The following is a 288,358-nucleotide window of genomic DNA, read 5'->3' as shown; positions in this document are numbered from 1 at the left end:
CAGAGTGCTACATCTGTGCTGTGTTTAAACAGAGGGAGAGGAAAGATGAAATATTTCTTCTAATAAAATGCTAATGGCTTTGTTTTCAAGAAGAAATATTGAATTATTGTGGTGTTAGATTTATCTGTGAGAGGCTTTCTCAAGTGACAGTCAATAAGTACTTCTGACAGAAACGCAACTCTTTCCTGAACACAATATTCTAGTCCTCTGAGTGACTTTAGGATTATAGCAAGAGCCTTCACGGTGCTGACAAGTGAACCCAGAAATAAATAGCGCAGAGCGATCCCTGTGGGTATCTGTCACATCTCCCTTGAGCTTTATTTAAGGTGTTGCATGTTGGAAGTTGCCAATAGAGCAGTGAGCCATGACTACTGATTTCTGGGAACCTCCCTTCTGGGTGTCTCTCATGCTTGTAAGATTGTCCTAGTACCTGGATATTCACAGCAAAAGCAATTGGAGGATGCTATGGGGTTTAGGAGGCCCAGAAGGAGTTATTCTCTTTTGAGAACTGGCTTACAAAGTCACTCTCCGGAAGCTTGAACAAGTACCAGAAGTTGAAAAAGGAAAAGATTGGCAATGAGGGTGGCTCTATAACATCATTTCATCCCTACAGTGAGGAGGCTCAAATGCTAGGTAGGTTTGAATATCTTCATTTTCAATCATCAACTTGTTAAAAAAAATCAAAACAACACAGCATCACTTCACAAGCATCAGCGTAGATGGCATGACATCTGACTTTGTCCTTTAAGATCTTGTACTGCAAAACAGAGTCAGACTAAATGTTTGCAGTGTGAAAACACTCATGGAATAACATGCCAAAGGCTGAGAAGCCCCAGTCTTGGTTCCTCGTCAGGGTACTCCTTTATAAATGAACTGGGCACCTACACAGGCTACCTTCTAACCTTAGCCAGAGGAGTGAAGACACAAAGGAAGATCTGACTGACTTTGGGCCCATCCCCTTGACTTTGTTTACCTCTTGAAGTAGAAGTATGGCTGGCCCACCCTCACCCAGGTTTATAGGTGATCTGTATGTACCTGGCACTCTGCAGAAGCCAGGCACCATGGGGGTGGGTCTCTGTCCACATGACTCCACTTAACTGTTGTGACAGGGATACTGCCCCCTCCCCATTTTACACATAAGCAAACTGAGCTCTGAAAAGGTAAGCAGTGTGACAGGGTTACCTAGGAAGTGTGGGGCAGTGGTTCATATTCAAGGGGTCAGTCAGTGATTTTTGTGTGCGGGGACATCAAGTCTGATGGAATATCGGGTCATATCAAGACACAAGGGACAAAACAATGAGGTAATTGGAGAAAATTAGAGGTATGGTCTTGATCACGTCCTGGAAGATGATACGAATTCAACCAGACTTTCCTCTGATCTGGGTTGATGGAAGGGTGCATTGCTGAACTCTTGCAAAATCTCTCTAGACTTTGGGTCTGCATTTTAGTGAGAATCGGTTTGATTTTTGCAGTGTGAAATTTCAACATGTCTGAGAAGTTAGACTTCTAGAAGTCACGCAGAGGTAATTTATTTTTACCTTTTATTTTGAAGTAATTATAGATGCCGAAGAAGTTGTAAAAACAGAAGAGAAGTACCACATATTCTTCACCCAGCTTGCCCTAATGGAAGCATTTTTAAAACCACAGCACCTATCAAAAGCAGAATCTGACTGACAAAATTCTGTTAAATACAGTCTGGATCTTAGTCGCATGCTAGCTGATTTTGGGTGTTTTCATTTGTTTTCTAGGGTTCTATTCAATTTAACCACCTGCAGAAGTTCATGTAACTACCAAGGCAATTGATTTTTAATTTTGGAATTAAGAAAAAAGAAAACTAAAATGTGTGAAACAATCAATCATTTTGTTTTATGACATTTTCTTGTTTGGGGTTACATTACTGAAATTCTTACCCTGAAAAATAATTCATGGTCTAATGAAATAGTAACATGGTATACGAATGGTTACATATAGTCCAAAAGTTAACATTTGTCTATGGAAAATGATGGCCCAGAGAGGGCACAAAAATGATTCCATTAAAAAAAAACAAGGTCCCTATACATTTATTACTTAAAGCTTTCTAATTAGAATTAAGTGTAAAATATTCACAAATGAGAACGAGAGGCTCTTAATTTGTATACTGCAGAGGAAAGAGTGTTAGTTTGTCCTAATGGTTATACTAAAGACACAGTGTCCTATTAGCATGGGCTATTATTCATTGTATCTCCGTGGTTTCAATTTTCTAGCTCTTGTTTTGTGGAAAGCTACAGAGATAGAAACCCATCTTTTAGCATGTTCCCCAAAGCTGCAGATGTGAGCTTCAAAGGGGGTTAAATTTTAATGAAAACATAGCCTTTAGTCAATGCGCTTGAAATTATAATTTTAAAAGCCAATCATTTTCTCTTTTGACTGACATGTGGCATTTTGGAGAAAAAAAAATTTAAATCCTCCAAGTCTGTAAGGCATGAATTGGGAGGGGGTGTTGAAAGTACTGTATTTAGAACAAGAAAAGGGGGCAGCTCGTGCATCAGGGGCTGAATTAGAATCAGTTGTAATCATGAACACAAAGAGGCACCGTCACAGGACAGCCATTTATCCGCGCATCTGTGCCTTTGCCTCTGACCCTAGATTTCTGGTTTCTGTCTCTTTTCTTTAGAAAATCTTCAGTTAGGCATAGATGCACACATTAGAGAGATTGGGGCTAATGATTTTGGAAGGCACTAATTAATTCTCATTATGCCCTGCGAACTGAGAGCGGTAGTGAAAGGTTGTGTGTGGGCACGCACACACTGTTTGCAATTTGTTTTTCTGCACAGCATTTTCTTCTGATGAAAGTTCAGCTCTTGTATGAATGAACCCCCTTCTGCCCCTGTTCTCACATGAGTGTGGATCCCCCCCCCCCATCCCATTCTCACATGCACACAGAGCCCCCAGCATCCGCGGTGCTGATATTATGACTTAGAAATTGTGATGAAGAGAAACATCCACCGTCATTTGTGTTTGGTGTGTTTGGGGCATAGAGGGAACTATGTAAGCAGATACCTGGCCCTCCGGAGTTTCTTCATTTAAGCCTCCGGATTCCTAACTAGCAGCTGGATTGCATCCATTCTATTAGCTCCTGATTATCAATGGTGATCAATCTTTGCTAAACAAAGATACTACGTCATCCTGCTGGGGACACTCATGGGTCTTTTTTTCTAAAAGGTTTTAACATTTGATAATAGGTTTTCCAATAGCTTGAAGGGTAGCGTTTAACATTTCTTTTCCATTTGAAGTATTTCCTGAGTTGTGTCCAAGCCCTCTGCAGTTAAAGAAAAGGCTTTTTGACACTTAATAGACAATGTTGTGGCTTTCTTTCTCCTTCAGACAAATGTATAGCATTTAAACAGCCGCGTGTGTGATCTTAATTGAGACACCTTTCAGGAACGGCAATTAGGGGTGACTTGTGTCAAAAATGTTCAGCACGAATTACATTTGACCAATTTGTTACAAACTTTCAAAGCTACTTCTTTCTTTTCTCACCCCACCCCATTCTCTCGAGTACTAAGTGAGCCGTGCACTTTGTGTGTTGAAGTTACTGAGTGTAGCCTGGATCTCAGGCAGTGAAGACCAGACTCCTCAGAGGCGAGCGAGCGAATCTTATGGTCGAGGCTTTCTGTTTTGTGAGGGCTACCAGTTGGACTTTGAGATGGTGCCTTTTTCCAAGTCAGTTCCCCTCTTGTCTGTTCTGCACTGGGCTGAGCCAGGGGGAGCTTCCCGCAGCCACCGCCTCCCTCCAGTCACGTGGCTGGTCCTGTTTTTGTTTTTCCTGAGCCAGTTTATTTTACCCCTGCTCTCCTTTCCCTGAGTCCCATGAATAATTCTAAGCACAAAGAGTGGCCTTCCTCCCCACCCGGGAGAGGAGAGGAGAGGAGGGTGACTCCAGAAGAGAACAATGGAAACCGCAGCTTTGACCTCCAAAGCTTGGGAGAGAAAAAAAAGTGTTTGTGTGTGTGTGTGGGGGGGGGGAGAGCATAGAACCCCATGCGGGTAAAAAAAATAGAGAAATTAGACAGCTTAATAAGGATTTCAGTACAAAACAGGTGTTGGGTAGAACCTGGGCAAAACAAACAACAAATGCAGCGTTTCGTGGCCAAACACTTGACACACATCTTCACTGCCAGGCTATTTTCACTTATGAAATAAACACGCAGCATTCCAGCCTGGAATGCGTAGCCAGTGTCTGCACATTGAAACATGAGTTCTTGGTGGAGAGTCTAAAAGGGGGTGAGAGCCCTAATGAACGTCATTTGAGTTGGGATAAAATGTAAAATTAATTGGGTGTGGGGGCCGGGGCAGGGAAAGAAGAGAGAAAACATTTGAGTGAACCTTGACCTCTGTGGAATGTGAAGCTCGCTGACATTTCTAATGGTGAGGTGACCCCCAACGCAACATAGGAAACTTCATTTTAAAGAGCTGAGAGAAGGCAGGCAAAGTCTAATTTTTGTTTTACATTGCCCTGTGTCCAGCTGGAGAGAATGATCTAGGATGTTGACTGCCAATGGTATAAAGCCCCCAACAACGGCAGGCATGAGGCGACCTCATTTGGACCTGAACAATGCCTGCTTGCAAATGTTTGGGGGCAGGGTCATGAAATTGTTCTAGCTCTTATGGTGTTTGGTATGGACGTGTCCGTGGAGGACGACATAAGGGACATGACAAGGGAAATCCTAAGGCCGTGGAGACAAAGGGAATTGTGGTTGAATTTCATTTACCAAGTGTATACAGTATTCTGTTCCGGGATAGCCACAATGGGGCTGGCGTGACACAATGATACCCAAGGCACGAGGTTCCTGCCCTCACACGGCTTAAAGACAGGCTAGAGGCAGAAGTAGTGTGGCCAGAGCTCTAGAACAGCAAGGTTTTAAAATAAGCAGCTTTTCCATCAGCCCTTTCTTTCTCCTCTTTCCATCTCATCCCCTTCTTCTTTTCTTCTTCTTTCTGTCTTCCTTCTCTTCCCTGTAGAGACTTCTTTCCCAAGCTAAATTCAGACAAGTTTATTTATTAACGAGAGAAACAGTCTATTTGTGATTTACAAAAAGGCAACACATATAACAATGTGAGTCATAGACTTAGAAGGGCATGGTCTGGGTTCGAGTCTTGACCCTTCCGTTGACTAACCTTGGCCAAAAATAACCTCAGTTTCTTCTTCTTCTTCTATTAAAAAAATTCAGGATTAAAAAGCACCCTTTCATAGATATGTTCTGATATAAAATGACATCTGTTAGAAAAGTTCTTACCCAGCACATGCTATGATGATTAGCCGATACTACATCAGATTCATTGTCTGTCTTTCTTTTCTAGTTATAAAGCACATATTATAATATGGCTAGGAAATAAGGATACTTATTAACCAATCAAATTTTTTTCTTCCTTGTAAACAACTGACTGACATTGGTAGTTTATAACTCTTATGCTTAGATTCATTTCTTCAATCATAAAAGTCACTTGCTTGAATGTTAAAAATAAAAACAACGTGAATGAATTAAGGTTTTAAACAAACGTCTAGGGGCTCTGCCTTGTCATGGCTCCATTTGTTGTCCTTCTGGACTCCAGCTCAAGCCAAATTTCTGGGATCCAACGTAGAAGGCAGAGACATTTTTTAATACTTACTGTTCAAAGTGACTAAGACATGTCCTTCGCATGCCTCCGAACTGCCATGTTGGGAGGCTTCCTGTGTGCCCCGTGAGATCAGTCTCTCAGTATGACAGACACATCCCATGTTTGTGTTATGCGAATGTGTATTCGTGTAATTGGATAGCAGGAACAATGAACTTCAAAAATGAAAGTCAGTTATACATTTTCCTTTCATCTCTTAACCTTTGCATCAGTATTGGAAGAACAAGCCCTCTTCCTTGCCTTGCCCCGCCCCCCTGGGGGAGGGGATTAAATGCACAAAAGGTCAGATTGACAGGGAATCATTTGAAGTGTTTAGATGTCTTTCTGTTGGCATGTGCAAAGGATGCTCTGCTCTCCCCCAGCATCACCAAGCATCTTTTTCTTGTGAATGGACCGTTTACTCCTGTGTCTTCTGCTTTGCTTAGGTGGTTCAGTCTCTCTGAAATGCCTATCCAGCGAGGGAACAACCTTACTTTTCATTTAAGGTCTCATTCCACTGTCATCTAGCCTGTAATTTCTTTCTTGGAGCTCCAGGAAAGATCAAGGTGTCTTCTCTGTACCCCATGGCTCTTTGCTCCTGTCCCTAGTCTGTGGTATGTCTTTTGCTTCCTCCAAAGAAATCCTGGATGGTGGGGTCTTTGTCTTTTTTAGGAAACTATATTTCAGGGGTTCCCTGTGCGGGTAGGGAGACAGGCACATACTCCCAGAACTGCTTTGCAATATTTGTAGTGTGAAAAGTGATGTGAAGCAGTGGTCTGAAGGATGCTTGCTCATGAACACTAGTTTACTGAAGAAACTTGCTTTGTTTGTGCAAGAACTGAGCCGTCAGCATGAAGGTCTACTGAATTCCTTAAAAGTCTCCAGTCTCTGTATCAACGGTTGTGTTGTTGCGTGAGCTCTCTAAAAAAATAATAATTGAGGGGGAAAAAAACCTAAAACCAACCAACAAAATCTCTCAAGGATATGGGATCACTCACGGTAGGATGAGCAGTTTTAGAGCGTGTCAAACCCGTGATACTCAGCAGGAATGGGGCTCAGCCTTCCAAGCCAAATAAAGTATCGCTGACTGTCAGTGGTAAGCTAAGACCTTAAGTGCCATTTGTTTGTTGAGCTTTGCCACTCTAAATTGCTCTGTTTGGCACCAGACCTCTAAAAGTATTTATAGTTTAATTGCTACGTGGTTTATTTTAAATTATATTAAGACGATCTGCTTATATTAAAATGACATGCTTTCTAAAACCTAATATTCCCTTAAAAACATTGTTGTATTGGAATGGGGGTTGTTTCAAAATGTTATTCTAAAACAACCAGAGTAGAGATTTCAAACACACAGCCTAAAATCTGCGAATTTGATTATGGCCAGCTCTCAGGACACTATAAAACAGTCGTCTCTTTTATGTACGCCCTGAGTTTGGGTCTTTTGGAAAATGTTTTTGATTGTTGCTATTTCTTAGTCCTGATATTTTTTTTTCCGTCCTCACTCTGACACCATGAGTGCAGGGCTCAGAGTGCCATAGTCTCTATCCATATATAGCCAGGCAAGGCATTCTGCCGTTAACTAGAACTTGCGAGTGCTTTGCACGGGGGACGCGTTGCTATTCTTGAGCAAACCAGGAGAGTTTAAAAACATTATTTTGAAATGTGCTTCCTTTAAGTCAGAAGAACTTAATTAAGTTTCCAGGGTTAATTGTTTCTGAAGTGTTAACGTGTCATTTGTCTGTTCAAACTCCAAAGCAAATCTAATACGGGATTTAATAACCTGTTTATGTGAATAGAGATTTGGGGTGGGGGTGGCGTGGGAGAAGCTGGGGGAAAAGCTAACAAGCTTTTTAGCTAGTTAGTGGGTTTCAGAACGAACTCTTCCTGCCTATCTGAAACAAAAGGTAAAATCCTATGTTCGAAACTCCTTCAGTGGGGATCAATTGGGTTGACAAGGAAATTTGGGAACAAAACAGTATTTTTTTTTTTTAGACTTTGTTCATTTCATATTTATCACTGGCTTGTTTGCTAATTTTCATTTGCAAGAGGCAATTCTTCCAGCTAACTGGGTGCCTCAATGGGCCACTGATTTCTTTGAAGTGACAGTCTGTAAATATGCATAAAAAAGGGATGCAATTAGCGCGTGTGTGGTTCAGTGCAGCCTGATTCCATTGGCAAGTTTACCCACACTGTTGATAAGCTACATTATCTAGAAAATTGGCCGCTGAACAACAGCACCTCTGATTGCCAGCAAAGGTTCCAGATAACAGGGTGCTGAAGAGAAATATAATTGAGGTTGAATATATTAACCAAGGTGTCACATGCTCCTTACAAGCTCCAATTTATCAGCATGTTGGAATTTTTATTAACATTTGGAATGCATTTCCACCACGCTAATGAAGTGGAATTGGCAGTCCAGCCTTTCGCTATTGTCATCTCTGAGAAGTTAAATGTAATTTCTCGTTAGACACAGTTATGTAAATATATTTGTTCAGGGGCTAAAAAAAATTATACACTTTGCAAAACACAAATATGTTGTTAAGGGCAGTGTGACAAGCCGGTGATGGCTCACGTCCCCAAAGCCAGCTACAGAGTCCTGCTGTATTCTGTACAGGGCCTTTCTCCGTTGGGTGTGTTGTGTGTTGTGGGAGGGGTGGGGGTGGGGATTTGTGAAAAAAAAATGAAGGAAGGTTAATTTTATTATCTCTGCGACCTGCTCACCATTGTGAAACACAGTTTAAATTAACCACTGTTTCTGTAGACTCCCGCACCCAAAAGGACATCAGGAGGAAACTAATTTCTGTCAGTGAGAACTCAAAGTATAAGGCAAATTAAGCATTCATGGAAAAAATACCTGCTACCCCCGCCTCATTCTCCTTGGAAATAAACCAAGACTTCTCCCTTTCTTGTCTAATTCGAACAAGTGCATTTTGAAAGGCATCTGTGGGCACGAATGTGAATTTCTGTGCTTTAGAAATTAATTGAGGTGTACAAATTGGAAACGCTTTCAGATTGTATGCCTGTGGGATAGAAAGGTCTTTGGAGCAGGGCAGCGCACACAGAGAACCTAAGGTTGGGGATAACGGTCTGGAATGAGAGAGGGGCAAGGAATGAAGGCACTGGAAGAAATGCATTGACCACCTCAGTTGTTTGTCTCTTGAGGTGGAGTTTGAAGAGCTGTTGGATTACTATAATTTATAATTATGTATGCATGATGCGCATGTTTGAACATCACCCTGCACACTCTTTTAAGGACAAAATAACTCAATTTTTGTTGAGTCATAGATTTTGATTTTCTATGAAAGCTTAGGAGTTACAACCTGCAGAAAATTTGTGTCTCCTGCTCAGAGTTAGTGCCTGACTTTGGGGAATGATGCCAGCATGTCCCCTCTGTTAGTAATAGATACGAGCACGCAGGTAGAACTTCCTTAAGACAACCTAGGAATGGAAGATCCTCCCAGCTTTCTCTTTGCCTTCATTTCTTTTCTTTTTTTAAAATTAAATATATGTGTGTATGTATATATGTACAGACGTATGTATGTATTATATGTGTGTATGTATATATGTACAAATATATGTGTGTATTATATGTGTGTGTATGTGTATATGTCTGTCTGTCTGTCTGTCTGTATGTTTTGCAGACATCTGTGCACTTAGAGGTTAGAAGACCACTTCCTGGAGTCCGTTACCTTCTGCCACTCTGTGTCCTGGTGCTGACACTCAGGGTATCAGTCTCGGCAGCAGGTACTCTTCTCTGCTGACTCTTCTTGATGTCTCTACACACAGTTGTTTCTCTCTCTCTCTCCTTTTTATACGGGGCCTCGTGTAATAAACCACTATTACAGGCACGAGCTGTCACACTGGGTTTATGCAGTGCTAAGGTTTAAATCCAGAGTCTCATGATACGAATACAGCACGGGCTGAGATGCGTTCTCAGTGTCTGGTATTTATTTCTTAGTGACTCACAGTTTTCTATTGTCCTATCCCAAAGTCTCCCAAAACTGTTCCTTTCTCCTCTGCTGTCTGCGACAACTCCTGGTGACATTCCTAGTCACCACTGCAGTTCTTCCTTGAGTGTTACATGCTCATCTTCTGCCACAGACCAGCTATTGTATGTTACTGAATGCCATTTCCCCATTTAGATGTAACCTCAGGTGAAAATCAAATTTGGCATGGGAGTGTCATGCTTCTGCGACAGAGGCTCTTAGGATGCCGTTTATGGCCAGTGGTAACTCAGCATACATTTTACTTTTTTCCTTTCTATTGTCACTGAATGGCTTCAACAAAACTTGTGGTTCCCAGGCTCTCTTGCAGCTAGGGTTCTGAAAAACACTAGATTCCTACAGATATATACAGTTACTGTTTGGACTGGGTGTCTCAGTGCTCCTTACTACCTTCCTGGGTTTTTCAGGAACAGTGTAGTTGTCTTAATTCTGGGTATTGACTACACCGTATTGTCTTTGAACTCAGTTCACTGGCAATTTCCAGGTCCCCACATTCACGAGAAAGGCAGGTATTGAGGTTTCCCTCGTAGGCAAGTGTGTCAGTATGGTTGCAACCTTCCATCCATTTCTTGGCTCTTTCAACCATTTTTGCAAGCCCTGAATTCCAGGTGTTCTAACTATTTCTGCTTCAGAGGTTTGGTTTTGAACACAGGAACCCATCTGTCAATCTGGTTAAGGTAACCGTGTCATAAGGCTGGGTTCCAGGTGAATACAAAAATGATGCTCAGAGGACACATTTGAAAGAGGAGTTCATCAGGGCTGGGGGGAGGGGGGGATGGCTCAACAGTTAAGGGCATCTGTGGCTCTTGCAGAGGATGTGGTTATGTTACCAGCACCCCCATAATGGCTCATAGCCCTTTGTAACTTCTGTCTCAGGAGACACGACTCTCTTCTGGCCTCTGTGGGTGCTGCATACATGTGTTGTACAAGCATACCTGCAGGCAAAACACACACACACATAAAATAAATGAACCTTGAAAGAGGAGCTCATTTTCATGGTTGTTGGCAGTTTTCCCTTAAATTTTGCTCCACGGACACCCCTCTTACCTCACTCCAGTGCTGGCCCAGCTTAATAAATTAAACAGGACACATTATTATAAAAACAACTGAATCATATCCACAGCAGATCTTGGCAAGAATGTAATCCACGGACCCATTTGTAAATAAAGTTCACCTGGAGCCCAGCTGTGCCGTTCTCGTCCATGTCTGTGGCTCTTTTCCTGCCAAAGTTGCAGAACCGAGATAGCCTAGTCGAAAAAAAGTTGCCCGTTACAGAAACAGTGGCTGGCTCTTGCTCCTGGGCACCGTGGGTGTCACGTTCTGGACTAAGATTGCCCCATGTGTCTTTGTCTAGTCACCCAAGTTCCAGGGAGTGGAGCCAGTTACAGCCAATCAGAGATCTCGCTCCCTAGTTTCTGGGTTCATTGATCCTCCCGAGGGCTTGAAATCCGCGACGATGGGAGTGTTTACACCAGGAAAATTGGCAGATGCTTCCCATCAATGCCTCCCTGAGACAACCCCAGTAATCCAATCCTGTTTTCAAACTGATGCAGAAGCGGAAATGAGGGTCCCGATTGTAGCCTGTTCTCCTCCAGCAAACCCACCCCAGCTGCTGTGGGTTTTGCAGCTGACGCTTACTTACATCTAGGCGCTCACCCGGGCAACCATAGATTGCAGGGTGGGGGCAGCAAAGCCCAGCTCTTTTGCTTCAGAAAGCCACTGTGTTTCCTGAGGCTAGACCTTGCCGGCAAAGTTGATCTAGGTGTGTGCTTCCCCATCTTGCTTCACGCCCATTCCAGTTCTGTCCTAGATTTTACTTCTGGGTTCCCTTTCTCAACCCCCACGGCAAGAACGACTTCCTGTATATAACACTGGCTACAGCTTGGTTTCTAACCTACAACTCGTTATTCTTCTGAGTGTGGATTTTTCTTTCTGCATGTCCTTATCCTATAACGTGTTATCTGTGCGATTACATACTTAATATATCAGCAAACATGGCAAAGTTAATGTTACTGTAAGCCTTAGGAATGTAAAAATATAGGCGACTAGTGGCTTTGGACATGTAGTTCCTGGGCTTCCCACCCACTGCTCAGTAAATGACTATATAGGCCAAGGGCTCATTTCATTTGCAGTCCAGGAGGTGGGCATTTGAATACATTCTATATGAGATGCTCTTCTGCTGAATTTTAGCTGTGGTATCAGCAAATGTCTCCTGGTTTCTAACCAGTTTAGTTTACGTATGTTGTCATGGTTGGCTTCGGTAAGCCATTTGCTATCTCCGTAATTCTCTTGGAAATGATCTAACTTGCTTATTGCTCAGTCCTTCTCTCCACCATTGCAGGCTGGGGCCTGCATCAGGCAGGTGAGTATCTATTTAGAGGCTGCTGTGGCCCACCTGAGAAGAGTGTTCCTTCTACTCACTGATGTGGTGAGCACCTGCCTGAGGTTTTATTTTTTAAAAAAAAAAAAAGCAAAAAAAAAAAAAAACAAATGCAAAATCTCAAACCCAGGAATTGAGAATTAAAGTAAGATTCCAGACTCCAGATGAGAACAGATGGACCCCTGCACACTTTCCAGAGGGTTGAGATAATTTAGCCTTTGGGCAAGCAACATCTGTCTCTTGGCTTCCTCAATGACATTCATGAAACAGTATCAAAATAAATATCCTTCACGGAATCATGCAAACACCTCCATTCCTTCAGGCTTAGTAGATAAGTCATGTTTAGTAACTACTTCGTGTGACCTTGTCTTGACTTTGGGAAAAAATAAATGACTGAAGGTCACTTCTGCTTCCTCTGGTAATAAGATCATTGTGTTAGGGCCAGTATGTTGTCTCTCGGCGTTCATTCACCTTTATATCTTTGGCCCCTAATAACATTGTCCCTGGACCCAAATTCTATTCATCCAGTCATCCATCATGGAGTGGATGCTAAACACTGACTGGAGGGTACAGAGGCAACTTGGGCTAGCCTGACTCCTGCCCCCTTAGAATGTCTGTTGTCCAGGAAGAGGTCCAGTTAAATTACTGTGTAACATAATGTTAATGCTGCTGTGATTGGTAAACACAGTGTCCTCTGAAGCATCTGCTAGGAAAAACGGGATGTGAGCCGGGGAATTAGGAACTCGGTAGCAGCATCTGGGTAGAAATTCCATTTCTTTTCCCCTGAAGAATTGAAGGGCAAACTGGAATTGACCTGGAAGTTGATGGAAGAGGTGATTTAGGAGGCACTTGGTATATTCTCCAGCTTTATTTCCCTTAGAAAAATGGCCCTTTAAGTTAACTTAGCTTCTAGGATGTTGTGGGTATGTGCAGCTCTGAGCGCAGGTGTATGTGTATGTGACGGTGCACGGGGGTCTGGGTACACATGCAGGCCAAAGGAAACCATGGGGGTCATTCTTCCTTAGGTACCACCCGCTTGTTTTTTTGAGACTGCCTATCTCATTGACCTGAAACCCATGGGTAGGTTAGGCAGGCTGACCAGAAAGCCCCATGCATCTGGACCCACCTATCTCTGCCTTCTTAGATGTTGGGGTATAAGCCTGTGCTGCTAAGTCCCAGCTCTTTTCACATAGGTTCTAGGAACCAATTCCTCATGCTCCTGCAAGTCACCTCCCCTGTCTCATATTCTGGATCTTTTATTGCCTCGATTGCACTCATTTGTCAGATGCTTGGAAGGACAACTGTGCAATTAGAGGCAAAAACGTGGAGCCACGGAAATGGGCATGAGCCCAGCTCTGCCGGTTGCATAGCTGTGGGCGGGCAGCAGTCTTATTTTCTTACCTTGTCTGTGAACCAGGACTCCCTGTGGGCTAGAGGATGAATGGTCTCCTCCTCACTGGCAAGTCCTGATGGACAGTCCATGCAGTGCTCCCGACAGGCTTCTGAGCTAGGTGGGGTTGCTCTCTCCCTTTCTCCGCTGCACAAACTGAAGCTTGAGACTCAATGACTTGTTCTAGATCTTCTTGACTCATGGCTGATAGAGCTAGGAGTCAAACCCAGCCTGGTTGTAGGTTCTATGCATCTTGCTTTGTAAATGGCGAGTCTAGCAAGCCCTGGGAAAGGGAGCTGGTGGAAACAACCTTATTTCATTCCCCTTGGCTACCGTGGAACCTAGCTTTGCAAAGACTTTTGATGGTCTCTGGGGCTCTGAGGGGCATGTGACTCGCTGGAAGGAAAAGCATTTCGTTCCACTAAAGAGCTCAGGATTGTGACTGTTTGCCGGACGTGGTCGTCTTGAAAGGATTTCATTGTTTGCCATTTGGTTTTCATTCGGAAGCCACATGTGAACGTAACATAAAGGCTTGTGAAGGGGCCATGATCACGCTGCAGCTTCAAGTGTACATGTCAGCTCCCTGTCTTTACGGCCAGCGCTCTGGGTCATTTCCCTTCTGGCTTCAGCCAGGCACTCAGAAAATCATTCACAGACACCGACTTCTGCATCGTCTGGGGCCCCAAAATCTAGAAGTTAGGGAAAGGACTGAGGGGGTTACGCGTGCCAACCCCTCCTTCTGTTTGTCCATCCTTACACCGTCTAAAGTCATGTTAAGACTGTGGATTCTGAGTGAAGCTCCCCCACCGCCCCCGCCCCATGGGGTTCTCTGGTTCTTCTCTTTGTTGAAGGCGTCAGGGTAAATGCCCGCTCCAGGCAGGAAGACTCATTTTTGTCTGGCCACCTTCCCCTGAAACCCGTCTTTGGCTGACTCCTGCATCACCCCCAGACACCATGCTGCACCGTATTTTGGATGTTCTTCCCATCTAAATTTAGCCTTAAGTATTTGTCACACAGCGTGTATCTGTATTTTTCCATTTGCCTGCCCCTCCCTCCCTCCCTTCTGCCCTCCCTCCTTTTCCCCGGTTTTTTTTTTTTTCTGCCTTCCTGCTTTTATAGACAGAATCTCATGTATCACAGGCTGACTTCAAACTCCTTATGTAGTTAACAATGACCTTGAATTTCTGATCCTCCTGCCTCTACCTCTTGATTATAGGGGTGTGCCACCACACCCAAGTTATGTGGTACTGGGAATCAAATTGGGCATCCTGAACGGAGGGAAGCTCCCTACAACTGAGCTGTATTCCCAGCTCCAATTTCTGTCTTTATGTTCATGAGATATATTTTAATGATATTACTCTGAAACTAGAAACTAGAAATCAAATAAGCTATCCATAAATAGTGCCTGCAAACAGGAATAGGTGGAAACAAATAAACACTTAGAGAGTGACTTACCCTGTCCCAGATATTTCCATAGTGCAGGCACAGCTGGCATCCCAACCAGAGACCTCAGCACTTGCTGCACGGTACATCAGCACTTTAAATTGATTCCCCCTCCATTCCACAGCCATCCGCTCAGCTCTGGGGCATCAGATTCACCTTGCTGTGCCTGCTTCTCCCATTTTGGAGTTGTTATCCAGCTTGAGATCAGTACAGACAGTGGAGGGGAAGAGTCCTAGGAGCTGAGGGGAAGGGTGCTGTCTCAGCACCGTGCACCAGCGATGACCCCTAAGCCCACTGCAATCATCCCAGAATCCTGTCAGGACAAAATGGTGAGCAAGGATGCTCAACCGGCACTAATTAGCAAATCTTTTGTGAGGAGGAGTTAGGTCACACAGACAGAAAACAGCGGCCTGTGAACCACTGGGTGAAATGTGACAGTACTATATTCCTTTTCTCTCAGAGGAAGTGCAGGGATTGAAGAGGGAACATCTATAACATTTATTCCTAACTTAAGAATAGAAGAAGGCTTGTTTAAAGCCCCTTGCTTGTACATGCCTCTACCCATAGATCCTAACCTTGTGTTGAATTACTCACCTGGCTACTTCTTCCCGTCATGGAACTAAAGCTATTATTTTGAAATTTTGGAAACGCAATCAGGATTCTGACACCTTATTGCTCCCAGACAATAGCACCAGCATGTGTTGCGAAGCTACTGTATTCCAGGCTCATCGTCAGAATCACTTACTTTCTAGACAGTTCTAGGAGATGTGTACAGTTCTCCTCCCTAGTATGGAGCTGGCACGGAGAGACTGAATAACCAGCTAACTCAGCTGATAATGAACTAATGTTTGACAAGGGCTACATGATTACCGCTCCTAAATAAAAGGTGTGTGCTCAGAGAAACAATGCGTCCTAGCTAAAGCGTGAGTGTGGTGGGTAGACCTGGGGAGTCAGTGACAGGGAGCTGAGTGCTGGGGGTATAGACAGAGTTGCTACGTATGCTAAAGAGGACAAAAGGCTTGGGTCAGGGCACTCCCAAACCAAACCACGCATTGCTTTTCCACCTGTGTGTGAGTCTGAACTTAGCTGCACACGGAACCTGGTTTTCACTAAACTTCCCCACTAAACATACCGCTTTTAGAATATACTGACCATTCTAGACTGTTCACGGTGCGGTGGTAGACACTTTTCTCTTAGGTATGAGCGAAGCAGAGAATGAAAGAAAGCTTTGTTCTGGCTCAGCGTTCAGGGTTCATGGTGGCATGCAAGATCTGGCAGAGGGTATAGCTTGCTGCTGTGGCAGCAGGAGTGCCAGGCTGCTTGTTCGGATCAGGAAATGGAGAAAGGGAAATGTTGGCATTCACCTGAATTCATTCTTTCTTCTTTTGTACTCATTCTGGAATACCAGCCCCTGGGATGATGTGAGCCACTATCAATGCAGGTGTTCCTGCCTCAATGCATCCTCTGTGGAAACCGCTCCCCTCCACATACACACAGCGCACAACCTTACTAGTACCCCATACACATTATGCAGAGTGCACAGCCTCATTATTACACCCTGCATGTACATAGTACACAGCCTCACTAGCACCCCCCGCATGCACACAGTACACAGCCTTACTAGTACCCCTCACATGTACACAGCGCACAGCCTTTCTAGTACCACACACACATTATACACAGTGCACAACCTCATTAGTAACCCCTGCCTCTACACAGTGCACAGCTTCACTAGTACCCCCGCATGTACACAGTGCACAGCCTCACTAGTATCCCCCACATATTGTACACAGTGCACAGCCTCACCAGCACCCCTCCACACATATTATACACAGAGCACAACTTCACTAGTACCCCTCCACAAACATCACATACAGTGCACAGCCTCACCAGCACTCCCCTGCCACATTATACACAAAGCACAGCCTCACTAATACCAAGGCACTTCTTAATCAAGTTGACAATTAAAATCAAACATCACAGTTGTCTAACAATTGACTATGGGTTTCTTATCAACATTGCTTTTTCAAGTATCAATTCTAAAGCCAATTTTAATATTTTCAGAAAATGATGATTGCATGCAGCAGGTCATTTGGACAAATGATTGGTCTGTTCTGAAGAAAACCAATCAAGGAAGCAAGCTTTATCTTTGGTACTGATAAGGAAAGTCCTCTCTTGACACTGGCCAGGGATCTCTGTGTCAGCCTTCTGTTCTCGCCCTTCCTATGGGTTGAGGAAGACCTCCTCCTTAGGGACTCCAGGGGTGTCTAATCACTGTGTCTTTTGTCCTTCATATGAACATGCTTTCCTTTTACTTTGGCTGATACAACAGAATGTTCCAAAGGGCTCCTGTGTTCAGAAACCAGAGAGAAAGAAAACCACAAAAGACAGAGCATGGAACTTGCTCTGCCCAGACACTCTCATCAGCTGTCCTAAGGTCTTGCTACCTGTTGGCCTGGCTGGAGAAGCTTCCTAAGCACCTTGCCTTGGTTTTTTGGCCACGCTCAGTGCTGTCTGTGCTGGCTACCACAGCAAGGCCTCCAGTCCATCAGTCTCAAATGAGCTTATGTTGGAAGTTCTGCCAGACTGATAGGATCTTCTGTGCCTTGTAGAACTGGCATCCTCAGATGCCTTAAATTCAAACTGCCAAGACCTGGCCTATATATCATTCTTGAGCTCTTGCTAATGTCCTTGTAAGAGAAATCTTTCCATGTGATTTGTCCTTATGGGGATCAGTTTGGCTTTAACACGAACAGTGGAATACTTTGTGAAAAGTAGCACCTTCTGTATTTTATGCAGGCAGAATCCATTCATTTAATTCCTGTGAGAGCCCCATGGGATCTTATGAGTCCTATTTTATCTGAGAGAAGAGCGGTGCAATGGAGGAGCAAAGAACCATGCCCGAGGATGCAGAAGGTGTTGCCGAGCCTCTCAGAAAACCAAGTGCTGTCTGACTGAGGGAGCAATGTGACATGTCCCCTCCCTCCGAGAAGGTTCCCTCCCTCTGAGAAGAGCCCCTGCTCTGAGCTTTGGGGCATCTTGCATCTCCTTTGTCTTTCTGCTGCCGAATCCCGAGGGGCCCATACACTGAAGGCCCACGCTTGTTCTGGTTACTGTAATGTTCTGTTTCTCTGAAGTATGCCTTCTGGCTGGGGATTATACATATTGTTCCTGTATAGTGAAGCTCAGTTTTTTAAGTGTTGACCCTAGCTCAGTAGCTGTTGGGTTGCCCAGGTTTCAGTCCAGAATCCTACCCGTGCGCACACACCAACAGTCGCCCAGCACATGCATATGTATGCTTCAATAGCAGCAGTCAGAGTCGTTCACTTTAAGGCAGATTCGTGCCTTCCTGGGAGTTCCAGTGTAGAGTGTGCTTGGGAGATCCACAAACGCACAGCTAGATCCCACACATGGAAAAGGCAGCTGCTGTGCTCAAGGATCTTGGGACTTCCTGTACTTGGAGCCCATGAGGGTCCAAGAAGACTAGCAATGGATGTTCTCACTGGTTCAGTTCACACTACAGTTATTTTCCCACTGAGTGGAGAGAGAGAGAGAGAGGTGGGAGGGAGAGAAGGGAGGGATGGGGAGGGAGATATAGAGGAGGAAGAAAGAGAGAGAATGAAAAAGTTAGCTTTGCTATTCAGGAAATGATGTGGGTAGAGGAAGATGGGATTCTCATTGTTTATCATCCAAGCTGCCCATGGACTCAGAGATATTTGTCAACTGTGTTCCTCTTGCTATGCAGAACTTGGCTCTGTGAATGTGAAACATTGAAGCTCTCCAGGAAGGTGGTGTGCTTGGCCATGAAGGATGTGTGGATGGAGCACGAGAAGGAAGCATGTGCCAGACATCAAAAGCACTTTCATGTGCATTATGATGGTGCATTATTGGATCATACAACTAAAAGTTCTAGAGAATGGCACTGCTTCAGGCATGGCTTGATCCAGAGGCTTGAAATGATTTCAAAGCACAGCTTTCTTTACATCATTTAGATCTGTTTTCCTTTGTGGTGACTTTATTGACAGACAGGTTCTCTTCAGCTTGAGCTCTAAATGCCCTACACAGGGTAGAATTTATGCCATCCCAAGACAAAGGCAGATTCTCCTTCCTGATGCTTTCAGCACACACCAGACAACAGCCAGGCTTGAGATTCATGCCAGTCCCTGAACTGATCATGATGTATGTGTCCTGGGGGATTAAACCTGCAGTTCTCATGAGTGTCTAGCCTCATATCCGAGATGCCTTAGATCCTTCCAAATTTGTTACATAGACTGAGGATTGGTGAAGACTGACTTCAAAGGAAAGAAAAAGCAATAGGAGAAAGAGAGAGAGAGAGAGGAGGGGGGAGGGAGAGAGGGAGAGGGAGAGGGAGAGGGAGAGGGAGAGGGAGAGGAGAGAGAGAGAGAGAGAGAGAGAGAGAGAGAGAGAGAGAGAGAGAACATCATGTATGATTGATCAATCTGGAATGTTTGTCAAAGGCAAAATAACAGCTGTGATGTTGTGATGTGTTGGTATGAATGTCCTTTTGTAGTTAGATCTCAGAGGCCCCATTTCCTCTTCTTTTGAAATTGCGTGATGGTTTCTATCGTAGCTTCATTGTGAATCACACAAGGGATCCCTTCCAGGATGGAGGCTGCGTTTCTCTAAGGCATTATAATACGCCTTTGTATTCACGGATTTGCAAACATCTTCCTCGTCTAAGAAGGCATATTCATGATCCTTTTAGATCTCAGGTAAAGTTGTCAGGGAGACAGTGAGCCTTCGGTAGGTACTAAGTAGACAAGTGGGCACATGAATAAATATATCCCCTTTTTCCTCCCCAAACTTCTGATGGGATAGCAAGATGCCAAGCAGATCCTCAGGAACTCTGTCAAAATCAAGTTAAATTTCTAAAGTGCTTTTCAATATGAAACTGGGACGATTACAATGGATACATCTAAAAAACATGACCCGGGGAAGCTTTACAATATCTTCTATCTGTATTTGGTTTTTGCTAGCATTAAAAAAAAAAGTCATTTGAGAATCTTTTTAAATAACCAGATAAGAATAGAGGACTTTATAGAAGGAAGCTAGGAGGAGTCTGAGGAAAAGCTATAGAAATATATAAATTAGCATTGATTGATGAATATACTATGAGCCAGTTCTAAATGCTTAATATGCATCTGATGGCTACAGTTTCATCAGACAAATATGACTATTAACCCCAGTTATTCTCGGGGAATCTGACTCAAATGGTGAATAAGCAAATGAGTAGAGGTTCTTAGACTTGGAAATGATAAGTTAGGGTTCAAGCGTAGAACATGTGCGCTACCAGTGCTTCCCTTACCCAAGGTGGCAGGTTTGTATACAGACCAGCTGGACTTGGTGTGTCAGCCAGACTTGCATGACTATAGTAAAATACCCGAGATAACCCAATTATTGAATGGAAAGTTTTATTTTGACTCGTCGCTTCAGAAGTTCTTATCCAAGATTGGTTGGCCTCATTGTTTTGGACATGTAATGAGGCAGCTAGGACCCTGTGTTAGAAGAGAGCCAAGGTTGATCAGAAGAAAATCTTCACATACAAATAAACACATTAAAATTATACATATTTGCTGTGTGTGTACGTGTGCATATGTGTGAGTGAGTGTGTGTATCTGTGTATATGTGCGGAGGTTGGCTTCAGGTGTATTTTTCCTATAGCTCTTCACCTTACTTTTTGAGACAAGGTCTCTCACTGGACATGGAGTTTGCTATCTCAGCTAGCCCAGCTGGCCAGCAAGTCTCCAGGGTCTGTTTGTCTCCTCTCCCCATCACATACATATCCATTACTGTTCATAATGTTGATACTGGGGATCTGAATTCAGGTCCTCACACTTGTATAGCCAGCTCTTTAATCATTGTGTCTTCCCAGTCCTTTAGAAGTGTCAAAACATTTTTTTTGGTCAATAGTTCCCTTTTATTTTGTTTCTATTCTTGCAGAACTAGAGCTAGAACTTGGAGACTCCTGTGTGTTGGACAAGTGCTCTAAAACTGAGGTATAGTTCTAGCCAGTGCCCTAAAGATCCCGCACTAGGCCTACCCTCTCAAAGGTTCCATTACCCCCAATAGCATATATCTGAGGATGAAGCCTTTCACTCCTAGGCCTTTTGTGGATGTTCTACATCCAGATGTTAGCTCCTGAACACTCTGGAGCTCCACTGCTATCAAGAGCTCCGGCTTGTGCCCATAAGGACATTACCCACATTTTGGAGAGAAGAGAAGGTGTGATTTATAAAAGTGTTTAGATCGAGGCTAAACTTGTAAATATTCTCATTAAAATACATTTTTCTAATAGTAATTTGAGGAGTGTGGCACTTTTAAAAATTATTTTTCAGGAATAACTTCTATCCCCATAGCGAGAGATCATGGAGTGTAGGAACACCTTTCCAGTCCCACGTCTCTATCTTTTGATGGATGAAATGCTTTTATTAAGCAGATGGCCGGGTGGATGTCTCCATTTTGCTGGCTTTACTTTTCATGAATGATTTCTCATTATAGGAAAGGAATATCCCATAATGATGAAAAATTGACAGTAGCTATTGATTAAATATGTTTTTAGGGTATTTTCCTTGAATCTCCCCCATTAGTTAAATATGAACACCTCTGAGATAAGTGTGGGGAGGTGAGGGGAGGTGAGCTGGGTTAATGCTGCCTTCTTTTTTTTTTTCCTTTTAGGACAAAATATTATCATTTCATTTTGTTTTGCTGAAGCCCAATCTTCCTGAAAGATCAAGGAAAGAGAAAAAGTTACCCAATTACTGGCAAGAGATTATTTTCTTTCTCTCCGGGACATATGAAAGCTTCGGATGGCAAACACCATCTGAGAAATGTTCTTTTTATTTTGGTAACTTAGCGTCTCCAGAAAAATAGGTTAATTGGTTCAGAAGCTTGCTCCTACTGTTAATGGCATTTAGCTTATGATTCTGAACAACTGCATCTAGAGACAGAATGTTCATGCAATCGATATTCTGGTTGCTAAGTGTGTGTTTTGAAGATATCATTTGAATTAATTTATTCAAAGCCAGCTGGTGTTGTTCTCCGTCTAAGCTGTAGGGGGAAACCTCACCCCATGTCCTGCGCAAGGAGCCTGCTTTTTGCATTTCGCTTGCACACACTGTATCTAAGTTAGTACTTTTGATATTTCTTAAGTTTTTTTTTAAACATTATGTAGAACACCACATAATTGCAGAAAAGATAATAGTCACATACCCTAGGGCCTACTGTACACTTATGTTAAAAGTACAGCTTTTATTGGCAACTAAAGTAATAACCTTTCCATGTCAAATTGCTTTAAATTAAACTCAAAAAAAAACAACACTAGCTGATACCCACACTTAGTAATTGTCAGACGTTAGCATAACGCGGAATACAAAAGCTGCCTAACTCTTAGCTTTCAAAATAATTATTTATTTAGATAAATTTTGAGTGCAGTAGCATATTCAAAACCCACCTGCCTCCATTTCTTGAAAAAGGCAGAATCAATGCATGCATTAATTTTATACTGGAGCTTGACATGTAAGTGGCACTGTGGTGCAGGTTAGTCTCTAAGAAAGGGGTCCCTGGTAATCTTTGCTTCTCAATCCATCATCCACAATGTACAAAATGGGGTGCATCGACGTGATGCTTTGGATGCCGTTGCCTATTGTATTTCCCACCGAGGGACCCCGAAGGGGGAAGTGCAGAAGTGGGATCTTGATTAGGCTGAAAAGTGGTGGGATGAGCGTAATTTCCCACTTTCTCAAGGCGCATGCGGGGAGGCTCTTCGACACGGGTGTGAAGCTCTTAGGCAGAGGCCATGGCAGACTTTCATGCTCTGTATTTGTAGCTTCAAGATCTCTCTTTTCAGGTGGAGAGCTTTCAGGGGCAGCGAGTGCCCAGTGGTTTTAGGCAGCTGGGGTTTCATAAGGCCTTTTGTGAAACTGGGTACTATTTAGGCACATCTGCCTTCTAAGCCCAGAAGGATGTCTGTCCGTGTTCTGACACAGTAAGAGTTTGAGGGGCAACCTCATTGATGAGGATCTTTTAACTTACTGTTGGCTACTGAGCCCCTCAAACTCAGCTCACAGCGACTTCATGTGACTGCCTTCCAAGTCTGGCAGTCCGGCCCTATTGAAAGCAATCGCTCCACGGCAGATTGAGGAATGCTGACTTACACAGGCATGAAAGACCCAAGGGCCCCTTGGGACTGCTGTTTGCTGGCAATGTCTGGCAACGTTAGAAACAGAATAGTGTGTGAATTCTTGGAGATGTATCCAGAAACTTCACCAGAATTTTCCTTGCTGTCAGAGACTCCTAGGCCATCAGTCATAGATTCATCATCTTCAACTGTTTTCTAAAGTTTGAAGATATGAATTAAAGATGACTAATGCCATGGGCTTATCTGGAGGAATAATGCTTTTCTTTCTTCAGTTGAATATGACGTTCCTACCTTCGGGGGCCCTCTCCTTTGTCTGCATTTAGTTTCTAATTGAAGTAACAGAGGTTAGTGAGTTTTCAAAAACTTCTTCCTCGCTAAACCTGAAGCCATAATACCAAAAATGAATCTAAGAGTAAAGATCTACACCAGCATTAAACTCATTAACTCTGCTGCTTCCCTCTGATCTCAACTCATCCAAATGAATATATATATATATGAAGTTGAGCAATGGGAGTGGGGGCAAAGAGATGAAGTAGTTGGCAGAGCAGTTCCCTTGAAGGCACCAGGACCTAATCACAGAGAGTTCACGTGGAAAAGCCCAGTATGGCATGGCTTGTAATCCCGGTGCTGAGGAGGTAGGAACTGGTGGATTCCTAGAGCTTGCTGACTAACCAGCCTCGCTGAATCCCCAAGTTCCAGACCCGTGAAAGATCTATGGTGAGGACACAAGGTGGGGCTGGGGAACGACACCCAAAGAACGGCACCTGACCTCTAGTCTCCACATGCACCCCCACGCACACACCGACCTGCATCCCTCCCTCCCACCTCCCGCACATGTGCATGCACAGAAAGAGATCTAGCAATGAGGTGAGGCAATCAGCCAGATGGGGTTTGAAGAGACAGTGCTCCTTCCAGCTGTGCGTCCCACGGAATAGGCGTGATAATAATTTTCCCCAAACCCGCCTGACTCATCGCTTCATCTTCATCACGCAGGACGACTTCGCCCAAGACAGCACTCACTTTCCATTACGTCTTCTTCCCTGGCCTAGGCCTCGGCTTCCTGCCTTTCTAAAGCAGTTCTCTTTTTGTTCTAAAGTCACATAGCACAACAATTTGGCAGAACCACCCACAATTTTACTATCCTGCTTTGGACCATTGATTTTCCAACAGTCACTCAGAACCGTTGTCCTTTGCCCTCCTGTGAGGGCCCAGCAGGAGGTCATTCTGAGTTCCCTTCTGTACTGCACACCTCTGGCTACATAGTCTGTGCTTAGTGTGTAATGGGTTGACTGCTCTAATGTCCAATGATTTTATTGTTTAGTGTCTCATCTTGTCCTGACCTTAATAAAGATATATCTTTGCATCTCTGTAACGACGCTTTCTTTCATGTGTGGAAGGAGACTCTTGAGCCGGGCAGGTGGTGATTCGTATCGTGTCCCTCTCGTGGGAGGGTAGCTGGACTCACCGTCTACTTGCTTTTCCATCGTGGCCATGCCACTCAGATTTCCATTTGTGCTTTGATGCTCAGGTCACAACAATGGGAAAAATAGGAGAGGGGAGTGGAAAGGGCCATGGCCTGCCTGGGCTTCCTTATTGACCATTGTTATTACAAATTTCATTTGTTCGGTGTCTCTTCCACTGCTGAGTGAGACTCTCACCAATAAAAGCTGTCTTTTCTCTGCTGAGGGTTGTTGCCTTTTCCTCAGAATGGCACGGGATGGATCACAGCTATCATGATGGACAGGAATGGAGAACACACTGTGTGCTGGGCAATGTGTCAAGCGTCTGTCATGTATTAATTTACTTCATCCTCACAACAGTGTTGTAGCGTATATTACTATGCTCACTATTTGTGCATATGGATGTGATGTAGGTGTGTGTGTGTGTGTGTGTGTGTGTGTGTGTTTGCATGCACATGCAAGTGTGTGTCTATAGAGCCCATAAGACAACCCTGAATATTGTTCCTCAAGTTTTATGAAAAAAAATATTTTTTTGAGGTAGTGTTTCTCATTGGCCTGGGATTTACCAACTAGATGGGAATGGCCCCCAGTGGCCAATCTGGTCCTGCATCTTTAGTACTGGGATTATAAATTCATACTACCATACTGGCTTCTGATGATTAAATTTAGATCCTGTGAGGTTGAAACTTAGTTATCAACTTGATTGGATCTGGAATCAGGAGGCAAGGCCCTGGGTCCAACTATAAGATATTTTTTCGATCAGGTTATCTGAAGTGGAAAGACAAACCCTAAATGTGGGTGTCACTTTCTGGTAGTAGCTTGATAAAGGAGGCTTGGGATACAAAACCTTGGTTTTTGCCTGGTTGCCTTTGTATCTTGCCTGTGAGTTCATCTACCTTGTTTTCAAATTCGCCTGCCCCACCCGCTGCTTCTGCAGCCACCGCTGCTGCATTTTTTGAGAGATATCAGAATGCAGCTTGTTCCCACGTAGACCGACAGCAGCAGCTCTCAAGGAATCCCCCAGGCCCTCAGCAGCAGGGCGGGACTGCTGAGGCATTCAGACTTGTGGACAGAGCAGCTCCTGGGTTCTCAGCCTTACGACCTTAAAGACAGCCGTTGCTGGACTCCCCAGACCATATGTGTGACCCAATCTAGTTCCAATATGTTCATTCCACTGAATGCCTCTAGAGAAGCCTGACTAATGTACAAACATATCACATACAGCTCTGTCCCCAGCCCAGTGCGCCCACTTTGTAGAAGAAAAAATTGAGGCTAGCTAAAGCTAACCAGGAACAGAAGAAACATGTGTTTACCTGAAGAAGAAAGCACAGCTTGGTTGTCTGGGGACACTTAGGTTACCCTCCGTGTCTGACCTGTGCCCCAGTCATCTTCTTAATGGAAGTGATGGCCTTTATGTCTATTTCTTCCTCACCTGGTGTCTGCTTAGCCCCTGTCCTGGTGACACTGGAATGGGTTTAGGAATGGGGTTACGGCATCCAGCAGAGAGACCTCGGTAGTTGCGGAAGGAAGAATTGGGATCGTGGACTGCCAGGAAGCTGTGGTGATGGGTGGAGCGGCTGATTAGACTAAGTCCCAGAAATCCTTCTAAGAAGAGCGCCTTTGAAATGATGCCTGAAGCAAAACCATATTGGCCTGCTCATTAGAAAAACGTGTTTCCTAAAACCAAAGCTATTTGATTTTTAAATGAGTGATTGAAGTCCCCAGTCAAAGCCCTTAGGTGCCTTTGGGGGATGTTTTGCAACCTCTAACCTTCTGTAGCAAGTCCTCTGTGTTTTATGCAGTGATATACAGGAAACCACAAACCTGACGCCAGGGACTAACTTTTCCCAGGCGGTTCCTTTGACTTGGAAACCATGTAACCATCCGCAGCAGTTGGTGCAAACAGCATGAAACCCTTGCCGAGACTGGCTGAAATCTAAGTCATTCTTAATCTCTCTCACCTCCTCTTATCTATTTCTTCTTTTCAAAGCATCTTTGGATCATTACCACTCTCCTAGATCCCTGGCAGCCCCTCTTCTGCTCAGGCCACTGTATTCCCTTTTACCCGAAGGACTCTGATAGCCCCAGATGTCTACTCTGGACTCTTCCCATCTGTTCTCTCAGGATCCAGTTCGAGAGTCTCACAAAACAAGGATGGCCAAATGAGTGTTCCTTCTCTGCCCAGTGAACAGCCTTGGGAACACCTCAAACAAAGAGGAAGCCCCCAGTAGGGCTCTCTATGCCTTGTCTAGCCCATCTGACCTTTTTCATGGCTTCCCTATATCACAGGCCCATTTGTAGTCAGCTTTCTTCTGTCTGTTTTATACATTGCTATAGGGGCTTGGTGATCCTCTCCTTGCAGTCTAGAATGCCTGTCCTAAATAAAGTATTTTTCATCCCTCTCTAGTTAAATGTCATTCAGTTCCTAGCTGGGTTAAATATCCTATCACAGCACTGCGTAGTACCACATGCGTTGTCGTCATTGAACTCACCACTTTACTTTTGATTTTAGCATCTCGATTAAGACATTGGTCTAAACCCATCTCTGTCAGTTACCATGAATGGGGCCCCAAGCAATCAGTAAGTTTTTTTTCAGCCCATAAAATGTAGTCAATGCACTTTGATATGATGATTAACTCTTAAACTATATAGAAAATACATGGAATGCTTAGTAGCTCCCACACACTGTCTGCAAGCATTAACTTTAGTGGGTTACTTTACGAGACCCACTCTTCTCTGCTACACTGGATGTTAATGGGGTCAGAGAAGGTAGGTAATTTTACTTATGGTTACGCAGTGACCAGTCCTGACACATAGTTTATTAACTAATATCTAATTAATAATCATACTTATTAATAATTAATAATGCTACTTATTATGGCATAACAAATTATCAGCAACTTTGAGGGCTGGCGTGACTGTTTATGATAGCACAAATTCTGTGTTTGGGATTGCAGGAGTGTTTGAGCAGGTGGTTTGCTCAGGGCATTGCATTTACTATACTCCATTTGTGAACCACGGATAAGAGTCCCTCTCAAGGTCGAATGGGGACGATGTATTCTAAGATTACATGGCTATTGGCAGGAAACTTCCTAGTAGGTCTTGGAGCTGAAGGACCTGTGAATTTCTGTGGAAGCCATCCCTGATTCCGTGCGACAGAAATGGCTCTGTGTGGCACCTTGCTCCAATAAAGCCATCAAGAGAGAGCATGCTAAAAAGACAGATGCTACACTGTGAGTCACCTGGGAAAACGATTTTCTAGTAGATCTTGGTTGAGACTAGGTTCCTGCAGGAAGCATGTTAGAATAGGAACCACCTAGAATATCAGTTACAGTCATGTGCTCCATAACAGAGTTTTGTTCCATAAGGAGCCGCATAGGCACCTTGTCCATGGAAGATTGTTGGAGCGAGTGCTGTAGTAGACAGCTAGTTTGGATAGGTATGTATACTCTGTGACACCTGTACAACAGGTAAACCGGCTGTGTGTTTCTCAGACCATGTTCCCGTCTCCAGGCAACATATGGCTGTAATCAGTGAACAACAGTATGCTGCTCTGTCCACTGAGCAATTCACTTTTGTAATGAAGTCACTGGATGGATGTATAGCAGCGCATTTCCCAAACCTCTCCTAAGCAATACTCGTGCACTGAGATGTAGAAAGACCTCTTGGACCAGATGGGATTGAGAAACTCTGGATTGAACAAGGTAAAAATAGCTGGTGAAACTTCCTAAATAAAAAAAATATATATCAACATGACTTCTGGCCTTTGCAGAAGAAGATTCATGATACAAGAGGGAAAAGGCGCCATAGCCTGTGTGCTTTCTCCCCTCACATATAACCCAGGAATGCTCACATTGGGAAAATTCATCCCCTCAGTGGAGGGTGGTAGGTACCACTCCAAGCAGTGGTTTGATGTTGTCCAGACTGACCTTGAGTTTATAACCCTCCTATCTCAGTCTCCCAGGTCCTGGCCTCATAGGCAGACACCGCTGTTTGTCTTCTTCAGATCCTATGCTTATAGAGGGCATAGGAGGAGTTGATACCACCTATATTTTTGGTGCTGTGTTATAAATACAGGACTTCAGGGGGTTCCTCAAATGGCTAGGATTTCTGGGTGTATGGGGTGGTGGTGGTAATCAAGCGGCTTTAAAAGAGAAATGAGCACTCCTGACTTTTTTTTTGTCATGGAGTCTCACTACCTCTCATCAGCAATGGCCCACTTCAAGCCTGAGCCCTTCTCCAATGAGAGCGGTAGCTAAGAATGTGGGTCAGAACCAATGTCAGCCATTATGCTTGCTTGCTGGAGGGAAAGCTAATTGAGGGAACCTCTGTCAGTCTCCTTATAGACAGCATATACTGTGTGCTCCTCTTCAATTTTATGCCTTGATTTGCTGCCTTCCAGCCCAAACCCAGCTTTCTCCCAGTACACCCCAAATCAGAACGTCTTTGTATTGGCGGACTTTGAGTGCTAAGGCCAAAGTCACTCATTCTAAAGTGTCTAGAATTATCGTAGCAAATTGAAACTCCACATACAATTTGTGTCATTAACCTCTTAGGGATTATAATTTTTTACTTTCTCCTGTGTGACATCTATCTGGTCACACAGTCATTGTGAACCAGCGCTTAAAATGCATAATCCTCAAAGGTTACTCATAGCCATTTAAAAGACCCCCATATTCATCTCAAAACCCAGAACCAGGAGATAAGGTTTAAGGCAGTTCTGAATGGGATAGGGGAATAAACAAACCATTCCACGCGTCTTAAAATAAAGTACTTATGGAGCACATTTTTATCTCCAAAGCTCGAGAAATGAATTTATTAATCCTCACAACACTCTCCGCATTATCGTCACCACGCAACACATAGGGAGCTGGGGTTGAAAGGTTAAATTAGCTTTGCTCCCCTCCTCCAGGACTTGGCTGTGACTTTTGATTGGGCTCAGCTGTGCTCTATAGCACTCAGTTTATGTTCTTTCTTGCTTAATTCACCCACTTGTGGATATTGGGAGGGGTGGAGCGTGAGAAAGAATTATTGTGAAAGTCCAGACAAAGGCAGCATCGTGCCTGCTTATTTTTTTGGAAGTAGGGAGGTTTTGCGTCACTAGCCTAAATCCACCCCACTGCTCTCTCCTTGCTTTTCTTCCTCTCTTACCCCCTCTGCGATCTAAGTGATATTTTTCTTCTTCTTTTTAAAATTCTGCTTAAGGGACCCAGGAGATGGTTCAATAGACAGAGTACCCACTATAGGGACACAGTTAGAATAGGACAGTCAGCAGAGGACCTGAGTTTGAATCCCTGGCAGTCACATAAAATGCTGGGGGTTGTGGCTGCTTCTGCAATCCCAGCACAGGGGAGGCAGAGACCAGAGGATCGCTGACAATTGTCGGCCACTCAGCCTAGGTAGCAGGATTGATCGGTTCCTGCCTTTAAAACAAGGTGGGGAATGATAGAGACACCTGATGTCAACCTCTGGCCTCTACACACATGCATGCATGTATGCAATATGTACACACATGTATGCATGTATGCAAGATGCACACGCATGTATACAATATGCACACACATGTATGCATGTATGCAATATGCACACACATGCATGCATGTATACAATATGCACACACATGTATGCATGTATGCAATATGCACACACATGCATGCACATATGCAACATGTACACACATGTATGCAATATGTACACACATGCATGCATGTGTGCATTATGTACACGCATGTATACAATATACACACACATGTATGCAATATGCACACACATGTATGCACGAATGCAATATGCACACACATGTATGCACGTATACAATATGCATACACATGTATGCACACATGCAATATGTACACACATGTATGCACACATGCAACATGCACACACATGTATGCACGTATGCAATATGCACACACATGTATGCACAAATGCAATATGCACACACATGTATGCACGAATGCAATATGTACACACATGTATGCACGAATGCAATATGTACACACATGTATGCACTATGCAATATGCACGCACATGTATGTACGCATGCAATATGTACGCACATGTACACACGTATGCAATATGTACACACATGTACGCACGTATGCAATATGTACTCACATGTATGAACACAGACAAGTGCATAATCGTACACAACAAAGTAATTTGACTGAGAGGTGTTTGAACATACAAGGTATAAAAATATTATAATGAATTTTTATTTTTTTACTGACCTGCTTTTTCTTAAAAATTTTCATTTCTTATAAAATATTACCAGTGTTAGAAAATGTTACAAGTGTTTTGGCCCTCCGTAGGAAATAGTTTATGTGAAGCATGACAATTGCTGCTCCCCAGTTCCTTACCTTTCTTTGTATTTTGCTACATTTAGTACCTCCATGTCAAAAATGTCACGTGACTGCTGTGATGAGGCCATGTCTTTCTCCAGTCGGCTTTTTATCTTCTTTACACAGTGCCACATTTAGAGGATTCATGATCGATATGCTTCTCATTCATCCCTTCTTCAATGCACTTTAAACAATCGAAAATCGCAATTATTTATTTATTTGTTTATTTATTTATTTATGTGTGTGTGTGTGCACGTGTGTGTTCATGCACACACATGAGTACCTGTGACCTTTAGGAGATAGTTGGCAGGAGTTGGTTCTTTTTACACTTCATGTGGCTCACAAACGTTGGATTTATGTCATCAGTCTTATTAGCAAGTACCTTCACCTGCTGAGCCACCTCACCTGTCCTTGGTATATTTAATGATTCAGCCTATGAATAACACACCTTTGCTTTGTGGTTATTTCATAGTAACCGATATTATGTATATACATATATAGTACACTCTTAACATTTATATAATTATATATTAGTATGAATATTCTCTTTTGCTTTGATTTTTTTGAGACAGGGTTTCTCTGTAGCTTTGGAGTCTGTCCTGGAATTAGCTCTTGTAGCCCAGGCTGGCCTTAAACTCACAGAGATCCGCCTGCCTCTGCCTCCCAATTAAAGACATGTGCCACCACTGCCCAGTGGTATGAATATTTTTCCATGAATATGTTTATATGTAAGTTTGAGACAATCTGAAATGATTATAAATATGTTAAATATTTTATATTTTATAAGATTCTTATAAAACATTTAACATATTTTATTTTTCAAATAAACAATCAAATATTATAAACTATCATATTTAAATTATTATAAGGAAAGGTTATTCTACCTTGAAGGCCCAATGGCTATTGGCTGCCTTAAATTTTTATGGACATTGTCAAGTTTTTCTCTGGAGTAATGATAGCAGTGTGGTATAGAAGGTCCTTCTGTTTATGTGTTGCCTTCATTGGTTAATGAATAAGGAAACTGCCTTACCTTTTGATAGGGCAGAACTTAGGTAGGCAGAGGAGACAGAACTGAATGCTGGGAGGAAGAAAACAGAGTGAGGGAGGAACACCATGAAACTGCTAGAGACAGACATGTTGAATCTTTCCCCGTAAGCCACTGCCATATGGCGATATACAGATTAATTGAAATGAGTTAAATCGAGATGTGAGTTAGCCAATAAGAGGCTAGAGATAATGGGTCAAACAGTAATTTAATTAATACAGTTTCTGTGTGGTTATTTTGGGGCTACGCTAGCCAGGAGGCCAGGAAGGACAAGCAGGCCCTCTCCTTACAACAGCAGTGTACTGGAAGAATGTTCTGATAGCGCCCATTTTTCTTACACTTGACATCATCAGTTTGACATCTGGTCCTTTACCGTAGTAACTTGTATTTTGAGTTCTCTGTTCCTGCTTTCTGGGAGAGCTTACTTCTTTTTAAGAGTGCTCATGATCATGTAGAATTTGTATTCTAAAAATTGCCTATCCTTAACTTTGATAGAGTTTTCAGTTGTTTATTTTTGGTGTATTCCACAAGCTTGCACCTTACTGCTTTCAGACCCGACTTGACCTTTTCTGTGTTTGTCTCCACTTTGTCCTTGTGATTTGGCGAATATGTCTGACCTCCATCTCCTTATTAGTGTTGTTCCCTCTACTTAGGATTCATTTACCTGCTCTTTGACAGGTTAACTTTTATGACTGTTTCATTCCCAACCTCTTGGAAGAGTTCTCATGGTGCTAAGATTCTTGTGGCCCCCTCTATACTTATAAAAGCTCCCCACATTGGCCTGTGAAGACCTTTTGGCAACTGTTCTCAGTGAGATAACTGTCAAGAAGAAGAATGTGGTAGAGATGCACCCACACAGCTGGCTGTGGACACTTTTCCTAAGCAGCCTACCAGGAATAGGTGATGAGGTGACCCTTGAAACATTGTCAGCCCAGGCTCAGTTGCAGGATCCAGCTCTTCCCACACACTTGATTGACTGTTGGCAGCGTTCCCGTTGGGTTCCATACCATCATACTTTTTTTTTAAACCAAAGATTGTTTATTCCAATTTTCAAAGGCAAATTTGTGCTTAAGCAATGAAAAATGCTAAATGTCGTTGTAGGAGTCTAGGAAAAAGAATCCATGGATATTCTTCTCAATGCCTCATTCTTTCTCAACTACTGATTTGCAGCTCAGCATGAATTTGAATCTGGGACATAAACCAATGTATTCTGTTCTCCTGTGTGAGTGACAAGGGCGTGCTCTGGTGTGTCTGTTACTTTGAAGCTGGGATTTAACCCAACTAAGGGGGTGGGGGAGGAACCCAACACACCAAACTGTGCATTATTTACACATTTCAATATTTAATTTCCTGTCTCCATTACACAGGTTTTAGTATGCAGATTATTTGCCCAACATAATTTATCAGTTCCTTGTTAGATACTATTCTCCTCAGGGTACATATTGTTCATATTTAGAAATTCTTATTAATGTCGAGAATCACATTGTTTATCCAACAAAATTATTACAGCTTTGATGAAGCTTTTAAAGTGTAACATGTAAATCACTATTTTCTCACTTTCCTAAGCAGCTGAATTTTTGATCTGGTGGAGTATTATGGTCTAGAAGATATTTAGTCTTAGGCTGAGAAAATGCACAAGATGATACAGTAATGTGTAGAGGGGGCTATTTAATTAGAACAACTGTTAATGACAAATTGCTGTGGTGGTGGCTACCCCCTCCTCCAAATTGCCTTTTCTAAGGAGATAAATGAGCGGTGCTAACTAGTGTTTTTATAAATAGGATGAGGCCAATATTTAAAGATATAAGAGTTACAGTAACTAATGGCAGGATGGAAGGAGTAAATGAATATTTAAATATTTACAATCACTTGGTGTCTAAACTGTATGCTGATCAATTTACCTGGGAAAATATTGAAGTCATTTTTTTATTGGAAAAATATCTTAACAGCTTTGTATTACATGAGATGATTGCTGTATTGATGATTGCTCTTGATGTTTACATAGGTTAGGGCTCATGTTCAATGACTCTGTCCCAATCGCATTCATCATTGGATTGCCAATACAGACAAAATAAATTTGTCTCTTAATTTTTTAGTGTCTTTAAGAAAATAATCTAACTTCCTTATTTGTAAGCATGGTTTTTACCTGTGATAATGAGCATTATGCATGCAGCATGCTCATGTGCTAAAAATATCATGTATCTGGAGAGGATTGCAATTTTGCCCAGTCGTTTTTATATCCATGGTTGCATTTTGCCTTTCTTGTATCTTCAGTGTGTTAGACTCTTTCTCAAGTAACAATGGATCTACATACAAGTAAGGAAAAAATATGCATTTTGGCTCATGGCTTCATGAGTTTCATTCCATTGACCTTGGATCTGTTCTGGTCCCACAGTGGGGTAGAACATTCTGTCTCTGGCTACATTTAGCAGAAGCTACTTACCTTATGGTAGACATGAAACAAAGAGACAGGAGGTATTCTGGGCCCCTCAAAAGCATTTTCCTCCTGCATCCTGAAGTTTTTCACTGCTACCCAAAGTGCTACCAACGGGGAACCAAACCTTCAACACACAGGCCTGTGGGAGACATTTCACAATCAAACATATATCCTGTGATGAGAGGACTTTTCATCTGGCCCATTGGAAAAGAAAGAACAGAAGGTTATTTGGCTTGAGTAAACCTGAAAATTCAATTACCACAAAACAACCCCTAGTCAGGGCTGTTATGGGATAATCTTTTTGTACACTGTGAGGCTGTGTCTCTGCCAAGGCATTTCTGATTGTTTTAATAAAGAGCTGAATGACCAATAGCTAGGCAAGAGAGGATAGGTGGGACTTCCGGGGAAGACAGAGGAACTCATGGAAAGACTCAGAGAGGTGGGTATTGGCCAGACACAGAGGGAATATGATGCATGGTACTGAGGAGAGATAACAAGTCATGTGGAAGAATGTAAATTAATATAAATGGGTTAAGTTATAAGAACTAGTTGGTGACAAACCTAAGCTAAGACCAAGCTTTCATACTTAATAAGAAGTCTCCATGTCATTATTTGGGAGCTGGAAGTAGAGAGAGAGTCTGACTACCCAGGATTTCATACATAGTGCTTTCCTGCAAGCAGACGAAGGGGAGCATGCTGAGCAACATGCATTGTAAAGGTTTCGAACACAAGTCATGAAGGTGTGGAAACTGGGACTAAATAGCTCCAAATCACATCTGCTGTCTTCTGTCTCTGGCATGTTTACAGCAACTTCTGCATCTTTTTGATTTTGTGCTTTCCTTTGTTGCTAACATACAGTTCAGGGAGCATTCAACTGTGGTAGAATATTTGTCCTTTTTAGGATGTTGAGTGACCCCATTTTTGCCTTATTTGAATGAAGTTTGTAAGGTACAGAACATCTATTCTTAGAATCAGCATTTTCTTCTCTTTTTGGCTTTATTTTTAGCAGTAATTCAATAACTTTCAAACAAATTCTCAGGGACTGTTCCAATGAAGTGTATCAAGGCAGTCACCAACCTTCTGAAAGCATGTGTTTATCAGCTGGTGGGTGATTTCAGTTGTCAGTGTACAGCATCTTCATCTAGCCCCACCATATTTGGAGATCACCTGAGTAGTCTTGAGAAATTTCTCATCACAAAAGACTGCGACTCTTTTTCAGTTACACCCTTGATAAGTCATCATCTAGTTTCTTCTTGAATTCCTGTACTGGCCTAGAGTTAACTGCAGAGTGAGCTGCTCCTTTTGACAGCATTGACCACAGGGCATATCTCATTGGCTGAGAGTGGCATTCCACCTTTTCACTATTGGCAGCTGCAAAGGCATCTAATCTTTAATGAGGAAAATGCACTTGAAGAAATCATCTTAGAAATTAAGAGGTTGCTATAATTTCCTGTAACTATCACCCATTCTTGCAAAAAATGGGCATTATTAAATTGTGATAGTTACTAATGGAATTTTTAATTCTCTTACAATTAAGGTCATTGAATCTTTATGTCTTGCCCTTCATCCCAAGACTATTTGCATGAAAATAAAGACTCTAAGTTTCATCATGTTCTATTGATTCATTTAAGCCTTTTTTTTTCTTTAAATCAGCGATTTCTAGGAATATAGACTTGGGAATTACCTAAGCCGTCTGTGGTGGAATAGAAAACTCAAGGGTGTTGAAGTCAGAAGACTTAGGATTTGTCATTTGGCTATTTATTATGTGATGCTAAGCTGTAGTCTTTAGTTTTCTCTTTCCTCTTTTGAAACAGGTCTCATCTTTCCAAGACTAGTCTCAATCTTTCTATATAGTGAAGAATGACTTTTAACTCTTCGTCTTCCTGCCTCTAGTGCCCTGTTGTAAGGAGGCCACTTGTTTTTTCCCAGCTGCCCAGACTTGAAAGAACCACACAGAAACCATTAATTAAATCACTGCTTGGCCCATCAGTTCTAGCTTCTTATTGGCTACCTCTTACATCTTAATTTAACCCATTTCTATGAATTTGTGTATCACCATGTGGTTGTGGCTGTGGTTTACTGGCAAGGTTCTGGCTCATGTGTTCCAGGCTACATGGTGTCTCTTGACTTGACCTTCTTTCTCCCAGCATTCAGTTTAGTTTTCCACCTACCTCTACTCTGCCCTATCACTGGCCAAGACAGATTCCTTATTTATTAACCAATAGAAGCAACACATAGACAGGAGGACTTCCCACAGCGGTGCCCAAGTACTGGAAATACAAGCATGAGTTCACACACCTGGTTTATACAGTGTCAAGGATTGAACGCAGTGCTTCATGTATGTTAGGCAAGCAATCTACCAACTGTATTATGTCTCCAGCCCTTGGTGTCGTCTTCTTGGATGTGAGAGTCTAGTGAGGTCAGAAGACCTCAAGTTTGTGGAAGACAAAAGGAGACAGACAATAGACTGTAGCACTCACCCCAAATCTGTTGTGCTCCACCGGGATACTATGGACTATCTACCTTCTGTAACCCCCATCTTCTGTATCTGTCAAATGGAGCAAACAAACAGTTCCTGCCTGCCGGAGCATTTCAAAGATGACACAAAAAGCTGCAAGCACTTGCAGAACCCCTGCCTGACAGGCAGCAGACACACAGTTAATGGTGGCCATTAGAATTCTGACACTGTCTTATAGGATTGAAACTAGTGAGTAATGGGTCAAATTTAAAGCTGTCGTGATCACCCAGACTCTTAACTGTCAACATGGAGAGATATTTCTGAAGGCCCCCAAGAGTAGCTACGTTAGGATGTATTGGAAGGTATGGTGAACCTTCTCAACACATGTGGTAAGGAGCTTGGATACAATTTTTAGATTCTTTAAAACAAGCAGTTATGCTATGGGTAGACTAGAAGATTGATGCACATTCCTGAGACAAAAGTGTCTCACAGAAAGTTTCCTTCAAGCTGAGCACTCTGGCCCTGGGTGTGCCTTTTCAGCTGAGGTGACTTGGAATGTGTGAGACTCACAGGTTTCCAGGCTTTGGTTTCTCAGCCATGAGGTCTTAAAATGAAGACAGCCCCACAGATACTGTCATCTCTATTGCTCCCTTTTGGGTAATAAAGCCCCTACTGATAAAGGATGTTCATAGTCTAAATGAAGATGCAATTAATTAAAATTAGTAACCACATGGAAACTCAAGGGAAACACACAAGGGATTAAATAACCACTGGGAAGGGAGATGAAACACTTCCACTCAGAAAGTAACTCTAGCCCTTTTTTTCCGTAAACATCCAATCTCAGTCCTTTTGTTTCCTCTCACAGTCTCCTGACTGAATCGAGGGAAATGTAACCCCAATTTTAAAAGATAGGGTGCCATTGTCAGAAGGGAGACCTTGCATTGACTGGTTCGCTTGCTTTCCTATCGTGACTAAAAAAGTTGTTGGTTTTATACTTTGCTAAAAGCAAAAGGGACATAAAATAGCAATCTCATTTCCCCATTAGTCTGCCATTCTTTGTGTTGGGGGCATACCATGGCAGGATAACCATCTGTGATTCAGAGATAATGAGCAGGGAGAGGCTGTAGGTATCATTTATATGCAAGTACTTTTGTAGTGAGGATACAGAAGAGTTTTAGTTGGGAACTGAATATTTGAGGGTTGGACCTCCTCCCCTCTCCCTGAAAGTGCAAAGACCCCAAAGCGACTGTTCCCTCCACTTGAGCGTTTGAGTGGCATGCCGGGATCCTTCCAGCACGAGGTGCATAATGCATTGTGCCGGCTGACTCCCATGTGGAAGGGAGCACAAAACTTCCTTATGCATGAGGCATTTTTAGCAAATTGGACCCCATTTCAATCTTGATGAAACTTGATGACATTTCCAACTTGCAAGTGCACAAAATGAAAAAGCAAATTTTTAGCTATTTATGTGTCAGAACATCAAAAGCTCAAAAGCCATAATTAAGGGTGTCAGCATGGCAGGGAGACCATATTTCCACTCTGCTGAGGGGTCTTCTGGGTCTCTCCTCAGAGGTGAGAGCTAAGCACTTCTGCTTCTTGTAGACATGAATCAGACAATTTGGATTTCATGAGCCCCACCTGGGACACTGTGTCTCCACTACAACCTTGTCAGTTAGTATTTAGTGTTTTTCATTTCTCGCTTGGAAAGATAAATTTGGGGCTCATCTCTATTGTTGAGGTGGTGCATCTTATTCCTTAGCGTTTTCCCTGGGCTGCTGTTTCAGAACCCCAAAGAAGGCAAAATATGAGAAAATGACTTGAGAAGGTATTTTAATTCCTTTTAAATATTTGTGTCTATCACTCATGCAAATCACGTCTCAGTGCTAAATGTACGACACAGACTGGGTAGGCTTTGATGATCAGTCTACTTAGTACATAGATAGATATATTTGGACACTAATTTGAGAAATGTCCACTTAAACATTTAAAACCATAGGGTCTATGTTTGCCTTGTATTTGTCAAAATGCAGATCAGATTCACTAGATGTGGCCAGAGAGCAGTCTGAGATCTTGCATTTCTGACATGCTTGCATGCTGAAGCAAGCTGATGGTCCCTGGACAGCTGATGGGGAGGCAAAGATCTCAGTAGCTTTCAACCTGAGAGAAGAGTGTGAAAATTGATTCATGGTCATTGCAATCCCCAACAGGTGCACTTGTCTGGGCTCTATCTGTTTCGGTGAAACTAGCCTTCGAATTTTATAACAGAAATATTATTAAAATTAGTCCTCCAGTATTGCTGCTGGCTGCTAATGATTCACAAAGATTCTCCTCTAATAAGAGCTATTTTCCAAAGAGCTCACATTGAATTGCAAATACCACTTTTAATCTGAGTGACATCCACAGTTCAGTTCACCCACATCTCCTGCGCTGGCGACAGGACAGCTTTTGCAAGTGTTGGGTGCTCACTGTGTTCACGGCATTGTCTTAAGGTTGCCACTGGACACGGCTTTCAGTTTGTCAAAAACAAAAGGGACACCACAGCTACCCACAAAAAAAAGCGTTTAGTTTAAAGTTTGCTTAGATTTGAAGGAAAGGGACAGGAGAGTTTATCTAAAACCGAACTCACTGGCATCTCCCTGGAGAAGGTAGTGTTTGAATCATAGGATGACGTATGTAAGAATGGGGCTGTAGGGTGTGGAACAAGGTGAGAACACGCTAAAGGAAAGGAAAGTTTGGGAGAATTTATGAGGCAGGAAAAGTCACTTAGGTGCCATAAACTGGGAGTCATTTCAATTTGGCTGAGAGACAGATTTCATGTAGAGAAAGAGTTGACAGTAACCAACAGAGGGAAGTTGGGATTACACCCGAATGACCTCACTATTCAGTAGAAGGTGCTTGGGTTGATTCTAATGGCAGTGGGGAGTTATTCTTCACCCAATCCACTTATTCTCAATTCTGCATTCAGAATGCATCCTTCATATTTTTTCCTCTTTCAATTTGAATTGTTTGTATGTTCATATTGACATTTTAATCCTCCTCACATTTCTTTTGATTCCATAAAGAAGAGATTAGAAAAGGAAAGTAGATTCACCCTATGGATTAATAGGATATAAAGGATGGGGGGCAAGGGGAATTCTATGTAGCAACCTCTGAGGGGTGACTCTATCTCATAAATGGCAGCACATGGATAATCCAGGGATGTAGAGAATTTTAGTGTCATGTCTTTGAATACATGATTCTTAAGTTGAATTTATATACAGACAGAAGGTAAAGTTTCACTCTGTCCTGAAAACATATTACAATCAATTGTATTTATCCTGTATGCTAATTTACACACTAATTAACAGTAGTCTAGGGTCAGAGAGAGTATTTTTGTTTACATGTGTTTTCCTATTGTCACTTAAACATTAATGTTTAACCTATGCGGTTCGTGCTGGACTGAAGTTTTAAAGTGCCTCCAACTTCTTGAATTTTGCGTACAAATGGATGGAAATAGAAAACACTATCCTGAGTGAGGTAAGCCAGACCCAAAAAGAGGAACATGGGATGTACTCACTCATATTTGGTTTCTAGCCATAAATAAAGGACATTGAGCTTATAATTCATGTTCCTAGAGAAGCTAAATAAGAAGGTGAATCCAAAGACAAACACATAGGCATCCTCATGAATATTAACCTTCATCAGGCGATGAAAGGAGACAGAGACAGAGACCCACATTGGAGCACCGGACAGAAATCCCAAGGTCCAAATCAGGAGCAGAAGGAGACTGAGCACGAGCAAGGAACTCAGGACAGCGAGGAGTGCACCCACACACTGAGACAATGGGGATGTTCTATCGGGAACTCACCAGGGCCAGCTGGCCTGGGTCTGAAAAAGCATGGGATAAATCCGGACTTGCTGAACATAGCGGACAATGAGGAATACTGAGAACTCAAGAACAATCGCAGTGGGTTTTTGATCCTACTGCGCGTACTGGCTTTGGGGGAGCCTAGGCATTTTGGATGCTCACCTTAGGAGACCTGGATAGAGGTGGGCGGTCCTTGGGCTTCCCACAGGTCAGGGAACCCTGATTGATCTTCGAGCAGATGACGGAGGGGGACTTGATCAGAGGAGGGGAAGGGAAATGGGAGGCAGTTGCGGGGAGGAGGCAGAAATCCTTAATAAATAAAGAAATTAAAAAAAAAAATAAAGTGCCTCCAGTAGCAACAGAGCACCTTGGTGGCTGCCTACCAAAACTGCAGGTATAAGAACAAAGGGAGAGTATTTGAGATGAAGTTAAGAGATGACAAATGCTTGTCACCTCCAGCCTGGTATAGATACCCATTACGTTCACCTAAGGATCCCTTTATAGACTGTCACCAACATGGACTTCTTCCCTGATACAAGGCTTTAATTCCTCATGGCAGGTGCTACTTCTTTGTGTTCTTCCAAAGTGACCTTTGAAAAACAGGGACAAAAGAATGAAAAGGTCCCATGAATTTCCTAGATTTTTTCTAAAAGAAAAAAAAATAGAATAAATGGGAAAATCTATATTATAGTTGATAATTTAAACTGTCGAATGTCAGATATGTGCCTTCGGATTGAAGAATTATGGAGACTCCTAAGCAAGGCAAGTTAGAGTGAATCAATGCTAAGAAATATCATCAATAAACTGTAGAACACTAAAGGTGAAATGAAGACCCTGGGATAAATTACCTACAAAGGAGCAGTAAGGCCGCTAAGAATACACTTCTAGGCAGCAACACCAGGTGTTGGAAGACGCTGGAGTGTCTGTGGAGAGTCAAGCAAGGTGAGCTTCAGCTAAAATTGTGTATCCAGATAGTGTCTTCGGTAGCAAGCCTGAAGGAAGCATGATTTCCTTAAAAGACCTTACTAAATAATCACCAGAGGATGGGCTACAGGGAGGAAGAAATCAGGATGCAGGAAAAAGAGAAAATGAGAAACAAGAAACTGTTGGAAAGCACATAATTGGAAATTCCATGAGTCACCCAGTTGCAAGGCATTTTGAGTTAACTTGAGAAGACTTTGAGGATAAAAACAGGCCAGAGCGTCAGTGCCTCAGTATACTTACTGGAGATGAACAGAGTCCAGTTTTGTTGAGTACATCAGGAAGTTTCCCACCGTTGGTTAAGAAAACATGACTCAAATTTAAGTCTCCTTGGCACAGAAGCATAAAAGAAGCCAAAGTAACACATAGCAATAAGACACTACAAAATGAATTCACACATGCTCTTAAGAACCACAGGAGATACTAATGATCAACCTTGATAGGAACTTGATATTTCAGATAGTTTGGTTATTTTTAATTTTGTATGTGTGCATGCATAGTGCATGTGTGTGTGCTTCTCTATACATATGTGCAGGGATGCATGTGCATGTGTGTTAGCTGTGTAGGTCAGAGGTTGATATCTAGTACCTTCTCAAACACCCTGCACCTTAGTTTTTGAATAAGGTTCTCTCACTGTGTTAGGTGACATTGCTGGCCCAGGACTCCTCTGGCTCTGCTTTCCCAGCTCTAAAAATACAGCCTCATACTGTTGTGCCTGGCTTTTAACATGGCTGTTGGGAAGACAAACTCAGATCTTCATGCTCACACAGCCAGCACCTCACTGACTGAGCCATCTTCCCAGCCCCAGGAACCTGGTATTAAAAGTTGGCATTAAAAAGTAATCCGATTATGGACTTCAGAAGATAGACCTTATGTCCAGAAATGCCATGATTGTAGTGGCTTTGGTTTCCTTTTAATTTCCTGAGGACATGGACTGATTCTAAGTATTTTTATGGAAAGATCTCCAAGCTCCCATGCAAATATTCTGATGTATTGGGCACCTCCATGGGAGTAAAACACTAACTATCAAATATGGCCGCACCCGGGATGCTCCATATTTAGGGATCCAGACAATCAGATTGAAGAACATGTTTGCCTGAGAATAAAATATATGAAAAGATGCATATATCCCCCTTTAGAAAGCAACGGCCACATATAATCACATATAGCATGGTTATTTAATTGCAAAATTTTATCACACCAAAATTAATAATAAAATAAAATACAAAAAGACAAACATGTTGATAATATTAGAACCTAACATCTACACATGGTCTATATGTAGATATACATAATCATTCTTTCTTATTTTCAGTAAATAATTTTCTAAACTGTTGATAGTTTGAACATGTATTTAGTTCTTAAGAGTACAGTAAATAATGTACTTACTTATGTTTATATAATGATGTATAAATCAAATACACCAATATGTATAATTATCTAAATTTTTGAAAATTTAGATAATTAAGTCTCATGATATATTTATGTAAAGGCATTATTTGTCTTTTACCTGACCAGAGATTCACATAATGGAAGGAAACTTTGGCCTTAAGGGATTTGACCCAATATAGTAAAATGTAAAAATATTTATCTCCCACTCTGAGTTTTAGAAGATAAATCTGGCCACTGCTATGTTGAAATAAGTGTTAAGGTCTGAATATCTGTTTCTCCACCAAAATATTCATATGTTGAAGTTCTAAGCCAGATATGGTGGCTATAAGTACAAAGTCTCATTTTACCGAAGATGTCATTTATTCAAGTGTAGCTTTTCCAAAGTATACGGTGAAGCCACGCTGAAGATGAAGTTTTCTTTTGGGTGTTCTTTCATTTAGCATTTGAGGGCAGTGTTAGACTTTCGTGTTTTTTACTGAGCATTTTTAGAGTCATTAAAATAATCATGTCATAGGACAGAAATCTGTGGGGATATTTCCTGGGGGAGAGAAAGGGAACACTATCCACATCACTGGGAAGATTACGGAATCAAGAGTCAGATGCCGGATGTGACTGGGACTAATTTTCACCTAATGCTGTAGTTTTGCTGGACTCAGATGATGTTGGCAAAGATTGCAGAAGATGCCTGGTTTCCCACTATTGTCTCCCACTGATGAATCACTTATGTTTGATAAGTGCCTGCTATGCACAGCCAAATCCTGAGCTGAGAGTTTGAGGGACCCCTTCCCTTGCAGTCATCATAGTAGGCCATGAGGTCTAAGCAATGGCTTAGTTAAATTTGAACTCAGATCTCTTGGTCTTCTACAGAGTATGCTTGTAGTTGTTCTCTCAAGTCATAATCATAATTGACTCAGTAAACGAATTTTCAAAACAGGGATATAATATAAAATTTGCCCACCCAAAGACTCTCCCTGATTATTTTTATGAGAAACCTGTTTTCAGCATATTCATATCTTGAGCACAGAGTCACAAATTGCACGGACATTTTGGCTAATGCTGGCTGTATCTGTGACAATAAAAGCTATATAACCAGAGGAGAGGTGGGATGTGTTCCCACATAGGTTTGTTCAAGTCTAACCTTAGTGCTCACACAACAGGAAAATGTCTACCAATGTACTTGTCTTTCCTCTAGATGACAATTGGAAGTCTTTAAATGCAAAGCTGGGAAGCAGCTTGTAGTAGAGAACCTGCTTAGTAAAAGTGAGAGGCCTTGCATTTGGTCCCTGGCATCGCTAAGAAGCAGAGCAACAAAAAAGTTTAATTAAGCCGGTGAAAAATCTCAGCATCTGTATCTTGTAGAGGTCACTGTTTCCTTTGTCCTCGTGAGTCACTCAGAGCCCTGTGCGAAGTAGAATTGGGGAAATCAGTAGGTAAAAGGATATAAAATATAGAACTAATTCATGTTTGTCCAACTTTATTTTTCATTGAAACAGGTGACAAACTGTTTTCCTTAAATATGACCCGAGGAAAAAATGGACTCTAAAACAATAGTCAACAGAAATTATAGAATCAGATCCAGGTTGCCCAGTTTTCCACAATGACATCTTAGCCATGCTGGCTTAGGTTCAGAGAGGAGCTGGCAATATTCATGAGACAAAGACTTCAGAATTGCATGTTGTTCCTGAAGCCACACTTTGTAAGTCTGTGATACGTTCTAGAAGTCTGCATGTGTCACGCAGACTCAGGTCTCAATGATAAAGTTTTGAACAAATCTAATCAGCAGATTAATTTTGTGACACCATCTTCAATTTAAGCCAAAGGACTTTAACAAAGGCAATGAAATTGATGGCAAGAGAAAGGCACACTTAGAGACATAGTGCAAAGAGCCTCACATTCATCTCAGCACGAACACAGACACTATTGCATAGGAAGCAAGAACGTGATGGAGTAAAAGGCTTGTTTTTAAGTCCGGAAAGAAACTGGTCTCCAAAACTGGTCCCCTCCCTTTGTTTTTTGTAGGAAATGATCTCTACTGCCATTTAATTATTGTATTTTGATTCAAAATATATCCTAAGATTTCCTAGTTTTCCTGTATTCTATGCACTTTTCAGTAAACCAATGTTTACTTTTGTTTGCTTTTGAAATGAAAGGCAACATTCCTGATGCAAAGTAACAGGGAAGATGCTTGTCTGCCAATTTTAATGAAAACCAATGACAGTCACTTTCTAAAAATTTGATTCTAGGTTTCATCTGCTTAAAATGAAAAAAAAATTCTTGAAGTGAAGTAAAAATATCATATTTGCAGTATTTCTGGCAGCAGTGAATGAATACTTACTACAAATAGATTCCTCTGAATGGCCACTCTATAGCTACCGTGTTTTGTGAGAAAAGTATATTAAAAAGTAGAAACAGCATCATGAAGAAAGGGCGTAGAAACAAAGGATTCAAGTATGTGATCTTTAAAAGGGGTCTTATCAAAAAAAAATCGCACTGAAACTTGAAATGGGAACCGTGCAACCCCAAAGCTTTCCCATTTCCCATTAAATGAATAATTTACTTTTGAGATGAGATTCACTAACATTATTGCAGGATGACTGTAATTGAAAATTATTAAAGCTCTATCTTTATCGCATTTTAAGCCGGTGCATTTGGTGTTTGACCAGGGCTGCTTCGTCCTTCGGAGTTTGGAGGGAAAGCAAAATGTGTCTTCTAAAGAATAGGGTGCAAAACCCTTAATTGCTTTCATGTTTCCCACAAAGATGCTAATATGATGAACCGAATGTCAGGAATAATAAGACAAAATGATGGTGTACACCCCGAGAGGAGAAAATACAACATCTTTTTATGTAAACTGTCACACGAACCTCACGGAGACTCTTTGCTCTTTCCCTGCCCTGATTTTGAACTGCTTCATTAAAAGTCATTTTGTTTTTCCAAAGGATAACACCCACATTATTCTATTAAAAATTCTTAAGAGAAATCTTCAATTAGGAGGTTATTGTTGTCTGAAGGATTTTTCCATAGTTGGTGGGTAGCTGAAAATGTGATCTTCCCAAATTTGAATGGAAATATGACATTCATCATAGCTTAAAATAGATAAAATGTCTTGTCTGTTTGAAATGCCAGTGAACTTGGTATTATTTATCAGATCCTTTGAGCAGTTGGGATTTTCAGAGAAGGAAAGAATTTTTAAAAAGGAGAGACATGATTCATCAGGTTCTCCTGTCTTTGAATGTTGAAAAGTTTCTTATATTTACAGAGTCCTTGCTCCATGCACCATTTTGGTTTTTTGAAAAGCAAGCAAGGGACAACAAGTTTCACCCCAAATCCTGTATATCATCCTTTCAGTTGAGTGGGGAGAATGGCTTTCAGACTTATCTCAGTGACCACTGAACTTCTCCGGGGTTCATCCCAACCTCAGTTTACGCTGTATCCTGGCCCTCCCTCCAGCATCATCTGTGTCTGCTTACATAAATACATTTAACCCACTTAGAAGGAGAGCAACCTAAAGGCCAATCGTGATAGCTCAAGCCTGTAATATTAATCTTGGTAGTTATGGGGGAGAAGCAGTAGAGTGACTCTGAGTTTGAGGTCAGCTTGATCTAGCACTGAGTTGCAGACCCATCAGGCTACATGGTGAAGCTATGGGCCAAGAAAGGCTCTATGGAGCCATGTATCCTGTTTGTAGAGAGGTCTTCTCTCTATTGCTTGTTCTACATTTTCCAAACCTACTTATCTTTAGAATGAGTTCCTCTCTCTTTTTCCTTATTTCAAATTTATTTCTTTCAAACTGCTATCTTCTAGAACTTGCTCTGGTAAACATTTCCATGGTTAAACAAGTCTTAGACAGTAGAAATCACATGTTTTGCAGGTGAAGAAGTCAGGCTTCAGGGAAGTTAAATAACCGACCGAAGGATGTAAGTCTTTAGTGTTTTGGTTAAAATTTGAAGCATGAAGTATGAAGCCTATTCAGTACTATGTCACTGTGACCAGAAAACATGAAGAGGTACGTAAGTGCATAGAATATTCTAGATATGCTTAGCAATAGGCTATTCTTTCAATACATACTTAGATTATTTTCTCCTCATGTCTGCATCATTGTATATACTCTCGTTAGGCATGTTGGCTAATGTTATTGAATGCTGGGAAATATAATAAAATAGAATCAAGTCTAAACAGCATACATAGAACACATAATTTTATAATTAGCAGGTGAAAACATGAAGGTAAGTACAACAGATATACTATTTTTAAACTGGCTTTGATAGCCAGAAATATGCTATGAAAATAGAGCAACATGAATTAAAAAAAGTCCACTTCTTTGGGAAGACCTCATTTAATCTGAGATAAGAAGTATTTAAAATATTTGATTTTATATGCATTATTAAATGTTTATCTAGAACAGAATAACCAGTTAAGTACAGTATTCCCCTGGCATTGATAAGAACTTGTGTTTAATTTAAGGACATGAAGATATATACTTTTATATATGTAACTTTTATATATGTAGTATATGCAGCATATACTTTTATTCTCTCTATATAAATATATTCTTGTGATGAGAAAAAGACATGTCCATAAATATACAAATATATATGCCACTAGATACATAAACTAATAAAAACAACCTTGTTTTTGATTTGTTAGAGTATCCATTTTAGTCATTTAAAATGTAATATAATTTTAGATTCCTTTAATAAATGTCCAGTGGATAGATTTATTATTATTATTATTATTTTTAATTTCCTGCATCAGATCGAGGCCTTTGATAAATACCACAGACAAGCCCAGAGCTGTAGGATAGGCTTGACAGTTCTTCAATAAAGGGCTGTGTGGTTTTTTTGTCAGTGTCTTCCTCCCAGTGACAGCTGCTTTGTTCTTTTCTCGTCAGATTCTCTAGTTAACACATCAAAAGTGTATCTGTGTACACCTAGTACGGAGCAAACAGTTCAAAGAGCTAAGAGATTCAGCTTTAACTCTTCGTTACATTTTCCCTACAGTTGTCACAAAAGACGTCTCCCATGGGGGCTTTGGAGCAAGGTGAGGAGTTCAGGCTGGAGAGGGGGACAGAGGATGCATGTGGGATTAGCTTACTGGATAGGAATTTGATCAGGTAAGGTGTGTGTGTGTGTGTGTGTGTGTGTGTGTGTGTGTGTGTGTGTGACATTAAGGAGAACAAATCTGGAATGAGGAATTTTAATTTTCTTGGGATCAACAAGCCTGGGAACTGGACACTGGCTTTGACATTTAGTCATTGTCATGGGTACCTTCCTATTTCATGGAACATCATGAGACAGCACCTGCCTACTCTGTGCGTCTACTTCTCACTCATACCAGCTGGAATCCCTGTACACACGTGGGAATTCAAGTTCATATTGAAGGCATGCTTACACAATATCCTTGGAGATGAGTCTCCAAGATCTCCCCTGAGCTGGTGGCAGAATATTATAAAAACAAGGGAGTAGACCGCAGCACATAGCAGTATCATTTGGAATGTATCCAGAAAACAAAGATCAGACAGCAGGTACCATGTAACCGGAGACTGCTTGTTTGTTTCCGAGCTAATCAGACCCGAATAATCATGCAGAAACCATTAATTATTATGCTCTTTGGTCAATAGCTTAGGCATATTTCTAGATAGTTCTTACATCTTAAACTAATCTATTTCTATCAATCTATGTATTATCACGAGGCTGTGGCCTACTGGTAAGGTTCTGGTGGTGGCAGTGGTGGCAGCATCTTTCTCCTTTGGCAGCTGCATGGCATCTCTTTGACTCCGCCTACTCTTTCTCATATCACTGTTTGGATTTCCCACCTGGATTTACTCTGCTAAGCCATTGGCCTAAATAACTTTATTCATTATCCAATAAAAGAAATACATACAGAAGGACATCCCACATCATTTCTCATTTTCTGTCTAATTAAAACAGAAGGTTTTAACTTTAACATAATAAATTTACATATACAAAACAGTTATCAAGCACGAATTATAGTTATAATATTTTGTCCTTTTACATTTGGCAAATATAGGAAAATACTCTATACACCTATCCTATCTTTGTGAGTCTAATTTTATATCTAATTTATCTTTTATCATAACTAAGAAAAACTATAGCTAAAACTATTTGTCTTCAACTTTTCAAAGACCTCAGAAGGATATAAGGTTACCTAAGTAAACAAGAATTACTTTGTAAGCAACTTCTAAAACTCTAGTATTGACAGAGATATCTTGCTGCCTGCACTGTCACACAAAATTCTTTAATGTTGGGGCATCCATCTTCAGCCTACAGGCCCATAGCATCCAACAGACTTTTCCATGAAATAGGAAATTTGAATGGCAAACTTCATCAGTTGCTTTCTTCTGTGTCCAGCAGACTGTCTGGCAGTTTCCTCTTTGAAATAGGAACCCGAAGGACCATCCAGGCCTTTGGAAAGTTCAGCAATCACTTTTCTGTGGGCCCTGTATGTTTTTTTCCAGCTTCTTCTTTTTTTATTTATTTATTAAAGATAACTGCCTCCTCCCCGCCACTGCCTCCCATTTCCCTTGCCCTCCCCTGCTCAAGTCCCCCTCCCTCATCAGCCCGAAGAGCAATCAGGGTTCCTTGCCCTGTGGGAAGCCCAAGGACCACCCACCTCCATCCAGGTCTAGTAAGGTGAGCATCCAAACTGCCTAGGCTCCCACATAGCCAGTATGTGCAGTTGGATCAAAAACCCATTGCCATTCTTGAGTTCTCAGTAGTCCTCATTGTCCGCTATGTTCAGCGAGTCCGGTTTTATCCCATGCTTTTTCAGACCCAGGCCAGCTGGCCTTGGTGAGTTCCTGATAGAACATCCCCATTGTCTTAGTGTGTGGGTGCACCCCTCATGGTCCTGAGTTCCTTGCTCGTGCTCTCTCTCCTTCTGCTCCTGATTTGGACCTTGGGATTTCAGTCCGGTGTTCCAATGTGGGTCTCTGTCTCCTTTCTTTTTTTTTTTTATTTATTAAAGATTTCTGTCTCTTCCCCGCCACTGCCTCCCATTCCTCCTCCCTCCCCCAATCGAGTCCCCCTCCTTTGTCAGCCCAAAGAGCAATCAGGGTTCCCTGCCCTGTGGGAAGTCCAAGGACCACCCACCTCCATCCAGGTCTAGTAAGGTGAGCATCCAAACTGCCTAGGCTCCCACCAAGCCAGTACGTGCAATAGGATCAAAAACCCATTGCCATTGTTCTTGAGTTCTTAGTAGCCTTCATTGTCCGCTATGTTCAGCGAGTCCGGTTTTATCCCAGGCTTTTTCAGACCCAGGCCTGCTGGCCTTGGTGAGTTCCCGATAGAACATCCCCATTGTCTCAGTGTGTGGGTGCACCCCTCGCGGTCCTGAGTTTTTTGCTCGTGCTCTCTCTCCTTCTGTTCCTGATTTGGACCTTGAGATTTCTGTCCGGTGCTCCAATGTGTATCTCTGTCTCTGTCTCATCGCCTGATGAAGGTTAATATTCAGGAGGATGCCTATGTTTTTCTTTGGATTCTCCTTATTTAGCTTCTCTAGGATCACGAATTATAGGCCCAATGTCCTTTATTTTTTTATGGCTAGAAACCAAATATGAGTGAGTACATCCCCTGTTCCTCTTTTTGGGTCTGGCTTACCTCACTCAGGATAGTGTTTTCTATTTCTGTCCATTTGTATGCAAAATTCAAGAAGTCCTTGTTTTTTACTGCTGAATAGTACTCTAATATGTATATATTCCATACTTTCTTCATCCATTCTTCCATTGAAGGGCGTCTAGGTTGTTTCCAGGTTCTGGCTATTACAAACAATGCTGCTATGAACATAGTTGAGCATATACTTTTGTTGTATGATAGTGCATCTCAAGAGTGGTATTGCTGGGTCCAGGGGTAGGTTGATCCCGAATTTTCTGAGAAACCGCCATACTGCTTTCCAAAGTGGTTGCATAAGTTTTCATTCCCACCTGCAATGGATGAGTGTCCCCCTTTCTCCACAACCTCTCCAGCAAAGGCTATTGTTGGTGTTTTTGATTTTAGCCATTCTGACAGGTGTAAGATGGTATCTTAAAGTTGTCTTGATTTGCATTTCCCTGATTGCTAAGGAGGTTGAGCATGATCTTAAGTGTCTTTTGGCCATTTGAACTTCTTCTGTTGAGAATTCTCTGTTCAGTTAAGTGCCCCATTTTATAATTGGGTTGATTAGCCTTTTACGGTCTAACTTCTTGAGTTCTTTATATATTTTGGAGATCAGACCTTTGTCAGTTGCGGGGTTGGTGAAGATCTTCTCCCAGTCAGTGGGGTGCCTTTTTGTCTTAGTGACAGTGTCCTTTGCTTTACAGAAGCTACTCAGTCTCAGGAGGTCTCATTTATTCAATGATGCCCTTAATGTCTGTGCTGCTGGGGTTATATGTAGGAAGTGGTCTCCTGTGCCCATGTGTTGTAGAGTACTTCCCACTTTCTCTTCTATCAGGTTTAGTGTGTTCGGACTGATATTGAGGTCTTTAATCCATTTGGACTTGAGTTTTATGCATGGTGATAGATATGGATCTATTTTCATTCTTCTACAGACTGACATCCAGTTTTGCCAGCACAATTTGTTGAAGATGCTCTCTTTTTTCCCTTGTATACTTTTAGCTGCTTTATCAAATATCAGGTGTTCATAGGTTTGTGGGTTAAAGTCAGGGTCTTCTATTCAATTTCATTGGTTGACTTCTCTGTTTTTATGCCAATACCAAGCTGCTTTCAATACTGTAGCTCTGTAATAGAGTTTGAAGTCAGGGATGGTAATGCCTCCAGACAATCCTTTATTGTATAAGATTGTTTTGGCTATCCTGGGTTTTTTGTTTTTCCATATAAAGTTGATTATTGTTTTCTCCATATCTGTGATGAATTTTGATGGGATTTTGATGGGGAATGCATTGAATCTATAAATTGCTTTTGGTAGAATTGCCATTTTTACTATGTTGATCCTCCCAATCCAAGAGCAAGGGAGATCCTTCCATTTTCTGGTGTCCTCTTCAATTTCTTTCTTCAAAGTTTTAAAGTTCTTGTCAAATAGATCTTTCACTTCCTTGGTCAGAGTTACCCCAAGATATTTTATGCTATTTGTGGCTATTGTGAAAGGTGATGCTTCTCTGATTTCCCTCTCTGCTTTCTTATCCTTACTGTATAGGAAGGCAACTGATTTTTTTGAGTTGATCTTGTATCCTGCCACATTACTAAAGGTGTTTATCAACTGTATGAGTTTTTTGGTAGAGTTTTTGGGATCGTTTATGTATACTATCATATCATCTGCAAATAATGAAAGCTTAACTTCTTTTCCGATACGAAGCCCCTTGATCCCCTTATGTTGTCTTATTGCTATTGCTAGAACTTCAAGCACTATATTGAAGAGGTATGGAGAGAGTGGACATCCTTGTCATGTTCCTGATTATAGTGGGATGGCTTTGAGTTTTTCTCCGTTTAATTTAATGTTAACTGTTGGCTTGCTGTAAATAGCTTTTATTATATTTAGGTATGACCCTTGTATCCCTAATCTCTCCAAGACCTTTATCATAAAGGGGTGTTGAATTTTGTCCAATGCTTTTTCAGCAACTAATGAAATGATCATATTTTTTTTCTTTCAGTTTATTTATATGGTGGATTACATTGATAGATTTGTGTATGTTGAACCAGCCCTGCATCTCTGGGATGAAGCCTACTTGATCATAATGGATAATTTTTCTGATGTGGTCTTGGATTTGGTTTGCCAGTATTTTATTGAGAATTTTTGTGTCGATGTTCATGAGTGAGATAGGCCTGTAATTCTCTTTCTTGGTTGGGTCTTTGTGTGGTTTTGGTATCAGGGTAACTTTAGCTTTATAAAAGGAATTTGGCAATGACTCTTCTGTTTCTATATTGTGAAATACATTAAAGAGTATCGGTATTAGCTCTTCTTGGAAGTTCTTGTAGAACTCTGCATTGAAACCATCTGGTCCTGGGCTTTTTTTGGAAGGGTGATTTTTGATAACATTTTCTAATACTTCGCGACTATTTAGACCATTCACCTGGTCTTGGTTTAGCTTTGGTATATGGTACTTATCTAGAAAAATGTCCATTTCATTTGCATTTTTCAGTTTTTTGGCATACAGGCATTTGTAGCAAGATCTAATGATTCTCTGAATTTCCTCTGTGTCTGTGGTTATGTCCCCTTTTTCAATTCTGATCTTATTTATTTGCGTGTTCTCTTTCTGTCGTTTAATTAGTTTGGATAGGGGTTTGTCGATCTTGTTGATTTTCTCAAAGAACCAACTTTTTGTTTCATTGATTCTTTGGACTGTTTTCTGTGTTTTTATTTTGTTGATTTTGCCCTCAGTTTGATTATTTCCAGTCTTCTACTCCTCCTATGCATGTCTGCTTCTTTTATTTCTAGAGCTTTCAGGTATGCTGTTAAGTCCCCAATGTATGCTTTCTCCTTTGTCTTTAAGTGGGCACTTAGTGCTATGAACTTTCTTCTTAGCGCTGATTTCATCGTGTCCCATAGGTTTGAGTATATTGTCTCTTTATTTTCATTAAATTCAAGGAAGACTTTAATTTCTTTCTTAATTTCTTCCTTGACCCAGGTGTGGTTCAGTAGTTGACTGTTCAGTTTCCATGAGTTTGTCGGCTTTCTGGGGGTAGCATTGTTGTTGCCTTCTAACTTTAATCCGTGGTGATCTGATAAGACACAGGTGGACACTAGTATTTTTTTGTATCTGTGGAGGTTTCCTTTGTTTCTGAGTATGTGGTCAATTTTCGAGAAGGTTCCATGAGCTGAAGAGAAGAAGGTATATTCTTTCCTATTTGGGTGGAGTGTTCTATAGATGTCTGTTAACTCCATTTGTTTCATTACCTCCAACAATTCTCTTAATTCTCTATTAGGTTTCTGTCTGATTGACCTGTCCATAGGTGAGAGAGGTGTGTTGAAGTCTCCTACTACTAGTGTGTGTGGTTTGATGTCTGCCTTGAGTTTTAGTAATATTTCTTTTACATAAGTGGGTGCTTTTATATTAGGGGCATGGTTATTCAGGATTGAGATTTCATCCTGATGAATTGTTCCTGTTATGAGTATAAAGTGTCCATCTCGATCTCTTCTGATTGATTTTAGTTTGAAGTCAGTTTTGTTAGAAATTAGTATGGCCACACCTGCTTGTTTCTTAGGACCATTTGCTTGAAACATCTTTTCGCAACCCTTTACTCTGAGTAGATGCCTGTCTTTGTGGTTGAGATGTGTTTCTTGCAAATAGCAGAATGTTGGATCCTGTTTTCATATCCAATCTCTTAGCCTGTGCCTTTTTATAGGTGAATTGAGACCATTAATATTAAGTGATACTAATTACCAGTGGTTTTTTACTCCGGTTATTCTTATTGTTTTTGGTAGTAGAGTTTGTGTGTCTCCCTTCTTTGAGTTGTGCTGGTGAAGGGTAGCTAGATGCTTGAGTTAATGTATGCAGTGTTGGCAATGTTGGATTCCTTGGGTTGTGATTTTCCTTCTGTTACTTTCTGTAGGGCTGGATTTGTGGCTACGTATTGTTCAAATTTTTTCTTATCCTGGAATGTCTTGTTTTCTCCATTGATAGCTAATGATAGCTTGGCTGGGTATAGTAGTTTGGGCTTGCATCCATGGTCTCTTAGTTTCTGAAGTACCTCTATTCAGGACCTTCTGGCTTTCATGGTTTCCATAGAGAAGTCAGGTGTAAGTCTGATTGGTTTTCCTTTATAAGTTACTTGCCCTTTTTCCTTTGCAGCTCTTAATATTCTGTCTTTAATCTGTATATGTTGTGTTTTGTTTATTATATGGCGAGGGGATTTTTTTTTAGCCAGTCTGTTTGGTGTTTTGTATGCTTCTTGAATATTCAAAGGAATATCTTTCTTTATGTTGGAAAGTTTTCTTCCATAATTTTGTTAAGAACATTTTCTGGGCCTTTGAGCTGTGACTTTTCTTCTTTTTCTATCCCTATTATTCTTAGATTTGGTCTTTTTATTGTGTCCCATATTTCCTGAATGTTTTGTGATAAGAATTTGTTGGCTTTGCTGTTTTCCTTGATCAGTGCATTTATTTTCTCTATGGTGTCTTCAGAATCTGAGATTCTTTCTTCTATCCCTTGTATTCTATTGATTATGCTTGTTTCTGTAGTCTCTGCTTGTTGACCTAGATTTTCCATATCCAGTTGGTCCTCAGTTTGTGTTTTCTTCCTTGCTTCCATTTCAGTTTTCAATTCTTGAACTGTTTCCATTACCTGTTTGATTGTTTTTTCTTGGTTTCCCAGGGTATCATTTACGTATTTACTCATTTCTTCAAACTTTTTGTTATACTTCTCATCCATTTCTATAAGGGTGTTTTTTTACATGTTGTTTAAGGGACTCTATTGTTCTCATAAAGTCAATTTTTTCCACTTCTTCTGTGTTAGGGTGTTCAAGTCCTTCTGTTGTAAGATCATTGGGTTCTGGTGTTTTCATGCTGTTTTTCAGATTGTTGGGTGAATTCTTGCCTTGGCGCCTGCCCATCTCCTCCTATCGATGCTATCTAATGGGTCTTTTAAAACAGAATCAGGTTTCCCTGCTGGCCAGGGGCCCTGCTTACAAAATGCCCTTGCTCCATTTCTTGGCTCCCACCATGGGCCAAGATCCCTCTCCCCACTCAGGAGGGTCTTCAGGGACAGGACCAGGCTCCCCGTTCGCCCATGGATCTCTCCAATAAAAGGCCTACCACTCTGCAGGCCAGGACCCAAAAAACCTACTTGATTTAATTGTAGTGGGGCGATCTGCTCTCAGTGTGGGCCTCACTATTTCATGCTTGGACTATCCCGTATCTGCCATGTCTGCGTGCCTGCTTCTGCCACTTGCGTCTCTGGGCCTTGTACATTAGAGTTCATATAATATATCATAAAGCAGTCTAGGAAAGAGCAGTTTCTTGCCCAAATGGCAAGCATTGTCACATTGAAGGTAAATTCCATATGAGTTTCTTCAATGACTATCAATTTCTCTGAAGTAATTTATGAAGCCAGAATCAGGTATGTTTCACTGTCAAGAAAAGACTAAGTTCTTAAAACATTTTAAATGCCATGTTCTGTAGATGTTTTGAAGTATTGACTATTATCTAACTGAAATATATTTCTGTATATCTAAAAACCTAACTAACATTATGAAAAATTTAACTATTATAAAAGACTAATAATCTGTAATTTACATTATACATTAAATATTTAAATGAGCTGCATAAACATTAATACCTTAAGCAAGAATAGAAATATATATATAACAAAATTGACCTTAAGTTTATATCAATAAACCAAAATCCATACTATTATAAAGTATTATTTTCTATATCATATTCTCCTTATTTTTTTTTTTAGAAATTGACCGTGACCATTAAACATTTATAACCAACCCTTTTAAAATGAAAATAAAGATTTATAAACAGTCACTTTGGGAATTTGGGCATTTTTCTCTCCAAAATTCTTCCTGCTTTTGTTGGGTGAAGTATTTTTAGGGATCACAGAGATCTTTCTAGAGGTCTTGTTTCATCAAACCACACTAGCCTGGGAGGAATTCACAGGTTCCCATCTTCTGTGAAAACAAAATCAGAACCTCTTTTCAAAAGAAACATATCCTTAGACTCAAATTTTGAAGTCAAGATACTTTTATTTTGGCTTAACTTAGTATCACCAGAATCAAATGTCTCTCTGCAGTCAAGGAATTCAAAAAACATACTATAATACATAATCCAGACTCTCTGTTTATATTCCATCTTAACATGGTTTGTTTTTCTTTATTCCTTTAATCTATGACTATCTGTACTCTTTTATATTAATTTTACTATCTCTTTAAAGGCTTTGTTTTCTTTTTCTTTTATATTTTATTTTATCATCATCGTCATCATCATCATCATCATCATCATCATCACATCATCTCTTAGGTGCCTTTCAGTCTAGTCTTCCTTCAGGGTTACATAGTGAGACACCAACAGACAGCAGCCAAGAATTTCACAGGGCTATGGTCATTAATATGAGAATTTCATGACACTCTATTGCTGCGAAACTCGTAACTTTTAGTTTATGCACCTAATTTCAAGCAAACTTGAATGCTAATAGAGGCTCCATCACCAAAAAAAAAAAAATGCAAGCGATCTCATTCTTTAGGGGGAAATTATTTTCACAAAAGAAAGGAAGAGAACAATTTTGATTATTGTGGGCCAGTGGTGCTTTCAGTCATCCTCAGGTGAGTCTTTGACCCAGGTTTAAATGGTAATAATTCACTGTGTGAAATGCAAGGCTAAGAAAGCAGCTGCCCATATGTAGTGCCAGATGGGGTGGTTTGAATAAAAATGGCCCCTGAAGGCCTATAGGGAGTGGCACTATTAGGAGGTGTGGTCTTGTTGGAGTAGCTGTGGTTTATTGGAGGAAATGTGTCACTGGAGACAGCTTTTGAGGTTTCAGATGCTCAAGTCAGGCCCAATGTGGCACTCTTTTCTTGATCCAGTTGTAGAACTCTCAGCTACCTCTCCAACATCACATCTGCCCGTATGCCTCCATACTTCCCACTATGCTGAAAATGGACTAACCTTTTGAACTGTAAGCCAGCCCTAATTAAATGCTTTTTTAAATAAGAGTTGTTTTGATCATGGTGTCTCTTCACAGTAATAGAAACCCTAACATACTGGGTCATACATTTTAGAGTTCTCATACTGAATGAATAGAAAGGCCTATAGGAACCTCCAAGATCCAAGGAAAGAGTATGAAATCAGCCCATCTAGGACAGCTTCCCACCTTCCATTCCCAGTACCCAGGGATTTGTGCTGTTCTGATGAGCCTGCCACACACAGACGATGCCACAATATGCCACCCTATCCAGGGCAGCCCACTTCAGAATGCTCTGCTGTGCTTTGAATATAAACTGTTCTCAGCTGGATTGTGTGTTTGAATACTTATTTTTCAGTTGGTGATGCTGTCTTGGAATGCTGTACAACCATTGAGAGGTTACACTAAAGCCTCATTGAGTGAAGTAGCTCACAGGGGATGAACTTTGAGCTTACTGCAGATCAGACTGATTTCCCATGCAATCTCTGCTTCCTTGTCATCAGTGCAATGTGACCAACTACCTCACCCTACTTCTACCAAGCCGTCCCTACTGTGACGGTCTTTATCCCTTCAACTTGCGGAGCCAATAAATACACCCTTATTCACTTAAGTCAATGCTTGTTAAGTGTTTGGTCACAGCAATGAGAAAAGTTATAAATGTGTGCTCCTGTGACCTCCTGTTCTCAAATCAAAATCATCATTTCCTTGTCTGATTAGCTACCAAGACTATGAGAATTACTAATAACTTTATCTCAACAGCTCACAAATAGTGTGATTTGTGAGTATTAACTTGTACTCACAAAAACTAAGACATATACAAATGTCACTACATGATGGAATCTTATGGAATCACCCGTGTATGTACAGGTTATGTTGACTTAAACTTCATTATCCACATGTGACTATAATTTTGAGGAACCTGACTAGCAGATTGATGAAGAGACAAAGAAATTAGAGCATCTCATCTACTAAAAATAAGGTATCAAAGACATGACTACAGACATCACTGTGAGATCCGAACTTGATTCCCCTTGGACATAAGTTGAGCAGAAAAATTGCTGAGCGTTATGGTCCAGTCATGGTTCACTTGAGAAGAATATATTCTGATGTTTTCCATGTTGGTTCTACCAGTCTTCATTTGCATCATGAATGCACAGGCTTTCCTTTGTGTCTCCAGGGACACCCACCTATTGTCTTTATCATAGTTTTCCTAACAGGTATGACCTGATATCTTATAGTGCTGTTGATTTACATTTCTTTGTTGATTAGAGAGATTGAGTACCTTTTCATATAGGTGGCAGTTTTTAGGTCTTTGGAGAAAAAATGTTGACTCAAGAGTCTCTGAACATTTTAATGAAGTTTCATAGGGGTTGTTTGCTTTGTGCTATGTTATTTTACTTTGCTATTGGCTTGTCTGGACTCCTTATATATTTTGATAATAATTTCGCAGCAGATAGAAGATGCTTCGGTATTTTCCACAGTTCTGTCTTGTATCTTTTTTACTTTATTTATATGTTTCTTTGTTGAGAAGAGATTTTGATTTGAGACAGGTTCACTTAACTATTACTGCCTTTACTGACAGGAATTTTATCGTGCTCTCCTCAACTGCATGACTGACTACTGAGCCAATGGGCAGTAGTGTTTGTTCTAGAGTCTTTATGGTTTCTGTTCTCTCTGGTAGGACTTCAGTCCATTTCGAATAAAGAATAAGATGAGCTCTGGGTACATCCTTTTGTATGTGCATCTTGTGTTTTACCAAGATTATTTATTAAAGACAATCCTTTCAAAACCAGACAAACTTTGTAATTTAGGACATGGCAGAAATGACGCTGGTTGGCCTATTGGGTTTTTTCATGTAAGCCATACTTCATATGGCTCCTGGGTGGTCCTTGTCATGGTCAAAGATCGTGGGTTTGAAATTGAGAACACAGGTTGTATGGAAGCTTGGACACATGAAGTAACACGATCAGTAACAGTCATCCAGTGTAGATAAAGTCTCAGTCAATAATTAAAATTAGCGCCTTTAGGGACCTCTGCCATCCAGACTTTGACATTTTCCCCGTTGTGTATGTATCTCTTTTGTGTCCTGCTACAACTCTGACAGCATACACAACTACAATGACAGCAACATATATTGACACCACAATCCTAAAACATAAAATTTATGGAAGTTGATTTGGGTCAACTTTAAACACACAGACTATTCTTGTGAGACCTGGAGGTCCTAAAGCAGGAGAGAAAACTGATCAGGGTATAGAGAGGGAGGTCCTGAAGGAGGAAGAGGAGCGTACTGAGCAGGGTATAGAGGGAGGTCCTGGAGGAAGAGAGTACTGATATAGGTATAGGGTAGCAGCAGTCTGATCACAACAGACACCTGCTGAGGTCTTTTGGGTAAGTGTCGCAGAAGCTGAAAGCTGAGGACTCTCATTATATAATGTTCCAAATCCATTAATGCCACAACTCATAGTAATGCGAGAAACATGAAATTGATTTAATAAACTTGTTCATCTTAGAAATGAAATTTAAAGAAAGCACCAAAAAAAAAAAAAAAACCCCAAGGATTTCAAGGTTTCAAAGGAAAACTATCTTACATTCCAGATTCTCTGATTCAAAATGGATTCCAGGTAGACAGCACATCCAGCTTAATGTAAGGAAAACATTTTATAAAGATTAAAATTAGAATGACAAGGAAGCCTTATTTTAAGAACTCCTAAGTGTAAGAGGATGAAGTCATAAGTTATGGCACAAAACAAATATTCAAACTCTATTAGTGAGCTGGCAACATGCACCTAGTTGAACTTTACAAATATTCTGGAACAGTGAAGACACTGTGTCTTCCAAAACCCAATTTTGAAGGTGCAACCATCCTTAGCAGGTTCCATGTATGTCTCAGTATTGACTTTTGGATGCATTTTGAGCGGAAATTCTTTTTTTCCTTTTTATTTATTTTTATTGAGCTCTACATTTTTCTCTGCTCCCCTCCCTGCTTCTCCCCTCCCCTCTTCAATCCTCCCCCAAAGTCCCCATGCTCCCAATTTACTCAGGAGATATTGTCTTTTTCTGCTTCCCATGAAGATTAGATCTATGTAAGTCTCTCTTAGTGTCCTCGTTGTTGTCTAGGTTCTCTGGGATTGTGGATTGTAGGCTGGTTTTCTTTGCTTTATGTTTAAAAAACACCTATGAGTGAGTGCATGTGATAATTGTCTTTCTGTGTCTGGGTTACCTCACTCAAAATGATGTTGTCTAGCTCCATCCATTTTCCTGCAAAATTCAAGATGTCATTATCTTTTTCTGCTGTGTAGTGCTCCATTGTGTAAATGTACCACTTTTTTCTTATCCATTCTTCGGTCGAGGGACATTTAGGTTGTTTCCAGATTCTGGCTATGACAAACAATGCTGCTGTGAACATAGTTGAACACATGTCCTTGTGGCACAATTGAGCATTCTTTGGCTATATACCCAAAAGTGATATTACTGGTTCTTGTGAAAGGTTATTTCCTAATTTTCTGAGAAATCGCCACACAGACATCCAAAGTGGCTGTACCAGTTTGCACTCCCACCAGTAAAGGAAGAGTGTTCGCTTTTCCCCACAACCTCTCCAGCATAAGTTGTCACCAGTGTGTTTGATCTTGGCCATTCTTACAGGTGTAAGATGGAATCTCAGAGTAGTTTTGATTTGCATTTCTCTGATGACTAAGGATGTTGAACATTTCCTTAAGGTCATCCAAAGAACACATAATCCAATAAAAGAAAATGGAGTACAGTCCTAAACAGAGAACTCTCAACAGAGGAATCTAAAATGGTTGAGAGCGGAAATTTTTTGTCTGTTTGGTTCACAGCCTTAAGATGGGTATGATATAGCCGGGGGGGGGGGGGTAGAGTTAAGGAAGTGTATCCGAGGGGTGTCATCTGCTCCTGGACCAGATTCAAATGACAAGCTCCTGGACTTTGAGCTGATTCTGTAATCAGCATGAGGGTTTCAGGGAGGGATTTTGCATGTGCTAGGGATGGGAATGATTGCGGCCTAAAGCAAAGTGTGGCAGCTTGCATTTCCAAACTTGTCCATACAAATATACATCCCATCTTGTATGCTATTCTTATAATGTGATAATGACATCTTCCTTATTCCCTCCTCTTGAAATTGGGTGGAACTTGGTGACTGCCTTAAGCTATATAATTCAGTGGAGGTGACCATGGGTAGCTTCTAAAGTTAGTACCCCAAAGGAGGTATGGCTTCCACGTGAATTTGCCTCTTGTCCATGGAAGCCACTCAACAGGTTTTGAGGAAACCAACACCCAATGGAGAAGCCAGAGTCACATGTTCCAGCTAGCAGCTTTCACTAGGTTCTCAGGCATTAGCTGACAAATCTATGGACCATGTGAGCAAATGAGTCTTTTTGATGCTAATCTTTGGTCTTCAAAAATTCTATGGACTGAAGGATTCTATGTTAGTTTCTTTTTCTGTATTTTCATATAGTTCTCTGACAAAATCAGCTTAAGGGAGAAAAGGTGAATTCTAGCTCACTCTTCAAGGGTATGGTCCGCAAGGGCAGGAAGATCAAAGTGCCTGAGCTTGAAGTAGGTGGTCTCATGGGGTCCGTAACTGGGAAACAGAACTATGAATGCATGTTGCTGCGCAGCATCTTTTTGCCACATAAAATCTTAAGGATTCCATCCAGAGAATGGTACCAACCAGAGCAGGCATGTCTCCCCTCCTCACTTAATGCAGTCAGGATAACCCCCTCACAGGCCTGGTCAATAGCCCACCCCATAGGTGGGTCTAGATTTTATCAAGTTGAGAGTTAACACTAGTCATCCCCACTTCTTTCCCAGACCTTGGAAAACATGGAACACTTGTCCTCCATCCAAGCCTGAATGAGAGGACCTGGGAGTTTTGAAGTTTGTTACTAGAGTGCATATACTGGGACACTACTTATTCCAGAAGTTCATGAATGCTTAAATATGGGACAGTTACTTGGTAATCCCTGGGAAAGGTAGGATGCTTTTGGATGCAAGTAATGAGTTTATATATAAAACCTATTTTTATAAAGGGGTGAGTGTTATCATATCATGGGGTAGAAGAACCGGAAGATTGGGAAAGCTCTAAACCAGATGGTTCAGCAGGATCAGTGGCAAACTTGGGTACTTTGAGGGCCAAGATTTTTACATAGTGATGGCAATAGCTAGAAGAGGCTTTTGGTTTTGTATGTTTTTACTGTTGTGTTAGGAGCAGAGTCTTAGACTAGAAATGACCCCATAGATTTGCCCTTATATCCCTTTGCCAGTTAGAAACCTTTACTGACTGGCAAGAATGCAATTACCTGTTGGGATTTGTTAGAGCATTGCCTGAGAAAGTTACTTCTATGTACACCATTTTTTTTTTGTTCTATTAGCTCACCCCAGTCGCTGAAATGGAAAGCAGGTTTTGCCATCTGAAGATAATCCAATTTCCAACCTGCATCCATGGCCAAAGTTGCCCTGCTTATAGTCATATCTAGAGAAAAAGGAATGATGTGTTTGAAACTACTATTGCTAGACAGTTCACATCAAGATGACTTTAATCTTCTCAGTTTGTCCTTTTCTTTAGGGCCAGAGCTTACACCAGACGAGAGCTGTGTATTAATGATTTCATCTGATCATAACAAGAGGAAAAAAAATAAGTTGTCTACTGTGATATTGTGATGTAGTAAAAATATTATTTTCTGTCCCTTTTTATTGGCACAGTTTCTTAAAACATTTAAGGTATCTGAAGTGAAGTGTCTTTTGTATACTGAGAGATGGTAACTCATGAGTGAAGGCTCTTAGATGCCATCATGGGAGAGGGGCTGAAGTTGAGTTGCTCACTGAAGGCTGATAACTCAGTATCAAACTTGGCTATGCAGTAAGGCCTGTGTGAAAAATCAAAGGGACAGCATTCAGAGAGTTTTTGGGTTGCTAGACAATGGAGGTTGGTCTGACAAGACAGCATAGACATTTTCCCCCCTACTATAATTCTTGCCCTAGGTATCTCTTCTTCCTGGCTCTGCCTGAGTTGCATAATTTTGACAGGTATGTAAAAGATAAATACATTGCTTTACAAGTGGTATGAGACTTTCTAACAAGCAATCTAGTGTAGTGGGAGCTGCAGGCCAGTTCCTGCCACCCAGCTCCCGGCTGCCTGGCTAGCTTATGCCCCAAAATAACAACACACAAACTGTATTCTTTTAGACACTGCTTGGCCCATTAGCTCTAGCCCTTACTGGCTAATTCTGATATCCTGGTCAACCCATCTCTAATAAACGGTGTAGCACCGGTCTTACCGGGAAAGATTCAGCATGTCTGACCTGGCGGCTTGCTTCATCGTGTCTGCCCCAGAGAGGGGAAGCATAGTGTCTGAGCTCACTTCCTCTTCGTCCCAGCATTCTGTTCTGTTTACTCCACCCACCTATGTTCTAACCTATCAGGGCAAGCATTTTCTTTATTAATTAGCCAATGACCTTCCTCTATCAATCTAGTTTGATTGGGTAGGGGATGAGACTCTGTAATTTTTATTTGGTTTTTACCTAGGTCACAGCCTAGGCTTGTGACTGACATCTGGTAGGACCAATACTTTTACCCATGGGATCTGGCACTATCTCTGTGTAGTGTCAGAATTGAATGAAATCGTAAGGCAACTGATTTTTGTCTGCCAGTGACTTAGTGTATATCAACAGTGAGTGTTGACTATAGATAGAAGAACAGATTTGTTTCCTTGTTCAGATCTAAATATACAATTTAATTAATTTCCTTAGGTAAAACAGTTAAGAATCCAGGCTTGGGCTCCAATCTGACTTGATTTCATCTGGAGTTTGTAGACAGTGTTTTCTCCCTCATCAATGAGTTATAAGAACTAACGAAATGCTTAAAGAAGCAGGAAGAGTTCTTGGTACTTAGAGGACCTGGAAATGATCACTGGGGTTGCTTTTATGAAAAACGCATACATAGATCATACAAGATTTATGAAATGAAAAAATATTAAACGTTATAAAACATACCTTTGCTTTTCATGTTTTATTTTTATTTTGATCATGCTTGTGATGATTTACAATGTTTTAATTACAAAGTGAAATAATTGAGGATGGATGTACTCTCAAAGCCACAGTCAGCGATAAGACTACACATATCAGTTAACTCGTATGCTCTGCATGTACTCATGGTTAGATTCAGCATGGCAGCGAAGGTGTTTGATTCTTTTAACATACATGCCCTCACAATATATCACTGGGCATAATTTACTCTCAGTAAAATAGGAAAGCATTTTATGACAATATCTAACTTATGGTTATTTTATTACTTATACATATGATACATATTTATTTCTAAAAAAGTCTATATCTCTCGCTACCTGCTTTATTTTCTTAAGTTATAAGCAGTATGTCACTCATGAATGGCAGAGGATGTCAGTTATTTATCTTCCCAAAGTATCAGGAAGTGAATAAAACTCGAATTGAGTCAGGAAGTACCATATATTAAAAAGTGAATTCTCAAAGAAAACCCAGAAAAAGGTTTGAATATAAAATTAAACTACAGTTTCCCCATAAACTGTGACTGTCAAGGTGGCACAAGCTCCAATATGAAATAGAGTTGGATTGAATTTGTATTTTTATCCATGCTGAAGAATTATTTTGAGCTTATTGATCTCAGAAGGCTGTAATCTATATTTTTTGGATAACACGTCAGTCAGGTATAAAGGTGTTATGAGCAATTTAAGTCGATGCATTTATTTGTCAATAAAATGCATGCCCTGTTGCTCTTCTTTTGGTTGCACCATTTTATCATGTCGATATTTCATAAGATTATATGACTATCTAAATGGGAGTGGCTATTACTGATGCTGATGTACTTTGAAAACAGCAATCCATATTTTATGGACCAGAAAGAGACAAACCTCTACCTTTGACCGTAGTGAATGTAAAAGTAAGTTAATGTAAATGAAATCCCTCTCTTCTTTCACCTGCTCACAATTAGCTTCCAATGGCCTTAGGAGTGAATGCTAGAACAGGTGTCTGATGTGCTCTGGACTTGGAAGAGTGATTTGTATGCTGCATTTTCCAAAAGGCAATTTAGGGAACAGAAGAACCTTTATGCAAGCCAGATTTTTTTTTAAAAGGCAACATGCACTTTATGAGTCTCTTCCCCCCATTGACATGACTGTTCCCGTTCTCTTTAGGCACCAGAGATAAGACCATGTGATGAGGAAGGAAGGGAGTGCAGCCTGGCCTGAATGGCCAGGGACAGCATGGCATGTGCTGATGTACATCCTTCCAGTCTTTTTCCCAGGCACACACAATTCTTTTCTGACGTGATATGCTATAGATTAGGTTTAATAACCTGATTTTTACCAAATGGATTTCTGTCCTCCTGCGCTCTAGCAGACTTTGTCAAGAAAATAATAAGCGCACACAGCTCACTTGTACAATAGAACTGTTCCTCCATCTAATACCTTGCTTCTTGTATTTATTCACTTGAGCATGTAGCTTATACTGATAGGTAATTTGCTTGTATAAAATATGCTGTGTTCTCTGGGTGTTTTAAAAGCACGGATTTGTTGATTGTCAAATATTTGACAAGTTATAGTTAAGTATGCTTTTAATATAACTGAGATTTTTTTCTTACAGCACAGCTCTGCACAAAATTCGAGTAATTTAACCAGAGTTCCATTTGTAAAGATGGCTAGCAGCGAGACATGTGTGAAGTCCATGGTTAGCTCTGTAAGTGCCTTGGGGCAATTATGTCCAGTCCGCAATGGCTACTGGTTTTACTTCCTGGACCTTGCCTGTAACCAGCTCCATCTTCTGCTCAAGACACTGATATAACCAATGGGCTCTCAAGGGTGTGCGAGTTCCAATAGTAGGCTACAGAAGCCACTGCAGCTTGCTTCTGCCTTCTCTTTGTTTCTGTCCTCACTCTGAAAACTGGGAGCTGCCTTGTCATAATGGCAGATCTATGGAGGGATCCATGTGTCAAGCACCCAAGACCTTTGTCACATGAGTATTCTTGGTAATGAATCCTATGCTAATAGTCAGGACTCTTTGTAGCCATGGCTGATGGCATGCCGAAGTTTAGTAAGAAACTATAAGCCACAACCAATGTCATACTACTATTAAACACTACTAAAATATTACATACGACTGAAAGGAGACCAGTATGTAGAGCCGTATGTTTCATAATTTACCCCATGCTCAGGTTTAGGAGTTGATTGTGGGGATTCATGATGCCAGAAAGCACTTTAACATTGGACCATATCCTGCCTTTACTTTTACATTTTAAGCTAGTGACTCATTCAGTTGCCCAGGCTGGCTTTGAACACCTCCTCCCTCAGCCTCCATGGTAACTGGGATTAACCAGGCTTGGTTGTCAGATAAATAAACTATATAGAGAGGAGAGACTTATTTTTGATGCATGTAAGTTTGGAGGAACAGCTCCTATCTGAAAGGCAGGCTGCATTAGGTGTGTTCTGAGAGAAGAAATTTGGAAAACTATGTTATATAGCAAGAGGCCAGATAATGTTTAACCTTTTCTACTCACTTATTGAAAGGGTGACTTGGAGACAGATACTGCAAACGCAAGCACCAGTGTCTTTAGGGGTAGAAAATTCTTTAAGTCAACACCTTTTTCATATCTAAGCTCTCCCCCAGTTTTTGCAATTATAAGAAGCAGTCTTCTTGGATGAAATAGATGAACAGATATCAGTATCAAAGCTTAGTGACAGAATCAGTTGCAGCTAGTCTTAATGTGGCTTGGGTGTATTTCCCTGAAGGTTAATGAGGGGCCTTGGTCTTTGGAATCTTTAAGAGGTGGCATTGGGTGGGAAGGAATTAGTTCACAAATACCTTTTGTGAGGATGCACACTCAGCACACTTTTATATCTCACTCTAAACCACAGCCTTGTATTTATTAATAGAGGCCTCACTATGAGATCTTGCATTCTTTGTATCTAAATACATCCAATGTATTACATAGATAAAAAGACAGCAAAATATAGTGAGGGAAAACCCAACTGGAACCAACCTGACCATACACCACAAGCTATGCAGTAACCATTTCCACTCCAGATGTACCAGGAGCATGAAACACAGTGTCAAAGCTCAAAGTCTTAGATTAGCTTGCAAAATGCCCTCAGAAGGAAGGGACATCCCTTTTTCATGAGATGCTGGCTAATTCTCATGAGAGGTTAGTGAAAAATAAAATGTTTGTTTGTCTCCTAATCTCTCTCTTGTTTCTTATATTTTCCATACAATCTCTCCCTTATCTGTTCTCCCATCATCAAGCCAAATTCCACAATGTGTAGCAGCCAAGATGGTGCTAGCCAGAGTTGAGCAGACACCAAGCCATGCCCTTAGGCCTCTGAAATTGTGAGACAAATGAACCCCCCTTTCTATATAAAGTTCCCAGCCTCAGGGGAACTACAGGGACAAAAAAGGTACCGATATTTGACTGTATCTGTAGAAATATTGCCTCTTTTTGATATGAATCTATACCTTATTATTTCAGTTTTATAAGAGCTATATATAATTGATAAAAGAAAAATGATACAGATAAATGAAAAGCTAGATTATCCTTCTTTGCTTCCAATCTCAAATTTTAAAGGGAACACTTAGATGTACAATTTGATGTATATTCTTCCATAGTACAATAGATATAAAATTGTATAAACAAAAACTTGAATAACTTTCTATCTCACCCTGTCACATGCTGTTTATAGAAAACAGTACATATAGGGGGTATTCATGTTTTTCAATCATTGCTTAATATTTGATAGCAGGGAGTGGCCAACTATGGCTCATGGATAAATTCTTCCATTTGTTTTGGCATGGTCATGAACTCAGAAAGTTATTCACATTTTTAGAAACTGGAAAAATCAGTAAATTATATTTTCTTACATGTAAATTATAGAAAATGTAAATTGCTGTATCGATAGATAAATACTATTGGGATTCTGTCCTGTGCATTTTTATAAGCTAATTTTACTCAAATCTTTGTGCAAAGAAAAGTTTTCTTGCTGAGAACTATATTTAATCTATTGGAAACTATTGAAAATGTAAGTTAGAGATTATGCTTGTTTCTCCCCCTCCCCAGTATGGTCCCTTTATGCTTTCCTAGTTATCCTAGGTTATGTGCTCATATCTGAAAATTTGGAACTAGAAACCTCAGGTTAGAGAGAAAATGCAATGTTTGTCTTCCTGGGTCTGGGGTACCTCATTCAGTATGATCTTTTCTAGTTCCATACAATGACCAGCAAATCTCATATTTTCTCTTATAGTTGAATAGTATTCCATAGTACATATGTACCACACTTTTATTATCAATTTGACAGATGAAGGACATTTAGATTGTTTCCATTTCCTAGCTATTATGCATAGAGTAATAATGAACACAATTGAGCAAATATCTGTGAAGTAGGATATTAAATCCTCTGGGCATATGCCAAGCTTGGTCCTTATGGTAGATCGATTTTTAGCTTTTTGAAGATTGTGCACACTGATGTCTTGAGTGGTTGGACCAGCTTGCAATTCCACAAGTTATGAATGGGGTCTCCCCCTTCTCCCCATCCTTTCCAGCATTTGTTGTAGGTTGTTTCATTGATCTTTACCATTCTGATTCTGGTAAGATGAGATCTCACGGTTGTTCTGATTTGTATTTTCCTAATTGCTATTGCTAATGAACATTTTAAAAGTATTTCTTAGTCATTTTTCTATCTATGAAGAACTCTCTTAAGAGTAAATACATACTATGTTTGTCTATCTGGATCTGAGTTATCTTATTCAGGTTGCTTTTTTTCCAGTTTCATCTATTTGCATGCAAATTTCAAGATGTCATCATTTTTTATTTTTTACTTTTTACCACTGAGTAGTACTCCATTGTGTAAATGCCCCACATTTTCCTGAGTCATTCTTCAGTTGAGGGGCATCTATGTTGTTTCCAGGTTCTGGTATTATGAATGCTGCTGCTATGAACACAGTTGAGCACATGTCCTTGTAATATGAGTGTGCATACTTTGAGTATATGCCCAAGAATGGTATTTCTGGGTTCTGAGGTAGATTGATTCCTAGTTTTCTGAGAAATTGCCATACTGATTTCCAGAGTACAAGTTTGCACTTCTGCCAGCAACAGAGGAGTGTTTCCTTACTCCAATCCTCTCCAGCATAAGTTATCATTGGTGTTTTTGATCTTAGCCATTCTGTGATAAGTGTAAGATGGTATTTTAGAGTTGCTTTGATTTGCATTTCCCTGATGACTAAGGATGTTGAGCAATTCCTTAAGTATCTTTTGGCCAATTACAATTCTTCTTTTGAGAATTCTCTGTTTAGATCTGTACTCCATTTTTTGATTGGATTATTTGGTAATTTGATGTCTAGTTTCTTGAGTTCTTTATGTATTTTTGAGATCAGCCCTCTGTCCGATGTGGGGTTAGTAAAGATCTTTTCCTATTCAGTAGTCTGCCTTTTTATCTTAGCGACTGTGCCCTTTGCTTTACAGAAGCTTCTCAATTCAGGAGCTTCCATTTATTAATTTTTGCTCTCTGTTTAGATCCCAGACTTACTTTTTTGAATGTTTTATTTGTTTTCTGAACTCCCCCTCCAGTTGTTTTTAATTTTTTTGAGGTTTTATGTATTCTTAATATTAGTCCTTTGTCAGATGTACAAGAGCAGGAATTTCAACAAAATCAGGGAGCTTCACCTTAGTATAAGTACTTCTCAAAGGATTCACTTCTTTTTCTATCATGTATGGAATTAAAATTGTATCTTATGAATTTGGAAGAGGCACAAATATTCAGTCCATTACATTTTAACCTCTGGCCCTGTAAGTTTCATGTTTTTCTTGCATATAAGATACACTTATTTCATTTTACTATGGCAGAATCATTTCCTGTGTTAGCTCAAAAGCGTAAAGTCCGAAGTCATATCCAGATTTAAATTAGATGTGGGTGAGATTCAAGGTAAGATTAACTGTGAAACATTTTTTCTAGTTATAAAACCAAGAAATCAGAACATGTTTATATCTAAAATATAATGGTGGAAAGAGTAGCACCATTAAACCTATAGTGTTGAAGATAATTTTCTTTGGCTCAGTGCCCTATCCTTAGGTCAACTGGAAATGTGATGGACCCTCTGCAGTAGCTGCCCTATTGATATCCCTGCTGTCTTACTTGCTATGGAACTGACAAAGTCTTGCTATGGCCTTTGTCTTGACCTAGTGGCTATCTGGAGCATCCTTTGATAGGGATGTCTTTCAGTTTTGTTTGGTACAGTATGTGGGAGCCACACATGAGAGGGTCAGGGCCATGGAGTATTGGAGAATGCAGTCTCTTATAGAGGTGATGTTGGACACCAGTGGCCTTGCCTGTAAAGTGTTCTATCCCCTAGATGTTTGAATTCTGGGCTTGTGATAAAAGAGCATCTCTGATACTCTGTGAAGTACCTATGAGGTCATTCTATCATTGTTTTGGACCATAGACTGGTTTTGAGTTGTTGGGTTATTTCCTTATTGGCTTGGTAACTACTACCAGGCTTTTACTGAGATGGCAAATCCATGCCCATGACTTTCTCAAATTGGTTCAAAGCCTTTGTTTTTTACTCCTCTTTAGCTTTCACCTTTCATTCAATACTGAACAGGGACTTGTGCATGCTTTTAAGCTCTTCTTTTTTTGTTGAAATTCTTTCATTACTCTTTCTGGTGGTTTGGATGAGATAGTCTTGTCTGAAGTTGGGGATGATGTTTGGGAAGGTTATGGAACTTGTAGGAAGTGGATATTGAGGGTGTCTAACCTTATCCACTTTCTGTTCTTTCTTTCTTTCTTTCTTTCTTTCTTTCTTTCTTTCTTTCTTTCTTTCTTTCTTTCTTTCTTTCTTTCTTTCTGTTTCCCGTGAGGGGGTGACATGTGATCGGTCTGCTTTCTGACTGTTAGGCTGGCCTCACTCACTTGCTGTCACACCTTCCTGGCCATGATGAACTGCATCCCCCTCCCCGGAAATATAAGCTAAAATAAACCCTTATAATTTTTTTGGCTATGGTAATTTCTCACAGCCATACAAATGTAACCAGTAGACACCTCTGGTCTATCTTCACATCTCATTATGTGCAATCAAGAGAAGATTCTCCCTAATAAACACTTTGATTTTAAATTTCCAATCTCATTGTGCATATGCTTAATTGTCCACAAGCATATTTGATCCACCATACATTGTCAAATTAGTGACATACACCACATTCCCATGGGATCTCATCAGCATGGACTTTACCATTCATGCTATCCCCACATCCTATATCTATTTTCATATCTTGAAAATATGAAAATATTTTTTGATTATTGAAATTATATTTAAGATCGAAATTATCTTTATAGCCTTTGGGGGGTGTCACCATAGTTTCTTCCTGGGACCGTTCATGGCAATGTGTCTTTCTTTATAGCATAAATTTCTAAATCCTTCTAGTCTTTACTTATCACTTAGTTCCAATAATGCCGCCATATTTTCAGCAGCATCCCCATTTCAGGGTACAAAAGTCTTTACTGGTTGGTGTGATCCAGAGAAATTGAAGCTGTTATTTTTTATTGATTTTTATTGAGCTCTAAATTTTCTTTGCTCCCCTCCCTGCCTCTTCCCTCCCCTTCAATCCTCTCCCAAGACCTCCTGAGTAAATTGGGAGCATGGGGACCTTGAGAGAAGAAGCTGTTTTTATATTGCTGATGTTATTCTGTCCTGAGCCTAAAAATTTGAGAACTGATAGTGGTGATAGGTATTTAAGTTTCCATCTGAAGGAGCACAAGGAGTATCTTTGGCAAGAAGAAGTAGTATCATAGTCTTAGAAATGACTGCACAAGTCAAACAAGGAACACATTCTCTTTCTCTATGCCTTTTGACTGTGTAGGCCCTCTGTAGAATGGATGATGTCCACCAATGTTAGGCAAGGGAAGTATTCTTTACTTGTTCTACTGGTTCAAGTGCCAATATGTTCTAGAAACCATCTCAGAGACTCACCCAGAAATAATGTTCTACTTGCTTCTAAGGCATCTCTTAATCTAGTCAACTTACCATGTAAAATCAACCACCGCAGTAGCGGGTTTCAGGAGTAACAGGTCTATGGTTTAGAATGTTGCTATGCTTTGGGTTGTGAATACCCCCAAAGGCCCATGTTTTGAACATTTGGAGCTGATATATTGATTTGGAGAGGTAGGAGAACTGTGAAGAATTGGAAGATGGTGAAGAGCCTTTAAGTCTTGGGGACACAACTTCAAAGAGACTTTTTATCCCAAAGAGACTTAAAACTCAAAAGTTCAATGGTCTCCCTGAACACAACCAATAGTTAGGATGTGAGATGCAAAGTTTACTTGAAGTAAGGTGAAGTCATCCTCATAGTAGCCTGTTACATTCCTGTTCATGCAGGAAAAAGTATTTTCCAAGTTCTGGGAGGATCCCCAGGTAATCAATAAGACCAGTGAGACTGTGCCCCTGCTTGAAACACAAAAGAATACACAGGTAGTGAATTTGTGAAGCACCTGTATGAAAGACACATAATTCAATTGCTTTAAGCATGCTTGAGTCCTCATTTCACAGAAGAAGCCCTTCATCTCATTAACAGGATTGCGAACAAGTGATGATAAAAAAAAAAAAAAGACAAGGACTTAGAATGATCTCGGTTTGCCTTGCCAGTGAACCACTCCAAGCCTCAAGCACTTGAAGTCATCGAGACAGTTAACTACTCTTGATTTTACCAATCCTTCGTACTACTGGGATTTCATATCTTTAGACCTGTTGCTTGAATTCTTACTGTCCCAGCTCCAAGCCCAACCAGTTAAGATGATGGACGAAGAGCAGATAGAGTTCTTTTGTTGTGTTCAACAGAAGTAGAAGTTCTCCTTGTCTTAGAATAGCTGGACTTAAATTCCGACAATGGCCCGAATTTATTATGTGAAAGGGTCTGACTCTGTAGCTCAGTCTAGTCTGGCACTCACTCTGTAGCCCATGATGACTTTGACTTGAGGCGATCCCCTTAGTCTCCCAAGTGCTGGGATTATAGTCATTAGCCACCACTGTTAGCTTTTAGAAATGCCTTCCTAAGCAACAGAATTATGATTAATATGGATTAGCATGGGCAAGAGTGACTAAAAGCATTTCAGTTATAAAACATCTGGTAAAAATATTTCCGTTGTGTACATCCATTCTCCATTCTTTCAGTCACCCTGGTTCTGCAATTTTCTGTCTCTACCTATTCTGGGACCCAGGAGGCTGACCTCTATGGGCCGATATTATTACGTTGTATTTGGCCAATGGAAGTTAGCACAGGGGGTAAAGAAAGGAATGGAGTGACATGGGCATCTGTGTGGTTTTCCTGGTTGAGACAAATGCCATCTTCAAGGTCAGCTATGAGAAAACTTCACCTTTCAGATCAGAAAGTGAGTTCTCTGAGTCCTTAGCCTAACTGTGCTTAGCCATTCCTAGTTGATGTCCTTGAAGTCTGTTCATTCCTTTTAGAGATAATATTTTTAATTCATCATTTGAGAATTTCACATATACACAAACACATGCACACACAATATTTTATTCACCCCATATTTACTCTACTCCTCTAACTCCTACTAGATCCTACAGGATCCTCCCTTTGTCTTCATGTCCTTTATGTATGACTTTTCTCATTAAGTCATTGGATTCAGTTAGTGCTGTTCATGTTTGTGGGTGTTGGGGCCAGCTACATAGTCTTCCTACTAGAGGCCATAGCACTAAAGTAAACTGACACTTCCTCCTCTAGCAGCCATCAGGTCAGTAGCTCCTCAGCTAAGGGCAGTCCCTTCCAAGTCCTCATGTCATTCCTTTGATGACCTCAGCAGTTCTTCAAATACTTGTTTTTTTTTAATCATGAAAGTAACTGTTTATTTTTCTTATTTATAAACCTTCGAAGTAGACCAACAGTAGACTCTCACTAGAACAGAAGACCAACTGTGACTCTGTTAAACATATTCAGAGACAACTTCAGATTTCTCTCCATGTGCAAGTCTTTTGTTGCTGTGATAAACTATCTAACCTGAAAGCTAAGAGGTGGAAGATTTGTTTTGGCTCCTCGTGTGAGAGGTCTCAGCCCCCAGCTACTGGTCTCTGTGGCTTCTGGATCTATGGAAGGCAGAACATAATGGCAGAGAGTGTATCAGACAAAATGGCTTGTGCTACCATGCAAGGGAGGCAGAGATGGAGAAGTAAACGGGGGATTTGGGATAAGACCTGTTAACGGAGTTGTTAGGCTTGGTTTGTGACAGCTCTAACAAGGCAGGCTCAACTGCTTGGCCTCATCAGACCCACTGAGAGCAGAGAGAGAATATTTATTCAATGTGTTACATTGCTAAGAGGAGCAAATAACGAGGTCCGATGGCTCCCTTATGCCTGGCCTCAGGGTCTTGTCATGAGGTTTCAGTTTTAAAGGAGGGCAGGATAGATGTGCACTTAAGAAGTCAGGGTAGGATCCCACCCACCACTCAGCTAACATTATCTTGGCTTTAGTCTCTTCTGCAAACTGGTCCATCAAGTTGTCAGAACTGTGTGAAATCTCTTTCAGGGAGAAAGTTTCTCTTCCAGTGGGTACCATACTCAGCCCTTTTCTTCTTCCAGCATGAGACTCCTGAAGAAATAACAGGGTTTAGAACCCCATTGCTACAAAAGTCTGAGCTTAAGGAAGGGCACAGTACGTTCAGGGTACATGCAGACACCTTCCTTAAAGGTCTGTCTCCAGTGACTTATTCCTACCAAGTAGGCTCTGTCTTTTATTTTGGGCCACCACCCATTAATGCCTTCAAATTATGAATCCTTCAACTGATGAATCCATTGGTTAGTTTAGTGCCTTCATGGTCCCATCGGTCCTCGAGAGTCCACTTCTGAACAGCACATAAGGGAACAAGCCTTTAACTTGTGAGCCTTCAAGAGTCACTTCCTAGCTGAATCACAACACTTAGAAATGCTGAAGTTGCTGGAGTGATTGTATTGATGTTATGTGTGTGCATTTAAAAACAGCTCTCCTGCATAGAAGTGTCTTCAGAAAACATTTAGAAAGGGCAGTGACCTTTCGAAAGGACATCTTATTAAGGTGCTTTACATTTTTGTCATGTACATAATTTTTCTAATTAAACAATATGTAGTATTTATTAATAAGGCCATTCACAGGGACAGGCAGCAAATTGGCCTTTACATTAAACTTTTAATGCTACGTCTGTAATGGACATTCTGAAATGCTATATAAAAACCAATCCTCTCCTTTCTATTTATATTGAGACAGCTTCAGGAGGCTCCAGTATGGCTGTGTATACACAAGGTCCTTTTCTTTGTAAAAGCCTTTTTGACCTAGATTAATAAAACACATTCCTGGCAATGCTGCCATCTCTATTCTAAAGATCTCTTTTCTCAAGTGTCTCAGAATTTCATTGTGTGTGTGTGTGTGTGTGTGTATGTGTGTGCATTTCAAGTTCATTTTGCTTTCTAAGGAACCCTGAACTTCATCCCAGTGTCCTTGGTAAAATACACTGAGAACAAACTGGTCATATTCCTTTTTACTTAATTTTTTTCCAGTTACTTTCACTGATTATGTAGAGGTCTTCCATCCCCCTCCCCCGTGTCTCTCCTTTCCTTTAGCTACCCCCACCCATTTCTCTCTTCTTTCTCAGCACCGATGCACTGATGCCAAAACTCTTTAGGTCACATAAGACACTCTCCCTTCTCCCACCGCCATATGCTTTCTCCTAACCAAAGAACTCCAGAATCTATGAAGGCAAACTTCCCAAATGGAAGAAGAAACAGACAAACCCACGACTACAGTTGGAGATCCTAGCAGCCTGCTCTAAAGATTTGAGAGAACCAGCAAGATCAGGGGAACTGAATGAGCAATGTTGTCAACCAATTGATAATCAATACCAAATGTGTGGTGAAAGAGAAGAAAGTCCTTAAATCATCTTTCTTCCTTCGAGAAATAGAGAGAACAAGACGTAGAAGTTAACCTCAAAGAAGAAAGAAGGATAGAGGGGAATCAGTGAAGTTTCTAATATGAATGTCATCATTTAATAAAACTAAAAGGCTGATTCTTTGAAAATATCAGTATGATTGATGTCCCCTTAACAAGATAGGGGAAGAAAAACAGGCACATCCTTAGCAGCAGGAATGAAGAGTATCACCATGGACAGCAAAGGATAAGGAGACGTTGTCTTCAATGCAGTAACTCAGGGGGCTAAAGAAATTGCACACAGTCACACCTGACTGCTATGAAACCAAGAACTTGAACAGCCTTATATAATCAAGGAAATAAAATCCATAACATTTAGACCCACTCTTCTTTCTTGCTTGCTTTGTCTCGCCCTCATTCTCCTTCTTTCTCTCTTTCTGAGACAGGGTCTTATTCTGTGGCTTCAGGCTGGAGTCACTATATAGATGAGGCTGATGTTGAACTCACAGAGATTTACCTGCTTCTGCCTCCCAAGTGCTAGGATTTAAAGAGTGCAGCATTCTGCCCTGATTGCATAAAACATTTAATATAACTAATATAATTTATAGTCAATCATTTCCAGAAAATGGAAAGATAGAAACTACACCTTTCCCATATTTTGTGACATCATAATTTCTATTGCAAAAAAGAAAATATCTATACCAAAAGAAAAAGGACAGAGCATTTTTTATGAATAGAGAGAAAACACATCCTCAAAAATTATTTGCTAATACAATCTAACAATTTGTTAAACCCGATTCTACTACGACCATCTGGGATTCATTTGTGATCACAAGCCTATTTCAATATTTAAGGATCTATGCAATCTACCATATTGATTATCTAAACAAAATCCTTGTGAAAATATGTCAATGTAGATAAAGGATTTGACAAATTTCAGTACTCCTTTATTATGAATTCCCTTAGTCTAGTAGAAATGAAAGAAAATTCTTCAATTTGATAATCTACAAAAAGCCACAGACACCACACTTACTGTGTTCTCTTTAAAAAGATGCTTTCTCTTTAGGACTGGGAGGAGAGCAAAGATGTTCCCATACCCCTTCCCATTCAGCATCAAACCAATTCTCAGAAATAAGCCAGTCTATCAGAGCCATGAAATACATCATCAGCACAAATAAAATTCACTTTTAGATACTATCAGTGGAAACTAAAGAACCATGCATTCGATTTTATTTTATTATTCCTTTGAGACAGAGCCTTACAATATAGCTCTGGCTGTCCTGGATCTCACTATGTACACCAAGCTGGCCTAGAACTCACAGAGATCCACCTGAATACTAGGAATAAAGGTGTGTGCCACCACACTTGGCTCAAAACTTTTAATTAACATCTATGAAAATTTGGTTATAGTGAGATACTTGGCTGGAAACCTGGCAAGCCACACTTAGCATCTATATGTTGAAAATGACAAAACGTCAACAAAGAAATCAAGGATAATCTATTGAGATATATACTGTATTCATGGATTGGAATGGAAGAGTTGAGGCCCATATAGTTTTCTATCCCATAATGAAGATGTTGATTTTTCCTAATTGATATTGTGTTTAACTATAGTTGAAATGCCAGCAGATTTCTTTCTTTTTTTAAAATATTTATTTATTTATTATATATACAATAGTCTGTTTGTGTGTATGTCTTCAGGCCAGAAGGGGGCACCAGACCTTATTACAGATGGTTGTGAGCCACCATGTGGTTGCCAGGAATTGAACTCAGGACCTTTGGAAGAGTAGGCAATGCTCTTAACCACTGAACCATCTCTCCAGCCCCCAGATTTATTTCTTGTAGTTATTCAAGAGTTCATTCCAAACATTATCGTGAATAGGTACAGGATATAAAAGAGCAAAAGCCAGTTCTTAATTTTCTTTCTACCAGAAATGATTTTGAAAAAGGTAGAAGAACCAAGGTAGAACAATCGCTTTGGCTAACTTTAGGATTGACACAAACAAGTTCAGCAATCAAGAGAGTGTGCTAGAGCCATAGAGCTCACATGGGTGAAGGAATAGAAGAGTGTCTAGATATACACATGGATTCCAGCTAGTTTCGTAACAGTGCTATGGTGGTTTGAACGAGAATGACTCCCATAGGTTCATATGTTTGAACACTTGGTCCCTATTGGTGGAACAGTGTGAGAAGAATTAGGAGGTGGGTATGGCTTTGTTGGAGAATATGTGTCACTGAGGATGGACTTTGACATTTCAGAGTTCTCTCTTTCTCTCTCCCCACTTCCTTCTCTCCCTCTCCACGCCCTGTCTAGTCCTGTGAATAAGGCATAAGCTCTCAGCTACTGCTCCAACTCCATGCCTGCCTACCTGCTGTCATGTTCTGTGGCAGGATGGTCATGGACCCTGTGAAACTGCAAGCAAGCCCCCCAGTTGAATTTGCTTTCTTTTATAAGTTGCCTTGGTCATGAGTTTTTCACAGCTGTAGAAAAGTAACAAAGAAGGCTGTAGAAACAACTGTTGGAAGAATACAGTATTTAACAAAGGGCACTGGAAGAAAAAAAATCAAATATGAAAATTTTGCTACAATGGGAAATGTTAGGCTCCACCCCAGTGCTACTGAATTGTAATATCCTTGAGCAGGTATCAAGTAATCTGTGTTTTAAATTCTATTAATTATTTGATCATTTATATGTTCACAAAATGTATTTCAATCATAATTATCCCAAAATGTGTGTTTATTTTTGAGATTTATTTATTTTTTTATGTGATGAATGCTTTGCCGGAATATATGTAAGTTTACCATGTGTGTGGCTGGTGCCCATGGAGGTCAGGAGAGGTATTAGATCCCCTGAGTCTGGAGTTATGGATGGTTGTGAGATTCCATGTGGGTGCTGGGAAATGAACTCAGATCAACAGAGCAAGAAGTGCCCTTCACTACTGAGCCATTGTGCCAGGGCGGCCCACCCCTCTCTCCTTCCTGGGTTTTTGCTGCTAGCTAAGGTATGGATACTGCATGCCAGTTTAGCAACCATCAGTTGGTTAACATTGGTCTTACTCTTTAAAGCGGGGCCCTGGACAATTTCAGAGTCGTTAATGCTCAAGACACTAGGAGTTCACTTTACAGTGTCATCTTTGGTCCCAGTGGGTTATAGAAGTTCTACCCTTCCCACTCCTAGATTAATGTAAACATTAGACATTGGAAACATTGTAGTTCCCATCCCCGGTCTCTCTATCTCTCACATCTAAGCAGATCTTAATTATAAGCCCAGATCAGAAGGGAGAAACCAGAGCACTGACCACCGTTTCCTGTGTGATTTGCTAATGGTTACTGCATTTAACAAGCCACATTCCTTCCAAATTAGGCGTTCAACCCTAACTTCCTTTCCAAACTGATTCATTACACTCTGGACACTCCTTTTTCTCATTTTTAAATTCCAGTTGTCTCGTGGTTCTTGCCAGCCTGAGCTGAGAACGTCACTGCCTGTTTTAATGTCTCAGTGGGTTTCTATAACACAACTGCAGGAGTTTCTGGAAGCAAAGTCTGTTGCCAGGTGAAGCTTTCCATCTGAAACTTGAATGTGACAAGCTTCCCCATCACTTGGAGTCCTGTTATAATTAAGGGCTGGTGAACCCACTTTCAGTGTGAGTTAGTGAGTGTGTGATGTTTATTCAAACAGCTTGGTTTCAATAAAATGTCTAGATGTATATTGCCAGCACTTTCCCCATTAACTTTTAAATCCCTGAGTTTCAAGGGAAATCCAGCTCGTATGTTTCTCATCCATTTGCATTTAACTCATCAGAATATTATTTTGCTAGAACAAGTTCTCATCCAAGTTTGGGCAGATAGCTCTTGAGATCTTCGACTGGAGGAGATTTGGTATAAGTCTACAAAACAGGGAGCAACATGAAGCTTCAGAAGTTGGGCCCTACTTGGCTTTGTTCCCAAACCTTGCTTTGAATGCCTTATGCTTGAATTTGCAATAGATTAACAGCAGTCTTTCACTATTCCAGAAAAATATGAGCCTTCACTTGGTAGCATTGACTCAGTCGTGCAGACAGTATGGAGGGTGAATGCAAGGCCTGAGCATTAAACATGTCATTTAATTGTAGTAAAGAAGATGCTTTATCCCAACCAAGACAATGATCTGTGTGCCTATTTGACACTGAAGCTTGGGAAAAAGGGGAGGGACCCTGTGACTTATCCCATCTCCTGAAAACCATTCTTAAGGAACATCTTAGGCCCTAGAACTGTATAAATCAATGTTTCAATTTCTTGAGTCAGATTAAAGTTGAAAATGTGGCATTCTATGCTATTAAGTTAACAACAATGTGGATCTAAGAAACACTTGTGAGCACACTGTGTTAGAGGTAACAGTGTCTAGTCATGAAAACAGGCCCATCTTAAGTCTTTCAGTAAATGACTTTAACATAGGCATACGTCAAACAGAGACAGGAAGTTCCAAACAGCAAAAGGAAGACAACTGAACTCAGGGAAAACTGACAGATGTAAGAGGAAGCTACTATGTACAAGGCTAAAAGATTAAAGCGCTTGAAACTATGGGCTTTGGAAGCTGGAAGACAAGCTCCTATGGGGCTGGAAAACAGGCTTTTGATTATCAGAGATGCTGTCTAGCTGTTCTCTCTGAGACCTCTTCTCCCCTGAAGGCCCTGCTGCCTAAAGCTGGTTCTGTGCTTCTACACAAAGTTGTTGCTAGAAATGATTGAATCTTCCAGGGTAGAGAGACCTGTTACTGAGAGATAAGGTCCAAACTGGATTCCCTCTGAAACAGTTATTAGTTATTCCTTTCCTTGATGTAGCAAAATAACTGGACAAAAGCAGCGGAAGGAAGGAAGGAAGGAAGGAAGGAAGGAAGGAAGGAAGGAAGGAAGGAAGGAAGGAAGGAAGGGTTTGTTAGGTGTGAGGATGTGTTCGTCGTGGTGCAGAGACACGGAAGCAGGAGTGTGCAGTGGTTGGACACATTGCACCTATAGTCAGAAAGCAGAGACTAATGAACACTGGTTTTCAGTTTGCTTTGGCAAAATTCAGCCAGGAATGGTGCTAGCCACATTTAGAGAAGGTCTTGAACAAAAGCCCTGTGTGTAAAGACCCATTCCAGAAGCTTCTTCACACACATGACCATAGCCTTATCTCCAAGACAATTCTAGATCCTGCCAAGTTGAGTCAGTATTGACCATCGCAGAGTTGATGGTCATTAATTCTTTCCACGTTCAGAGGTCATATGCCTCCCTCCCTACTCTGCTTCTGTCTCTAATAACTTCATCTTTCTCGACTATGAAACGGGCCCCGTTGTCATTGCTGTGTCTGTCTGAATGGTGAAAATAAACAAGCATGAAGACCTTTGGTAAGTGATGGAGCACGGGATACATTTAAGCATTATATTCCTTCAACATGAAAATTTAAACAAAGAAGAAAATGAAAGGCAAAAGTTGCTTTTACTCCTGCCATCTATTGAAGTAAATGATTTCTTCTTTCATGTAATCAGTTTTATTTCCTACCATTATTTCTATTTTAGACTCAGAGCACTAGAATTTTCCTCTTAGCGCATGCAAGTCAACCGTCTCTCTTCTAAAATAGATCGTGATTTTTAAACACTAGGCTATTTTTTTATGAAATAAGTTTACGGAGGAAGGAAGCAATTTTAAATAAAATAAGATTATTAAAAATAGGGCTAAGGATGTTTTACAGCTGTATGTAATGGCATTAAAAGGAAAAGCTTAGCCATGTTTATAAAATTGTAAACAGAAATAAAAATCCATGTTGCTTTTGACTTTTTCCTAATTATATTGCGTTCATGCAGATTCAAGTGATAATGTTTATAAAGTATGATATAATTATGGGACCTGATACAGATGCATGTTTATACTTCAGATTTAAAATTATTTCAGTATTGAAACTGAGCGTTTGCTTTGGAACATTTAATAATGTTTTAATTAATTAAATTAATAGAGGTAAGTGTCATCCAACAATTGAAAGGGAGGATTTAAAGATCTCAAGTGTATGGTTCTGGGTACTGACTGTCCCCAAAAGTCTGGACGGGTTGTATTCTCTCAGTTAACAAAATGCCATGTTGATGCCTTTTCATTTTGGTATTTTTATTTAGTAAAGCAATGCACAAATTCAATGAAAATCTATTACCCGTAGAACTCATTTCTAACTCTCATCTAATCAGAATCTACAAATTCTCCTGAATTTTCTTACCAGGCAATTTTCATGATTTTTACCCCCCTCTTTTTGCTTCATCAAAACATACAGAACTGGTGTGGAGTCCTTTGTAGCCCCCAAGGTGTTTTATTCTCTACCCCCTTCTGTCACCATCACTAAAAGTGGGTGGCAATAGACTGTTTCCCCCTTGGGATATTGTTAGAATAGGCTGCCTTTATGTGTATTATTTTCTTAGTCAATGAGCTTTGGAAGACAAAAAGCTATCAGTCTGCTACCCAGTGGCTTGCTTTCCCACAAAAATACCCTTAGGGGAACCACGGTGACTGGTAGAGGAGAAGGTATCGCTTCGTGTTTCGGCTTCTTCCCATGAAAATGAATTGGAAAGGTAGAACTGTTGTCACACGGGGCATTCCAAGGGGAGCCCCACAATCAATTGGAAAAGGGAAATGTGAATTCGCAATAGCTATTTGGTCTTCCCACTCCAGTGGCAGAAAATGTTAAAATTGTGTCTGGTCGGACGCATTCAGAGTCACAATTGAATTTCACTCGGGGTGTCTCACACAGTGCGTAAATGAATGCGGAGCCGGCCTTCCATCGGCCCTTTAATGAATCTCAAGGACTCACACAGCCAACACATTGTCCCTAGAAGGTGTATTTTTTCTAGGGACAATAGAATGTATATATGTGTGACACACACATATATATCTATTTTCTCCCAAGGAAATGGTCCCAAAGTGAGGAACATTATTCTTTCGTTGTAAGTGCCCTTGGGATGTCAATGGGGTATTTTCCAATCTTCACCCTCAAGTTACTTTAAAAAAAATGACTTTACAAAGTCAAGAACTATTCTTAATATGGCTGCACTGACAGTGTATAAGGTTTGCAAAAGCTGTCACTGTCAATCAAATGTCAAGTCTATAGCAACTTTGAAATGTCAGTCAGAGTTTACCTATTAATGCACAGGATTTTCCACTCGAGGGGGGCTCTGCAAGTTGCAGTGTTTTCTGCTGCCCCCGTTCACTACCGTGGGTAACACGGGTACATGTTTTGTGGGTTAGCTTCTCATTGCACCTGACAAAAGTGAGGTAGGGTCATAAATTAAAAGAGATATATGTGTATAATCTGAGGAACATAAAGAGAAGATCTCAAGGTGTCTTTCATGCATTGAATACAATCTTTGGATTAGGGAATACCACATTTAAATGTATTTCATGTTCCTGTAGTTCTATAATATTTAGACATTTCTACATTGCAGAAATATGTCTAATACAAAAGATGTGATTTCAACATTTCAAGCATGCAGGACAGTAGCATTAAGTACGTTCAACTTATGTGACCATCACTACCATCCGTCTTTGAAGTTTCCTCTTGCCAAACTGGAAGTTGGCCTCAGGATGCCCTGATTGGATGTGGGTTGAATATATTCTCCGATGACAGGTATATTATGGGATTGGCAAGCCTAATGCTAGGTGGAGCCTAGTTGGAGGTTATTATGTTATTGAGGGCACAGTCTGTGGCAAGGAAGACTCAGAAGAAGTACGTGAGAAAGTTACTATAAGCCACACAAATCTGGCCAATGCTCCATCCCCAGCCTCTTTTGGTTTCTGGGTGACTTCTCTCTCTTGTATGCCCCTCTGTGATTACAATGCCATCCACCATGTGGCGCTCTCTAAAACTTGACCTGTTGTTGGACTGTCAGCTTTTACAATTTTGAGGGGAGAGAGAGAGAGAGAGAGAGAAAGAGAGAGAGAGAGAGAGAGAGAGAGAGAGAGAGAGAGAGAGAGAGAGAGAGAGACTATGTGTCTATGCATATGCATGTGTGTGTCAGAGGATAACCTTGAGTATCAGTTCTTGTTCCAATTGTGCACAAGGCAGAACCTGTCTTGTCCACTGCAGTCTGTGTCTGTGCCAGGGTAAGTCTCCTTTGAGCTTCTGGAGATTCTCCCATCTCCCAGGAGGGCTCCCCTGGGATTATGTGTATACGATTCTCCCCTCTCATGAATGTGTGTATGGGAACTGAACTCAGGGGGTCAGGCTTGCGCAACAAGTACTTTAATCTCAGAGACATCTCTCCACCCACTATGCTTTATGAGTATCCAGACTCAGGTATTTAACATAGTATAGAAAAAGAAAGCTGCAGTTATTCATTTTGAATTGAACTCTTCTAGGTGTCTTACATAAACAAAACCAGGAAATATTTGCTATTTTGTATGGTTTCTTTCACTTAGCATAATAATGTCTTAGGATTGTATTTTTTTAATTTTTTTTATTTGATATCCTATCTTAGTATTAAAGGCCAAAGCATCTTAATACCAAACCCTTCTGGAAACTGCCTTCCATTTTAGAGTAGCTGTAAAGGCAGAGATCTAGAACAGAAACATATATTGATTCCTGCAAATAAATCACTGCTGTACACAGTCATGTAGTTGCAAGCACTTCTATAATAACAGTAGTGCATGTGGCGGGTAAGATACTTTATGCTGCAAGCATTCATGTAATTAATTCTCACAGTGTTCATGTACAGGGAGCCTGTTGTTTTCCTTTTTAGTAAAGGGTAAACCAAGGAGGCAGGGGAAGATCAGTTAGAGACATAGCTAAGTTTGGTTCCAAGACACTATGCCCTTCGTTTCTGCATTCTGTTGTCTTTCTCATCACGGAGGGGCTGAATCTAAACTGGGCAGAGCTAGATGTTCAACATTTCCCAAAGCATTGCCAGCATGGACTCAAGATAAGAACTCTAGGCTGGAATACAGGGAATCCAAAGTGAATGACTTTGCACATCAATCTTCATATATAGCTCTGGCCTTTGACTGGCCATAGAGGACACAGGAAAAAAATCAAAGGAATTCTAAAAGCAGAGCTTGTTGTGAGGAGGTTAGTTACTAAACTTCTTGATTGCTGGTTATTCTGTGGAAATTTCTTGAGAGTTGTTTTGGCCCTGTTGACTTTGACTTTCCCCTCGAGTCCATGGAGAAGGAGCACCCTAAGCAGGAATATGAAAATCTAAGTGTCAGCGAAGAAAATGTTAAAGCTGGCATGAACCACAAGAGTGTTTTTAGGGTAGTCGGGCTAAGTATGGATGGCATGGCCTAATAAAGCAAACTAATAAAACTCTACATTAATTTTAAAAAGTTTATGTATTTGTATCTTTTACGGTTAAATCAATTCTGATCAATAAGTTATTTATAATAGCTTTTTTTCCCTGCCAAAACACTACAGTACATATAATAGCTTACAACCTCAGAGGTATCGCAGATCCAGACCTCATGTTCTGCATTAATAAAATATGGCATTTTAGGGGTCTGTAAGGGACTTTCAGCATTGGCATCATGACCCTGGGGTTGGGTTTGTTCCTACTGAGAATAAAAAGCCCTATCCTGATGTAGAAGTGCGGGGCAGCCTAAGGGCTGGAGAAAGGAGCTTTGTCAGAAGTTAATGTTAGCACATTAGAATTGGGCCATAATGGGAGATGGAATCCTCATCCTTCTTCTTGTGGAGACAGGCACCAGCAATCCGTCTTTTGCCTCTGTCACCCTAATTTAGGTCATTCCTATTGTGAGCCTTCTCAAATAGTACCTGTCGGTGTCTACAATTTATGTTGAAGAAGCATTAGTGCAAGCTCTTAATAAGATGAAGAACTTCACAGTGTGGTGTTATCTGGGGATGATATATCTTAGAGCCTCAGACATGTTTAATTAGGTTTGCAAGAGTCAAATTGACTTTGGCAGTAATGAAGCTTTCCTTTTCTCCCTTCCTCTCATATTCTGCTATAATAACTTAGAAGGTGGTCAAGAAATATCTTTTCAGTTTTGGTATCTTTGTAAATTATCTTCTCTTTTTCTCTGTTCTGGAGAAAAAACTAATCTGTCTTAAAAATCCAGTTCTTGCTGAGGATAAGCAGAAAATAAGAGCTGATCAAGAAAGACACAGTGTGGCCAATAACAAAACTGAGGTGCTGAACTCTCAAATATTGAGTGTGCATCTTTTGGAAACATTTAGTAAGTATTTAATAAGCATTTACATTGGAGCAGCAACCTAGGGTTTCATAACTTTTGCTACTCTCACTTTAATTTTACAGGAAACTTTGATTTTGACTTTAGCATATGAACAGTTTGGTCAACATTTTAAGTATCACGAGCTAGCACTTAAAACAAACTTCTGTCCCCAGTTACTGTCTCCTAAGCAAAAGATCTAAGTTCCAGTGAGAGAAGCCCTTCCCTATGTGATGACTGAAGCAAAAGGCAAAAATCAGCTAACCTCAGCTGCCTTTGAAAGTCATGAGCTCTAACAGGCTTTGTTTGTGCTAGTACTACGCACTCAGTCTGCTAGGACTACCCCTTTAGAACCCTGGAAGAAATGAAAGATCACACTGGTGATTCTGAACCTAATCCCAAATTATTGAAGTATTTTCTTACTTTCAGACTCATTCATTTACTTCTATAGTCTGAATTTTTTTATTTTGATTATGTATATATGTATATGGGTATGTGCACATGAATGCAGGTGCTCACAGCATCCACAAGAGGGTGTCAAATTCTTTGGAACTGGAGTTACAGGCAGTTAGTTGCCTGATGTGGGTGCTGGGGACTGAATTTGGGTTCTCTGCAAGAGTAGTATGTAGTCTTAACCACAGAGCCATCTCTCCAGCCCTGACTTTTCCATTCTCTTAATAAATCTTTGAAATCAGGCATTTTGAGCCTAATGCATCTTTGAGAGACTCTCATCCCCAGTTAGTCATGCACACAGTGATAAAACCAGGGAAAAGGCCAGTAGTCTTAATTCATCTCGGACAACCATGGGCTTTTCATTGAAATTTTCAATAACTGGTATTTAATAGAGACAATACTGAAGAATGAAGGAGAAGAAGAAAAATTCCCATCCAAAGTGACAGAAAGGGGAATGATGTAGGCTGTTATCTATTGTAATGAATAAAGAAAAGAGAAGGGGGCAATTTAGAAGTCATATGAAGAATAAAAACCTTAGCAAGAATGGTTATTTCCTTTTATAAAGACAGGTCTCTGGGTTGAAATTTGGATGTCTAAACTTCGGAAAATGTCTGATGTTTTCATTTGGAAGAATTATGGGAGCTAAAAGAAGAATTTTTTTTTAGTGTAGTCTTCTATTTTAAGGAGTAGAGAATTGCTAAGTTGTCACTTGTGGGAAGACGGCTGTTGTCCATTACCTCATTCACAAAAACTCTAGTGAGCGTTTCATGATAAGTTGGGAGTTCAAGAACAAATGTACAGGTTCCTTCATCACTTACACATTTGACACACTTACACTAACTTTCCTGATCTCTCCTGTCAGTGCTTTGGGGCCCAGGCACAGCTTCTAGCTGTTATCAGCAACCTGAAGCAATCCTCTTGATTTTTAGGGACCGTGACTCAGGCTAATTCATGATTTACAGCAGAAAAGAATTTTAAGGCTAGCTAATTTATGGAGCAGAGTTGGGGGAAAGTAAAGATATTTTAATATAGGTTTAAGCATGAGGACTGATATAAAAAGAGGCATTCAGAAGGAAGTGTGTAGGTGTGGGTTTCTCATGGGCGTGTCACAATTCATTGCTTTCATGATAGTCTTGTTTAAAGTATTGGGGTTTGGAGTTAGTATCTTTGAAGTGTTGCTAAATTAGATCCTCACTGGTTCTTGAGGAACATCTGACAGGACTGTGACTGGTGAGGAAAAAGAAGCCCACAGAGATACAAGAATGTTGAAGGAGTCCGCTTGTTGGTTCCCAAGCTGCTCTGCAGTTCAGACCCAAAATAATTACACAGAAACTATATTATTTAAATCACTGCTTGGCCCATTAGCTCTAGCTTCTTATTGGCTAACATTTAGATATTAATTTAACTCATTTCTAATAATCTGTGTATCACCACATGGCTATGGCTTACTGTATAACGTTCCCAGCATCTGTCTCTGGTGGGGCTACATGGCTTCTCTTCTCTGCCTCCTTTCTCTCAGCATTCAGTTTAGTTTTCCTCACCTACCTAAGTTCTACCCTATCAACAGGCCAGGGAAGTGGTATTAACAGCATAAAAAAGGAATACCACATCATAGGAAGATGGGACAACTATAGGGTAAATAAGATTAGAGGCTAGGGAGATATCTAAAAGAAAGAACAAGGACCTTCCCCAAGTCATAAAACTTCAGGCTGTAAACCCAAGGCATTATGATTTCAACATAAAACATCTCTCTGTACAGAATAGCAACTTTACCTACACCTACTTTACTGCAAATGTTGTTTGTTATGGTGGAAGTTTTGTTATTCAGTTGGTGGAAGGTTTTCCTTGGTCTGAAGTGAGGCAATTTTTTCCTTCCTATAGCTTCTCTACCATGCCTCCTTCCTGCTGAGCCATTTATACCTTCTAGAGGACAAAGTAGTAAATGTGTGTTTCATTCACTAGTGACCAAAGATCTAACAAATGCTTTACAAATATTTTAAATGTATTTTTGACCTTCCCATTTTCTGAAACATTTTCATGTATTTTTTTTTGCATGATCATAGAATGTTGCCTGATGAAAAGATAAAACCTTGAGTATTTAATGTAATGAGGGGACAGCAAATCATTGTGAAACCACTGACCAGTCTGGTGCCTGAAATGACAGGGAAGAAGGGTTCGGAAGCTCCATCTTAGAGGATGAGAGCAGTGTCCCATGAATTGATGTCTATCTGGTCTCAGATGGGTGGGATTGTGAATCAAAATACATATCAAGGAATGCATTCCTTAGTTGGAACAGAGAGATGGAGACCTTTAGGTGAAGAGAATGACCATATATGGAAGAGAGAATCACTAGAGGTAGTAAGTGAACCAAAACTGGTAGCAGAAATCCTTGTAGAAAATCTTGGAAGTGATTTGGCAATGTGGAAAGCTGTTGTCATCACCCCTGACCCCATACTTTTGGCCTGACATGGGGAGTCAACCTTTGTGTGCTCTCTTTTCTTTATTGCATTATTGTGCGTGTGTGTGTGTGTGTGTGTGTGTGTAAAAGAGAGAAAAAAGAGAGAGAGAAAGGAGGGAGGCAGGGAGGGAGAGAGAGAGGGAGAGAGAGAGAGAATAAGGGTATGGAATGGCATGGGTGTGTGATGTTAGAGGACACCTTAGGGGAGTAGGTTCTCTTCTTCTCCCACATAGGTCCAGAGATTGAATTCCTGTCATCACACTTGGTGACATGTACTTTTACCCACTGAGCCCTTTCGCTGACCCGTGTCCTCTTCTCTTTAACTCTAATGATATTCTTACACTGTAAATTAGCTCCATATCATAGATGGAGAAAAGAAATCTCAGAGAGGTAAAAATAGCTTGCATGCATCATAAAGCGGTTAAGTGGAGATGTCACATGACAGCCTTACTGACTTCAGAGCCATGTATGTCACTCGTATGTCCTCAGAGTCCTTGTGTCCAGGGTACAGTAAAAACATTTTAAAAACTGATATGTACATCCAATCTTAAATAAAATGATTGCCATGAAAACTCTAAAGTCATGAGGAGGATTAAAACTTGAACCCTTAAGTGGTTTCGTATATCTAGACACAATGACTAGATTTTTTTCATTCATGAAGGAAATCAACAACAACAAAAAAGGCAGTCAATCCTATTTGAACCAACAATTAACCAAAAATGTCCTGCTAGAAAGTATAAAAAGACTGCATTGAATTCACAGATAACATTTGCGATATCACCAACTTACTAGTTCTGCAATATTACACTCCATGAGCATGACACATCTTTGTATTCATTTGAATCATTTTTGTTCTGAGGAATATTTATCCATTTAAATGAACATATCTAGGGTGGGTTAAATTTATTCCCAAAGATTTTATGTTTCTGGTGTTATTATAATAGGCAGTTTTAATTTTGTTTGCGGATCTTTGGGTACTTGTGTTAAGAATACAGTTGGTTTTGTAATGGGTCTTCAGGCCTGTGACCTTCCAGCCTCTGTTTATTCTGGCATATTGTCCTTAAGAATTGTCCCATGTTGTCTCACTCCATCTGCAGATAACGACAGTTCTGATTCTCTGCAAGTCATTTTTTTTAAACCCTGTTTTCCTTACTTGATTATATGGGCTAAGCCTCCCCATCGCCATCTTGGAGGACATTCTTAGTTCTTACATCATCAAAGGGACATTCTCTGTAGGTTATTCATGGATGTCATTGGCGTGATCAGCAGTTCCGCAGCATCAGCTTTCTCTTTGCCTTGGACTTTCTTTCCTTCTCCTCTTCCACATTCTTCACATAAAAGATCAGGTAATTTCTTTAGACTTTTCACCTTGTTGTTTGAAATAATTTCCCTCCAAGGATGGTTGTAACATGAGGGGGCTGGTTTGGGCAGGAGTGGGAGGAATCAACTACCTCCTTCCCAGAATTCTCCTGTTCTCATTACATCATTTCTATTTTCTGTCTGGTTTTCCCGCCTATATTTCCTTCCTGGCCAATCAGCATTTATTTAAAACATGATTGACAGAATACAGACAATTCTCCCGCACCAGATGATTTTATCTGAAAACCACACGTGTTAGTATGTTGCATCATCATTTTACCCTGCACTTCTGCACATAATTTATCTTCAAGTATGAGTTATTTATAAATATATTGTTTAGTTTCTATGTATTTCTAACCCACACAATTTTATTCTGTATTTCAGTTTAGTTAGGTTTTTAACAAAATGCATAGTTTGTATAAACTTATCTCATTCAAGTTTTTCAGCTGTGTGTCATGGTCTAGTGCCCTGATAAATATGGAGAATGTCCTATGCATATTTGGAATGAACATATACTGTGCTGTATTTGGGTATATTTAAGATATGTCTCACTGATAGCTTTGGTTGGTAGTGTGATTCAAATTTGGGGAATGAGATTAGCTACTTTGTCATTATGAAATGCCTTCTTTGCCTCTCTAAAAATATTAGTATTGAAAAATATTTTAAAATTTATTTTGTCTAATATTTATATAGCTTGTTTAATTCTTTATTAAATTATATCTCACATGGTTTTAGCTCCTTCCATATTTGTGACTTAGTCATATCTTTGAATCTAAAATATTTCCACAGGTAGAACTTTATTATATCTGGTTTTATAATCCAGCCTATCTTTTAGATTTACTTATTTTCTTGTAGGTATATGGATGCTTTGTCTGCATGTATGCACGTGTATGTGCCTGGTACTCGGGACGTCAGATCCCCTGTAATAGAAGTTTTAGAACTGTACAAGCCACGGTGTAACTTCTGAGAATCAAGCCTGAGTCCTGTGGCAAAGCAGACAGTGCTCTTAACTGCTGCATCATCTCACCACCATGACTGTTTTACGTCTAGATATCTCCTTCGTGGTTAATGTGGCTTTTGACACGGTGGGATGTACTTCTTCTGTTTGGCTGTTTGCTCTTTACATATCTCACGCCGTCTTTGCTCTTGTCTCTTCATTGCTGTCTTTTGTGTTTGGAGTGTTTTTACTATGAAATTTATGTTACTTTTTCTTTTAGTCTTTATATATTTTCTCCTTATCTCAATGATTACTCTGGGGATTACAAGACAGATCTCAATTTTAAATCGTCTCACTTAGATGATCCACAAGCTCAAGCCTGCCTGGATATAGAAGATTTGCTCCGGCATCTGCCTTCTTTCTTCTTTTGCACTGGAATATCTTATGAACTCTACTAAGCATTGCAAGATTTTGAATATCAGATTGCATTTTGAATTTAATCTCATAGAATCTGAGAATGCAATTTAGGGACCCCAAGCAAAGGAGGAAAGAATGAGAATGAAAAGTGGATGTGAGGAGGGTTGACCCCGGTGTGGCACGAGGAAGCAATTAGGTTGGCACCGAGACTGAGGACAGTAGGTGCAAAAGGAAGGAAAGCAGTGATGGCAAACAGTAACTTCAGTTCCACAGACATTCCCCAGCTGAAGTTGGAGTTGTGTTGGGGAAAAGTCAAGATTTTTCGGACTTACAGTTTCTAAGGTACAAAGCATGAGGTGTATGTGGAAATAGATTTTATGGCTCATAGCAAACCTGTGAAGGTTCCAAAAGCATTAGCTTTGTACTCCGTCAACACATGGACTCTATCTTTAGGGAAGATTTCTGGGGGTGGGGGGTACTGCCAAAGTGATTTTCTTAAAGAAATTGATTTCTGGAGGCATTGATGTGTCCACTCTGCAGTGCCTGTGCTAACTGATTCTAAAAGTCCACGAAAGCTTCTTTTTAAGTATTATTAATGCACACACTGCCACGTGAGGGGCAATAAGCCATGAACATCTGAGATTCCGACAGAGACCGTGGGGAGCCCGCACGATTCTGTGTCTGACCACCTCTCATTTTCAGTACGCTGCCCCATCCTTGTTGGCTTCTTTGTCTGCAGCTCAATAATAAAGGCAGTGGCGCTTATCTCCAGGTGAGCTGATGTGCAGAGATCTCCTTGCTCACTGCTGGGGAGAATGCAGTCATTCCGAAGTAGATAACAGTTCAGTTTCCAAGAAGTGAACCATTGTCTCCCCTTCTGAGACTTAGTGAGGTGAATTATTTAACGATCTCTTGGCTGTTTCTGACCGGATCATTTGAAGGTGAGCTGGTTCTGAAGTCTTCCTCTGCTTCTCTGGAAAGTGGAGCTTGACCCACTAAGCCAGTGGTTCTCAACCTGTGAGTCATGAGTTTTCTAGTAGTCAAATGACTCTTTCAAGGGGGGATGCCCAAGACCACGGGGCACAGATATTTACATTACAATTCATAACAGCAGCAAGATCACAGTTATGAAGCAGCAACAGAAATATTGTATGGTTGGGGTCAACACAACGTGAGGAACTGTGTTAAACGGTCACAGCATCCAGAAGGTTGAAAAACCACGGCACCAGCCTGGCATTTACCCCTTTGCTCCCAGGAATTATCTAGACACAGACTGGGTTTGTAAATTAAGAGATGGTGCATAGTACTATATGCCCAGGTACAAAAGCCAAGTTCCCTCGATATCGCCCTCTGAATCAAGCATGCTTCTGAGTGTCTCTGTGGGTCTATTTCCAGATATATAAAACTGTCCAGTAGTATATTTTACCACAAAGGGTTAAGTGACATCTTAGAAGAGTGTATGGAGCAAAGCGAGGTCTAAGTACATCATGTTATTGTTCTCTTGCTGTTTTGAGCTTCCTTTCAAAAGTCCCTTTTCAGCAGCGCCTGCAATAATATAAAAAAGAAGTTTCTGTTGCATGTTAGCCACACAGTTCATGGCATTTTGTTATAGGAGCTGGAAGGGAATGTAGGAATGTAAGAAGACGTGTAGGAAGCTGTCTTCCAGAAACTTTATGGGAAAAAGTCAGGATGATGGATCAGGGTCTGAAATTCCTCTGCCATGAAGGAAGTGATGATGTCTCCATGTCTATAGTTGGAGAAAACTTGCTCATTTCAATTGCCGTTTTCCCCGGAGCTAATGTTATAGACATGCTATATGCGGCATGTCATGTTCTCAAGGTGTCTAACCGGCTTTAAACACCAATACCTCCTCTATGCTGTCAGATTTGGATGTGGTTAGTTTTATTTAGAATCGAGACTGCGTACTTGCTGTATCAGGTGCATTTCTCTAAAGGCACAGAACTTATCGAATGCTATCTTGTAACATTATTAAATTGTCTCATATGGTAAGGTCCGGGTAGTCTCCCAATTGTCCTCTGCTTGCTTAAGAGGCTGAGAACCTGGTCCAGACAGCTAGCTAACCTCAGTCCAGCCAGCTAGATAAACTCAGCAGTCCAACCTGCTGCTGAAGGCCTTGAAATTACTAGAATTACTGGATGGTTTCTTCAGTCCTGTTGAGAGGCTGAGGCCGCTGGAATCTGAAGACAGTGGAGGGTGGTGGCAGTGGCAGATGCCGTTGATAAACTCACTCACCAGTAACAAGTGAAACGTGACAGATGAAGCATTGCCTTTTCCTGGACCACTTTAGAGCTGGGCCACCTACTGGAAGTTTCTGTCATCTCTGAGAGGGGGTCATTTCCCCTTCGGTTAATCCGTTATGGCAATGTCAGACTCACTCAGAGGCAAATCTCCCAGTTGGATCCAGTTCCCATTAAGTTGACAATCAAGATTAAAGCTATTACACCCAACCAGAATAAACATTCAGTAGATCTGAATCACAGAAGTCCAGAGTTTGTATGTGATCCAGCTCAGTGAGTGTTTCACCCTTACGCTTTAGGAGAAAGACTATCAGAAGTTGGCATAGCAGAAGATCTTGTACAGAATTCTAGCCATGATCCTTTCTGGTTAGTTTTTAATATGTCTTTATCATCTTCGTCAGTGCTGTTCAATATAGCACCAGCCCGTAGTGAGTTATAAGTTCAATATAAACCTGTCTATTGGATACATTAAAATGAGGTAATATTAGTTTCAACAGTATACTTTATTTAATTCATGTATCTAAAATATCATGCCTAATCAGCATAAATGTTTTTCAATAATTAGTTTTTGAAATTAGGTGCAAATTTTATTCCTATGGAATTTCTAAATTGGTACTCTCTGTATTTTATGTGTTTGGTAGTCACCTATAGCTAGTGGCTACCCATTAGGAAGTGCAGTTTTATATATTCCTAAACTATACTTAGCTAACTAATATTAAGTAACCAGGTTAATAGTGAAACAAATGTTTTGTTATTTGTTGTATAATAACGTACCCATCGTATAGCATATACAGTCAGTGATTTTTTTGTTTAAATAGTGAACAGGATTATAAGGGTTTATAGTAGGCATCTTTCTGATGAAATGTAAGTTAATAAAAGCATAGTAAAAACATGACCATTAAATAAAAACATAGTAAAAACATGGCCATGCTGAGATGCAGTGCTTCCCCCAAAGCAGCAGATTTGGGGTTTTCACAGCTAGGGGTTTAGTGAACCCCAGTGTGTAGTATTCTGTGGCGATGTGTTTGAGAAGATGCCAGAGAGACAGCAACCATATGTCCAGAGTGAGTACTCCACTCGGTTTCCACGTAGAAGTTTCTGATTTTCATCCATGGGGAGATCTGCATCTCACGACTTTGGCCAACTGAATGCATCAGCTTTCTTGTCAACATAACGAGTGTTAGGGGAACAAATGAAATTCATAGACTCCGATGATAACCAACTCTGATAGTATTATGGCACTTCAGCTGCTAAAACTTTCATGACTGCGGGCTGCGCCAACGATGCCTACAGAGATACGCTGCGCTCTGAAAGAAGCCTATGGTCACCCCCATTGATGCTGATGTCATCCTCATCACTGAATCGGAACAGCTTATAATGATAGCTGCTAAAGTATTGATTTTGAACTCCATCTAGATATGAAGCAGACGATAGTTTTAAATCTTGAATAGCTACTATCACGGCAACAATGCCTCCTTCACAGGAGCAATTTTAAGGGAAAAAAAAGATAAAGTGTTTCTGCGATTCAAGATGCTCTCTGGGAAGGATATAAGCATTTTGGATTGAGGCCTCTTTCAGGATCTCGAGTAGAGCATGAGTTGGGATACTTGAACAGTTTAAAGAAAGCGAGGGTGACTGGGGAAAACTGTATGGCATTCCCAAATAACACGAATATTATGTTGGGGAAAAATAAAGAAAAAGGCTCATTTATGATGCGGATGAGTGACCTTATACCAATTAGGGATTCTCTCCTAATGGCTACAGGGCTAACTAAGGGCATGTTTGGCTCTAGGAGAACGAAGGGAAGCTGAGGTGACAAGTAAGACTCACCTTTCATTCGCTTCATTTAGCAAAACAACTTGTAACTGAACTCATAACCCATGATGCTCTGGCCAGGAGCAGGGGGCACCTTCTAGAGAAACCAGCCCACAGAGTGTAATCTCCCAGGAAGGCAGATCAGGATGAGTTTTCAATGAAAGCTAGCCCTGACTTTGCCACTGAGAGTGGAGGTGGAGTCAGTAAGGAGGGCTACACAAGAGATTAGCTCTTTGAAATATGGGGCCATCAGTAGATCCTAAAAGAACCCAAGCTCATAAGATCAATGAATATAGATAAGAATGCTGTTAGACTCAGTATTGAGAGCCAACCTCAGCACTAATGTTGGCCTATCAATACTCACTTACGGCCCTCCTTTTCTACCATTAGGCTTCAGCAAGGGTTTTAAACAGATGGGTTTATTTCCGCTTGCCCACCAGTTCCTTAGCACACACCCTGTTTGTTATGTTTGTAGCAATCTTAATTTCTTATACTGCTCTTAAAGGGGCTTTGGGTTTCAGTTTACCAAGAAATGATGCAGTGCACGCCTACATGTTTGTGGATGCTTGGCTCGTTTTCTCCAGCTGTTTTCAGGGTTTGCTCATTTCCATACAGTTCCACATCTGTGTGTTTGTGGGTGTTTATGCTAATCATAGAAACATGATGGAAATAAGGTTCTTCTTTTTCGAAAGAGATCCATATTTATTTGGGTAGAAAGACCCATATCACAAGTAAAATACACAAGTAAAACCCCTCTCGTGGAAAGTGGTTTTGCACACATGTGTTTAATGTCACAAATCTGGTAGAGATAGAAAAAAAGAGCAATTTTGGATAAAGTTTGCATTTGCGTACATTGATACCTATGAATAATCTTTCAAGGCATAAACTCCTTCTCAGTTTGAAGATGGAAAATATCATTTGAAAAAGCTTAAAATAAACCTCGGTATCAAATCCACTATGAAGTCACTGAGTGAAGGCTATTCAGGCACAGTTTTCTGGCTATCAAAAAAATAAAAATAAAAACCATGTTTTATGCAAGGAGAATTTATGGCTTTTGCTTCAAAACATCGCGGATCTTAGGAAAATGTTTGTCTTTCTCATTTGGTATGATTTAGAGAAATATTTCTTTAGCATCTCCTTTTCATATTGTGTAATTCACACAAGAGACATGTCTATGAAATATTTACTCATGGTTTTCATTTGAAGGGAACTAGCTGGTTGCCGCAACTACGGCAGAAAGCTTTGTGGCCGAGATTCCTTGCTTTCAAAAGAAAATTGAAGTTAAATAAAAAAGATTTCAAGGCAAGCCCAGAGAGGTCTTTCCTTTGCAAGAGGTAATTGATTTGCTCCCCCAAACAGTCTTCTAGAATTTTCGGTAGACAATGCTCTAACCTTGTCAGGAGAGGATAATAAATTTAGAGTTAGACCGTTTTGGAAGGAAGGATTTAAAATGAACTGCATTTTATAGGAACAGAGCACCAAGGGTCTGTTGTTAGTTTATAGAGCCTTGATTAGATAGGTTATTGATTTTGGCTGCTGGTGATATAGTTCATGTTCAGAAGGTATCAAACTCATGCTGAACAAAATAGAAGCAAGCACTTGGGAAGAAAGAGAGAGCATAGTAAGACACTAGCTAGCAATCTAGCTGTAATTCTTCCAATGGAATGGGCAGCTGTGTCTTACTGCCTTTAGCCCTCTGGAAGCAGTTATGTGTATTAAATACTGGAATAACTTGATATTTTAAAAGCTTATATGCTCATCCAAGTAAAATGGTTTTAGAAGACTACCGGGAGTTTCATGATTTTATAGTTAAATCAATACCCAGATTTATGCCTTTTGGACAGAGAAACTTGAATTTAATTGAGAAAATGGATCTAATGAGGATAGACATATTTTGTGCAGATGTAGGGGAGTCTTTTTTCTTTTCTTTTTTTTCACTTATTATCTGAAAAAAAAAAAGGAAACAGGTACTCTTTATTTAAAGATGAATTGAGCTTTACAGGAAATAAGACAAGTGTCCAGAAACTTTCAAAGATTTGTGACATCACAGAGATATTTCTGAATATCTGAACTCTGGCATAATCATTTTCTTTCTCTTTGAAATTCTGGAATTTAAAATTCATTAATTATACAGAAAAGCACATAATATTTTACTCTATCCTGCACAATTAATGGCCATATGGTATTAAACTGGCGACCAGACTTTCGGAATAACAGTTTTTATCAGAGTCCCTGGCTGTCTGATTTCCCTTTTATTTTTCTGTATTTTATGGATCTTCATGTAGAAATTTGTGTTTTATTCACTTAAATCATATTTTTCGACAAAAGGAAATTATGAAGGGTGCCATTAATTATTCTTTGTGGACAGAAATAAATAAAAGTTCCCTGGATCTTATGGTCTGCACTGTTAGAAGTCCTAGCATGTTCCAAATGGAAGAATCCTCATGAGAAAACCTAGGAAATACAGACATGTTTTGGGGATCTGCGATTTATTTTCTACTAACCCCAATTTTTCATAGTCTTTGACCACATTTTGCTTCAGGAAGGATTCTGATAAATGTTTCACACACACACACACAAATTTAATTTCATGGAGATTCTGCCTGTGTAATAGCTGCACGATTAGACCTTGAAATGCAAGGGAACAAATTGAGCTTCTAGAAACATATGGACTCGAGCAACCGTAAGAAAAATCATCGGAGGGCAGAATTTGGCTCTGTGGTATTTTTATGCAATGAAAGTTCCAGAAATAACTGACTGCTTTCCTGCTGTCCTGAAAACATACCATTTTACTTTTTCTAATCATTTTTTCCACGTTAGGTTTTCTCTCTGCTCTCTTTCTCACAAATTCAGATTTCCATCCTGTCTAGACAACCTACGGATGTCAAAATTTTGTGAGGAATTTGTATCTCAAGCTGCCCGTGATAGATCATCTTTTTTTTTTTTTATGAGTGTAACCGATGACTAGAGAATTTGAGAGCACCTGAGTTATGTGTGGAGCGTGAACTAACTTCATTGCCGTTTCTCCCTCCTGGAAGATACTGTGAATGTAAGAAAAAAAAAACCTACAGATGTATCGAATGCATACTGTTCAGATCATTTATAGGTTTTATATATAATTCTATAAATGAAAATATATTTTCAAAATGAGCACACTGCAGAAAATGGAAAATCTGAGTATAGTCTTGGCTGAAATAATTTTGAAAAAAAAAACATTGAAAGTGGACATTGCTGTGATTTGAAACGTGCAGTTTTTCAGAGTTCAACTCCCAGATTTATTAACGGATGGGCTGTCTGTATTAAAGACCATAAAGGATGTTTACATGTTTTTAAAGAACATCACTCTGTATGTTGGAATCTATATAGTTGTTTTTTTTTTAAAGACTTTCTTCCCCAGGGGCACAGGCATTATCAAGAACCATCAGATTACCAACAATGGATTAGTCCCTCCTGCTTGCCATAGCTTTGAGGATGGCACTTGGCTATTAGAGCAGCAGAGATACTAAAAGTCCTAAAAGCTTCAAGGTGCAGGGTTTTACATGTGGAGCATGTGGAGGGAGCCCTGATTTTATGTTAGTCATGATTTTCATAGCGAGCCTTGCCCCAACCACAAAGAGTTGCTATCTATCTACGAAGGATTTTGCTCATCTGAAGTGATTTCATCTAGGCAGCTGGTCTGATTCATTCAAAATACGGTTCCAATTACCAAGAACCTTCTATTAATCTTGTTCAATTAAGTTTCATTTTAAAAAAAGCAACCTTTCCTCTTTTATTCCATAGGTAACCACAGGCCAGGTAAAATATTTTTAAATTCCTCAAAAGGCCAGTTAGTAATTGGAACCAAAACAGATTTTCCCCTAAGTTGTTACTTTGTTTCATTAGTGGTCTCTATTTTATTTTTTAAGTGATGGTCTCATGTTGGCCATGGAGTGTTCACTGCGTCATGCTAGAAGGAGTTTATGGTCCCACCTGCATCCACGAGAAAGAGAAAACAAAGCTTCATTTTTAATTCTATGGAAATTCCAGGCCATTAAGAAATGGCTACTGCCAGTTTTCTGGTGTTGGTTAAAGGGGTAAAAAGTTCATTATACTCATTTGCTTATAAGTGCTGGGTTTATTTTTCTGTTATTTAAAGAGATATTGTGCTTTATCCCCAAAACGTGGTTCAGGAGAAGATGTCAGGCCTTTGCTGGCATTACAGACGGTTTTGGGTTGCAGGTAAGAACACATATACAAGATAGCTCATACAAAGGGTGAAGAGTAAGGAGGAAGAGTATCTCCCTTCCATTATATTTCGTTTAAAATGATACCTATATTTTTCCTGGAGACTGTGTACAGGGCTGGTTCTCATGGTCTGTCATGGGCAAACAGTAGCCAGGGAAGTTCACAGATCCAGCTGGACACATTTGTCATGCTGAGCTGACATGGAGTTCTTACTTCCCAAGAGATGATGAAAGCAGCTGTGTGGGCATGCCTTTAATCCTAGCATCTGCAAGGTTGAAGGAGGTAGATCCCGAGTTCAAGGCCAACCTGAGCTAACGTAGCAGTTCCAGATCATGCTAAGACTACAAACAGAGAAACTGTCTCAAACAAGAATTACACAAATGAAGATGGCAATAAAGGGATGGGAATAAATTTTTCTTAACAGTTTCTCATTTATATTTGTCTTTAACAAACATTACTTTAGATCAAATGTGAGTTTTGTACCCATTATAGTTTTCTGTTTTGTAACCTAACACTTTCTGGAAAGTACTATGTGTAGTCTTATTTACTTCATATGGGAGTGGTGTTTCAAATCTAGTGTGTTGAAACCATCCATAGTAGAAGGCCTAGTGCCATGGAAGACATAAGAGATTGTGCAAATTATTACCCACATACTTAATTATGGAAAACTCCCTATATCTTTGTTCTTGAATAAATATAAGTTGTGTATATCTATTCTGATAAAGGCATTATAACACCACATTCATTACCTTCATGTTTTATAAATTTAATGAATTTAGTATAATCTATTATTTTTTCAACTACTTATGTGATAGTCTAAATTACCATAAAATAGTTTATATCCCATTTGTTGTAAAAAATTAGGTGATATTTTATCAATCTATTCACTTCAACTTATTTAAGACATATAGTGAATGCGTACTATTAATAGTGGATTTCCAAACTCCATTTAAGATGGTTTTAAAAATGATGCAAAAATGTTCAGTGTCTCTCCATCCATGGATCTAATCTACATGGGAAGTAGAAAATGATAAGATCTCCTGAGTAAATTGGGAGCATGGGGACCATGGGAGAGGTTTGAAGGGGAGGGGAGAGGAAGGGAGGGGAGCAGAGAAAAGTGTATAGCTCAATGAAATCAATAAAAAAATTAAAAAACCGTTCAGTATCTCTCACAACTATGGAAAACAAAATCCATTTTAACCAACAACACAACTCTATATCATTAACTCTGAGTCACCTCTTTAGGCTGTGCAGTAGCCTCAACACTTGTCTCCTACCACCACTTTAATATTAGGGGCATTTATATATGATCAACTGAATGATTTAAGGTTTTTATCCTCTGTATTGTTTCAGCTGTGTACATTGATCATGTACAAATAACACCCGAAGAGACAACATAACTTAACACTTGGCATAATGTCGTCAATCATTTATGTTAGACAGTGACCATCTCTCTTTACTTTCACTCTTTGAAGATAATAAAAGCAGGATTATAAGTGCCAAAATTCTCTTCTTAAGGCAACATTTTTCTTTTACTTTGCAGTATAAGAAATAGTTTGATATATCAAGTTGTAGGGAAACAACCGTGATGCATTATAATGTACATATTATCAAGTTCTATATTTCTGTACCTAAGAAGTATTAGATGGCCAGAGATAAGAATGGTTGATCGGGAGCGGGAATGATGGCTCAGAGGTTAAAAGTACATGCTGCTCTTGCTGTGGGCCTAGATGTGGTTTCCAGCACCAACAGAGCTACTCACAACTACCTGTAGCTTCACTTTTAGGGGATTTAATACCCTGTTCTGGTCTTGGTGGCTGCCATGCATGCACATTAGTGCACATACATACATGCAGACACAACACACATTAAAAGAAATTAACCTTGAAAAAAGAGGATGGCTGGTCAAAAGCTACACAATAAAACGTTCCCATGTCGAACCATCCATGTTGCTAACTCCTGAACTGAATCCTCCCTATGATGATTTGGGGAGTCTCTTAAGCAAGTATTCCATTTAGCTCAATCTCTCACAAGTCTTTTAGGCAATGAGTATTGGCTAAATATGGTATTTTGTTTGATTGTGTTGAATTTTATTTTTTATCAGACATAAAGCACCTCTGTAGTTGATAAATTTTTTCAGTGAAACATAGTGAGAGTAGAAATGGTTTATGGCAGGAACTGTGTGTAGCGTTTAATCTTTTGAAAAATCACAATTAGGGAAACAATCTTCTATTCATATCTTTTAAGATCTTTCACAGGTGTCAGTGACTAGGTAGCGAAGGGTTAGTAGTCACAGGTGTCAGAGGCTAGGGAGATGAAAAGTTAGTAACCATTATAAAGAAGTTGTATCTGAAATTCAGACCCAAATTTGAGCTAAAAGAAATGTACACAATGCACAGAGAAGATGAACTCTGCATAAACAGATAATACTGTAGTGATAGAAAGCTCTAGAATTGGTTGAGATATTTATTAACTCTAAATTTAGGACAATCACCCTTAAGTATAAAAAAATTACAGTGTCTAAGAAGAATTTTTGTTTCAGATTTTGTTAGTAGTTAGCATTTTTGCACAGGGTGTAGTTATATTGTATCCCTGTGTCTACAAATGCAAGGGAATATCCAGAAAAAGATAACCTTCTGTCCTTTCAATTGTCTACTCAGCTATAATCAGTGTGATCTAAGAGTTTTCAGGCTGCTTTCTTTGGAGCGGTAGCCAATGATCTGGGGTGACTTCTAATTAGAGGTCATAAATCCTCAATGAACAATCTAATTTCAAAATCATAAACCAAGCCAATTCTAACACATTTTTATTATAGATTATTTCCCAAATTCTAATAAGTACTTCTCCCCACCTCCCCACATATATTTTAGTGTTTTCAAATTGAAATACATCTTAAAATCAATATGAACACTTAATACAGTAGTTTTTCTTCTTTATCATAAATGCTGGTCTTCAGCTGGCTTAAGTAATGAAGAGATTTGTTATCTCAATTAATAGAAGTCAAGAGATGAACAGTTTTGCTTTTGATGGACACAGTAGTTTATATGAGGGGCTTTGCAGTTCATCTTCTTTTCTGCCAATAATATGACTACAGACGTAACACTAATTTAATCATGGCCATGAGTTGGCTACCAATAGCAATCAAGACATCTCATTTCCTTGCATGTGCCAAATGAAAATGAGAGTGTATTTGTCTCTACCCTAATATACATGTCCTTCTTTTTAACATGTTTGTATTAGCCTGATTGGCCATTCCTGGACTGAACATAGTTACCAAGGAAATATCTAGTCCGGACTACCTCATTCTCACCAGGCTTTATGCTTGAAACGTTCCTCAAGTCTCATGACTTAGTTGAGTAGTGGAAAAGGCAGACAGTATATGTCTGAGAACTTCTCTTGTAAGACCTAGGTAGACATTGACCAGGAAAGATGACTCTTGACATCCTGCTATGGAAAAAGATTATTCATGAGTTGACTTCAAGTCTATTCCAGACACCAGGGGTTTGGACTTACAGTTCCTTTTATCCCACACTCTCTACAGTCACCTTTAATAATAACAGGTGACTGAATAATAAATTTCTAATAAGATAATAAAGGCTTAGTGTGACTTTATGGGAGACATGTTACATGCAAGATATACTTACCACAATCTGATGAAAATTGTTGGGTTCTGGGTCCTCTTATGGAGGAACCTCATTTGAAGATGGGATTTTCTGGACAATTCATTGTTATTCTCTATATCAATCCACTAAGATACCTTTGAACATAGTAATTAGGCTTAAGTTTTGTTGTTTGTTATCCAAGAGTGCACTTCATCCAGAGATATTTTTGTCCCTATTAGAAAACTCCCTATCCTATAGCTGTACTGATGAATATCTTGCATATCACCATAGAACCTTCATCTGGCAATGGATGGAGATAGAACAGAGACTCACATTGGAGCACCAGACTGAGCTCCCAAGGTCCCAATGAGGAGCAGAAGGAGGGAGAACATGAGCAAGGAAGTCAGGACCGCGAAGGGTGCACCCACCCACTGAGACAGTGCGGCTGATTTATTGGGAGCTCACCAAGGCCAGCTGGACTGGGTCTGAAAAAGCATGGGATAAAACCGGACTCTCTGAACATGGCGGACAATGAGGGCTAACTGAGAAGCCAAGGACAATGGCACTGGGTTTTGATCCTACTGCATGTACTGGCTTTGTGGGAGCCTAGCCTGTTTGGATGCTCATCTTCCTAGACCTGGATGGAGGGGGGAGAACCTTGGACTTCCCACAGGGCAGAGAACCCTGACTGCTCTTTGGCCTGGAGAGGGAGGGGGAAAGGAGTGGAGGGAGGGGGAGAGGAGTTGGGGGAGGGGGAAGGAAATGGGAGGCGGGGAGGAGGCAGAATTTTTTTTCAATAATAATAATAAAAAAAGAAAACTCAAATATGTTAGAAAGACACACTTTGAGCAACAATGTGAATTCAGAAAATTAAGCAAAATAGGACAAAATTATAAATAGGATATAAAAATGTATTCATTATCTTCTTCATGTTTTAATGTAGTCCTTAAATTTTTAATTAAAAATTTTTTTTTGGTGGAGTTTAGGAGTAGGCCTCCTAGGTGCGCAATACTGGAAGCTATGCTTTCTCAAATTCTATTGGCACTTGCTTATATGTGCCAGAGGCTATTACTCAGAAGCCACTCTGGAAATCTTTTAAGACAAAACTTGGTATGTCTTGATTTCACAAAAGTCACCAAAGAAGGCAGAAAGGGAGAAGCAGCTTGCATGGGTAATGTAGACCCAGTGAGTCTGATTTGTCTGTGTTTGAAAGTATTGTCTTGACAACTTTTCATCAATGTCTTGACCTAACATAGATCAAAACAATTCTTTTCTAATGTAAGAATTGAGATTTTCTCCTTGCTTTAATTCTTCTGAAAGAGATGGTCCAGGAAACATTCCAAAGACAATTCAGTAAAAAGTTACATATTGGAATTTTCTAGTCAAGCAACTTTTAGTCTGGGAATTCATTATCTCTTCCAGAAAACATACTTTGGTCACTTGTCATGATAAAATTACTCTAATATCAACACTGCTCAATTTCTGAACTAGCATGGTAATGTCCCCACATCTGTAAATGTCTAGTGTTCTTGCTTCGCACATAACCATTTAATATTGTATGAACTTATACATTAAGAGTGTAGAAAAAACCCTAAATATCCTATTACAGAAAGAGCTGATAAAAGCTGACATTTTGAATTCTCTCCAGTGAAGAGAACAGTTTACAGAGACTGGGGGGTACGAGTGTCACACACAGAAAAAATCTTCACGTGATTTTTTTCTCAAGGATTTGAACCTGCACCATAAGAATGAGACTGAAAACATTAGTTGATACACCTAGGAGTGAGCGTGTGCAAGGACATGATGCAGGGCTAAGATGCTCAGATGGCCACATAGTCTTTTTGCCCTGAGATATTTCTGAGGGGATATGTGTATATCAAGTGGACACAAATAATCAGAAGAGAACGTGCCTTTATATGATTGATTGCTTTATCTGGGTGATTTTGTTCAAGACATTGTTTTTACCTGTGATGATTTATGTTTTTAACCATCACTCCAGCTTGAGATTTGGTGCTCTACCCTGCATAAGAATCTGTACCACCCATCCGTGATTGTAAAATAAGTATTTAATGAGTGCCTTCCAATGAGACTATCTCTGGCCTAGAAGCAGGAAAGCAAAACAAGAATCATCCTTTTCGGAACTTCAAGATTCAAGAGAAAGTAAGCACAATGGTGGCCTGTTTCTGTGGTGTCGCAAGGCATAGAGGAGGGGCCTAGAGGTGTGTGACAGCTCTAGGTGGCTCGTGTATAATCTCCCACGGGCGGTTCGCGTCTTTGTGAGTGTGTTTTTGATGATGCCTGGCATCAGTCCTCCTGACAGTTACTGAAAACGCACCTTGACTAAAGAGTGTGCTAAGTGCTTGTACACACACGATGGCCTCATATCGTTACCAATAGCATTCCTGTTGCAAAGACAAGGTCATAAATCTGGAGAAAGACTGGAATTGTGCCTGTTCCTGTCCGTCCTGAAGACACATGCTCCGAGGTGTCCATAGCGGCATCATCTAACAACTTTTCATGCAAGGAGAGCTTTATTTGTTCATAAGATAGTTTTAAAATTGTTTGAACATATGGACAATATATGTGCGTATTTGTATGTCTGCAAAATATACAGTTGGACGGTCTCTATATGTACTTGCTGTGAAAATGTATGGTGTATGTATATATCTATAAACACTCCCTCTCCATATGCCGAGCGTTATAGTTAGCAAGATGAACCAGTTGGCCATTGCACATGCTGGCAGGGCTGTCCTCGGAGCAGTTGCTGGGATATGAGCACCCCCTTCCCTCCAGGAGGGCTGTCCTATTGTCTTCTAAGGGCTCTTCTTTAATGCCAGCAATTCTCTAGCCAGTGGATATTTTCTGCTCTCCTCTTATGCTAGGGATTTGCGGAGGGAGGAGGGGGCATTAAAAGAATTTTCTGCTCTAGGCTCTGATACACTTAAGATAGCCTTCTTCCTGGAATCTGTAAATGCCAGCCAATCAGCATTTCCTAAGCCACAGACTCCTTCCTGGAAATTATGTTAAAGGAGGGACCCTGGCTGCATCTCTCGGACTGAATGAGACTATAGTGGGCCTTATGATTTCCATCGTGGAGATATTAGCATAAATCTCCCACTAATGCACCTCTATCTGTTAGTGGAGGAGTTCCTGCAACCCAGAAAAATGCAGGATATTGAGAAAGGACCAATGTGTCACAGCTGGGGTGGCACTCTGGGAGGAAGGCATTGAGCGCCTGAGTTTCCAACCTCATGTGGCACTTAGGGTCTCGCCCTCTTTAGGTTATGAGAAACAGTAGATGCCTCATGCGGAAAGCTGATTAGTTCTGGGTTGCTTATCGAGTAATAGTAAGAACTTAACCATGAAAACAACAGTTTAATTACACACACACACGCACACACACACACCTTATGAGAACAACAGACTTTCTCCTTTAAAGACTTGAAATTGGGACTCTAGAGGATAAAGGACTCTGAGACTTCAGAAGTCAAAATTAGAAGGATCCCAAAATTTTTTATGAAACTCTAGCACCTTCTTCCATGGGTCCTTCACTGCCTCACTCCTTCCTTCCTTCCTCTCCCCCTCCTCTTTTTATTGGATTAGGGCTAGCGTTCTTATTGAAGCAAAGTTTGTAGGCACTTACTCATCACTATAGTGCAGTGCTCAGTGAATATCTTTGTCATGTGTGCCAGATGCATTTAGATGAATGTAAACTTAATTGCATGAGGACTAGGGTATCTAAGGGGGTAACTGAGCGACAGCAGTGGAAGGGGAAGAGCTGTTCAGGTAAATGTTGCCCAGCTCAGTCTCCCTTTACCTGCCCAACCATCTAAGAACCACATTAATTTACTCCAATGCAATACAAGATCTTTTTACAGTAACCTCCTTATTTTCTGGAAGCCAGTGTGTTCCTTCCCCGCAGAGTTGGTTTTGTAAAACTAGTTCCTTTATATCCTAGAACAACACTTGACTTAGAGGCAGGGCTTTATTAGGAACCACTGAAGGTGTCACAGAGTGGGAAGAAAACATGCAATTTAGTTACCTGCCTACTGGGTGTCAGAACATCCCCAGTTACTAAATCATATCTCTGAGTGGGGTTCATGACTCTTGCTTGAACTCTTACAGTGATGGGACTGCTGTGTTCTTGAGTCTTTAAGAAGCAAGCTTGACTCCTAAGATCCCCTTCCTGAGAATGGAGGCAAGTTACCCAATAGATAGTTTCAAAGACCCTATAGCTTCACGCTTTCGGGGTTCCCTTTGAGCAAAAGTTTGTTGTTCTCCTTGCACTGAGGGGTGTGTGGGGGCATGGGGGGAGAAGAAAGAGGGAGAGGGAGAGGGAGAGGGAGAGGAAGAGGGAGAGGGAGGGAGGGAGAGGGAGAGAGGGAGAGAGAGAGAGAGAGAGAGAGAGAGAGAGAGAGAGAGAGAGAGAGAGAGAGAGAGAGATAAAGGTAAGTAAAGGAGAGGGGAGTTTGTGTTTTCAAGTGTTGGAATAAGAAACTGACACTTGCTTGACCTTGATGACAAAAGATTTTTAAGAAACTTGTTTGAATCCTGTATATGAGGAACCAAAAATCTGTTAGCTGTGTTAGTTCTCAATTCTAATTCTTCTTGTAGAAGATTAAGTTATCTGTTAAAGAAGTCTGTGTGAAGACTGAACCAAACATTGTCTATCATTGCTCAGGCCAATGACTAGCACAAAGCAAGTTCTTAGGCCAATAGAAGTTTGTCTAGTGTACAAATAAGTATAATAAAACTATTAAGATTAGGTAATAGTTCTTGAATGTCCCTCTTCAAAGGCCTAGGTATTGTAAATATGTATACAGGATTGGGGACTCAGCAAGCTGAGGGAGGAGGATTGGATCATGGGTTTGAGGTTGCCTTGGGATACAGAATGACCTACAAGCCAGGCTTGGTTACAGATTAATACCATATATCAAATAATTAATAGATATGTATATTTATTAATGTATAATTTACTATGTAATAAAGTAATAATAAAAGAGAAGGGGGAGAGGAAGAAAGGGTGCATGGAAGAAGGTGTTAGAGTTTCAGAAGAATTCTGGGATTCTTCTGAAATATATATTTCATCTCTATCTAAATATCAACAAAGGCATGAATCTTAGAGCCACATCTATGTCTGGTCAAGTCGAGGTAAGTTCTTGGCTGAACCTTCAGAAGTGCTGTGCCACACTGAACAATGGATGGCCGACATATGCTATGTTATACTGTTCCCATCCATCTTCCCCATCCCAAACTAAATCCATAGCAAATGTAGACCAGCAACCAGGCTCCTTTGGGGGTTATGCAGTGGGGCATAGCAGATTTTATGTCCCTGCTGGTGCCAGAGAATTACAGCCTCAGTTCCAAGTGAATGGATAAAGAGAAGCATTAGACACACAGCTTAGAACTAGAGTGAAGGCTCCAGATTCAGATTAAGGATTTAGAGGAAGGGGCAACACTTGAGACTTGAGTTGGGGCTAGCCAAAGGCAAGACTTAAAAAAAATACAGGTGACCTGATATAGAAAACGTCTTCTTCTGTGGAGATGGAGGTGACTAACTAGGAGTGCCTGCCAAGGCTGACACCTGTGTGAAGGTCAAGATGTTCCTGGTCCTGTTGAGATCGATAGATGGTTTCAATTTACTATATGCCTAAAGGGTGAGCCTTGAAAGTATCAAGCACTGAAGTGACAGGATTCAATGTGTGTGTGTGTGTGTGTGTGTGTTTGTGTAAGCATGCATATGTATGTATAAGTGTGTATGTAGAAACAAGTTCATAATTTGGGGTATTATTTTCCAGGCTTCTTCCACTCTGTTTTTGAGGTAGAGTCTCACTATCATAGAGTTTGTCATGTATGCTAGACCAGGTAACCACTGAGCCCCAGGGATCTGCCTGTGTCTGCCTCTCCAGTGCTGGGATTACAAACACTCTGCCTGCCTTTTTTTTTTTTTTTAAAAAAAAATCTATCTGAGGCCTGAACTCAGGTCCTCATGTGGACTGAGACATATTACAGTCCCTGGTTTACAAGTTTAAGAGACAATGCATGGCCACCTGTGCTTGTTACATTCTTATACCGTTGCCAAGGGCAGTGACCCTGCTCTGCATGTGACCTTGGCGTTGGTGAAGCATTCCCATAGGAAAGGAAGCAATGTTCTCACTGCTGAGAAGGCAGTCTCTAGGGAAACAGGCTAGTGTGCAGTGAGAGGACACTTGCATTTTAAACCAAGGGAGCGAGTCTCATGTGAGTTTTCTGTTTTAAGAGAAAAGGGGGGCATCTTTTGGTGAGCAATATGGTTGACCTAACAGTGTCAGAGAGCTCACAGAAACTAAGCAGAGAAGAATATGACTGGGCTGTCTTTAAAATTTTAACTTTCCATTTCCTTATCTGTGAGCTGGAAAAATAAGATTCCTCATCTTGTAGGATTGTCAAATTGAGTGACAAAGTCCACAAGAAAAAAGACACCATTGTGGGACCATTGAATAGTTTGCGATAACCTGTCATACGGAGCGGAAGATGGACCACCCTTCCCTAAAACTCCCCTTCTTTTGAAGACAGCCTTGCAGGATTGCAGGGTAGCTTCAAATTGACTTTCACATGATCTGTACCGTGTCATCTATGTTTAGACAATTTCACACTTTCATCCGAAAACATTTTGGGTGTTCGTCCTTTAAGAAACATATACTTTCTCCCATATATATATATATATATATATATATATATATATATATATATATATATGTTATAAACTGTGTCAATGTCACATTATTTCCTTGAAGTCATTAGCAGTTTGAGGTGAGTGAAGGACCAGTGTGAGTCTGTTAGAAGGAGGGGTTTTCCAGTGGAGTGTGGGGAGCTTAGGTGATGGAGAGGGCATGATTGTGAGAAGTCAAGTTAGGCGACTCCAGTCTGAAGCTTGGCCAGGGTCCTCGTTTTACCTACAGAAAGGACCGAATGGGAAAGCAGTATCTGGGGGCAGGAGTGGATTTTCAGACCCTGTGGCATATGCCCTCAGAATGCTCGCTTACTCCGCCACCCCGCCCCCACCTTCCAAAGGAAAGGGTTGGGGGGGGGGGAGCTGCGAAACACTTGGCACAGGTGCAAGAAAGCTGAAGCCGTCTGGCGGAGCTCACAGGCGGCGTTTCCCACCAGGCACCAAATGTTTTACAGTCTTCGTGAGCCCATATAGATTCTGGCTTCTGCCCAGTCGTTTGTTTGAAACCGTGGGCTCCGAGAAAAGTCTCCACACTGCAGCTGGCCTTTAAACCACATTTTATGGGGGAGAGCGTTCGGGGTACAGTTGGAATGAGGAGAGCTCGCCTTTGAGTTTGGACTTTAAAAAAATATATAGATCGGAGCAGACTCTCCGCAATCGTCGGTCAGTTCCTTTTCCCTTGTGAAGGCTGCGTTTTGGAAATTTCACCTCAATCTCAATAATTTCATAGGATAATTTAGAGTGAGCCTGCCCTCCCAACCTGCTCAAATATGACTTTAACCCAATTTAGTTCAATGTTATTCAAATATAAAGCTAAGAATTCTGAGTAATGGGGACGGCAGGGTCTTCTCTCTGAGGTAAATGTCTGGCTAATTTAGGGCAGTGGTGGCTCAGCTCCTACCTATAAGCACTCTCGTTATGAATGAACTGTTGATAGTGAACGCTTCATCTTTCGTTCTCTTTGCAGCTCTCTTGGGTCCTTGTCATGCCCGTGGCCCACAGCTCCAAAGAACGAAGGCCTGAGTAGGTCATGTGTTGGTCATTCATGATGCCGAGAAAAAAAACAAACATACCAACCAGAAAGCTAATCAAAACTGAAATTTGAACAATTAAAAAGGCTCCCTTATCCTGACAGTTTAGAGAGAAGTGAGTACTTGAATTGTTCACTGACCTTTAGGCTGAAGTAACAGTTATCTGTAGAGGGTCACGTGGTATATGCCCATAACTTCAGCATGAGGGCATGGGGGCACACGAGTCGGAAGAACCTGGAGTTTGAGGACAGCCTAAACTTCATGGTGAAACCCTGTTTAGAAAAAACAATAAGGAAAACCATTCGTTGAATATGTTTTTTTTCTGTGCTCTCTGCATCTCCCTCCGCACTCTGCCTGTCCCCTCTCTTGAGACAGAATGCTGCTATGTAGCCAAGGCTGTCCTAGGAATCACCATGTAATATGAACTAGGCGCCAGATGGGCTTCCTCTTTCCTCAGCATGCAAGCGTTGGGGTTAGAGGTGTACACAGCAACGCCTGCTCTCCCCTTAAATGTGAATGAAGTTCCAATGTACTTTATGTTCCAGAGAAGGAAACTGAGGCTGAGGAATTATGACTTAGATGAGGAAATTATTATGAATATGCATTATGGTATTATTCTCAGTTTTCTGGAGCCACAAAGAACAAAATATCCCACAATTCCCGGAGCAGATGTTATTGCCACTTCTTTTCCTGACTCCTTTGCAATAATTTATCCTGGAACATGAAGATAATCAATACCCCCCAAGGTAAGGGAGCAGGCAAAGACTTCTCTACGTTGGAAAAAAAAATTCTCCCTTTTCGACAGAAAAACAGCTGACTTATGAAATGTAACCTTTGACTTAGTGCATTTGTTAATATCTAAGTTGGAAGCTTATTTTTTCTCCCCCCCCCTTTGGGGCACAGCTTTGTTGGAAAGCCGGTGTTTGTATCCCAGGGGTGCTTGAATTTTCACTCAAAAAATAGCGTCAGGTTGAACTGTTACTCATCTCGTACACAGCATAATGCAATGCCTTCTCCCCAAATCTGGAACTACATTCCATCGCCGGGAGCAAATTCAACAAATAAGCAGGCGCTTTCTCAGTTCCCACATTGAAAGCAGCAAAGAGCAAAAATAATGAGAGCACAAAATAGATACGTAGAGGAAGGGCAAGACCGAGGAAAGAGAGTCGCCCACCATGGGATGGAGAGATAAGAGGGAGCATGTCACTTCTTCCCCGTGGCAGATTCACAGTCTTCTTTTGGATGTCACATTGAAAAGATTCCCAGTCCTTACTTCTGTGAGCAGAAGCAGATGGGTGCACCATGCTGGTGCAGTTTCTTATTGGAAGCAGTGTGCTTGGAAAGATGGGGTTTGGGTCATTTGGTTTTCTCTGAAAACTGTCTTGTGTAACTGTCTAAAAGAATTTATAATATCAAGTAAAGTGCATCAGCTATGATGCCTCAGAAATGTTAAATAAATGCCGAAACCAATGTTTCAAATATGTTTGCCCAGATTAATAGACAGTGTTCTTTGGTTAGCATATGTTTGGAAAATGCTGAGTTAACACAAGAGTGAGAGATTTTTTTTTCCCTTCCCGCTACAGGACTTCTCAGAGCCTTTGCTGTATCATTTGACCTTAGAATGTGCCCTTCACAGTAAGTGTGTTTGGGATAATTGTGCTGTCCAGTTCATCGAAGGAAATGCTAAAAGCACTGCCACTGGAAAGGTTACTCTTAAGCTCTCTTTAGGGGCATTCTGTGGAAGTGTCCCCTTACAGGTTAGTTCACATACGAATACATTTTAAACAGAGGGAAATACCACTCTTTAGGTTGTCTTTGGTTCCTTGTACTTGTAGCATATAATTCCCAAGGTTTAATTAGATAATCACATAAGGTGCAAGAAACTAAAGCAGAAGTGTAAGGGAAGGCTGAATTCTAAAGTCAAGATCCCACTGAATACTTCAGTTGTAAGCTGAAGTATTGCTGGAGTCACTACGCATGGTGTCACTTTTAGGTGAAGGTCCCAAGAGGAATCAGGAGAGGAGCCTAGCACATTGACCTCTTACATTGTTAGATAAGACTCGGGGGTTATGATGGTTACATTTAGTTATCAGTTTGAACAGAATCTAGAGACACCTGGGAAGTGGTCTATATCAACTTGGAGAGCTGTGACACCACCTGATGTGGGTGGTGTCCTTTCGTGTTCTGGACCCTGGAATGAAATAGAGCTGGGTGGTGGCGAGCCTGCATTCTTTTCTGTCCACTCCTGACAATGGACTTGATATAAGTGTCTTTCTCAGGCATTTGCTGCGATGGACTGTAAACCTGGAGCAGTGAGTAGAACAGCCCCTTCTCCCCTGAGTTGCCTCTGTCAGGGAAGTTTTGTCTAAGTGACTGAAAAGGAGAGTATGCTTTCTTAAGACATGATGTGCCAGGCTTGCTTCTGCCTTTCCTCAGTAAGAGAGAACGCTCTCCTCCAAGGAAAATTAGCATATGCAAATCTTCTGCTGGGGCCTTTTGGATTAGGTGCAAAATTCCTTGTGCTTTGGCATAGAGAATTCCATAAACTGTTTCCAGGGAAACCTATTTTATTATAACCCCAAAAGGAGTGACTTCACCTTCAAGCTAGTGAAACTTAAGCTTCAGGAACCCCCTTTTTCTTGGTTCCTTTTGATTTGTTAACAATGGCTTTGTCAGATTGCAAAATTAAGAACGTTCGTGGTCTTGCTTCTTAAGCATAGTCTCTCAAGTTCTACGTGTCAGAATGAAATGAGAAGATTTAAATGTATGGTTTTCTTAACTTTGACCATATGTATATATGTATATGAAAATATATACCAAAATCCCCAAGAAAGTCTTAACTGGATTTTTCCACAAAAGGGGAAGCTCTTTAAACTTAAATCAAGGCACATACATTATTCATCACAACAGTAATAAAGCCCAGAATGCTGTTCACCTGAAAATCTCCATACAAGTTCTCAACACTGTTGAAATAGCCATTGTATCTTTATCTCCAATACTCAAAGAGTCCTTATAGTTTCTGTGGCAAAAAAACTACCCAGTTACTGAAGTGTTCCACGAGCCTCTAGAAAAATGTTTGCCAACCTTTGCTCAGACTATCTGACTGTTGCCAACACCTTACCTGACAATAAGGAGTCAATCTTGGGTCATCATACTCTATTGCTTTTTGGACACTCCCTTCTTACAGTGAGAGGAGAGGACCAAGAAACTAACTACCAACCAATCAACCAGTGCACCAAACAAACAAATAAACAAGTATTACTTCCAAACATGGTAGATTCAGAATATACTCATATATCAACTTCTACCTTCTAAACTTTTCATGACCATGTATGTATTTATTCATTTTCAAAAATCAAATCCTAATAACATTCTCTTCATTTTTAATCATATAATTTCTGTTTTCAGAGAAACAATTGTTTCTGATTATTAGGAGGGTTGGGTTGATATTGTGAGTTGAAGAATAACTCAGAACCAAGTTTTTTGATGTCCTATGTTTCCAAGAAGACCCTCCAAGAATCTTCCAAGAAGCACACAAGTCAAGTGGACCTTGTTTAATTTTCTGCTTATTCCAGTCGGAATAGAATCCAAGTCACCATCTTTTAACTGAGGAGCCTGAAGAAGGGTTACTCACAAGTCCTGTGTTCTTCCTTAGTAAATAGTGGTGTCAGGATTTGAAGACATGTATATGTATAGACCGTAGCCTTCTTTTCATAGTTAACTGGAAACCTTGTGTTAGAACATCCTCACAGAAAAAGAAAATATTCTAGATCAGAAATTTGCAAACAGATAAATGCTACCAGAGACTGAATGGAGGGGATTTGAGTCTGTGAACTTAGAGGCTGCTCCTTGGATCTAGAGGGAAGGTATCTGGGCCTGTGAATTTAGAGGATGCTCCTTAGATCTAGAGGCCTGGGTAGTCATCTGCTTCACCTGTGGGAAAGCACAACTTTCTAAGGGTGACCTCTGTCCCTCTAATTCCCCCAGTTCTGAGAAAAAAATGGCATTAATAATATTTACATTGGATAAAAGCAGAAGAGTCAACAGGGCTGTTTTTGCATGGCAGTACTTGGTACAGATGTTCGGCTTGCCTTTACAACTTCAGAGGCATTCTGATCGTGAGGTAACTCTCTGTCATGCAGAAGGCCCCCGCAAAGGCAGGAAGATATAACTGTTAGGCCTTAACAAGACTATGCACAGGGGATTCTAAGCTGGGGTAAATGCTAAAGTTCCTTAGTTGAACAGCCACTGTTTATCCCCCTGGGATCTGCTTAGCTTTGGAGAAGTCATGTTCCCCCTTCTTCTTCATGCTGCAGAACTTGCTAGGAGCCTGGAATATAATTTAAGAGCACAGTCAGATGGGATTTGCACTTCGTCCACCCCAGCAAAGTCACTCCTGGGCTATTATTTCTCACTCTACTGTAAATAGCAAGAGGCAGATGAAAAGGTAAAAAAAAAAAAATATGTTGGCTGGAAGATACTTATCCTTGCCTACCTAGGGTAATCAAGGGGCGACATCAGCTCTGGATTTGGTAAGTAATAACTCATATTTGACTTTAACACACCATGATAAACTTTGAGGAATATATCTTTTAAAACGTAAAATGCTTTACCTCTGATTTAAAGTTTGGGGGATTGGTCCCGCACCGCAGGCAGGTTAGATTTAGCATCTCTGGAAATTCCAGAGTAATTTTAAAATCCTCTTTTTGATCACTAGCTGCAGCTCCAGCTTTCAAAGAGAATGAGATGTTTTGGGAATGAATTGTGATGGACTTATATGAAAATTTATATGACCAAGAATTGGATTTGTTCCCCTGGAATATTATAGATTATGTTTTATGTTGGAATTACATCAGTGCTCAGAGCAGCAGAAGGCTGGCTTAATGTAGCTAAAAATATACCTTGGCTCTCCACTCGGAATAGAGCCCCCCCTACCCTCCCCAATCCGTTTCTCCCCTAATGAAAATAATGCCTTCATGACTCATATATGTGATAGACAGTAGGGAATATTTGAGTCTTAAAATAAGAACTTTGAGAAAGGACTAATGGTCCTTTTCTAATTTCCTTCTCATCCATCTCTCACCTCCTGTTTTCCTTGTCAGCTTCTTATTTCAAGTTTTCAGCATCCAGTGCCTTACAGACTCCTTTCTCTGTTTCCAGTCCCCTTGTTTTGATGTATCCTGCACACCTCTGTATAACCAGTCTTCCTTTCCTCACATTGTACTCTCTCCCTGCTGTTCAATAGTTGTGTTTCACTGGCTCCCCAATAAACCGCTAGCTTAACATATGACCATTGTTGACAACATGTTCCCTAAAATTGGGCAGCAGGTTTCTTTAAAGGGTCACATCATTGACCTTGATGTTGCTCTGTCTCTCTGTGTATGTGTGTGTGTGTGTGTGTGTGTGTGTGCACATTCATGCCCAAGCATGATTTTGCAGTAATGTATGCATTGCACAGTTTGTACCCTTGCACTCATATGTGCAGGTGCATGCGCACATGCTTGTGGAGGCCAGAGGCCCATCTTATTTGCCTTTCCTAAGATGCTGTCCACCTTGGATTATTGCTGGGCTCTCTCTCTGATCTGGAACTATCCAATTCACCTAGGCTGCCAGGCTGGTGAACCCCAGGGATGTACCTTTCTGTGCCTCCCCAGCTCTGAGATTTCAAGAACTCTCTATCGTGTCTGATTTGTTTGCTCATTCATTCTGTTTTGTGTGCAACTTGGGGGTTGAACTAGAGTTCTCAGAACAATAGATTGATATGTATTATTGTTTAAATGAAGGTTATCAAAGAAATGAGTTAAGCAATAACTTTGCAGGGTATGTGAACCTGTTGAGGGATTTTAGAACATTGGAACCCAATTTCCATTTCCTCTTCCCATGGGCAGTTCCACAAACTCACCTTGTGAGTCAGGGGTGTTTCTCTCATGCCCACCTAGGAAACCATAGAACCACGACAAAACCAGTGAGGTGACCCTCGCATTGTCTAGGCTTCTTGCGTTCTTAACAGTTGCAGGAACTAATGTCGCAAAGCTATGCAGTCATTTGAAACATTAAAGTGTATTTCTGAAGCTCCTCAGTGACAAACGATGAGTAGCTTAGCTACTGAATCTTACTCAACATTCTTATTTTATTTTATTATTTTTAAATTTACGGGAACTTGCCATTGAGTGAGGATCCACTGGCAGAAAGTGCTGAAAGAAGAAACAAGGGGGATGCAGAGAGGGCTGAACCTAATGAAAGCTTTGTATCCACAAAATAAGTTGTGGCTTTGTAAATTCACTCTAAGTACATTTGAGAAACAATAAGCCATAAAAAGAGGTTACCATGACCTTGGATTCTGCACAGCTTTGGAGATAAAAGGTCTAAGTATCAGAATGCATTTGGTTGACCAGAGTGTTGTTGACTGATTAAAATCCATTCAGGATCCTAGAACCCTCTAGTGGAATGCTGATGAGGGGTTGGCCTGGATGCAGTGTGCACAATGGATTCTCTTGAAGCAGAGTTCAAAGTTGCTTCGCGAAAATGGAACACTAAAAGGTAAGTCTTTATAAGCCTAGAGGAACGAGGCAAAGCTATGGCATGAGTATTAAATTGGAATACATTGACTTTGCATTTATTACTTATTGGGTACATATCAGAAAAGCATTTTGAAGATGCTCCAAGCTCAAATCTTTGCATAACATAACAACTTTTAAGACTTTTATTGTCAAGGAATATTTTTTCTTTGGATAGAGTAATTATAATTATCTGATTGCTTACAAAGCAAATATGTGAGCTTTGACTCGGTTTCATCTTCTTTTTTAAAAATCATATATAACTTCTAGGGTGAGTAATTATAGTAATGGACTTTGGAAAAAATAGGTTTGTGTTGAAATTGTGACGATTGCTTTATGGGAAGTTGCTGAATTTCTGTTAAGGCTTCCTAAAAGCATTGAAGATTTTTAAGATTAGAAAATATTTCACAGGAACTGGTCAAAGAATTTTATAGGATTAAAAAAATACCTCAGTATTTTCAATACTGCAGCATTTTCATACACATGATGAATACTAATAAAATGATAAAGTAGGGAACAAACAAAGCCCACTATTACACAGGAAACATGCTATGAAGCTCAGGAATTAGTGGTTGGAACTGAACCCATGACCAGGAATTGTCTCTATTTCACCTTCCTGTGCTCTCCTTTTCACAGAGAAATATGGGGGAAAGTAGTTAGATGGGGGAGAGTATTCCCTCATAGTTATACAAGCTGCTCTCAAAATGGGGCTTTCTGGTTTAAGACTGACACGCCCCAAAAAACTAGTGTCAGATCTTAGGGCTTGAGAACTCCAGCCTTGCAGCACTATAAACCTGAAATACTCAGCTTATGAAAAGGATGGGTTTATACTGGCTCACAGTCTTGAAGGCCCCAGTCTATGTTTGACTGAGCCTACTTCATTAGAAACAGTGGACAGACAGATGGGACATTCTCAACCTGTGGCAGAGCAAACCCTTTCACCTTAGAAAGGGAAACAGAGTAGAGTCCAGCTATAGTGTGTTTTTTTTTTGTGTGTGTGTGTGTTTGCATGCGTGCACATGCATGCATACACAAGTATTTATGTACATGTTGTACGCAAATAGAGTGAAGAACACAGCCTGAGATGTTACTCCTCAGGCATAGTCATTTTGTTTGTGAGTTTAGGTCTCTCAGTGACTTAATTTCACTGAGTAGGCCAGGCTGCCTCTCCAGGGAGCTCAAGGGGTCTGTCTGTCTCTACCCTCATAGCACTGGCCTAACAAATATGTGTCCTCCACAACCAACTTGCTTTTTTTTTTTTTAAAAAAAAATGTATTCTTGAGATCAAATCAGGTGATCATGCCTTCAAGCAAACACTTTACTGACTGAACTGTCTCCTGGACTTCTTTCCTCATTTCCCCTTTTGATGACATTTTCCTAATGACTCAAAAACCTCCTACTATGTACCACTTCTTAGACTCTTCTTCCTTTAAGAGTATCAAGATGAGGATCATGACTCTAACATTTGGCCTTTTAAGGACACTTAAAGTTCCAAACTATACTAGTTCCATACTCCTTGAATAAAGAGAAAAACCTAGGCTGATGTCCTTCTAAGTTGATGATTGAGACGAAGAACAGAAACCATAGCTTTGTAGCTTTCTTCTAGGATAGTGGTCCTTTTGTGGGCAGGTGGTGTGGGAGAATTATCTGTATTCTGCAATCATGTTTTAAATAAATGCTGATTGGCCAGAAAGGAAGAAGAGGTGGGGCAATCAGACAGGAAGAAGAGGTGGGACAATGAGAACAGGAGTATTCTTGGAAGAAGCTCTTTCCAGATTCCTGCCCAGGCCACCGAAGAAGCAGGATGTGACCTGCCCCGCTGAAAAAGGTATTGAGTCATGTGACTAACATAGATAAGAATAATGGGTTAATATAAGCTACAAGAGGTAATAAGTAGCCCGAGATAATGGACCAATCAGTTTTATAACTTATGGAGACCTTTGTGTGATTTTCTTTGGGACTAAATGGCTGGGGGACCAGGTGGGACAGAAACCCCAATGAGCAGGCCCTCCTGTTACAGGTAAAAAACAAAATGCAGAACTTCTTTAAACCAGAGTCTTATGGTTATTCTTAACTACACCAATTATAAAATATGACTCAATGAATGGCCTGGGATGTAGCCAAAGAGATGACCAGTTCCTTTTTTTTTTTTTGGAAAAAGAGCTGGAAACAGGTCTCACCCTAGAGCAAAGGACTTTTGAACTATTGTTCCAGAGTTAATAATCATTTTATAGTATAAATAGGTTACATGCAGTAGTTAGGCTCCATACAAAGATAATTGCTATTGTTCTAAAATTCAAAGTTAGCAAGGTATCCCATGCTTTATCTGATGACATGGATTTTAAATGTTTTAGGTGAAGATCATTAATTGAGATGGTCAAAAGCCTACCGAGCAGGGTTTGTTAAACAATTGTAGTTTAAATATTTCTTTGTGCAGAGGTGTCTATGTTAATTAGTTTTCTAGTTGCTGATGTGGGAGTCTTTTGTGTTGATTTCATTGGTTAATAAAGAAACTGCCTTGGCCCTTCAACAGGACAGAAAATTAGGTAGGCAGAGTAAACAGAACAGAATGCTGGGAGAAAGAAGCCGAGTCAGGCAGTCGCCATAATTCTCCCACTCCAGACAGAAGCAGGTTAAGATCTTTCCTGGTAAGCCACCTTGTGGTGTTACACAGATGATCAGAAATGGGTTAGATCAATATGTAAGAGCTAGCCAATAAGAGGCTGGAACTAATGTGCCAGGCAGTGTTTAAAAGAATACAGTTTCTGTGTAATTATTTCTGGTAAAGCTAGTCAGTGGCCAGGCGGCAGAAACACAGCCACCGCACCTATTACTACAAGTTGCCATATCAAAAATGTGCCTAAAATAAAGAAGGCAGGAAGTACTTCTTTTGGCTCATGGTATTTCAGTCTGTCATGGCAGAAAAGGGTTGGTGCTGGGTGTCATCCTCTGTTATGGGGATATGTTGCAGCTCTTTTTTATGGTACCTGCCAGGATGCAGAGAAGTAGACTTAGTCTAGAACCTCCCCACAGCTCCGTTCCTAATGGTTTTACAACCCCTACCCCCAACAAACTATGTCATTCACTAGGCTAAAGTATTTAAACCACTGAGCCTGGGGGAACACTCCCCAGTTCAGCATAACAGGGATCATCACTGGACCTTTGGCAGTGTACCTGGCTTCTACCTGTTAGGTACCCGGTCCCCGAAACTTCTCTATTGTTTGACAATAAGCTATGCTTCCAAGCATTGCTCCATGGGAAAAGGAGGGCAAATCACTCACAGTTGGTAACTTGAAAGCAGGCAACATATTGGGATGGTAGGTCAAAGGTGGAACTTAGAGCCAGAGAACACAGGCTGTCCCCTGCTTCCAGTCTTTGCTGGTCTCTACTTTCTCAGACCCTTCTTTATAATATAAGGATCTGTCTAGACTTCTTTCTGGAACAGTGACTAGCACAAATTTAATTTCGTGTATCTTAATAATCCTAGCATAGCTCCCCTCTTTTGTATAGTCCATCTGACACTGTAAGTGGCAAATGCCAGGCCATTGCTCATATTGGCTTTTCACAAAGTACCCAGCAGACCCTTAAGCCAAGTGTGCACATTTCTTTGGAAGCCGTCAGTTCACACAGTCTGAGAAACCTGATGATTCCCTTAATTAAGTGTTGTCCCTGGGATCTTGAATGTTTTCCCAGAGGTCCATGTGTGAAACTCTTGGTAGCTATTGTGGCTTTTGGGAAGTGATATTTAGTGAAATTCTGCCTGACTATTAGAAGCACGGTCTTGAAAGACATTGTAGGACTCAGTCCTTCTCTGGGTCTACTTCTAGGTCATGCTCTGAGCATATATGTTCTGCTGCAAAGGATCCTGGACCCCATGGCAAAAAAACTACCCAGCTGTTGACCAGAATGCAAAACTACGAGACATAATCCACCTTTCCTTTGCGAATGAATTAATTGCCTTGCGTAGGTATCATCTTGAGAAAAGCTATCACAAGACACATTATTCTTCCTGCCCCCCTCTGAAGAGGGAGACATTGCCAACTCTGAGAGATGAATCTCTTCAAACACCTTCTACCTGTGTGTTTATCCTTAAAAGCAATTCTGAATGATCTCCTTGAGGCTTTCTATTGGTAAAGTTTCTCTGCCTGGATATGGTTTTTTTTTTTTTTTTTGGATCATCTTGGGGGAAAAAAAAACACTTGAAGAGCTTTTTACTCTATTAACTTTGATTGTCCAGCATTGCAATTAATTTTGTAGACCTCTTGGCTCATGTAGTGGGACGATTTCATTAGCAAGTTAAATGTAACTTCTTTTCTTCATTGCTTTCCATATTTTGGTGGCTTTTCAGCAGAGCGATGGTTTTATAAAAATCCACGGAGCAAAGCAAAGACAATGTAACTCTATAGTTACAGGCCTGCGTGGGGGGTTCTCTTTTCTCCGTTCTCCACAAAAGACCATATAGATGTTCGCTAATCTCTTTGATTCTAATGTGCTTCCTTAAAGTAGAATGCTTTATTCCCTAAGAAGACATACCTCGAAGTGTAGCATTATCTTAATCTATAATCACAGGCCTTCATTATTGGTGTAGAATACCCGTGCCTTCTCAGATCCTGATATTTGTGTTTAATCAATAACTATGTTTGACTTTGATCTGGCTTACCACTACAATTGTGTTTTCCCAGCTGCGCATGTTTTATGTGTGAGAATTCAATTGAAATCACCATTCATGTTTGCAAAAAGGATGCTATTTTATTATTGGCTGTAAAGAAAAGAAATTTCACACTTTGTATGAATGATCCTTTCTGGTAGAGCATGGTGAATTCTCAGAATGAGAAACAAATTAACAAACTGTGGAAAGCGAGGCCATGGGAGGATTTTGGAGGGTCCTGACAACACTGTCAAGTAAGAACTGCTGGCTTTCATGTCTCTAAACAATGAGCATTGAATTCATATTTGAAGTGCACAATCTTTACATAAATAGAGAGCATGTAGTTGAGAAAGAATAAGGGGCCGAGGACAAAACATAGAACAAAAATGTAACAGACTGAACAACAAGACCAAGTACATAAAGTACCGGTGGGGTGGGGCTCCAGAGACCCCGATGGGTCCTTCCTTAGTGACTAGGATGTTAGTTGAGAGCTAGGTGCTTGGAGAGAAGCTGGATGGTGTGCGTTGGAAGCATAAAGGGTTTCCAGGTCGTCACTATTTGTCATTGGGGTGGTAGTGTTTTAGTTTCTGTGATGCATGTAAAGAATTAGCAAGTAAAGAAGCAGAGTTAGGGTCTGATTCGGGATCCTGCCACTGTCATGAACGCATCGTGTCATCTTGGATCCACTTCTTCTTGGGGCTTGCTTTGTGACACTTCTCAGGTAGCCCAGGTTGGCTTCCAACTTGCTCTGTATCTGATGGGTCCCTGAATTACCGATACCCGATTTCATTTCTCAGGTGCTGAACTTTAGGTCGGTACCACCACAGCCCTCCACATTATTTTTAATGATCTGGGAAGTATATGCATTCAGTTGAGAGTTGTGCCTTTGACCTTCTGAAGGGTAGAGAAAAAGAAGTGTTTGGGGCTGGCGATGGCATACTCTCATGCTCTGTGGTCCACGAGTAACATAATAGTCACACACACAAAAAAGCCAGCATTGACCATGGATATACCCTACTTTCAGGAGCAAGCTAAGAGGGGTTAAATGCAATCTCAAGGCAGCTCAGGAGTAGTTTTTAAAGATTAATTCCATTTAATGTTTGAAATTTATTACAGATTAGAAAATATAATGCTAGTTTACAATGCAAACAAACATTGCTTTTTGTCTAAAATTACCCAAAGCAAGAGAGTAAAACAATGTAAAAACCAAACAGGTATTTTGGGGGCTCTCACAGCGCTTAGGTATCTCTCGGCCCCCACTTTCAGTTGTCTGCTCTGTTTGTTGGCTGCTATGTTATGCTCTGTCAATATGTCATATGAAACTTGCTGTGTTCCATCCATGGGACTACATACATGCATGCCTATGAACAAAGTATTTCCCTCACTGTCCCACTCCTATAGAGTGCAGAGATTCATTCCCAAGTTACTTTAACTTAGATGTGCCTTTCTTACCAAGTAATGCGTTTTGATTTACTTCATTTGACTTTGGAGCGTGCATCATGCCCTTTGCAACAGTGTAAGGGTAAAGAAGCTTCCAGTGTAGTCATCAGCTACTTTATTAGCACAAAATAAGATACTGGTTTTAAAATTGTTGTTTCCAGAGCATGAATGCTGCATTGGGATATGGGAGCTGAGCAAGTCCCTGCAGTTGTATTTATTTTAGGTGCCCATACCTGGGACCATTTAGGAAAACTGAACTGATTTCCTTTTAATATCCTGTTGCTTATTACACTTGACAAACAGGAGTGAGGAAAGCAAAGAGGTGATTACCATAGGTCATATTCCCAGAACATGCACATGGCTCCCATTTTTGCCTATTGTAATAAAGAAGCATCTTTATGTAACCAATTAGGAATATGCGTGACCTCTTAAGATGCAGCCACAGACATACAATGATACTGTCTAGAATTATAGGGCTCTCCTGAAGTCTTTCAGATTCAAGATTCATTGGAGAGGTTTCAAAGACATCTGCTTTAATTACAGGAACATGGTTTCTGATTCATTTAATTCCCTTTCCTACCTAAACTGTAGATATAAGTGAATTTTAAGAGACTGTATAAATAAATTTTTAATTACAAAATGATGTTACACAATACATTATTAATAATGACCAATAATGCATAATGTTTATGCATGAGTCCATCGTAAAGATAACTAATGCGTGTTGCGCCTACACGAAAGCATAATTTGTCCTGAATTCATGAATGAAGTTGGAGCCACAATGCAGATTGCCTAGTCAAGAGCGCAGTGTGGTGTGTAGCATGCTATTTAACAGTCAGGAAACATCTTGTACCTATGGCATTTAAATTTGTTCATCATGTGTGTGATCAAGAATCCTATTTTGCAGCGAGCCATGCGGTTGTGAAATTTGGAAGAAGATGGCTGAGTTGACAGTAGTAGCTTTCCCAGACAGGTGCAGCATAAAATGGCCTAGAGCATCCAAGAAACATGTATGGCCCTTGTATTTGGGCGCATGGAGCTCTTATCTCAGATGCACTGTAATAGAATTCCCCACTGCGGCCAAAAGGACCGAGCGCCCGCGTGTTGCTCTCTCCTTGGCGCTAGCGGTAACAGATTTCTGATATCTCCATGGCCAGCTCCAGGCACTCACTGGTCTCATGGCAGGATTCAAAGAGACTGCAGTCCACGTCACAGGTCAGGTTGCAGTCATTGCGAGGATGGTTCTCGTCTGAGGCCGAGTAGTACCTGTGAGAGGGGCAGCACAGGTTGATGCAAACCGTTTCGCACGTGTCAGGGAGCATGAGGAGGCAGTCCAGGAATTGGCAAAAGAGACAGGCGAGGATCAGGGAGGCACACTCTTCTGTTTAAAGAAAGAGAAGATCAGGATATGTGAATCATTTAGAAAACGCAAGTAGTGTTGGAGGGGCTGCCATCGCTAAAACTGCCCTCGTCTGCTCTTTCTAACTGCGTGTTACATAGTCCCATGAGCTGATCAGAGTGTGCAACATAGATGAACAATTACAATAAGAAGATATTTGATGGGAAAGCTGGAGGGACAGCCCAGTTGTTAAAGTGGCTAGAGCATGAGCATGAAGATAGGAGTTCCATCTCAGCACCTGTACACACGAAGGTATACATACATACACACCTGTGTGCCTGTGCACGCCATACATTTACTGTGATTTGGTAAAAACAAAAAAACTATAATAAAGATGGAAGAAAACACATCTAGGAGTGTCAGGCAAATATAGACAGATATGGGAATGTGTGCTTGGAGGCTACAAAGTCACCGTGTTATTGTGCATGTGTCTATGCTTGTCTATGTGGGAAGCCAGAGGTTGGCACTGACTGGGATGTCTTCCTCAATTGTTTCTCCACTTTATTTTCTGAGCTGGCATCTCTCACTGAAGCTGGAGATTTATATTTTGGTGAAGTAGTGAGCCTCTGGGATCCAGGTACCTCTGACTTTTGCTGGGTCTAGGGTTACAGGTGCGGCGCCATGCCTGACTTTTTTGCTTAGAATGGGGAATCTGAATCTGGTCCTTAGGCTTGTTCAGCAAGTACTTCACCCTCCTAGTGAGCTGACTCAGTCATGCTGGGTGTTGTGGACAGCTTGCCTGCCCCGCTTCTCCCCAGCCCCCACTGCCTTTTTGAGTAATCATGTTGTTAGCTTCCTGAGCATTCCCTATTGATTCTGCCTGATCAAGTTACTTCCAGTGTGCTGTCATTTTGTCCTGAACCTCTTGATTTCGTTTGCCTGTGAGGTGCTGGGAAGGCACTGGGTGAGCTACTTGTCTTTGCAACTTCCTGAATAACAGCAGGCCTTTCCCAAATGCACTGGCTCAGAAGCCATTAGAGCTGGGGCAGGGGGAGACCACAGATGTTTGACAGCTTGTCACCAGGCTTCAAGACACCTTCAATGCGGTCTCCCATAAATCTACCACACCCATCTCCAAAGATGGGGAAGAAACAGAGTTCCACACTTTATTGAAATGCTGTTTAAAATAAGCCCAGCGTTTTGGGTTGTGTTTTATTTTAATTCCCATCTCCATCTTCCTGTAGTCATGGAAAGCCTTGATTTCGTATTCGGCTTGTTTAAGTAGAGAACCTCGCCATCTCTTGCCTAAGAGGTTTTAAATCTTATCAGTTGCCTTTAAGAAAATTGGTTTAAAAATTTACTGTGAGGACTTGTTAAAAAATCTGGAAAGCATCTCTCAAGTACGGAAGGTAATTGGTAATTCCAGCCAAACAGCTGTGATGGGTTATAGATTATTATATATTTTTGCTCCATAAAGGGAGTTAGTTAGAATGATGTGGCAGTTCTCTTGTTAAAATTATACTTTGTGTGTGTGTGTTTTAGAAGTCTCCAAAATGTGAGTGGTTTTTTTTTTGTAAAAGAGTAGGCAATAATTCATTTAATCCAATTAATAAATAATCTGAAGACTGTTGATGATTGAATGTCACATTCCAGCGTGAGTTGGGAGAAATTTCTTCTCCAGATGGATTTACCAGTCTATAAAGTTTGGGTTTCATAAGAATCCATTGTTTCAATAAGCATGCTAGTAACTTTGTGATTTTCAGGCTCTAGCCTATGACATCTGCATAGACATGCAGAACAGACTTCCAGCTCAGCACTAGACGAGCAGAGGCAGGAGAACCAGAAGTTCAAGGCCAGCCTTGAATACAGTCACATGCTCCCCCAGCCTGGCGTTTTCTTCTGATACAAGCGCTGGTAATCCAAACGCAAGTCTTCATGCTTGCTTGGCAAGACCTTTCCAGACAGATCCACCTCCCAAGCATGGTCTTGTTCTCTAATTGTTCACAAACCAGGTGATCTCTGAGGGAAGGGAAAGCTTAGAAATAGACTCTTAAAAAGAAGAGCAAATATTTTAAAGAATGCAGGTTTGCACAGTTCAAAGTTCCAACGTGAAATCTGAGTGTAGGAACACAGCAATTTTCTACCCTTCTGCTCTTCCCAAATCCCCCTTCCTCCCTTCTCAAAAAGTAATGGAGGTGGGTCTTGTATCTATCTGTTGCTTTCACTGGTTAATTAATAAGAAAACTGGTTGGCCTGATAGGACAGAAAATTAGGTAGGAGGAGTAGACAGAACAGAATGCTGGGAGGAAGAAGGCAGTGAGCCAGACGGCTCTCCTCTCCTCTCCAGGTGGTCGCCATAGCTCTCCTCTCCAAGATGGATGCAGGTTAAGATCTTATCGGTAAGCTACCACCTCGTGGTGCTACACAGATTATTAGATATGGGCTAATCAAGATGTGAGAGTTAGCCAGTAAGAGGCTAGAGCTAATGGGCCAAGCAGTGCTTAAAAGAATATTTTCCATATAATTATTTTGGGTAAAGCTAGCTGTGCAGGAGCCAGGCGTCAGGAAGCGGCCTGCTGCTCCACACTACAAGAAAGGTGGTAGTTAACATGTGTACACACACATGCACATGCACGTGCACACACACACACCCCACAACTTTTACAATGACTTTAACTTCCATACTATAGCATCCATGGTACAGGTGCCTGCTCCCTCCTACCCCTGCAGTGCACACACTCATCTTCCTGCCAGGCTGGCTGTATTTTTACTCACTTAGTGCCAGCTTCTGGCATATGGTCAGCTCACTCATCTCTCAGAAGTCACCACAAACCACCCACAAAAACTCAGGAGTATGTTAGTAAGAGTTTCGAGACTCTGTTCTGCCTAGGCCTTTCTGAACAGTGAATATTGGTGGTCAAGGGTTGGGTAGCACACAACCTCATTTGATTTCCCCCATGCCAACTCTATCTCTATCGGCTCCTTGCAGAGAAGTAATTCTCAGTAGAAAACACTCCAAGTAAATGCTATATACGATTCTTCGCACTGGGGCCTTAAAAAGTCTTACTTAGAGTTGTGACCCTACAAATATGACCCCATTGAATCCTGCCTTTTATACACGAAACTAAAAGTTTAGGTTGGATGTGTGTAGAGCAGGGTACAAGGTGACTATAATGTTTAAAGTTGGAGATTCTTACTAGAGTATGAAAAGCCGGCTTATAAAACAGCTCTGTTTTCAGGAGGGCTGATGATCTTAGGCTTCTGCTGCGTTTACCAGTGTCACCTCCAGCTGGCAAACTCTGGAGGCCTCTGCTTCTGGTGTACACCATCGATTTTATTTACCCAAAGAGTTTGGGCTTAATCCTCTGGCTGAACTGGCATTTGTTTCCTCCCATCTTCTGTTTTACACTTGAGAATCGGCCCCCACCACACACCCCTGTTTTTAAGTCTGTCCCGTTTATTTGGTCATAAATGGCAGAGCCTCCTGCAGAAGAAAACCATGGTAACATTAATGAATTGCAAACAGATTTTTCTGAACTTTCAAGTGTGCACTGTGCTTTTCTGAAAGACATATTAAAGACCACTACACCAGCGGGCTAAACTTTTTTTTTGCCTATGGCCGTTTTGCTTGCACAAAAGTCATGTAAGCCATTCAGAGGAAATTTCACAACTGTTGGAAGAGTCCAGGACTTCCCGTTCTCCAGACTGAGCATATTTTTCTTTCCTTGTAGCTTCCTGGGCTGCAGTATTTAATTAACATGATCTCTAGAGGCATAGCTCCAGACTAATGTCCCTTCTCCTGGCCAATTCAACAGAGCGCACTATGTATCCAGTGCCAAGGGTCAGCTCTTATGCTGGTCTTCCAAATAAACTGCTTCCTAAGGCCAGGCCCTATTTTGTACCTTCCTCTTGTGCATGCCACACACCTATTCCCTTCGCAGTTTGTGCTTGTAGTTGGCAGCACCGTGATGAATTCACTAGAAACCTGGGTTCATCGCTAGTCACTACTGTCTCGATGTAGTTACTAGTCAGTCTTGATTGCACACAGGCATCCTCAGCCACTGAAGAACCTCTTCCCTGGTTGTACCCTCACCGGCTGTATTCAGGTACATACATATACAGCCATAACCTCCCTCTGAAGACGGTCTGCCAGTACGTGTGCTGATTTCAAATCTGTGAACCCTTGTGACGCTTGAATTCCTGATTGAAAAGAACTTATTCTCCCTCTGTGCCCTAACCCTTGCCTCAGCAAGAAGCTCCTACAAGCCTCCTGCTACCCTCTCTCACCCCTGGCCTTTTCTCATTCCTTATCCACTGTGCTAGTACCAGACCAGTTGAATCCCAGAATTCGAAATGGATCTACGGCCCAACAAATTCTCTTCTTTTGTCACCCTCTTGGTGGCAGCTTCACCCAACTCATGCTCAAACACGCCAATTCTTTGCTTGAAACAGCTTCCCTCCAAATGACACTCTTACTCAGACATGCACAGCCACCACACTCACTGTGTGCTCCCAGCGCTGCCCACAGGGCGAGCTTAGCTGGCCATCTCTCACTGAATCAATCAGAGCATGAGTCTAAGTTTAAAAGACCAAAGTGGAGAGGGTGTTGCTGAAGGGTGGTAGGACCCCATTTCTTTCCAGATCCAAAGTTTGTGCTTTGAATCCCTTATTCCACGTGTCTACCTCTCTCCTAAAGCCAATTCACAGCCCTCTGTGCCTCACATGAACCTCAGAAAGCCCTCTAGTAGACCCTGGATTGAATACTCCTATCACCCCTGTTTCTAGATTTGGCCCGCAGACTCAGACTCGGAGAACTTCAAGTGCCACGATCCAGGAACCCCGGCAAGTGGTTTGGCGTTTATGTGAACTCAGGACTTTCCAGAGCTTTGAACTAGAGCTGGCAGTGCTCCTCCATGCTTCCACTTGCTCTCTGCCAGGTATGAGCATTTGGAGCTCCCAGTCCTTTTCTGATTCACAAGGCTGGCAGTGTAGATGGCCAAGTTATTTCCATGACTACTGGCTAGCTTCAGCCAATGGGAGGCATTCACAGCCTATGAGCTGGGGAGAAGGAAGGGAAGCCAAGGTCTTTCTGCCTTACCCCATTTTCTATGTTACGTATTGTCTTTCGTGTTCTCTCTCTCTCTCTCTCTCTCTCTCTCTCTCTCTCTCTCTCTCTCTCTCTCTCTCTCTCTCTCCTCTCTCTTCCTCACTCTTCCCCTCTCCCTCTCCACACCTTTCTCTTCAGCCCTCCTCCCAAGACTCTGAATAAAAACAGCCACCATCTAGTCCCAGTTAGTTGGTAGGGGTCTAGCATATGGCCAGTATATTGGTCTGGAGAGTCCAGGGCAGATAGAGCCATCTCGTGGTGTGGATTTCTGGGTTAGTTTGCGGAACTAGCCTTTTCAACTCTCTCTGCACCTTTGCAACCCCTTTGCACAGGAAATCCCCTCTACTGAACCAGCTGGTACCCTGCCTTTGTCTCTCGTCACTGCTGTCAGAATACCCGTCTCTCCTCCTAAACCCGGAATAAAGGCAGTAGGAGATAATCCAAGACCCGCAGGCCAAGCTGCGAAGGCTGTGCTAAGCTGTGAGCAAGAAGCCTTGGCAAGTCCCTCTGAGCATTGTTTCGAGTCCCTTCTATCCCCTAGGGTACTTTCAAGCTGGAATGTACTAAGTGGCGACAGTCTAATAGCACCGAAGTATTAAGGCAGCTTCGAGGCGCTAAACATTCTGCTGGGGATTGGCTAATTAAGAGGGAGAATGTGTCTCATTAGAAAGGCTCATGTTTAATTAGAGTGGAAATGATAACAAAGGCAAGACGTTCCACATGTGTGCCCGGGTCAGCCTCATCACCATTTCTTGGCGTTACCCTCTCAACTTTATGTCCTTGCGTGAGAAGCATGGAGACCAGGGGTGTCCCTTGTCGCCATTGGCGGGTCCTAGGACATTTTTAACTTCAACCTCTTGCTCCATTGTCAGTCATCAAACAAAGTGTCCCAAGTGTAGTTCTTATAGAAGTGATGCGGAGAAACAATAACCTCACCCATTACTCCCTTAGAACGTAGTAGGATGAGAAAAGGACCAGCTGATCTTGGCCCTCAGGCCCAGGGCCTCAGTATAGCTCTGTTCTGTTCCTGGCAGACTTGCAACCCAAGAGCATCATCTGACTCCTGAAGATTTCTGGGTTCAAAAGCATAAAAACTGATTTCCACCCCCCGGCATGAAGTTCTTTATAAATACATGTCTGTAACGTCGAATGCGAATAAATAAAGTGTAACAGAATGCCTGTCTCCAGTCAGGCTCTCATCCCCGGTGCTATCAATTTGAACAGCTCCTTAAGTATGTCAAGATCTATTTAAGCTCAGACAAGCACAACTAACATCCACGTCACTCCTTTTAGAAGTAGAATGACTAGATTTGGGTGATACTTGGTAAATTTGTGCTTATGTTTTTTTCTGAGCCAATGAACTGAAATAATTATAAAATTGAAACACGTTATAAGGTGACACCACTACATTTTAATTGTATGAAATTTACAGTGTAGAAAATGTAATCATTTTATTCAGTAGCCCATGGTGTAATTAAGACTATTCTTTCAGGTATCTTGTATTTATGAGTTTCTCCTTCCACCTGCAGAAGATGTCTGAAATTCCAAATTATACATCAATTAGGCATATTTCCAGGAAAGAGCCTGTTAACTAAGGTGATGGGTCCCCCTGGCTTCCTTTCCCACGTGATGGGAGTAGAAATTATGGACACGGAAGCAGGTGCATGCAGGATACCCTGGGTGTGTTTTCCGTTTCCTTCTGGAAAGAGACCACACATGATGAACCGTAGCTACTGACATCGTGCCGGAGAACAGACCAAGGGTCAGTGAAGATCCTTTTAAGTTCCCATCAGAGCACACCCTGTGAACTCTGCTAATGGATGCAACACATTTTACAAAATACGCCTACGAGAGCCTTTCCCACCCTGTTCTAAGCGGAGGTGATGTATACAGATATTAGTAATTGAGCGTCCATTCCCACGCACTCATTCATACTTTTCAAAATAAATTAACCACGAACTGCATGAAATCGGACACAGTCTTTTCTGTTGCCTTTCTGTTTTCTTCTGTGCTCTGAACAGATACTTCTGTATTCATCTCGGTTTGAACAGTGACCCCCACTTCTCAATCTCTCAACCCCTAAATTACTATCAAAACTTCCCTAAAGTGAGGAGTGGCTGGCTTAACTGTGGATTTCCTTGCTGTTTAGGATAATGATCTCTCTTTTTTTTAAAAAAATTATGTTTTGTGAGTCTTAGTATGAGTCTTTTACTTCCTCTTTTATCCAGCCACCAAAAGCTCTCATCTCACTGGGGAGATTTATTTTTCCACAAAGGGAGCAAGAAAGGGTGGCCTATGACCTACATCCTCCCCTTAAAACCCGAGCCTTCTGGGTCCCACTGGTCTTAGTTACCTCTTGTAATATAATAAACGGCTTCCTTCAAAATCCTCCTGATCCCCTTTGCTCATCTGAACAGGAGAAATCTTATTTTTCTGCCACAGGCTCTGAGATATCAGTCACCATTTAAACCGAGTGGTCATTTCCCCCTTTCCCTGGGGACAGGAGACAACTGATCTCAGGCTTCTCTCGGGGTACCCAGCTGGACAGAGGGACATGCTCTGTGAGGGATAGTATGTTTGTGGATGATTATGACAGTTCCTAATTCTGGGGTATGCATTACCCTGTCGCATACAACGAGCAACCTCCCCACCTCCCCAGAAAACCCATGGAGACACTCTGCTCTCAGATGCTTTCTGACAACCCCACCCCCGGCTTGTTCCCCTGCCTTCCCTCTGACTGGACCAAAGTTAAACTTGGCGGAAGCCCTAGTTGACAGATCAAAGTTGGCCCAAAGACACATGGAGAAGCCTTGTGTGGCAGAAAGTAAATAGAAGTCATTATCAATATTACAATATTTAGGAGTTTCATATGACATCCTTATTCTCTACATAGTTTTGGATCACATCACGACTTGGCAACTCAGCTGGGCAGAGTGGTGTACGCCTTTAATATTAGCACTGGGGAGGCAGAGGCAGGTGGATCTCTGTGAGTTTAAAGCCAGCCTGGTCTATAACATGAGTTCCAGGACATCCAGGGCTACACAGTGAGACCCTATTTCAATTAAAAAAAAAGATCTAGTGGACCTAAACCTATTGTTTCCTCTGATTTGAATTAGGTGAAAGAAATGACTCTCTCTCTCTCTCTCTCTCTCTCTCTCTCTCTCTCTCTCTCTCTCTCTCTCTCTCTCTCTCTCCCCCTCCCTCCCTCCCTCCCTCCCTCCCTCCCTCCCTCCCTCTCTTCCCATCCTCCCTCCTTCTTTCTCTGTTGACTGAAGAAATACCTTAGTAGTCATCCCTACTACCTCCCTTGAGAGAAGGTTTCACATTGTCTTGGAGCTATCAAGTGGCCTTGATTGGCTGAAGGTGCCCTTACCTCTGCCTCCTCAGTGCTGTTATTAGAAACCCACCACTATGCTGCCTTCCTCACATGAGTTCTGGAGATCTAGCCTTGGAACCTTGTGATTGAGAGAAAACACTTAACGGACTCGGCTATCCTCAGGAGTGATGTTTAATGACCTTTAGCTGAGATACCCTTCGGTTTCCCACAGTCCCCACTATTCCCTGTTGTTTGCTTCCAGCTTCATTATAAGCATTCTTTTCTGGAATCCTAACCAACCCCATGTCTCATCTCCGCCTTTAAGTATCCATATCAACATTTGAATAAGACAGCGTGTCTACAGCAATGGTCCAAGTTTTCCTTTCCCCTCAAAAGCTGCAATCATAAGAAAAGCTGACGCGGAATTTCTGTGTGCCAGCTTCTGCAGTAGGTGCTTTGTGCACATATTCCCCTGGAGCCCCACTGGCCAATGCCTTGTTGCTAACCCTGGTGTAGAATTAAGAGGCTGGGGTTGAGATGTGAAAACAAAAAAGGCAAACCCCAAACCTGCCCCTTTTCAGCCAATTAATGAACTTCAGAAGCAGCAGTTAAATCACTGTGACGATGAAGGGGTTTTTATACAAACTTTAACCTTTTTCTCATTTTCAATAATGAAATATAAGGCACAGATAAGAAATAATACTTCTGAGAAGTCCAGGGATTATTTTTTTTAATGCAGCCACAGGTAGAGACTTGGAATACTACAGAACTCTTGAGTGGCTCATATTCCCTGGAGAGACAATTGCAAAGTTATTCTGAGTTAAACTTTATTTATTATGGCGGAAGATCCATGAGCTTGAACTGGACAGAGCTGATTGATTAGCATCAAATCAATCTGCAATGGGCTTTGTTGTACATAGTATATGGGGTGTGCTGGTCTATGGCTGTACTTGATCAGAAGACCTAGAGACTTAGCTACCAGAGTCAACCCTTGCCCAGAGATGGTCAATGTAAATAAACACCTTGATATTTTACATGATGTTTTGGATTTGTATTTGGGGTAGAGATTGTACATGTGTGTGGCGGTCAGAGGCCAACCTTGAGAGTCATTCCTGCAGTGCTATCTACCTTGGCTTTTGAGACAATGTGTCTCACTGGCCTAGAACTCACCAGGTAGGCTAGGCTGGCTTACCAGAGGGACCCAAGGATCTGGCTGCTTCCACCTCCCCAGTGGTGGGATTAAGACCGTACCACCACTGCAAGCTTGTTTATGTGGGTTCTGGGGATTGAACTCAGGTCTCCATTCTTATATAGCAAGCACATTACCGACTGAGCCATCTCCCCACTCCCGCGTGTCTGTTGTTTCTAGCATTTTATTGTTTTTCCATGCTGTTCTCCCCTTGCCCCATATTCTTAGAGCCACGGGCAGAATGGTCTCATTTCGGAGAAGAGAAATTGTTATTTTATTTTACTGGTTTTCCAGCCCCATCCGAGCATGCTGCTCTGGTCTGAGCTATTTAAAACACAGCCTCCGATTCCCAGGTCTGGGAGCAAACACTCTGGCAAGCACCTCCTAGTTACAAAGTGACCTTGACACATGTCATTCAGCAGGGTTTTCAAATCAAAATCATCCTATTTAATATTCATAAAGACTTTTTTTTCTCTCTTTCTAACAGCATATGTAGTGATTTTACAAGGAGTGGGGTTGGGAGCTTTATTTAGAGATGGGCTGGAGTCTGAGAAACATACCATCAGCATCTCTCTGATGAACTGAAGTATTAGTTTGGAGGTAGGGAAATTTCGTTTGGCATTCTTCGAGGGAGGAGAGTGAAGTGCTCGATCCTGACAGGTTTTTCTCACTGGGGCTTTCCTGGACTGGTCCATCTGTGATACTGAATTCAGATACTGAATTTATAATGATAGCATTAATAGGTTTCTCTTCTCCATGCTTTTCATTTGTAAGTTGCGTATCTAAAATGAGAAAAGAAAACACACATCACAAACTCACTGTGATCTTCGAAAGGACCCTTGCAGGAAAATTCACATTTTACACTTTGAAAAAATACAATCCTATGAAATGGAATAAAACATTATTGAGCAAGATTATTTTGAGATAGAATTGAAAAGTCCAATCACAAACTTTCATATACATTGTAAGGTTCATATTAATTTGTACCACATTTTTCTACTATCAGCTTTTAGGATGGGGATTGGGGCAAACCAAAGAATTCGTTTGTATAGATCAGCAAGGTGTCACTGTGTTGTGTCAGCCCCGTGGTGTATAATGGACATGAGAAGCCAGGAAACTCTGATACTCTTTGATGGTCTCCATAAAATCACTATTCATTGTTTTCTTGCTTCTTTATCTACAAACTTCACATTCCTTCTACTTAGGAGAAAAACAAGCCGCATGCAGATGAACAGTCTACAAGGTGGATCCTTGCTGTCAGTAAAAGCTCGGAAACACACACCCTCTTTTCATAAATGGGATGTTTTGATCCAGGCCATCGCATTTTATGGGCATTTCAGGTGATAGCCTCTCTGGCTTTAGGGGTGTCTTCTGGAGAACATACCTTATAGCACAATTGATAAAAACCCAGAGCAGTTATTGGGGTTCAACCTGAAGGTCAGAAAAGCAAAACAGCCAGCCACTGGCTCTTCTCTCTACCTCAGTCTGAAATGGTGATCCTGCCTCCAGGAATCTCAGAATGAGACTGTGTCTGAAAGCTGTCTCCTCCCATTTTATATTCCTCTCTAGTACTGGGATTAAAGGTGTGCACCACTACTGCCCAGTTTCTATGGCAAACTAGTGAGGCTACTGGGATTAAAGGTGTGTGTCATCACTGCCTGGTCTGTAAGGCTGACCAGTGGGGCTGTTTTACTCTCTGATCTTCAGGCAGGCTTTATTTATTAAAATGTAAATGAAATATCACTATAATATCTTAGTGTATGAAATTAGTGGGATAATGAGGGGATTTGGGGGGAACTCCTGGCAATGTCCTGGTCAAGGCTCCAGGTTGAAGAGGCAAATGGAAAGTGGAGAAGGCCCGTGAACTCATCTGCATAATGAAAGAGTTTGTTATGGAGCCAACAGTGGACTGAACATTGGAATTCAGGGTGCCTGTCACAAACATCCCACACTAGTAAATGAGAGTCTGTAGAGAAGTAGAATTCAACCCTACTATGTCAGAGAGAGGATGGGGCTGGAGGGCAACTTAATATATAACATACCTACACCTGTAAGCAAAGCCCTGAGATGGAAAAAGAAGAAACACCGGAATACATTCACAAACATGCCACCAGGTGGATCTCCGGGACACCTTCAGGTGGCACTATTGAGAAACAGAAAATGTGTTCTAGGAATCTCATTCCTACAGCAAGCCTACGATTGGGCTGACTCAACAGTGCTCAGAGAAGGAGATGGACATGATTTGCTAAGACAATCCACTTCCATGTAGGAAATCCTCTCTTCCTAAGTCCACATCTATTACCTGTTTCAAAACTGCCTTTTCCTTTCTGGGAAAACAATGTCTGCTTGGCCCGACCTTTGAGGAATGTGATTCCCTGAAGCTTCTATAAAATCCAGTAAGATGGGAAATCTATTGTTTCTGAACTGTTCAAAAGCTCAGATACCGTTGTCCCCAGCAGACCAATTGACTCATCATTATCCTTTGGGGACTTCACTGACATTTCTCAGGTGATCCCTACATTCGGACAACCCTGGGGATTCTAAGGAGTTCTTCTCTGGGGAGGGGAGGAAATAGAAAGAACAACCGACAGACTTGTCAATCAGGGCTCTCAAAACCCACCAGAGATGGTCTCTCTCTGAAGGCTTGAGCTGGAAGCAGACCAAACAGTCTGCCACACACAGTCATCCTGGGCCATTTTTGTTTCCTTCCGATTTTCCAAACAGCCTTGGTTTTTGACAATGTTTAATTTTTATTCCCTTTCCCATATGCTGCTGGCTTTAAATCTCTTGGTGGTGGTTTAATCCACCCTAAAAAAGATTGGCAGAAGTAGGGATTCGGGAAAAACATCTATTGTTGACAGCAATTAATGTAGTATTGAACACGGAATGTGGAAATAGAATTGGCACCGCACATTGGCAAACTCTAGGCTTCCTCTAACTCAAGAAGCACTTGCCATGTTAATAGCACAATGATGGTGGTGATGGTCATGGCGAAAAGGAGGGTTTATTCTCCTTACTGGGAATGAGGGCATCCAAAAACCAGTCGTTTACCCACTGAGTTGGCTATTCAAATACTGCCTTCAATTGCTTAGCAGTGCCCAGATTTTGAGCCAGACCATGGATATACAAATGAGTGTTCTCCTCATCTTCTACTCAGGAGATACCAGTTACACTTTGTCTCCCCAAGCTATGATGATAAAAAAAAAATCATTGTTCCCCTTACCAGATTTCTCTCCTGGGACAATGTTTCCCAGGTTAAAGACCACTGCTGTGTGCACAAACACGTGTGTATTAGTGCCTGCTTTATCCATCAGGCACTAAAATCTATGTTATTATTTATATACCTTGCCTTGTTAAAATGCCCAGATGCAAGAGTCTAGGAGATAGCCACACTATTGGCTTTTTTTTTTATGACATGAGAAAAGTAGCAGTTAGTATTAGTAGGTGAATTATTGGAGTTAAAATTGAAATCAGTAGACGAATGAGAACACTCCAGCTTAGAACCTTTACTTAGGTAAGTTGCCCAAATATTTCTCTGTAGTCAACTGAGCTCAATCTAGGGCAGAAGGTCTCAACCTGTGGATCGCAACCCCTTTGGGGGTCACGTATCAGATGTTTACATTGTGATTCATAACTGTAGCAACATTATAGTTATGAAGTGGTAAAGAAATAATTCACGACAACATGAACGGTATTAAAGGGTCACAGCAGTAGGAAGGTTGAGAACCACTGCTGTAGAGACCCCAAAATTTTTGTTTTTATCTTTGTTTTTTATAAATATTATATATGTCTCTAGTGTATCCTTTATCTCTACCTCAAGTAGCTGTCTTTTAGTGTTGTACTCCACATCAACAATATCCTCTGTACCCTAAAACTTGAGATGTATTAACACCCTAAAGCCAGTCTTGCAAATAACTCAATTTGACAGATCTTCTTTCTCTGCACACTGAAGTACGACTGATTTCTTGCACACTTGAGGAACTGCCTGTTCAGCTACAGCTACCATGTCTTGTCCATACAAAGGCAGCTCAGGAAGGAGCTGGTAGCAAACCAGGATGACTATAGAGACTGTAGCAGCTCTTTGATTAACAGAATTCAGTAACAATCAGTTCAAATTATCACGCACAGTCAGACCGCATGTAATTTGAATCGCTTTTGCACAAAGTAATTCGGTAACAACCAAAAAGAAGAGTTGGATAGCGGTAACTGGAATGTAAAACATGCAGAGAGTACAGTTTACAGCCAAGTGGTATATGATTCTCTTTTTAATTTTGCGACAACTTTTTTAAGTACAGCATTTTTTTAAGTATAGCATTTTGAATGTAAGTGGTTTGCTACATTAAGCAACCATTTGGAGCACACCAGGTTTGCACAGGGAGAATTTTATGGAGAATTTAAACTGCCATTCATAAAGTTATTTTAACTCTAGATCTCTGTTTATATTTTTATTTTTTTAATCCCCCAGTGGGAACTATCTGATGCTCATTAAAAAATCATCTGACACACACACGATTCAGAGCCCGGTCTGTTCAACCCAGAATTCTGACATCTGAAGTGAGTCACATTTTTTTTTTGGGAGAATGTTACTGACAGCTTCTATTTTTTTTATAGCTTGAATGCTAACAATAATTCCCCCAGATTCCTTCCTTTACAGTGTTATTTGACATTGTCTCCAAAGTATTAAAAAGCAGCATGGGCTAAAAGGAGGAACATAGGGAAAAGTGGCATCATATCCTCTCACGGGATGGTATTTTAGAATTAAATAAAGAACCTAGGAAGCTATATTTGGGATGTTATACATAGTTCTTGACATTAACACAGAGAAAATAATTTTTTCCACCTCAAAAATATAAACCAAAATGGGGACAAAAATTAGGAGCTTGCCTAAAGTTCTTAGAAAAAAAAATTAAAGTGTGTCTTGAAAGTCAGTGTAATAGAAAAATTCCTGTTTGGGTTAGGAGCAATTGCAAGAACCAGTGGGCATAAACTAAGCAACAGGAAGACAGACAGTTAATTAATTTTTTATTACCGCTGAGCAAATGTTATTAATTTAATTCAATTAACATTTATTGAGCACCCACATGCAATAGATGAATCATTGTGACAGCAGCTATTCATTTATTTACTTTATGTTATTAAGGAAACATTTCAATGGTTTCAATTTTGCTCACTAAATGTGACTTGATAATTTTTGTGTCCATATATTCTCTAAGTCTACAATAAAATTGTTAGAGATGTGAGTTACGTCTCTTCCTGCCTGGAGTCTCAGTCTGTTCTTGTTCACAGCTTTTTCTTTTCGTCTTTCCTGTTTCCTTCTCCTCTCTCCCCGCCTTTTCTGCCTCTTCTTTTTTCTATTTATTTCTCTGATTTACCATCCTTGTCTCATTTATTCATTTCCTTTTACTTCCAGAACTGCATTTATTCCTTAGACTTGATCCCCCTCCCTCCCTCCTTCCTTCCTCCCTCTTCTTCCCTTCATCCTTCCCTCCATTTCTCCCTCCCTCCCCTCCACTCTTCCTTCCTCCCTCCCTCCCTTTTCCCATTTTTACTCCCTCCTTCTCCCTCCCTCCTTCCTCCTGCCCTTCCTTTCTCCCTCTTTCTCCCTTCATCCTTCCCTCCATTTCTTTCTCCCTCCCTTCCACTCTTCCTTTCTCCCTCACTTCCTCTCTCCTCTTCTTTCCCTTTTTCTTCTTTCTAAGATAGGATTTGTCTACTCTCTTAACCTAGGGGTTGGTTTTGTGGAGCCTACTTCTAAATCTACCCTGCCAGCTAGTTTCCACCCAGCCAGGCTGTATTTGCTGAGTGTAAATTCTGTCCCAGTCATGTGTTCATAGCTAGAGAATCCAGAGAAAACGACAGTGTATCAGTTCCTTAAATGCCCGTGGTCACCACAAATCACACTCGCAAGATGGCAACTGACTCTCGGATATTTTATTTATGCTACCAGCCACATCTTTACAGTTTGATGTCCCATTTTACCAAGTCCTTTGTTTCATTGAGGTAGGTAATTCAACCTACCCCAGAAAATTCATGGCTCGATTGCTTTTCCTTGTATGGTCATTGTTCTGGATATTTAGCTCAAAAACTATTCTTTGCCTGGTCCCATTGTTCCATTGATGATTTAGAAGTTCTCGTTCATTCTTCTTTCAGAAAAGCTCTCAAGTCCATGCTGACCTTTTCATCCCCACCACGACTTGCACCTTCCAGTCTGGATTATCTTTAAGTGGCTGTATATTTTGCTTGTGGGGGTCTAAGCAAGGAACTTGCAAACACCAAGCAGATGTTCTATCACTAAGCTGTATTTCCAGTCCTTGATTTTCTTTGTACAAAGTTCACTGTGTATGTACTTCAGAGTGGCGCTGAACTGACCATTTTTATGCCTCTGTTTGCCGGATGTGGAGATTTTGGGTGTGAATCACCATACGTGGCTGAAGAAAGTGTACATGCGATTATCAAAGTAATGTTTTAACCTTTGCTTTCTGAGCATAATATTCATTAAAAGAAAAAGACCACAAAGCAAGGCAACCCCCTTCCACACACAGTAGAGCTAATATGGCTTGCTGTTACCTGAATAACTTTCCATTCTCAGTCTCAATTGACTTCCTCAGTATGTGGTCAAGTTGCCTTTTGAAACAGGCAGGACCTTACTAACATTTTAATGTGAGTGACCAACTCCTGAAGCCTCTCTGAGAATTTTAAGAGAAGCCTTTAAAAGAGACTGATTTTAATTTTATTTCCAGATCAAAACACTTAGAGTGTGCATTTCCGATGCATGGACCATTTTTTAAGCTGTAACTGAATTATATTTTCCCTTGGACTTGAGCTACCGCATAGAATTTAGTAGTGTAATTATCTGTGGGGGAAATCAGATCAAGGTAGACGCTTGACATTTCAAGGTATAAGCCACCAAACCGTTCACAAATTATTGTGGTTATGGAAAGTAGTTCATCCAAGTGACCCTGTAGAAGAAAAGTTAATTTAACTGGGCACTATGGTGCATGTCTTATAAACTCTGAATGTGGGAGGCAATGCAAGAAGAGCATGTGTTAAAAAACACACTCACAACCCGGTCTCCAACCTACTAACCAACCAACCAATATAGAAGTATATAACATATATATGTTGTATTTTTATGTAATCTTATGTATTTATGTTCTCATGCATGTGAAGGATTTTATAATGTCTGCATTAATGTTGGAATTTGCAGGTCATTGTTAAACTATATGGTTATATCAATACATTTATCTTCTTGTGCATATGAAGAATTTTTTAATGTCTATACTGCTGTTGGAATTTGGGGGCATTTGTTAGACTATATGATTATTTTCTGCAGTTTGGTCATTAAAATATACGATAAGCAAAATATGAGAAGTCACAGAACAAGATCAAACTTGATAACATTATTAGAGTCTGAAGGTATGTATTTCTACATTTACATTTTCTTTGGGTGCCCACAAAACTTGAGACAGGGTCTCTCCCTGTAGCCTAGCCTGGCCTGAGATCTAGAATCGATTAGCCCCAACCTCCCTAGAAGCTGGGATTACAAGTGTTTGCCAACACACAAGACAATCTTATTTTCATACTGAAAAACAGAAAAATTTTATAGAGAACAAAGCAAAATAAATAAAAGCCAAATAAAATAAAATAAAATAAAAGATGCCACCTTTCATTCCCCCATGTTAATAGAAGCTGATGGACATTCAGAGAGGGTACATTTTAAAGAAAAAGCTACTTTTGGTTTTGATTGTGGAACTGAGGGACAAGAAGCTTCCTATGGAAGCCTCAGCTGTTTGAAGTGAACAGGAGTGAGCAATTATTTGACAGGTTGTTGGCTGCTAGATTGGATAAGGCAAAGCCTTGGCTTCAGCCAGTCTAACTTTGGGGCAGAATAAGGGAGACGTGTGTAACTGACTTTTTTTTCTGTAATTTTCTCACGGCCTTTAAAGACTTTGCAGTAAAAGCAGCGGTTTTATATATTGTGGCTTTGGTTTGACTTCTGCAGTGACTCAACCCCAGAGACATACGATGAAATGTTTATCAAGAGCCCTGACAAGATGACATTATAAGTCTTTTCAATCAGCCTTAGTGAATCTTGTTGAAAATGTGAGGGAAAAAAAACCCCACAAGTGTATTATTTCTCCAGAAATAATAACAGTGACTGTTCAAGGTGAAAGGGATTAAGAGCAGAAAGAGATGAACGGAGAAGGTTGCAATGGACCCTACCTAGGCTCTCGCAACAACTGCAAACTTCCAGTTTGGGGACTCTATCCTTTCGGTTTTGTTGTTGTCGTGGCTTCTTTTCTTTTTCCACCTAACTGCCATGGAAAATTCCCGTGGTTTTCTGCTCACTGCCACACGTTGCCCTGCAGGCAGACCTTGGCTACATGAAGTACTTTTATAGGCAGGTTCTGAGCCGGTAACAAGGAGCAGTGCAGACCAAAGAGGCGTTTGAATCTTCTTCCGACGTGAAAACAGTTTGCAATTATGAGTCCCCATTTCAATTTTATGCACTTACTTTCAGTTAAATGCTTTAAAGAAGTGTCTCAGGAAATAAAGATGATGTTACCCAAGGAGAAAAAACATAGGGAGCAGCTTTTATAGTTTCATGTGCTGGGTGGCTAATGAGTTTAGGGCTCTGAAAAGACAAATTAAGCCAATCAGGCTATAAACTCAAGTATGAGCTGTGTATCACACACACTATTAGCGTTTGATATAAATGCTAAACACTCACGCTGTCCCGAGAGCATCCTCTACTGTGTGAAAGCTGTGTCAGCTTATTTTTCCCAAGACCTTGATGGTGGGTTCAGCTTTGTCAGGTACACTATCACAGGTCCAGCCCACAGAGGTCTGGCAGAGGGCTGTCGCTGCGTGCGGGTGATGAGGCAGGTGAAGGTGCTAGTGTATCCTCCCGGGGACACAGCTACTGAAAGGTGGAGCCGCAGCAGGCACCTCTCTGTGCCTCCAGGTCCTACAGTCATCCAGCCCTGCTCTCCAAGCTACAGTTCCCAGACAGGATGATGGGAGGTTGGATTGTTTTGCAGAAGGACTCTTTTTGCCCCTGCTGACTCTTCAGTGTAGCTGATCTTGCTGATAGGTAATTAGGATACACCTTAGAAGTCTGTTGACGACGACCTGGGTAACTAATGATTGGCTTTTGCAAACTCAAGCCTAGTTCGGGAAGCTGCCGACACCCGCTGTCCAGTCCCTATGGAAACTCTAAGAAGCTGAAATCCTCACTGTAGTTCTTTCTGAGTTTCTAGTCCTCTGACTATCATAGATGCTTCCTCTTCCTTTCGGCAGTGATTCCCCAGGGATGCAGACCCCTTTCATATTGAGTGTTCCAGCACAGTGTCTGGCGGAAAGCAAGTGTCACCTGCTTTGCAGATGACAAAAGCAAAGTGGGTCTCTGAACTTTCAGGGGACAGTGGCTTCACCCCTAGGAGAGGCATTCTGAATTCACCTCCTCATCTTTGTCTTTTGCTCTTAGTATCCGTGCTGATCCTTGTTGGTGTTCATATAGTATTTTTCAGCTAAAATGCATTTCGATTTATACTTTTAACTCAAAGCAAAATTTGTATTGGTATGTAAAAATGTAAGGAATATAGGAAGACACAAGACAATAAAATGCTCTCTGACACTTCCCATTTCATATCTGTTATTGCTCTTGGTTTCCCCAGGTTGGAAATACCTTGTGGTTATATATACATATGCATGTGAATGCTTACACATACATTAATTAGATTTTAAATTTTTACATATTAGAATTCCTGCTATATTTTACCTGGTAAAGATCATTATATGTTAATTAGATCATAATTGCAATACTAATATATTAATGTCTATTTGAAGAGCCAGTTGGTGTTATATTTTCTGACTTAAATTAACATATGGATATAAATAAAAATTCATTCTTCTAAGAGTCTTGCCTAAAGACGCAACTCATGCTCCAGGCCTGTGATAGGTTCTACAGATAGCATGCATCCCCAGCTTCCCCATGATTACACTGGCACACTGCTACAGAGAATATAGCTAAGTGACCTGTCAGTGATAGAGCTGGGCTTTTACCAAGGGAAGCCAGGCTACAAGTCGAGCCTCCTAACCAATGTGTTAGACTGTCTGTCTCAGCCAACATTCAACAGACATGTACTGTAACATTATTGAATATGGTATTCAAGTTAGCACTGTTCTACACCCACTTCCCTATGCCCTGAAGATTACTGAAACAATTCAAGTCGTTGCTCAACTGTCACCTCCTCAAAGCATCCTTCCATTTTGTCCAGTTTGGAGTCAGATCTTGACTTTACTCCCCCAAGGGTCTTCTGGAAATAAGTGCTTTGATTGTGATGACCAGGATGGGCCTCACTAGCCTTCCATGGTTCAATGTCAGGGAGACTGTCAAATAGAGCACTGTGCATCGAAGCTACCTTTAATTTTCACCCCAAACCTACAGAATGTGACTTTGGGACTGTAATAATGTCAAGGCTGGAAGACTCTTGTAGGAAGTAATTCAGTAAAGCTTGCAATCAGCAATTTTTATTGTGTCGGTGTTTAATTTTCCACATTGGCTTATTTGTTTTCTTGAGATGGGATGCATATCTTTCCACACTTCAGATGCCGTCTTTCAGAGACTCTGTCTGTTAACTAATTACTACATCCTAGAAAAGCACCTAGGAATGTTGCAGGGAGGGGCCACTTGTTGGTCCCTGCCACCCGGCTAGCTTAGCTCTGAAATAACCACACAGAAACTGTATTAATTAAACCATTGCTTGGCTCATCAGCATGTCTACCTGTGGCCAGCCAGGGATCCATGGCATCCCTCTGACTCTGCTTTCTTCCTCCTAGTATTTCATTTAATTTTCCCCACCTACCTAAGTTCTGCCCTATCAAGGGCCCAAAACAGTTTCTTCGTTAACCAATGAAAGCAACACAGAGACAGAAGGATCTCCTACACCATAGGTAGCAGAGGGTACCCACAGAATGGGGAACAAGGACTGCATACTGTTGCTAGTGTGGCATACCAAGCACTGTCAGTGCTCCGTCCAATGAAATGTAGGTTGTTTCTATTTTTGCTGTTATAAATACTCTTGAAATAAACGTCATACATGTGAGTTTGGTCTCATATTTGTTAGTTTTTATAGTTTGAGACTATAGGAAAAGATTGATGTAATTTGCTTTCCAGAAAAATCAGTCCATTTTGACTCACACCAAGAATAAAAGAGAAGAATTTCTCTCTTGTTCTGTAGCCAATTCTAGATTTTACCATTACAATAATTTATTTTTATCAATTTGAAAGGAACTTGGATTGAGTGCACACTTTCCAGCAGCTGAATAAACAGTCTTGCACTGTTACAAGGGTTGGGAAGGATTTTTTTTCATGCCCACTGCCTTTCTGGGGATTTTTTCTACTACAACTAGATCCTAGGTAATTTAGAAAATTATCAAGTTACATGGGATTGGGCATTAAAAAATACTCATTATGTATTTATAGGTCAATAAATTTTTGTTTTAAGTATTTATTGAATGGATGCTAATTGGACTCTTTAAATGAAATCCTGATTCTTTGGAAGTGACAGACATAGCCCTTGAAGGTTTGGATGGCTTCTATTGATTTCCAGGCCTTTACGGACTCATCATCCATCTAAGGCAGGCTTATATAAGCATTAAGTACGTATAAGGTCTACACAGTGGCCCTTGGGACTCTGGAAACCAAGCCACACTGGCAAAAGATAAAGAGATAGGAAAGAGAGAAGCAAACCACAAGCTTAGTCATATCTGCTGCACCCTCTCTGCACTCAGGCGAGCTACTGAATCTATGAAGAGGCCCAAAAGAAAGTTTAAAACTTATATTCTTTTTAAAATTTATTTTTATTTTATGTGCATTGGTGTTTTGCCTGCATGTATGTCTGTGTAAGGGTGCTGAATTCCCTGGAACCAGAGCTGTAGACAATCGTGAGCTGCCATGTGGATGCTGGGAATTGAACCTAGACTCTCCAGAAGAGCAGCCAGTGCTCTTAAGCTCTGAGCCATCTCTGCAGCCCCTAGACCTATATTCTTAATGACCTTCCTGGTATAAATTTATCCCAGTAGTCTCCAAAGTGGCAAAAGTGTGCCTATGGGGAGGCACAAGTCTATCTAATGAAGATGGAGCATGACTTCCTATATATGTATATTTATTTTCTATAGTAAATCTTTGCACACCTTCTGGTATATTCAAGTTAAAATGGTGGTGTCTGCATCTATAGATTTTCTCTCTCTCTTTCTCTCTCTGTATGGTATACATAGGTATTACATAGACTTGGTATCCATCCCATCCCCTGGTATTTTTCCACTGAAGATTTACAAGGTTCCCAGTAAAAAGTTTAGAGACTGTGGCCCTAAGTAAAAGACCAAGGTCACCCCTTTATATTCTCTCCTACCTAAGGAATTTTCTCGTGCCTTCTTTGGGTGCCCAGGGTGTGGTTGCTGGAACGCGGACAGCCACAGCAGCTGCAGTAGTGGCCTGGGTAGACTTTTCCTCTGAGTTTCTATAGTGGTAACAGGATTAACAGGCTCTATTCTGGAAGAACTTGGGTGGCATAACACCTCCCAGCAGAACTATTCCTGACAGGGATGTGCAGATGGAAATGCATATTTATGTCACTTAAAGCCTACAAGAGACACAAGGATTTGAGCTATAACAATAAATAGAAAAAATCTTCAGCATTTTTTGGTAACCCATACTCAAGTGCACTGAGTGTGCTTGGTGAAAGACCTACAGTCTGCTCTTTGTCCAAGCACAAAATATTCAGCATTCAAGCACGTTGAGGTGAACTCCTCTTCTGCATAGATTTTGGAGTGTTAATATAAGCTATCACAAAGTTAGTCTAAAATTTCAGGTCTTAAAAATAACAGGACAGTTTTGTAAAGTGTTTGGGCCATTTCAGTTGGAGGGGGGGGGATCTACTTTTATATAGAATGTCCACTTGTTCTATTTATTAATTATGACAGGTTTCTGGAAATGCTTTCCATAGCCTATGTAGTTATTGTAATAACAAATTGAAAGTACTCTCTAGGAGTCTTTGATATAGTTTCTCCTGTTCTTATTTCAAAACACTTGGGAAAAGAAGAATATACACATACATAAGATATAGAATGAACAACCCAGGTAAAGATTCACACAAAATTATCAGTCCATTGGAACTGAAGAAAACTGTCAATCTGGCACTTGTAATAGCTCTAGAGAGGGTAAGAAAAGATCACCTGTTCTTTGCTTGCCCTGTCAGGAGCCATAGTTTGGCTCAGTCTGCTGGGTGGCCATCTCCCCCACCCCACCCCCCAAAAAGATATGTCACTTCGCAATATGTCCGAGAGAAATCCCAACCTGGAGATTGTTTGTCATAGCTGAAAGACGGAATTGTCTCAGAATTATGCATAGTTCCCACTAGACTACAAGTAAGAAGTTTAAAAAGAAAAGAGGATTAGTTAGCCATGATACAATGAAAATGAAACATGATGAAGATAGATCCAGAGGGGCATTCTTTGATGGAGGAGGGTCATCTTTCTATCTGTTGTTTCATTGGTTAATCAATAAAGAAAACTGCTTGGCCTTTGGTAGGACAGAAAATTAGGTAGGCAGAGTAAACAGAACAGAATGCTGGGAGGAAGAAGCCAAGTCAGACAGATGCCATGCCTCTCCTCTCTGAGATGGAAGCAGGTTAAGAATCTCCCTGGTAAGCCACCAGCTCATGGTCCTACAAGGATTATTAGAAATGGGTTAATCTAGATGTGAGAGCTAGCCAGTAAGAGGCTAGAGCTAATGGGCCAAGCAGTGTTTAAAAGAATACAGTTTATGTGTAATTATTTTGGGGTATAAGCTAGTCAGGCAGCCAAGAGCCGGGGAGGCAGGAATGCAGCCCGCCGCTCCTACTGCAATTCTTGAAATAAGGAAGATGCAAAGAGGGCAAAGGTCTAATTGCAGAATTAAAATCTGCTTTAGAGTTGGTAAAACAAACGATAGCAAAACAACACAAAAAAACAACCAAAACCAACACTACAGAAGATAGTAGCAGTAACATAGACATCAAATATTAAAAACAAAAAAATCTCCTATAGAGTAAAAATAAAGGACAAGGAATTAAAACTGATAGGGTGAGGGTGATGTTTGGCAGGGAGGTCACAGCTTACAGATCCCATCTGAGAGAGAGAGTGACCTGAAGTAATCAAAGCTATCTGAACATCAGCTTTGTTCAAAGATGACCCTGAAGTGTTTACCTTTGAGTAATATCTTTAAAACGTGCACCCTGGTGCATCAAGTTTAGTAAAATAATACCCATAATCCAAGAGAATATTTTGAATTATAAAAGTATATTTAAAAAATTTAAAGCAAGCAACCAAAAGAAAAACACTAGACTTTATAAGAAAAAATTGTCCTCAAATCATTTTTATATAATACCCAGAAAGCAGCAAGGTAAAATATTGGGGTTTTTGGAAGAAGATAACATCCCATTAGTTTATGCTTGATCAGATTATCATTTCTATGAATAAGTATAATAACTTCATCCTATGTTTCCAGAAGAAAATTTTCCACCATCATAAGCACATTTATTTTTAAAAGCATATTTATTTTACTTTTATTTATGTTTGTGTGTCTCTTTATGTATATGCACACCTTTGTGCAGGTGCCCATGGAGGCCAGTAGAGGGCAACAGATCCCCTGGAACTGAGTTACAGGCGGCCTTAAGCTCAAGGACATGGGTGTTGGGAACAGAATTCAGATCCTCTGCAAGAAGCAATTGTAATGTCTGAGCAATTCCTCCAGCCCCATAAGCATGTTTCTTGAAAAGATTATTTAAATTATTTTCAGTGATAGAAAACCTAGGAAGTTATGTCTCCTGGTAACATCAAAAGCTACATCCGTATAGTCTCTCCAACATGATTACCAAAATGTGAACCGAACAAGGACACCAATGAACATGCCACAGTGGATGGAGAAAAACCCATGAGGCTTCAGTCCTACACAAGAACTACAAAGCAACTGAGGAGACCTGGGACCAGGGAGAGGTGTCTTTCCCAAGAAAAGACCACACCAATTGGTTGTCCATTGCCAAACAGATCTGAAAGCAGGCATACAGGTAACATTATACAGACTGGGCAGGTAATATTTAGGAATGTGTAAGTATATACAATACACACACACACACACACACACACACACACACACACATATATATATATATATATATATATACATATATACAATAATGAAAAAAGAGGCCATAAATTTGAAGGAGAGTAGAGAAAGGTATACATATGGGCAGATATGGATAGAAGAAAGGATTTAGAAGTTTTGTAATTATAATCTCAAAAGTAAAATTAAAAAGAATGAACTAGCTATGACAAGAAGGAAACCATCAGTTGGTACAAGCTGAACTTAAAGATTCTAAGACAAATCTCAACACACACCTTCACCATGACTAAGCTCAGCTCTGGATTCTGGAAGCATACAGAGGTCTGGAACTAAGATTGTGTGTGGGTATAATAACTAAACATACCTCTGAATTACTTTTTATTCTTCTGTGTAGAAGTAGCCTAGAAACCATAAGCTGAAAGAGCGCTCTACCGCAGACATGTTTTCTGCATTATTCAAATGCTGCCAGGCATGTTTAATATGTTTTTACTGTTCCATTTTCGGAAGTCTCCAATTTCCTCTTTAAAAATTTGTATTATTTTATGTGCACAAGTGTTTTGCCTACATGCATGTATGTATACCATGTGCATGCCTGCTTCCCACAGAGGCCAGAAGAGGGTGTCAGATTCCCTGGAACTGAAGTTGTATATGTTTTTGAGCCACCACATGGGTGCTGGGAAGGGAACTCAGGACATCTGCAAAAGTAGCCAGTTCTTTTAATTACTGAGCAATTTTCCAGCCCCCAAGTTTTCAAATTATCTTAATAGTCATTTCAATGCAAAATGTTTTCAACAAAACCTAAAAAAACATTCTTTTCCTGTATAGTCTGTTACAAAATGGCATACACCTGAAATACTTTTAGAAGAGTAATACTTAGAAATATTTGCTGTGCAGATGCTCAGAAACGCTTCCAGGCAGTGTTCTTTCAAAGGGTGCTATCTTCATGGAAGAGATGAGAGAGTGAGACAGCCAAAGTGAGTGGTCATTGCACAAAGCCTAAATGGATCTCTCTTTAGAAGGTTCCTTGTTTCTTTTATTAGATAAAACACACACCAGATGAACACAACATATCTCTAATTCTTCACTGAGTCTGAAAAAAGAATTTAAAAAAAGAAAACTAAAAACATTTGAGAAAAGACTCTGGAAGTGTGACTTTGATGAAAAGACCTCTTTAGGGTCATGGAAAATGTCAAAGCTACAGAGCAAGAAAGCAGCCAGCAAAGTAATCCTATAGGATTACAGTGTGCTCAATCCCCACGCTGCTTTCATAACCACTGTCCAGCTCTCTGCAGCCCATCCCAACAGCACAGCAATACAGACAAGCTTGCATCATCTGATAGGCCAATTTCCATTATATTCTCTCTGACTACAGTGACTTCTTTCTTTGTCAGCTCACCAAAGTCCTCATGGTCTCTAAAGGACTTGGTTGAGCCAGGTATGGAGCGCACACCTGCACTACAGTACTTGGGAGGTAGAGGCTGTCAACTTACTTCAAGTTCAAGGCCAGCCTTGGATACAAAGTAAGGATCAGGTCAAATAAAGCTACAGAGTGATTCCCTTCCTCAAACAAATAAACAGAAACCAAAAAGGATTCAGTAGGCATGGGATATTATTTATTTAACAAATATTTGTCTATTGCAATTGTGATTAAAAATTCTATCACGGGTCTGGAGAGAGGGCTCAGAGGTTAAGAGCACAGATTGTTCTTCCAGAGGTCCTGAGTTCAATTCCCAACAACCATATGGTGGCTCATCTGTAATGAATTCTGACACCCTCTTCAGGCCTGCAGGCATACATGCAGACAGAACACTGTATACAAAATAAATAAATAAATCTTAAAAAAATTCTATCACGACTGGGTATGTGGGGTGAATTCAATCTATTTCTGCCTCACACAGTGATTTCAAACTCTCGGTGGCCTTTGATGAGTAAAATAAAGGTAGGTAATTCCAAGGTCGGAGAGATGACCCAGTGGCTGAGAGGGTATACTGCTCTTGCAGAGGACCCCAGTTCAATTCCCAGCACTTGTGTCCACATCAAGAGGGTCACACCAGCTGTAACTTCAGTTCCGGGGATGATCTGGCACCCTCTTCTGGCCTCTATGGGCACTGCACTCACATGATCACACATTCATACATAAACTCATAATTAAACAAAATAAACTCTTTTTTAAAAGAAGGTAATTCTCTTCTGTTTTTGCCTGGCATTTGATTACCCCAACAAGGGAAGGAAGCCATGGTGTGATATGTTTTCTAGTGTGTGTGTGTTACACGTACACAGTCACATAGATGTGTACACATGCCTGTGTGGGTTTATGCATGTGTGTATCAAGGACAGTGGAGGCTTGATGATGTTGGATATCTTTCTTTTTTGTTCTTAATCTTTGCTTTTTGAGAAAGGCTCTCTCACTGAACTTGGAGCTCATTCCTTTTATGAGGCAGCCTGCCTCATAAGCACCCAGGGATTTGCCTGTCTCTGCCACGTCACTGGGGTTAGACTGGCATGACCATTCTTGGCTTTTTACCTGGACGCTGGAGACACAAACTCAAGTCCTCATGCTTGCACAGCAGAGACTAGCTATGGTGTCATCTCCCTGCCCTGTGCACTCTTGTATCTAAGCTTGGTAGAGTTCAACATCAAGGTTGCATGCCAGTGGCTGCCCATCAGCTCTCCTGCAGAAAGTAACAAGATCTGAAGCTTTGCGTCCCAGTTCTCAGGCTTCTAGCTCCATCTCCTATATTATATTGTCCCCCAAACAGGCACAGTAATAGCCGGCACTGCTAATAAAACACTTTCAGATGTAAAGTGTTTAGCCATGAAATTCTTTGGAAATTGAACAGAATTGTAGTGTTTTAGATGTGCAATGAGCTCTAAATGCCGGGTTCTTTCTTCTCCCCCACACCCACCTAACTTTCCATTCATTCAACCCTTTAGAATCTGTTATAATAATAAAAAATAATGATAGCTAGCTCACACTTCACACCATGAGGGGCTTTGGCTAAGCGCGTTAAGTGAATTCTCATTGAATCTTCACAATAACATAATGAGGAAGTTATTATGGACTCCATTTCCCTCGTGAGGGAAATGCATCATGGGGAGTAGGCTACCAAGCTTTATTCGTTGCAGACTCCTAAACTAGTGCAGATTTGAGTAACAATATGAATTTTGGTATTTGAAGACCACTCTTCTTCCTCTTACCTGCTAGGATATGTACAGGCAATTCAAAGATGGATGACTGTGACTTTAAGGGCACTTTGGGCTTTTTGAAAGTGACAAACACATCCCCAGATCCTACTCGCCCAGGCCTGCCTTTCATGCCACCTCCAAACTGATTTTTGTCCATCAATATAATTCTGCTTCCTGACTAATATCTGATCTGAATTCCCCACTGAGGTCAGTTCAGATGGGAGGGCAGAGAGGACAGTGAAACAGATCTTATAGAATGAGAGTTAAGTAGGTTTGGCTTTGCCCCAATCCTTGGGACTATGATGCATGTAGTTATGTCTAGCTATCTTTATTAAGGCTATTTTCTAACGTTCACTTCAAAATTAAATGACAGCTGTTGGGTTTCATTTTCTCCTAAGACTCTCAATCAGGCAGGCATAGAAAGGAGCAAAGGAACTGGGCTGAAATATTCAGAACCTGGTGGCGGGAACTTGGGCTCTGGCCTGCTTCAACAATAACAACAGCCAAGTTACCAGCTTATCTGCCCTCTTTGCGTTAAACGTCTCCTGGTGCCCTTTGCATTTTACTTGTTCTGTCTCCCTCACTCCAAGACGTTTTGGATGCTGATTCCTCTGTAAATCTAATGTAGAAGTAGAGGTTTGATAACGCTGTGAGCTGCCCTCTGGCAACTGGAAATGCTCTGAAAGCCTAGGTATTTGGCTTCTGAAATTAATTAGCTTTTGCCATAGAGGTTGAGTTAGTGGACTTGACGTCACCGTTGAGCTTGTCACTACTTTAAGTTTTCTGAAATGAGTTAAATGGAAATGATGCGTTTTATTTTTATTGATTTTTATTGAGCTCCACATTTTTCTCTGCTCCCCTCCCTGCCTCTCCCTTCCCCTTCAACCCTTGGAAATGATTCATTTTAAATCAATTTAAGTAACCAATACATGTGACTTTACTGGTGCCTATGTGCTGCTAGTTTAGGAATTGGGATGGTAGCCCTTCTGTCCAGCCATTGGTTTTGCTGTTGTTAAGGTTACTCTGGGAGGCACACCATCCCAGGTGATTGACAGGTAGCATTGTTGGCATGTAGCCCCATTTAGAATCACATTGGCATGGGCCACCCAGGTCCTTATTCTTCAATGCCTAGAGCACGGTCCCTCAAACTGTAGATCCACTGAAATGAACAAACATGCTTGTGGAAACTTATTGCTGCATCTAGATTATTGTGTTATGCCTCAGATGAGTTTCTGAATCCACAAAGATGGAGTTGGTGCAGCCTTCAGGGATCTAGTACATCAACAGTTAAGACCACCCGGCAAGGCTTCCAGCCCAGCCTTGGCCACCAGCTCTAGCTGATGCTCATCATCCATTCCTTCCAGTGTTACTGTTCACAGCAGGAGATCAATAAACGGAGGCATCCCTATGACTAAAAGTTTTGCTTCTCCATGCTCCTGTCTGAAGCGATAAGGAAACCGAAGCTCGGATAAAACAGCCTGCTCAAGGATCCACAGTCAAGATTAAAACCTCAGAATCCTCTCTTATTCTGCCTATTTCTGCACGGAGCCCAGGACACAAACTGAGAGTTTACATTTGACTTGGGGATGGTTCCATCCTCCCCAAATGCTTTCTAGATTTCAGCTGCAAAGTGTAGTGCCTCAATTCTGAAAAATAGTCTCCTCCTCTTCCTAGAGGATGAGGAACTGTTGACAAGGTGCTTTGTTTGGAGTAGTTGCAATGAACTTACAGGCCATTTTCAGGTACCCTGCTCCAGGTTGAGCCCCCAAACAGGAGCCTGAGAAACCTCATTGTCTTGACTATCACCAGGCTTACAGAGTGTCCCGGGATAGGACCAGCAGCATCATTCATATACAACTTCAACACATGTTGCTTGGGGTGATTTTGATGGTGTCTTTCAGGGAAGGATTTCTCTCTAGTCAGACCTTTAGGTCTCTCCTCTGCCCTTAATTGGCTTCTTTCTCTGGATCTTCTTTATTGGCCAACTTTTCAAGGGTTTTAGCAGTGTTGTAGATCGAACTCGGGGCCATCACATCTCTGTCACTAAGCTGTAGCACTAGCTATTTTAAGTTTGTTTTCCAAAAGAATCTTGTTAAGTCGTCCAGGCTGGCTTCAAATTTGGAATCCTCCTGCCTCAACCTCCTCTTCTGAACCTGATATTGGATGTGTGACTACCCTAGTGCTCTGCATATATCGGGGTTGATTTCAAGAACTTTGTGTGGAGACAGGGGCAACAGGCGCTGTGACTCTGAGGTCAACACAAACAAGGTTGGAATCTTGGTTTTGCTTGGGGGTGGCGTGGGATGAGGGTAAGGGGAGATGGGGAGAGAAAAGCGAGAAGGGGAGGATAGGGAGAGCTTGGGGAAATGGGACAGTTGGGATAAAGGAGGAGTGGATAGTGGTTTTGAATTCTTGAGCAAGCTCAAGAATTTGGATTTGCTGGCCTGTGTCATAATGCCTAGCCTTCAATCTAACTTCCCGTGTTCTCTTCCTGTTCCTCCTCCAATTGGGGTTCTCTTTCCATTTTTACTATAACCTGATAAGCTGTCTATGGAGGGAATGTAATCTTCAAATCGTTCCTCCTGTATATTAATCTTTACTATTTATCATAATAAATACTGTGGGAAAGACCAGATAAGTATAAAAACAAAATCTCAGTTCTGATTATGTATACACACTGCCACAGAGGACACACAGAACCAGCCCCTTGGTGAGGATGGTGGCTGCTCAGCTAATGATGACATCTCCCTGTCTATGTTCTTGTACTCTGCTGTTAATCCCAATGGAAGTGGGCTCTATTCCCCATTGAAGGTACTGCTAATGACTGGGGAGATAGTTTAGTGGGTGAAGCACTTGCTACGCCAGTGTGAGCACTTGAGTCTTAATTCCCAGAACCCAGGGAAAACGGGATGTGGTCGCCTGCATCTGTAATCCTTGTTTGTACACATACAGAAAGACCTGAGGGAGAGGAAGGTGCATCCCAGAAGCCTGTGAGTCTGGACCTCTTTTTCTTGCTTATGCTACCGAAAACAAAGAGACTCTGCCTAACCCAAAATGTGTAGGGAGAACTGAAACACACGTGGTTCTGGCTTCTACTCAGATACCAAATCATGTGTACACCTGTATTAACAGGAACACACACACTCATACACCTACACTCGTCATACACCACACACAGGGTTTTGTAAAAGGTGCCAGCACAGGGAGAGAGAGAGAAAGAGAGAGAGAAGAAAGAACCATGTAACCCCTATATTATTTTGTCGGGGCACTTTAAGGCTGTGTTATCTGAAGACAAGAAAGCTCCCTGCCGAAGATGCATTTAACACAACACTATAATTTCCGCGTTACTCACTAAGTGTCTCACTCTGCAGCTGCTCTTTTGCCACCCCGAGTGCCAGAGGCAGTAATGGGGTCAGTTAGAACACTTCCTCAACATGCAGACATCCACCCTCTGAGACCAGCGGCGCTAAACATCAGCCAGATCCACACTTTGTGTTCTGTCCATGTCTTCTTTTACCTAGGAAAACACTGCTTCCAGTTTTATTCTCTGTTAAAATCATGCTCTTGACAATGTGGCTATAATTATTGCCCCTCACCCCCACATTTAACCATCCGAAAAAAGAAAGGAGATGGCTGAAGTACATGAAACGAAAACATGGCATTATATCTTCTTTTACTTTTACAAAGGGTGGGGAAACAGATCCATGTTTTGACTAAATATCAGGTTTCCACGGGGATTTTCAGTAGGTGACAGACAACACTGATGGGCTCACTGAAGACAATGGGAGGGTAAAGCTGTTTGGAAACTAGACTCGGATTTTTCTCGGGTGCGGAGAAAGTTACAGAATAAATACAAGATAGACTTTTTTTAATGTAAGAAAAGGATTTTCAAAGCAGGTGTCTTTTTTTTTTTAAATATACACCCTTTTGCACAATGATGAGCCAGTCTACAAAAGAGAATTCTGTTTTTTGGTTTAATAAGAGAAAGTAATTTATAATACTGATATGTTAATATGTTTTTCAATAAACTTTTCCCCAGATTCTCTTGAATTCTTGTCTGTGTGCAAGAATTATAATTATCTGTCTTCCTCCCACCTTGAAAGCAGTATAAGGTGCTCATTTTCCAAGTACTGCAGCTCGAGGTGTCAGTAGAAAAGGGATGTCATGACTCAGTTAACAATGCATTGTTATTCACACCCATCTTCCACACAGTGTTCTTTATCTCCCAAACACTGTAAATCAGATCTCTACCTCCCAGCCTTTTGTTCCTTTGCAAATTTTTATTATTCAAGTCAGCATGTACTGTTTTGGTGCTTTCTGTCTGTAGCAAAATCCTCTTCTCTGTGAAAGTAAAGATGCCAGGGCTGAGAAGATGGGGCTCTGGGTAAAGGACTTGCTGTGCAAGTATGAGGACCTCCGTTCAGGTCCAAGAACCTGAATAAGGGTTCTGCACAAGTGTCTATCTGGAACCCCAAAGCCTGGAGTTTGGAGGATGCGCAAAGATGTACAGGTCCCAGTGGATGTCACCCTGGTGGACCAATCTAGCAAAAACAGGAAGTTCTAGGTCAGAGAGAGACCCTGAGTTGGACAATAAGGTGGAAGAGATGGAGTAGCTTAGGTTACCACCCTAGTATAGTTCCCTGGCACCCATAGAAAGCTGGTACTCGCTGTGAGAATCTGTAACTCCATGGGACAGAGACAGGCAGATCCCAGGAGTTTGCTGGCTGATTACCCTAGTCAAAGTGGCCTTATTCAGCAAAGAAATCCTGACTCAGAACACTAAAAAAAAAAATCCTAAAGTTGAACTCAGGTCTCTGTAGGTGCTCACATGGGCACATGCTCTTGCATACATGTACACACAGATAGATGTACAGATGCATACTACACATAAGAATACCTTAGTAGACAGTGATTAGAGGAAGATACCCATATTGACTTCTGTGCCCTATGTATGTACACGTAAGCAGGTGCAATTGTACATATGTGTGCACATAAACATGGAGCACATAAATACACAAAGGTGACAGAAACATAACTAAGCTTGTCTTTTTGAAATTTTAAATTAGTGTATGTGTATGGGAGTGTGTGTGTGCACGTGTGTGTGTGTGTGTGTGCACAAACCCATGCTCTGTGTTCACATGGAGGTCAGAGGACAACCATGTGGAGTAACTTCTCTCTTTTTTTTATTTTGAGTTCTGGGGATTTAACTTATCCCTGGGCTCGATCAGCAAGTGCCTTTCCCCTGATGTGCCACCATCTCACCGGAACCTCATTCTAAACTTCCTGCATAACATTTGAAAAAGAAAAACATTTTTCCCTCTGCATAGAAAGAGGCTTAATGTATCTTGAACCAAGAAGGTGAAGTAATGAAGTGAAAATATATTTTAGAGCTAGGGACACAAGCACTTTAGATTTATTTTCCTTACAAGTTCTATTCTTCAGTTTAAAATAGATGCTGGTATTGTTGAAATAAATTTTAATGAGCTCCATTTAGACAAATGCTGCTAGTGGAAAGTGGAGTGCTGGCCTCCTGGAACTTGAAAATCCTGATATCAAAGCTTTTCTTCCTCACCATCTAGCCATGTGTCTGTGGATGTGATGTTTATAAGAGTAAAAGGAATATGGAGAGAGGGAAACCCGCCACTCCAATCTTCTGTTCTTCTCCATATTGGAAAATATGATAGACATGCTTCAGGATTGATGAAGGGCCACTTCTTTTTTTATTTTTATTTTTTTTTTTTTAAGACAGGGCTTCTTTGTAGCTTTGGAGCCTGTCCTGGAACTAGCTGTTGTAGACCAGGCTGGCCTCGAACTCACAGAGATCCGTCTGCGTCTGCCTCCCAAGTGCTGGGATTAAAGGCGCACACTGCCACTGCCCTGTGAAGTTTCACTTTCTAATAAAAAGAACCCTATGGGCTGGGGGTAAAATTGGTAGGGTTTGAGTCTGATGGCCTAAATTTAACAACTGGGACTCACATCAAGAGCTGAGGGTGGTGACAGTGTGCATTCATAATTCAGAATTCCTACTGAGAGATGGGTGAGTGAGGAAAGGGAATTGACTGGTACTTGCTGACCAGCTAGACTGGAACGTGCCTTGAGTCGAGGAGAGAAGAAATTCCTAAATAGTCATCCTGTAGCCTTCACACATGCACATTGGTACTCACTCCTGTAGCCCCACCCCCAACTTACACAAAAGCTCTCTTCCCCCCTTGCTTCCTCTCTCTCTCTCTCTCTCCCTCTCTCTCCCTCCCCTCTCTCTAAAAACAGCAGTTGTTCCCATCTATTAGTTGCAGTGCCCCACCTAACAGACACACTTCAAGAAAGACAGCTGTCAATAGTTCCCCTACTACTTCAGGAATTATTTAGACTTAACTATAGCCAAGTTCTTTGCTCCCTAGTTAGAAGCCCAAACAGAGGTTTTAAGCAGTAATAAGGTAGGGTCTTAGGAACTCTTCTCTGGGGCGTGGGTTAGGGAACAAAGCAAAGTGGACATTATCATTTTACTTAACTGCCCTTATTTCCATATTGACCTGTAGGCCAATCACAGGCTTTTCTGGATACTATTTTTACCCCTCCCAGACTGCTGTTATACCAGGCTATCTCCTTCTTTTGTCATTTTATTTCTTGCTTCTTTTTACCAAAAGAACTGAGTATCTTTTGGGATTAAAAAAAAATGATGCCTTGAATGTAGCAATGCAGAGACATTGATGACTTTTGCTGGAATGATTGCATTAGAGTACAAGGCTGGAGGACCAAGTGGGATGAATAAGAAGAGCAGACATAAGGGAGTGGTAATGTTGACGCTCAGCACTCTTCCATAGCACAGTGTTAGCTAAACATCAGTGTTCTACTGCTTTCTATAATGTGTGCAGAACTCTGGGGGCTGACAGTGATTTCTGTCCTCAATTTACAGTGGCACAGACAGAAAGGAAATCTAAGTTGCCAAGGAACATCTATTAACAACAATGGTGAAAGAGTAATGTGATTAATACTCTAAATAATGGAAACACTAATAATTTCATATTTGAGTAGGTCACTGTTATCCTTAAACTATCTTGTGTTCCCATGTACTGATACTTCTATTTAGAACTGAGAAGGGGTTTGGCTGTGGTCTTTATTACTCTTAATCAAGATTCCTTAATATCAACAAAGACAAACCGTGCAATAGGGATCCAAACTGGGAAAAACACTGTGGCCTAAAGCTGGAGAACACATGGCAGTCCAAAGCTGAAGAAAATATTATGCAATTTTGTATTTCATTGCAAGTGGATAATCCTGAGCAAGAAAATCAGAGAATAATTTGAAAGGCAGCCTATCCTATCCTCTTCTTCATATGTACTCTTTTTTCACACTCATTGAATTGCATGTCCCATGACTAATTCTGAGCTACTAAAAGATTATTCTTTGTGCATGTAGTTTTAGCTATATTTTTCCTTATTTTTATTTAGTTTTTGAGATTTACTTATTTTCATTTTATATATCTATGTCTTTTTACCTACTTGTGTATCTGTGTACCACATGTGTGCAGTGCCCCTGGAAGCCAGAAGAGGGTCTCAAATTCCTTTGGAACTGGAGTTACAGAAGGTTGTGGGCCACCGTGTGGGTGCTGGGACTTGAACTTCCGTCTTTTGCAAGAGCAGCAATGTTCTTAACTGCTCAGCCCTCTCTCTAGCCTAGTTAAGTTTTTAAATATAGTGCAAAAGTTATGGGAAGGACCCCTGACACAACTGTTGGAAGGTCTCTAATCTTTTTTGCCTTCTGAATAATATAAATGAAAAAATGTTTCCAATCTCTCGTTCCTGAAACACAGTGAAATATTTATTGCCCCTTAACCTTGTTTTTCTAAGTATGATGTCCAGTGTTAAACAGGCACAATAAAAAAAATAAAAGAAGGAGCTACTACAAAGAAAAACAAATTTCTTTCATGGTATTTTTAATCGCTAATCTAAAAGTTTCATTAATATTCAAGTGATGTGGGATTTCCCTCTGTATGCTATGATTACCACTGATTAATAGAGAACTGCTTTGTGCCTGTAGCAGAGCTATAGGGGAACAGTTCTAGATGGGGAAAACTAAACTGAATGCTGGGAGAAAGGAGGCAGAGTCAAAGAGAAGCCATGTAGCCGCCGCAAGAGACAGACATGCTGAAACTTTGCTGATAGGCCACGACTTCGTGGGGATGCACAGATTGATGAAAATGGGTTAAATTAAGATGTAAGAGTTAGCAATAAGAAGTCAGAGCTAATGGGCCAAGCAGTATTTTAATTAATATAGTTTCTGTGTGATTATTTCAGGGCTAAGCAGGACTAGTGGCCTCCCTCCAACATTCAGGCTTTCTAAACATTCTAATATGTGCAATTCGGACTTTATCTCAAAATTCCTTAATATCTTTGGTTCATGGTATTAAATGTTGACAATAGTATTAGCAGAAACTGTTCCATATAAGGAGAAACATAAATATAAGACAATGTAGTTTTTAAATAGTATCTAATCAGCAGCAGAATCTAGTGAAGAGAGACTGTAAATTCTGGTTAAGAAATGCCAGAACCGAGGTTGTGGGGTCCCCTGTAGAACACCCAGATAAGCTAAAGTAGGAAGAAGACTCTTTAAAATGCATTAACGTTTTGTGACTTTTATTTTATTGTAATTATTGGCATTATTGAATGCCTGTGTGTGTGTGGAGGGGGGGGGGATCCTTCCAAGAAGGTGAATGAGTTAAGAATCTCGTGGTCAAACAGTGTCAAGAACAATGATGTGCAAAAAGTGCCTAGTGAGTAAATGGATATATCCAATGTTTCAATTCTATGGAGAGGAAGTGCTCATAATAACTCTGTCTTGCTCGTAGAGATTGGGTTCAGTGGCAAAGACTGGGTGTGTATGTACCTAGCTGACCATTTCTCCTTCTAGCCACACACCTAAAGAACAGATCCCAGATTTCTCGCACTATACTGAGCCATGTAAGTTGCTCTGGCCCAAAGGATATGGAAAACAGAATCTGTATCGTTCCATGCTGGGTCTTACACATGCTGCATGGTTCCTTACATTTTCTTCTGTATTTGATGGCCACCTAAAGGCAGAGAGTGCAGAAGAAAACTAAGGAGTACTCTAGAGATGCCATGGCCATAGTAAATAAAAGCCTAAGTCTCTAAGTTACTGGGAATTGGGAGTCACCTAGGGCTTCCAATTGCATTAGCTTTTTTAAAAAGTAGGTTAGAAAAAATCAGGAGTCATTATTATCAAAGCCACTGTCAATCACTCAGGCTGATTACATGTTTATTTGGACTATATTTAATTATGCATTAATCAAGCATGTATATTGTATATTCATTATAGAACTTGAAAGAAATGTTTAATACTTATATTGTGTATTTATACTAGAGGAAACGATCTGTTGTAAATCCTTTCATTGTCATCTACTTTTTAACGGTTAAGAAGTTGGACCTCTTGAATTTGGTTACATTTACTAATGGGAGAACTACAAATGATGAGGCTGGGGTTAGAATCTGTGTTGTCAGACACAAAAGCTGCTCACTAGACTGTACTTTGTCTTACATTCATAGATGCTATGGACAGTTGGATGAAGACTGTTTCACTTCTTTTAAGAAACTAAACATAGTTCAAAAAAACCCAATGTGAGTCTTTTCAATCTATAGGCTAATGTATGTCTTCCTTGTCATTCTTAGCATAGCAATAAAAATACTTTTCACAAATATCTGTTATGTGTAAACTGATTCTAAATCCATCTTGTTGAGCAGAAGTACTACACTGTGCTTCCCATTAGATAAATAGTAGAAGAATCGGGGGTATCACATGCTTACGACAGCCTTTGCCAATTGTATGTCTGAATAACAGAGATGGCTCTTGGAGTGAGTAGACTGAAGTTGTGGATTTTTTCTTTACTATTTAACACCCTGTTTCATTTAACCAAAGCAAAAGAGCGTGGGTTCTGTTCAGAGCAAGCCATCATTTCCAAGTCAAGGATTCAAGTGCTTCATTTGCAAACTTGTAATTTGTCTATGCACTACTTTGCCCCTTCTATTATCCCTCTGACAGTTTGGGGGTCCATGCTCCACTGCAACACCAAGGCCAAATATGAATGAAAAATGTCACATGCCCTCCTCACCTCTGCTCCTGCACCTTCCTCTTCCCAGCTCTTTAATAAAAATGTAAAGTTGAATTTGAGTCCAAAGGTCCAAACCCACTCACCTTCTTCCTTGATGACTCTCCTCTTGTGAGCCTCGCAACCCTGAACACAGAATCTTTACAGTATGGGATCTCACCATCACTCCACATTTGCAGGCATTATTTTCCAGTCCAAACAGACCTATTACTGCCAACATCAAATGTCTTTAAACATACCAATGCATTTTAGTATGTGTGTCAGGCAGGAGACTTAATATTGTCTGAAAGGCACCAACTGTCAGGGGGAAAGAGGTTTTGTTGAATCAAACAGCACCAGTAAACCACGAGCAAGGTAAGGAAAGATGTTATGTTAACACAGTGGGTACATGATCTCCTAAGACGTGGGCTGCTGGTTCTGAGACTTACACATTCAGAGGACCTAGATAGTCAGGTAGTTAAGACCCCCAAAGCTCTTTCTGGACTATTGGTGCCAACTGAGATTCTCTCTCCCACCTTCTCTCTTCATCTCTGAGTATAGCCCCATTCCTAAAGCTCCAGAAGCCAGTCAGGGTCAAGGTTGCTAAGGAGCCCCTACCTACTGCACCCCAGATATAGTCCATCACAGGTGTATTCCTATGATCTTCAAAATGCAAGAGAAGGAGCAAATTCTGAAGTATATGAATGACTTGTAAGCTGTCTTGAAAGATTCTGTCTTCATAGACTGGAGAGCTCTCAGACCCAGCTTGGATACTCCTGACCTAATCTTGTACAGGGACCTTGCCAGGTTAGTTGCAAAATCAGTTCACTTTGCTTTGTCAACGAAATGAACAGTAATATGAGAGGAAGAGAGAGAATTAGTGCAATGAAATAACTTGTGTCAAAAGTCTCAAAAGTAAGTTCTTATGCAATTCTATGCATGAGCATGAATGTGCCCAAATACCCGTGTGCATGTGTATTTATGAGCGCATGTGTGACTTTTCCCTTCCAGGACTGACGCTGTGTCTACTGCAGCCATGTTTTCTTGATGGCTTTTTAGTGTTGTAAATCCCCAGAGCAGCTCCTGCCTCACTACTAATGAATGTGTTTGACAGGCAAGGGTCACTCTATTATTGTGCCATAATGAATTGGGAGATGTGATTTCCAAGTTCTGAGGCTATCGCTGTGACACTGGCAGGGTGACGTTTTCACCCCGAGGTGCCCCAATTGTATACTCGGCATAGTTGGAAGAATAAATATTGATCTGCTCTGGGCGGATGTGCACAGTGTGAAATGTTGATGCTTTGAAAGGGCGTTGGATGTACAACATAGCTATTATTATGGCTGTTATGACAAGGTATAAAATCGCAGCCAGTGTCTCATCTGTCCCCATGTTGTCATGATTACCCCCACATGTTGCTTGTCGCTGAATTCACACCACTACTCATGAGGCTGGGAACCTTGCTGAGGAGCTAAGCCAAAAGCATCGATCTTGAGACTTCCCACAAGGGAGGAGAGGAAAATAATATCGAGGTATCAAGACCTGTTGTCTTGAGGCTGGGGATTTGCTCGGTGGTTGGAGCTCTTGCCTAGCATGAGTGAAACTCTGGGCACTATGTAAATGGAGCGCACTTGTGATTATGGCACTTGGGAGGTCAAAACAGGGGGATTAGAAGTTCAAGGTCATGTTTGACTACATAGTGATTTGGGGGCCTCTCCCGATATATGAGACACTGTCACAAAAATTCTTGAAGATTGCCAGTCTATCTCATGACCACTCCTGTTATTGAATTGGAAATTTCATACATCCAGGTGTTATGTATTATTTTTTGGTGTAAATTGTTTTAGAGGCTGGAGAGATGGCTTAGTGGTTTCAAGCACTGAGTAAGGTCCCAGATACTCTGGGTTCATCTGGTAGTTCGAAACCATCCATCTCTCTAGTTTCAGGAGATCTGAGGTCCTCTTCTGGCCTCTGCCAAGTATGTATAAAGTCCACTTACATACATGTAGGAGAAACACTTACACACATAAAAATTGCACATTGTAAGTACTGAAAGTAAGTGTGTGTGTATCTCTGTGTGTAACATACAAATCGAACAGGATATATTGAGGATATACAGACATGTATGCATGCAACAACAATTAGTGAAAATGAGGCCATGGAACAGAGTGGGAAGGGTTAAATGGGAGGGTTTGAAGGAAGGAAAAGGGAGAACTATTGTAATTCTATTATAATCTCAAATATCAGAAAATGTTAAAATTTATTAAAAAAAAACCCTTGCCATGCAAGTATGCAGCTTTGAGTCTGAATTCCTAGAACCCACATAAATAAATTAGGTCCTAGCCTCCTCCTGTGCAATAGGTGACAGAGTCAGGATTCTAGAAGATGTGGGCCAGCTAACCTGGTATACACAGTAAGGAAACGATAGGAGACTCTCCCTAGAGCAAAGTAGAAACTGAGGTTGAGAACCAGACGTCCACCATGAGTACTGGCCTCCACACCCATCCTCTAGCAAATATGCTGTCATACTCACATGTAAGAGAACAAACACGCCCTGCACACACCGATTAATAGATTCCATTTGAGGTCACCAATGTTGACCATGTATGTTTAAGTTTTTTTTATTAATTAACTTTTTCCATTTACTTTACATGCCAGTTACAGTTTCCCCTACCTCCTCTTCTCCCCCTCCTTCCCCATGATCCTCTATATCGCTTCAGAATCCACTCCTCAGGCATCTCCATTCAGAAAAAGGCAGGCCTCCTATGGGCACCAGCAAAACATGGCACATCAAGTTGAAGCAGGACCAAGTTCCTCCCCCTATCCAGGTTGGGCCAAGAAATCCAGCATAGGGAACAGGTTCCTAGAAGCCAACTCAAGCTTCAAAGACAGATTTTGATCCCACTGCTAGGACCCCCACAAACAGACCAAGCCACACAACTGTTACACATATGTAGAAAGCCTAGCTCAGTCCCATGCAGGTTCCCTAGCTGTTGATCCAGTGTCTGGGAGCTCCCATTAGCCCAGGTCAGCTATCTTTATGGGTTCTCCATCATGTACCTTAGCCTCCCTGGCTCATACAGTCCCTCATCCCTCTCTTTAACAGGATTCCCAGAGCTCAGGCCAGTGTTTGGCTGTGGATCTTTGTGTCTGCTTCCATCAGTTACTGGATGAAGGAAGGCTCTATGATGACAATTAGGGTAGTCACCAATCTGATTGCAAGAGATGGGCAGTTCAGGGACCCTCTCCACTATTGCTAGGAGTTTTAGTTGGGATCTTCCTTGTAGATTCCTGGGAGTTTTCCTGGTACCGGGTTTCTCCCTAACCCCCAAATGAACCTTCTTGTCAAGACATCTCTTTCATTATTCTCCCTCTTCATATGCCTCCAACCCACCCAACCTTATCCTTCTTGTTCCCATCTCCACCCCTGCCCATCCCCAGTTAATTCAGATTTCTTCTATTTCCCCTTCCCAGGCATATCCAAGTGTTCCTCTTTCAGTCCACCTTGTTACCTAACCTCACTGGAGCTGTGGATTGTAGCCTGGTTATCCTTAACTTTACACCTAATATTCACTTATGAATGAGTACAAAAAGGGGTTGGTATCTTAATGCATGAATCAAACCCGTACCAGTTGGGATTCAAGGGGGGGTATTTATTTGGGGGAAACTTACAGAACACCGAACAGCCGGGAAAGGAGTCTAGTCGCTGAAGCAAGAGCCGGAACCAAGAGTCGGAACCAAAAGAGCAAGCCAAGGCTTGCTGCTCTTTTTAAAAGAGAAATAGACCACGCCCCAGTAGGCTTTATTTTAGCAGCTATTAGCTGAAGGAGTGGAAGGCACTCCAGCAGCACCTACCCCTTTTGTTTAAGTAAGAGAGTTCTAAATCTACTATAAAATTATATACAATAAGAACAAATATCCTATCTTAACTAGCCTAAGTCTTGCATAATAAATAACTTGGCCAAGTCATGAGAGGAAAGTAGCTACAATTATCTAGTCTTTAACCCCATCAAAGATCCAAGAAGGGAAATAATGTTACCTGAGTAATTAGGAAGTACAATCAAACAACTTCCAAAACATGCAACAAATCACAGAGACAACTGGCTACCTGGGCAATCACCCAAAGTCACATTTGCAGCATTGAAGCAACCAACTTTGGCTAAGGCCTAGAATAACTGACAGATTATTTTTAACAGGCAAGAAATTTTTAAAACCATCTTACACTGTCTTGGCAAGCAGTGTTTTAAAGAATACAGTTTGTGTGTTGTTATTTCGGGACACAAGCTAGCCAGGCGGCCAGGGTGCTGGGGACGCAGCCCTGCCGCTCCTATTACAACACTATGTATTTGGTTAGTAGTTGAGGTATGGGCAGTTCCTTGCCCAGAGGCCAGTTTTGCCAAGAAAAAGACAAGCTCCTAGTGGAGTGTCTTTGGTGCTCAACATTCTCTCGGAAATAGATCGGTGCTGACTGGAGCAATTGTGTCTCACTACCACGGAACTCTGAGTTAGATTAAAGGCAATTTTCTACCGCTCTTTGAAGAGGTTGAAGATTATCTATCTATACTGAATATAATCTCTATGTATCTAAAAAAACTGATTAGTCTAATTATAAATGACAAACATAGATGACTATTGATCTATATAATTCTCAATACCTATCTAACTTAAAGACTAAGACAATAGACAACTGTGTAATAAATGAAGACAATGACTTCCAAATATAAACAATGTATATCAATACAAAAACAATATATAAGTATCTTAATCAGAGGTAGAAATGTACACTGTAATATGGTAAATATATATATATATCAATACATAAAAATGTTTTAAACAGAGGTAGAAGCATGCATACAATATTCAATATAATTTAACTTTGTATCCATATACAGAAATCTACGCCAATGTAATTGTCTATAAGCAATAACTCATGAATACCAATCTATTACCCCAGGTTTGGTGCAAGATAATGTGCAAAACAATCCCACACCAGTTTGGATTTAAAGGGGTATTTTTTTTAGGGGAAAACTTACAGAACACCAAACAGCCAGGAAAGGAGTCTAGTCAGAGCAAAAGCTGGAACCAAGAGCCGGAACCAAGAGAGCTAGCCGAGGCTTGCTGCTCTTTTATTTAAAGAGAAATAGACCACGCCCCAGTGGGCTGGTATTTTAGCAACTATTGGCTGAAGGAGCAGAAGGCATTCCTGCAGGAGTATCTGTCTTTCACTTTAGCCAAATAGTCTCTAGATGGAGGCAGATCAGATAAGGCAGTGATTTTCAACCTTCCCAATGATGCAAACACTTAATACAGTTCCTCAGCTATGATAACCTCAACCATAAAATTATTTTTTTGAAGTCATAACTGTAATTTTGCTACTGTTAAGAATCATACTGTAAATATTCGTGGTTTCCAATGGTCTTGAGTGATACCTGTGAAAGAGTTGTTTGAACTCCAAAGTAGTCGAGAACCACCTGTATAAGGGTATCAAATCTTGTGATTCTCTTTCTTGCAATATGCCTCGCCACCTTCATCCTGAGGAAACCTGTGGGTTTTGCTGCTCTATTTGGTCAGGTCATACAGACTGGGCATCACAATATAGAAATGTGGGGTGCCTCTGAGCAGAGTTTGTCTTGGAAGCTAATGTTCCCTGTGCCAGAATCTCGTGGCTATAGCTTTCTGTAATGTCACTGACGAAAAGAGTTTAATTTCTTTGCACTTCCTTCCATCCTTTTCAGAAGAGCAGAGTATACCCCTTCACCCAGGATTTACTCACCATCTCTTTGATTTACCATGAGATGTTTTCATCACCCACTATTTACCCACCCCAAACCTGCAGTCTGTCTCTCTCTTGACTTCCTTATCTCTCTAGATGTGTAGTTTAAAGATCATTCTTGCATGACACTTTTCCCTTGACATCCTCAGAGGAGTCCTTCACACCAACTATTTTAGTATCCACTTCATCTTTCAGCCTCCACAACTGGCCTTCCTTCCCACCCAACTGAAATCAATCTTTCAAATCATCAAAACTAATACATGGCAGGTATTTAACCAATGTCAAAGAAATGAATCAAAGACCACACAGCTCTTATCACCCAAATCAGTGATTTTCTTTTTTACTAGTTTTCATTGTCTAGGACATGAACAGTGAGTACCCCTTCTGTCCTTATCTTTAATACAAAAGATCTTTCTCCCCTTCTAGATACTTCTCTGGCACTTTATGGAGGCCATGTTGATACCCAAATGTGACCCTTGACCTTCCTTAATTGTATTGTCTCACTGGGCCTCCTTCATTCATATATAATTAATTTTCTGCTGCTATGATCAAATACTGGACAGAATAAAGGAGGAAGAGCTTATTTCTACTCACAGTTCCCAGGCACAAGCCGTTACAGTGGAAGAGTCAAGGCAGTGAGATCTGGAAGCCTTGGGTCACATTATTCACGGTCAAGAAGCAGGGAGTCATGAACATTAGTGCTCAGCTAGCTTTCCCTTCTTATTCACTCCGGGATACCAGTTCATGACATCATGCCACTCAAAGTTACATTGAGTCATGTTGCTTTAATTGATTCAATCCACAGAATCCCCCAATGCATCATTTTAAAAGTTTTGTATTACTTGTGAAGGCGATGGTAGCTCGGTAAATACAAACACTCCAAAAAATGTCAGGTCTCTGTGAGAGTTTACCATACCAGCCATTTCTCCCCAAACCCTGCAGTTTTGTTTTGTTTTGTTTTGTTAAAGGAGCAGTTCTGCCCTCAAACCTATGCAGTATTTAGCACAGGGTTCTTGAAAATTATTGGTGCTGATTGAGTGAGCAATGCATTGCTCCCATCTCTTAGAGACATACTTCCCACAGCCTTGGCTTCAGTTCTGCTTGTTGCTTGCCTTTCTGACTCCCATCCCCCAATGGCCATTTGTCTTCAGCCATTTGTCAACAGCCCCCTCTGTGGCAATGACTGCCAAGCCTTAGTTTGAGTTAGATTCACTCTCATCAAGGCCTACATATTGTCTGTTAGATGCTTTCCAAGAGAGTATCTCTAAAGACATACACTCGATGTGTTAAACTCCTTATACTTAAACACAGCTCTAATCTTTCCTTGATCCTTATTATTCATACATGGAGTTTGTCTATGTATTTGTTAATTATATTAATCTATTGGACTAGCCTTGAAAGAACTCCGCATACATGCTTCACACTAAGATAATGCCATTTGCCAGCTGTTCACTTCAATGAGCAGCTTAATGCATTAGCTACCTGCTACATTGACAAAAACAGTAAGCATTTATTTTTAGGAAGCCCATGCTCCTTACCATTCCAGGCATATGATCTTTTCCTTAATACACAACTTATACTTATACAAGATATTTTTTTGTCAAGCAGGCAGGTGCATTTTTTTTTTGTCAAGCAGGCAGGTGCATTTTTTTGTGTATGTTAAATGACAATACCTTCACTTCCCCCTCTTCTTCAGAGCCCTCTGAAAGATGGCTTTGGTTATTAGTTTGAGCTGTGCCTTCCCAGACCTTCTATATGCATCTATGAAAGCATATATCTCTTACTGCTTGATGTAAATGAGACCATCCTATATTTACTCCTGTGGAACGTGATTTCCCTCATTAATATGCCCTTCAAGTATGCCTTTTTATATATCTCATCTTTTACAACTCTTTCCTGCTGAACAACATTCCACAACACTGTGCACCAGAGTGTGTACCTACAGAGCTATATTCATGAGTGCTGAGGCCTAGGCGTGTTCGTGTCCACTCTCTCTCACGTGCAATGTTGGAACTAAATTAAAATCATAATTCAAAATTTTCTGACATGGTCTCTCTCTACTAACCATTCTTTTCCATTCTTTCTAGTGAGACTTCTACTCAGTCCACAAGGCCCTGCCCTAATGCCTCCTTACCTGTGGAGCGCTCTGGTGTGCTAAGTTTATCAGTTATAATTCTTCTTCTTTCATCATTAGAGGATAGGTACTGAGGATGATTACTCCCACGAAACTGAACCTAATGTCTTATGTGTATTAGACTTTGTATCTATGTATTACAAAATTGAGCGAGATAATCTTTTTATTTTATTTTATTTTTACATACTAATCCCAGTTCCCTTCCCCTACCCTCCGACTCTTCTCACCTTTTCTCACCTTACCCCCAATCTGTTCCTCAGAGAGGGTAAGGCCTCCCATGGAAGAGCCAATGAATTCTGTCACATCATCATGTTGAAGCAGGACCAATGCCGTCCCCCTGGGTCTAGGCTGAGCAAGGTTTCTCTTCATATAAATTAGGCTCCAAAAAAGCCCTATCACTCATTAGGGATTGCTCCTTGGTCCCACAGCAAGTGACTCCACAAAGTAACAATGAGCAATGGAGTCAAGACCATGATGGGTGAAGCCTTTTTGTTAGACATGCCGCAGGTAGAGAGTTCTTCCCTTACCAGGAAGTGCCCTTTGGTCAGTAAAAATGAAGGAATGCACTAAGATTCAGAGGTGGGCTTACAATGGCACTTTATAATCCTAAAATAATGGGCAAAAAACAACCATATGACTACTGTTGTTTTGTGTTGAATTGCTCCTTGTTTGAAGTAGAATCTTGTCAGGTTCTGGTTCTAAAATTTACCCCTTTATCAAAATGGGGTGAATATAGGTGGCTTCCCATGGAAAAAGATAAAATTGCATAGGAGGTTTAATCTTAATTAGTTTTCCTTATTCCATTTTCTTCCTGTATGTTTTATGCTTATTAAATTCTGTAAATTTAATTATTTAGCTTTTGCTTTTAACTCCTAAAATATCCAGAGGAGAAATGTTTAGTTTTGTGAAGGTCTGCCAGAAACAAACTGCAAAGATGGTTCAAAATTATAAGCTGAATCTTAGATCAGAATTCATGGAGAGGACTAAATCAACTAAAACATGACCTGGGTTGATCTGTCTGTTGACTTCAGTTTGTTGTAGAAGGAAGAGTATAGGTGCCTACCCATGTTGAATCCCTGCTAAGTATGTCATCTAAGGAAACTTATTCCTATCTTGTGGCTATCTTTGTCTGTATCTGGAGAGTAGTCACACAAGTTTGATAGTGTGTTATTGCCCAGGCTCCTCTAGATATTAGAATAGTAAGGGCAAGAGATGGCTTCTCACTGCCTCCTCTCCCTCATACAGAATGCTGTGTCTCTTGGTTGCATGTCAACTTGATCTCTGTTCTCAACAGGGTATGTCCAACCTTAGTCCACAGACATGAAGTTTCTGTTGTCATCATCAGTGTTGAGGATGTATGTCTGTGATGGTTCCTTTTTTCTTGTTGCTGTAATTGAATACCTGACAAGAAGCAACTTTAGGGATAGATTTGCTGTTCAAGAGGACATAACACATCATGCTCGGTAGGAGGCTTAACAGTAAGAATGAAGGGCAGTGGGTCACATTGCATATACACTCAGGGGGCAGAGAGTGTTAGCATGAAGTGGGACCGTTCTGTGAAACCTCAAGGCTCATCCCTGATAAATCATGATTCCAACAAGACCCTTCCTCAAAAGGACCCACAGCCTTCTAAAGAGCATTGCCAGCTGGGGTCTAAGTGTTCAAACACATTGGCCTACTGGAGACATTTCATATTCAAACCTCCATCTCAAAACTGATTATTTTCTTAGGAGAAGCACATTGTATTACAAAAAACATGAAATTCATGTGTAGGACTCAAACTCTGTTTCTTTTATTTTCCACTAAAGGGCTCTATAAATATAAAGCATGAATTTTTGTCTTAATTTCCTCCTTACTCAACTGAAGGCATGAAGGTTAACTATCTCAGATCAAGACTCAGAACCCCAGTGGACCTAGAATTCTCACATTGCCCAGGGCCTCCCCAGTATTCTGCCACCCCCTTATCAGAAAAATATAAACTTTGTCACATGTCATATATGCTGATGTTTTCTTCAACTCACTGAAACCCGTACTAGCTCAACACCTGGGAAATAGCCAATCAACTATAAATGCATTTTCAGTAAAAAAATGAATCAATGAAACCAGATTAGTTTTGCATAAGAATATTGTTTTTTCCCATTTTTTCTTTCAATGAGCCAATTAGGTATTTTCATTATATCACAAAACGTAACACAAGGGGGCCCGCTTCTTGGGTTTTCTGTCCTGTCTACTACACCACAGCCAGCAAGTCCCAGAGAAAAATCACACAGAAATCTCCATAAGTTACAAAACTGATTGGCCCATTAGCTCAGGCTTCGTATTAGCTCTTATAGCTTATATTAACCCATTATTCTGATTTATGTTAGCCATGTGGCTCAGTACCTTTTTTTAGCAGGGCAGGATGGTCACATGCTGCTTCTTTGGTGGGCTGGGCTGGACTGCGAGGAATGGGCTTCCTCCTTCCCAGCATTCTCCTGTTCTATTTCCTGTCTGGTTTACCCGCCTATACTTCCTGCCTGGCCAATCAGTGTTTTATTAAAATACATGATTGACAGAATACAGACAATTGTCCCGCACCAATAAAACACCTCTGCTTTTTTCTGGTGAGGCATAAAAACCAGGATATAATAGGTTTATGTTGCTGTGCCCTAGCAATCGACTGAGATTTAAAGAGGACTTCTCTTCCTTTAGAGTAGGCACAGTTGCTACAAATTCTTGGAAAGCAGAAACTTTATTTTAATGTGAAAGTTGGTCACTCTAGATGGCCACTGGGATTTAGTCTTCAAGGCTTGGTGAGGGAGCCATCTTGGTGAGTGTTCCCTATGAATGAAACCTTCTTTAACTGGCTTTTCCTATCTTATGTCATCTTGGGAAAGTGACAAGCAGTAGCTAAGCCAGAAGCAAGCAGGAAAACAGAGGGGAAAAAAACACCAAGTCTGTGGCCAAAGCAACAGAATTACTTTTTTTTTTATTCCTTCGCTTATACTTGTGAAAAAGAAGTAGTAGGCAACGTGGATTTTTGTTTTGTTTAGACACTGAACAATAAAAATCAGGAGAACATATATTTTGACTTCCTATTTTTTGGGTGTTCTTTGGAATTTGGACGCTAATTTAAAAATATGTGTTTCCTAGCCCTTCTTACTGTGAAAATCCTTGGCAATATAAACAGATGCACGGGTTGGATTTTCATTCTGACACCAGACTGTCTGAAATAATGGCTGGAAGGAAGTGTGAATTCTTTCGTTCCTCAAGCTTCAATTATAAGTACTTAATTTGTTTCTCTTTCATACTGCTGACTAGAGTCCCAATCTGGTTTATTTTTCATCTGGCTAAAGCATGGTAGTTTCAGAAGCCCTTCATTTTGAAAAGTTTATTTGGTATAGAGTGGGAGAAACAGGCTCTAAGTAAGAATTACGGTCACATGCCAGGCCTCAACACTGGGATGTGACAATTAAGGTTTAAGCAGTGTTCCGAAATTTCAATAACATAGGCTGTCAGGTGACAGACTATGGATCTTTGAGAAATGGTTCTAAAGCACTGACTAGTTCTCATGCAAGCTGACTTGTCATTTGACAAATGATCCACGCTAATAGCTCACTAACTCATCATGGCCTTTCATAGTTAAAAAGATTTCTTATTTTAGAGGGGTTGTCTATTACTTTTTAAAGCTAAAAACCCAGTGGCTGACACATTGTTTATAGCTCATGATGTGTCCTTTGGTCATTATGATGTTGACTTATATGAGGTACCACAAGTGACACATTAACCAAACACTAATGACGTCAGTTCCTGGGAGTGGGATGGTGGGATAATGTTTCATGCTTTTCCAGAGGGTTTGCCTAAATATATCTATCTATGCATTTAAGTTTCAAAAGGCTTTTATAAATTATTTTGGTGCCAAACACTAAAAACGTTTATGGATCACTTATAAATATGATAGAAGACACGAAGAAGAGGATGGTGCAGTGGGTTATAGGGCAGCAACTTTTAAGTCTGTCCTTTATTGTACTCCCAAATGTGTGGCCATTGGTGTCATCCCATTTTCAAGATTCTGAAGTTGAGGTTTATTGGTGTTAAATAATCTACATAAATCCAGAGTAAAGAAGCGACAGAAGGAAGTGTTTGAAACAGGAGGCATGGAAGCTCAGTCCTGTTCTCACCATTCCTGGCTACAGTGGTTCTTGTGTATTGAATCTTTACATTTAAACTTTCTAAAAATCTATTTGTGTTGGGAATTTTGTACCCATTTAATAGGCAGAAAAACTGTTACTAATAATTTTCTCTTTCTCAGACAGTTTGTAAGTAGTAGAGAGGGCTTTAGGAACAAGGTCTTCTGATTCCAATAGCTTTATTCTTGTCCATTCCTAACTGATTCCGAGCTGGAATTCAGTATCTAAACCTATTAGATGATACCCACACCATTCCTCAGTTTGGAGTGACAGGAGGTGCCGTCTTTGCTGGCGGAGAGAGTTGATACAATTTCCTGGTCTGTAATGCGTCCTGTGACTGACATGTTTACAATAACAAGGGAAAGGAGTCTCAGGGAACCAGGTTTCCAGTGGAAAAGTGCATGGTGGGACCTGGCTTCCCAGGACACCTCCCTCCCTTCTTATAGAGAACAGGCCAAGATATTGGCCTTTAATTGATCTCTAAGGTGAATGTGCTTGGGATAATTCTTCAGAAACAGTGGGAACAGCACTAAAGCAATATCATTCATTTATTTGCAAAAGTATATTTGCAATTCTGTTCATTTTTAAATGTTTCCCCTCATTTGTGGGACAGTTGTTTTGTGGGGGAATTGGAAATCTCAGTGCCACGTGACCAGACTTTGAGGCAGAAGCTTAGAAAAGCATGCTAGGCTTCTAAGTTGTTTCCTGTTTTTCTTGGCCTCATTGCAATCCTTGCCAAAACTTGTCTCCTTCCCTGCTGCATTAGTAATGCAAAATGAAATTCATTGTGCCCATTATATCTGTTAAATGGTTTCCATTTTAACTCGAGAAAAATGTATTGACGTTCATGTGTTTGGCATGGGAACTGTGTGCATCTATCGAGGATAGCAACTTGTCTGTTGGAATTACAGTGCATTATGTATAATGCCGCTTTTAGCCATGCATGTACATTTCCTGGAATCTTATTGTGTTAGGGCTTGGAAAGTTTACACAAGCATTGGTAATCTAATTTTTGTCTGGTGGTGACTGGCTGTGGAAATATGGAGTATTTGACAGAGCAAATGTCTTGGCCATCTGTGCCAGGAATGGGTGGCTGGTCGAGTGTCTAGTCAGGTAGGTAGAAAAAAATAACCAAAAAAGTAATGGATTGGAGAAATATTGTCCCTACACTAAATATTAATTTCTCAAGAGCATGAGCTATAACAGCTCATACTTATTGTGACATGGTTTGTTTGTTTGTTTTTTGTTTTGTTTTTGCTTTTTTTGCATGGTATCTATTTTAGTTTTCTCTTACTTCTTACCCATGATCCTTCTCTATATGATTCCCTCCCCCCGCCTTGGCCTCTGCTGACACCAGTCTTTCATTCATGAAGGTCTTCTTAAGATCCCTTGAAGATTAGGGACTCTGATACAATTTTCTTGCTGAGTCTTTTCATTGAGTGGTTTTAGCTGTTTTGTCTAGAAGATCTTTGAAATATCTCCTATTGAGCCACACATTTTCCTTTGTTCCCTTCAAAATTAGGGCTGCATTTGGCCCAATGGTTCCAGGAATCTTGATAATGAATTATGTTCTTTAACAGGGGAGAGAACGATGCTGTGTACTTCTCTCTGTCTCTCAAAGTTGCTTAAATCCTGCTCACTGAGCTGCTGGTGAGCTGCGGTGCACTGTTTCTGTTTAGCTCTAGGTATATTCCAACCACCTACTAAGGAAGGTTTTCTTAATGTGGCCACTGCCAGCATTTGGGCCTTGAGAATTATTGTCACAGATTGGGTAGCAGTTTCTATATCCACTCCCCAACACCTACTAGATGCCAACAACACTTCTTCCAGTATCCCCAGGTACTCATGTGTGTGGTATGGAATGGTTGTGAGTGTGTGTGTGTGTGTGTGTGTGTGTGTGTGTGTGTGTGTGTAAAACAGAGGAAGTAAAGGTCACCTCTCAACTGCTCTGCTTCTGATCAAGTAATTATCCCTTCGCCCTGTGATGCCTTTTATCTCTCATCCTGCACCATCACTCGCACAAGGAAGATTCTGGTTCTTCTCAGATTCACCACCCTAACTGTTTTCTCACCCAACCTCTGCACTCTTGTGTCTCCACCCGTTTTCATTGACTTGAGTAGAAACAAAGCGTGCATTTATTCCTTTCATCCCCTTTACCACCAAGAAGAAGTAGTGCATTCTCTTCAGAGGACCAGTTTGAACAGGATGTGTTCCGCCTCTGGAATGCACCACAATCAAAAACAAACATTTATCATGATGAATATTTGGGCTTCTAGTCTGGTAAGCCCAGATGCTCCCAACCACTGTAGTGTAGACATGTTGTTCATGGTTAGTTCTTTCACGGTGCTTCCTTGAGTGAGTTCCATTCATTATATTTAATGACAGTCCCATGGGCCTGTCAAAAGGGCATTCTGTTTGCTACGGAAATAGTAATTAGCATAACGTACAAACAAATGAGGTAGCACAACACATTTGATAACATCAAGATGATTACCTTTTTCCGAAATAAAAAAAAGCCAGGGAGCTATGCTAACCAATCTAGCTGATCAATACATGAGACGGAAAGAAGGAAGAGGAGACAAGATTGACTGATGAGGGGAACAGAGCTGACGCAAACAGCTGACAACCAGCTGTGAGTCTCTTTAGGGCAAATGCAATTAACTTAGAATAATAGACTCAAATGTGATGGTTAGAAATGCATTTTTATTAACAATCAAAGGTGAATCAGTAGGCTCTTGTGGATAAAGCGGTCCTTATATTTTGTGCATGTGTGTGTACGCATATATGAACACACACACACACACACACACACACACACACACACACACACATATGTCCCTGCATATATGCCCAGGTCCCTCACATTCTTAGGTGCTCTGCTTACAGTTTGGGTGGAATAGTTGATTTTTAAAATAATGTAGTTTCAAAAGGAAATTCATTCATAAATTGTCTCCAGGACTATAAATTCTGAATATTCTCCCAAATTGCATATATAAAAATCATGCTACTTATCTGGAGCTATTAAACACAAAGCCAGCAAGCCTCGGTCCCAGCACTGCTGGTCCTTCGGGGATTTGGCATTGCAATCAGGGATTTACAGATTTCGTTCTGAAGAGGAGAAGTCATTACTAGAAACCTAAGCTCATTTCCTCTCCTTTAATAGCTATTTTAAATCATTCATTTAGAAAATACATTAACTATTTAGGGTACTAGCCATGTATTTCTCTTGGCGTCAAGTCTGCATTTTTAAAGAGTTTTTCTTTCTTTCTTTTTTCTTCCAAACTTATTTCCAAAGAAGATGGAGACTGGGGGAGGGAGGAGACCCAATAAAATTTTGGTTTTACAAAATTATTTTGGCCAGCATGTTCTTCCCTCCTCTTTTAAGACAAAACAACTTTAAACTTTAATAAAATATTTGAAAATTAGTTAAGTCTTTTAATGTTTTAATGCTGATAAATGGAAAAACACAGGGTCCTGAGAAAATTCACAAGTGGACTTTGCGTGTAATTAAGGAATACCAATGTTCTCTATAAATAAATTTGTTAATAATTCAAATGAAAAACAGTTTAAATTCCGAACTATTTAATATTGATGCGAACCTTACCAAGTGAATGGGTAATAAGAAAAAAAGATGACAGTAAAAAATAAGTACCAAATTTCTGCAAAGAATTTAGAAGACAGAGTCTTGCATAACACTTTGCGAACTGCTGTATGCATGTGTGTGTATACATTTTCAAATGCAAAATAAGGTTCCTTGAGTTATGTAATTGTTATTCTTCCAAAGGACAGCATAAAGGTTGACAGTTTAAAATGTGCTCTTCCCGTCACCAGCCAGTGTGTGTGCACCACCTTGTCTATTGCTGGTGTTTAAAACAACCTCTGCAGGAGAAGGCTGCCAACCACAGATTGGGACACCGACTTTGTTATTAGCATAGGCACATTAGATTATCCTTTTGCTCTTCCTGCCTGCTTTGTTCTTTCAATATGGCAGCAAACTGAAATTGACAACAGCCCCCATTTAAGTAACAATACCATGCATTGTTAAATACATTATGTGTAGATAGACAGTGAGCTCTTTTATTCCCCAAAGATATCAAAGTTCACTATAATACACTATTTGGAAAAAGAAAAAAACCAGCAGGAGTATACAGAGATGTTCTGGGGGAGCACAGCAACGGTTTACAAGAATTGGAAGCCCCAAGAGTCTTAGATAAGGTCATCATTGCCACTCTTTCTCTACTTTTCTCCCTTTAAGTGTTGCTTGTGCAGCAAAGTAGATGCAGTTCAGGATGGTAGGCTAGGCTGCTTGGTGTCTTGGTATCCCGTTTATTATTCAATCTACTGTTATTTGTTAGAGCAAATTAAGCTTAATACTACAATTAATAACAATTTAGGTTTCTATAACAACATATGGGACAGACTTGAAGCTAAAAATGTACGCATTTTTAAAAATTTTCATACAGGTGAATATTTTATGTTTAAACTGGTGAGGCAAACTATAAAAACATGGCAGTAGACCTGTTTAACACTTGACTATAGAGGGAGGTTAACCCTTGTTGCTGTTGGATTTGTTTTTTCTCCCTCCTTATGATGTCCGCTATCCTTACCTCCTCCAGACATAACAATGCTTCCTCTGTGGCTTCATTTCCACTTTGATTCATATTTCAGCTTGCACAGAGTGAGAATTTGACACTTATAAGTAAGGTAGAGGCAACGTTTCTCAGGCAAGCGTCTCTTACAATGATAGGAACAGAGTGTGGCCAGTGCAATTGCATCCCCTGTACAGAGTTAGTGATGTGTTCTTTCTAAGCCCTCTATAAAAGTTATACTCAAGAAAATTAAATATTCTCTTGGATACTTCATATGTGTTCTTTATTTTGTGGTATATATGCTCTATTATATGAGGTACATATTGTCTAGAAAGTATAGAATCTTTTACCCTGGACTTCATAGCAACTTTTGCATCAGAAACCCAAGCTATAATTTCATTGTATTAGGAAATAATGACAGTATATTTCCTTTAAAACTCAGAATTTATGACCACTTACCAGTCTGTTGTTTCCCTCCCCCAATCATCATTATTGTCATTATTATTAACTTTGTTCTGGCTATGGTTGTGCTGTGTAGAACTTGTATCTAAATGGTCAAAATGAGTGTCTAAACAAGCCAATGCAGTCTCTGCTTTTACTATTTAAAAGTTAAGGAGGTAAATGGTAAAGGAAATTGACAAATATGTAAGGACCTATAAAATTTAAGCACAAGGTAGAGTATACTAAGCCATAGGTTTTGACTTACAGTCTTCAGCTTAGAATCTAATGAAAGAGACACACTAACAAATGATCACACAACATTATAATAAATATATCACATGACGTTTTCATATAAAAACATATATCGACATGATATATTGGGAAAATCATTAAAAATAGGTTAATTTGGTCAGAATGTAAGATTCCAAGTGAAAGAAATTTCAGAAAATACAGCTTGAAAAATAGGCACATTTTAGCCCTGGGAAGTTTATAAGTCACTGTGAGGAGAATTCAAAGAAGGAAAATATCAAATGGAAAAAAGAAAGCATATTTAACAAGTGGTGCTGGCATAACTGGATATCAACATGTAGAAGAAAGAAAATAGACCCATATTTATCACCATGCACAAAACTCAAGTCCAAATGTATCAAAGACCTCAACATAAAGCCAGTCTCACTGAACCTTATAGAAAGAAAGTGGGAACTACCCTTGAACACATTGACACAAGAAACCACTTCCTATATATAACCCCAAAGCACAGACACTTAGAGAAACAATTAATAAATGAGACCTACTGAAACTGAAAAGCTTCTGTAAAGCAAAGGACACGGTCAACAAGACAATGTAACAGCTTACAGAAAGGGAAAAGATCTTCACTAACCCCACATCAGACAGAGGTCTGATCTCCAAAATATATGACGAACTCAAGAAATTGGTCACCATATTGGAACATATAATCCAATAAAACAATGAAGTACAGACCTAAACAGAGAACTCTCAACAGAGGAATCTAAAATGGCTGAAAGGCATTTAAGGAAATGTTCAACATCCTTAGTCATCAGAGAAATGGAAATCAAAACAACTCTGGGATTCCATCTTACACCTGTAAGAATGGCCAAGATCAAAAACACTGATGACATTTTATGCTGGAGAGATTTTGAGGTAAAGAAAACACTCCTGAATTGCTGGTGGGAATGCAAACTGGTACAGCCTCTTTGGATGTAAGTGTGGCAATTTCTCAGAAAATTAAAAAACAACCTTCCTCAAGATCCAGCAATATCACTTTTGGGTATATATCCAAAGGATGCTCAATCGTGCCACAAGGACATATGCTTAACTATGTTCATAGCAGCTTTGTTTACCATAGCCAGAACCTGGAAAAAAACTAAATGCCCCTCGAACAAAGAATGGATAAGAAAATTTTGGTACATTTACACAATGAAGTACTATACATCAGAAAAAAAAACACCATCTTGAATTTTGCAGGAAAATGGATGGAGCTAGAAATCATTTTGAGTGAGGTAACCCAGACCCAGAAGGACATGTTCTCACTCATAATTGTTTTTAAACAAAAAGCAAAATAAACCAGTCCACAAACCACAGTTCTAGAGAATCTAGACAACAATGAAGACACTAAGAGAGACATATATAGATCTAATCTACATGGGTAGTAGGACAAGCTCTCCCAAGTAAATTGGGAGCATGGGGACCTTGTGAGAGGGTTGAAGGGGAGGGGAGAGGCAGGGAGGGGAGCAGAGAAAAATGTATGATGGAGGAGGGTCATCTTTCTATCTGTTGCTTTCATTGGTTAATTAATAAAGAAACTGCTTGGCCTTTGATAGGACAGAAAATTAGGTAGGCGGAGTAGACTGAACAGAATTCTGGGGGAAAGAAAGCCAAGTCAGTCAGTCGCCATGATTCTCCCACCGACACAGATGCAGGTTAAGATCTTCCCTGGTAAGCCACCTCGTGGGCTACACAGATTATTAGAAATGGGTTAGACAATATGTAAGAGCTAGCTAATAAGAGGCTGGAACTAATGGGCCAGGCAGTGTTTAAAAGAATACAGTTTCCATGTAATTGTTTCAGGTAAAGCTAGCTGGGACCTGGGCAGTGGGAAGTGGCCCGCTCTTTTACAACAAATGTAGAGCTCAATAATAATAATAATGATAATAATAATAATAAATAATAATAATAATAATAAATAGAATAGAGAATATGCTTGGTCAAATGAACTATGAACATGTTGGTAGCATGAAAGAATTAGATTAGAAAAAAAATCACTGTGAGGAATCTTATAGCCAATCATTCAACCAAAGATAACAATGGGGCATAAACTAGGTAGGTGTTATTTAGTAATTAGTAATTGGGAGAATATAAGATTCAAGAGCAGAGAGCTAAAGAACTCAGTGACTCAACATATTGGAGAATATGAGTAAGTCTGGTAGTTGAACTAGGACAGAGACTTGATGTGGGAAGGTCATTTGTCTATCTGTTGATTTCATTGGCTAATTAATAAAGAAACTGCTTGGCCTGATAGGTCAGAACATAGGTGGCTGGAGTAAACAGAAAAGAATGCTGGGAAGAAGGGAAGTTAGACAATTGCCATGCCCCTCCTCTCTGGGGCAGATGCCATGAAGCCAGATGCCATGAAGCTCTGGCCCAAGATGGACATATACTAGAATCTTCCTAGTAAGACACCACCTCGTGGTGCTACACAGATTACTAAATATGGGTTAAGCAAGATATGAGAGTTAGCCAAGAAGTGGCTAGATATAATGGGTCAGGCAGTGTTTATAAGAATACAGTTTGTGTGTTGTTATCTCGGGTGTAAAGCTAACCATGCGGGAACTGGGCGGGATGAAAAGCAGGCCTGCCTGCCCGCAGCTCACTACAGAGGCTGGGGGTGTTGTTCAATGGTAGAGTGCTTATGTGTGCAAGGCTCCACGTTCCTAAAACATGATAAAATGGTAAGGCAAACAAGGCAGTATTGAGTGGGGTGATCTCCGCAAGACATTTGCTGTGGGCAACCCACGTGACTCCAGGGAAAGGACCTGGAGAATGGAAATGAATTGAGTAGCCAGGAAGTGGTCCAGGTAGCTACAGAGATATCATTCCAAGTGACATGTTCACTTCACCTTTTCCAATTAATCACTTTTGTTCCAAAGGAGGCAAGATGCTTAGAGATAGTAGATTTCATGGAGCTAGGAAACGATGGATGTAGGGTCTTTCTTTATCAAGCTCTTCTAACTGCAAAGTTGTTCACATTGCACAACCTGCAGCTGACTTCACACCATGTGAATGGGTATGTGTGTGTGTGGTGTGTGTGTTTGGATCAAGGTGAAGAAGGAAATCATTTCCACACCTGAGATGCATCAAGGAATATATCTAGTAGCATGGTGTGGTTAAAGAGCCTTTGTCTCTTTAATATTTTCTAATGAGTTTCAAGAACCAAATATTAGATCAACTTATTGCTTCTAACCTTAGTGCCTTCTTTGTTGTGGTTTTAATACAGAGCTACGAAATGGGCAATGTGGGAGATGGAACCCGTGCGTATAGAGGCATTGGTTTGGATGCAACTGAAGAGACAACAGACACATGTTGCCATTGCTGCCCCTACTACAGGAGAATAGAATTTAATTTCTATACCCTCCCTACATCTCCCTTATTTCAATCATTTTTCTCCTTCCTTCATACTTGCCCTGTGGTTCTAAGTGAACTTCCTTTTCTCAAAATATCAGAGGTGCCCCTGCTATGGGAATGGAAAGAAATGTGCTGTGCTTTGGGCAGGGAGTGCTGCCAATCGATGGAAGTCATCCTCCATTAACTCCCTCCCCCCTTTCTGGTTTTGGATGCTGATGAGATATTAGTATGGCATGAAGCCTGTTTGCTCTTTGCTGTATTTATTTTGTTAAGATTAAAGTTGCTAAGATACGGTAGTTATTCCAAATTGTAGCCACCAATGCCAGTGGTCATAAAACAAACTACTAAAATTCCTTTATTTGCTAACGCTAATAAAAAAATTCTTGAGGGGGCGAGGGAGTTCTCTGGCAAAAAAGTGAACGGTCTGCCAAGTGGCCTATGCTATAGAGCACGTAATTAGATCCACACGCCTAGCTGATGCTGGAATTGTGCTTTAAAATCTAGAGGGATGTTTTGATTCTGGACAGTTTGTGAACTTACTGTTTTTAAACAAAAGGAGTGGTCAAGTTGTGTAATTTCCATGTCTCTTGTATTTAGTGGTTTCATCTAGGTTATTTCTTTTCTTTTAGGTTTGGTCTTTGCTATTTTTTCTCATTGAATAAACATCTTGTTGAATGATTTGGAGATTTAATGTTTTCTTCTAACTACTTGACTTGGAGTCCTTGGTTCTCCTCACCATATACAGCTAAAGCACTGAAGCAGTAGAGTTATGTTTACTCTATTCTCTCTACATAATCGGTAAATTAATTCTAACATCACTGGCATTGATGGCATTTTTAGAATAATTAAAAAGAAGCCATACCTCTGTTTTCACTTTATTGGAATTATCATTTTTGCTAATGAATCATGTTTTAAAAACTCAGAATTCTTTGCAAACCAAATTTTAATAAACTCCGGGACATTTCTTTGAGCTTGTAAGTAAATATTTTTAACTAATACTTAAAAGAAAATCCATTAAACTATTTGGGTAGGAAAATAGCTCCTGAGCAGCCAGCTTGGCAAGGGTCTGCCGGGTGAACGTGTGTAATTTCAAATTACTGTGTGTTTTCATTCCACAAAAAATTCCAACTTCCCCACAACACTTCAAACACTAATATCCAGACTTTCCACTGGTGATTTCTTTGTTTGTTCTGGAAGCATCTTACAATTTGGGACCAAGAAAATATTGTGTTCTTTTTGAATTTATAGACACAAACATATATATTTCTTCCTCAGAACACAGGTCTTTTCAGGGAAAGCCAGGTTTGATGGGCAGATTTTTCAAATAATAAGGTTCCATCAAAAGGAGGCAGAGTATTCTGCTGAGGGGGAAAAAAAGCAGTCCCCAATAAAACTTAATCTATGTACCCAAAGATGGGCTATGAAACAATGACATGCAGTATGATTTGATTAAAAGTAATATCCTGTGAAATCATCATTGAAATGCCTATCCAGAGGGACTTCAAGTATATGCTGTGCACTGTGAAATTGTATTCATTAAGCCAAACTTGCAATGCCCAGTGGAGTCTTTCTCCACAACAAGCCAGTAGTTAATTGTTATTCCATTAGACAAATTGCAGAAAGGTGGTTTCTCCCCACATCATTGGAGACAAAGTGACTCCTCGTGTTCTGTGGTTATGACTGTCTCTGCATTTCCAGACACCAAGGCTTTGTAGTTTCATTTCTAACATCTGAGTTCTGGGAACTTAAGGTCTACAAGGTGAAGTCATTGGCTCTGGTCTTCAGCTTTCAAAGTCTATGAAAGTTGTTCATCTATGCCACCACAGTCAGGATTGTATCTGACTAGGCACTGCAAGATCTAAGATTAGACATAGGCCAGGTCTTTTTCTTTTTGCCCAGTCGGTACAATTTGAATTACCAACCTAAACTTTTCTGCTCTTTACATAGTATTATACATGCATGTTCTTGTTCTGGTCTCATAGTGGTAGAGTCTGTATATCCATGTTTGTTTTAGGAAGGATTAATGTCTTGACTTGGCAAAGGCAGAGATAAGAACAGCCGTTTCTGACTCTTGCACGAAAAGAAGCATATCTAAGTAGATATTGGGCCAAGATGGATGGAAATCTAAAGGCAACAATCATACAGAACTCTACTAAGTCCTATTGCAAATGGCCTGTGTAAGCCAAACTGTAGTTACCCACCCAACAGATAAGCAAGCAAGAAACAAGTAAATATTATCATCTCCCTTTGGTGTGCAGGTGATATCTAACTGACATAGATCGCTTAATTTTATTTCCTTAGCTTACAGCATTTGTAACATTGTCTCTAAAGATATGGGTGGAAACCACATTTTGTAAAGTCTCTGCTGGAATTTCAGTTATCTGAAGGGCGTGATGGAATAAGTTTCCAAAGGTAAGGAGGTGAAAGACATTATCTATTATTAATTGTCGTTCAGGGCTTTGGTAGTCTGAGTAAGAATGACTCCCTTAGGCTCGTATATTTGATTAATGTTTGGTCCCAATTGGTGGAATTATTTGGGAAGGAGTAGACGACATGGCTTTGGAGGATGTGAGTTTTCTAAAACCCCACAATATTCCCAGTGAACTTTCTTTGCCTCATGCCTGTGGATGAAGATCTAAGTTCTCAAGTATGGTTTCAGTGCCACGCTTGTCTGCCTGCCACCATGCTCTCTTGATGATGGTCATGGACTCTAACCTCTTGGAACTGTGAGCCCCCAATTAGATGCTTTCTTTTATAAGTTGCCTTGGTCAAGCTGTTTTGTCACAGCTATTGAAAAGTATTAAAACAGATACTACACCAGCCACGAGGCTACACTTTCACATTGGCTCATCTCTAACTGAGAAGCTTCGTTAAGGTAATAAAATAATAAATAATTGTTAAAATTATATTAGTTGGTGAATTGAATATAATGCTGAGTTTTGTCCATTTTTTGATCTCAGTAGAGAATACACATTGTCCAGTGTGTGAGACATGCATGCCTGCTTAGGTTTATAGTATATTTACTGTGTATTTTCATTTTCTGTCTGGGTATTGAAAGACAAAATCAAATCCCATAACCTTTCATTGATGTCATATAGCGATGACTATAAATTCTATGTTGATGGTTGGAGGTTAAGGGGAGGGATCTCCCTGGGAGATATAAGTTATTGTCCAAATAACTGTCAATAGACTATTATGTAAGTGGTCCAGTTAAGTTTGGGAGGCGGGTAGGTTAGAAATTGATTCAAGGTTTACAGTGTCAAAACTAAAGATGTTCAAGTAAACAACATAAGTCAATACAGTTGGGCAAGTGATAGGAATGGAATTGTTGTGGTAAGCAGAGACCGTGTGTTCCAGCTCTAAGGGGAAGCTCTTTGGCTCCAACTGATTTTGCTATACAGGGCCATATTGCTTCTTGTTTATTAAAGATAAAAGGAAGAATAATTTGTGAGCCCCTACTAGGTACCAGGAGCTTTTATATGTTCACTGGATGCAGCAGTATAATAAAAAAAGAAAGCATGAAGAAACCATATAAAAGAAGAAAAGTCTTTAGAATGAGATAAGTGCTAAGAAGGAAAAATTACACAGTTCAGAAGTGAGAAGTGATGTGTTAGAGGGTGACAGGGCCAGTCTATACCAAGATGGTAAATTTACAGGGTGAGCCCTGCAGGCAGGAAAGGCCTTTGTATTCATGTGGAGTGTCAGGGGCAAGGATTCCTGAGCAAGAGAGGGGTAGGGGAACCCTGGGAAGGGACTCAATGGGGTGAACAGTGGGGTGGCAGGGTGTTAGAGTACCCACAGCCTTGGATGTTTTTGTGGGACACAGTCAGGGGTTTTCACTCAGATCTTAACCTTTAAATGTAAGGTTCATCTACTGACTATGTACTACAAAAATTATGCCGAATCCACCTGTGGTCTTTGAACTACTTATATCAAACAAATCAAAGTTTAAAAAAATTCATTCCAGGGATCAGAAATATTTAAATATACTAAAAATTGTTAGCCACTTCTACAAACATAATAAAATCCTGAATCTGTTCTACTTTGGTCATTTTCTTAAAATAGAGAGGTCGTCAGAATAAAAGGTGGGAATAAATTCAGGGATAAATTAATAATAAATGTGTGTAGTTTGACTCAAATAACAGTTACTTAGTAGTCATTTTCATATTTGCATTGCTGTTTTCAGAACATTAACAGCTCGGAGTAATTGTACACAACAAAACCCAATTTCAATTGCTTAAAAATGTATGCTAAGTAGAAGTGATAAAACATTAGTGTCAATTGTGTGGTTTTTTTAGCAGTTAGAAAGTCTATGTTTAAATTTTCTTACATTTAATGGATAAATTAAAGGCATTCTTAAAGACTACTTAGAAGAATATTTTTAAAATGTTCAACCCCAAGCATTCTAAATTTGCTTATTTTTATTTGATCTGTGTAATTATTCTCAATTATTATTTTGTTTTGTGCAAGTTATCCATTATTATAAACAGATGTGAGCAGGATCTAAATAACATAATCCATTTTAGATATAAATGAGCTTTTTCCTTACCCTCAATCTTTGGAAAATTAGTTTTCACTTAACCTTTGGAATAATAAATTCACATCTAGTTTCTACAATAGTGAGATGGCAGAGGCAATCAGGATTTATTTTAAAATGCAAAATAAAAAAGGCAGCTTCCATCTTTGACATCAAGGATGTACGAGACGCAGGTTTTTTGAGTACTCTCCAGTGGAGAGGAGCACAGCATACAAAGAGCTGGACTCACTCTTCAGGGATATTCAGTCCCCTTTCTCAGGGCAGTTCAGTGCTCCCTGGTTTTGTGTACGCTCCTCCAGGCATGGCTTTTACACACATGGCATCTCTTATTTTTACTTAACAAAATGGAGGCTTATTCTATGTACTACTCCTTTTCCCACCTCAAGTATTGCTTTGATGGCTTCTTTATGTTCTTACTATGGATAGGTATTATGTGTTAAACCAACAGTAGATGGATGACCATTTTGATTCATTTTGATTTGACTTGATATACCATTGTAGGTGGTATACAGGATTTAAAGTAGGCATATGGGTGAAAGTTATGCTTGAACAAAAGGTATGAAATTTCATTAACAAAACTAGTAAATGATTCCTAAAACTCTGCCAGCCTTTTGGTATCAAAGAACTTGAGCTACATTTTTTCCTCTCATTCCCATGATTCTATCAAAAAATAGAAAAAGCATAAAATATTAAACTATTGGTAAACTACAGATAAAAAGTAGACTGGACTTTCAGAAGGATTTTTTTTAAATCAAACAGCTTTTATGAATAAGTACTTGGGAAATCAAATGCACTACAAGCACACATAGAAAAGGGCCAAGGACAATCCTAGATTGTGTTTAGCATTTGGTTCTCAGTGAACAGATGTGGAATAAACACATTGGTCCTTGGATTCAGCAGTCTATAAGGAGATCTGTCCTTCTTATTGATCTAAATCTCAGAAATTGGAAACAATTAAAGTACACTAATCTAAGGTAGCTTCCATTATGTGAAATTATTTAATTTAAACATAACAGTTATATGTAACTTGAGTATTCTGGACAGATTACGAAAAAATATTTAATCCCATGGAGAATTTATAAATGTTTTGCAGCATATAGCTAAAGTCAGAGTATACGCCTTCTCTTCTTTTTCTATAATCAAATATATATGAAATAATTTTAATATTGTTGCAATAATTTCATGAAAATTCAAGGTTTTAGGAGCAAAAATCCAGAAGGTGTACCAGTTTTGGTTGTTTTTGTCTCGTGACTGGGAATGCTTCCTTTAAATACATCTCTTCAGTTCAGACAGAAATGTTGAAATCTTAGTGACATTGGAGAGTATTTGGGCTAGTAAAATTAAAGCTATTTCTTTTGAATCAAGATAACATACATCTGTGCTCCAGGTTTTCTGAATCATATGGAGAGAAATCTAGTTCTTATTTAAAAGACATGGCTTTGCCTTTTTGAAATTTATCCTTCCTACAAGAAACCATTTCCTAAACTATTCTTTGGAATTCTTTAAGATGCAATGTGGACTGTAAACTGAGATTAATAAAGTTTGTTCTTGAAACTCCAATTTAGGGATGGATGGTAGCCCTCTGAGGATCTCGAGAGTCAATTATTTATTAAGTCTTTTGAAGTCTGTTAACTGTTCACCAACAAAGCCCAAAGATTGTGAATATAACATGGAATATCCAAAAAATCCATAACATTTGCTGTTCTATCAATGAATTCAATGAATATAGAAAAGTAGAAAATTATGTCTATCTTCTCTAGAGAAGAAGTGATAATAGTCAATGGTATTTGTCTTTCAGTTTGTTCTGTGGAAAATTCTTTCAAAACTTATTTACTTATAAGATGAGAGCTTTTGAAACATGCTTGCCACATTAATGTTGTAAGTTAAAGAAGGTGGCCTATTTGCCTTAGGCTCTAACTGAAAACTTAAACTGTAGAAAATGAAAATTTGGAATTTATACATGTATTTTCAGTTCCATGAGAAACCCAAGGAGAAGTCAAATTATGGTCTAAGGAATAGAGAGAAAGAATGCCAGAGCAGTGTGTAAAGAATGCATAGTCAGGATGGTTACAAAACCAACAGGGTGTAGTGACAGGGAAGGGTAAGCTCAAATAATCCCCACCCTCTGACTGTTAGTTACTTCATAACATATACTGTGACGTGAGGGAGAGTTGTGTATTATCTTTTAACCTTTCCAGAATGCTTCTGGGTGCCAGGGAGGAGACTGGCAAGTAAAAAAGGCATAACACCAAGCCATAGAAAAAACAAAATACTTCTGAATAGTTTTAATAAAATATGTGTAAAACCTGTGTACAAAACACACAAAATGTTGAGAAGGGAAAGTAAAGATTATATATGTGAATGAACATATATACTTTGTTCATGGATTGAAAGATAAATGAATGGAAACATATACTATATTCATAGATATATAATGGGAATAAGGTGACATTTCTCTGCAAATTGGTCTATAGGTTTAATAAAATCTCTATATATATCCAGGAAGCTTGCATTTGTATTGGAGCCAGGTAAGCCAACATAATATAACAATGAAATTTGCTACTACCTGTTGTATGGGACTATTCTCTAAACCAAATAACCACCATTATTATCAGCTCACTTGTGCCTGCTTGCAAAATATCATAATTGACTGTTGACTGTCCTTCATAGAAAGAAAGATTGGAGGGTCATGGAACCCTCAGTCGAGTATCCATCTATTGTGGGATATTCCTTTATAGTGTGTGAATATGAGTCACAGTTATTGGTTTAATAATGGCAGGAAAAAGTTAAGTGAGACTTGAAAGGACAGAGAGCTTGGGGAAGAAGAAAGGCAGAGTTGCCAGCCAGACACAGAGAAAGCTTTATGGGAAGTACAGAGTAAAGATAACTGAGTCACATAAAGAATGTAGATTAATAGATATGAGTTAATTTAAGTTATACAACCTAGTTAAGAAGAAGCCTGAGCTATAGGCTGAGCTTTCATAATTAATAATAAGTCTCCATGTCATTTTTTGTGAGATGGTGACCCAAAGAAAACTCCATTTATATCTATTACTTCCAGCCAGTGAGTATGAAATTTTGTCTTAATTGTACAGAGGTCCAGAGAGGGGCTACAGAATATAGGTGGGGAAGAAAGATGGTAGGGGTTTCATCTATACAGTCATGTGACATTCATCACCTTGCTTTTAAGTTCACCCACACTCCTATCTATAACCTTTTTCCTAATAAACTCACTAGTGTTTTAGAAGGAACATTGGTGAAATTGTGTCTCTTTGTATTATTGGACCCTTAAGTGGAGGAATAGACATTATTGGGTCTCCCACAGGGAAGGAATTTTAGTAACATTACATGATTTTAAGATTTACAATAACCCATGACTTCATGACCCTTCTCTATCAAACACCACAGCATTGGAATTACTAGACCGTGACACCACACTTTCTTGCATTGTAGGTGTAAGGACATACTCATCACTCATCAATGCTATACCTGGGAGTTCAGAAATAAAAATATAGACATGTAGTTTATTTTATGTTTCCTCTAACTTTGTTATAGCATTCTGATTTATTCTGCAGTCCTGCCATCCACTTTCTATCCTTCCCTCTGTCCTTCCCTTTTCTTTATCTATTATGAACCTGTACACCTATTCTCATTTATTCCTTTTGATCACCCTGACCTTCATTAAAGTTCATGATCCTGAAGTCAATTGATTTTTGATCAAGGTGTCACAGTAGTTAAATCGAGAGCATGTGAACTCTTAGAAGAAGCTACTAAAATATCTAGATATTCATAATGAACAATTAAGTAAGCTTCTACTTTAACATTAAAAGGAATTCTCACCAATAAAGCCAATTGTGTGAGGAGAATGTTGATTAGTTACAAATGAAGAATAATATTTTAAAATATTTTATATTGTCACTCATCCCTTATTCTATTGAAAATTTATTTAAAAACATTAGACAAATGTTTACATTTATGAAGTCAAAGCTTTACACACAAATTATGAATTGAAACATGTTTTGCAAGGTAGAATCTTTATAGAAACAACTGACAATGGGGAGATGGGCCCTTATAATGAAACTTATTTAACCACTAAAACATAAAACTGTAAGTATGCAGAAATGCTAACAGCAGGGACAGCACAATTGTTAATTATTAGTCTTTTCTTTAATTGTGAGAACATTCTCCAACAGTGAAACTTTGATTTTTATAATTAGAATTCAATCATCATTTTGTGAAATTGCTAAAGAAGAAAATTGGATGAGACACAGTAGAGAAAGGTACTGGATACTTCATGCACTCATTAGGTCAAGGTCAAGTTATCAGGCTGTTTGTCACTTAAATACCTTAAGTAGCTCCTCCTCATTTTTTTTGATTCATATTGTGCATTTCTTTGGATGGTAAAATCTTTTTATCCTGTGAAATCCTTTTTCTATGTCTAGTCCTGTTTCAGAATTCTGCTGGTTCTGTTTTGGGAAGTTGTGAAACCTTTAAGAAGTTGGACCACGCTGAGAAGCAGGTCATTAGAGACGGCTCTTTGAAGGTTATACAGGTTGTCTGGGGATGTGCCTTCTGCTCCTGGCCTATGCCATGATGCGAAGCCACAGCTATATATTGTCCAACCATGGAGAGAGACTCCCGCTGTCACCCTCTCTCTTCCATGATCAACTGCAGTCCCTCTAAGACCGTGAGCCAAAATGGCTATCCATTCACAGTCTCCCAAAACAGCACCATCAGTTGAGACCTAAAAATATTTTAGACTCAGATCTACTTAAGTTGCTTTTGATTTTTTGAAAGGAAATTGAAGTCCCAACTTTTACAATTGCTCTTAGGCTTTCATCATAGAGTAAGAATTCTAAGAAAGGAGAGAGAGAGAGTTATTTAATGATAATTTTTAATAATTTGGGATAAAGTTCACAAATCAGTTTGGTGTTGGTAGAAAATATTAGTTAGGGATTTAATACTCAGAGCTGGAAACCAACTCACCAATATTTACATTGTTGATGAATTGGTCTTAAATGCCAATAACTAGAACTATGGCTGCCTTTCCAATCAGCTATTGAATGTGATATACCTTTCTCCTCTTTGTTCTAATGGCCTGCTCTTTCATCACCCATAACAACTGTGCCTCTAAGACATCCATATGAATGTGCCTGTGTTAGAGACGAAGGCTGAGTGGGGTCAAGCTGGCTCCTCTCTGGCCATTCAATGTGTCTGAGGAAACCTCCCTGGGGTTAGTGATTGAACCTCTCATGCGTCATTCTTGAAACTCTGGTTAACAATTAATGGTGAACATTTCATTGCTCAGATTATCTTTCCCTTCCTCCCTTCCTTTCTTTTTCTTTGCTTTCTTTGACTCTCTCCCTCTGCTTCTCTCTTCTTCCTTCCTTCCCTCTTTCTTCCCCTCCCTTCATCTCCCTCCATCTCCTCTTTCTCTGTTTTGAAATGATCTCATCAGCACTCGATGCTTTCCATCATTTAGATTCAGATTCTTCTCAAAAACATGGAGAGAAGATGAGATGAATGCATGATGAAAGTCTAGGTGCTGGAGTTACACAAACATGTGTTTGGCCCTTAGGTATTATTAGCAAACTTCTGAATTCTCAGAGCCCTGTATTTCCTCATCTGTACCACAGATAAATGATGCCACTTCCAGTGCAGGTGAAGGTTAATGGGATGTCACATGAAGGCTAGGGTAAAGCTCAGTCATAAATCACTTGCCTTAGATATACAAGACCTTGGGTTCAATTTCTGGAACTGCAAAACTTAACTAACAAAAAGAGAGATGATAGGAAAAGTCCTTAAGATACTCCCTGGTACACAGAGGAGTTTAATGTCTAACTTAGGTAAATAAAAATGGTCTTGAATTTCAGACTACCTTCTTCATACTCTCCTTAGACCCAGCATGTATGGTACTGTGACTTTTTCTTGTACTTTTGTCCAGATTAATGTGATATAAACATACTTCTTGACTGTCACTAGTTCCAGCGTACTATTCTTCCCCTTGTTCCATTTTTCACTTTCAGTAATTTCTGCTTTCAACAGAACATCAAATACAGATGAAAGAATAAAAGGCATATGAAGAAAATATGGAAATGTATAATAGTACTGGTAATATTAGCATGGAAACAAGCCCTCTGAGATTCCTAGGAACCAAAGGAGAATGGGAAACGGAACACCGTTAAGATTCAGAATCAAAGGAAGAAGCTTCAATAAAAATACAGCTGTTAGTGAGTTCAGTGAATACCAGTTAAAAGATACAGTGAGATGCTTGGCAGTGCTCTTGCCATAGACACAAAATAAGATCAGTTCCAGAGCAGTGTCTGCCATAGGTTATTTTGTGTGAGCTGGTTTTACTGCCCAAAGACTGTGAGGCCAGCATTGTAGGTGAATTAGAGTACCAACCTTACAATAACAAGATTCAGGCTCAATTTCCAGCACTGAAGAAATAAATAGCTACACGTACCTTAGCAGAATCTGAAAGTTAGGTACATATGAAATCACTTACACTGCATTTACAGACATGCACAGCTCAGTTAGAAATAACTACTCAGTACCATACATGACATCACTTGCCTATAATACCACCACTGGGAAGGGTAAGGCAAGAATCTGAAATCCTCTGGAGCTATTAACAAGAATCAGTATGAACAACAGTCACAGTAGCACACAACTGGATTCGTGCATGCTTTAAGTTTTCTTCCTTTGAAGTTCCGAGATTCATGAGTTTGTAGTTTTCATCAAATTGGAAAAACTTTAGAAAATCATTATTTAATCACAAAAAATCAGAGAAAATTATTTTATGCCTTCTCTTGCATCTATTCTACTACTCTGTTTATACTTATTTTACTCTCACACATTCAGTGATATTGTTTTCTTCTTTTCTATTTCTCATGATTTTCTTTATATCCTTTAATTTGCTAGAATTTTTATTATCAGTGTCTAACTTGCTGTTAATTCAAAGAAATTTGCATTTGAAGTGTTGTACTTTTTAGCCATTTTCTATCATTTTTTTTGTATTCCATATTGTGATCATCTTTTCCATTATATTTTTAGTAGACAGAAGAGATTTATAATAATCATTTTGCTATGACTAGAAACATCTATCATATGTATCTTATAGGGTTCTGTTTCTTACACAAATGTCTACTCTGCCTATGCTTCATCTTTTTCTGTCCACCTGGTATTTAGTGATTATTTTATTATATACTTGATATTGTGAATTTTCACATAACTAAATGTTAGAGATTTTGTTCTTTGTATGCTCTTTGTTTTGAAGTCTTCTAAGACCTCATTCTAAGTGACAATGAATTCTTGTCAGAATTAGTATTTTTTTATTCCAAGGTTTTAAAAAAGTGTATATGTAATATCTGTTCTAGGGCTATTATAGCCCTTATTTTAAAGATGTACCCTTATAAGGTCATTCCTGAATGCATTTGCAGTCACACTGCTATTCCAAGATGTCTTTAGGGAATTTATATTATTTTCAGGCTTGAACAAGCCCAGAAAATATTTGGCTTAAAGCTCTATGACAATTTTTCTTATCCTGAAAGCCTGAGGCTCCTGGACTTTTGGGGCTTCTGTCTACCCATTGGGATAGTGTTTAGCAAAGGACTTAAAGCATGTTATCATTCTCCCAGAATATTTCCCTACATGGTTCTCATTCTCATTTTCCAGAGTATAAATTCCATTCTATGCGACTTCTCTAAACCTTGATCTCTACCTTTTCAATTTAGTGAAATCTCCTCCTTTTGAGTTCCCCTTGCTATGGCATAACCCAGAGATTACCCTTAGACAAATGGCCTGGACACTATAATAGCACTCCTTGTTTTCTTTGTCTCAGTAGTCACAATCTCGTTTCTTATGATGTCATGTTAGGTTGATTGTTTAATATATTGTGTCCAGTTTGTGAGTTGTTAGATGGTAGCAAGATGAGTGGGTCTTTCTTACTTATGACTGGAACACTGAGTTCATCATGAACTCTTTTTATCAATTTTGTAAAAGATTTTGTGACTACCATTATCACTTTGTATCTTATATTCATGCAAAGAGCACTAGGTGTAAATAATTAATATGCAAATATTGTAAATGTAGTTTAGAAGTTGCATTTCCCTCTTGCTTTAGAAATATAGATTGTCTAAGAAGTAATAGTAATGGCCATGACTTGCACGTCTCTCAGTCATTGTGATGATTGACACACCTTGTTGGTGTCATTTGTCTACTTAAGAAGCTTATTTTAGTAGATTTCCATAGTGAAGGACTTCCCCTTCACACATGAAAGCATGCATTTGCTTAATCTTGTAAGAGTAGTTATTGGATGGATGTCTAAGTATAGATTATCAATTTGCTAATTTTAAAACAAGCACTGTGATGATGTCCTATGTCATATAGCCAGCACACAGGATCCCTGTAGGAGCCAAACTGAAATTGTCTGCTTAGCCTGAATTGGAATATGGTGCATGAAGTAATCAAGTAGCTCTTTCCCATGGGATTATAAATCAATTCGGTGAGCATAGTTCATGGAAGAACTTCCCAGTTCTCTTAGGATTTAGGGTTGAACTTCTGAGAACAGAAGTGCTCAGAAACAGCCATTCTTGGAGTCTTGCAATTGGGCACTGGGGCAGAGGTGGTGGCTTCACTTTATCTATTCTTTGGTTCAGGGAAAGGGACTACCTTAATGATTTTCTGTTGCTATAACAGAATACATGACACTGTATAGTTTATAAAGAAAAGGGCTCTATTTTGACTCATGGTTTTGGTAATCCAAGAGTATAAGTACCTTGTTGGATTTTGATGAAGGCCTTGCAGTAGAGAATGGAAGGACAAAAAGGAGCATATTTACCCTGTCCTTTGTGCATTACCAAGTGAGCAGTTACGTGCAAAAAATAGAGTGTGAGGAACTGGAAAGATAGTTCAGTGGTTAAAGTGCTTGCTGCACCTTCATGAAGACCAGAGTTCATATCCCCAGCACCCATATAAAACCTGGACATGGTAGCATGTGTCTTTAATTCCTTCTTTGGGAAGGGGGCAGTGAAAGACATGGCCCACAGTGGCTTAGAGCATCCATACAATAGAGCAGAGACAGTGAACTCCAGGTTCCCTGAGAAATCCTATCTCAGCAAATATGGTGGATAGCAACAAAGAAAGACACTTGATGGTAACCTCAGACCTCTATATATTCACACACATGTAAGCACGCTGTGCACAGCATGTGTATTCTAACATACATACATGTGTGTGTTCAAATACACATAGCTGTGCACATACACACACACACACATATATATATACCCACACAGGATGTAAAGTCTCTTTGGCTTCTTTTTAGCCAAAAGTCTACTGAACAATTTCCTCTTAAATTATTTTGATTGTTTATTTTGGTCTTCAAGTTAGTAGTTTTCAAAATGATGTCATTTTATTACAAAGCACTTAATAAACATTTCTTCCTTTGCAATGAAAAAGATTTTCAACAATGCATTTTAATGTACTTACTAGGTGTATTATTATTATTAATACATAATTTCAAATTTGTAACTTCTTCTGCCAAGTTTCATTTGATTAAACTGTAGTTGTTATTTAAGATGACTATTTTATGGTAAATGAGATTGCTTTGCCTTTCTACGTATCATAAAAGACAGCTTTTAATTTAAAAATATGTTTGTTTAATTTTTGAAAACGAATTACCTTGGAGACAAATGAGTGACTACCTGCCTGGATGGTAGGTGCATGGTAAAACTGAATCAGGCAGAAAGAAGATTGGTACAAGGTTCTATGTTCACCAGAGGCAAGGCTTGGCAGTGGGATAAGAAAAAGTTGGATTGCCCAAGGAATCCTCCTGTTTGGTATATGAGCTTGGCTCCTGCCAACACTCACCCTCATAGGTTCCTGTACTCAGAATGAGTGTTAGAGCCGGGTATGGGTGCACTCATGAGGCTTTGGCAAGGAGGCCTCTACAAGGTCCACACCAACCTGATTTCCATGGCAAGTTCCAGCCAGAACAAGGTCATGTAAAAGGACTCTGACTTGATCACACCACCCAGAAAATGAGTGACCAGGTCCAGTTTCCTTCTGAGCAATGATATATCAATGAATTAAGTTGGATTTCTTATTTTGATCTTCAAGCCTTAAGAAAAACATTTTGCTCACTATATGAAAGTGAAGAGGACTGAGAATGTCAAACATCCGTTTTTAGTGTACTTTCTCTGATATTTTATGCAATCGTTTTATATTTAATCACACACACACACACACACACACACACACACACACACACACACAATTTTCTAGATAGTGAATGGAGGAGGCTTCTTTCCTACCAAACAGAGGGCAAAGTAGCGACAAGAAGAGAGGGATGGATTTTGCTATAGTGAAGCTATTTCTAAATTAGCATAGAGTAGGCATGAAAGTTTGACAAGCCAGATTTTACAGGATTGTGGGCAGATTGTGAAACACCCTCACCTCTGCTGGGCATGGGGCTCATACCTATAATCCCAGTTCTCTAGAGATTGAGACGTTACCATGAGTTCAAGACCAGTCTCAGCTACAGACTGAAACCTTGTCTCCAACAAACTAGCTAAATTAAATGTTTAAAAGTTGAAAGTATAAGCCAGGTGATGGTGGCACATGCCTTTAATCCCAGCACTCGGAAGGCAGAGGCAGACGGATCTCTCTGTGTTCAAGGCCAGCCTGGTCTACAAAAGCTAGTTCCAGGACAGGCTCCTAATCTACAGAGAAACCCTGTCTCAAAAAATTAATTAATTAATTAAGTGAATAAAATAAAATTGAAAGTGTAATATTTCAGGACAGTAGCACTGCATACAACTCAGTCAAAATTCCCTCCCATGTGACAGCTGTATAAGGATAGGAAACAGGTTCTGTTGCATGAAGCAGGGCTCTGCTGAGAATCTATCTGTTCTCCGAAGAAGTCGACCACCTTCTGAAGAGTGAACTAGAGGATTTAAGCCCAGGCTCAAATTTCCTCCTGTTTCATACTCCTTATATATCTATGTCTTCCTCATCTTTGTTCCTTTCTTTCTTGTTTTTAAGATCATAGTAGGTCTGAAGTGAAAGTGAAAGGCCCCGAAATCCGCCACTTACCCCGCCATGCCCTCACACCCTCATTGCTGCTGCTGAGATGGGAAGCCCACAGGGATCTCCACTCTACAGGAAGCTTTGCTCTTGGTGCTGCATTCCCATACTGGATGGAGGCAGAATGGCAACCACTTCCTGGTTCAAGCCACCACAATTCAGTATCCCACTGGGATACAGCTGGTAGACATGCTTGAAAAAAGTAGTTTAGTGAAGTACCTAGTTTACTCTTGTTTCTTGGCTTCAAAGATTTTTCTTTCATTTGCTAAATTGTAATCAAGACTTTATTACTAAGTAGTATCAAGAAAATTATAAAATTTACAAAGATTTTTTATGACTACATATCACTTATATATACAACAAGTGATAAATAATGTAGCAATTACCGTATATTACTTGCCTTCGATCCTGAGACTGCATTCAGTTCGTCATATATTATAAAGTTTAAACAGAAATAAAAATTGAGAAATATACTGTTCTAAAGTGGGGGCTCTTAATCTATCAAGTTTAAACACATGTTTAGCTATAAAGAGAAGCAAGATAAGAAAATATACTTTAAAAGTTTGAATTATATTAAAAATATATGTGCTTTTAAAAACCATTAGAATGTGTATTTATCAGCATTCATAAAAGATAATAATCATATATCACATACTAAGTCAAAATAAAATGGCAGAAAATTTAAAAAGCTCAAAATACATAGGCCATGTTTTACTAAAGTGATTGGAATAAAAAACTAAATAATAGCAATTTAATAATTAAGCCTCCTTGATGGAAGCTTTAAATACTGTTTTCCAAATTTCTGGTAAGACAAAGGAGGCCACTGAGTTGTGCTCAGTGGGAGAGTGCTTGCTTCCCTAGTAGGCTTGAACCCTTGGCTTTGAGCCACCATGTAAGAAAGAGTTCTAGGCTTGTGGAAAAGCACTGATGCGAGAATACCCTTCTGGACAGCTTTATTAGGAGCACAGGCCATCAGGTTCAAAGGGGAGTTTCATTAGGAAAAATAGCTGCCATGTAAGGCATTGGGTAGGGGTGGCTGACTCAAACAAAGAAGGTTTCTGACTCTTGTAGGTCCTTAGTGGGGTGGCAGGAAGCCCCACATCATATGCGCTAACCTACATTGCAAGAGATGCGGAAGTAGATATTAGGCCTGACAATGAACTTATCTTACACTTGTGGGATGGGTGGGCTGGTCTTGCACTAACCCCCAGCCCCCAGTGCTCTACCAGTCATAGGAGGATAGCAGGGGTCCGCCATTTCTTTGTTCTAAATGATAAACTAGGGTGTGTGCATCGGGGGGCAGTGGGTAGCATTTCACCCAGGGTGCCATATCTGGTTAAGAAAGCTGTAGCTTTAAAAGACAAGTCCTTAAACTAACAAGAAGGAGAAAGAGAAGAAAGACTTGAGAGAAATCAAACAAAATTGTAAAATAGTTAGTAAACAAAGGCCATGACGTCATAAATACATAGACATAAGACATGAATCCAAAGAAAACTGAAAAATTATTCCTCTTAAATAAGTTGTACTGAAATGGGTATACAACAACAGCAAAGTTATTTTTAAAATTGTCCTAAGAAGATAATAAGGTGAATTAGCTTAAAGTGAAAGCAAAGACTCCGGTAAAAGGACAATGATAGTAAATCAACGAGTTTATTTTTCCTTGGGGAAGAAGGCACAAAGAATGTCAACAGTACTGAGAACCTAATAATCCAAATCACAGAATTAGGCAAATTAATGAGACATTTTAGAGTAGTTTTCAATTTAAAATATTTATATAAACGAGTATAGTAAGTAGAACAGAAACTGTGGTAAAGTCTCGTTGACCAGTTATTTTAGAGAGGGGTCCTGCAAACTCCAGCAAACTCCAGACTGTCACTAAATGTCTGGAGGCATTGAAAATAAACAAGAGCAGTATCCAAACAGTTGTGTCAAGAATATGTAGCCTTGCTCGCTGGCTTTTCGTAATATTAAACAGAGAGAAAAACACAGGCCAGCCCCGTGAAACTGTATGATCTGTTTCAGGGTTTAGTATGTGTTGAACTCCCTCGCTGAGCAGCGGGCTCTCTTACTGAAAGTCCTAGCGACTTCAGCTGACTGGGACTTTCTTTCCGACACATGTGGTCATTCTGTTCCTTCCTGTCTGGTGTTGGCAGAAGGTGAGCTAAGATGTCAGAGCTCTCCTGTGATATTTCTATGGACACTCATGAGTGAGTGACTTCAAGGGATTTTTTTTTCTACAATGTTAAAAACTTTACTACTAAAATAATGTCATAGGTCATTTGTGCAAACCTGGGAGTAATTCACTTCTTGTGGATCCTGGTTACTCATCACTGGGATGGCTGAGGGGATGCCTGGGCAGACAAGCAAGGGACTTAGCTGGTACCAGACAAACTACAGGGTATTATTTGCGGCAAAGTGGAAGAACAGCTTGTCCTACTCAGCCAGGATGCTGTTCAGGAGGCAGGCTCACTAGCGTCAGAGGGTGGTTCCTCAAACTGAGCCCCAATGGGATATCTCTAAAGAATTTCTGGCTAAAAATAATAATTATGCTGATAAGCTGGCCCAAGAGGGTGTTGGTTGCCCTGGAGTTGGAGTTACAGGTGGTTCTGAGCCATCCAGTGTGGCTCCTGGAAACTGAACCTGGGTCCTTCGTAAGGGCAGCAAGTGCTCTTAGCCACAGAGCCTCTTATTCAAGCTTTGCCCATGTTACTGAGTTGCTTTCTTTATCTCACTGAGGCGTAGCCTATTTTCTGAATAAATCGCCATTTGATTATTCATCCTACTCAGGAGGAAGAGGTGCCTGGCTTTAGTTGACATGAATACAATTGGCCTGGACATGGTTTACATGTCTTTATGTAGACGCATGTCTGGATTGGGATTTCTGAATTGGATAGTGAGTGTATGTTTAACTTTGTGACACAGAGCAAATCTTGTAGGCAATTTTGAAATTTGACCATTGCAAGACTATGCCAACTCTACACTTTAATGCCACTGGCATGAATGCTTTAGCAAAACTCTCTCTGCATTGAAGAGCAGGAATGAGTATTTCCCGTGTCACTGAGTTACAGACTTGTCTTTTGACCAGCTCAGAGAAAATCAACCAAAGGGAAGAAAATGAGACCAAGAGTCATTAATATTCTAGGAAACTTCTCTGAAGAATCGCTCTGCTGCTGTGAGCTTTGTGATGAGCGTCATGGCGGCCACAGTCCAGGTCAAACAGTACCCTCCCTCCCTCACTTGACCCCAGATATTCACCTCACCTTCCTGCCTACTTGTTGCCAAAAAAAGTCCCGTCACTGACTAGACTTAGTCAGTCTATACAGAGATGATCGTTGTCCCGAGGCGACTGCCACAACTCAGATCCACCCTGTGATCAGCGAAGCTGGGGGGACCTGCCCAGGGTTTCCCGCAGATGGGGAATGTTTGCTCCCAGAGGTTGAATAACAAGTGCACTAAGCCTCGCTAGTTCATTAAAACTGACTTGACTCAAACCAATTCTCGGAAGATACTCTTAAGAAAATACATGTTTATATAGTACTTATCACCTCTTCTTTTCCCTTAAAAATGAGATGCTAAGACCCTTAATCCAAAAGAAAGTCTTAAAGGCTCCAGGATGAGATCACAGAATTGCCTCTCTCCAGGAGTACTTTGGGATCATTGCCATCACCCGGGAGATGGTCCAGAAAAATCCTCCCTAAACCAGTAAAATCCAGATAATGCAGTAATATCCCCTAATTGGGAAAAGGTCAATCCTGGTGAAAAGCCTGAGTTATGAGGCCATCTCAAAAAAGAGGAACGTGCTTCTTATTTTTGGCTTATACTGATGTTTTGATTGCTTCAGGGGAGAAAAAGCCAAGGCACAGATGTGCTTGGCCCATGTGTGCTGCCACTCCTCAGAGGCTATGCCAGCTGCAGGCATTACTAATCAATCATGAGTTTTTAAATGAGTAGCCTTTTCCGACTTCTTTAGTAGTTGTGTGAACAATGTTGTTTAGCACTTGCCTTTTGAGTTGAAACGTGGTGGCCATTCAAAAACTGATGGTATTAATCAGAGTGAAAGACACCTGTTAGGAATGGGTAAGCCTTTATGCACACACAACTAAAAATACCTCCAGCAAACTGTGGAACTCTCTCTCTCTCTCTCTCCCCCCCCCCCCCTCTCTCTCTCTCTCTCTCTCTCTCTCTCTTTCTCTCTCTCTCTGTCTGTCTCTCTGTCTCTCTCTGTCTCTCTCTCTCTGCCTCTCTCTGTCACTCTCCTGTGTGTCTTTGTATGTGTGTGTAATTTATGAGGCAAAGAGAAAGGGGGAGGTAAGGAAGGGAGGGGGGAGAGAGAGAGAGAGAGAGAGAGAGAGAGAGAGAGAGAGAGAGAGAGAGAGAGAGAGAGTTCTCTTTTTAAACAACTGCAGGAGTTCAGCTAGGCAACTCTCTGAATGTGATATTTCCTGCTTTGACTGCAGACAAATTACTACTCATAAAAATGAGACAAGATTGGAGTCATCATTCTCAACACAATAAACTTAACTCCTTTGAAATATGGAGTGAGCAGTTGACAGAGATGAGACCTGATATATAATTTTTAATGACATTGTTCATCAACTCGGCATCATGAGATACATTTGAAACGTATTTTCTTCTAAATAATTAAGGTAAAACCGACTGAACTTAGTAAAAAACCTCCACACTGAATAGGTGTTAAGGAATGTCATAGACGTTGTGCGCTGTTGCAAATGTATAGCTCTCAATGCTACAAACATTCTAATATTCTTTCTATAAACTCTACACTAGTTCTATTGAGGGTTCCCCCATAATTTGGTATATATGTTCTATGAAAAGGGATAATATGATATCATTTTTATGTAAGAAGATGAGAAAAATAATGTCAGACTTTGGGGTGATGTAATCATGAAGTTGTGATCTTACTGTCACACGGTTGCCGCGGTGACCACCAATGCCCCATCAGGGCTGTCATCCACTGCGCATTAATGGTAAAATGTCAACTTATCAAAAAGTTTTTGTTAATAAACTTTTATCTGTTTTAAACTGTTTCCATATAAAACTCGACGTTTAAGAATTATGGATCTTGAGACTACATCACCTCATTTTAATCTTTGGCCTTGCTTCTGCTTGGCTTTGGGATCTTGAACTAGTTCCTGGTCCCCATTCCTCACCTGTTCATGGGCAATAAGAAAGGTATCTATTGCCACAGGGCTACCAAAAAGATGAAATATACTATGTTTTTTGCTATGTATTTACCAATTGTGTCAAACCAGAAAGCTGTATGGGGAGTTGAAAAGGAAACGTTTGAAATTAATATTTTCCCCCTTTTTGCTAAAAATATCTTAAACTTGTCTTTTGTGTTAGTATTAGATATTTTCTTCATACCAGACTTCTCATTCATTGATGAAAGTCTTGCTAAGTTGGGTTTGACTGTGAACACCAATGAATGTCCCCATAGCTCGTGTGTCTGAACACAAGTGAATGACTCTAGTGGAACTTTTTTGGAAGGTTGTGGAACTTGTGGGCCTTGCTTGGGCAGGGGGTGAGTCACTGTGACAGGTATTGAGATTTTATAGTTTGGCCCTGTCTCCTGCCAGCTCTCTGCTTCTTCACTGTGGGTGCAATGTGACCAGCCACCTTAAGACTCTGCCTCCATGCCTTCAATACAATTATGAACTAAAGTCCTTTTAAAATTAGGACTAAAATAAACCCTCCCCACTAAGTGCTTTTTTGGCACAATAATAAGGAAAGTGACTAATCAAATCGAAATGAAGTAAGTAAAACTATCCCTTTTTTATTTGCTTACAATGAACTTTATTTTAAGGAAAGAAAGGTTTGTTTTGGCTCATCTGGTAAGGGTACATTCCACCACGCATGGAAGGCTTGGTGACAGGTGCATGAAGCATCTGTTCATGTTCATTCCTCCCTGGGAGCAAAGAAAGGGGAATTTCTGCCACCTGCTTACTCTCCTCTCTGTTCAGACCAGACTCCACCCCATGGAATGGTTTCACCCACAGTCAAGGTGAGAGTTCCCACTTTAGTCAACTCAAAGAAGAAACTCTTACATGGTCATAGACAGAGGTTTGTCTTCTAGATGTTTCTAGAGTTTTTCAGTTTGGTAGTAATAATTGTCAACCTTCCTTGGCCAACCACGCCCAGCTATTTTCTTAAAAGAAAAAGAAAACAACAACAAAACCCCCAACTTATTCTTTGACAATTTCACACATGTATATGATGTATTGTGATGACATCTACCCCCATAACCCTTCCTCATACCCCTGTCTTTCCCAATGGATCCCTTCTCCCATGACAAACTCCCTCTCACTTGCATATAAAGTATTTTGTGGTCCACTGGTTTAACTACTGCTGCTTGCATAAACATGAGTATGAGGGTGTGAGGTTATTTGTTGGAACATGAAGAACTTAACCAGTGTCTACACCAGTGAAGAAAATTACCCCCAGACCCCAGCAACCATTAGCTATCAATAGTTCCTCAAGAAGAGGTTGGACCCTGTGAGTCCCTCCTTTCTACATAAAACCTTTTAAAAGTAAAGATTTTTATTTTTATTACGTGTCTTTGTGTGGGAGGTGGGAGGATGGTTGTGTTCCTAAGTTCAGAGGCTAGACAGGGGTCCCATATTCACTGGCACTACTTGTGAGCTGCCTAATAAATACTGGGAACTGAACCCTAGTCCTCTATAAGAGTAGTACAGTCTCCTAATCACCAAACCAGTGCTCCAGTCTCTGCAGTGAACTTGAAAAAAAATTTTAATGAACAGTTTGAATTTAACACAAAAGTATATATGCCTCCAACAAAAACAAAATTATGTTTAACTAACTAGTGACATAATAAAATGGTATATGAAATGGATTTTCTTTGCCGGTTTTGATACTCTCTCTTTAGATACCATTTAAGTATCTGCATTAATGTTTGATATATGTTGACTATTCAGTAGATACTTGTTTAGTGAACATCACTTGATTTTAATATAACTTTTCACTTAGTATATTTGAAAATATTTTAAGGTATTAAATTTTATTTTTCTAATATTATATGTCATATTTTCCCGCATACTCCCCAATCCTTAGATAACCATGTTCGTTATATTATCTTCCCACTATAAATAAACATTGTGATAAGTCCACACAGCAAAACATTTGTACATACTTGTGATTATCTTCATAGAATCATGCCTAGATGTGCCTGGTCACTGAATTCTATAGGATATTAAAGATTATAATTCATCTACTATTGGTTGAGTCAATATTTAACAAATAATCTAATCTGTGCTCCGTGCTAGACATCTGTCTGAGGATGCCATGGGAAATAAAGCAGCTAGAGTTCTGGCCCCATGAATCTTACAGTAATCTAGTACAGATGTTGGGAAGCTGTGGCTCCTGGGCCAAGGGCAGCTTACTGAGTTGTTTTCCTAAATTAAATTTTGCCAGAGCACAGGCACACTCGTTCCATATTGGCTGTGTTCTCGTCTCATAAGGCAGAACTTAAAAGTTGTGACTGAAGACAGCAGCCCAGCATGCAAAGTTAAAAATATTTATTGTCTGGCCAACTCCAGAAAAACAATGGTCAACCTATTGGTTTGATAGCTTATAATCTTGCTTAATTAAATTATAGCCCAATAACCACCTTCAAGGAAAGAATCGCAGTCAACAAGGTTTTAGTACATTTATTTCCCTCCTTCTCCAGAACCCTCTTTAAAACATTTGAGTTAACATGCAGTGCCTGAACAGCCACACTGGACACTAATAGAAACCATTATTGACATTTCCTTTCAATGAGTCGTCATCAATGCTGCCTGAACCCTCATCAGTTTATCAGACTTTCCTTACTTTCCCCAGTGCATTGGGGAAGCTTAGAACCCATACAACAGCCAAAACCTTCAGCTTTCTGGAAACGAAATTCCCCAAACTACTGGAATTATTGAAATCGATACTATATCATTTTACATATAAATTCATCTTGTTTATTCTGAAACTCACCAACATGACTTTAATGACTTTTGTAAACAGAAATATCTATTATTTGACTTTTTTTTTTCTCTCCCAGCACTGGCTTCACTTGGGCGTTCTAATGATTATTTGTCAAAGTCCCACTGTTTGCTTACAAGGTATGAAGGCTTTTTAGACGCTAATGATGGCTCTTGATTCACTTGATAATATTTAGAATAAGCCATAAAAGCTGATCTTTGAACGAACAGACTGCTTTTATTGGCTTTTAGTGCTATTACTGCTGTCATAAGTGGAAAATTGGCCTAATGCAGGCAGCGGTGCTGTGTCACACCGCAATACTCCTGCCTGGCTTTATGGCTTGCTTCTCCTAATGAAAGGTTGGCCTGGTACGGGGAGAGCCCACTAGCTCTTGAGCCATGGGGTGTAATGTCCACTGAGATCTGTGGTTCACCTAAGAAGTGGGGGCTGATCCACTTAAAGGAGCATGGGTTTGTTGAGGATCAGAGCCCTATGTACACTTAATACAGAAATGCTTGCTGATCCCTACCAAGTGCTCAGAGCAGGGGATGAAGGGGTGGGGCGGATCTGATTAAGATGGGTAGACCTATCTATCTTAACAGGTAAGTCTATCATTCTAAGTCTACAGGCAAGACCTCAGTGTTCCCTTTAAGTTTTAAATTAATTTTTTATTGAAGCATAATTTATGTATAGTCACCCTCGAACTCTTGAGCATATAGTTTGAATGCTTTTTTTTTAAAAAAAAACTTACATTTATTTGTGTGTGTGTGTGTGTGTGTGTGTGTGTGTGTGTGATGTATGTAGGTCAGAGCACAACTTTCAGGAGTTGTTTGTTTAATTTTACCATGTGGGTCCTGAATATTGAACTCAGATCCCATTTTTTTTCTTTTGTACAAGACTGGCCAACTAAGTATGATGTCACTCTGCGTGTCTGTTTTCTTTCTTCCTGTGTTATGTTTGTTTTTTTTTAGGGTGGTTACAGCAAAGTACTGCCTGGTGGCTAAAAACACAATGCTTTCAACTCTTGAAGCTAGGCCTCTTAGAATGGTGTCACCAAGCCTGTATCATTTCTGGTGCTCTAAAGCTGGGTCTATGTCTTGCCTATGTCAGCTACTGACAGCTGGTATCACTCTGACTTGGATGGCTTCATTCCAGTCTGTGTTTCAGTGGTTGTACCATCTCCCCTTCTGTAGGTGGCATAAACCCATTTGAATACTATCTCTCTCTTTCTTCTTCCCCTCTCCTTTCATTCTCTCCTTCAGAGGTGCATGTTTCTCTACATTATTGGGGCTTGTCTTGAACTCATGGACTTAAGTTATCCCCCTTCTTGGCCTTCATAACGGCTCAGAGACAGGTGTATCCAGTTGCCTCATTCTTGTGATTCAGTATAGGGTTTCTACAACATTTTGGATAATCTTCCCACATCAAAATAGTAGCCCTAGCTATAAAGACCCTTTCACTTACATTTTTACATTTACTACTTACAGGAAATAGAGTGGGATAGTGCTGGCTGTTATTCAGTCTGATAATATTTAATTATTTCTTTACTTTCAACATCTGTTATGGTTTGAATCTTTAGTTTCCCGATTGCAGCACTGTTTTGAAAGTAATGGAGCCTTTAGGAGATAGAGCCTGGCTTGTAGAAGTAGATCACTAGTTTACTGTGCCTTTGAAGGTTTTACTCATTGCTGGATCTGCCCAATTTTTCTGGTTCCTATCCCCAGCATGTAAATAGTGGCTGAGCAACATTTCCATGGATAAAGACAAACCCATACATGCTGCCTTGCCTTCTCTGACATGTTCTTTCTGAAGTTGTGAGCCAAAGCACAGCTTTCTTCCTTTAACTTTCTTATGTCATGCATATCAATGAGAAAAAAAAACTAATACTGAAAGGTGGTACGAAGTCTTAGGATCATTACTGTGGTGAGTCTGACTATGCGATATTTCAGAACTGGTTGGTGAAAGTTTGGAGATACAGACTAAGGAAGCTCCAGCAGTATAAGCAGAATTGAATGACTGATTCTGGGGGTCGTTCAGAGCGCCAGGATGACAATAAAAACACAAACAGCAATGACAATGCTCATGAGGTTTCTTATTTTAAAACTATTCTAAAAAAATGGCTAACATGGTTATAGTTTGAGAATGTATAAAAACATAAATTAATCTAGATTTTAAAGTAATGAGTTAATTTATTTGGCAAAGGAAAGTTCAAGCCAGCAAAACACTCAGGCTATAGAAATATTATTGCTCCATGCTTTTAGTAAGTTTTGCAATGAAAACAAGGAGCTAAAAATCTTTGCAGGATGATTTAAGAATTAAACTATTTGGATAGGAAAGAAACATGGTTATATTTAATATGAACAACAGAAGTTTTGCCAAAATGATTGTAGTTGTTAAAGAAATGAGCGTCATGAATTGCCATTGTTTTGGTTGCCCTCAGAACTTGGTAGGAAGACCCATTGCTGAAGACATATGCTTAAGTTACAGGGCATGGGAAAATCAAACTGATACTGAGCTGAAAACATTATCTCTAATTGCTGAAAGTTTCTATTCATGCACCCAGGGAGAAAAGTAATCAACATTCTTACCTCGAAATGAACCCTGAGAGCTATAATAGTGGCTATCTTGGAAAGATCTACCCACTAGTGCAATAGTGGCACAAATGTTATTGGAGAAAGCAACCACTTCCTGTGGGCTTAAGGCCTATTCCACAAGACAGTACTCATGCCTAGTACCATTAATTGGTCTATAAATCCATTCTTAGATAGATTATAATTTCTGTAAGAGAACCCAACACTATTCTTCTTTTAAATCCACATAGTATTATGTTGCTTCCCAAGTTCTTATCTTTATTCGTTATGCCCATCAGTTAGTATCTCTCAACACTCAGCAAAGAAGAAGCTTTTTTTTTTTACAAGAGATGGAAATTAATACAGAGACCCCAAACTGGCAAATGTGCAGAAAGTAAGACACTGACATTCTCAGTTCTAAATATGATATGTACATAGCTACATACATACATACAAACAAACATACATATATCATGCTCCTTTCCCTCCCACATCTCAGAATTTCAGAAGAGGGTAAGAGGCTGTAATAGCCGGATTGAGGCAGATTATGGATGTCTTCGATGAAATAGCATTTATTGAAAATATATATGTCCAAGGATGTTGCACATAAATATTCACAGTGGTTGTGATTCTATTCATAAGATTTACACAATATCAAGTCTGCCAAAAATGCCACCATGGATGTGGGAGAGGATCTTGGAGTCTCAATCCTAGCTAATGAGACACTGACAACTGATGGATCCTGAGAGAGGGAATTCAGTTTCCTTCAGGGGTGTAGCCCTTAAGAGGCTACATGTGCTCCAGTAAATAGTCCTACCTATGTGTATATATTTTCAACAGTAAGTGAACTCGGTGAGTCAAAAAGGTACATGAAACAGGGAGGGAAAAGTGGTCGGGGGATAGAGGAAGAATGGGGAGTAAATAGAAAGTGGATTTGATCATAATACCTTATATGCATGTATGCAACTCTCAAACACTTAACGGAAATAAATAATAAAATAATGCCGTGAAAGTAAAACCACTTACTTTGCTTGGGAACAATTGCAAGATCCTCTGAAAGTGAAACTCCCTCATATCGAAGGTCCCAAGAAATGAAAATAAATATTCATTTGAAATTCTTTACCTTGAAGAGTACCTGAAGAGAAACTGAAGAATACCCTGTGAGGAGAGACCATGTCGGGAGGCATTTTCTCTGGATGTAGCCACCTACGAGTGAAGTGGCTGCTGTAGCCATAAAAGAGGGGAGGAACTTTGTAAACTGCATGCAAATCTTGGCATTGTTCACATAATCTCGATTTTGTAGATATCCAAGTTCAAGAGTAGCAGAGGCATAGGGTCTTTACACAAATGTTCAGAGAAAACACCCTGAGCTACATAATGTGTTGTGAAGTCAAATTCATTACAGGAAGAAATGATTAAGCTCTGCAGATAGATCCTAAGTGAAAACGCAGATCCAAGGAAGTTGAAGATACAAGAAAAATGGGTCATCTCCTGGGCATGATTTAGGTACTACATAAAACTGATAGGAGAGAGGTTACCTATACTGCAAAGGTCAGGACTGGAGAATGGGTTAGCAAGCCCAGTGGACCACATACCATGCTATCCAGTGGCACAGTCACTGGGTACACATCTTCTGAAGCTAATGTTTGTCCTAAATTGGTGCAATATTCACTTGTTATGTTCTCATCCATCGCCTTTTCAAATAGATATTTATATTATTATATACATTGTGTCCTATATTGGATCTGCATAACCTGTGTTTTGAAATTGCTAGGGTCCACAGGTAAGAGTTTTCTTGGAGTGTCTATAGAGACTTTGGGGACTTTAATGATGGAGTAATTGGAGGTGGGATTATGAGGTGACTCTAAATCTTTGGAAGCTAGAGGCAAAATGCTATGGTTTGAATCTGAAATAGTTCACAGGCTCATATTTTGAATACTTGCTCCTTAGCAAATGGGACATTTTATTAAGGCTGAAGAACCTTTAGTAAATAGGGTTTGTCTCACGAAAATAGGTGTCTGGAGATGAGCCTTTGAAGCCTGCATTTACTTTGGTTCTGGCCTGCTTTTCTGCTTTGTCTTGTGTGAATGGCTCACACCTCACACTCCTGTGGACATTGCTGCTCCACACTGCTGTGCCTTCCCAACTGTGATGGATGGACTTTCAGAAACCATGAACCAAAACCAGTGTCTTCTCTTAAATTGTGATATAAGTGAGAAAAGTAGCCAACACACTACCATAAAGGAATAGACCTCTCAAGTCCGACATCAATAGGCTCACCCTTGTCTCAAGCCCCCTTTTCCAGCAGAGCTGAGTTAAGGCATTATCTTTGCTATTATCTGAATTCATCTCTCGCTTCTTGTCTGTATTCCTCCCACCAGAAAGATTATGCTAAAAACCACATCTGATCATTTCCATAAATTCATTTCCATAAATTTTGTTAAGGCAACTCTATCACATTCAAACTCCTCATCTTATAGGAAGGCATTTAAGGGCCTTTTTGATCTTATCCACTCTTTCTCATATTTCATTATTTGACCTCCCTCAGTCTAATAGTTATGACCATAGGCTTGTGAAGTAAACCATACTGGCTTGAATCCTGCCTTTTCACTGAGTAGCTCAGTATTCTTGGACAGCCCATTTAGTTCTTTGATTCCCTGACCCGCCCTTGTTTTAAAGATCCTTTTATGGATTGAGATTATAGAATGAGCTCACAGATATGACAAGTAGTGGTTAAAGAACTCAAACAGAAATTCCACATTGCATTAGTACAGCAATTGTATAGACATCTAAATGCTACTATAGACTCCTGTTCTCAGAGATCTTCACCAGCGTCGTTTCTCACCTTTTCCCCATGTTCATTCCTTCCTGGCACAGAGCACAGGCTGAGAGTCCCTCTCACGGTTTCGCTGATGGCTCTTATACTCCAAAACGCTTACAGATGTCAGTCACCAGGGTGCCTCGTTTGAAATGCTGCTTTAACCCTGATTCTATTTTGGACTGAGCCCATGAAATCTTCAGGTGAACAACATTGAAATGATTCCAGTGAGGTCACCTCAGATTATACTTTAATGTCCCATAGCACTGTGGACAGTTGATCCTGGACAGATACCTTCAAGTCACAACGTCAGATTTCACATCGAATCTGATTTTTTTCCCTCCCATAAAAATCCTCAAGTGCTCACATATATTATCTCTGAAAGTTTGATGTTTAAAATCATTTTGTTACACTTACCTTCACATTCTTGAAACTAAATTTAAACTATAGTTTTATCATTGTCTGAAAAGCCTTCTGTCAGGTCCGGGCTGACCTCTATTAAGAACTCTGCCTTAATAGAGAAACAGGCTCATCCAGGCCTGTTTCACTGACCTTGGAGAAGCTGAACACTGGCCCTGAGACTTCATATAATACTTGCTATTTTTCTCACTGGACCTCTTACCCTTGTTTCTTTTGGTCCTGCCTAGATAATACCCAATCAGAGTGGGCTTCCCTGCTCCTCCTATTTTTCCTTTTCCTTCTTTTTCTCCTTGGTACTTACCATCCCCAGACACACTGCCTACTTATCTACTAATTCATTTTTTAAGTGTCTGCTGTTTCCCACTAGGCTGCAAATAACATGCATATTATTTATGTTAATCATTCCCAGGGTAAGACCAGAACAGTGTCTAGAGGATGGAGGTGTTGGGTGTGTACAGAATAAATAACTGGTGCCATTCTTCCGGCAACATGAAACAGGGAAGGTGAGTCTTATAACCATCAGTTCTTCGCTGGCCCTGCCCTTTAGGTGAAAAGAAGAGAGCAGCAAGCTAAGGGAACAGTTGCTGCAGCTCACTTGTTCAGGCTTCTAGGCTAGTGCATGGGTACATAGACCGTCATCACCAAATGGGTCGCGAGTGACTAGTATACAAGCAGAATGTACTAATTCGAGCTTCACATTGGTGCTAGGTGGTGATGGAGTGATGTAGGAGATGCTCCCGAAACCCTCTGTTATTAGGGAAGAAGGCATGGAATTCATGTGCAGGGGTCTAGTGAAAGCATCCAGCCAACTACTGGGTGGCTTGCACTGTGTGGGGTTATTGGTAGTGTGTGTGTGTATTTATTGTGTCTGTGGTGTATCTATGTATTCATGTGTGTATATGAGATTGTGTGTATGAATGCCCATGTGTCAACATCTATTGCTATGTTCTTTATTTTGAGGGGAAGTCTCTCTTTGAATCTTTGGCTCACCATTTTGGCTAGACTCACCATTTAAATAAACTTGTTGGCCAGTGAACTCCAGGGATCTGCCTATCGCTTTCTCCCCAGTACTAGATTTACAGACATGTTCTGCCACACCTGAATTTTTATATGACTTCTAGGGGTTTGCCAAAGCCACACCCTTGGCCTTTTCTGTGTTTTTGATGCATTGTGTCTAGCAGAGAGTAAGTGCTCATAATGGCTGGATGACTGGGTCTGGACTGTTTGTTGGACAATCTCATTTTTCTGCAGTGCCATACTCTAATATATAAAGGAAGAACCCTGAAGAATATGACCTGCGGTAATACTCGCTCTGTCCTGGTCAGTCCCAGAACAGGACAGAGCTGCATTGAAATCCCACTGTCCCCGTGTCCCCCAAGTTCTGGTGTGCCATATATGCAGAGTGAGTTTCATTTGTCACTCTTCTTCCTGGGGCATGGATACAGCAACTGGATTCATATTTGACTTGGCCTTGTTGTAGCTATTACCATAAAAGTTGATGTCTCTGGGACTTTCTGGACATTTTTTCGTCTCAAAAAATATCAAGTTAGAACTTGATATTCTGTAGTTTAAAAGAGAAGAAATATATAATTCTTGTTTTCTCAAAAAGAAAAATAGTGAAGGCAGCTGTGGGCAAATGTTAACATCTGTGAAATCTGCATGGAGGCTATGTGTTTTTAAAGGAACTTTTAAAATGTCAAAAAATTAACAGCAAGTGTGTGTTCTGTTACTAATTGCTCACAACAATCCACTCCACGTCTGTGTCCAATCTTTATTCTCCCCATCACCAGATAAGAGAGTCTTATTTCGTACTTTGGGGAGGCAGAGACTCTGGATAATTGTTTTTCAAACTCTTCAAAGAAACTTGGTTTTTAAGCTCAATTAGATTTGGTGTGTGTGTGTGTGTGTGTGTGTGTGAGAGAGAGAGAGAGAGAGAGACAGAGACAGAGACAGAGAGAGAGACAGAGAGACAGAGAGAGACAGAGAGAGAGACAGAGAGAGACAGCGAGACAGAGAGAGACAGAGAAAGAAACAGAGAGAGAGAGAGAAAGACAGAGACAGACAGACATTGGCTTTTGCTAACAGTATCTCTTTCCAAATTTCCATAAAAGGAATGGGTCATGTTTACTTCATGGGGAGCATTTATCTCATTAGAGAGACTTCATGAAGTCTGAAGAAGCCTTAATTGTCATTTTGATAAGGCCAGGAAATTTGAATCTGTTAATCCCTGTGATTCAGCCCTATAATTCCACCATAAAATTTTAGAGAGTGAAAATTTCCCCAATACGAATTCTTAACTGGAAAGATTTGCTTTTGGTTCTTGTTTCTATCAAAACTGCATTAACCTTCCTGAAAACAAAAGCAAAAGCCAACAAGGAGAACAAACTCTGTCTTTGAAGAACAACAAACACCAGGAGTCGATGGGATTGCTACAACTAATCCATTCCCTTTTGAAGTTTTGCTGCCAATGTTACATGGGTTAAACTGAAATCAATGCAGTTCTCCATTACTTGAGTCTTTCAAAGAAAAAGAATAGTCTTGAATCAACTTTTATCATCACAGAGTATTTTCATATGTTTTGATGGCTTACATAAAAAGCTCTGGAGTTGGAGCATCCGTGGCTTAAAGCCAGCTCCCCAGATATCCCGTATTGATATGGGGGCATGTGCATTATCGCCAGCTCCTTCTTCCATTCTTAGGCTGGAGATAATAGCAGCCACCACCTGAACTGTTTTCATCAGCTCAATGGATTGTCACCCATAAATTCTTAACACACAACTGGGCTAATTGTAAATAATCGGCGTATATACACTGCTGTTGTTACTCTAACCATTGTTACTTCTCAAAGCACTCCTAAGTGGTTTCCCCGGAGGCATCCGACATCAGCAGCTATAGTCTTGTACTTTTAATTACGTATTATGCTTTTCCTGTTTTTTGAGTTTAACTATTGTTAAGAGTCTCAGGGACCATCTCCCTAGCACTATGCTGTTGGTATAAGTGGCCTGGAGGGGCAAATCCTCTGCATGTGTGCTGTGCTTCCTCCCTCTGCTACCCAGGGCACACTTACCCTTCGCCCATATTGCACCCTCTTCACCCGATGCTTTTGACACTGTCTGGCAATAGATTAGAAAGAGCTCAAGACGAAATGCGTTTGCTCTCTCTGTGGTGGATGCTTACTGAATTTTGAGTAAAATATAACCTGTTCTGGTGTAGTTCAGTTATCTTGTCTTTGGTTTCCTGGAAAAACATATGAAAAATGTATCCAATATTTTCTGTTCTCTCATCCTTCAGCTCTTACATCAATTTTGGGTAATGTTCACAGTGGCCGTGCTTTATTTCTGAGAATTCATTCAGATTTGTCAGTCATATATATGGCTTCAAAGAAATCTCTTCCTCCTTTACACAATGGAATTTATACTTAAAAAATAGTCTTCAAGGTTTTTTTTTTTGTTCTTCTGAAGTCAGAGTCACTTTGATAGAAATCAAATGTAATCACTCTTTTCAAGAAACTTGGAGTATTTATGATTCAGAATTACCTAATAAAAGACCTATGTTTGCAGCTAATTACTAAATTATAATGGTATTATCTTTTTGAAAGAAGAAAATTCTCTGAGCAGGCTCTGCAATTGCAAGACTTTGTATTTGGTACTTTCAGACAAAACAGAATAACACGGGGAGATGTTTGTCACACACACTAAACAGCTTTTTAGATCATTAATTTCCTTTAGTTCAGATGTTCTTAACAGCCTTTGAAGTGTGGAAATCTGGTAAAAGTCTATGAGTCTCATCAAAATGAATCTTCTTAAAAGACTAGTAGGGTAAGGTCTGGGTGATGACTCAGTATCTTTACCCAGCAGCATCAGCACAAAGTCCATTTACAGTTCTAGGAAGACAGAGAAAGGGGTTCCCTGGAGCAAGCTACTTAGCTAGACTTGCCATACTAGCAAGCTCTGAGTTCAGTTGAGAGAAGATGCTTCCGTGGATAAGATGGAAAGCCATAGAACCATAAAAGTAGCTTCCCAATGTCAAGCTTGGGCCTCTGTATATGTGTGCACGTGTGTGCTCACACACAAATACACACAGACACACACACGCTGAATACACACATACTCACACATCTGCACCCACCTGTGAACTTGCACACCTGCATGCATGCCACCCATATACACCAAAATTCAGTAGAACATATTGTATCATAAATTAAAACAATTGCATAAGTAATATTTCATGATTTTATGCAAATATATGTGCTGACTAGTAACTTATTAATAAACTCTTATTAATGAGCTGATAGTATACATATATACTGTGTACACACATATATATTAGAAAATAAATAATTCGGTTGAGACGATAAGGAGCAATATTCTATGGTAACAGAGAAAAGTTGTATAAATTGATAGGAAAATATCTTTAATTCCTATTGGTGCTGAAATTACTCATGGTGCTGACCTTCCCACAACAGCATCTTTCTTGTCTGCATTTTTGACTGAAAGACGTTCTTAACTTTAGTTGGAACTCAAAAAACTGTAACACTTATTCTTCACTTGAGTGTTGTGGAGATATAAGATGAAGTTAGTTTGGCTTTTGCTCCCAAGTAAGAGTTTCTGTGTAATTTTCTCTAATACAACACTCTATTTCTCAAAAAGCAACAGCATTTGTAAAGCTTAGACTCATATCTGCAGTCACAAAGGAACGAAAGATAGTGACGAAGTACATTTTACCAACGAGAAAAAAAATGTGCCTTCTGCACCGGGTCATCTTTCCTGAGTGGTAATATTGGCAGTACCATTTGTGTTTCATCACTTTGCATGGTCTTATGTCACACACTGAAATTCAAAGACAGTCTCAGAACAGGGACAAGGACAGAGTTAGCCAATGGCAGGGCTCCACAACTGCAAACCCCTGTGGTTACTGGAGAATATTAACATAAGATCAGAGATTCATTCAGGGAAATAGTTGGATGACTGTTGAATGCTTGTCTAGTTTTATTTAGGATCCAGCATGTTTGGGAAGATATTCTTGTGTACTTAATCCTCTCATTTTATCTTCCATCCTCTCAACCCTCAGAAATGTCAGTCACTCCAAACAACACTGTTCTGCCATTCAGGAACCAATTTATGGGAATTTATATTTTCTTTGAATGAAGATCACATTGATTTTGCTAGGGCTGCTTTCTTCTATCCTTTCCCTGATGTCATCTCTCCACCTGTGCTCCTGACCAGACTTGCACTGTGATGGAAGGGCAGGCAGTTTCTGCCCACTTTCATTTAATGATAGTTACTACTATTCTCTGCTGACAAACGCTCCTGTGAGCATGTTGGAAGATCGGGGAACAGATTAAGAAACCACACAGTCCTTAATGGGAGAATAAAGGTGCCAAAAAAGAAAAAAATAATGCAAAAAAAGTGATGGAGATATGCCTGACTGTGTCTACTGAAGTAGTCATTACAAACTTCATTTCTGTTTTGGAAGCTGTGACTCAGTGCTATTTGGTGATGTGGCCAAGATCAATATCCAATCAATAATATCACCAGATCTCAAACACTGGATACGCACAATTCCACAGACTCAGCTCTTCCACACTCTCGTTTCCAATGTCATAACCACTGCAATGGAAATATTTACCAGTTCTTATCTTTTGAGCAATGATATTTTAGATCATTCTTAATATCTTACACAAAGATGTTGTACTTTATATCACCATTAATGTAAGTTTTCTTGAACCTGGCTATGGTTACAAAGACACATGCCCTTGTGAGCCTAAGAGATAACAGCTGAGTAGGAAAAGTGCTTGGCATGCAAGCATGAGGACCTGAGTTCAAACCTTCAACACTCATGTAAAAAGTCAGAACCTCTGGCCTACATGCACCCACAGGCACATGTGTGCACACATGCGTACACACACACACACGTACCTACTTAAAGAAAGGAAGAGTGAATGAATGAATGAATGAATGGGCACTTTTACCCACCTCCTTACTTCCCATACCTGCTCACTGTATTTCTTAGTCTTTCTGGAAATAGTAACACTCAACCGTGCGTAAAACCTTATCAACTGACTCATAACAAATCACTATTTCTTCGAGCACCATTGGATGTCTGAAGTACGTCCCCTTGTTGGGGATGCCATCCATGTTTTGATTCTTTCAACTTGTAGTTCATTCAAAGGACTGGCTTTTGTACTGATGGAAAAGGATAAAAGTATGTTGAAATAGTTTCCTTCACATTGCGATAAGGTGAATGAGTGGGTGTTTTATACATATCTGTAACTAACTACAGGTTGCCTTTTCCAGAAGCCCTCAAATAAATTGCAGTTTGGAACATGAGATGCTGTGGGGTTCAGTTTTAACCCTGTGTCAGTTCCCTTCTTTAAACCATCACATGATAAGGAAAGTGAGACAAGTTCTGAATAGATTCTAAGTGTCAGTCACTATTCCCAGAGCCCACAACAAGATGAGATATATCTAATGGTAGATGATCAAAACTCAAGAAACACAACCCCAATCTCCAAGCTCCTCATTTAGTACACTACATACTTAACAAATAAACTATTAAGAATAATTCAGCATTTCCTTCCACACCAGCTTTTCTTCCTGTGGTTCAAGTTGGTAGAGACTGATTACTTCTACAACAATGTGGGCAAATACCTCCCCCCACATCACTGCTTCTGCTCTGTGCTGAGCCAACTCAAGTGATCTGACATTTCAAATTATCACTAGCCCTCCAAATCTCTCTCCTCCTGATTCACATGGCCATTCTTCTAACTCTAACTGGACTGCTTCTGGCTCTCTCACCTGCTCCCCGCTGATGCACTTTTCCCAGCCTCCCACCCATATTGAAGCCAGAGTGGCTTTTAAAGAGGCACATGGGCCTCTGCAATGGCTTCTCTGTGCAGAATGCCACTGAGAGCTTCTCATTGCCCTTGAAGGCAACAGTTCATTGTGGCTAATAAAAATCCCATTGGGATTGATCTCTTCGCTCTACTTTCTTGCCAGCGCGTGATACATTACCCACCATCATATACAGCCTGGACCCGTGCCTGTGAGGGATGGATCTGGGACCATGACTCTTTCAAATGCTTCTTCTAAAATTGTAGAAAGTGATTGCTCCTCCAACCTGTTTAAATTTAAACAAGAAAAGAAGCACCACCCTTTGTCAAACTTGAGGTTGGGCGGTTTTAATAACTGGGACATTTTTGTGCATTTTTCTGTTATTGCAAATGAATCCTCATAAAAACAAAGTGCAAAGAATCTACCCAGTTAATTATACAAGGTAGGAGATGCTGGGAGAGAGATGTGAAGACCAGGGAAGCTGAGCATATTTATAGAAACTAGGAGCTCAGATATTTGGGCCACCAAAGATCTCTGATTAAAATACACTTTCCATACCTCAGCAGGTTCATTTAATCTATGTTACTAATGAGAAAGTCATAGGGTCCCTGCAGTTTCTGTTGGTGAGCAATTTAAGTGTGATGATTGCACATGCCTTGGCTCCTTGTGCTCATGTTTTATATAGATTTGCCTTCACATGTCTAATCAGAAGTCTGAGATACGATGTTAAGTTCCTACTGCAAGGCTGTGGAAACATTTGACTTAATTTCACCTCCTATGAGTCAAACATTTCTTAAAACGTTTTGCCACTGTCTTTCCTTTTGAGGGGTGCACACGAAAAATATCAGATGTTTCTCAAAGTCTAATTTGACTATTTAAAACAATTGGCTTGTTAAAAAGGAATTATTATCGTAATGGCTGCTGGAAGGAAAGCTCAGAGGGAAAGCTCTTGCCCAGAAGCCCCAGGTTCTATCCATGGCATCACAAAGGGAAAGGGGAAATATTAACAAAATGATGCTCAAGCATTCAGTATAATTGAATCTAATTCAGAACTGAAAAGTGTAATGGTTACACTAGGTTTAATGTGAGAGATGTTCGTGTTTGATTTAAAACTTTATCAGTGTGGTATGTTTTGTTCTTTTCAAATTCCTACTATACAAGTTTTAAAATCTCCAAATATACAAAGACAAAAGCACCACTTCTAAGCTTGAGGATGGGACTCTATATGCTAATGATGAGAGACCAAGAGTGTGCGCAATACTTTATAGTTGTGGAGATGGTGCTATCATATGGAGATATTTAAAAATTCAAGTTAGATTTGTTCTCCAAATATTCTTAGGGTTGCAGAATTTCTGATCTGTTTATTAAGCAGGCAAAACATATCGCCATTTCTTGATCTAATCATAGTTGATTCTGCCACTGAAGTTACCTTTGCTCTTCTACCCTTTGATGCGATGTTTTTTTCCCAAGTGTTTTTGTCCTCATAAACAAGCAAAATCTGATCCCATGTCCCTCCTCCCAACCATGTGTGGTTTGATTTGCCAGTGTCAAGGGCTAGGGTATTAAAATGATTAATCCATACGGTTCATTGTGTCTTTAATGACTGGGCATTGTGGGACCTGAAATCCAGCTTTTATTTCAGCCATGAGTGGGACAGCACTGAGGAGCAGCAGCCCAGTGCTCACACTTCTTCCTCATGACTTCCGCAAGCATCAGTTTCTAACTCTGCCTAATTCATAACTAAGGTCTCTTTCCCATTCAGATTACCCTGCCCGTGATAGACATAGGTGCTTAGATAAACCAACTATATGAAGGACATGCTTTAAGATTTATCATCCCTAGTGACTTCCCCAAACTTCTCAGTCTTTAATCTTAATTATTTAAATGAGTGGAAGAGAGGGGCCGTCCAGTCTTGACTCTATTTCACAGCAGGGGTTTCTTGAAGGAAAAAGCTCTGTCTTATGTATTGGAGATGGAAATACATGACCTGATCCCATTGTCCATTATTTATGTAACTTTGGACCAAGCTATTTAAAGTTCTGTGACCTTATGTCCCCTTATTAATTAGAAAAGGTGCGACAAGATTTTCTGCATACAACCTTCAGGCAACTAACATGGGGCATAGATGTGCAATAGATTGTGAACTGGACCTCCAGGACCTTGCACAGGGTTTGAGGAAGCCCATTTATAACAAGAATCTAAGCATATAGTAGCATATTTATTTGAGATTCAGAACAAAAATGAAATAATGTGAAGATCCAAAAAATGAACAACTTTGGTTATGCAGTTTTGTTAGGAAATGTAATGCTAGGCGTAGAGCTGCCGAACTACTGATGTAATTCTGTGTTTATTGATGGAGGAAGTTGTTCATGCTAATTTACAAGTCAGGAAATTATGCTATTAATGCCTTGCTTAGTCTTATTTATAAAATGACATCCTTGTGTGTTTTTGTAAACCTTACACAATTTAAAGCATTACAAAATACATGGTATTGCTCTTCCTTTTGAGGGAAGGTCTAAGTGGCTGTGGGTGATAGGAATTGCAATGATTTTTTTCCATTTGCATTTTTTAATTTTATGAATAAAATATACATGATTTATTTGAGACATATACATAGAGTTACATGTTAGAAATTCCAACTAAATTTAGAATATAATCTTGAAAATGCATCTGTCTTTCATTTTTTAGTCTCTAGTCCATGATCATGGCATCAGAGCTGGTTTCGCTTCAGAGTCAGCTCTTGGCCTCTGTTGTCCCCACTGCGAATATCCCAACTAGGAAATCATCCCTCCTCATCCACGATGCACTTCTGAACTGTCGCACTTCCAACCTCTTCTAACTCATTTCCATAAAGATGGTCAAAGTACACATTGTTTCTAAAACACAGAACGCATTTTCCTCTCTGTAGGGTCTCCATGCTTTCCTCACTCTAAGCCCAGGCATGGATGATGGCTTCTCTAACACTCAGTTTGTATCTACAGCCTGCCTGGCACCCCCAGCATGTCACAACATGGCCAAGGTCTGTTTCAACTCTTGGGTTACATGGACCAAGTCAAACATCACCAGTGCCCTCTTGACAGAGGGAACGCCTCCGACTTTTGTTGTATCTGCACTCTCAGCCATCACATTCCACCAATCTAGAACATTCCTGGCTATTAACATTCTGCTTGAGGCTTGCATCCCAGTTTAATACCCCATGTTCTTCACTTCTAGTTATAATTTTTTCTTTTGGGACACCCATAATTTCTTTGACTCTCTTGGCTTATTCTTTTCCTATCTCTATGCTATTTTTGAGTGCTTGCATGATCAGGTAGCTCCAACAGAGAGGTAAACAAAATATATCCATGCCTTTCAGTAGTTAATAATTTCACAGCAGCATTCTTTCACTTAAATCCACCGGGTTAGGTGTGAGCTTTATTACATACCACCTCTCCGTGAAAACCATACTGGCATAAGTTATAGGCATGTTGTATGTTATTTGTACTTACTCATTCCATAAAATGACTGTGTTCTTTTTAACAAAAAGAAGATATTAAATATAAACATACCACAAGAATATGTAGAAAATGCTAAGCTATTTAATTTAATTCATGTGACTATATGTCCTTCAGTCTTACATCATGGAGCTTTTCCTATTGTGTGTTTTTGAAGCTTAAACTTGATTTCCAATTAGTATTAGTCAGCCTCTATAATCATGAGAATTAGTGATTTTTTTTGTAATCGCGTGTGAGAGTGATGATGGCCAGACTGACCTCCTGATGTAAAACTTCTGCCTTGGAATAAATTATATCACAGAAGTTGTATGTGGTGCCTTGGCTTAGAACCCACAGGCCGTGGAGTTGCTCTTTAGTTTACAAGGGCTGGCCTGTGAATCCTAGAACATTGAGAGGATACTGACTTTGATAGCTTTAATGTATTCAGTCCTATGTTTCCAAATTGTTATTTAAGGGAAAAAAACAAACAAACAGCATCCTCGGTGCTATTTCTTCTTGACTTAATCACCAAATAATATGCATTTATTTAAGAATATGAACTATTTATTACTTATATACTTTCTCTTTTACTGTATTTTTATTATTTAAAAATCTATTAGTTGTTATTTTTATAAAGGTTAGATGATAAAGAGTAGTAAAAGTTCCTTTATGAGACATAAGAAATCTCAATAATTTCCAAATTATTGATAGTGTTTTAAAGTGACTCCTCATTACAGCTGTTTTCATCCCAACCTGCTAAGTTCATTAGTAAACAAAACAAGGCCATATCCCTTTTTCAGTTTTCAGAGGGAAACCTGTGCCTATATAAGAGATTGGCCATGGTTCTATGGTTTAGTGAGTGAGATTACACCCTGAGGAAGTTTCTTTCAAATTACCTTTATACATGCTATGGTGTTTCAAGTTCAGCTAATGAACCTGTGCTTCTCTGAATCCTGGTGCCTGGGACACGCTGCCGGGATTTGTTTCCCTAGCTGAATTCTAAGTTCCTTGAGCATCCAAACTGTTGTGTCTTCCTGGGATAATTCTGTGATGAAAACATTTGCTGATTTGATTTATGTAATTTCATATATTTTATAAACTAAATTTTGCTTCTACAGTAGAATAAGTTATCCTATCGGTCTAGACACGCACACTGTGAACTGAGAAAATAGCTTTAAGATACATGGGAAAGATGCTGTCTTTTACTTTATTGATATGTGGTATGAATATGGAATATGATACGGTCTTCATCCTCGAGAGGATTTGTTTGTAAAGATCTTATATATTATCATTTACTTAGTATGTTAGTTATTTTATGTGTACATCTTAATATGATGGGGGGCATTTGCATGTGTGTATGAGGAGGTCAGAAGCATCGATCTTCTGGCACCTTCCACCATTCCCTTGAGACAGGATCCCTCACGGGCCTGGAGCCTCACCATGAAGAATGATTTAGTTGACCCCTGAGTTTTCAGGGACCCTTCTGTTGCTGTCTCCCATCCTCTCGCCCTAGGTAGGAGTGCTGACTTGCACTGCTGTGCCGTTTTTTTCATTTGGGTTCTGGGGATCTGATCCAAGCTTTAACAGCTATAGGCAGACCCTTTAATGACTGAACCATCCTTCCCCCCACCCCGACTCTGTAGATTGTATTAAATTTATAAAATTTAAACACGAGCTATTTAAATGTATCCTTTTGTACCTCTGGAAGAAGTTTGGTTTCCTGTCATTGCTAGTAAAGTTTCTACATAGGAAAATCTGGAGCCAACTGTCACAGTGTATGCTTGTCATCTCTGGATTGGGCGGTCCAAAGATCCTGAGCTCACAGTCAGCGTAGGGTGCAAATGCTTTCAGACGAAGAAAGCAGAAGCAGCACCAGCGGCAGCAGAAATGACTGTTAAGTAAATGAGGAGCTACAGGGCAGATCGTGCTGGCTGTAATTGGAGACTAGAGTTTATGAAATATCACGCTTACTTTCTACAATGCTGCTTCTCCTTTTAAAGGCTACGCTGGCATGGGGAAATGTCACAGGAGAAATAGCACCTGGGATCTAATCTAATACTGTGCTTCTGTGAGCTGTCCCTTCTACTTTCTAGAAGCTACGCACTGCCCCAACTACTACCATTGCCCTTGCTTTCTGTCTCTGCGGCACATCTATTTCCTGGCAGGCTCAAATGATATCTAAAATGGTTGAAATGGTTGATGCTACCTACTGAGTTATGTCTTCATTTCAGCTATTCATATTCCTCCTCTCCCCCTCTTTTTTTTAAACTAATGGTCTGGTGAACACCTCATGTAGGTGCATTTTATTAGGAAGTATTCCCTCTAAATGTGGCTCCGAAGCTGAGAGAAATGGGCCATAATCATATAAATGTAAAGTATCTTTGTAGAATTTACCAGAAATGGAATGTCCTTATCCCAAGGTATAGACTGTAAGAGACTTTTTCCTCTGCCTGTAAGATTGCTCTTTCTACCAATATTGATTAGGTATATCACATCGATGACTATTGGGACATACACAAAGATGAGCAGCTCTCTAGCAGTCTCTATTAGAAAGTGGAGATCTTTCTGGTGCTGGATGCCCATCATTTTCTTCTTCCCGATGAGATAAAATGCACTGGCTCCCAGTCTGTATGAATTGTTTCACTCCTAGTTCATAAAACTGTAATTAATAATGATGAACTAAGATCATCCTAGATTTGATGTACTGCCCTATCCTCATTGAAGAGGAGTCTTTAAATCTGCAGCTGAACAACTTATGGGACTTCACACTGATTAATTCATCTGGTCAGTCTCGAGGCTGACATGGCATCTTCTCAGCCATCCATTGGGATCAACGTCATCACTTTACACGAAATGAGCTTACTCCTTTATTGGCTTAATGGGAGCAAGATCTCAACTGTCGGCTGTGGATGTGCTTCTGGAATTTAATTTGTTGATCTATGAGAACACAGAAGACCTCATCTTTTCCTGAACTATCTAAACATAAAATGATCTGATATTTGAACTTTAGTAGGAGGCCAAGTCATTTAAAGTGAGTAGTCTTCTTTTCTGAAACGTTTAGTGGTTTATCACCAGCATGTCATGTTCTTAAGAAAATCTTACTCCTCATGGAGAGAGATGCTAGGAATCCAGTTACCACGGGGCAGGCTTAGAGTGGTTATGATTTGAGGAAGCACAGATTCTTTTATCCTGTTGGCTGATGCCACAACCTGTTTCTCTCTGAAAAAAGAAAAGGATCTACCTGATCCTGACCATCAAGTCTTTACTAACCAGAGTAGGGACTTCTGATTGAAATGCTATCTTTCCTTTCTAGGGACTTGGAGTCTAAAGGAGGAGACAGAGAAAGAAAGAACTTTACATAGCGGTCGTTCATTCCAGGAGTGGTACCCTGTGTGTATTGTCTCAGTCTCAAGCTCATCAGAGTCAGATTAGTTCCTGTTGGATATGGACCTCAGATTTTCCTTGGGACAACGAACCACTCCCATGCCTTCAATCAATTCCATTCTCATTAATGTAACTACAGTCCACATCCTAATATACCTCTCAATAAATAATGAGATTCTTTTTAAAATTTGCTTGGATCTTGAAAAGTAAGCTGCCAACCCTTGGTAGCTCTTTATGTTCTTGGAAAAATAAAACACAAAAAGATGTATCCTATTATACTTTGAACCCTATCATTAGTAGGCATTCCCAAGATGAAGATGATTCAGGGCCTAAAAGAGGATTCATGCTGTGAGCTCCCCACCTACACCCATAGAACACGGTTGTGATAGCTATAAATGTTTTAATTACCCATTTGAAGCATGACATATTTATCCTGCTCTAACACCATCAATATTGTTATTTCTTCTCATAAAAGTTTTTTACTTATTTTTTTTGCTTCTACAAGAACATACAAATATCTATCACCATGCACAAAACTTTAAGTCCAAGTGGATCAAGGACCTCAACATAAATCCAATTACAATGAACCTAATAGAAGAGAAAATGGAAAGTAGCCCTGAATTTATTGGCACAGGACACCACTTCTTAAATATAATACCAGTAGCACAGACACTGAGAATGATAATTAATAAAAGGGACCTCCTGAAACTAAAAAGCTTCTGTAAGGCAAAGGTAAACAAGACAAAACAACAGCCTACAGAAGAGGAAAAGGTCTTAACCAACCCCACATCTGACAGAAGGCTGATTTCCAAAATATATAAAGAACTCAAGAAACTATACATCAAAATACAAAATAGTCCAATTAAAAAATGGGGTACAGAGCTAAACAGAGAACTCTCGTCAGAAGAATATCAAATGGCCAAAAGACATTTAAGGAATTGCTCAGCATCCTTAATCATCAGGGAAATTCAAATCAAAATGACTCTGAGATACCATCTTGCACTTATCACAGTGGTTAAGATAAAAAATAATGAGAACAGCTTATGTCAGAGAGGATGTGGAGTCAGGGGAGCACTCCACTGCTGGTAAGAGTGCAAACTTGTATAGCCACTTTGAAATTCAGTATGGTGGTTTCTTAGAAAATTGGAAATCAATCTATCTCAATACCTCTCTCAGGCATATACCCAAAGGATACTCAATTGTACCACAAAACACTTCCTAAATAATGTTTATAACAGCATTATTCATAATAACCAGAATCTGGAAACAACTTAGATGGCCCTCAACAGAAGAATAGAAAAAGAAAATGTGGGGCATTTACACAATGGAATATTACTCAGCTGTAAAAATCAATGGCGTCATGAAATTTGCAGGCAAATGGATGGAACTAAAGAAAATAATCCTGAGTGAGGTAACCCAGACTCAGAAAGACAAATACAGTATGCACTCACTTACAAGTGGATATTAGATAAAACACAAAGAATAACCAGACTACATCTACAGCTCCAGAGAATCTAGGTAACAAGGAGAACCCTAAGAGGGACACATGGATGATCCTGTGAAGGAGATTTAGATGAGATCCTGGGTAAACTAGGGGCTAGGCAGGCAGGAGGAGGGAAAGGGGAATGAGAACATAAGGGAACAGAATGGTTGAGGGGGGAGGGGCAGAGTTGGAGAGCAATGAAAGCGTTCTCTTGATAGAGAGCCACTATGGGGTTAGGGATTCTCAAGAATCCACAGTTAACCTCAGTTAAGACTACTAGTAATAAAGGAGAGGGTGCCCAAACTGGCCTTCCCCTGTAATCAGATTGGTGAATACCCCAACTATCATCATAGGGCCTTCATCCAATAACAGATGGAACCAGATGTAAAGATCTACAACCAAGCACTGACTGAGCTCTGGGAATCCAGTCAGAGATGGAGGAGGGAATGTATGCACAACGGAGGTCAAGATCATGAAGGAGAAATCTACAGAGACAGCTGAACCAAGCTCACAGTAAATCATGAACTCTAGACAGCTGTGAGGTCTTCATAGGATCGAACTAGGCCCTCTGTATGTGGGAGACAGAGGTGAAGCTTGCACTATCTGAGGGGCCCCTAATAGTGGGACCAAGATCTATCCCTGGTGTATGAGCTAGCTTGTTGGAGCCTATTTCTTCCCTATGGTGGGAAACCATGTTTGGGCCTTAATGCAGTGGGGAGGGACTTGGTCCTCCTGCCCAAACTTAATATGACAGACTTCCCTGACTCCCCATAGGAGCCCTTACCCATTGGAAGGAGTGAATTGAAGGATTTCCATGGGGGAGGCAAGGGAGGAGGGGCAGGAGGAGGGGTAAGAGGAAGAACTATGGTTGTAACGTAAAATGAATTTTTAAAAATACATAAAATAAAAATAAATATATAAAAATATATTTAAAATATATACCCTTACATATATATTTAAAATATATTTATATTATTTTATATATTTTTATATGTTTAAAAGAATAGCCTCCACATCTTTCATCTCTGAGTGAAATCTGAAGCGCTCTTTTACTTGTCTATGTGACTTAATATCTTCTAAGTCTTTCTGCCCCAAGATAGTTCACTGACCCACATCATCCATCCTCCCTTCTCCCATTCTTCTCCACTAAGTATCTATGATGTCATCACAAGCCAGAAGTCTGCATTGGAGTCCTTTCTGGTGCCTTGCATAGAGGCATCAGCCATTCTCAGCCTAGATTCATCACGTCTTTGTTCCCTTTCTTCCCTGCCTCTGTTGTTATAGCCTTTCGTCTTACCATCTTTTTGCTAGACCATGTGCACATGTTTCTAAGGTTCTGAGCAATTACCCGTGTGAAATTTCCTTTGTATCACTTGCCAAGCTTTGAATACATCATTCCCCAAACTTGTGTTGGAGTGAGAAAAGAGAGCAGGAAAGTCCTGAGCAACTATAGGGATTTTGACCCTGGCCTCCTCAGCCTCAGAAACTAGAATCCTTAAAAACTACATGTCTCTGTTGCATGCACTGTATGTTCTTTGGTATTCTGTGATCCAAAATTAAAATGCATGAAGACTAAGACAGCTCTTATTTTATATATTTATACAACTTCCAAGGACATGTTTTTATGTGTAACTTCTCTTGTCAGCTACATTAAAAAACAGAACAACATACTATTATCTTTTCTTTAGCTATATTTTGCTTATTGCATAATAAGTAATAGATAATGATTCTATCTCATGTTTACAGAATAAAACTATATCATCTTAAGATAGGCTGTTCACATAAACTAACAATTTAAAACAGACAATCATGTGGCTTAGTTTTTAGGGTAGATATTAAAAATAAAACACATGTTTGAAATGGGAATTATATGAGTGACAAAATTAGCATGCCATAATATTTGGACCTTATAATAGAGCACCTGGACACCAAGTTTCTTGAGTGTAGAAACTTCATTTTTGCATGTTTCTTAACTTAGCATATTGTGTATAAGCTTAAAAGGAGCCCCATCAAATGGTTATTAAATTGAATAAAACTGATATTTTGGAATCATTTTAATATTCATGACCTGAAATTGACTTTGAACAGCTGGTCAAATTGCCTTCAGTGAGAGGCAAGTCCAGAGAATTTAGGAATGCCAATACACGATATATGTGAGTCTTTCATTCCCCACTGCCATTTGCAGTATACAAAGTTGAGGCATTTGGAGCCCCCTTTGCATTGCTTAAAAAGGAGAACTTGGGAAATAGGGATTTGGCAGCCTCTGTGCTATTTTGGAGTAGTGTAGATTATCAGTCTCTACTTTTGACTGAATAACCTATGCGTCCAAGAGTCCAAGTCACTGCTATTCTGTGCTGAGAGGATAAGGGATGAGTTGTGTTTTCTTCCTCCCTCTGCTTGTGACAGATGTATAGAGAATACCACACTGACAAAATGTTCGGTAACTACCCTCTTACAGGACGATGTGGTAATTCAGTTCTCTCCCTTTTACATCCTGACTTCTGCCATGGCTTGCTCTAATGAATTAACGTGCACATCTGTGTGAACAGCAATGGCTAGGTAGGTGATAAGTGGGTACATCTGCCTAGCAAGCAATGTTTACAGAAAACCAGTTCTTTAGAAATTCTTTAAGAAGTTCTTCAGCGGTTCAAACTCCGAGAACAGAAGTCACAAACGGGCAACCTGCTGTTGAAATGGACCCAAGGAACCTGGTTTCGTTTGCCCCACACGGTACGACTGTTGTTTTTATTGTTGCTGTGGCTTTTATTACTTAATCTTTAGCAATCAGGAGATTTCCCATCAAAATCCAGATTCCCAGTGTCTCCCAAGAATCATGAGATACTCTAAGAAATTGCTTGCAATTCAGACACTGGTGGTGCTGTGATTTTAAACTGTAAATGGCCACAATTTCAGGGCTCCTATCCCTTTATCTGGATGTTTCTCATCTGTATCAAATGGTATAAGGTACAAGCACAGAAATGCTTACCCAGAATGCTCCCTGACTTAATGGGGTATTGCACACCAACCTATTCCACCTGTAATTTTCACCCCAATTTCTATGTTATATCAATTTCTCCTCCATGTAGTTTTTCACATTGGGGCCTATTTTCTCCCTGTCCTTGTTGTGAGTTTTATCCAGATCTTGCTTTTCTTGCTCTGGGCAGCTGAAAGGATTCATTCTTTGCCCTTCTCCCGTCTATTCTTCTGCTCCCTTTTGAGCTTGTGGTTCAATATATTGGTTCTTACTCTGTAGGGCAACGTGGAGTTGGAACTCAGCTAATTTCCCCTTCATTTTTGTTCATGCTCAAACCAATAATGAGCGATCATGCACCAGAGAACTCCCTTCGAGCCGCTCTGGTGGTGCAGCCCCCAGCAGTGTCTTGTTTCCTCCCATGGTGATTAGCCTTTTCAGCCTTCCCAAATCTACTCTTTTGGGAAATAGCTCATCTTTTCTGCTGCATATTTCCTAATATTGTCCTGTTCTCTCATTGTCTCAGAACAAGGATTCCCTGAGTGTGGTGCCTAGAAGTCTTATTATAAAGTAAAATGTCCTGCGCTTTGGGATGTTTCCTACGGCTCCAATCATATCTTAAATTGCTTCAGGAATAAGAGAGACAATAGATGATACATAGATACATATTCAGATAGATGGTTGGATGGATAAGATAGATAGGTAGATGATAGATAGGTAAATAGATGATAGATAGATGATAGATAGATAGAAAAATATGTGTGTGAGTAGATTAATATATAATCACTTCAACAGATACATAGACAGATAAAGATAGATAGGTATGTAGTTAGATGGTTTATAGGTAGATAGAAAGACAAGTAGATAAATATATTCATACATAACAACTCATAGATACATAGATATCTATGTCTGAACTTTGGGAAGTCTAGCATTTGTAGGTGGTACAAAAGGCGTTGGTAGACTTCTAGGTGGTTTGAGAAATGTGAAAATAAAATTTAATTCATGTTAAAATTAGTGCATTCCAATCAGTGTTGGGTAAGCTCTGTTGATCCTAAGTATTGATAAAATCCCTGGGTGTGGCTTTCCTCAGCCCTTTGACATCACCCTGGAAACCATCAGGCCTTTGATCCACATAAGGAGGCTCACGCAAGAGCTGTTGACCCTCCAGTCAAAATCAAGACGATCGAACAGTCAACTCCTTGAAGGAGTATATTTCTTTTTACTGGGCTCTACCGCCTTCATACCTTCTCTCCCATAATGGTATGCTTAACAGATCCTGATTTAGACTGGTTGGGTGTAGAGCTGTCTGAAGATGAAAATTTACAGCAGCACCCCTCTGTAGTAAGGTAGCGATAGTGAGTCTAGTTCTGGTTGCCTGATCAGTAGAAGTCATGCATTCTCTGGGTACCCTAAAAAGGGTATCCCAGCGGGTACCTGCTTCAGTCCTGCTCATACAGTGGGAAGAATTTACCAAGAGGTCTGGAGTGTGGAAACAGAGGCATGGTTTGAAGAGAAGTGTTTGTATTGTGCATTCAAGGTAAAAAGTCTTTCCTGAGCAGCTTGAAGCATGTTTTCCACTTCTTCCAAGGAGGACAGTAGGGAAGAAAGAGGTAGAATTTGATTTGACAGAGTTAGGGGAGTTATTAATATAAATTACAATAATAATAATAATTGAATTTACAACTCGGAGACAAATGTCTGATATTCTGTTTATAATTCATCAGTCCTGCAAGTTTAAACATGACCCAGATCCTTTACAGCCTCAGTTTCTCTGTCTGTAAGATGGGGACAACTCTATTCCCGAGGAGGTTCTATTAGGAAATAAAAGAAGAGCATAAATAACCCGATAGAACACATGTAGCACTTAAGAATACAGACATTTCCCTGAGTAAGCCAAGCTCTCAAAAATACTGTTTTTCAGGCTTGAGACTTCATCTTGATAGATTGTTCCTGTTTATGAATATAAAGTGTCCTGCTCCATCTCTTCTGATTGATTTTAGTTTCAAGTCTATTTTGTTAGATATTAGGATAGCTACACCCACTTGTTTCTTAGGTTCATTTGATTGGAGAATTATCCAGCAACCTTGGAAGCAGAGGTAGAGAGCCACAGCAGAGCACTGGGCTGAATTCCCAAAGTCCAGTTGAAGACTAGGAGGAGTGAGGATATGAACTAAGAGGTCAAGACCATGATGGGGACACTACTCAGTTTACCTGAGCTAATGGGAACTCACCAACTCCGGCCAGACAGGGAAGGACCCAGCAAAGGTCTTAACTAAACTCTGAAAGTGGATGACAGTTGTATGGCTGGGGAAGACTATGGGGCCACTGGCAATGGCACCAAGTCTTATATGTTTTTGGGGGAACCTATTCTCTTTGGATGGATACCTTACTCAGCCTAGATATAATAGGGAGGGCCTTAGACCTTCCCCAAAGCAATGTGCCTTACTGTCTCTGAGGAGTGGATGGGGGTAAGGTGGGGCGGTTAGGTAGAGGGAATGGGCAGAGGGAAGGGAGTGGGAACTGGGATTGGTATGCAAAATGAAAAAAAATAGTTTGTTTTCATTTTTTAAAAAATAAAATAAATTTTAAAAAACCATTTTCAGTCATATTTTCAACATGGCAAGAAACATAGAAACCGTAGGCGCTCATTCTTCATGTGATACACATAGTCTACCACCAAGGAAGGAAATAAGGCCTGCGGTAGTTGAACAGCAAGCTATGGCCACAGAGCTGAGAAGCAGCTGAGCTGAGATTTAAAGCCATGGATGACTGCTTTCAAATGCTGTATTCTTTCTGCTGAGCCCATTAGTGTCCCCCTCCTCCCCACCGCAACCTTTTTTTTTTTTTTGCCAACCCATACACTTTTTCTTAGCTGCAAAAATGAAAGACATTTATGTTCGAAACTAACTCATCCTGATAATTCCCAATTAAGATGTTGTCATCTGGCATCTGGCTCCATTTCCTTTTATGAAATATTGTAAACATAATTTGAGTATAGCTTAAATGAAGTGTCCAAATGGGATAAAAACAGGTCACCTGGGAAATTAGATCTTATAGATTACAAGAATTCAATGCCTAACTTGTACTTAATGGACGTAATTTTTTAAAGAGAAATCTCTGGAAATGATTGGTCTATTGGTTTCATCATTATTTCCACTTAAGTCTACAGTGTAGAGCAATTAAAATCAAAATAAATAATATAAACATGATATACAGTAGCAAACGCAGCTTCAGTTAATAAACTCAAGATTCACAGGTAAAACCTGGAGGTGGGTCTTTGACTTAAGTTCACATTTCCCCTTTACCTTGATTTAAAAAGATTGCATATAAAAGATTTTTGGATAAAAATATCAGATAATTTTCTGGCCCTGAAGCTTTTTGAAGATGTCATTCCAAAAATACTTTATGTGAGTATACCTTAAATAAAATTTTTGGTTTGTGTGTGTAAAGGTATGTATACGAGTGTACATGCCTGTTAACGTGTGTGTATGTAAGGGGGGAGGAAGAAGGAGAGGGAAGATGAGGGGAGAGAGGGAGATGAAAGAGAGAGAGAGAAAGGGGCAGGGGGAGAAGCAACCAAAAGTTGATACTGGGTTTCATCTTCAATTATTCTATGCCTTAATTTTTGAGACAGGGTCTCTCATGGAACCTAGAGTTGACTGGTTCAGCTAACCCAACTGTGACAAGCAATCCTCGGGGTTCTTCCTCATTCTGTCTCCTCATCACCGAGATTGTAGGCATTTACCACCATGTCTAGCTTCTGTACAGGTATCAGAGATCCAGACTCCTGATTCTCCTGCTTCCATGGCAGACACTTGACTAAGCCTCTCCTTCCTGACCTCTTATGGCGAGGAGACCTTACCATTAATTGATTATTGCTCAATTGGACAAAAGAAATTATTTATTTTTAGTTGAATGCTTTCAAAATGAGGGTCGAAGTAGGATGGGATTAAGGATAAGAGTACGTGATGACGTTGTACGCTAGCATTGATTTAAACACAGTAGGAAAGCATTCTCTAGAGCATACTTTTGTGCTGCCAGGTGACTGAACCATCTTTTCCCCTAAACCTGGTGAGGTGATAGTTAAGCCCATGGACTGTCAAGGTCTGTAACCTGGGATCCAGTCCCAGCTCTCCTGCCTCCTGATTTTGCAAGTTTAGGCAAGTTCTTTGGACTCTTTAAGGCCCAGTTTTCTCATTGGTGAATTATTGATAATAACTGCTTCCTAGGCTGGTCAGGATGATTCAGCATAAACACCAATAAATACTAATAAACATGCCAGTGTGGTTCATGCTATCAGTATTGTCTGGGGCTTGTATCACCTTCCCAACTTAGTTTTTAACTCTTGTGTGACCTTATAAAACAAAAGCTTTTCCTTCCTAACAGAATGTCTTAATGGCATTATGAGGAAGACTCATTTACCTATTCAGATAAAATATCAAGTTGGTTTCCTTTAAGAGGCATGACAATGTCCATGAAAACAAAAGGCTATAAAAACAGTCCTTCTAGTAACTAATCAGGCTTGGACATATTTTCAGAAGCAGCACTAATTTGGACTCATCAAAGGAGAACATATTGATTTGTGTGTGTATTTCAAGCTGTGCTCTTACGCATGCTGGGCCTGTGGTCGCAGCACCCTCCTCTGGGGACGGTGGCTTCTTTAACTGCAGTGAATGGTGATTCTATTTGTAGGCATCCTTGCTGACAGCACACCTTCCTTTCTGTGTAATTTATTTAGTCCTCAAATTACACTGTCTTCCTGCAGCGAGGAAAATCCACCTCCAGCCCCTTTATCCCCTCCATCCCCTCCATCCCCTCCAGCTCCTAAAAAGCAGTTGTTCTCAACTTTCCTAAAGCTGTGACCCTTAAATAGACAGTCGCTCATATTGTGGTGACTCCACCATAAAATTATTTCATCACTACTTCATAACTGCAATTTTGCTACTGTTATGAATGATAGTGGAAATATCTGATATGCGAACCCAAGGGGTCACTACCCACTGATTGAGAATCACTGCTCCAGAGACTCTGCTAAGTCTTTTGAATTGTTGAATCTGTTTTCTGCAACCCAAAGACTACAGACAGTTTCAGTAGGGAAGGCCCTCAAACTGCATTTCAGGACACGTGTGTAATGACAAAGACAGAATGCAGGTCTCTCTTGAGCCCCGGGGTCCTGCTTGTCCCTCCAGAGGCATCATCAGATTGTAAACAGAAGTACCATTTTTACAGCAAAATCTAGAGGACGGTGACTTACCTTCCTTCAACCAAGGAATGTTACTTTTGTCATTTTCAAAATGCTCAGCCGTTCTTACTTTTATCTTTTCCGACTCAGTTTCTGACATCTGAGGGGGAAACAGAGTTTGTGACATAAGAAACGCATCGAAACCACACATTATGAGCACGGTTTTATGTTCGGAGACTCTTCACATGTTATGGAAAAATCTCCTGTCCCCAGTGTTGGGAGCCCTGTTTCATTGAGCCTTCCTTCCCTTTGATCCGCCTGTGTTATTTTAAAACACTGACCGTGAGAACTGAACTCTGCTGTGCGGTGTTTCAGCCAGCATTTCAGCGCTCTGCGGCAAAGCCAGAGTACCACCTGAGAGCTCTTGGATATCAGTGAATAACAGATTCCTAATCAGCCTCCGATTTGTCACAAATAAACAAGCATTTGGCTACTGTTTAGTTTCTTTTAGTGATGCACAGAAAAGTGTGCTAAACAGTAAACTGCACAGATACAGAGAACAACCCAGCACAGTGGGATCTTTTCAGGAATTCATTGGCTAAAGTAAAGGTCTTCCTACCTATGCTGGCTAACGTGAGCCACCCCTCCCAAGGTGTCCAGGAAGCCTTTTGTGCACCTTCCGAGCAGAGCCCTTGGCCTTCAGTGTTCGCTTGCTGGTCAGGTTCTCCCCAGTTCAACACCTTGTTGTACTTACCTGTCTTTTACAGAAGGAGGAAGCCCGAGGTGTGGGACTGGGGTGCGGTGCGTGGCAGCCTCCCTTCTCTCTGGGTGTCCAGCATTCCTCTACCCTGGCAGAAGTGAGCAGAGAGGCAAACACGCTCCCTCCCTGGGTGGTGCTAGATTTGTATGGCTGCCAGAATCATCCAACTTGCGGCTGAGAGTTGTTGTTGCTTTTTTTTAAAAAGGTAATATAAAGCCTGTGGTTTAAAACAATAAAACCTCCTTTAGGCTGACACTTATTTAAAATGACACTCTACCAAATAGGCTGCAAACAATGAATTCTTTTCCAGTGCACAGAGTCACCCCAATCCCCTTCCCTTCCTACCCACCATTCATTACTTAGTATTAATATTAAAAGGTGCCTCAAGAACATACTGAAAACATATACACAAACTATTTGGTTTAAAAGAGAGATCACTAAAGCTGAATTCCCCAGATGTCCATTCTCTGGCTGCTGTCTCGAAAATCATTTTTCCTTAACATTTTATAAGCAATAAGAAAACACTGAATTTTTGATTTTATCATTTGCAGGTATTCTCAAAAGGATTCAGAGCAACATCACAAAGAGTGTTAGCCATTACTTTCTTAGATAAGGACAGCACTGTTTTTAATGAAAGATAAAAACCTAAACGTGTAGCCCTTAAGTATACATGATAAATAATTCACCCTTCCTGAAAGATGACTCATTTTCTTGTTTTTGTTTTTTTAATTGTGGCAGTATTTGGTTTGTATCTCGGAGTGCTTGCCCCCTCTGATGAATCTGCCTGACACAGATGTTTTCTGATTATGTAGCAGTCGTTTCTCCAACCACCCAAACTTTATTTCTTCGTGCACTCTAATTAAAACTACCCTGATTCGCCGATTTTCACACAAATGCCAACTTTGGTTCCCTACATTATGAGTAACATAGCTTTCAGACTGCTTAGACAACCAGAGAAGGCCTTGAATGGTTGGATTTCTCTAGATGATTTTCTTTCTTCAGAAATGTCAAACATTTACTCCGACTCAATTGTGTGGTTGCTGTTTGGTCATTAATTGTAGACAGAGACTGCTTGTTCGTTTGTTTGTTTGCTGATTTACTTGGATGGAGATAACATGAACATTCTCTTGTAATAATTTCTTTAGTTTAGGCTCAAAATATGATCCAGAAATAGAATCCTTGAGGACAAGTTGTCCATCAGAAGGCAGATATTTGCCAAGAGCAAAGTTATTTAAGGTGATCACATTTCAAGGTCCAGTTCCAGTCAGAATAGGATTGAACTGGGCAGTAGTGGTGCACACCTTTAATCCCAGCATTCAGGAGGCAGAGAGTTGGATATCTGTGAGTTCAAGGCCAGCCTGGTCTACAGAACAAGTTCCAGGACTGGCTCCATAGCTACTGGGAAATGCTGTCTCAAAAAACAAAAACAAATAAAAAATATAATAATAATAATAGTCCCTTCCCTGAGGACTCTCACCTACCAGGTTCTACCCACAAAACATTCTAACTTTCCTAACAGGTGGATCTTGCCCCCAACCTTTAGAGTAAAAAGTCCAAGCTCTTACTTGAAATCCCACCCTGCTTCCCAAGAAAAGCTACATAAACTCTGTCTTCTGCTCAGTTCTCTGCTGTTCCTTGTTTGAGCAGAGGCAGCCGCCCTCTGCGTTTTCTCCTCTCCTAATAGATCTCTTGTGTGAGGTTTGTTACGCAGTATGACTTTCTGTTATACTTTGGTTCCTGACTGTTATACTTTGGTTCCTGACTGCCAGGATATCTTTCCATCTGAGCTGTAACGCTTACATTGAATGCACATACAAAGTGCCATTTTAACAAACAAACAGCAAAATCACCTGTGACTTTTTGATTGTTTAAGAATATTCCACATTATCCTTTAGTGTGGCTAGTAAAGCAACACTACATATGTAACACAAGAAAATCAATCACTGTGCCGCCAACTTACATTATGATTTTGAGGACTATAATTTGCAGAATAGAGTCTGTGACGGTTAATCTTGGCTGTCAGCTTGCCTACAAATGAAATCAACTAAACCCCAAGCAGCCGGTCATGCCCATGATGGGCTTTCTTGATTAGACCATTTAAGGTAGGAAGATCCTTTCTAAATTCAGATCATTTGAGGTCAGAAGACACGTGCTAAATCTGGGCCAAACCTTCTGATGGCAGTCTACCTAAAAGGATATGGAGGAAGAAATGTTTGCTTTCTCTCACTGGAAAGTTCCTATGTCCCACTGCTGGGGCATTCCCTCGCTGGTGTTAGACTGTACCTCTTCAAGATTCCAACACAGACACCCATTCTCAGAGGATGAAACAACTACCAGAATTTTTTGCTTGTCCATTGAGAGCCATTTTTTGGACTATCCAGATCACAGCTTATAAGCCATCCTAATAAATCATGTCCATATGAATCTATAGATGTGAATGTATATACATTCTACCAGTTTTGTTCCTCCAAAGTACCCTGGCTTCTATGGAGCCCTTTGAAAGATTTGAGAGTTGGGTTCAAGCACAAACAAGAGGTTATAGAAAGGTGTTCTTTGAAAGTGTACTGTCTACTACAGATTATAATTGATAGTATTTAGTATAATTTAAAAATACTCTGTGGCCACTCAAATATCTAACTCAACCGACCAAACAATGAATGTTTAGAAATTCTCTTTGGTCTTTTGGGTCCTTGGCATAAGTATTCAGACGGTGTTACTAAACAGTCATCCAAGGCGTCAAGGAGAAAAGTAAATGACACATGAATGAATAAAACTCCCTATTTGCCTCTTTGACTCTTAGTGAACAGAGAGAGCTAATACCACAAATCAAAGCAGAGAGAGGGTTTAGAACACACTTAACTTATCAGAAGTGGAACACCATTACTGAGGATATAAAATGCCACGTTTTGATCTTTCTTTCATGCCAGATCATTAAACAAAGATGCTTACCTTGACCAAATTATTTTTATATAGTTATTTTCATTAACTTAAATCATTGTTGATGATGAGAAATGATACAAAAGTAACTTCATTTGACACTTGTCTGGAGGTTTATTATGAAGATGCGTGGGTTTCCTTAGGACTTGTACCATGCATTCTTTGCTTCCATTGCTCCCTTAGGGAAAGTGTTGTAGCACTCAGGTCGTGTGTAAGGCATGTGGAGTTAATCCATAGCTGCCTTCTTCCTTCATGCCTTCTCTGTCATGTACCACCATTCTGATATGTCTCATACTTGTAAATGTCATAACCCCATAAGGGATGTGTGTACACAGCTGACTTTCTCATGGAAAAATTTAATGAGAAAAGCTTTTGAAAATGTTTGCACCATCATCTTTTCTGGTTATCCTCCTTCCCTAGGTGGGAATTTTCAGGTGATGCCATTTTTCTCCATCTCATATACTTTTCTTCAGAAGTTCTTCAGGTCTAAGAAAAATTCCCTTGAATTTTGTTTGTCTAAGATGTCTTTACTTTGCATCCTTCATGAATAGTATACATTCTGGATGTTGTTTATGCAAGTGCTAGGTCACTGAGCTCTCTCTCTCTCTCTCTCTCTCTCTCTCTCTCTCTCTCTCTCTCTCTTTCTAGCCTTCTTTTCACTTTTGAGACAGTCTCACAAACTTGCCCAAGCTGCCCTGGCACCCTCTCTTAGTCCAGACTGGCCAGGTTCAATCTCTTGGGTAGCTGTGGTTACAGGCTGTGGCATCAGGCCTGGTTTAGCAATTTAATTCTTGATTGTCAGGTATTTTTATATTTTCTGTTTCCTATTACTCTTCTGCTTTTCTTTCTCATTTCTCTGTCATTTCACTCTTGTCACTGTTCCCTTTCTAGAGCTTGCCTCTTTCTCTCTCTTCTTTGTTTTTTTTGTGTGTATTTTAATTGTTTTTCAGAGCTTTCTGATGCAGTGTTTAGGAAAATTTTCACTTTTCATATGTTTTTATTGTTTGCACTTTGCTGAGATATTAGCTTCTTTACATTGATATCTTTCAATAGATTTATGGCATTTTGAAAATTATTTCTTCAAACACTGTTTGTTTGCTCTTTGTCCTAACTGCTTTTCCTCTGGAATTCTAATTATTTAAATGTTAGATTATTTAATATTTTCACGGAGGTCCCTTTGTTTTTCACTTCTCTTTATACTTCAGATTAAATATATATTGATTTCCCTCCATGTCTTTAAACCTTTCTTTCTGCAGTTCCCTGCATATGGCATCATTTTTGCTGTTGTTGTTGTTTGTTGTTTTAGAATTTCCCTCTAGGCTTTGCTATAATTCCTTCTCTTTTTTTGGTGGTTGCTCATCACCTTTTTCTTTATCTTCTTTATTTTACTTATAGTTTAAAGTTGTTATCTAAGGACTCCAACATCCTGGTCTAAAAGCAACTGATTTTTATTAATGTTATTTATTTACTTTCTAAAAATGTGATGCATTTTCCAAACATCAACTTTTTAAATCTGTATACTGAACACTGATAATATCTAGTTTGAACCATGCTGTACTGTTTCGATAAATATTGAACTTGTCCTATCAAAGCAAATAAGCAAAGCATATTTCAGTCCTATCTAATTTTTCTCTAGTATTTCATGTGCTAAGTCCATCTTAATTCTTCTCTTGGGGTTGGGGTCCTGGCTGCTGTAAAAAAAAAAAAAAAGACATGTCCTTCTTGAATGTCAACTAAATGCCTTCAAAGCTCTGTGATTTAGTGGATCTAAAAAAAAAACCTTCTAATACCATATTACCATGAAATCTGCACTCACAGGTGCCACATTTTACATTATTTTTCTAAAGTTTTCATCATTTGTATGAATATCCAATCCCTTTATGTGGGAAACATGCCTCCTCTCTATCTTGTAAGGCTCCAAATCTAGAACCAAACTATAGACCATCCATAACCTATCTCCAGTCTCATTATTCTTTCTCAGCTGGTCTATGTCTCCATTTATATTTTACTTACCCATTGCGAAAGGAAATGATGCCAGGTTAAGATCCGGAGTCAAGTTATAGCACATTTGTTATGTTTTCCAATGGGAATGTCTTCTTCCTATGTTTGGGGTCGTCTTGTCACTGGAGTTATAAACCCTGTGCCGTTTACTTCATCATGAGAAATTGTAGCATATGCTTTTGTAATTAAATGAAGCCTCAAGTAAAGGGTTTCTCAGCTTTGAGGTTCCAATTCTGCCTTAAGTTTATAAAAGAATCAGTATTTTTGAAAGCAAACCGTTCTTATAGTAAGTCCCAAAGAGTTGAGGTTCCAATTTAACTATAAATTATACATTAAATAGAAATAAAACTTTGCTTTAAAGTAACATATAAAGCTATTCATCCCACCAAATTAAATTCTGAGAAACAAGTAGCCGAATAGGAATGGGACTCAAGAAAAGATGTGTCAGTATGGTTTAAATATCAGATGGTCATTTAAAAGGGAGTTAGTACATTATTATCTTATGCTTAGTCCTGGCAATACTAGGATAATAAGATCCCTAGGTAGTTTTTACTCATTTCCAAGAAGTTCTTTAATGGATTTCAAGGGTTATAAATAAACGCTTCCTATCTATCTATCTATCTATCTATCTATCTATCTATCTATCTATCTATCTATCTATCATCTATCTATCATGTATGTATGTGTGTATGTGTAATGTGTATGCATTGGTAGATACTAAAGTTAGGGCCTTTTACATGCTAAATGCACACCCTACCATTGAGCTATAACCCTAGTTCAATAAAACTGACAGAAACTCTCTGCATATCACCTGTTATTGTTATTGAAGTATCAGAGACAGATAAAAGCATTTACATAAAAGATGAGATCAAAGCATCATAAAGACAGGACACCTGGGGTATTCTAAACAACCTAGATCACCTGGGAAGAGAGACCCTTAACTGTGGAATTACCTCTATCTGATTGGACTATGCTCATTTCTGGAGGTGTTATCTGGATTTCTAACTGATGTAAGATGTCTCAGCTCACACTGTGTGCCATAGTCCCTAGTTAGGTAGATCAGGAATATGTAAGGAAGATAGCTAAGCACTAATAGAAAGAACAAGCAACTAAGCAGAATTCCTCCAAGGTCTCTCTTTTGGTTCCTGCCTTGAGGTCCCTCAGTGATGCATTGTTATCTGGGAGTGTGAGATGAAATAAACCCTTTCTTTCTCAAGGTCTGTTTTGTTGGTGTTTTATTACAAAAAAAGGGCAAGCTAGAAGCGTCTCAATAAGAGATATCATCTGTGGATGCAACCAGAGGACATAAACAGAGCCAATTAAGGGTTTCTGACCTTGAGAGAATATCCCAAAGGCCAGCAGGAAGTGTTCCATCAGTGAAGACATCCAGTGGCAGGTGACCTTCCTGGGCTAGGCAGGGCTAAAGGGCCAAGCAATGCAGAATGGTACTGACCTCAGAGGATTCATTTTCAGACGAAAGAAACTGACAACTTGAATCTGAAAAATAAATTTTCCTGTCATCCATAGAAATAAGGGATCAGATGTTCAATTAACATCGGTTATAGAGACTTTCTAATATATGTTGTTCTACAGAAACCTGAGATACATGAAGGCTTTAAAAAATATATAAAATCTAAGCCTTTTGAAAAAGTTGGGTAATTAGGATTGAACAGTACAGGACATTGTTCAGTCTTGAAAATGTGCTTTCTTGAGTTGGTGTTCCAAATCACTTTACAATGACTTATTAATAAGGAGGTATTGATTTACAAGATTGTTACTCTGCAGTATCTTTTGCTAAGTTTTCAGTAATTGCTTAATTATGTAAACTAATTGCCATTATTGACAGGTATGAAGATGCTTAAAGCAACGTGCTATGTAAGCACTATGACCTGTCTGAACAGTTTGCCCTACTGTTACCATCTGGAGTTGCAGGTGTTTGGGGTCGCCTCTCTTGTTTGCCGGTCACCTTCTGTCAAGTCCTTCTCATCTCCTTGACTGTCTTGGCATTCATAGCTCCAGTTCTTCTTATCCACACAGGACAGGTGACCAAAGTCTTTCTCCGAGAATACTTGATCTTCTACTGACATCAGTGAAAAGTACCTTTTTTTTAACCCCAAGAAGGGAAGAAAGGGAAAAAAGGGACATGTTATCTTGATCAATCTTTTCTCTAGACCACCTCTCATGGGTCAGCCACAAAGCAGGATATTTAAATATATTGAACTTCAAATACAATCTCAGTTTAACAGGACTTTTGGATCCAAAAGGAAATTCTAACATTTGATCAGCTATTCACAAATGATGTCTTTGTGTCCTTTAAAGAACTATAAAGCAAATAAAAAAGTGTAAGCAGTTTTATTTGATGTTATCAGAGATAAAATACTTCTTTGAAGGGCTCCGAGACTAATTGGAAAAGAATATCACTATGTTCCTAAATTATTAATTTAATAAAGCTGAAACCACATAGGACCCATATAGGTGATGCCAGAATACTGAGAGAATACACAGTTGTAAATGCTGTGCAGATTACAAGGGAAAATGATACTTATTGACATGAGAGCACTTATTAGGCAAAGATTTGAAAAACCTACAACAGTTGCATATATGGATGCAAGGCAGCAGAGATGACTAATGGAGAGATTTTTCCCTTCCTAAAATTAGATTTAAAGCAGCATTTTTTTTCTTTTGAGACAAATAACAAAGTATAAGATTCCTTTTCTTGAGTTATGAATTTCCTCTAAGCTATATAGGAGGACATAAAAGGAAAAACTGTCCTTCTTCTCCCAAATCTAGTTTGAAGTTCGAAAAAGACGTTAGTTTAGTCTGAGCTGTTTTGTCGCCATGAGAGATGAAATGAATGTGTTGCACTAATGAAAACCAGGACTGTGATTCCCACCCTGGTGTTGGGGATGGTGAGCTTATGGAGCTGCAAAGGGAAAGGTCTTCATTGCCAGCTTATTTCTCCTACTAACGGCCATGAGTAGGTGTGGACTTGCGAGAATAGGCTCTTCCTTACATTGCCGTGGTCCTTCTCTAAGCCAGCCCTTTTCTAACTTAGGAGCCATGGTTGAGTGATGTCTTCAGGCTGCCCATGCAGCTGTACAGGTTGCAAACTGCAAAATGGCAGGGCATGTAAAGAAATTTGCAATAGGGTGGCCGCAATTCCCACAGTTCCATTCCTTACACATTTACAGTTTAAACAAGCCTTGCAAGAGAATTTTTGGGGGAGATCTGAAAGTCACATGTACTAGAATACCTGTATTGCTTTTTCTATAGGAAGGCTGAGGAAGCCCCACCTGAAACACTTAATCAGTGTTCCTTATCTGCCGGCTCACCTTGCCTGTCCAGCTGTCCAGCACTGTGACCCCATCTAGAGTCTCCATTTCCTGGAAGATGGTATATTTAGTTCCAGAATGAAGAGAATATACTTCTGTAGAGATGCCCAAGACATTAATTCCCACTGAAGCTTCATATGTCCAAAGCTTTATAGAGAATAGCTTACAATGTCCCAACAATGCATGTCACTGTAACCAATCCCTTCTGATGATTACACTTAGTGGATGGAGTAAACCATTCATGTTGAATATAGTCAAACACAATTCTTTATAGTCCTGCAGCATGCTGCCTAGGATGCTTTATAAGCATGAACTCTAGAGTTATTGCTTGTATGGGGCACTGACTCTATGGTAGAATCTGGAATATTTTGGAGTCTTCCCCACGTGTGTGCCTCTATCCCTAGCTTAAGAGCAGAGGAACCTGAAGCAATGCAGCAAGGCCACTTGCCCGTCTCACCCTTCTCCAGATTTGTCTGTCTTTGAGATTATTGCCTAGCAGTGCCCATTAGCATGGCACCAGCACTAATGGTCTTCAGAATGCATCTCAATTATGGAATTGGTCCTAAGAATCTTAATCAGTTCACATTTGATTCTCAGCATTTCTCAATGTTAGAGAGTTAACTTCAAGTTCCATTCAGGGATCCAAAGCTAAGTGCAGTTTTAGAATGTGACAGAACACGGTGAAGAATCATGCTTGCTGGGAGCCATGCAATCCTGCTTTACACATTTCAGAAGACCCTGAACCATGTGACAAGGCTTAGTAGTAGATAATGCATGGGTAGGCAAGGTGTCCTGGACAAATGGTGTCTCTCACACCCACTTTAACCCTTTCTAGAAACTCCCTGACAGTCATGCCCAGAAGTTTGTCTCCAGGATACTTGTAGATCTGCCAAGTTCACCATCTGTATAAGCCATTACAGTATATATAAGAAAAACACAAGGTTCAATAGTATCTAACATGTGAGGTACCCACCAGGGGGTTAGAATGTGGCCCCTATAGATAGAGGGTAGGATGTCCTGTGCAGTATTAGATGAAGACAGGGGTTCTGGACATCTAGTTGTAAGGAAGCTCCTGCACAATAATGAACAGGCCTGTCTAAATGTGGTACCTCTCCGCTGAGATGCACTTATGTATTCCAACAGGCACGGTAGACTTCCTTTTCCATTCCAGTCACTCGCCCCTATGAGCTGTGCGTATCAACTAGGTGTGGATCTGATTAGCTGATAAAAGTTATTGCTGGGAGATTGAATAAGGCTCAACTTTCAAGTGTTCATTTACATTTCAAAAGAGAAAATAATCAACTTGATAGAAGCTCTAACTAATTGATGCTGCAAGAGAGAAAAATATATTAAAATATTTTATCAGAATAGTGATGTCGTCCCCTTATACGGAGAGAAGTTTTGAGGCGGTTCCTTCTCCTTCAATTTCCATCCTTCAAATTCTGCCATACCCCTTTTTATTCACTCCCGCATAGTGACCCCTCACTAAAGAATTAAGAAAGTATGCAGCTAATATCACACTGACGAAGCATCACTTGGTACCTCTGTAAATAGCATTAATAAATATGGGCGTAATGCTTAAGAAAATCTGGTCGGTACCTAAAGCTGTAACTTGTTTTTATGTAATTTCCTCTTCCTTTCTATGAGCCAACAAACTTCACTTCTGACTGGACACTATGGAACACACTGATGAAGCAACCTCTGTGCACTGTGGCTTAGTCTTCCAGAATAAGCTCATTTCCTTGACACCGGCTATTTGGTGTGACAAATAGTTCACTCCACAATCTTCACAAAGTTCACTCCTGCCATCTTCCCCCGTTGAGGCTTCTGCCTGTACCTTTGATATCAGTATTTGTAGCATCACCCTCGGCATTCACTTTAGAGCAATTATAATACCTATTGAGGCGTTGCGGTAAACATTTGCATAGCTGTAGAATTTCCTGTGGGTTCTCTCTGTACACTGAAAAGACCAGCACACTCTCCATCAGCAGGCAGCACAGGCACCTGTGTCTGGACCCCTGTATCACTATTTGCTTTTCCTTATCGGTAGCCTCTATCTTTTCTTTGAGGTGGAAGTGATTTTAAGCAATGGTGACAATTTCACTCCATCCCTGGTTTGCCCCTTATCCCTTGAGACGGTCAGGATAATAATCTCTTGCAGAAGTTCTACCTCAGACTGTCTGACTGCCTTCACGCTGGGCAATCTTCTTGAGTTTTATCTTTAGTAACTCTTTGACTCTTCTTATTTGTGCAGGGAAAAGACAGAGAGGTTGTTTGTTTGTTTTTGGTTTTGAGTAAGGTTTACAAAACTAACAAAACGCATCTATAATATCGCTGTGGTGCCATATAGAATCTCAAGGGATGATCATGCTAAATCTGCTAGGCCACAAACTCATCCGAATTTAAGACCTGAAATGCAGTTTCAATGGAATGTATATTGTTCTCCCACTAGTATGAAGCTGGACAATCAAAAGGTCAAGGACTATCTGATTTCATAACCATTTCTTGTATATCACGGCCAGAGAACCCTGGTTGAAAAGTTGCTGGTAGCTTTCCAGATATCATAGGACTGCCTGTCTATTCACTTAATATATAATGTGTTCTATATCATGGATCTCAACAAAATCAGGTCAGAAGTGTGTGTGTGTTTTAGGACAACTTTACTGAGCATGTATAGACATTTCCTGTTTACTATTCCCCAAGCAATAAAGTGTAACAACTATTTGCCTAGGATTTAAATCAGAAAAGCTACAGTAAATCACCAGAGGATATATACATGGGCCATATGGAGATACTGTACAACACAGTGTTAGACAAGAGCCTTTAGTATGTGCTAATTTGGGAGGTTTATTCAGTTCTCTGGTTCACTCCAGGTATTAATCCCCTACAGATTCCAGGGGATAACTGTACATCTTTACATATTTGATAATGGCAATGATAAACAGTAATATAAATATTCACATCTAGTAAGTATTTTATAAGGGAATTTTGTTTCCCATGTGCAATTAGATACAAGGAACCCGATTTATGATCCCATCTTTCCCTCTCCCCCTTTTTAATTAAAAATAAATTATCCTCTCATGCAACTCAACCTGGCTTCTTCTCCCTCCACTCCTCCCAGTTCTTTCCCACCTGCTCTCTCCCCCAGATCCATACTCTTTCAGTTTCTTTTTAGAAAGTAACAGCGGTTGTCAGGGGCTTCTGTCCTGCCCAGTCCCACAGCTCTTCAGATCCAAAACAATCACACAGAAACTATATTACTTACAATACTGTTCGGCCAATAGCTTAAGCACATCTTAAACTAACCCATCTCCATTAATCTGTGCATCACCATAAGGTTGTGGCCTACTGGCAAAGTTTCAGTGGACTCTGGCAGAAGAATCTATCTCCTGCGGCAGTTACTTGGCTTCTCCTTGGCTCCACCTACTCTCTCTTCTTCTATCTGCTTGGAATGCCCAACTTGCCCTATTCTGCTAAGCCACTGGCTGAAACAGATTTATTCATTAACCAATAAAAGCAACACATATACAGAAGGACTTCCCAAACCAAGCAGACCTCCAGGAGAAAACAACCAAGCATAACAAAATAAGATACAGTAAGACAAGGCAATGTCCTCATATAAGACTGGACTAGGCAACCTAATAGAAGGAAAAGAGTCCTAAGAGCAGACGAAAGAGTCAGAGACACACCTATTCTCACTGTTAGGAGGCCCACAAAAACACCATGCTCACAGTCATAACATATACACACAGGACTGATGGAGGAAGGTCATTGGTTAAATTAAAAGAAACTGCTTGGCTCTCATTGGTTAGGAGATAGGTGGGAGGAGTAAACAGAACAAAACGCTGGGAGGAAGAGGAAGTGAGGTCAGACTCAACAGCTCTCCTCTCGGGAGCAGACGCCTCAGAGAGAGACACCATGCCTCGCTCCCGGGCAGACACAGGCGATGAAGCCCCGACCTAGAATCTTCCCGGTAAGACCGGTGCTCACAGATTGTTAGAGATGGGTTGATTGGGATATCAGAATTAGCCAGTAAGGGCTAGAGCTAAGGGCCAAGCAGTTTCTTTTTATTTAACCAATGACCTTCCTCCATCACAGGACTTTCTACAGACCCTTACCAGCCCCGTGCTGGGTTCTTCAGTCCCTCTGAGCACATTTGAGTCCTTCTTAGCTGATTCAGTGTACCATGCATGATCTCCTGGTGTCCTCTGACTTCGACAATCTTTTCTTCCCCATCTTCTGTAGGGTTCCCTGAGCTCTGAGGGGAGACTCTTCATATAATGTCTGTGGGTCCCTTTACTTGCTCCCACAAGAGGCTAGAGGAAGCCTCTGTGATAACAGCTATACAAGGCACTGATCCTATCTGAAGCCACTAAAACCACCAAGACAACTAGAACAATCAGCAGGTAACCAGATGAACCTGGCTATGATCAGAAGTAAATCAGCTGAGACCAGTCTCAAGCTCTATGTACCAAGAGATCTTCCAGGTTAGAACAATCTAAGAGCCTCCCAGTCTCCCAGATAGTGTGGAGCTCAGAAAAGTCAAAACAGAAAAACGTTTACATGCCAGAATAAATACTGGATGGTCAGGCACTTGAATTGAAAGAAAGTGCTCAGATCTTCTGCTGAGCAGAAGTTAATACACACATATAAGGAAACACCAGTTCCCAGTGACAGAACAGGAAGTAGAGTACCCAGCACTCACACAAGGCACAAAGTAGCTGATAAGAAGAATAACATCCTCATAGTGGAGGAACAAGAGTGAAAACTTCTCAGTGGTGTAAGTAACAGTGTTTGACATCAGTCAAGAATTACCGTGTGTACAAAGAAGTAAAAATGTGCAAATCTGAGATAAATTTACATGCAGAAGATAGATTCTAGATGTTTAAGGGTTAAAATTTCAAGATGAAATGTAAGTCTATGTAAAACAAAATGGCTCCAAGACTTGGTTCCACTTTAAAGAAGGAACATTGACTTGTCCCGGGCAACAGAATGAACAATCTAAATAAGCAAATAAATGCTGTAATTAATATAAATTGATCAGCAGCCTAAAGCAGAAATAATAGAAACACCAAAAGACACTCCTGGAATGGGGAAGAAGCACTTAATGATATTAATATATAAGTATATTTTTCATTTTGAAAGTCATATATCAAAATCACAGTGAACTAGCAGTTGATCTAAAGCTCTCATAACCCACAGATTTCTTTCTATAATTAGTTATGAAACTTTGAGAACACATCAAGAATTTGATGTATATGAAAAGCAAAATTAGCTATTAACATTAAATGACATAGACAAGCTGTCTTCATCATGTATCTATATTTATCTTTACAAATACAACCATTTAATATAGTATTTGCTATTCCTAGGTTCTTTTATGGGTAAGAAAGATTGACAGAAAATAACTAAGTCAAGACATATTTATTGTTTGTCCTATTGTAGAATTTGTTATTTTTATTCGATTATTCTTTCATTTACAATGTTTTCATATCAGCTGAAGTTGTATTTCAGGTGCTATACATGATAATTATGCACTCTAATAATCTGATATTTGAGTTATCAGTGTTTTTTTGAAATTAATGAAGGTGATTCCCAGGATGAAAGAAGTGTGGATTTTTAATAAATGTAAAGTTGTAACAATTTGTGCTAAATAATTTATCCAAATGCTTTCCTCAGCTCATTATGAAATATTCCAAAAAGAATCCATACAAGTCTGTGAAATACATATACAGAAACCATAAGAAGATATTTGTCATATAGCATATGAAGGACCGAAGTGAAAGAAAATGAAGTAGGTGCCATTCATCACACATAATTCATAAAATAAAGTGAAAACAGAACATAATTACTTTTAAGTTAGGGTAAGTTGAAAATTTCTAAATTTCCATGAATCTTGCTTTCTTTCTGCTAATAATGTGTATAAGTATATTTTGATGATGTGAAATGAGAAAATTAAGATCCCTAACTCCAAGCTCCTTCTTTGTAGACAAATGTTGAGCAGCAGAAAGCGTGGGCTCCTTAGATTTATTTAAGTGTGCCCAGTGACTTTCACCCTGCCTCCCCACAGAGCTTCTATAGTGCGGTTTATTTCTGCTCTTCTGCACATTTTTTCCCTCTAATGCGTGATTTCTTGACAACCCTCCTGCTTGGCTCAATCGAGACTGGTGGACAGCCAGAGCTTGTGTGGGGCTTATCGCATGGTGCCATCCCAGGGAGGGATGTGTGTTTCCTGTCCCTGTCTTATCAGGACAAGACTTGGGGTCCCCGATACGAGACCATAGATTTTACCACTCTCACAAATCCAATTTATTCTATCTATTTTAGACTTAAGCATTCCACATCACTCTCGACACCTCACTGTACTCAGGAAAGATAAGGTAGAAAATCCAAGACACTCTGTGGATGGAAGCGAAACAACAACGTCTGCACACACTGATCTCGTGGCAGAAGCACATTTAACACGGGAAAATTGATAATTTGCCTCCTTGAGCTTTTTTCAACTTGTTTATTTAAATGATAGACTGAAGTGTGTTTGTTTCTCAAAATTGTCAACTAATGTGCACTCTTGCCCTTCCTACCATTATTGAAATATTAGAGAGATAATGTCCCATTTATTTCTGTTCACCAAGACTGTCATATTCAGATAATGGCACAATGCAGAATCTATCAAGTACCATGGGATGATCAAAGTTAATGGAACAGAATGGCATTAGAGTGGGATTTACAGGAATCCCGTGAGATGTGATACAGTAAGTTCACAATTAAACTAGTATGTGGCTGCTGTGTGGAAAGACAAAGGGGAGTTTGGCGTTCAGGAATTTAGCAGTAATAACTGGGTGGGCCAGATACCCAAAACCTCCATTGTTTGGATAAGTGTGAATTTTTAATACAGCATTGCCTTTTGCTTCTGCTATAGAAATCATTCAAAGCGAGGCAGGTGAGATGACTCACTTGGTAAAGTAGATGAGCCACATGGGTTCAGACCCCCGGGCAGGTGAGATGACTCACTTAGTAAAGGAGATGAGAGACACGGGTTCAGATCCCCAGGCAGGTGAGATGACTCACTCGGTAAAGTAGGTGACAGACATGGCTTCAGATCCCCAGATCACATGTGAAAAGCTGAATGTGGTACACAAGTCTGAGATCCTAGCATGAGCCAGCTGAGACAGAAAGACCCCTGAGGTTTCCCGGCCAGATATTCTCCCAGAATTGGTGAGCTCCAGATTCAATAAGAGACTGTGTCACAAAAATAATGTGGGAAGCAATAGAAGAAGGCATCCACCATTGACCTCTAGCCTCCAAATGCACATGAGCATACCCAGTACACACACACACACACACACACACACACACACACACACACTCCAATAACTCAAAGTGCAGGACACAGCAACGTGAGTCAACCCAGTAGTCATTTTAGGATGAATTTCTATAACTACAAGCTGTATTTAAAATATAAAAAAACGAGCCGGGCGGTGGTGACGCACGCCTTTAATCCCAGCACTCGGGAGGCAGAGGCAGGCGGATCTCTGGGAGTTCGAGGCCAGCCTGGTCTAGAAGAGCTAGTTCCAGGATAGGAACCAAAAGCTACAGAGAAACCCTGTCTCAAACATCCAAAAAACAAACAAACAAACAAACAAACAAAAAAACCCGGAACTGTCAAGGATGAGGCGCTATGACCAAAAAGTCACTACAGACATGTAATTTTTTTTTCTCTTTCAAGAACTCTCCTAAACTCTCACTCAGACTGACCTGCTGAATTCATTTGTTGTGTTCAAAGTCCCTGTCCCTCCTGATACCCACAGCTAAAACACCATTCTTAGGTTAAGCCCCTCCCTCCATTTCCCCTTCCACAACCTGCAATCCCTGTCAGTTTTCCTTGTGGATGACCAGTGTCATACCTGATGTCCCCAAACTTAGTTCACAGTCTTAAACTGATCCTTGTTGATAGGAGAAGTGTGAGAATTACATGATACAAAGGGCCTCTGGCTCAGTGCCCGGCACTTGGTGAACTATTAATATTTCTCAGTCCATGTGACTTTATGAACTAAAATCTTTGGTTAGAACAGGGCCTTCAGATTCTGTTTTTGTTAACATTATTACTTTATTTGGCCAATCAGCCCCAAGAATTTGTGTCTGTTTTATTTGTCCACCATCATCACTCTATGCCCTCCATTGTACAGAATCTTCTAGATTCTATCTTCATAGGATTCCTTTTCCTTGTTTCTATGGCTACTACTCTTTGAATTCTTGTTTTAGATATTGTCTAATTCTGTTTGCCTCTTTCTTCATTCATACAGACATTTTCCCAGTTTAAATGCGGGACTGTCTGATGCTTGGATTGCATCCTTGTTTTTACAGAACAGGTGGGCAAGGATCCCAGTCCCACCAGTGAGGCCAGAGGATTGTTAGAAAGGCTGTTCTTGAGGTTAAAAAGTAAAAACAAGTGCACATTAAGCACTGGAATCATAAAAACCAAAATAAATCAAGGTTTTCTAGAAAAAAATACTACAGCCAGTAAGGAGGCAGAGGCAGGCAGATCTCTCTGTGAGTTCAAGGCCAGCCTGGTCTAAAGAGTGAGTTCCAGGACAGGCTTCAAAGCTACACAGAGAAACCGTCTCATGAAACCAAAACCAAACAAACAAAATACCACAGATACAATGATGGCCCTGCCTGATTATACTGCCTATGAACAAAAATCAAGAAATGATGCGTTGCTTGTTAACCCGTCTTTGCCACTAGGATTTGTAAAACTGAATATAACTTTGAAAGAGTTTCATAAGTGGAAACTTGTATCATTTTCTGTTCTGGATAGTGCTGTAGGCAATTCCAGATGTCTGGGATTGTTACATTCACCCTGGTGTTACCTAAGAAAACCATCTCTGTACAAGGTGACTAGGAGAGAGGCCAAAACGATCTGCATCTAATTTTACTCGTTTTAAACTTTTATATCGAACTTCAAATCTTAATACTACATGTTTCTTCTAATTATTAATCTTCCCATCTTTGTCCTCCATTTTTACAAATTACCTTGAACATGCTTCAAGACAGAAATCCTTAGTTTCCACTTTGGTGACATCCTGGTCCTTCTTTAATTTTCCAAATAATGATCTCCAACAGGAACTGATGGATAAGGAAATTAAGAGGCACATGTGAAGATGCCCTTGGATACTCTCCACATGTAGGAGAAATGGGAGGTGAATGATATTTTGTGTGTAAATACCCTATTCCTTTTCTCCCTGATGTTACTTGCTGCAGTTACTTATCACGCAAAATAGATGTTGCTCACAGAATTCACCATCAAAGCCCCCTCGCCTCTTCAACTCTTTCCAGAAGAGTTTGACATGTTGAAAGTTGTGTGTGCTGCCTGAGATGATTTACAGGTTATATAACTTGGGTATTTTTTTCCCCTTCACTTTTAGTGGCTTACAGAGATGCTATAGGAGAGCTGTGATGACAGATTATATAATTGTACAAGCATCCATCTGCTATTTAGGGAAATGAGTTCTTTGTCAATGTCATTAGAAAGCATCAAAACAATAATTTAACTATATTTGACATGTATCAGACGAAAATTCAGAATTATCATAAAGGTGATTTTAAATATAAAACGCATCTACCACTATTAACAGTGACATTGTCCCTTAGAATAGAAAGCCATGAGGATTTTCACTCTGATGGAAGTATACATGTATAACCAGCAAGTAAATACATGTGTCTTGGGGAACAGCTCAAGACTGGGCTTCAAAAATAGGGATTTAAAACAAGTGGGCTCTTGAGACTGACAAGGCAGTGTTTTCTGATACTCAATTAAATTGTGCCCATGTTAAATGTTGTAATAATTATTATAACTTCATAATTTGAAATTCATGTGTCAGGGTCTGTGTGTGTGGTGTTTTTCAATATCCACAGCAACCATGTAAGCAGAATCTTACATATTTTCCTTGAAGGAAGAACGTGAGAGTCTATTACATTTCTCAGAGCTAGTGTACTCCAAAGTTCAACAGCTGGATCCACATGTGATATTTGGACCTTAAACACTACTTTCTTTACTTATTCCCTGTGTCATAATCAATGCGTTTATTTTAATGTTTAAGAATGAAGAGTAGAGGAGATGAGAATATGTCCAGCATATAACATATGCTTGCACAAAAACGCCATGTGTCACAACACCATGCACAATGACTAGATACAAAGGTACTTTAAAAAAATCACAACAAAAATAAAAGTATTCATTCTCTTGAAGGAAGTATAAACTATGTAACAGAGATACTAAAACACATTCTACTGTTGTTGTAGATCCTCTTTAGCTAGACTGCCAAGATCCTGTGAGCATGCATCCTTAGCTATCCCCCTCCTCACAGTCTATTCACAGTAAGTAGGGGAAGCCCTACTTACTCCAGGCTAAGAAAGCACATTGCCTCTTTTAATGCTACCATTGTTTCTTCTTCTGAAATTTTGGTCACAAGTGATGTCTGTTACTTCTCTAGTTCTCAACCGTACCTTCCCTTATATTATTTTTCCCCTGATTTTGCACATCATAGCCAATGTATTGTACTGTGACAAGTGGCTGATCTGCAATCTATTTGGGTGACCCACTTGTAAATCAACCACTGGGTGAGCATTTGTCAGTCCTTTCATCTTAGAATGATATAAAGGATGTTGTTCAAAGAAGAAAACACCCAGCAGAGTGCTAGCGAGAGTCCCTTTGATCCTGCTTGTTGTGTCTCCTCTGCAGCTAGACTCCATAGGTCTTGAGGATAAAGTGTGGATGCTTAGTGACTTGCGTGGTCCCTCACAGTGACCTGTGAGTAGTGTTGCACCGACTGGGGCTTGTACCTGGCTCTCTCAAGCATCTAGCTCTTGTTTGAGGTTGTGGTAAACTTAAGAAAATATACCTAAGCCGGGCGGTGGTGGCGCACGCCTTTAATCCCAGCACTCGGGAGGCAGAGGCAGGCGGATCTCTGTGACTTCGAGGCCAGCCTGGTCTAGAAGAGCTAGTTCCAGGACAGGAACCAAAAAGCTACGGAGAAACCCTGTCTCAAAAATCAAAAAAAAAAAAAAAAGAAAAGAAAAAGAAAATATACCTAAAATCCTCAGAATGTGATCAGATTTTTTCTTTTTAATAATACATGATCATAATTTTAAACATATTTAAAATAAAATGCTACAGACATATTTTTAATAGCATGGATAACAGTTCTCCCGCTGAAAGAATTTATTTAGAATTAACCAATTGGAGGCTGGATAACCAGAGAAGGACTTGAAAGAACACACAGCCTCTTTACTCAGTCACAGTTGGACTGGCTTGTGCTGTAGTTGTGAGAGCTGATACAATGTAGGTCCTTCAAACCTGAGCCAGTTGTTATCAAGATAGTTTTAAAATAATATTTGAGTGTGCACCGGAATCCTGAAGTACACACCGAAGGTATAGTAACTGTGTCGGTAAGAAACGAATTTTATTATGTCATTGGCAAAAGGCAAAAAGACTCATTTCTTAAAAATAGGAATATTTGTCTTGCAATTCTCTACACGGTGGATTTAAAAGATGCCTTTTTTGTCTCTGACCTTCTGCCACTGTGCTGTTATAGCTGTATCAATCTTAGTAAGAAAGAAGCCACCAGCTAGAAGGTATTGGTCTAGGAATTCCAGTATAATAACTGTCTTGAGCTGTATTAGGATCAGCATCCCTGGCAAACCTAAAATCTCTTCACAAAGGAAAGCTCAAATTGTAAGAGATTTCCATTCAAAGTCTCGTCCATTTAAAAGAATCCCCGTGTAACATACTGGCTGGCACCCGGATACACCCTTGAGCTTGGATGCATCCTGATCTTGCAGCTTGCTTTAGTAACCTATATTGTGACTTTAGCCTGAAAATTGTGAGTAATGTCTCTGAATAGCTAAGAGCATCACATCCAGGTACAAGAAAGCAAAGCCGTAAGCAGATCCTGAGTTTCTGAAAGCAAGGGCCAGTTGGATGATGTTTTACAACTTGGAGAGTTTCTCGGGAAGTTGGGTGTTTTGCATGTATTCCTTATGCTGGAAGTTGTAAGGTAAGTGTCATCGGTGTGGTGGTGGTTTGCTCTGAAGTTATACAAGAATGTACTCCCTTGCGAGTTTCTTCTTATACCAAGTTTCCCACTCAAATACCTACCTGTCAATCTGAGAGGGTGGTGGGAGAAACCTGTGGGAGGCAGAGAAAGTCAAGCACCAGGAAACTAACATTTTCTCTTTCCTTTGATTGGTAAGGACATCTCCGGCTGAAGAACAACTTTTTGTTTCAAAGTGAGTGTGTGTGTGTGTGTGTGTGTGTGTGTGTGTGTGTGTGTGTGTGTGTGTGTGTTAAGTGAGAAGTTAGTGCTGTCTTCTCTCTTGTTTTTGTTTGTTGTTGTTCTGTTTTGTTGCTGCTGTTTTAGACAGGGTCTCTCCCTAATCCAGAGCTCAACCATTGGCTAGACAGGCTGTCCAGGAAGTTCCCAGGATCCTCCGTTCTCCACCTCCCCACCCTGAGGGTAGCCGACTGCCACTTCTGATAGTTATGTGGGTACTGGAAATCTAAGCTCAGGTCTTTATCCTGCACAGCAAGCATGTCACTGATTTAGCCATCGCTCCAGCACCTAAGACAACTTTAGCTCATCTCCAGCCTTGTTAAACACAGGGAAATTCAGGAGTGTGGTGGCTGAGGTGCCAAATGACTAAAAGAATTTGCTTTATTAACATTTGCTTTTCTGCATGCCTATACCTATTAAATCCTCGTTTTTCATATGCAATTTTTCTTTTAAAAAAAATAATGAAGCAAAATGTAGAAGTTGTGAAAGGGAGAGAAAGAGACAGACAGACAGATGACAGACAGAGACAGACAGAAACAGAGACAGATAGAAAGATCAGGACCCCACCAATGAATCAAAGATTCTTTCTCCCAGTGCAGAAAATTAGCATGGTTCAGAAATAGTGTCTAAGTGGGGCGACTTCCCAGTCTCCCACTTTTAGATACCGAATGTAGAACTGATTGCTCTGTTGTTCTAAGATGCAAGGCCCTAAACAAAGATCTTTCTTCTCTTCGGTCAAAACTTTCAGCCTGAGAGTGAGCTGGAAAGCAGCCACCCTGCCCGCCACTTGTTTTCCCTCCTGCGTATGCTGTTTGATGGTTCGGGTTCAGCTGTTCATTTTCCCTAAGGGCCGAGCAGCAATCAAAGCATATGAATAAATAAGTGTTCAACATTTTGAATGCACGAACTTTGTTATATTTTTTGCAATGATGATGACAGACATTTTGCAGGCATTTTTTTAAAGGGAAATTTTGCACCACTTGACATAATCTGATGCCATTACTGATGTTTGAAGATGCCTGTATTTTTCCTAGGATAAAGATGCAAATGCAAACTTAAATAATTGTGGTGCATTTTGTTAGTGGATGTTAAAAATATAATTGTCTTATTGGAATTCATCGATCAAAGTCCCCCAAAGTTTACATAAATGAAATAAAAAGTAATATTTATTTTATTTTCACCTTATAATTTCTGCTGCATTTTCCTACAGATCACATTTTATGCTGTATCTTTAAATTAATCTTTTTTACTTAAAATTGAGTTTTATATAATTTCTATGATTTTTATGAAATATAGTAATATGTAGATACTACAAATTGTGACTAATAGAAAAATAATTTTGTCTCACACGTTTGATTGTATCTTTGTCAATATAAAAAGATTATTGACATATATTTTATCACTTACCAACCAAAGCTTGAAATTCAGGTTAGATATACTTATTATCAAATTAATTTTATAAAGCCATGCTTTAATGGGGCACAATTCCAATTTAATCTTTGGAAGCTTGTGATAGACTTAGCTCTGTAACTCCCTCACAAAGCTCATCTGTAATTTTGGAGCAAAAATCTGTAAATTGTTTAGCCTTTATTTTTCATCCCTGTAAGATTCTGATGCCTGTATACTCTCTCACTGGAGAGTGGGAGCCTGAGGCACTGAATCCAGAGTATTGTATAAGTTCATCATGTTCTCTACCACTTAGCCACATGCCCAGTCTTTGTCCTCAGAGTCTACTCGAAGAACAGAATGGGAGACTAAAGGAGCCAGAAGACCCAGCGCCAAGTGCAAGCTTTGGGGTACACTAGCTAGAGCAAATGTTCGGTAGCAGCCAGAAACTGCTGTACTTAGGAAGTCCTGGCTTCTGAATAGCACACATGAACTTGGATCTGCGGAGGATTCCTACCACGAGACCTAACAAAAAGGAGCTCCCTGAAGCCTTCGTTGCTGGGATGAACAGGTCAGCTTAGGCTGAGGCCCTGATCTCATTCGGGGAACCTGGCATTTTCCATATGCTGTCATCACTCCTGCCTGGGGGCGGGGTTAGCACATCCTGTGAGAACGCTCGTGGGGACCAGTGCACCATCTCCTCTCTGTAGCCCCAGAGCCCCGACTTTGCCTGGGTGTGCTTGCACTGTGAGAAGTCCTAGCCTGAGGACAGCCTCTGCTAAGTGATTAGAATGCTTTTAGGAACTCAAAAACCCAGGGTGGCTTGGAGATCCAAACATTATGATCTTGAATGAGCTGATGAATCTTGTGATGTGTAAGTGATTCTGATGACACCCATCTCTTAAGGAGGCCTGGCTCTAATGCAGCTATATGTTTTCGGCAAAGAAATGTCTCAGTAAATTATTATCATTATTTTCTTATTTAAAGCCTTGTCACCATACTATCTTTCTGATGCTCTGGAATATAATTTCTTGATAATGTTGAAAGGGCAGGAAGGGGTGTGGAAACCACAGCCTTCCTTAGTGAGGTTCTGCTCTTGCTTCTTCATCAAGCCACAGAAATAGAAGAGCCCAAGAGATTTGCACACAAAGCACCTGGTGCTCTTCCCCAAGTACCAAGGACTGTATGGTAGACATTATTTTTTGTTTGTTTGTTTTGTTGATGATTTTTTGGTTTATCTGACTTGGGTTTGCTTGTGATTTTTTTTATTGATTTTATTGACCTATACATTTTTCTCTGCTCCTCCCTTCTCCCCTCCCCTTCTATCCTTTCCCATGGTCCCCATGCTCCCAATTTACTGAGGAGATCTTGTCTTTTTCTACACATATTAGATCCATATGTGTCTCTCTTAGGATCCTCATTGTTGTCTAGGTTCTCTGGGATTGTGAATTGCAGGCTGGTTTTCTTTGTTTTGTGTCTAAAAGTTACTTAAGAGTGAGTGCATATATTTGTCTTTCTGGGTCTGAGTTATCTCACTCAATACGATGTTTTCTAGATCCATCCATTTGCCGGCAAATCTCAAGATGTCATTATTTTTTCTGCTGTGTAGTACTCCATTGTGTAAATATACCACATTTTCCTTATCGATTCTTCGGTTGAGGGGCATTTAGGTTGTTTCCAGGTTTTGGCTATGACAAACAATGCTGCTATGAACATAGTTGAGCACATGTCCTTCTGGTACGATTAAGCATCCTTTGGGTACATACCCAAAAGAGGTATTGCTCGATCTTGAGGAAGGTTGTTTCCTAATTTTCTGAGAAACCACCATACTGATTTTTTTATATTATTCTTGCTTAAAGTCAGTCAATAATACCTTCATTCCCCTGTACCAGACTTTTTCTTTTGGGCTACCAACCAGCTTTCAAATCATGACAGAGAGATTTATAAATTTTGAATAGTCAGCCTACTTTAAACTCATTTCTGGCTAGTTCTTTTCATTGAAATTATCCTGTTCCTCTTTATCTACCTTTTGCCTCAGAGCTTTTTAATTTTCTTTCCTTCTGTATGTATATCTTACGTTGACTACTTCACACATTTGCTGACTCGTGGCTGCCTGGCTGACTTCTTGCCCCTGGCATCTCCCACATTCTCTCCTCTCTTCTTCTCTCCTCTTCCTTTCTTGTTTTTCCTCTTGAACCTAGAGTTCTCCTCCTATTTATTCTCTCTGCCAGCCAGCCCTGCCTATCCTTACTCTGGCTAGCTATTGGCCATTTAGCTTTTTCTTAGACCAATCAGGTGCCTTATGCAGGCAAAGTGAAACAGATGCAACACATCTTTACAGAATTAAAACACATCCTTACATTGTTAAACAAATGCAGCATAAACAAAAGGAACAGACCTTTACACATTTCAAGTAATAGTCCATTGAATAAACAAATGTAACACATCTTTTCTAGTTAAAATAATATTCCACAACATTCCCCCCAGCTAGAACTTTGACTTATCTCATGGCAGATTTCTTCCCTAGACAAGAGGATGCATCTTGGTTGTCAACAAAATTCAGCATCAGATGACCTCCATATCCTTTACCTGTGATGGGTTTAGGAGTGGGTGTTCTGAATAGATAGCATACAAGTCTAGGACACAGGAGTTTTGCCCTTCCTATAGACAAAGCTTCACGAAAAGAAAACCCCTTTCCTGTTGACTGCTCCCTCAAGAATATGTGTGTTAAGGGGACATAGTATTGATTTTGGCCTATGACGACACGGGGTAACAAAGCCAGAAGTCAGAGTGATAGAACAGAAATAATGTCATTCATTGCAGCATCGTGGAGCAAGTTTCCTTCTTGACACATGGTCTCTCACATGATGGGCACCAATTAGGAGAGACTTTTAAAGTGCTGATTTATTAATTTTGAATAAAAAGAAGAATATTTATGCTTCATCAGTAATGTAAGAGTCTATTGAAAAAGACCCTTGAGAATCAGAGAAAGAACCAGATCCAAAGGTAACAAAGTTGTTACTCAGTGTCTTCATGGGGGTTGGTTTAGGATCCCCATGGTCCTAAATCATGTACCCAAATCAGGTACCTAAATCCAGGGAAGCTATTCAAGTCCTTTATTCAAATACAATGTGATTTTTTTTTTGCCTCTAACCTTTGTACCTCCTCTTGTATCCTTTAAACCATCATTATGCTGTTAATTATAAGACCTAATCTAATTATAAGCGCTATTTGATGCAGTTTACAGTGATATTTAGAGAATAATTGCAAGAAAAAAAGTCTCTGTGATTAATACAGATGCAATTCTTCTTTGACTAATTTTGGTTGGCAGGGATTGAATCCACAGATGGAGACTCCAGGTGTGGTTGGATGGTGTGCTGCATGCTTGTAATCCCAAAGCAGGATGTGGAGGCAGAAGAGTCAAAGGTTCAAAGGCACCCTGAGCTAGATAATGAATTCCAGGCTGGCCTGGGCTACATGGGACCCTGTTTCAAAAAAAGAAAAAAAAAAGATAAAATAGAATCTATAGCTATGCATTCCATCCCTCAAATCTCTTGTTGGACTGTTACTAGCAAAATAAGCATTTTTTTCGTGTGTGTGTGTGTGTGTGTGTGTGTGTATACCAGCACATATCGATATACATATGAATTTGTGTTCGTGTGTGTGTAAGCCGGAGGCTAACACTGTCTTCCTTAGTCACTCTTCACTTTACCTTTCTGAGAGAGTCTCTCACTGAATCTAGAGCTCACTAAATTAGCAAGAACTAGTCAGTAGGTCCAGGAGAGTATTCTTGTCTCTCCCTCCCCAATCTGGAATTACAGGTACTTGCTACTTTTGTGACTTTTATATATGGATTCATGGAGAATCAAACTTGGGTCTTCATATTTGGCAAACACTTTATTGACTGAGCCATTTCCCCCACCCCCAAATTAGTACCTTCATGGTGAGGAGCAAAGTACAGTTTGAAATATAAGCTTTAATAAGAAATGTTTTATTCTACTTATTACATTTCTCGATGCAAAATGTTATTACCATTGAATACTTGGGGTCAATATGTTTGAGGCAGAAATGAAATAGTTATGATAGAAGACAGGTTTTTTTTCTTTAAGGGCTATCACATGGTTTCTATAATAAGGAGCTAGGATGACTCACTTCAAACTTGCATCTTTATTGACTGCAGTGCACACCCACTGTCATGTCTGACACTGCTTATTAATAAGGAGAAAGCTTTGCAAGTACCTATGCCTTAGCATAGCTGTTTAGCTGGCTGAGAGTTCATGAATAACTGACGGCAAATTTGAGTTGAGATGTATTGATGAGCACACGGCACAGCTAGCCTCATAACATCCTTCTTCCAAAGGATTTTTCTTAGTGTCGGATTAACTTCGGGGGAACCAAATGACACTTCTATTTCACCAAATAGATTGATGAATGGCTAAGCAAAAGCCATGATTTCTAAGAGAATCCCAAGTGTCTTTTCATGTACTTGGCAGAAGCGTGTAACAAAGACTTTATGATATATATATATATATATCTTTCTTTTCCAAAACCATCATCATTAGGCAGAAATATCTGCCCAGTGTCTGAAGACCAGAAAGCAGGGTCTGAAGCCACTATGATGACTGACACTTTTAACGTTAAGGATAATCACCTCCTTTGTCTGGTTCACCTGCAGGGTCTCTATCTTGTTCCATTTTCCTTGCTCTGTGTTTGTATATTGGGGCTGAAGAGATGACTAGTTCCAGGACTGAGGAAATCAGTTGGTAAAGTACTTGCCATGCAGGCAAACCCCAACTTTAGTTCCACATAGAAAACACAAGTAAGAAAAATTTAAAAACCAAGGAAAATAGTGTGCACAGGAACAGTGTTCGGTGGGCAGTCAAGACAGTAGGATCACTGGGGATTGCTGGCTATCAAGTCTAGTTGAAACAGTGAGCTCTAGGCTCAGTGAGAGGAATACTGTCTTAACAAATAAAGTGAGATTAGGGAGATGGCTTAGAAAAGTGGCTCTCAACCTCCCTAACACTGTAACCCTTTAATATGCTTCATGTTGTGATGTCCCCCCCAACCGTAAAAGGATTTTCATTGCTACTTCATATCTGTAATTTTTCTACTGTTATGAATTGTAATTTAAATATCTGTGGTTTTTGATTATCTTAGGTGACCCCTGTGGGGAAAGACTAGCTTACAGGGTAAATGCCCTTGTAACTCAAAGTTGAAGGCCCATGTTTCGTCCCTAGAACCCAGGATGGGAGGAGAGAACTAACTCCAAAATATTGCCCTGTGAGTTCTAGACATATTGTGTCAACCACCAACACTCATACATAGCACCTTCTCTCACACAGAGATAAATAGTAGTAGTAGTAGTAACAATAATATACTAATTTAAAAATAAGGTGGAAAGACATTGAGGAAAACACCCATGTTCACCTCTAGCCTTCATCTATACAGTCATAGGTGAGCACTCCATAAACCTATGCATTTGTACACAAGAACACACACACAAAGAACAGCTGGTTCCTATATTACAGTCCAAGCTCTTTGGCATTTGGTAGTAGACTGTGGAAGTTACTAGTAGGTATAAAACTCTCTAAAGAGTTGCGAGTGCCAAGCAGGATAGAACTGAAGATGGTACTCATTTAAGGAAGACAGTTTTGTGCTCAGAGCCAATTCCTCATTACTTTTTAAAAATAAGCTTTTTATTTTAGGATTGTGTTAAATTTACAGAAAAAAAAATATTGAGATGATAGTAAGAGTTCCTAGATATTCCTTCCACACAGAGTTTCCTCCCCTGCTAACATCTCATGGGAGTGCAGCGAACCGGTCACAATTTATGAATGCACAGTTACTACTGTGGGTTATCATTAACTGATGTTAATTCTGTAACCAGACTCTCTCGAGTGTTTGTACCTGGTTCCTTTTCTGCTCCAGGGTCCCACCTCAAACCATGTTAGGTCCTCTTGACTGTGAATGTTTCTCAGTTCCCATTTGATTTTGATGACCTTAACAATTTTAAGGAACACTGATTGCCTGGCTATGTTATACAATTTCCAAAAATTGGTGTTTTTTCGATGAACATCTGTGGTGATGGATTTTAGGAAGGATGATTACACACATAAATTCATTGTTGCCATATAATATTGAGGATACCATTTTCCCAAGGACCTCTGGTCTGTCCTCCTAGAGAATCAGAACAGACTGTGTATGGTGCTGACTGTGCTCAGTGCTTCTTGGTGTTGGAGTGTCACTTTATAGATCTAGAACAAAGAAATATGTGTGCCTCATATAGGTTAGAGCATATAAGATCTATATTATATTGAACTCAAACTCATACCAATGAATCTCCATCTCTAATTTCTTACATTGTGGATAGTAACTGCTTTTCTCCCCTTAATTATTTGAACCCCACCAGTACAAATATGATTCCAATACTGCTCATCTGTTTAATTGATTGTTCAGTTGCAAGATGTCTGTAAAGTCTTTTATGAATTGGTAACCCATATGCACATAGGGAACATCTTTATAAAGTGTATTTTGCTGTTTAACCTTACAGGTTCTAGTTACCTCCAATGATGCTCAGATCTTCCCCTCAATTCAGCATAGTTTGGAATACAAGCAGTACGTTTTGCTACATTTTGGGTTTCTTCCTTTAATCCTCCAACATTCTAAATTATTATCAGCATCCTTCTTATTATTTATTAATATTATTATTATTGTTGTTGTTGTTGTTTTATGTGTGTGTGTGCGTAGTTGTGTGTCCCCTTATAGAGGCCAGAGATTGACATATGAAGTCTACTTCAACTGTTCTCCACCTTCTGTTTTAGGACGTATTTATGCTGAACCTGGAGCCTGCCAAATTCAGACATACCAGTTGATCAGCGAGTTCAAAGGATTCTCCTCTGTCTGCCTCTTTAACAATGGGATTGGTGTGTGCCACCATGTTAGCTTTCTTGCGTGAGTGGTTAGGATCAAAACTGAGTCCTCACACATGTGTCCATCGGAGCCATTTCCCAATCCCTTGCCTTGTCTTTCCTTTTTCTCTTCCTTCCAGGCCGGCTCACACTATACAGCCCAGACTCCTTCCAAACTTGTAGTCATCCTACTTCGGCTTTGCAAGTGCTGGGATCACAGGTGTATGCCATCAGCCCCAGCATGCATTGCTTCAATGACTCTGAATCTCTGGTCAGTCAGCTTCCCCTCACTCTAACAACACCCGAGTTAATCACCTTACAAGGACAAGGCTTGTTTGGGCTCATCTTTGAGAAGTCTGAGACGGTGTTTTGTTGGCCCTGCTGTTTTGAGCCTCTAGTTATAGAGTAGGTTTCACAGCAGAAGTGCTTGCTCAAGACCTAAGTGGAAAAGCGACTGAGGCAGTGTTGGGGTCCCCTGTGCTTTCCTCAGTGACATAAGTCACTAGTACTAGGCCTTACCTTCTAAAGGCTCCACCACTCCCCAGTAACACCAGATGATCCCACTATCAAAACGAATTGTTACACTGAGGCAAAAATCCTTTTGTGTTTTCCCCATGGGTTTTACTGGACCCTCCCCCATCCTCTGCAACACTCTCCATGAATACAGATCATAGGCCAATTTACCGGCTTGATTGTTTTGCCTGTTATAGAATGTCATGTGATGGACTCGTCAGTATCCTGCCTTTTCAGATTGGCTTCTTTCATTTAGCCATAGTTTTAATATGGAAGACCTGGCTTTGGTAGCTCATATTTCCCAGCACTAAGTAGTGTTCTCTGTATGGATTACTGCCATTTGATTATTGATGGAGAAAAGTCATTGGTTAAAAAATAAAGAAACTGCCTTGGCCCATTTTATTGGTTAGAACATAGGTGGGTGGAGTAAACAGAACAGAATGCTGGGAGGAAGAGGAAGTGAGCTCAGAGGCCATGCTCCCCTCTCCCAGGCAGACTCCATGAAGCAAGCTGCCAGGTCAGACATGCTGAATCTTTCCTGGTAAGACTGATGCTACACAGATTATTAGAGATGGGTTGATCGGGATATGAAAATTAGACTGTAAGGGCTAGAGTTAATGGGCCAAGCAGTGTTTAAAAGAATACAGTTTGTGTGTTGTTATTTCTGGTGTAAAGCTAGCCGTGCGAGAGCCGGGTGGGATGAAAAGCAGGCCTGCAGCTCCTTCAACAGATTATTCATTGCAAAGATCCTCGTTTGTTGAAGAAGCCTGCAACAGTTAATATGTCCAATTTATCCCCTACCGCCATCCCATCCCTGCTTAGACATATCAACACTCTCCTTTTATGTCACATATACTTCACTGATTCTTCCAATTGGATTCTAAGATAGTAGATTTCCAAATGGCTCTTCATAAACCCTTTGCTTTAGCCCTTATTTCTACTTCCTGTGCCTCTCGATCCCCTGTATTCCATATCCCTTTGTCATTTTACCTATGATCTACTCTTTTCTCTCTTAATGTGTCCCCCAAAGGTCTGCCTTCCAGTTTCCTGCCTTCCATGTGTGCTCCAAGTTAAACTCATAAAACAGAGGAGTTGAAGATAGAATCTGCATATAAAAAAGAACCTCACTCGGTATAAATTTTTCCAGTTTGTTCCATTTGCCCGCAAATTTCTTAACTTCCTTCCTCATTACAGAAATGTAATATCTCATTGTGTATATGCGCTACATGTTTATTATCCATTTATTTGTTTATGAGTATCTAAGTTGGTTCCATTGCTAGCACTGTGAATAGAAGAGCAATGAACATAGATGTGCAAGTGTCTCTAGAGTAGAATATAATCTTTTGGGTATATACCCAGGAGTGGCATAGCTTATGCTTTAGCTTTGAGTTGTTGATTTCTTATATGAATGCACAAGCAAACCTTGCAGTGAAATTAATGCTTAACCATTACATAAAAACGTGCTGATTGCATGCTGGTGATACATTGATTACATATCATAGCAGAAGAGAAATAGACATCGCCACCCACTCATAAACTAGTCCATTAAGAAGATTATAACATTCTAAAATAAGATATACAAACACTAACTTACAATATACAGGAAATTAATAGCAAATAACAGTACGATAACACAGACAAGTAAATGCATCTTTAGTGCAATTCAGTGACTATAAACAGAGGCACCGCAAAATCCTTCACTGCGGAAGAAATAGCACAGTAAGTTGGATTTCATTTAAGCTGAGTCCTATCCATTCACTCAAGGCAGATGGTATGTGCACTGTATGCAAAGCACTGTGATAAATCAGGGGAGGGTGCTTAAAAGATGGAAAGAAATGACCTTGAATTTTGCTTTACTAAATGTACTCAAAGAGTTGCAGTTCAAGCTATAGCAATTATTTAGAATTTGCTTAAGTGAAGGAGGTAGTTTGTTTTGCAAATTGGAAAAACAGAAAGTTAGAAGTGCTGAAGATAAAAAAAATCACAGGAGCAGATGGGTAGGGGGTATGAATAACTGGAATAGGAACATGATGTCAGAGAGGGCCTCACTTGCCAAATGACTCCAAGAGGTTAGGGAACTGCCTACAAAGGCATCTGAATGAAGAGAGAATGTCCGGAGCCAAGATCCTAATTTGGTTCGTTTGAGTTACTCTAGCAAGCTACCACAGACTGAATGGCTGGAGCAAAGAGTAACTATCTGTCACAGTTGTGGTGAGCTTGTGGATGCCCACGTTCTGGGCAACAGAAGGATTTTATTGGGGGGAAATAAATGATTTGTGATGGAAGCCGTCTGTTTCAAAGAGGGAGGGTGGCTGGTGGTTGGTGATTTCTCATCTCTTTGTAAGAGCCCTAGTCCATTATGAAGGCCCTACCCTCAGGGCTTCATTATCTCCCAAAGGCCTAAAGCTCGGATTAAATTTCCCATGAATTGGGGGAAGAGGCATAAACATCTACTGCATTCCAAGTCACAGGTGGGTCTTCTTGGGGAATCGTGGAACAGCCAAACTGCAACATAAGATAATAGATCTGTGGAAGAGTGTATACAAATTAGGAGGTGAGACAAGCTAGCCTTAAGTCAACTTGACACACAAACTGGAGTTATCTGAAAGGAGGGAACCTCCACTGGAAAAATGCCTCCATAAGATCTGCCTAATTTTCTTAATTAGTGATTGATGGAGGAGAGCCCAGCCCATTGTGGGTGGTGACATCCCTGGGTGGGTGGTCCTGGGTTCTATGAAAAGAGCAGCCTGAGCAAACCAGTAAGCCGCGCCCCTACAGGCCTCAGCCTCAGCTCCTGCCTCCAGATCCCCTGTTTGAGTTCTTGCCCGACTTCCTTCAATGATGAATAGTGATGTGGAAGGGTAAGCCAAATAAACCCTTTTCTCCCCTACTTGCTTTTTGGTCATAGTTTTTCATCACGTCAATAGAAACCCTGACTAAGACAGCAAGGTAGATGAAGAATCTTCCTTGCTGTTTTAAGGACATTGGTCTTTTCTTGAGGAGAGCTGGAACTATGAGAGAATTGTGAGCAGAGAGGAACAGAATTCAGTGAGGTCCCATCATGTAAGCTATGTGGAGCAGAATTAAGGAAGCAGTCAGTCTCTTCCCATTATAGGGCAGGCCCCATGCTCACCCCATACCTTGTTCCATGAAATCCTGGTGGCTGGATCATTTTTTTCCTTCTTCGTGAGTCGTGGACAAGAGAGTCAGAGGAGCGGTGTGAGAGAAGAGTTTTCAGAAAGTGTGGAGCACTTGGCAGGCAAAGTGTAAGGAAGTCGGTAACCCATTAAGTCGTTCATCCCATGGCAGTTACAACTTAACAGAATAAAATGTGGTCATAAGTATTTTTTCATCTATTTAATGATGGAAATCAATAAGCGAGGCACTGTTGGAAGAAAGAAATAATGCTTTCTGTAAGTGACGTTTAAGGCATTTGCTCTTGTAAGGCTGTTGGATTGGTCCACATGGCCATTAGGGGTGGAAGAAAAGGTCACTTAATGTAGAAGAAACAGGGTGGACAATAAGCCCCAAGAGTTTTCTCCTAAGACGGGGGTAGCTACAGTACTGCAGACAGTATATTATGCACAAACAAATTATGCATGAGTTTTCTCGGGGGACGAGCCAGGCTGCTCCACAATAATGGGTAATTGCCTTAGCAAATGTATCCTCCTATTGCCTATGCACCCCAACAGACACTTAAAGGAAAAGGTATTGAGAACAAATGTCAATTCAAAACACATTATTTTTATGAATACAGCTGTTGGGTTTGATTCTTAGGCATCACCCATTTATTAGGAAGCCTGTGGAGATGTTGCTAGGAAGTAGAGAAATTTCCACTTCCTTCGGGATACTTAAATATGAGTATGAGTGTTGGTCCAAATTTGAAAAAATAGACACCCAAAGCACTTAAGGAAAATTATCTCTTCTATGTCAAAAGGAAAGCTAAGTGATTACAATGCCTGCAATTACTCCTTTAAAAACAGTTCCTTTGGATTGCTCTTATTTTTTTTTTTGACCACTAGAATGTTCTGTACCAACGACATATGTTTAACTTAAAAATTGAAATTCTGAACCCTTGTGTTTGGGCTCATTTATATTCAACATACACAATATTTTAAAAGTTAGACTGTATGATTTGCTACTAGAATGTTTCTAGTCTCCATTTTTCTTCTTTTGGGAAGAGTAGTATTACTGTGTAAGATTCATAATTGTTTCTTAATAAATATTTTAGTTGATCCTTGCATAGAAAATACCAAAGAGCCATCATAATACAATGAGCTGAGAGATATATAGGAAAAGTCCACCTCACATGACGCTTATACCATCATTTCCACACCCCAAACAGTAATTTCAGTGCTAATTGTGAGAGTGTTTCAGGTATGTTAGAGCAATGCTGTGGAAAATACCCACAATCAGAATCATTTATCTGTGCAGATTGGGGCGCTCAGATTTCTCTGTATCTTTGCTCCAAAGGAAAGGTCTTCATATACTGACACTGGAGAACTGGCTAGAAGTCTGGCTGGTAAGGATTATTACCCTTCAAAGGCTATGTGTTGGATGCTTTATCCTCAATTTCATGTGATGATGCGCGATTAGATGTGGGACCACTGAGAGGTAATTAGAGTGAGATGAGCTCACAGGTGTGGGGTTTTTATAAAATGAAGGGTTTTGTAGGAAGAAGAAAAGAGACAGGAGCTCACACCTTACCCCTCCATTCTGTCTGGCTAGGTGTTACCCTCCACCATTTTGTAAACATAAAACATAGACACAGACATATAAGGGGGTCCTTGGGAGATGAACCAAGTTGACCTTAGACTTTCCAGGCTTCAGAACTATAGGAAATAGATTTTCCGTTGTGAGTTACTCAATCTGCGGTATTCTTTTATGGAGACAGAAAATTGACTAAGACAACCGTGGTCCTTGCCAACCAGCGCACAAGCTGTATCATTCTATCTCTTAGCTCATCCTTAATCACACTATCGGGAAAGCTTCCGTTTCCAATAAGATATTGCGATTAATGAGGCACAAGCCCAGTGGCACATGTGTGGCCAAATAAAGAATACAAATCAGAAGAAAATCGAAAATACTCAGAGGCATATTTGACATTGCTTCCAGAATTTAAAGCTAGGGTTATGTTTTTAAAAATAAGTAACCAGAGAGGGAATGAGAGCTTTGATAATGAAAAGAAAAATGATCACACACACACACACACACACACACACACACACACACAAAATCCGTTTTAAACTTGGAATGTGGAGTTCTGAATATCTTCCAGATATTAAAACAAAACAACAAAAGACAGAAGAGAAACAACATCAGATGAATAACAGCCCCAGTTCCCACCTTGAAGGGATTTCCACCGAGATTGGATTCAAGGCAGAATTTTGGAGGCAGAGACAGAGAAATCTCTGAACTGGGGCCTAGCCTACTCTACAGAGCAAGTCCCAGGACAGCTAGGGATACACAGAGAAAACCTGTCTCAAAAAAACAAAAACAAAACAACAACAACAAAAACTGCATGAGGGCAGAAGCAGTGTGATTAAAACTGCAGCTAACCGGAAACAAGATACCTTAGTATTTTCCAAATGAAGGAGTAGACTCAACACCATTCTGTCCTTTAAAACATCACTTCATGAGATAGAAGAGTCAAAAGCTAATTTAAAACACACGCACAGAAAACAAAACAAAAAAAAATGCAGTCTTCACTCACTAAGCAAATTATTTTTCTTTAGAATATCTCCATTCAGAATACATTGAAAAAAAAAATCTAAAACTAAACTTGGACACCTTCAGGCCTGAGCCAAGCACACCAGAGCAGTAACACTGGGCAATATTTAATGATACTGGTGATGAATCTCATTTGCCACACGATTTAGCTACCTTTTGAGTTATGTAGCCCGGGCCTTCATACTATATTTGATCTACAATCCTCCCATATTCAAAGAAAAATTCTCCAGAAAAATATTTATCAGATCAAAAATAACAGAGTCATCAATTTGTGGTGATTGTTAAGAAGACATTTAAATTCGTACTGACCAGAGGAATAGTGCACCAGTGAATGGGTGTGTGTGTGTGTGCGTGTGCATATGCGTGTGTGTGTGCGCGCGTGTGTGTGTGTGTGTGTGTGCGTGCGTGTGTGTGTCTCTGTGTGTGTGTGTATGTGTGTGTGTGTATATGTGTGTGTGTGTGTGTGTGTGTGTGTGTGTGTGTGTGTGAACCCAAGCTAAGAGTACTGCTGAGCTCTGTCTCAGACCCAGTGCAGATATCATTTTGAATCCAAGTTCTATAGAAGTCAATTTGTTCTCTTTAATTACAGAATTATATAATATGCGTAAAAATATCACATAATCTTAAATTTAACAGTAACAGCCACTGAAATATGCATGTATTAGTGTACTCTTTCCTGATTCTCATGGTTGTGAAGCAAAACCATTAGACTATATGTGTTTATAAGCTTGAATACAATTAAGCATGTACACAAAACATACAGTGTGTGATGTACAAGCCTTCCTAAATAAACAGGAAATTGGAAAACACTCAATTTTCCCCGCTGACCCTAAATCTTGATAGTAAGTCCCAGCTGCTTAGGGACATTTACTCAGTCGCTGAGAATCTGCTCCCTGCTCCTCGCTTTGGTTCTTCAGGATGCCCCCAAGCGTGTGTGTGTTTGTACCTGTGCATAGGTCAGAGGACAGTTGCTGATGTCATTCCTCTTCAGGAGCCCTTGCCTTGTCTGTTTCAGACACTGTCTCCGGCTGGTCTGGGTCTCTTGAGTACACTAGTCTGACTGGCCAACGAACCCCCAAGGTTCGTTCAGAGTGCTGGGGTGGCAGCTCATGGCTGGCTTTTTTTAAAATGTGGGTTCTGGGGACCAAACTCAGATTCTAGGCACTGAGCCACTTTCCCGGCCTTGTTCTTACTTTTAAAATTCCTATCTGAGATTCTGTGCATTCTCATGAATGAACAGTTAGCTGCATTTCCCTCTACAATAAGAAAATTCATTCCATAGATATTCATTCCATAGAGTCTCTGTCTTTTTCTAATTTAGTGCTTCTAATTTGCTGTGGTCTGGGAAACCACACAGCTTAGTTTATTAATAATCATAACTCTAGCCACAGCAGTAATTAGACTGAGTGTTCCTGAACACTTTCGTTATCCCAGCCAATGACTGTAATCGGCGCTTTTATTCTTTATTATAATTCATAGGAAACTGAGGATTAGCAGAGATTCAGCAATTTGCCCAAATTCCTGGAATAAAACATCTGATTTTTGAAGGAGAACAAACAGAGCTTGGCAGTAGAGAACGAAAGCTACCATTGGAGGGGAGAGGGAGTTGGTTCATCAACAGTCCTCAGAGGGTGGCTGTGTTATTCCCCGAGTTAGAGCTATGTAGTCATAGAAAAGAAGATGAGTTTGCAGTGTGCTCTGAAGAATTTTATGTACATGTGGGTGGGTGTGAAACAAACTTGAATTACATATTAAAATCCCACTTATATCTTTGTTGATTTATTTCCTTATTTAGTTATCGGTGCTGGGTACGCATCATACTAGGCAAGGGCCTACCATGAAAAGCATTCCAGTCCTTTAAAATCCTTTTTTTTAAATTTAGCTTCAGGTTCTCTGATTATGTTAAAGAAAAAGTCACAATGCAGGGTGGTGTGGTAATATATTCTTAGCATGTTTTTTAGGTGTAATCAAACACATTCTAGAAAAGCAGGACTAAAATATAAAGCTTCGAGAAGAGCTGTGGTATCTATCTAGAAGTTACTAATATTTTTCATTTACTACTTTTTTTCAGGATAATGCCAGCTAATAAAAAGTGAATTTTTTTCTGAATAAATGTCATGTCTCCTTTTGAAATTCTATTGTTTTGTTTTCTGGAATACTATGTTTTCGATTTGAAAGTTGAGTCCATTTTCATGAAGTTAAACTGGAACAGATGTGACTAGACAGCACGAGGATTATCATAAATGATAAAATATTTAAAGTGCATCTAATAGACGGAAAATTAATTTTGAGAGTGAGAAAATAGGCCACAAACGTGACACAGTTTTCTGTATTTAGAAAAGCCAAGCTCCCCAAATGAAAAGCCAGTTGCTCCTCTCTCTTCCCAGCTGGTGGTGAGGCGGTTCTCTGCTTCCCCGAGGTGTGAGTTCTAGAAGGTCTTCAGTGCAGACGAGACAGTGTGCCAAGCTCTCCTGAGCCCCAAATGACACACAGCAATTTTAGAAACCATTTATTAAACCAAGCCATCGCCAAAAATTAAATTACACTAATTTATATATAAATAAAATTCACTATAGCTGAAATAAATACTCAAAACTTCCCATATTTTACGCCTGCCTTGCCCTTGAACTTATTTGTGTCTGCTGTAGAGTGGGCTGGCAGTGTCGCCTAGTGATGGGCTACTGCGCGTCTACTGCACTTTAATGTCAGTGACTTCGTGTTTGCTCTCTTCTGTGGTGTGAAGAATTTATACCAGGAAGACTGGCAAAAGCTGTGAGCTGGGTTATTTCCTCCTGGAGTGCTTTGAACATTTAAGAGCTGTAAGTGCCAGAATGAGAGGAACTGGATGGTCCTGCTCCTGACCCGAAGATCCCTAGTCAGTGCTTCTGGTCACTGACTTGGTCTCTCTGACAAGGAGCAGCTGGATAGTCAGCCAGAGCTCACTGGCTGGAAATAGTAAGAGTGAGATCCTGAACCTGTTGTGGTTGTGTACGCAGGAACAGGAAGCTCCATCTCCAGGCTCCATCGCACAGAGAGAATGCATCTTCTGTTTTTTTTTTTCCTGTAAAATTTCATGCCCGCTTGCTTTTGTTCATATTATTACTCTTTCATTAAAGCCTGGCTAGCAATGTCCTCAGAAGTTTGAGTACTTTTCTGAATGATAGGGACTTATCCTTAAAAATTCATAAAATGTAAAAGAAGCCAAAGTAGACAGTGATAAAAATGTCAGTTGTTGAAACAGAATTTATGGCTTTGGTTTTAATACTAGGAGTGTTTTGAAAATATCTCGTCTCTTATCTTGTGCACACAGTGGCTCTTATTCAGCTGAGAGAGAGGTTAAGTGAGAAACGAGTTGGCTCGCCAAGGATAGATTTGTCCCACCCTCCCCAGCCCCCAACACACATATATACTCGCGCACACATACTCTGATGTGAATTTGATTTGAAAAAGGAAAAAAAAAATATATCAGGAAACATCATCATCAATTTCTCTTCTTACAGAAATGATTATTCTTGCTTGAGTGCCCTCTGCTGGAATTCCTGATATATACACATTGCCTCTACTTACAAGGACGAGCTGATGCAGGAGGTGAGAAACTTAATATTACCAGCAAGACGTAGGATGTGCAGAATCCTGGCATGCAAGATTAGAAATAAAACTGAGTTAAGCGTTAAATGCAGTGGTCAAGTGTTGATTTAATTAGCCATGAAAAATAGCCGCGTTTTGAATGGATCAAAGAAAACAATTACACATAATGGGTGAGCTGAAAACAATCCACTATTACTGAAAGAGAGGAATGCCTTAATTAAGCTAAAAGATATACCTAATGTTAAATGAGCTGGTTACAACAGCTGCATGGGAAAGCTGCTTAACTGCTGATTATAATATGAGAGATCGGAAGGGATAGTTAAATGCACCTAATAAAAAGGCAACCTTATTAAAATTCTATTACTATTATTTAAAACTATAGTGAGTCCTTTTCCATGTTTGGCAAGTTGGGTAACCATATTTGAAGAACATGGTTCTTCAATCTAATAGAAAATATTTAGATTATTCTTTTAATATTATTTCTGATACGGAGATGTGGATGTTCTCTACTTTATAACTACATTGTTGGTATTATTTAGAGAAAATCATTTCAGAGAAAGAGTGTGATTGTATAGCAATAAGATCTTGGACTGGGTTAGATGAGCACATATTGGTCGCTTTTTATAAGACTTCCAGATCCCGAAGAATAGAGATGATTGTACAAGGTTGAGCTGGTAGTAAATTTGAGCCACAGGAATCCCACTTTAAAATGTCACTTGTAATATTTTTGCCATGAAGATCCTTTCTTTCTTTGGAGGAATTTGAATTAGCAAGGAAAACGGATTTTTAGTTGTGTTTACTGGTCAAAGCCCAGAGCTTTGTGTAAGTCACTCTCTTCCTACAGTGTCTTAGTGTAAGACTTAAACAAAGGGATTAGAAAGATGGAAGGTGATGGAAAGAAAATAAAGGAAAGCCAGAGATTTAATAGAAAGAACAGAGCAAAAAGTAGCTTCCCACGCTATCTCATTCTATTCTTATCCTTCATACAGACTGGACTCTAGAGTTAAGGCTTTTATGAGCCAAGTTTCCTGAATTGAGCACATGGATTCTGGCAAGGTGCACTTAGCATTATTTTCAGGGCTGGTTAACTGGTGAGGCGTGTTTGTTCTTTTCAGTAAGAGCTACTCAACTATGCAAGTAAGTCATGTTTCTATTAAAAAACAATGATAGACACACAAAGATGGTAGAGATACCAAGTTACTCACCAACTCAAGCTAAATGTCCTCTATACTATCCTGATACCTCTGCCAGCAAATAGTCACTTAACACATTTCTGACACAAATTTGAAATTTAAAAATAAATCTGGAGGTAGAGTTGGAGGGTAGAAATGCAATTTGATTTAGTTTTGTGAATGCCATAAGATAAACCCTTAATCATTGAATACGATGCAACAATCTAAGATTCCTTAGAGTGGGGCATGACCAAACGCCATAATATAAATGCAAAACATTCAGATTTTTGGAGGACTTTTTAACTGCTAAGCTGCTTTAGAATTATACATTCATGTTTTAGAACAAGGATATAAAATCATTATATATCTAATTTAACTCTGAATGAAGAAGTAAGCCCTATTTCACTCAAAGGAGAAATACCCAAACCTTGTGTCAGTCATGGAGCTGGAGTTCTAACGCTGGGATTTGTGGCTATAAGGACACAGCCCTTCAGCACAGATGGCTCTTTATCCAAAAACTACAGAAGTCTCCTCATGAGTCATTATCCTGATTATATGCAAGGTCTAAGTAGAACAGGGACTGCCTAGGTGCTGGGGAAATTGGGGCTCTTTTAATACGCTGGCTAAATAAAAGATGCCGCATGACATTTCTAGAATTCATCTTCCAAAAATTCTAAGAAGTTACGCATGCTGCCGAGACACTCTAGAAAGGACTTTTCCCCCAGTTTTTTTAGATACATTCTTGTTGTCTGTAGGCTATCGTTTTGTTCATGTTTCCAGAAACCTATTTGGGGAAATGATCTGACAGACAGCCTGCTCCCAGAGCAGCAAGCCCCTTTCCCCACTCGCCTCTCTACAGCATCTGCATTGGGCATGAGCCCGGATCCAGATTTACGAGACATATGTAGACACTTCTCCCTTTCTTGGCAAATGCATAAATAGACTCCTACTGTCTACATGTAGGTACTATATAAATACAGAGTTGTGCATACTCTGCGGATGCCATGTATCATTTATCCACGTATTTTTAGCATCACCAACACATTTACATATGCTGTCACGTTTCAAACTGCACCTCAATATAGTGCCTTTTTCAACATGATCTCGGCAGCAGGCAACATCCATCCCTTTAACATTTCCACCAAAAATGAAGATCAGAAAAGCCAGCGAATAAAGCCAAAAATAGAAGACAAATTTAAAAACGGATAACACTTTTACTAAGATGTTCTGAGATAGTATAGAATTAGCTGGAGCAGCGGACTGAATCCTGTTCTGGAATTTGATTTATGCAATCATTTGAATGTACCTCATATGCCTGGGCTTCCTCAAATGAATGTTTACCCTTTGGCCATTCTCTAAAGGCAGTATCAATATGCAAACTATCTTCACAATTTGATGTGGGATGTTTGTAAAACATGGTAGCAAAAGGAAACAATTCTTTAAATGAGATTAAAGAAGCCAGAGACTCTTCATGGGGAGAGAAATCATTTGAATTGATTCTTAGAGGGTGAGTACAAAGGTAGATTGCTTTGTATAAACCATAGGAAAATCAGAAATCAACTGACCTAATAGATCATGCCCAAGATCAAACCTTATAAAGTAATTCATCTAATAGATGACACACAGAGGACCCGATTTCTCAACAAGAATCAGTCTTACAGAAGAAATCATACAAAAGGGGTGCAGGGCATGCCTTCCCACCCTTATTGAACCCTTAGTCTGCCTTCCTTTGACTTTGATGGCTACGTAGAGATGGCAGAGCCGTTTGTGAGGTTCCCAACAGAGTGAAAGCAATGCTTTTTTGTCCATTTTCCTTGAGAAGCAGGGCGTACTGTTAAGAGAAATATTTCATGGAATGCTAAGCATGAAAGAAAAAGAGGCAGGCAACTAGTCTGCTTGGAATGGGGGCATGGAAAACAGAGGATCACTTACATGACACATGGACTTGGACATATAAAAATGCACACATGTATGTGCATGAGTGCGTGTGCACACTCTTTTGTATACACATAGGGTGTCCTTTCTCCAGGTCACTGAACATCTTTGTGCATACAAGTTGTAAGTAAAGCTGCTTGACTCTGGCCCAGGGGATTCTGAAGATCCCGACCACCATCTTCTTCAACTGTCCCTGATCTCATTCCTCCAGCAGATACTTGTGTTTGGGAGATTCAGCCATGGGGCTGAGAGTATAGTGTGAAAAGTAGCTATCCGAGAAAGCTGACAACATGTCATTCCCACAGTGCATTCCCACCGACACTGTATCTTTAAGGTCTGAGGTGGAGCCCAGGAATCTCTGGGATGGACACTGCACTCCAGTTAGTCTGATGGAGCAGTGTATAAGAAGTGGGTATGATATAAATGGCTGCAGTGGTGACGAAGGGGACCAGACGAGGAAAGAACTAGAGTAAATCAAAACAAGAGTTGAGAAGGGGAGGAAGGCATTGTGGTCATGGCACAGTGCTAAGGCAAATGGCCCTGCTGGCCATGCAACGGCACTGCTATTGATTCTTACCCCTGCTTTAGGACACACATGATAGGAAACATATACAGGTCATTATGTGTTGTTTCCAAACTATAAGCATTTAGTTAACCTGTATGTACCTACCCTTTCTCTGTTCTCCCTCCCATTTCCTCTCCACTATTTATCGATTTAAGGGAGATTTATGGGATTTTATGAAGAAAGCTCTGCTGACCTTTTGATAAGCTCAATATTAGATCATTATTGTGTGTATATGTGTGTATTTATAAGCATGACTCATTCCTGTTTGGTTGCCTACAGTATGGTTTTCCTATTCTATAGCTTTTATAAAATTTAAGGTATAGAGATGTGAAGATTAAAATATTCTTGTTACTTACTGGAATGAATGGTATGTAGTATTAAAATACACATTATAGAGCTGGGAACATGGCTCAATGTATAAGAGCACCTACTCTGTAAACATGAGGACTTAGTTCAAATCCTAAAAAAAAAAAAACATGTAAAAACTGGACATAGCTACACATGCCTGTAACCCCAGATTTGCTGGGGCAGAGACAAGAGGATCCTGAGAGCCTCATGAGCAGCCAGCCAAGTTGTCTCAAGGCAATAAGACCAAGAGCAGTAGAGGAAGACCACCAGGGTCCATTTCTTGTCTCTGTCTGTGGGTGCACAGGTGAATGCACCTACGTTTATGTACATACAACGAACACCTACTGCCTTCCCCACTCTGTGCCCCTCTCTTCTCTGCCTCTGTCTCTGTCTCTGTCTCTCTGTTTCTGAGTCTGATTCTCTATCTCTCTGTACTTCTCTCTCTGTTTCTTTGTCCTTGCCTCTGTCTGTGTCTGTCTCAGACTCTCTCTCTCTCTCTCTCTCTCTCTCTCTCTCTCTCTCTCTCTCTCTCTGTGTGTGTGTGTGTGTGTGTGTGTGTGTGTGTGTGTGTGCGCGTGCGTGCGTGTGTGTTGTAAGAAGATTGTTATGTATCTTCTAAATGTGGACTTAGCGTCCTATAGATGCCTGGAGGACAGATTCCCTGGATCATGTGTGTGAGCATTTCTGCTGGGATATACATTTAAATATATCAATACAAGTTTGCCTTGGTATTTGCTACCTTGTTTTCTAAAACAATCATTTTAATTTGTTATATCATTAACACTGTTTCAGAATATCTATTTCAATGGTCTTTAGCATATATAATGAATCAGTTCTTTTAAAGCTCCTCCTCTTAATTCTGTTATGACTGTGTGTGCTTGTGCATGAGTATGTGTATGAGAAGACTGACCTTCAATCATATATTTGTTGATATTTTCTTATTTTACAAAGAAACATCTAATATAAAATAACATAAAAATGTCAAACCCATTTCCTGTTTAGCATGGGTAATTTAGAAAAAATGTCTACATGCTTTTAATCTTCTTGAGGCGTTATCTGTGGAGATTCTCATTTCTCTCACCTGATACTTACTTCGTCCACGTTTATTGCAGAGCATGTAGCCTGTGTTTTCTGCTCTGTGCATTATTCCTGCATTTGTTTTATGCCTACAGTTAGACCTTTCCAGAGCACAGTCACCATCATTTTACAGAATTTCCTTATTTATCCTTTTATCAGAGGAAGTGGTCCTGTATATTACATACCTGGTTTTCCTGTCACGAGCATCTTTCAGTCTTGTGGCATTTGTCACAGTTAAGATCACATTATAAACTATGAGATTTAAGTCCATGTTTCATTTAGTTTTTCTTAGCTTATGACAGGTATATATGTATATATGTGTATATATACATACATACATACATACACACACACACACACACGTGTGTGTGTGTGTGTGTGTGTGTGTGTGTGTGTTTCAAGATCTACTTCAGGCCACTACACCTCTATGTCTTTGGATTCTCTTGGCTGTTTTTTAGTCTTTCCTTTTCCTTTGTTTGTTTGATAACTGTGGTAGCTTGAAACTGAAGTACCCTGCACAGGCTCATGTTTTGAATGTTTGGTATGAGGTAGGGTCTTGTTGCTAGAAGTAGGCACTAAGGACGGCTTTCGAAAGTGCACCAGCCCTGCTTCTGGCCCAGCCTTCTCTCGACTCCCTTGCCACTTCACAGTGTTTCTGTCAGGGATTTAAAGGCCACAGCAATGCAAAAGTAACCAATATAATGGTGCTGGATATTTTAAAATAAAATATCCATGATATTTGAACTGCTGCTTTTCTCATGATTAGCCTAGACTTATGGAATTTGGAAAGAAAACCATAGAAGTCTCCTGTTCAGAATCCTGCTGGCCCAAGTGTTGGTGTGTTTCTGCAACAGTAGGTCGGCTGGTACAGTGGTCATCATGCAGACATGAGGACCTCATGTCATGCTCAGCAATCATACAAACCAGGAATTCTGGAGATGGGGAGAAGATGGCAAGTAGGAATCCCTAAGGTTTCACTAACCAGCTGGCCTAGCCAAATTAGTGAGCCCTAGGCCAGGGTAAGATATCATTTCAAAAATTAAAGAGGAAATGTGAAGACCTCTAAGGTCAGCCACTGACTACCACAAGCATGTGCACCCACCTGAATGCAAACATTAGAGCATGCCATGTACACACACATGAACAAGTACATACATGCACACACATGTTGCTCTTCACCTGGGTGAGGACATGCTGACTTTCAGGTTTCTGCAGAAGAACATGATTCCTTTAAATGGCTGTACATAATGAGCTCTCGACAAAGAAGAGAAGGTGCATAGAACGCAGAACGGGAGCTACAGCTCCGACCCTCCTTCCCGAGGAGGACATAGTTGTTAAGTTACTTGGAATTTGACTCATCTCGTCTCTATGTGGTTACCTATTCGATTGTTTCTCTCTCGTAGCCTGAGCTTATGGGCAGTTACTTCATATTTGGGCTATAATATGGTATTGCTTTGCTTTTTTGCTTTCTTATGGGAACTTTTACACTCGGCCCCTGTGTCTTCTGACATGCCTCCTTCACGCGAACACTCTGTCAGATTTCATCTTTGCTTTTGATCAGTTCCTTTATTTCTGGTTTCATAAAATGTTCCAGACTTTTTTGATATATCTTTTTTTGTCCTTGTCATAGAATTAACTAGTTTCCCAAGATTCCCTGGTTATCACATGGTGGCAAGAACTGAGATTTGAAAGTTAGTATTGTGCAATACAATTGAGATGTTTCCAGGTATTCACAGCTGATAGACTGTGCATATACTAACTCTTGTTTGAGTCCATGTGTGTAAGTAATTTTGTATGTAATTGTCTCTACCTACATTAGACTTAGCATGGATTGTGCATTCCTAACAATGTCTCCAACTCTAATTCATTACTGTAAAATGATTTTTTTTTACTGTTTAATAAAAAACAAAGCCAGTTGGGGTGGCACACACTGATATAATTTGCTCAAAGAAGCAGAGGCAGGAGGATAATGAGTTTAAGGCTAGCCTGGTTTACACATTAAAAAAGAAAAGAAAAGGGAAAGGGAAAGGAAAAAAGGAAAGGAAAAGAAATTTGTGCACAAACATTGAAGAACTAATGGGGTACCTGAGCAGAATCAAAAGCTACGACACCCCCATTGCTCACTCCTAGCTCCAAATGCCTGCTCTCACTTGCTCCCTTGCTCTTGGTCATGTCCATCCCCAATGTAAAAACCAGCCTCTCAACAAAAATGCTCTTTTCAATTGGATGGCGGCCTGGTAGCAGAACTCCTGTAACACATTACCGTATATATCCTCCCTTACTTCTGGACTCCCCTTCCGACAGGGAAAGTTCAGACTTCTGTTATTTGCCAACTATTTACTTAACTGTTAATTCCTGTAAGATTAATAGAGCATAAGAATTGTTATCTTTTACATTTATTTTCTGAGAATTTCATCTATGACCAATGTGCTTATACCGCTCTCCAGTACCCTTTCCTTTTCTAAGGGCTCCAATGTCTTTCTCACTGCTATTCAAATTCATGACCTCTTCTTCTATAATCAGACTTGTTACACATATGTGTACATACCCTTTATAATACAACCAATTGAGATTATTTAGTGTTGCTCATACATATTTAAGGCTTACTTCTTGGAATTAGCCAACCTATCAGTGGCTCAGTCCTGGAGAACTCAAATTCCCCCTCTCCCAGTCAATTGACTCTAATTCTCCTAGGAGAAAATGTCCGTGAGAATTCATCTATCCATGGCATAACACCTCGATACTGTCATATTTAAGTTTTGTTTAGGCAACCATACCATGGAGATTTTCTGGGTGCATCTTTGTTGTCATTTAGAAGACACAATCTTGCAGCAGACATCCCTGCCCTGGTCCTCTGGCTCTTAGGATCTTTCTGCCCTGTATTATAGGACATTCCCTGAGCCTTGGGTGTAGGGTTTATGTTATAGATGCATATATTGGGCAGAACCATTATCGTGAGGTGAAACTTTAGTAAGTACTGATCAACCTGGCTGTCCATGCATCCCCAGACTTACTTGACCCCACCTCCTTCAGTGGGGTGATTTTGTGTGTGGAAACTCCGCCCCAAACTGCTTTGTCACACTCTCCATGTATTCATAGATTTTTCTGACCCCCTGGATTTTTTAATTTGCATATAATAAGGTTCTTTCTTTGTGTTGTTAAATTTGACAGATTTTGGAAATTAGTGTATCCTATCTCCACCACTACAGTATCTTGCAGAGTGGTTTTACCAGCCTAAAAACTTCTTGTTTTCCATCTTTTCCATCCTCCCTGCCTTTTCCCACAAACCTGACCAACTCTAATCTTTTGAGTAATTTTGCTTTTTCCTAAAGTGTGTTAAAATTGGAATCATCCACTGTGTAGCCTTTTTACAATGGCTTTATTTACTTAACAACATCAGTTTAGATTTCTTCTATGTCTTTTACTTTGGACAAAATAACTCTTGTCATTCTGTCACCTACTGATACCCTGAAGGCTGGATGCAGGGCCATTTATTGACCTGATCACCTACTGAAAAGCATCTTGTCAGTTTCTGTGTTCCAGCAACTATAACTAGATATTCTTTAAAAAGTGATATGCAAGCTGTTGTGTGAACATCACCTTTAAAATCAGTCAGATAAATACCTTTAAACAGAATTGCTGGATCAAATGCTAAGATTGTTTTCCATTTTGCAAGAAATTGCCAAACTGTTTTTCAGAGTGGCCATTCTATTCTGCATTCCCCTGGGGAGCGAAGTGGAGCCCCTGTGGTTCCCCATCCCAAGTGGTAAAAATACGATAACATCTTTGGACTTTTTTTTTCCTTCCTTTTTTTTTCTTTTGATGTTAGCCATTCTAAGTATATGTCAGCATTTCTTACTGTTTAGCTTGCATTTTTTAATATAAAATGTTTGCTATCTTTAATGTTTTTATTAGATTTCTGTGTGTATTTTTAATTGAGGTGTCAGATTAATGTTTGCCTGTGTTAAAATTGGAATGATACCTTATTGTCAGCTTTAAGCATATATACAGGATATACATACATTGGCTCCAAGTATCCTACCAGATACATTTTCTGCAAATATTTCTCAAATCTGAAATTTATGGTCTTTAAGGTTTTTTTCAGAGTAGTCATTTATAATTTTAGTAATAGCAAGATTTATTTTTCAAGATTTCCCCATTGACTGTGCTTTTGGTGTTCTATTTAAACTCATGGTTACATTGGCCCAGCTAATATTTCTCTCTTGCGGATCATAAACTTAAACTTTCTACTTAGGTGCATCATGCATTTCAGTTGATTTGTGAAGTCAAGGGCCACCTCTCACTTTAGTTGTGAGCACACAGGCAGGCATCTGCCTTCCATCAGCATTTGCTGGGTTATTCCCCTCTTTCTCTGAATCCCTTTTGTGCCGTTATCATCGAGACTATCTTTGTTTGGCTATCTCAGTAAACACTTTGTTGAGCCCTATTGCTCCTTATGTCTCTTTTCTCACCAACACCATGCTGCTAGATCCTTGTAGCCCTGTGTAGAATTCTCACTTTCTCTTTGCTTGGATTAGGACCATAGTTTGTGTGCGTGTGTGTGTGTGTGTGTGTGTGTGAGAGAGAGAGAGAGAGAGAGAGAGAGAGAGAGAGAGAGCACTCACACACACACGTACTGTCTAAATGATTCTATCTTGATTAAATTTACATCTTGTGTATTCTTATTCTCTGTCTGGGTAGCATGGACTTTCTGGGGGCTCATTTAGCTCTGTTCTTCAGTATTTCCAAGTTTCTGACTTCTACAACACCTGCCAGATTCATATAAAGAGAAGAGGAAAGCCCAACAAGTTCAACAATGTCTTACTCTTTGGGTTCTCCCACCTTCTTTTTCTCTTTTGGTATATGCAATGTATGAGGATCCAGTTTGAGAAGAAGTGAGTAAAATATATACACAACATCTTGGCAGAAGGGAAAAGACCCTCCCCCACTTTTTTTAAATCCATTCACTACGTATTTTACATCTTTGGATTTGAAGATGCTCTTGTCTCTGTGTAAGACTTTCCCACTTCCTGGTAAAGTCTGCTTAAAACGGTTGTGTTGCCTTCCTTTTATAAGATGTAGTGGCCATTTTGGTTGTTGACTCTGCTTCACCACACCTTACGGTGATGGCCTGTATTCATGGATCAGATTTGTTTTCATGTCATAGACTTGTGTCAGTTCTGCTATTGACTCTTGCATTACTTGACCTTGAGTCACTCACAACCAGCTACTGGGCTGGTGTGTTGGGGGACAAGCTGCAGAAGTCCTGCCTTCCCAGCATGGAGACACTGTCCTCAGTTTGCACAGGGACAAAGGGACCATATCTGCAAGACTGGAGCCTGGCACAGCGCTGTGGTTATCTAAATAGACCCAGATCATCTGCTTCTTTAAAACACTCCGGCCTCAAGTGTGTTCCTATTGCCAGCCCTGCCTGTTTTCATCTTCTGTCCTCTTTTTGCTAACAGAGGGTATAATTTTCTCAACCCAGAGCGAGCCTCTCATCTGCAGGAAGTAGATGACCATGGGCTCTGCCTGCCTGACATATGTGACTCCTGGGTGCTCAGCAATCTCGTTATTTAATTCTCTTCATTTCTTCCCATTATAAACTGTCTGGGGCAGCTCAGATATGAACCTCTGGCTTTTATCTCTATCTTAGCTTCATTTGAAACAGAGTTTACAGACATTTAAAAAACAATCTGTCACCTTATTGTCATAAGATTTCCAGAATAAGAAGGTGGAAAAAAGTGCTGACTGCGGAAGACATTTTTAGAGTGCAAAGTTTTAACCTACATTTATTGAGTGCCTAATGCTTCAATCTTTCATCTTCATACTTCAGGAGAATCAAAAGAAGACATTTGGAAGATGCGCCAACAAAGAAGGTGTTGGTAGAGCTAAGCAGGAGTAACAATTTTCAAGTGACAATTCGGGCTTCATCAAAATACTTTCTAGAGAATCCTCAGAGATTTTCTTTGAGTTAACCATGCATTGTCTCCTGCTTCTTCTTGACTAGTTGACGATTTCAGGTACAACACTTTCAAAATCTCCACATGAGGTATTTATTATATGTGAAATGAAATCATAACTGTCCCACATGCTAATTGCCATTACTTCCCACAACCCCCCAGTGTAATGCTTGTGTTGGAAGACTGAACTAACATGCTTATTTTAGAAATCTGCTTTTACAAGGAAAGACTCATTCTACATATATGAGTGCTATGTAATTTGATTGAAGCCATCCGACACCTTGTCATAGGAGGATACACACACACACACACACACACACACACACACACACACACACATAGG

The 288,358-nt window shown here is 40.1% G+C and overlaps 1 protein-coding gene across 1 annotated transcript; it reads right to left on the bottom strand.

Annotated features, from left to right (window-relative positions):
• Positions 1–124,208: 124,208 nt before the first annotated feature.
• On the bottom strand, positions 124,209–238,318 carry Mdfic2 (MyoD family inhibitor domain containing 2). Its single transcript, XM_075982000.1, has 4 exons — positions 238,220–238,318; positions 237,538–237,625; positions 136,082–136,303; positions 124,209–125,951 (listed from the first exon to the last, which is right to left on the bottom strand). The coding sequence occupies exons 2-4, from the start codon at positions 237,623–237,625 to the stop codon at positions 125,692–125,694; spliced, it is 570 nt and encodes a 189-aa protein (XP_075838115.1). The 5' UTR covers positions 238,220–238,318; the 3' UTR covers positions 124,209–125,691.
• Positions 238,319–288,358: the final 50,040 nt, after the last annotated feature.

Source organism: Microtus pennsylvanicus, chromosome 8, assembly GCF_037038515.1.
Source record: "Microtus pennsylvanicus isolate mMicPen1 chromosome 8, mMicPen1.hap1, whole genome shotgun sequence".
In the NCBI taxonomy this organism is placed as follows: domain Eukaryota; kingdom Metazoa; phylum Chordata; class Mammalia; order Rodentia; family Cricetidae; genus Microtus; species Microtus pennsylvanicus.
Note: the sequence above shows the minus strand (reverse complement) of the source record. Positions and strands in the feature narration are given on the sequence as shown.

Coding starts and splice junctions, on each gene's coding strand:
- Mdfic2 (XM_075982000.1), bottom strand. CDS start 237,625: ATGTCAGAAACTGAGTCGGAAAAGATAAAAGTAAGAACGGCTGAGCAT. Junction 136,304..237,537: donor CATTCCTTGGTTGAAGGAAG/GTAAGTCACCGT, acceptor TTCTCATTTTAG/ATACGCAACTTACAAATGAA. Junction 125,952..136,081: donor TCATCAGAGAGATGCTGATG/GTATGTTTCTCA, acceptor TTCTTTAAACAG/AAGAGTGTGCCTCCCTGATC.